Genomic DNA, 288358 nt, shown 5'->3' on the forward strand with positions numbered 1-288358 from the left:
CTCCTGCACCCTAGAGGTTAAACACTGCCTGTCCTTCGCTGTGCTTCCTCCAGAGAGAGCTGCTCCAAGGGCTGCTAGCAACGTGCTGCCCGGGCTTTCACAGGAGGTGTCATAGGATCGTAGGACTGGAAGGGACCTCGAGAGGTCATCTAGTCCAGTCCCCTGCACTCATGACAGGACTAAGTATTATCTAGACCATCCCTGACAGGTGTTTGTCTTAAAAATCCCCAATGATGGAGATTCCACAACCTCCCTAGGCCATTTATTCCAGTGCTTCACCACTCTGAGAGTTCTCTAAAGCATTTCCCCAAGCCCGGGATGAACCGCGCCCCGTGCTGCAGGGCTCCCAGCACGGAGAGGTGAGGGGATGGGGAACCCATCTGGGAACTTTTTCAGATTTACACAAACTCTTTCTCACACCCCAGGGAGCAGGCAGCACCACGCAGTGAGCTCGTTGCCAATACTGATTCCGCACTTGCTGCAATTCAAGATGGGCTGAGGAGATGCTGTTTAGACTCAGGTTTGGTGGTTTGAATCTGAGGCTCAGTCAGGGCTGTTAGCATGAGATTAGACCCAGAATGGCAGAAATCACACAGGCTCAGTTGATCTTGCCTGACTTCTGTCATCTTGATTGATGTATATCTCAGGCAGTCGGCAATACCCACAAGATTTCTACCACCTTGGGCTACAAATGCAGGAGACCGGCTGTTCCTCTGAGAGCTGAGCCAAACCCAGACTGCCCTTCTGTTTCTGGGTCCCAAGTCTCAGAACCGAAACGGGCAGTGAAGAACCGGGATCGGAACCAGGGATCTGAATCAAACACTCCTTCCCAGCCCGACATTCCAGACTGCTCATATTTGAGGCTCTGGCCTCCCTCTGCTGGTAAGATTTATACTTTCTTTCTGAATCGGTAGTCGAATGTGAAGAGCATTTGTGGGAGGTGGAGATCTGGGACTGTCGTCTTCAGGAATACCCACTAATTTGCTGCTAGCTGGTCCCTTCTAAAGGCAAAATCTTTGCTCTGCACCCGTATTTTTATGCATCCCAGGGATAAAACATCATATATACACTTGTTCTGAGGTCCACAAAGAGGTAAGCAGCAGGACTGTTGAAGGTCTCTGGGTAAAGATAAGAAGGGAAAATGGGGGTGACAACATGGTGGGGGTCTACTGTACACCAGCAAATCAGGAAGAGGAAGTTGATGAGGCATTTCTAGAACAAACAACACAAATATCCAAAACACAAGGCCTACTAGTAAGGGAGGGACTTTAACAACTCAGGCGTCTGTTGGAAAAGTAATACAGCAAAACACAAAATGTCCAACCATTTTTTGGAATGTACTGGGGAGAGATTTTGTTTCAGAAAGTGGAAGAAGTAACCAGGAGGACAGCCATTTTACACTTGATTCTGACCAACAGGGAACAATTGGTAGCAAATCTGGAGGTGGAAGGCATCTTTGGTGAAAGTGATCCTGAAATGATAGATTTCATGATTCTAAGGAAAGGAAGGAGAGCAGCGAAATAAAGACAATGGACTTCAAAAAAGCAGACTTTAACAAACTCCGAGAACTGGTAGGGAAGGTCCAATGGGAAGAAATTCTAAAAAATAAAGGAGTTCAGGAGAGCTGGCAGTTTCTCAAGGAGACAATATTAGAGGCACAACTGCAAACTATCCTGATTCAAAGGAAAGACAGGAAGAATAGCAAGATGCCAATATGGCTCCATCAGGAGCTCTTTAATTACCTGATAATCAAAAAGAAATCCTACAAAAAGTGGAAAGATGGATGAATTGCTAAAGACAAATACAGAAGAATAGCACAAAAATGTAGTAATAAAATCAGAAAGGCTAAGGCACAAAATGAGTTACACCTAGCAAGGGACATAAAAGGCAATAAGAAGAGGTTCTTTAAATACATTAATAGCAAGAGAAAGACAAAGGAAAGTGTAGGTCTTCTACTTAGCGGGAAAGGACAGCTAATTTGATAGCAACCTTCAAATACCTGAAGGGGGGTTCCAAAATGGATGGAGCTCGGCTGTTCTCAGTGGTGGCAGATGACAGAACAAGGAGCAATGGTCTCAAGTTGCAGCAGGGGAGGTCTAGGTTGGATATTAGGAAACACTATTTCACTAGGAGGGTGGTGAAGCACTGGAATGGGTTACCTAGGGAGGTGGTGGAATCTCCATCCTTAGAAGTTTTTAAGGTCCAGCTTGACAAAGCCCTGGCTGATTTAGTTAGGGATTGGTCCTGCTTTGAGCAGGGGGTTGGACTAGATGGCCTCCTGAGGTCTCTTCCAACCCTAATCTTCTATGATTCTAATCACTGATGACACCATGAAGGCTGCAGTGTTTAATGCCTATTTTGCTTCTGACTTCACTAACAAAGTTAATGGTGACCAGATTAACAATAAAGGGGGAGGAACAGGTTAAAGAATCTTTAGACAGGTCAGAGGTATTCAAGTTGGCAGGGCCTGATGGAATTCATCCTGAGGTACTTAGGGAACTAGCAGAAGCAATCCCGTGACGGTTAGCAATTATCTTTGAGAACTCTTGGAGGACAGGTGAGGTCCGAGAAGACTGAAGAAGGACAGACATAGCACATATCTTTAAAAAGAGGAAGAAAGAGGACCCAGGGAGTTATAGACCAGTCAGCCTAACTTCAATACTTGGAAAGCTACTGGATCAAATTATTAAACAATCCATTTGTAAGCACCTGGACGTTATAAGGAATAGCCAGCATGGATTTGTCAAGAACAAAATTTGCCACACCAATATAATTTCCTTCTTTAACAGAGTTACTGGCCTAGTGCATGGGGGGGAAGCAGTAGACGTGATATATTTTGATTTTAGTGAGGCTTTTGACAGAGTCCCTCATGACATTCTCATAAGCAAACTAGGGAAATGTGGTCTAGATGATAATACTATAAAGTAGGTCCAAAACTAGTTGAAAGACTGTACTCAAAGGATAGTTCTCAGAGGTTCACTGTCAAACTGGAAGAGTGTATCTAGCAAGGGTCTGCAGGGGGTCAGTCCTGGCTAGGGTGACCAGATGTTCTGATTTTAATGGGACACTCCCGATTTTTGGGTCTCTCTCTTATATAGGCTCCTATTACCCCTTACCCCCGTCCCGATTTTTCACAATTGCTGTCTGGTCACCCCAGTCCTGGCTCTGGTAGTAGTCAGTATTTTCAGTAATGACTTGGATAATGGAAGGGAGAGTATGCTTCTAAAATTTGTGGATGACACCAAGCTGGGAGGGGTTGCAAGCACTTGGGAGGACAGGATTAGAATTCAAAACATGCTTGACAAACTGGAGAACTGGTCTGAAATCAACAAGATGAAATTCAGTAAAGACAAGTACTCCACTTAGGAAGGAAAAATCAAATGCACAATTACAAAATGGGGAATAACTGGCGAGGCTAGGTTGCAGTGCTGCCGAAAAGGATCTGAGGGGTTAGAGTGAATCACAAATTGAAATATGAGTCAAAAATGTGAAGCAGTTGCAAAAAAAGGTTCATAGCATTCTGGGGTGTATTAACAGTGGTGTATGTAAGACATGGGAGGTAATTGTCCTGCTCTACTTGGCACTGGTGAGGCCTCATTTGGAATACTGTGTCCAATCCTGGGTGCCACACTTGAGGAAAGATGTGGATAAATTGGAGAGTGCAAAGGAGAGGAACAGAAATGATCGAAAATTTAGAAAACCTGACCTATGAGGAAAGGGTAAAACAACTGGGACTATTTAGTCTTGAGAAAAGAAGGCCGGGGGCGGGAACTGACAACAGTCTTCCAGTGTGTTTGGGGCTGTTCTAAAAAGGGCTGTGATGAATTGATCTCCGTGTCCATCGAAGTTAGGACAAGGCGTAATGGGCTTAATCTGCAGCAGAGGGAGGTTTAGGTTCGATATCAGGAAAAGTTTCTAACTCTAAGGATAGTTAAGTTCTGGAACAGGCTTCCAGGAGAGGATGCCAGGGATGGTTTAAGTTGACTTGGTCCTGTCTCAGCCCAGGGGCTGGACTTGATGACCTTGTGAGGTCCCTTCCAGCCCTATATTCCTGTGATTCTATGATTCAACTGTTATCCCCATTCACAGATGGGGAATCAAGGCCCGGACCCACAAAAGGACTTGGGTATTGTGTTGCTGAGCGCTGCAATGCCTAGGAAATCACAGGAAGAGCACTGAGACCCCCACAGCCCGAGATAGGCACCTAGGCCTCCTGTGCAATGCACGGGGAAAGACAGGCACCTCAGAACGTGATTCACGAAAGCCAGCATGGGGAGCTGGCGAAGCTAGCCAATGGGAGATGCCGATGCCAGGGATGTGTGCTAAGCCCCGCCCCTGTCAGGGGATGGGTGCCTGACTCGGGGCGGCCGGGAGGTGCTGATCTCGGCTAGCGACCCGTGAACAGGCCCCAGCCGCCTGGAGTCTGGCGGCTCGGGCGCCTCAGGCATTTCCTGCAGGGATGAGTCAGGCGCCTGCCTCGCTCCCCCTGGAACGGGCGCAGGAGGAGGAGGTGCCACCTGGTGACTTTCAGACCGGTGGTCAGAGCGCTCAGCTGGGGTCTGGGAGACCCAGGCTCACTTCCCGCCTCTCTGCCAGAGTGGGAGACAGGGTCTGAAGAGCCTCTCTCACCTCTCAGCGGAGCGTGCGAAGCACGGGGCTCTGGGGTGTGCTGCTGTGGGGCTCCCTTTGTCGGTCTCCGCCGCGGAGAACTACAAAAAGAGTGATTGGAGCAGGGAGACTGGACCCTGGGCCTCCCACCGCCGAGGGGGTGCCCTGAGCACTGGGCTACAGAATCATTCTTGCTCTTGCTTGCCCAGTGGCTGTTTACACATTTGTCCACATTGAACAGTCACTGCTCACACACATGGAAGACCCCTGTTCAAAACCTCTCTCCCACTACGGCAGAGGGGGGAATTGAACCTGTGTCTCCCACATCCCCACTGAGTGCTCTAACCACTTACTTACAAGTGATCAGGTGGCGCTGCCTCCTCTGGACAGATTGTGCATGGGGCCCCGTCAAGCGCTTCACTTACTGCAGGAGGACTCCTTGTGCCACCTGGCCTGGTGTGGCAGCCGTCTGTGCCCCTGCCAACGGTCGCCCTGTCACTGGGTAGTGGTGTCTCTTCCGTAACTGCACCCTCCGGTCAGGTCACAATATTTGTGTCCACCCCTTTTGGGGTAACAAAGTTCAACAAACAAAAGTCCAACCAGTAATTCCAAGGCCTTGTGTCAGGTCTCTGTCCCCTGACTCTGGCCCAAAGGTCATTGCATCCTTCCAGGCTCTGAATTATCCTTATCCCCTTATGTCAGAGGGCTTTAGGCCACCTTCCCTGTGGCTTGTGGGCAACCCAGGCCCTCCCTCTACACTGGGTGCCAGCCCTGGGACCCTGTAACAAGCGGCCAAGGTCTGCACAGTCCTACTCATTGCTACAGTTTTCTTGGGATTCTTCCTCCCCAGCTTTTCTCAGGCTTTCTTCCCCACAATTTCTCTGGGTTGACCCTTCTTGCAGGACTAGGATCGGAGGGCCTATGTTCCCGCACAGGTTCCTTCCTCACCACCTCTGTGTTCCCAGGGAATCACTACACACTCCCTGCACGCAGCCCCCTTCTGCTACGAACTTCCCCACTTTTGCTAACCAGCCTGCTCCTGCCCAGCTGGGCTTCAGGATCAATTTAGCCTGACTCTCCCGCCAGGTGCAGCCAGACAAAGCTGGCCTCTTAGCCCCACATTAATTCATTTGGGGCCTGTGTATGGTACATACCCCATCGCAGGCCCATTTGTGGATCACTCTGGGGCTTGGATAGGAGGTAAGCATCCGGGACCCTAGAGCAGGGGAAGGCAAACTACGGCCGGCAGACTGGATTCTGCCTGTCAGGGCTTTCAATCCGGCCCGCGGGATTGCCAGCCCTGTGGCGCAGTGGGGCTAAAGCATGCTCCCTGCCTGCCTTCCCTCCCCGCAGCTCCCATTGGCTGGGAACGGGGAACCGCTGCCAATGGGAGCTTCGGGAGTGGTACCTGCAGACAAGGGCAGCATGTGGCAGAGCCACCTGCCCCACCCCATCTCCAGGAGCCACTTCCAGACATGCTGGCCACTTCCAGGAGCGGCGCTGGGCCAGGGCAGGCAGGGAGCCTGCCTTAGCCCCCCTGGGCGCCACTGCCACCCTGGAGCTGCTTGAGGTAAGCGGTGCTGGGCCAGAGCCCACACCCTGAACCTCTCCTGCACCCTGCACTCCAACCCCCTGTCCTAAGCCCCCTAGCCCCCTGCCTTGAGCCCCCTCCTGCATGCAACCCCCTGCCCTGAGCTCCCTCCCAGACTCCACAGCTTCCTACACCCCAACCCCTTGCCCTGAGCCCCTTCCTGCACACCACCCCCCCTCCCACACACCACACCCCCTCCTGCAACCCTCTGCCCCACCCCTATATTCATGGCCCTGCATACAATTTCCTCACCTAGATGTGGCCCTTGGGCCAAAAAGTTTGCCCAGCCCTGCCCTAGAGGGAGGCAGCGGTGCACATGGCCGAGGCAGGAACATAGGTGTCAAGGGAACTTTTACCTGCAAAACTGAGGTGCTGAGTGGCTTTAGGCACCTCCAGTGTTCAGCGGGAGTTTTGTGGATTGCAGCAGAGCCTAAACCGGAACATAGGCACCTATACAAGTGATTTAGGCCCCCAAGTCTGGGGCTTAGGTGCCTAAATAACTTTGTCAATCTGGGCCAAAGTGACAAGCCCAAGACCACACAAAATGTCTATGAGAGCTAGGAATTGAAACTAATTCTCCTGAGTCCTAGTAATGTTCCTTAACGAAAAGACCCCACAATCTCCTTCCAATAGCATGCACACCCCACCGAAAGCTCTATCTAAAGCATCTTTCAGGGATGGGTCCTGGCAATATTTAGCTTTCCTGTCTCTTGAATTATCGTTTCACTGAAAGGAAAAACACTGGAAGCACTGCTGGTAAATCTTGTAATGGAATGAAGATTTGAAGAGATTCTTCTTTCATTAGCACCGAGCCTTAGGGAACAGAAGGAGCACTTGACTGAGCTTAGTAAAACTTGAAGAACCTCTCCACCCATTCACTTACTGATATGAGACTAAAAAGACTCAGAAAAAAAAAAAAAGACAAAAAACCCCCCAACAACAAGCCAAGACCCACTTTCCGCAGCCTCAGTTTTCAGCACACTTTAGGCTTTTGTAAAGCAAACTCATGTTTGCTCAGCAGCTGAGTGCACTGAGACGGGATGCAGATGCATTCTCCAAGATTAGACTAACTCACATTACAAAATGCATGTTTGTACTGCTGGCCTCCCAGCCGAAGAGATGGATGGCTTTGTGCTGTGCCTTTAGCCAGCTGCAGAGATTCAAGAATGACCCTAACCAAACTGATTGACTAATGAGACTAATGTTATTACATTGGCAAAGATTCTTTTGAAAGGTTGGGGAGACATTCTTGCTGGGATAGAACTTCTCCGAGCATAGATTAATGTAAGAGATTAGTTCAGAGGCAGCACTGCTGGACATGGAAGGTGGGGAGCTTGGGGCTGCAGGTACAGTGTATTGAGTATTTTGGGGGCTAGTCAAACTCCAAACAAGGGGTATTCCCATATAAATTATTAACATTCCTGGAGATATGAGAAGTGCTACTTTTTCCCCAAGACAACACTGAATGGCTGAGATCGTCATGTCAGTCTTAGGAGTTGTCCACCCAGATGCAGCATTTTTGGACATCAGAACAAGGCTGGAGTTCTCACACCTCTACTGGGGATAGTTTAGGGGTAATGAAACCAGCTCCTGCCATAATATAGGAAGCCATACTTGATAACTCACTAGAGGTCTTCAGGGCTAACGTTGTCAGGAGGGGATTAGAATTGATGAATGAACACTAATGATTCCATCAGCTGAACAATCCCATGAGGAGATGTAAAGAAACCTCAAAGGGAGTCGGTGGTTCCAGATTCTGTTTAGTTAGTTTGTTCCAGGGCTTGCTCAGCATGGCTCCAGAGGTCTGGGCTTTTTAAAATAAAATTATGCTCCATTTTAAGGGAGGCTGCAAGTCCTTTATCCTTTTACTGCCCTCCCGTTAATGGCTATCTCCACTGGTGGTGCCAGCCCAGTGGCAGCTGCAAAGATGTCCCGGACTAGGAGTGTATAACATGATGATTTGTGCACCTATATTTGCCAAAGGGAGAAGGAGGAGGAAGGACCTCAAGAAATTATAGATGGAAAGGACCCATTAGTAGAGCTGGGCAGGAACTAGAATTTTAAGTTTGTGAGAAATTCCACAGTTTCTGAATTTGTTTTCATTCTGAATTGGAATGAAAATGAAGAATTTCAGAATTTCCCGTGAAATCAAATTTTTGAAAACAATTTCATTTTGTGTCAATCAAAACGTTTCATTTTAATAAAATCAAAACATTTCATTTCAGTTTCAACTTTTTTATTTTTTCCTGTAACATAATATCAAAAACACCCCTCGAAATGAAAAGTCATTTCTCCACGAACGCTCAAAATGTTCCATTCTGATACAGCCAGACCAGAAAGTTTTGATAATGCTTCATTTCAACTGTTTGATCAAAAAAAAATTCCACTGAACTTCGCATGTTCTCATGGAATGTTTCAACTTTGAGGAATCTTCGTTTCCTGACCCAAAAAAAGAGTTCCATCTAAAACTTCCCAGCCAGCTCTCCCTGTTGGGTCACACACAGCATCTCGGCCATTACAGGGCTGCTCTGCACAGAACAGATACAAAATCCTGGGCTATGTGCAGCTTTTGTACCAAATTAAGCATTTTGGTGTGGGATGGGATTTTCACCAAAATAATGAAATGACTCTAACCTCCAGTTAAAGGGCTCTCGCTCCACACAGGAATGAGCTCTACCGCTGGAAGCACCTTTATTCTGGGAGCCGAATCTGCCCTGGACAAGATTTCATTGCTGTGCGAGTACAGGTATAGTGCTGCAACTCTTGTGTGCAGACAAGCCCCACGAGTTGTTCGGTCCAGCTCTACCTGGGTGTGGTTTTGGTTGGTTCCAAAGTGCAGCTGCCCTCTCTTCGGTTGCTGCTTCTCTCTGAGCTACTTTCTTCAGTACTGAAAACAAAAACAAAAAATAGCAGCCAGCAACTAGATAAAGCTGCACTGCCCCATTCGAGGCTGCCCAATGTGGCCTTGAGTGGGGCAGTGAAGTCATCTCACCACCTTCAAGTTCCGCAAGGGGAAATTTCCCTCCTCTAATCTTAACGTTCTTTTGCCAGAAGCACGAACACACAGAAGACTGAACTTTGCCACCATTATTTGCATCCATTGTTCTATAAATGACAGATTTAGAAAGAGGTGGAGGGAAAAAACCAACCCAGAGGTTGTCAGTTGTGTAAAAGCATTCCTGCCTTCTTTTCAGTGTGGGTGGTCCACTTGGCAGTTACTATGGTTCCAACATAAATCAGCACAAAAGAAGATGAGTAATGTGTGTGCAAATGCAGCAGTCTAATTGCATTGTGTTTTTAAACCAGATTAGCCAAGTGATTCATCAGTATATTGAATGGTGTTTAATGCATGTATTTCACTAACTGGTGATCAAGTGAGAAGCAGTGCACTGATATCATTACTACCACAGAATAACAAAGAAATGTAACTATTTAGCTCTTTAAAACAAAGGTGGGCATATCACCGACTGGCTTAATGGGCGACCTTGGGCAAGTCACTTCACCTGCCCATGTCTCTGTGTCCTGTAAAATGAGGACCTAATGATACTGACCTCCTTTGTAAAGCACTTTGAGAGCTAGGGGTTTATTATTAACTGTTCGTTATTAATTATTATTTTATAGAGGGGGGAACAGAAGCAAACAAATTCAGGCCAAACATTTCAGAAGTGCTCACTGATTTGGGATGCTTCATTTGCACCCAAAAGTTCACTGCCCAGTTTGAGATACTAGAGAGACAATGTGGGTGAGACAGTATCTTTTATTGGACCAGCTTCTGCCGGGGAGAGAGAGCAGCTTTCGAGCCCCACAGAGCTGCTCTCTGGGTCTATGGCACCACCGCATACAATTTGAGATACCTCGAGTGTGATTTTCAGAGATGCTGATGTCATATGCTCCATATTTGCGTCGTGCCTAGCTCAGCATGGCCCTGCCCGGGACGCAGCTCCTGGGCACTTCAACTATATACGTGCAAAATCATGCTACGTTGAAGCTGTGAATGTTCATTGCTCTGAAAATTAGGCAAAGGGTATCTAAAGCTGCGCCCCCAAAGCTGAGGTATCCAAACATAGTGACTTTTGAAAATATTGGTCTAAGTGACTTGCCCAAAGTCACCAAGTGAGTTACTAGCAAAGCTGGGAATAAACCACAAATCTTTCAACTGCCAGTCTTGGGTCCTCTCCACTGGACCACTCGACACAGAATCTAGGGTATTTCCCTGACAATGGGAAATGCTGAAATTCTATTGCTTTTGAAGACACCTACTCATGCTAACACCACCATACAAGAAATCATTAAAATGAAGGCTTTATTATTAGGGTATTTATAGGTACAATGTAGGAAAAGTCTCCCTTTTTCCTCATTTTTTGGTGTCAAGTAAGGGGGCCACAACTGACGTTGTTACTCAGGCAGAGGAGAGCGTTGTCTGCATATGGACTACAGAATCAGGCCTTAGGTCTAATTTAATAAATCCTAGCATGCCTGTATTGAATAGAAAATGCACTTTGAAATGTAGACAATTTCCTTCCATGTTTTAATTAGTTTCCCTAGTAGATATTACAATAGCTCAGGTGCATTCACTGACAAATAATTGCACCCTCCAGTGGTGAAAGTGTAACCCTGATCATGCTTGCAAGTGTTAATCAAAATCTGTTTAGTTTAGTGGTTAATGTGCCTGCTTTGTAATTCAAAGAGGCTGAACTGAAAGGTGACTTAAAGACAGCATATATTTTTTGTTCTGTATCCATCAGATCACTACATTTTTAATATTACCTTTTCTTTATCATCCAAAAACTCTGCAATTAACAAAAATATTTTAATTCTTTTAATTGAAGAAAACAAAAATAATCTTAGCTTGCTGGTACTATTCTAGATATCCAGGGAAGTCCCACAGAGTCCTGCAGAGATCAAAGTAGGGACTGACTTGCCCTAGGGATCAATGTATGCAGATGACACTAAGGCCTGGTCTACACTACAAAGTTAGGTTGTTATGAGTCCACTTGTGTTGACCCAGTTATTCATGTGTCTACACTAAAATGTGTCTCCCACCAATGCCAGTGGTCTGTTACAGTGATGCCGTAATACCCCCTCTTCAAGCGCCGCGGAGTTCCAGTCGACCTACTTAAGACAACACAGCATGAGTGCAGATACGGCATCATTTGGGTCGACCCTAACAATCCTCCATCAGCTGTCCCACAATGCCCCTGTCCCTACAACAGTGACCGCTCTGTTCACAGTTTTGAACTCCACTACCCAAGGGGCACAGAAAATGGAAACCACCTCTTACCTCCCCCCCCTTAACAATCTCTGTGTGTTTCTGAAATGCCTTTTCCTGATTGTCCACCATGGCTAGCACACCTAGCAGCTCACCTCTGTTGTGTGCATCCAACTGAGCAACCAGCCATGCCAGCTCCACACACATGCAGAGCTGCTCGATGCGTTCCTCGGGCTTGTGAAGAAGAGGCTGGTGCAAGCTGAGCTATGGAACAGCCTTGGAAACAGTGACATCTCTGAGCAGACTGCACAGGGGATGCTGGCAAAGGGGCACAACCCGGATCAGCAGCAGCGTTGTGTGAAAGCAAAAGAGCTGAGCCAGGCATATCACAAAGTGAGGGAAGGCAACAAGAAATCTGGTACTGCCTCGCAGACCTGCCCTTTTGCACGTTGCATGCCGTCCTTGGCAGTGTCCCCACCAGCACCCCGCAAATGACTGTGGATACCCTGGAGGAGCCCCAGACACAGACACCTGCCATGAACAGCAAAGATGGGAGGGACACAGAGTAGGACTCAAACTATGCTGTGAGCCAGGAACTGACTGAAAGTCTGCAGGATCTAGCCTGTCCCACAGATGAGCCTGCTGAAAAACAGGAAGGGAACTTGGGTAGGTGCGTACATGCATTATACCTTGCAATGTTTTTTGGTCTTTTCTTTCCCTTAGGCCTCATCTCCCTCACTTCTGCTCTCCTCCTGCCGCCTTTGTTCCCCATTTAAAAATGGCCGCCGGCCCATCCACAAGTTGAGACAAAGGTATCAACTTTTTATTAGGTTTCAGAGTAGCAGACGTGTTAGTCTGTATCCGCAAACAGAAAAGGAGGACTTGTGGCACCTTAGAGACTAACCAATTTATCTGAGCATGAGCTTTCGTGAGCTACAGCTCATTTCATCGGATGCATTCAGTGGAAAATACAGTGGGGAGATTTATATACACACAGAACATGAAACAATGGGTGTCACCATACACACTGTAAGGACAGTGATCACTTAAGGTGAGCTATTACCAGCAGGAGAGCGGGGGGTGGGGGGGTGGGAGAGAAAACCTTTTGTAGTGATAATCAAGGTGGGCCATTTTCAGCAGTTAACAAGAACGTCTGAGGAACAGTGCGGGGCGGGGGGAGGGGGGGAGAATAGTTTTACTTTGTGTAATGACCTATCCACTCCCAGTCTCTATTCAAGCCTAAGTTAATTGTATCCAGTTTGCAAATTAATTCCAATTCAGCAGTCTCACATTGGAGTCTGTTTTTGAAGTCTTTTTGTTGTAATATTGCGACTTTTAGGTCTGTAACTTTTTATTACTTTATTGGTATAATGTTAGAAAATAAAAGCTTGGAGATGACATTCTGTGAAGGGTTGTGTGGCAGCCCAGTTACACATTCCACAGCAGATCCGTGTCCTGTACTTGGGTAGAGGCACAACAGAGCGGCACCCGCTTCTCACCCGCTGGCTTGTTGGCCTAGGCGGGGGGCCATGTGGAATATTCTGTTTATCAGAACAGGGATGTCCCTTTCATCGTTTTGAGAGATCTTGATTCACCTTCCATGGAGATACTTAGAAATCCTCTCCTGAAGGTTTCTAGGGATGGGCCGGTGCCACGTGGCCCGGTTCAATGCGGGGCAGTGGAGGGAAGATAGCAGCCCCTGGTGGGTCGGGACAGGGAAATACAAAGGCCGCTCCCTGGGGTCATCCTCTGGGAAATGGAAGGAGTTGGCCCCAGTGGTGGCAATGGCATCATGGAAGGTGGAGGGGACAAGGACGGCGTTGACATCAGGGGCAGGGCAGGGCAGGGGTCAGGAGCAGAGTCGGGGAGAGGGACAGAGGCAGGATCTTTAGCCCCAGTAGCTGGGCCGCCGGGAGGTTGCCCCTCTTGGTTCAGCTCAGGGATCTGGGGGGTGGGAAGGGGGCCCTCAATGATGCCGGGCTCAGGCTCTTTGGCTGGTGTCTGCAGTGGGGTCCCCGCCTGGGAAGGAGGTCGGTTGCCCCACGCCCACGAGGGATACCCCATGGGACTCGGGTCCTGGCTGTGAGGCACTGGCTCAGTAGGCTCGGCGGCCGCCAGCGGGGAGCCACCTGCGGCCGGGCAGAGGGAAGGGCCCAGGGGATCCTCGGAGGTGGGAGCAGAAGCAGCAGTTAGGGGGAGGGAGCATGGGGAAAGGGGGGCTGCGGTGAGGTCGCTCAGGTCGAGGCCCGCTGGCAGAGGGTCGTCCTCCCCCGGGGTGACCGGGGTCAGACCCAGGGCCTTGATCCCCTCATAGGTGGAGGGGAGATCACCACCCACCACCTTTTAAGAAGGTATAGTAAAATCAGAATCCTGTTACCCAATTACTAAGATGATTTCCTATACAGTTTGATTCCACTAGATATGCTAGGTAGATCTGCCATTATTGAGTATGGGAAAGACCGTTTACACATTTCAATTTATTTCCAGAGATGGCAGAAACCTCAATGTTTCCTTTTGATATTGCTGGGTCCACCCCACCAGCGTCTGAAGCGACACTTGCCTCAGGGCTTGCAGGGGCTTCAACGGTTAAGGGGGCAGAAGGGGCTCCATCGGGGGCCTCTGAGGGAAGGGACTCCAGTGGAGGGGCGGTACTGCCTTGCGGTGTTGCCACGTCTTCCCCAGCCAGTACCAGTGGACAGACTCCACCCGGGGTCAAGGCGGAAGGCTCGGCATCGGTGCCCCCCTTCCTGGTCTTCCGGGGGGCCTCTGCATCGGATGGGAGGAGCGGAGCTCGAGGCTTCCGCTTGCCCCACTTCCCCTGCACTAGGGCCCAGCCCTCCATGGCATCATCTGGGGGCTGGCTAGCAGGGGTCGGGTCAGGGGCGATGGCTCAGGGACTCGGGGGGGGTAACGGTGGGGCAGCATGAGGGAGGGAAGATTCCCCCTGGGGCGGGCCCTCCCCCATGCGCTGAGCGAGCGTCAGGGGATCCAGCCAGTCTCCCTGGTCGTAGTCCAGGAGGTCTCCGACTCTTGTGACTTCTGCCAGGACCAACCTCTGGCGCACCGAGGGGGACTCTGCCACCTGCACAGGGAGCTGGGGGTTGTGTAGCAGGGGCTCCGCGAGGAGATCTGCCCCCTCGGTGGCTGTCAGGACCTGGTCGCCGAGAACAGTTTCCAGGTCCGGAGGAGGTCCTGGTAGAAGACCGGCAGCCCGGAGGGGTCTCACGGAAGACCTCTCGGATGGAGATAAAGGAGCTGCCGGTCGTATCGGAGCCCTCGGACGCGGCGCAGGAAGGCGTGCGCCAGTTCGCTCCACGCCGGACTCCCTGCGCCATAAAGGAGCCTCTGCAGGGCCTGGAGGCGGAAGACACAGACCCGAGTGTGCAGACACTTCAGGCCCTGCCCTCCCTCCTGCAGGGGTAGATGGAGAACTCCTGCAGAGACCCAGTGCAGTCCTGACCAGAAGAACTCCAGAATCGATGTCCGGAGGGTGGACAGGAAACCCGGGGCCGGGACCAGGGTGTTGAGCCGGTACCAGAGCGTGGACAGGACTAGTTGATTAAGCACCAGCGCTCTCCCTCGAAGGGAGAGGCACCTGCAGGAAAACCACAGAGTACCCCCCCTCCCAAAGGAAGGGGAGCACCTGGCACCTGCGGAGACCCATCCTACAGCCTCGGGTGTTCAACGTTGTGATGGTGAGAGGTGCCATGAGGAGGGCTGGGGGGGGATCCTCGCCGACAGGGATGCTCGCGGCTCCTAACGGCCGTGCAACAGTCCGTGATCTACCCCGTAGGTGAGTAAGGAGTCACGGAAGAGGTGGACCTGCTGGTAGGCCGCGGCAGCCTGCTTCCTGGTCCTTTTACCCTCCCCCATGAGGGCCCTCGCGGCCCAGAGGATTTGATGGAAATCCCCCCATCGCTGGAGAGCAAGCTGCACCTTGTTACGGGAGCCACGGACGTCCTCAAGGAACTCCCGCAGCTCCTCTCGCAGCATATGGGGGGCTGGGGTCACTAGCCCCCGGCTTTCCTCCAGAGGGACCACTGACACAGGAGAGTGATCAAAGGGAGAGCTATGGGTCCCAGGTTAAGCAGGTCCCTTTTCCCTGGATAAGGAAACAGGGAAGGTTCCAGAACAATCAGGAACTTGCTGGAACCAATTAAGGCAGACAGGCTAATTAGGACACCTGGAGCCAATTAAGAAGCTGCTAGAATCAATTAAGACAGGCAGGCTAATCAGGGCACCTGGTTTCAGAAGGAGCTCACTTCAGTCAGTGAGGGGTGTGCAAGGAGCTGAGAGTGAGAGGGCATGCTGCTGGAGGACTGAGGAGTACAAACGCGATCTGGCATCAGGAGGAAGGTCCTGTGGTGAGGATAAAGAAGGTGTCGGGAGGAGGCCATTGGGAAGTAGCTCAGGGAGTTGTAGCTGTCACACAGGTGTTACACGAAACACTATAGACGGCTGTGATGCACAGGACCCTGGGCTAGAACCCAGAGTAGAAGGTGGGCCCGGGTTTCCCCCCAACTCCCTATTGGATACAGGAGGTGTTGACCTGGACTGTGGGTCCCATCAGAGGGGAAGGTCCCTGGCCTGTCCCCTGACCCACTAGGTGGACCAGCAGAGACTGCGGGGATTGTTCTCCTTCCTTTCCCCATGCTGGCCAGTGACGAGGTTAGCTGAGCGAACGGCAGGTTTGAGCCACTAGCAACAGTGGCCAAACTGAGGGCTGCCGTGAATCTCTGAGGTGAGCAAATCTGCCAGTAAATGCAGGACCCACCAAGGCAGAGGAGGAACTTTGTCACAACTGGTGTCAGGAGTGGGATTTGGTGCGCACAGCACAGAGGAAGAAGGAGGGTGTTTTTATTATTTAAAAAAAAAGAGAGGGTATTTTTTTCCCCACCACAGTGGAGGAGGGAGTGTGGGCACTGATACAAGCCACGGCTGCCCAGCAGGAGGCTCCCCGTGTCCAGGCAGCCGCCCAACAGGAGGCCGTGCGGCTGCACAAAGAGGCTAATCGCCTGCTGATGGACCAGGCTGCTCAGGACTGGGCTATGTTGCGGGAACTGGTAAACCAGGTAAAGGCCCTTACAGAGCTGAACCGCGGCCATGATGGGACGCAGATTATGTGGGTCAGCAATTGGCTGCATAAAATGACGTGGGAGGATGATGCAGAGGCATACCTCCTGGCCCTTGAGAGGACAGCCCTATGGGAGGCTTGGCCCCGAGAACAGTGATCTGGCATCCTCGCCCCATTCCTGTGTGGGGAGGCCCAGAAGGCCTACTATGATTTGCCTGAAGAGGCTGCGGCAGACTACCCCCAGCTGAAAGCAGAGATCCTGGCCAGATCTGGGGTAATGACCGCAGTGCGGGCCCAGTGATATCATGAGTGGAGGTAGCAGGAAAACAAAACCTTGCGGTCCCAATTATATGACCTCATCTATCTCTCATGAAAGTGGTTACGAGCTGAGTCCCGGAGTCCGGAGGAGATACTAGAGGTTCTGGTCATCGACCGGTACAGGAGAGGACTACCGCCAGCCCTTCGCGCCCGGGTAAGCCAGAACGAGCCCTCCCCCTACGACGAGGTTGTCGAGCTGGTAGAGAGGCGAAGGACGGCGAGGGAGCTGACCCGACCGGTTAAGGAAGAGGCACCCCGGGTTACACTAGCAGCGCCAAGCCCCAGAGCTCGGGTGACTGGGCCGCCAGGAGGGCCCAGGTGGACAAAGAGAGGGGCTGAAGGCCCCCTGGAGGCCATAAAGAGTCAGAGCAGTGAGGGGGAAGAGGCTAATGTCATTGGACTCCCCAAACCAAGAGACAAGGAAATGCCTAGGGCCCCATACAGATGTTACCCCTGCGGGGAGTGGGGACACAGAGTTGCATAGGTGCCAACTCCGTGGGTGCTCCGGGGTAGAGCACCCATGGGGAAAAATTGGTGGGTGCTCTGCACCCACCGGCAGCTCTCCCCCCTGCCCCAGCTCACCTCGGCCTCCGCCTCCTCCCCTGAGCGCGCCGCCGTGTCCTGCTTCTCCCCCTCCCTCCCAGTGCTTGCGCCATGAAACAGCTGCGTTGTGCGGCAAGCGCTGGGAGGGAGCGGGGAGGAGGAGGAACGTGGCGGGGCCAGGGCGGCGATTTGGGGAGGGGCCCAATAGGGGCAGGGAGTCGGGGCAGGGCCAGGGGCACGGAGGCGCGAGCACCCACCGGCGCCGACAAAAGTTGGCACCTGTTCCTAGCTGCACAGTGTCCCAGTGCCGAGGAGCCGATGCAGTGTAACCTGGGGAACTGGGCAGACCCATGCTCCCTAATCCACCTGGTGGGGGTCGCACTAACCCCACATATGCACACCAGGCCAGTAAAACTAAATGGGGCAGAGACCACGGCACTGGTTGATTCGGGGAGTCCGATCACGCTTATTTCAGGGAAGCTTGTGAAACGTAGTCAGCGGCTGCAGGCAAAGCGCACTGGGGTGACATGCGTCCAGGGGACAGTTAGTTACTGCCCCACATCCTGGTAAAAGCTGAAATCCAGGGGAACACCACTGAGGTAGCAGCAGGTATAGTCCCTAAACTCCCACACCCGGTGCTCATAGGGAGAGACTTCCCAGGATTTGGAGACTTACTCCCAGTAGGGGGATTGGAGAAAGGGGGAAACCTTGAAGTTAGTGAGGCATCCACCATAAACTGTCAACGCCCAATCTTCTCTGAAATATCCCCCAATTTGTTCTCTACTCCCAGGCAGGGTAGAAAGATGAAAAGGGAAAGAAGGGCAGCTAAGGCCTTGGGGACCCGGATGCTGGTCCAGGGACAGAGGGTCGCCCTTGTGGGCAGGCGGACCAGGGTAGCTGGGAAAGAGGCTGCCCCAGAGGAGGAAGCGCCTGAGCCTGACCCGCACCCTAATGTCTCTGATCCAGGAGAGGCATCAGAGACTGGCCCCCTAGAGCTCGGGCAGATTAGCCCCAGGAGAGAGGATTTTGGACGGGACCAGGCTGAAGACCCAAGGTACGACAACATTAGGAAGGAGGTGACTGAAATAGATGGGGTCCCCGTGGAAGGGAAAACCCAGGGACCAGGACCCTACTTTATAATGAAGAAGAATCTCTTGTATTGCACCAGTACAGGGGCAGAAGGCACAGCAGCTTCTAGTACCTCAAAAACACCAGAATGCTGTATTAAGCCTGGCCCATAGTCATCTTTTTGAGGGGCATTTGGGGGTAGAGAGGATCCTGGCACAGGTCCTGCGACGATTCTTCTGGCCCGGAGTACATGAAGAAATGCGGAGGTACTGTGCGTCCTGCCCGGAGTGTCAGCTGCACAGTCCCCGTCCCCACTTGAGGGCACCTTTAGTACCCCTTCCCATCATAGAGGTCCCCCATTTATGTTGGAGCTAATGAAGGACCTCTGTACGCTGCTCCATATACATACCCTGAGGGCTTCAGACCCAGATCTGCAGACCGATGGGCTGGTAGAAAGGTTTAACCGAACCCTCAAGGCAATGATATGGTAAGGTGGTAAGTTGGGATGGGAAGGATTGGGACACCCTACTACCTTACCTTATGTTCGCCATCTGGGAGGTACCTCAGGCCTCAACTGGGTTTTCCCCCTTTGAGTTATTGTACGGGCGCCACCCCCATGACATACTAGATATCCCCAAAGAGATCTGGGAAGAGGAGCCCAATGAGGGGAGACATATAACTGAACGTGTGTTGCAGATGCGAGAACGGATAGCCCAGGTCACCCCGATTGTACGGGAACATTTGGAAAAGGCGCAGGAGGCCCAGCGAACCCATTACAGTCGCCAGACAAAAGGCCGACAGTTCCAACCGGGGGATCGGATGACGGTGCTGGTACCCACGGCAGAAAGCAAGCTTTTGGCCCAATGGCAGGGGCCCTATGAGGTGGCTGAACCCATGGGGGAAGTATCCTATAAGGTGCGGCAGCCAGGATGCCGGAAACAAGAACAGATTTATCACATTAACCTCTTAAAGCCTTGGCACCAGCAAGAGACATGTGTAGTGGCCCAAGAGACCCCGATCCAGGGAAATAAGCTGCAGGAGCAGCTCAGGATATCTACTGATCTGACACCGAACCAGAAGAAGGAGGTAACTGAGATGATCAACTGATACCAGGACGTGTTTTCAACCAAACCAGGCCGGACCACCTTTTCCCCATGCTGGGCAGTGATAAGGTTAGCTGAGTGAATGGCAGGTTTGAGCCACTGGCAAAAGTGGCCTAATTGAGGGCCGCCGTGAATCTCTGGGGAGAGCAAATCCGCCAATAAGCGCAGGACCCACCAAGGCAGAGGAGAAACTTTGTCACATGTCGTAGTATCAAAGATGGTACAAAAACATTCCCCAGTCATAACAGAAACACACTGACGTCTCCTAAAAGATGTCAGGATAACAGTACATAACTTGTTTATATCCGGGTATAAAGATGTATTTCGGAGGGAGTATCTTTGGCCAGCCTAGGGAGCAGTGGAAAGTCCCACCAGACTGAGTTGCATCCATTGTCACAGGCATCCATGTCTTAGTAGCCTCATAGAGTCTGCCAGGTGCTATTACCGTGCTTCGTCAACAATAAACCTGGCTGGGTGCCTTTGTACCTTAACGGATCTCTTGGTCATTGGGTGGTTTGCTCGAGGTCTGCTGTGCCAGCTGTCTGCGGAGAGCTAGGGCAGCACACAGGGAGAACACACCCACAGCCGAACATCTAACAACATTAGTGTGAAGATTTTTCATCTCTTTGCTATTTGGATTCTCACAAAGGTTGGAGCTAAGAAACAAAAAGCAGAGAGCCCCAGGGTCGACGTGGGTTAAGCCCTAAAATACATTCAATGCTGACAGTTTACTACATCTGTCACCTTTTGAATCACAGACAAACTCATTTGTGTGTATATGCTTGTTTGCTTTAACCTGTAAATAACCCTCTTATTTTTTCCCTAGTTATTTTTTTCATGCATCCGATGAAGTGAGCTGTAGCTCACGAAAGCTTATGCTCAAATAAATTGGTTAGTCTCTAAGTTGCCTCAAGTACTCCTTTTCTTTTTGCAAATACAGACTAACATGGCTGTTACTCTGAAACCTTTCCCTAGTTAATAAACCTTTAGTTACTTTATTACAGGATTGGCTACAGGCGTTGTCTTTGGTGTGAGATCCAAGGTATAAATTGATCTGAGGAAAGTGACTGGTCCCTTGGGCAGGGCCGTCCAGGATTTATGGGGCCCTACGCAGTATTAAACCGGTGCCCCTATGCCCGACAGCAGCCCGGGCTCGCAGAGCGGGGGTGCGCGGGACGAGGCAGCAAAGGATACCGAGCCGCCCGGCCTGCCTCATGGCAGCGGAGAGTCACAGTTCCCTGCAGAGACCCCTGTACCCTCTCCCTCACGCAGGGTGCGCGGTGCTGGAGCATTCGGCTCTGTGAATACGGCCCCTGCCTAAGGGGACCGCAGCGCGCGCTGGGTGTGCGGGAGCCGACCCGCTCTTACCTGCTGTCATGGGCGGTGGCTGAAGCTGCCGCTTGGGGAGGCTAGCTCTCCAGCCCAACTCTTCTGCCGGTGGCGCCCCCCCATACTCCACCCCTGCTCCACCCCAGGCCCAGCCATCTCCCCACTGTCTCCCTCCTCTCTTCCCTCCCCCACCCTGCTCACCTCCTTCCAGCCAAATCCCTGAACCCAAATGAAGCAAATGACAATTGAAAAAACCACTCTTCTGCAATTTCTTTCTAAAGAAAATGAAGTATGTTTTCCACTGCATGCCAGACGGTGACGACTGGACATGCAGAAGGTACCTAATTAAAAGCACTAAATTTGGGAATAAAAAATGTCAGTCACAGGTTTTTTGATATGCCCTGAAGTTCGTCAGAGATTTATTTGCAAAAACTTTGTAGTGCGGGGAAGTCAGCTGTCCTGCTGAACACAACATGAAATATTGTGGAATACAAGAGGCAGCTCTTCTCTGTTTTACATTTTCTGAATCAGTATCTCTGAGCTGATTTGATATTTTAAATGTACTCTTAAGCCTTCATAACGTAATCATTCCAGATTACTACATCTTGAACTCACTGAAACAAAGACATCATTTTAAATTAATCAGTCACAGAGGTTTAGTGTGTTCGTAACAATGTTCACTGCTTTTAGAAAAAGGGAACACTAATTTACTTTGTGTGATCTCCATAACAATAGACACGTTTACGAAATTTCATCAATTTTAAAAAATACGTTTCCAAAGATTTTAGGCATAACAAAGGATTTTATATCTTACTAGATACTGATTTTGCTGGAGGGTTCTCTTAAAACTAGTTCATCAGATAGTTTCCCTTTCTTTACTTCTGACTCTTTGTCCAGCCATCGGGAAGGAAAGGGGTGTTATTCCTTTAAGGATTCTTTTCAATGGGACTGGGGGGAGGGGAGATGAAGGGAGAAAGGGATGGACAGAAAGAAAAGGAAGACTTTGGAAACAAGTCTTTTTTTACTATAGTAATTTAAAAATTAAAATGTGTAGTTTAGATAAGGATTTATTTAAAAAACTATTTGTCTGAAGATCCAAGCATTTAAGGCTAAAGTTGATTGTGCATCTAAAAATCTATGCAAGGATTTTTTAAGAGATGTGATTTTATAATCTTCACCAACTCACTGATATATTTTTAAAGCAAATTTTAAACTAAGGTCCTGTAGACTGACATGTACTGCGTAAATATTACAGTAATGCACAACTGTTTTGTCAGTAAATTCAGAAACTGACAGTATATACCTGGTTTCAGAGTAACAGCCGTGTTAGTCTGTATTCGCAAAAAGAAAAGGAGTACTTATGGCACCTTAGAGACTAACCAATTTATTTGAGCATGAGCTTTCGTGAGCTACAGCTCACTTCATCGGATGCATACTGTGGAAACTGCAGAAGACATTATATACAGAGACACCATGAAACAATACCTCCTCCCACCCCACTCTCCTGCTGGTAATAGCTTATCTAAAGTGATCATCAAGTTGGGCCATTTCCAGCACAAATCCAGGTTTTCTCACCCTCCGCTCCCCCACACACAAACTCACTCTCCTGCTGGTAATAGCCCATCCAAAGTGACCAGTCTCTTCACAATGTGTATGATAATCAAGGTGCGCCATTTCCTGCACAAATCCAGGTTCTCTCACCCCCTCACCCCCCTCCAAAAACCACACACACAAACTCACTCTCCTGCTGGTAATAGCCTATCCAAAGTGACCACTCTCCTTACAACGTGCATGAAAATCAAGGTGGGCCATTTCCAGCACAAATACAGGTTCTCACCCCCCCCCGTTTTCCCAAAAAACACACACACACAAACTCACTCTCCTGCTGGTAATAGCTTATCCAAAGTGACCACTCTCCCTACAATGTGCATGATAATCAAGGTGGGCCATTTCCAGCACAAATCCAGGTTTTCTCACCCCCCCACCCCCATACACACACAAACTCACTCTCCTGCTGGTAATAGCTCATCCAAACTGACCACTTTCCCCACAATGTGCATGACAATCAAGGTGGGCCATTTCCAGCATAAATCCAAGTTTAACCAGAACGTCTGGGAGGGGGGGGGAGTAGGAAAAAACAAGGGGAAATAGGCTACCTTGCATAATGACTTAGCCACTCCCAGTCTCTATTTAAGCCTAAATTAATAGTATCCAATTTGCAAATGAATTCCAATTCAGCAGTTTCTCGCTGGAGTCTGGATTTGAAGTTTTTTTGTTGTAAGATAGCGACCTTCATGTCTGTGATTGCGTGACCAGAGAGATTGAAGTGTTCTCCGACTGGTTCATGAATGTTATAATTCTTGACATCTGATTTGTGTCCATTTATTCTTTTACCACTATGGATGTAGAAGCCCTCTACACCAACATTCCACACAAAGATGGACTACAAGCCGTCAAGAACACTATCCCCGATAATGTCACGGCTAACCTGGTGGCTGAACTTTGTGACTTTGTCCTCACCCATAACTATTTCACATTTGGGGACAATGTATACCTTCAAATCAGCGGCACTGCTATGGGTACCCGCATGGCCCCACAGTATGCCAACATTTTTATGGCTGATTTAGAACAACGCTTCCTCAGCTCTCGTCCCCTACTCTACTTGCGCTATATTGATGACATCTTCATCATCTGGACCCATGGAAAAGAAGCCCTTGAGGAATTCCACCATGATTTCAACAATTTCCATCCCACCATCAACCTCAGCCTGGTCCAGTCCACACAAGAGATCCACTTCCTGGACACTATGGTGCTAATAAACAATGGTCACATAAACACCACCCTATACCGGAAACCTACTGACCGCTATTCCTACCTACATGCCTCCAGCTTTCATCCAGACCACACCACACGATCCATCGTCTACAGCCAAGCTCTACGATACAACTGCATTTGCTCCAACCCCTCAGACAGAGACAAACACCTACAAGATCTCTATCAAGCATTCTTACAACTACAATACCCACCTGCGGAAGTGAAGAAACAGACTGACAGAGCCAGAAGAGTACCCAGAAGTCACCTACTACAGGACAGGCCCAAGAAAGAAAATAACAGAATGCCACTAGCCGTCACCTTCAGCCCCCAACTAAAACCCCTCCAACGCATTATTAAGGATCTACAACCTATCCTGAAGGATGACCCAACACTCTCACAGATCTTGGGAGACAGGCCAGTCCTTGCCTACAGACAGCCCCCCCACCTGAAGCAAATACTCACCAACAACCACATACCACACAACAGAACCACTAACCCAGGAACCTATCCTTGCAACAAAGCCCGTTGCCAACTGTGCCCACATATCTATTCAGGGGACACCATCACAGGGCCTAATCACATCAGCCACACTATCAGAGGCTCGTTCACCTGCACATCTACCAATGTGATATATGACATCATGTGCCAGCAATGCCCCTCTGCCATGTATATTGGTCAAACTGGACAGTCTCTACGTAAAAGAATAAATGGACACAAATCAGATGTCAAGAATTATAACATTCATAAACCAGTCAGAGAACACTTCAATCTCTCTGGTCACGCAATCACAGACATGAAGGTCGCTATCTTACAACAAAAAAACTTCAAATCCAGACTCCAGCGAGAAACTGCTGAATTGGAATTCATTTGCAAATTGGATACTATTAATTTAGGCTTAAATAGAGACTGGGAGTGGCTAAGTCATTATGCAAGGTAGCCTATTTCCCCTTGTTTTTTCCTACCCCCCCCCCAGACGTTCTGGTTAAACTTGGATTTATGCTGGAAATGGCCCACCTTGATTGTCATGCACATTGTGGGGAGAGTGGTCAGTTTGGATGAGCTATTGCCAGCAGGAGAGAGAGTTTGTGTGTGTTTGGGGGTGTGTGTGAGAAAACCTGTATTTGTGCTGGAAATGGCCCACCTTGATTATCATGCACATTGTAGGGAGAGTGGTCACTTTGGATAAGCTATTACCAGCAGGAGAGTGAGTTTGTGTGTGTATGGGGGTGGGGGGGTGAGAAAACCTGGATTTGTGCTGGAAATGGCCCACCTTGATTATCATGCACATTGTAGGGAGAGTGGTCACTTTGGATAAGCTATTACCAGCAGGAGAGTGAGTTTGTGTGTGTGTGTTTTTTGGGAAAAGTGGGGGGGGGGTGAGAAAACCTGTATTTGAGCTGGAAATGGCCCACCTTGATTTTCATGCACGTTGTAAGGAGAGTGGTCACTTTGGATAGCTATTACCAGCAGGAGAGTGAGTTTGTGTGTGTGGTTTTTGGAGGGGGGTGAGGGGCTGAGAGAACCTGGATTTGTGCAGGAAATGGCGCACCTTGATTATCATACACATTGTGAAGAGAGTGGTCACTTTGGATGGGCTATTACCAGCAAGAGAGTGAGTTTGTGTGTGGGGGGGCGGAGGGTGAGAAAACCTGGATTTGTGCTGGAAATGGCCCAACTTGATGATCACTTTAGATAAGCTATTACCAGCAGGAGAGTGGGGTGGGAGGAGGTATTGTTTCATGGTGTCTCTGTATATAATGTCTTCTGCAGTTTCCACAGTATGCATCCGATGAAGTGAGCTGTAGCTCACGAAAGCTCATGCTCAAATAAATTGGTTCGTCTCTAAGGTGCCACAAGTCCTCCTAGTATATACCTGGGGGTTGGCAAATGCCTGTTAAAGGGCTTCATTGCCACTTGAGTGGCCCTTTAACAGTTTCAATGTTGTGCTAATAGGGCTGGCAGGCTGGAGGCTTTTTCACGTGTAAGTTACTAGATCCTCTCTGGAGTAAGAGTCACCAGGCTGCAGCAGCCAGCTGTGGGAGCCTGCCGGAAGGGTCAGAACAGGGATAGGAAGAGGCCGGGGGGGGGGGGGGCGGTGGACGTGGACACTAAGACCAAGGGATGCCCCAAATTTTCAGTTGTCCTACGCAGCAGTGTATGTTGCATATGCCTGAGGACGGCCCTGCCCTTGGGCCTGGAAACAACCTGAACCTTTTGTGATTTTTGGTGTAAGTGACCATTTATCACCAAGTCCAGCTTGCCTGCATGGCAAGATAGACTGGTGAGCCCAAGGGGACTGTCTGTGACTCTATGGTAAGATTAGGAGGACTTGTGGCACCTTAGAGACTAACAAATTTATTTGAGCATGAGCTTTCGTGAGCTACAGCTCACTTCATCGGATGGTAAGACTGGTGATCTAGAAGTTTATATTTGTTACTGGATTGGTGAAATCTAATTATAGAATATACCACTAGTTTGGGGTGTCTGCCCTGCTTTTGACAGCCTGCTCTGAGGTTGGCGCTCTTGGTCATGGACCACTCCAGACACCATGACAATAATAACAGCAAACTTACATTAAAATCTCCTGTCAGGGAAGGATGTCAATTTTTGTCCATTGCACATTTACACTTCACTTCCTACATACCAGTTCTTTTCAAATCTGGTGCTGTGGCTTTCATCAGTTTACACGTTTCTTTAATTACCTATCAGTCAAGATTGGAGACAATAACTGGGCGTGATAAATGAAGCAGAAAGACAGGTCAAAGTACTGAGAAGATTCACTCCCACAGGCAGTGGGCAAATGAGAAAATCCCAGCAGAAATATGACAAATATAATTACCTTGGCAGTTCCCATTCTGTGTCCTAGTGAGATGACTCACAGCACCAATCTCTGATGCATGGCCTAAGGAATAGGCTAACTTGTAAAGAGGACTTACAAAGTGGAACAGGTGCACTCTTTTTGTATTAGGAAATCATTTTATTTCGCATAAATCCTGTGTTTATTTTTCACCAATAACCCAGAGATATTTTACCTCAAATAAAAACACATTTAATAATGGCAAAAGTAGAAAATATGCATGACAAACCAAAAAATCTTGATAGAAGAGCTATCTCAAGGACTATGCCTATAAAGCTTTAAAAAGGAAATCAATTGGTCTGTCAAAGTGCTACTCCAAAAACGTACTGGTTAGGGCGCTGTTGCCAGCTAGCGAATGGCTACCGCGCTGAGAACTAGTTAGCACACAGCTAGCATTTAGTGCTTGGCACAGTCGAGTATTAATTAGTGCATAGCTACTCGTGACCAGCTGCCAGTAGATTAGTGTTAGTCAGTGCCTGGCTTCCAGAAGCTGAGCACTAGTTAGTGGTTACCAGGAGTCAAGTACTAGTTAGCAGACAGCTACCAGTAGTGAATACTAGCTGAAGCCTGGCTACTTTTATGAGCACTACTAGTGTATGACCTCCAGCTAGTATGTGGCTGCTAAGAGGAAGCAGAGGCGGATTAAGATTTATTAGGGTCTGGGCACAAAGAACATTTGGCCCCACCCCAGGGGCCAGGGGCATTGCAACCACAGGGACCAAGGGGGCTATGCCCCCCCCACCGCCACACACACTTTTTAAAAGTGGGAGGGTCATGCCTGACCACTTTTTAACATGGCCATAGTAGCGTGGTGCTGAGTGGCAGCGGCAGTCTCTTCCCAGTTCAGGGCTGAGCCCCACCTGCCACAGGGCCCTGCCCCCTGCTCCTCCTCTTCCCCTCAATGCCCTACCCCTTGCCAGCCTGGAAGCTGGAGCCAGGCCATGGTAAGAGCCGAGGGGTGCCGTTTCAGATTTGGGGGGGGGACTTTAACCATGATTCCACGGGCTACCTAGGCACCTGAAAACTGTAGGGTTTTTTGCAGATAACTTAGAAATTAGCTGACAGGAGGACTGTATCTAATTCCTACATAAAGAAAGACATAAAAGATATACAAACACTAATTAAAGTCATATTTTAAGTTTATATGTAAGTTTAGAACAATCAGGAGAGAATACAGGAAGATATTACTAATCCCAAGACTTGAGATATCGTAAGAACGGCCATACTGAGTCAGGCCAATGGTCCATCTAGCCCAGTATCCTCTCTTCCAACAGTGGACAATGCCAGGAGCTTCAGAGGGAATGAATAGAACAGGCAAGCATCGAGTGATCCATCCTGTCGTCCCTTCCCAGCTTCTGGCAAACAAAGACTAGGACACTCAGCGCATGGGTTACATCCCTTCCAATCCTGGCTAATAGCCATTGATGGACCAATCCTCCATGAACTGATCTAGTTCTTTTTTTAACCCCGTTATACTTTTGGCCTTCGCAAGTCCCCAGGCAACCAGTTCCACAGGTTGACTATGCAGTGTGTGAAGTAGTATTTCCTTTTGTTTGTTTTAAACCTGCTGCTTATTAATTTCATTGGGTGACCCCTAGTTCTTGTGTTATGTGAAGGAGTAAATAACATTTCGTTATTCACTTTCTCCACACCAGTCAATCACTTTCTCCACTAACGTCTATCATACTCCGCCTTTAGTCGCCTCTTTTCCAAGCTGAAAAGCCCCGTCTTTTTCATCTCTCCTCATACAGGAGCTGTTCCATACCCCTCATCATTTCTGTTGCCCTTTTCTGAACCTTTTCCTATTCCAACAGATCTTTTTTGAGATGGGGCAGTCAGATATGCACATAGTATTCAAGATGTGGGTGTACCATGGATTTATATAGATAACACTACAGAGAATATCATAATGCCTCTCTCTCTTTCCTAAGGGTTCCTAACGTTCTGTTCACTTTTTTGACTGCCACTGCACATTGAGTGGATGTTTTCAGAGAACTATCCACAGTGACTCCAAGATCTCTTTCTTGAGCGGTAACAGATAATTTAGACCCCCGTCATTTTGTATAGTTGGGATCATGTTTTCCAATGTGCATTACTTTGCATTTACTTTCCTATATCAGTTTTGGAGCCTTAATACAAGAACTTTAACCGATAAATAAAATTCATGCAGAATATTTGCTCAATATCACTGTCCTTACAACATCACACCAATCACCCTCAAATACCCACATACCTATTTTATTGTCATTTATATTACCTTCTGGAAAATTATAAGCAAGCAAACATATGCACTCTTAATTTGTGTATATCATTTCTCATTAAAAAGTTATGAAGTCTAAAGTAGTTGAGTTTCCCCTCAAACATTCTTCTAAAATATGGAATAACTAACAAATTAGAGAACAAATTCATTTTGGCCCTAGCTTAAAAAAAATAAAAGATGAAAAGCTTTTAAAGTGATAATTGGAAAGAAAATACTACAATTGATTGGCCAACATGAGTTTCCTATTAGCTCTGACACACCTGAAGGTGTATTTCCAGTATATAAAAATGTTATCACTTTTTCCAATGGCAATGTGTTTTCTTTTCCTAGTAAGTTAGTAATTAGAAATAAAGACTTAAACATTGTAATCTGTTTATGCAATGCATTTGATATTTCTCCAGCACCAGCGAAAACGCGCTTCATTTCAAGGTTCTAAATGTTTAAAGATTCAAAACATAAAAATGCATTTAAAAATCAAACTTGCATTTCATCATCATCATTTTCCTATTATGCCTCCGGCATTTAGGGCAGTGATGAAGCTCCTCCACTCCTGTCTAATTCTGGCAAGTCTTTCAATAGTCAGTTTTCAATCCGAATCAGTTTTCATCCAAAGCACATGACCTCCTGAGGTCTCGTCCAACCCTAATCTTCTATGATTCTATGACCTATCCATCTCCAATGCCTCCTGGCAATGATGGTGCTCAGATCCTCTTGGCTGCACTGTGTCAATAGATCTTGGTTTGAGATTGTTCTGGGCCAAAAGATAGGGAGGATTTTTCTGAGGCAGGTTGTATGGAATGAAGACAGTTTGGACATGTCACACTTTCTCATTCCCCAGCATTCTGCACTATAAAGCAGCATTGAAAGTATGCAGCTCTGATAAATCTTGAGTTTGGTTTTGGTGTTGTATTTTGATGATTTCCAGGCTGTATTTAAGCTCCTGAAAGTGCATTTACAAACAACTAAATCAGGGGTGGGCAAACTACGACCCGCAGGCTGCATCCAGCCCATCGGACCTTTTAATCTGGCCCTTGAGCTCCTGCCGGGGAGCAGGGTTGGGAGTTTTCCCTGCTGTGGTGTTCCAGCCAGGGAGCGGGGTCGGGGGCTTACCTTGCTCTGCTTCGCTCATGCAGCAGCTCCGTGCAGCTCCCGGAAGCAGGTGCAGCCAGGGGGCTCCGCACACTGCCCCCACCCTAAGCACCAGCTCTGCAGCTCCCATTGACTGGGAACCGTAGCCAATGGGAGCTGCGGGGGCGGTGCCTGCGGACAGGGCAGCCCGCAGAGCAGCGTGGCCCTGCCTCCGTGTGGGAGCAGGACGGGGGGGATGGGCTGCTCTTTCCAGGAGCCATTTCAGGTAAGGGCCACCCAGATCCTGCACCCCTGAGCCCCACCCTGCGCCCCAACTGCCTGCCCAGCCATGATCACCCTTCAAACCCTTTGATCCCAGCCTGGACCACCCTCCTGCACCCCAAACCCTTAATCCCGAGCCCCACCCCAGAGTCTGCATCCCCAGCCGGAGCCCTCATCCCCCCGTACACCCCAATCCCCTGCCCAGCCTGCCCTCCATACAATTTCCATACCTAGATGTGGCCCTCAGGCCAAAAAGTTTGCCCACCCCTGAACGAAATACTAGTCTTTAAATCTTTCCGATGATTATGATCGGATAGTAATTCTATGTTTGGACTCTTCTGACATGATCACATTCACAAGAGGAACGTCGTTCCATGTTCACAGCATGCTGCTTTAACTCCTCTACGTCAGTGTTTTTCAAAGTTCGGGTCGTGACCCAGGGTCACGGCATGTAAGGCACTGGGTCACCTTGCTCAGCACCCAAGGGCCCTAGTGGACCTGGTCAGCACCGCCGACCGGGACATTAAAAGTCCCAGCTAAAGCAGGCTAGTGCCTACCTGTACCGACACCGCGAGGTGCCCTGGAAGCAGCCAGCAGTGGGTCCGGCTTCTAGGCAGAGGGGCCACGGGGTTCCCCTCACTACCCACGCCCCAAGCACCGGCTCCGCAATCCCATTGGCCAGTTCCCGGCCAATGGGAGCTATGATGGGTGGTGCTTGTGGGCGAGAGCTTGCGCACCTCCACCTAGGAGCCAGACCTGCTGCTGTCTGCTTCTGGGGCGAAGCGCAGTCCATGGTTCCAGGACAGGCTGGAAGCCTGCCTCTGCACCTCGGCTCTGCCGCTGACCAGGAGCTGCCAGAGGTAATCCTGTGACCCAATCCCCTGAGCCCCCCCAAACCCAGAACCCCTTCCTGCACCCCAAACCCCTCGCCCCCGGCCCCACCCCACAGCCCTGACCCCCTCCCGCAGCCCAACCCACTGCTCCAGCCCAGAGCCCCCTCCCACACCCTGAACTCCTCATTCCCAGCTCTGTTGGATTGTAGGCATCAATAATTTTCTTCAGTTGGGTCCCCAGAAAAAAAAGTTTGAAAACCACTGCTCTATGTGACACCATGAAGAAAAAAGATTAAAATTCTAATGTCTTTTTAAATATCAGTCTCATCTAATAAGACTATAAACACCATTATGCATCAATCATAATCATATGGTTATTGCATGGCATCACTACAGGGCCGAATTAAGACTGATTAGGGGGATTTCATTTGTTTATGTCAGCATTTCTTTTAAGTTTAACCCTAACTCTGAATTTCCTAGTTTTATAATGCTTGTTTTTGGGATAATTACAACATTCCTATAATATTTTTACCTTAAGTTACTAATGTGTACACTTAACCTTAACTCCATTTAAATTTAGTTTTTGTCTGTGAAATTATATAGAGCTGTAGATTTGGGTGTAAGGGTCTTGATGCAGTTCCATAAAGGGCTGCGGGATTTTAATCTCATTTTTGGTGGGTTCTGCTGGTCATTATGCAGTAGGATCCTCATGATTGCACTGACATAGTTAAGGGAGATGTCTGAGCAGCTCTTCTAATCTGTGGAGGCTGGCTGTGTGATAAATTGACTGGAGTTGATTTGAATGACCCTGACCCTACGTGCACAGTGTTATTGTGTGTCAAGGAGTTTAGTTTGACAGCTGTGAGACCACACTGGCACACAGTATTCAGCTGCAAAATATACCAAGGCAATTGTTCCAGTTTGTAAGGTCTGTGGACTGGAGCCCCATGATGTTCCGGCCAATTTTCTGATAAGCACAACACGAGACCTGACCTTAATCATGGCTGTTCTCAAAGTGTTGTTGAAAGGTCTAACCCTGGTCCAGTATAATACCAAGATACTTTGGATTAGCCTCATGGCTGACACACTCACCACAGAATTGCACATCAAGTTTGGTATTAGCCATTTTATTGTTCAGAGGGAAAGTGGTTACCATGGTTTTTTTGGGGTTAGGCCTAAGTTTTCAGTGTTGGAAATAATCAGCCATTGGGCTAAGATCTTGGGTTAGGGTGCAGCTGATGGTGTGACGGCTTGTATGCTGAACAGCTAGGGCAATGTCATCCGCATAGATGAATTTCCTTGACTCCATCGCTGGTCTATCCATGGTGTACAGAAAGTCAGCCATGGCTATAAAGGATTGGTAAGAAATCTACCTTGAACCAAGGCTGTATCTTATTAAGTCTTAGCACTAGAAAACATGTTTTCCTTTTATTACCTTGTAACCATTCTGTCTTTATCCCTTAAAACCCTTCTGTCGTTTAAAGTAAAATAAATTTATTAACAATCTAAACCAATCCAGTGCTGTGTTGGAACTGAAGTGATTAACTCCAGTTAAGGCACTGGACACAAGTAAGGACCTGTTCCCTGGATGCACCTCTCGCCAATCATCCAAGCACGGGTACACGTGAACTCCCCTTCTTCTGAGAAAGGCCACTGCCACCACCACCACACATTTGGTAAAGATGCACAGGGCTGATGACAGGCCAAAGGAGAGAACCATGTACTGGTTGTGTTGGCCGGGGATGAGGAATCTCGGGAAACTCCTGTGGTGTTGAAGGCCACCACATGAAAACAGGAATTTTGGAGATTGAGAGCAGCAAACCAGTCATTGTGATTGAGAGCGGGAATAGCAGCAGCCAGGGTAACCACATGGAATCTTATGTACTTGATCAATTTGTTGAGACTGCAGAGATCGAGGATATGTCTTATTCCAGGGGTCTCAAACTCAGTTTACCTTAGGGCCAGTGCCAGTCCCCAAATCCTCCCAGAGGGCCAATAATGTCACTGAAGATGGTAAAAAGAAAAGGAGTACTTGTGGCACCTTAGAGACTAACCAGTTTATTTGAGCATGAGCTTTCGTGAGCTACAGCTCACTTCATCGGATGCATAGCTGTAGCTCACGAAAGCTCATGCTCAAATAAACTGGTTAGTCTCTAAGGTGCCACAAGTACGCCTTTTCTTTTTACGAATACAGACTAACACGGCTGTTACTCTGAAAACTGAAGATGGTGTTCACAAAACGTTTATATTGTATTTTTTATTTCGAATTTCTTGGAAATAATAAAACTGTCATACAACTTTATACAATTCTTCGCCTTCCAGAGAGTTTTTAGTGTTGGCCGGCCACCTGGCAACGCTTCAGGTCTGTCAGTTTGTTGGTGTTTGGCCTCAGTGACTGAGCAGCTGAAACCTTCAGGATTGCAGCAAGGTGGGCATCCGATAGTTGTGTTGAGTATGTTGACTTGTATTCATTGTGGGGAAAAAGTGATACGGCCTCTATGGCTGACTCTCCCCAGCAACTCATGATGCTGCCTCCATGGCTGACTCTGCCCGACAACTAGTGATGATATCTCTGTCCCTCTCCCCCAGCCAATGGGAGCTGTGTGGGGTGGTGCCTGCAGCAGACGTGGTCGGCAGCGTGTCTGCCTGTGTCTCTCCTCCGTGGGCCACAGTGGGGAGGTTCTCAGGCCGCAGATGGCCCACGGGTCGGGACTTTGAGACCCCGTCTTATTCCTTCCTTGGGGATCAGACAGTACCGAGAATAAAACCCCTTTCTGTGAAGACGATGAGGAACCTCCTCTATAGCCCCCAGAGCACACAGGGTTGTACCCATAGGCATGCACAGCACATTTCATTAGGGTGTGCACCCAGGGAGCCCTGCCCTAGCCCCGCCCCATCCACTCCCTCCCACTTCCCACCCCCTGACTGCCCCCCTCAGTCCCACCCCCAACCCCACTGCTCCTTGTCCCCTAACTGCCCCCCAGAACCCCCTATCTAAGCCTCCCTGCTCCTTGTCCCCTGACTGCCCCTTCCTGAGACCCCCCCACTGTAACTGCCTCCCTAGGACCCTACCCCCTACCTGTCCCCTGACTGCCCCCACCCTTATCCACACCCCCACCCCCAGACAGACCCCCCAGGGCTCCCACACCTATCCAACCGCTCCCCGCCCCCTGACAGGACCCCCAGAACTCCTAACCCATCCAATTCCCCCTGCTCCCAGCCTGCCCCGACCCCTCTCCACACCCCCGCTCCGACAGGCCCCCGCCCCAGAACCCCTGACCCATCCAACCCCCCTGCTCCTTGTCCCCTGACCGCCCACTCCAGAGACTCCCCCTGCCCCCTAATCACTTCCCAGGACTCCACCAGCTATCCAACCCCCCTGTCCTGACTGCCCCGACCCCTAGCCACATCCCTGCCCCCTGACAGGCCCCCTGGGACTACTACCCCCGAGACCCTCTGGCCTGTATCTAACACCCCCGGCCCAGCCCCTTTACCAAACCGCCGCTCAGAACAGAGTCCCCACCAAATCCCACCCTGTCGGAGTTCCCTCCCCACTGTGAACTTTAGGGTACAGACGTGGGGACCCGCATGAAAGACCCCCCTAAGCTTATTCTACCAACTTAGGTTAAAAACTCCCCAGGCACAAATTCTCCCTTGTACCTTGGGTTTAAGTAACGCTGCCACCACCAAGTTATTGAACAGAGAACCAGGGAAAAGGACCACTTGGAGTTCCTCTTCCCCCAGCAATCCCCCCAAGCCCTTACACCCTCTTTCCTGGGGTGGCCTGAGAATAATATCCTAACCAATTGGTTACAAAACAATCAAAGACCCAAACCCCTGCGTCTTGGAACAATGGAAAAATCAGTCAGGTTCTTAAAAGAAGGATTTGATTTAAAGAAAAGGTAAAAGAATCACCTCTATAAAATCAGGATGGTAAATACTTTACAGGGTAATCAGATTCAAAACACAGTGGATTCCCCTCTAGGCAAAACTTCAAAGTTACAAAAAACCAGGATAAACGTCCCTCTAGCAAAGGGAGAATTCACAAGTTGAAACAAAAGGTAATCTAACGCGCCTTGCCTTATTTACTTACTCTTTTTGCAATATCAGAGACTTGTACAGGATGGTTTACAGGAGAAGGAGTTTTTTTGACCTGATGCTTCTCTGCTTTCCCCAGAGAACACACCACAAGGCCCCCTTCTTCTCCCCCAAGATTTGAAAGTATCTTCTTTCCCCATTGCTCCCTTTGGTCAGGTGCCAACCAGGTTATTTGAGCTTCTCAACCCCTTACAGGTAAGGAGGAAGTCTAGCTGTATGGTCATGACATGCCCCCGGACATCCCCTTGACCAATGACGTGATGGCACTTATGCGGGGGGGGGGGGCGCAAAGAGCGCCAACCAAGCCGGAGCGCAGCGGTGGAAGAGTGCTATGACTGACGTAAGTCAACAAAGGTCATGTGTAGCGCTGGGTAGGCGGCGATTGGCTGGGTGGGCCCGGGCGGGTGGGGGGCCAAGGGGGGTCACGGTAGCAGCGTGGGGTTCACTGTGTGACACAATTACAACAACTTTGTGCAGCTGCTGGGGAAGTTTGTACAGGCAACAAATACACCCTGCGCGGGCGCGTGGGGGGGGTGGACCCTGTCACCCGGGGTGGCAGGTTTGTAGAAATTTTGATGGTGCCCAGAACCCGCCCCTGCCCATACTCTGTCCCAACAAACTCCGCCCCCCACCTGCCCAAGGCTCTGGGAAGAAGTTTGGGTGGGGGAGGTCTGGAGTGCAGGCCCTAGCCTGGGGCAGGGGATTGGGGTGCAGGCTCTGGGAGGGAGTTTGGGGATGGGAGGGGGTGCGGAGGTGAGGGGTGTGGCTGCAGATGAGGGGTTTGGGTGTGGGAGGGGCTCAGGGTGAGAGTTGGGGTGTAGGGGATGAGGGCTCTGTCTGGGGCTGGGAATGAGGGGTTTGGGGTGTTGGAGGGGCTCGGAGCTAGGGTAGAGGGTTGAGGGTGTGTGGGGGGCTGAAAGCTCTGGCTGGGGGTGTGGGCTCTGGGGTGGGGCAGGGCTGGGGATGAGTTTGGGGTGCAGGCAGGCTGCTTCGGGACAGGGGCCAGAGAGGAGGACTCCCCCCATGCCTTTCCCTGCCGGCAGCAGTGAGCTCTGGGGGAGGAGCCCCCCTTTCCTACCCCCCCGAGCAGCACACTCCCCCCCACCACTGTCACTGCATGTGCTCCTAGGGCCCCTCTCAGGTCCAGGAATCTCCCTCCCCTCCCCTGTGGTGGGAGCCGGGGGGAGCTGCGTGCGCCTCCTCCCCTGCTGTTGCCCCTGCCTGTAGCCTCACCGGGGGCGAGGGATGGGGCTGCCCCTTGCCCAGCATGGGGCAGGAGCGGTGACTGCGGGCGGGGGGCCCCCTGTGCTGGTGGAGTGTGGCGGTTCAATGATGAGACAGAACACAGATTTATTCAAGCAAGCAAGCTGGTCAGCTGAAATGGGCTGCTGCCTGTCAGCTTTCCACCTTCTCCTTTATTATATTTCTCCCCCCTGCACATTACCTACTTTCACCGCAAAGGAATGCATGACATTGATTAATATTCTTGTTTTTCAGCCTCTATCTACTACATTCCTAATTCTCAGGCCTTAAGGCCAAGCCAAGGAAGCTTCCCACGATTACTGTCCTTTAATCAAGTTCCCAGGGTTCATATCTGGTCCTCGTCCTTGGACGGAGCAATGTGTTGCTCCTCACAACGGTCAGGGTGTGCCCTGACTGTTTGCAGGTGGATGGACCAAACATGGGCCCTTCAGTGGAGGGTCCGGCTGGAAAAGGGAAGGGTCTGAGGTGGAAGGGCAGGCTCAGTCCCTCTGCCCTGGCAGTGGAGATGGGGTGGGGGGGGGACTAGGACCCTGCGGGAGGGAGGCAGCATGGAGCTGCAGGGCAGAGGCAGGGATGCTCTGCTCCAGGGCCCGGGGAGGTGTGTGGGGGCAGCAAGAGGCGGCTGGGGGAGGCGGCAGGTGGGGCCGGGGTGGGGGGGGGACACCCAACCCCAAATATTGGTGGAGCTGAGCAGCCTTCCCAGCCGGAGCTCAGGCCATTAGGGTGGGCCTGGGCACACGCAGCACGCCTCACACGCACGCCTACCGTTGTACCTACTGCAGAAGCAGCGACCCCTGACAAAGGAGGGGCGGGGTAGACAGGAGATGAATGGCATCACCCAATCCCCCAGCGCTCAGGAGCCAGCGGCCCATGGTTATGGTCTCCCTAGCACTGCAGAAGCGAGACAGCCTGTCTCTCTGTAGAGGGGACAGGGATATGATGTTCACAACTGGAGCGATGCTCTTGAAACACAAATCAAATAGGCTGTCTAGTCAAACATGGGAAAGAACGGGCCATTTGGCTAAAATTAGACCCAGAAGGTCTTCTCCTGTGATTTGTGCCCCCTTTCTGGGGAAATACTGCTGCCTTGCAGGCTTGGAGGACTGAAGGAAATATCCATGGGGATAGCCCAGGGGCTATAAAAAATCTAATGTCTTGTCAGTTTCTCCGAGACCAAAAGACAAAAAACAAACTGTAATTCCTTGGCTGGATCTCAGGAGCTATGCCAGGAGTTTTGTAACCGTGAGATTCTTCTCTTACTTCAGCTGAGGCCATGCCTGGACAAAGCATCTGTTATATCCAGGGCTGACTGTAAGGATGTCTTGGCCCCTAAACAGCCCTCTGTAACAATGGCCTTGAACTCCTCTCTGGAGGATTCTGGTAACTTATCCACACATTTAAACATACCATCCCAGTTCACAAAATCACACTTCAACAACAGAGCTTGCTGGTTGGCAATAAGCATCTGCAAGGAGGAAGTCAAGTAGATCTTCCTCCTCATCAAATCAAGCCTTTTCAACTCTTTTTCTTTAGACACAGACATTTTCCCCATCTCAGTCACTCATTTGCAGTCACCACAATCTGGGCATTCGGAACTGGATGGGAGAGAAAACATCTGAAAACCTGCATGGGTATACAATATCTTTTGTCGCCGCATTGTGCTGTGGGCATTCATGAAGCCAGGGGATTTAGCAGGCTCTCATACTACTTCATTGACAGGGAGGGTGACTCTCCCAGAAGCTGAGGGCTGGAGGATACCCATCAGTTGTCAGTGTTTTCCTGAACAAACTCGGCTTTACTACCTAAGGCTGACATGCATCTGAGCGGATCCTGATACGATCTGAAATCCTGAGGTGCCAGAGAGGAGAACCGTGTCATCTGGTGATGAGGAGGAAGATGGAAGTGAGAGGAAGGGACTCCCTTGTGGGATAACATCCGACAGCCCTCAGGCAGTGGTGGAAACGGGGCCAGGGGGCCACCTCGGGCAGTGGATGGGAGGCGGAAGAGGGCCAGGGGTGTCTCTGTGAGGTGGGGGGGAGGTGGGAGAGGGGCCAGGAGCGGATCCCCCATGGGGCAGTGGATGGGAGGGGGAAGGAGGCCAGGGGTGTCTCTGTGAGGTGTGGGAGAGGTGGGAGAGGGGCCAGGAGCGGATTCCCCATGGGGCAGTGTGGGAGGGGGAAGGAGGCCAGGGGTGTCTCTGTGAGGTGTGGGGGAGGTGGGAGAGGGGCCAGGAGCGGATCCCCCATGGGGCAGTGGATGGGAGGGGGAAGGAGGCCAGGGGTGTCTCTGTGAGGTGTGGGGGAGGTGGGAGAGGGGCCAGGAGCGGATCCCCCATGGGGCAGTGGATGGGAGGGGGAAGGAGGCCAGGGGTGTCTCTGTGAGGTGGGAGGGGAGGTGGGAGAGGGGCCAGGAGCGGATCCCCCATGGGGCAGTGCGGGAGGGGGAAGGGGGCCAGGGGTGTCTCTGTGAGGTGGGGGGGAGGTGGGAGAGGGGCCAGGAGCGGATCCCCCATGGGGCAGTGAGGGAGGGGGAAGGGGGCTGGGGTGTCTCTGTGAGGTGTGGGGGAGGTGGGAGAGGGGCCAGGAGCGGATCCCCCATGGGGCAGTGCGGGAGGGGGAAGGGGGCTGGGGTGTCTCTGTGAGGTGGGGGGGAGGTGGGAGAGGGGCCAGGAGCGGATTCCCCATGGGGCAGTGCGGGAGGGGGAAGGAGGCCAGGGGTGTCTCTGTGAGGTGGGGGGGAGGTGGGAGAGGGGCCAGGAGCGGATTCCCCATGGGGCAGTGCGGGAGGGGGAAGGGGGCTGGGGTGTCTCTGTGAGGTGGGGGGGAGGTGGGAGAGGGGCCAGGAGCGGATCCCCCATGGGGCAGTGCGGGAGGGGGAAGGGGGCTGGGGTGTCTCTGTGAGGTGTGGGAGAGGTGGGAGAGGGGCCAGGAGCGGATCCCCCATGGGGCAGTGCGGGAGGGGGAAGGAGGCCAGGGGTGTCTCTGTGAGGTGGGGGGGAGGTGGGAGAGGGGCCAGGAGCGGATCCCCCATGGGGCAGTGCGGGAGGGGGAAGGAGGCCAGGGGTGTCTCTGTGAGGTGTGGGGGAGGTGGGAGAGGGGCCAGGAGCGGATCCCCCATGGGGCAGTGCGGGAGGGGGAAGGGGGCCAGGGGTGTCTCTGTGAGGTGGGGGGGAGGTGGGAGAGGGGCCAGGAGCGGATCCCCCATGGGGCAGTGCGGGAGGGGGAAGGAGGCCAGGGGTGTCTCTGTGAGGTGGGGGGGAGGTGGGAGAGGGGCCAGGAGCGGATCCCCCATGGGGCAGTGCGGGAGGGGGAAGGAGGCCAGGGGTGTCTCTGTGAGGTGTGGGGGAGGTGGGAGAGGGGCCAGGAGCGGATCCCCCATGGGGCAGTGCGGGAGGGGGAAGGAGGCCAGGGGTGTCTCTGTGAGGTGGGGGGGAGGTGGGAGAGGGGCCAGGAGCGGATCCCCCATGGGGCAGTGCGGGAGGGGGAAGGAGGCCAGGGGTGTCTCTGTGAGGTGTGGGGGAGGTGGGAGAGGGGCCAGGAGCGGATCCCCCATGGGCAGTGCGGGAGGGGGAAGGGGGCTGGGGTGTCTCTGTGAGGTGGGGGGGAGGTGGGAGAGGGGCCAGGAGCGGATCCCCCATGGGGCAGTGCGGGAGGGGAAGGGGGCTGGGGTGTCTCTGTGAGGTGGGGGGGAGGTGGGAGAGGGGCCAGGAGCGGATCCCCCATGGGGCAGTGCGGGAGGGGGAAGGAGGCCAGGGGTGTCTCTGTGAGGTGTGGGGGAGGTGGGAGAGGGGCCAGGAGCGGATCCCCCATGGGGCAGTGCGGGAGGGGGAAGGAGGCCAGGGGTGTCTCTGTGAGGTGGGGGGGAGGTGGGAGAGGGGCCAGGAGCGGATTCCTCATGGGGCAGTGCGGGAGGGGGAAGGAGGCCAGGGGTGTCTCTGTGAGGTGGGGGGGAGGTGGGAGAGGGGCCAGGAGCGGATCCCCCATGGGGCAGTGCGGGAGGGGGAAGGAGGCCAGGGGTGTCTCTGTGAGGTGGGGGGGAGGTGGGAGAGGGGCCAGGAGCGGATCCCCCATGGGGCAGTGCGGGAGGGGGAAGGAGGCCCGGGGTGTCTCTGTGAGGTGTGGGGGAGGTGGGAGAGGGGCCAGGAGCGGATCCCCCATGGGGCAGTGCGGGAGGGGGAAGGAGGCCAGGGGTGTCTCTGTGAGGTGGGGGGGGAGGTGGGAGAGGGGCCAGGAGCGGATCCCCCATGGGGCAGTGCGGGAGGGGGAAGGAGGCCAGGGGTGTCTCTGTGAGGTGTGGGGGAGGTGGGAGAGGGGCCAGGAGCGGATCCCCCATGGGGCAGTGCGGGAGGGGGAAGGGGGCTGGGGTGTCTCTGTGAGGTGGGGGGGAGGTGGGAGAGGGGCCAGGAGCGGATCCCCCATGGGGCAGTGCGGGAGGGGGAAGGGGGCCAGGGGTGTCTCTGTGAGGTGTGGGGGAGGTGGGAGAGGGGCCAGGAGCGGATCCCCCATGGGGCAGTGCGGGAGGGGGAAGGGGGCTGGGGTGTCTCTGTGAGGTGGGGGGGAGGTGGGAGAGGGGCCAGGAGCGGATCCCCCATGGGGCAGTGCGGGAGGGGGAAGGGGGCCAGGGGTGTCTCTGTGAGGTGGGGGGGAGGTGGGAGAGGGGCCAGGAGCGGATCCCCCATGGGGCAGTGCGGGAGGGGGAAGGGGGCCAGGGGTGTCTCTGTGAGGTGTGGGGGAGGTGGGAGAGGGGCCAGGAGCGGATCCCCCATGGGGCAGTGCGGGAGGGGGAAGGGGGCTGGGGTGTCTCTGTGAGGTGGGGGGGAGGTGGGAGAGGGGCCAGGAGCGGATCCCCCATGGGGCAGTGCGGGAGGGGGAAGGAGGCCAGGGGTGTCTCTGTGAGGTGGGGGGGAGGTGGGAGAGGGACCAGGAGCGGATCCCCCATGGGGCAGTGCGGGAGGGGGAAGGGGGCCAGGGGTGTCTCTGTGAGGTGGGGGGGAGGTGGGAGAGGGGCCAGGAGCGGATCCCCCATGGGGCAGTGCGGGAGGGGGAAGGGGGCCAGGGGTGTCTCTGTGAGGTGTGGGGGAGGTGGGAGAGGGGCCAGGAGCGGATCCCCCATGGGGCAGTGCGGGAGGGGGAAGGAGGCCAGGGGTGTCTCTGTGAGGTGTGGGGGAGGTGGGAGAGGGGCCAGGAGCGGATCCCCCATGGGGCAGTGCGGGAGGGGGAAGGGGGCCAGGGGTGTCTCTGTGAGGTGGGGGGGAGGTGGGAGAGGGGCCAGGAGCGGATCCCCCATGGGGCAGTGCGGGAGGGGGAAGGGGGCTGGGGTGTCTCTGTGAGGTGGGGGGGAGGTGGGAGAGGGGCCAGGAGCGGATCCCCCATGGGGCAGTGCGGGAGGGGGAAGGGGGCTGGGGTGTCCCTGTGAGGTGGGGGGGAGGTGGGAGAGGGGCCAGGAGCGGATCCCCCATGGGGCAGTGCGGGAGGGGGAAGGGGGCCAGGGGTGTCTCTGTGAGGTGGGGGGGAGGTGGGAGAGGGGCCAGGAGCGGATCCCCCATGGGGCAGTGCGGGAGGGGGAAGGGGGCTGGGGTGTCTCTGTGAGGTGTGGGGGAGGTGGGAGAGGGGCCAGGAGCGGATCCCCCATGGGGCAGTGCGGGAGGGGGAAGGGGGCCAGGGGTGTCTCTGTGAGGTGGGGGGGAGGTGGGAGAGGGGCCAGGAGCGGATCCCCCATGGGGCAGTGCGGGAGGGGGAAGGGGGCCAGGGGTGTCTCTGTGAGGTGGGGGGGAGGTGGGAGAGGGGCCAGGAGCGGATCCCCCATGGGGCAGTGCGGGAGGGGGAAGGGGGCTGGGGTGTCTCTGTGAGGTGGGGGGGAGGGGGCCAAAGAGGGATTCTCCATGGGGCAGCGGGGAAGGAGCCTCAGAGGAAGGGTATCAAGGATCAGGGGTTCGCCGCGTTAGTCTGTATCCACAACAACAAGGAGTCCGGTGGCACCTTAAAGACGGACCCATTTATTTGGGCATAAGCTTTGGTGGGTAAAAAACCTTGTTGTTTCAGAGGAAGGGGCGGGGGGTCTCCCTGCGCGGTGTGGGGGAGAGGGGAGGGGGCCAGGGAGGGGGGGTCTCCCGGGAGGTGGGGGGTGGGCGGTGCCCCCACGGGGCGGGAGGGAGGGGGGGTCTCCCTGCGCGGTGTGGAGGAGAGAGCCCGGGAGGGGGGGTCTCCCCGGGAGGCGGGGGGGGGCAGGCGGGAAGCGGGGGGGTCTCCCTGCGCGGTGTGGGGGAGGGGGCCTGGGGGGGTCTCCCCGGGAGGCGGGGGGGTCTCCCTGCGCGGTTGCAGGGACAAGGGGGGCGGGGCTGCAGTCAGGTCTCCCCGCGGGGGCGGGGCCGGGGGCGGGGTCAGGCAGGAGGCGCCGCCTGAGGAGACGCAGCCGAGCGCGGAGGACGCCGCGCGCCGGGCCCTGCCCCGCCCCCTTCTCTTGGCGCATGCGCAGCAGCCGCCGCCCGCCGCCGTGTGGACTGGGCGGTTTGTTGGCCGCGGCCTGAGCCCGGGGGGTGCACGCCCCCCTGCCCCCCCCCCCCCAGGTGATGCGCGCGTCGAGCGCCGTGGGGCGGGGACTCTGGAGGGAGGGGCGGCCCCGGCAATGGGGGCAGAGAAGGGCCGGGCCGGGCGGGGGCCGTGGGATGAGGCGGCCCCCCGGGGAGGGGGTCGTGGGTTGAGGCGGCCCCCCGGGGGAGGGCCGGGGGTCGTGGGGTGAGGCGGCCCCCCGGGGAGGGCCGGGTGGGGGGCTGAGGCCGTGGGGTGAGGCGGCCCCCCCGGGGGAGGGCCGGAGGCCGGGTGGGGGGCGGGGGCCGTGGGGTGAGGCGGCCCCCCGGGGGAGGGCCGGGTGGGGGGCGGGGGCCGTGGGGTGAGGCGGCCCCCCGGGGGAGGGCCGGGTGGGGGGCGGGGGCCGTGGGGTGAGGCGGCCCCCCGGGGGAGGGCCGGGGGCCGGGTGGGGGGCGGGGGCCGTGGGGTGAGGCGGCCCCCCGGGGGAGGGCCGGGTGGGGGGCCGGGGCCGTGGGGTGAGGCGGCCCCCCCGGGGGAGGGCCGGGGGCCGGGTGGGGGGCCGGGGCCGTGGGGTGAGGCGGCCCCCCGGGGGAGGGCCGGGGGCCGGGTGGGGGGCGGGGGCCGTGGGGTGAGGCGGCCCCCCGGGGGAGGGCCGGGGGCCGGGTGGGGGGCCGGGGCCGTGGGGTGAGGCGGCCCCCCGGGGGAGGGGTGGGGGCCGGGTGGGGGGCGGGGGCCGTGGGGTGAGGCGGCCCCCCGGGGGAGGGGTGGGGGGCGGGGGCTGTGGGGTGAGGCGGCCCCCCGGGGGGCGCCAGGGGCCGGGTGGGGGGCTGGGGCAAGCACTGACGTCTCCCCCTCCCCCCCGTAGGTCGCTGGCCATGGAGGGCGCAGGGCCCGCGGGGGCGGCGCCCCCCCTCTCTGCGGCCATGCGGGCGAAGATCGAGCGGAATCGCCAGCGGGCGCTGATGCTGCGCCAGGCCCGGTTGGCCGCCCACCCCTACGCGGCCGCCCCCGGCCAAGGTTTGCTGTGACCCGTGAGCGCTTCTTGGCCCGTTCCCGGGCTGCGCGGGCTGAGGGCCAGCCTGTCCTCGGGCCGGCGGTCCTGGCCCACGGCAGCGCGCCTCACCCGGCGTGCGCCTCGGTCCCCCAGAGCAGCCCGGGGGCTGTGAGACCTGCGACTGGTGACTCCCCGCCGCGCAGCCCCCGGCGGGCTCCCGCCTGCCTTGCTTCCCCCTGGTCGTCTCCACTCGGAGCTAGAGGGCGCAGGGCAGGCTGGAAGGTCTGGGGCCGGCCCAGAATAACAAGATAGTGCATCGTGTAGTGTTGTGTTAAACAAAACCTGGTGAATCACTTGGTGATCGCCTGTTCTGCTCATTCCCCCTGGGGCACCTGGCACTGGCCACTGTCGGCGGACGATACTGGGCTAGGTGGACCTTTGGTCTGACCCAGTCTGGCCGGTCTTATGTTAAAACAACCTGCAAGTTAAAGCCAGCCGATATAGATGCTAGTACTGCTGAGTCATATTGGCTTGTAGTCTAAGAAGCAGTGAATCATGGGATGGGAAATATGCATGGCTGCCAAATGGAAAAGGCCAAAGTTGGCAGGGCAAATGAGCGTTTAGGCTTCTAAGAAAGTAATGCTTACAACTGAGAATTTAATTGATTAAAACTAGAAAAATGAATACAAATTATTATCTTGTTATGGCTGAGCGTGGATAAAACTGATTATTCATGCTCATTCTACGAACCTTTCTTAATCTGTTTTTTCCTATTTGTGAAAATACTTTAGAAATATGAGTTTACCATGTCATTTAAAATATATTTAGCATTATCTTTTTATTTGGATCACAGAATACAACAAGAATTTACAGGCATTATTTACACTAACTTAAGATGTTTTGGAGAGCAAAGGTGTCCAGTTTGTTGTTTTTTTTGTTTGTATGTTTTTTAAAAAGCCCAAACATTCATTTGTTTTGGCAACTTGTGCTTTATAAACTTCATGGGTTTTCTGTTATATAGTTGACAAATAGGAAAAGTCCATCTGGTAAATGTTAAGTCTTATATGATCACATAGTTCAATGTACATTTATTTTGCTGCAGAACTGACTTCTTTCAAAAGGGTTTTCAGCTTCACCTTGTACTAAAGCTTTTGCACTCTGGCTCCCAAGTATAGAAAAATGCTTTATTAGATTTCTGCTTTCTAATACACACTTCTCTGTTTGTTTCATTTAATTTGGGTAAAAGTATGCACTTTATAATCTCTGGACCTATGCATCACAGGCATTAGGTATAGCTAAGGTTAAGATTTTGTCACGGTTATTTTTAGTAAAAGTCAGGGACTGGTCGTGGGCAATAAAGAAAAATTCACAGAAGCCCTTGACCTGTCCTGGACTCTTACTAAAAATAACAGTGACAAAATGGGGCTGATGGAGTATGAGAACCCTAGCCCTGCTGCTATGATTTTTAAAAAAAAAAATCTGATTTTTTTTATAGGTTTTTGACTCCAAAAGCATTTTATCAAAAAAATCCTGTCTAAACATAGTTTTAATTAAGATACATTATAGCTCAAAGATATCTCATCATGGAATTGGGATTATAAATTGTATTTCTATAGTATAAGACAATATATCCACATCTGGCCTGCGGGACCCTCCTGCCCGGCCCCTGAGCTCCTGGCCCAGGAGGCTAGTCCCCGGCCCCTCCCCCGCAGTCTCAGCGTGCCGCCGGCGCAATGCTCTGGGTGGCCGGCCAGCGCAGTAGCAGAGCCGCAGCCTGACCTGGTGCTCCAGCCGGTGTGGCTGTAGCGCCGCCAGGCAGCGCGGTAAGAGTGTTATACCAATAAAATAAAAACCAGCAGGATCTTATTAAAGGGGAAAAGGCGAAATACCACATTTATTGTGAATACAGAAAGAATCATAGTAAGCAGTTAGTTATAGCTATAACATTCCATTCAATTTCATATTTATTCACATATTCATTCATACACACACACACATACACAGGTTCTGCAAGGTTGTTATCATAGTTACCAGCCTTAGAGTTGCTCATGCCAAGCCACTGGCCAGGTGGCCTGGACACGAGGAGGGAGCAGGGCCTCATTAGATGCACATCTGATGCTCCTGGAAGTTGGTTTGCAGAATCAGACCCCAAAGTTCTCACTTTCCAGAGTCCATTTTTATAGGAATTTCTTCCTATGTCAGTCTATGGGAATTGCTTCATCATGCTGTTGCTGAATCAATCAGCAGATGTCACATTCCTGACGGCTCCGTGCTGCCAGATGTTATCTTGTTCTTTGGTTCTCCCATTCTTGAGGCTGTTGGGTGGATTCCAGTCTGCCCTCCGGGGGTCCTCTGCTTATTTCCACTTGACGCCTTCTTCAGCCGATGGACACTGCATTCTTAGGCTGGCACCTCCCTGATCGTTCAGTTATTATCCACACCAAGCATCCATCCACATACATACATCCTCTATCTCTATTTTAATCACAATTGTTAACAAAGCGAGATGAATACAACAAAAGGGCGGGGAGTCTCTGGGTGCTGCTTCTGTTGTTACAGAGTATTGCTTTGAGTCTCTTTCTGTGTGAGTGGTGGTTGTTACAAAGAATTGCTTTGAGAACAGACTCTGTCTTAGAATGTACTAACACAATTAGCAGCTTGCAAGTTTCACACATAAAGGGAGAGAAACAGTACCAAAAACCAAGAGACCTCTTAATTAGTAATACCCTGGAATTTAAACTATGGGGAATCAAACTCATTTGTGATTTTAATACAGAACTTCTTTAATATGATCCAACAAGAGGGTGTTGGATAGAGGGCAGGGGAGTGGGTGGGGGGTGTGGATAGGGGTCGGGGCAGTCAGAGAGCGGGGAATGGGGGGTTGAATGGGAGCAGGGGTTCCAGGGGGGCAGTCAGGAAGGGGGGGGGGTTGGATGGGGCAGCAGGGTGCAGTCCGAGGTGGGGGTTCCGGGGGCGGTCAGAGGACAGGAGCAGGGGCTGGTGGATGGGGTAGGAGTCCTGGGGGGGCCATCAGGGGACCGGGGGTTGGATGAGGCAGGAGTCCCGGGGGATCTGTCAGGGGGCGAGAAAACGGGGGGGGGGGGGGTGTCAGATAGGAGGCGGGGGCTGGGCCATGCCTGGCTGTTTGGGGGGACACAGCCTCCTAACCGGCCCTCCATACAGTTTTGGAAACCTGATGTGGCCCTCAGGCAAAAAGTTTGCCAGCCCCTGCTATTGTCCCTCTGCAAATTTGTGTACACCTCTTACTCTTACCTCTCTCTCAAAATGCAAAGTTTCAAAAAGTTCAATGAACAGAAGATTGTAGTGGGCGGAATAGATCTGGACAAGGAGAAGAAGTCTGGAGATAAATGTGAGAAGGGAGGGACAGGCAGTAGAAACAAAAGTGAAACTGTTTGGGCAGTATATTCCAGAAGTCTTGAGGTCTTTCTGAGTGTAGCCTTCATTGATTTGAGATCTACCATACCATTCTCTCACTAGAAGGGAAAAACCTATAATGGCAGCAGGCCGCAAAAGAGACCCAGTTTGGGAATATTTTAATGAAGTTCCTCTACCTGTGGGTAACACAGGCATGCATACAAACAGTGCAACAAAGAAACGCAAAAGGCCTAGTTGCCCGAATGAAACAACCTTGTGAGAAGTGTTCCTTCTCAGGAGGAAGCTGCATTGAAGATGATGACAGGAACATGTCTGAACATGCAGGATCTTCAGGTTGGTAAACTTTTTTATTTCATACTTCTTTCTTAAGGACTGCCTGTCTTCCTTCTGGACTGTTCTTGAATTCTCATGTTTGAGCAAAAAATATAGTTGTTACTCTATGGTACTGTCATTTCAGATGCAGCTGTGATAAAAAATAAATAGGTGAAATCGTCAGATCTTCCTTTTACAATTTCACCTTTAAAGCACTGCTGAGTGTCAGTGAATGCAATGAGTAATACTAAATGAGCAGTATGGTAATAATAATTAACTGCATTGACTTATTTTGTTTAGGAGAATCCATCCTCAACATACAGGATTCTGAAGACTATCCACCCTTCAAGATCACCATCATTTTCTATAGTTTCAGAGCTATCTGCCAATGACAGTGTTTCAGTCACATCATGTATGTCACATAGCCACAGTGTATCACCTGTAGCAGAAAGAAAACAAAATCTCCATCATCCAGAAACAACCATAAATAAGTTTGTGATAAGAACCAGCAGATTACGAAAAGAGGTAATTGATGAAAAAATTGCCCGGTTTGTTTCTGCAACAAATTCTCCTTTCCGTATGATTGAGAACCCACACTTCATTAACATGGTTCAGTCATTAACACCAGGATACAGTCCACCCAACGGAGCAGATGTCGCAGGCAAATTCCTGGATAGTGTATGAAAGAGAAATTGAGCAGTGTGCAACAGGTCTTGATGGGTTGAGCAATGTCCACAATGATCCTGTTGTATGTGGTTGTGTGACAACAGAAGAAGAGAATGTCTTCCTTACAGAAACAATTGCTATATCAGGAAATGCACACACAGCAGAATACTGACAAGAAGTAGCAATAAAAGCTATAACAAACTGTGGAAAAAAAATTCAAATGTCTGAAACCAAGCTGTGTACTAGACAATGCTGCAAATGTATCCAAGATCAGAAGAAAGAAGAGAGTGAAGAGAGTCCCAAGCTAATAACATACGGTTGCATTGCTCATTTGATGCACCTCCTAGCCAAAGACTTCAGTGTTCCACAAATAAAGGCTAATGTTGAAATTGCAAAATACGTCCGTAACAACCATTTTGCAGCAGCTGCTCTGAAAAAAGTGGAAGGAACCAAGCTAAGTGTCCCACAAGACGTGCGATGGAACTCAGTAGTGGACTGTTTTGAGCACTATATCAAGAACTGGCCTAATCTGATGACAGTTTGTGAACAAAATCATGCAAAAATAGATGGCCCTGTCACAGCCAAAGTGCTCAGCATTGGGCGTAAGAGAAATGTTGAACACATGCTGAGTACTCTGAAGCCTATTTCTGTAGCCTCGAACAAAATGCAGGGAAATCGCTGTTTTATTGCTGATGCTGTTGAAATTTGAAGGGAACTGAGTGGGATCTTAAAAAGAGAAATCTGCAATGACAGAGTTAAATTACAAGAATTTAAAAAACAAATGGGACAAGCACTATCTCCAGCTCATTTTCTTGCAAATATTCTCAATACTCGGTACCAGGATCAAACCTTAACTGCTGAAGAAGAGGCTATGACATGGACATCCAGCAACGATCCCTCCATAGTACCAACTTCAGAGCTAAGGGTGAACCATATGTTTGCTGATGATCTTTTAAAGAAAGTCACAGCAGTGAACAGGTGGAAGTCATGTAAGCACTTGGATTCAGAGACTGTTGAAGTGATGATCTCACCTTTAATAGCAATAGCTTCTTTTGCTAGTGTAGAAAAAATATTTTCTTCCTTTGGACTAATTCATTCTAAATTGAGAAATCATTTGGGACCTGAAAAAGCAGGAAAGCTTGTTTTTCTTTTCCAGATTATGAACAAACAGGAAAATGAAGGTGAAGACGACTGAGTTAGCTGCAGAAGCCAATATTTTAAGTTTCACATGTTGACCTGGCTGACATAATCAATTAAATTTTTTTTTTAATATTTCATTTAACTATTTTAGTTAAAAAGAATTTTTACAAAAACAAACCTGATTTAAAAAAAATTGAATGTTTAACTAAATTCAAATTTCATATGCTTGTTTTGTTAAAATATTATGTTTGCTGTTTAAAAAAAAATCCAGAATACATAACGTTGTTTTAGTTAAATAAAACAATGTAAATGTCTGTCTGGTGATGTTCTCCTCCTAATCCAGCATGCAAGAAAATCCTCCAAATATTAATGATTAACTTGTTGAATTGGAGATCGTTCACCTCCCAATGACTTCATAAATATCTGCTTTATTTATCTTTGGTAAATGAAATAACCAAACAATCATTCATTTTTGGATATAGCTGTAAAACTAATCTGAAAAGTTTTCAGAATAAATCACTTTAAAAATATATAGTATGTACCTTCTAAAAATGAAACCTACATCTATCTCTGAGTTGTGAAGAATATGTATTAAGGTTATAACAATCAACAATAATGTACTTTCATGTAGAAATCCATGATTAAATAGAGTCTTCCTGACTAGTGATTTAAATCAAATCCACCCTGCCAGCAACTGCTGTCCATGGGGGCTCAGCTGCAAGGAACCCTTGCCACCTGTGGTGGCTCAGAGCTGCAGGGTTGGTGGTTCGGAGCTCTGGGGTCCCTCCGGTGGCTGGGAGATGAGGGGGAGGGCAGAAGTGGAAAATGTCACAGGTCTCTGGAAATCATGGAATTCGTGACCTCCATGCCATAAGCTTAGCCTTAGGTATGGCTTTCAAGAACAGTCTTCCACCAAGTTTGGTTCTTTTGTTGCTTTCCTTGCTCTGCAGTAACAAACATAGTGCAACCTATGCATGTATATTTTCCTTTGTACAATAAATGAATTACTTTCAGTTATTAGAAACCTGCTCTTGGAGTTGAATGGCTCTGCGCGTACCCTGCATCTCCCGGTCTCCTAGATCTATGAGTAGTACTGACAGTGTATTTTGAAAGCAGAAAGATTTCCATGCTAGCTCATGAATGTTGGATGTGAAGGTCACATTTTGTAAATTAGTTTTTGCAAATAATTTTGCATTTACATTGATGCATGCAATTCTTTTAGCCTTTAAATATGCTGACTTCTCTTGTTTGTTTTTTCAGGAAGTGCTAAAGTTAAAGCACCTCCAAAGATAATTGACACAGGGGGAGGGTTCTTTCTGGAAGAGGAGGAAGAGGAGGAACACAAGGTTGAGAAAATTGTTCATCAGCCAGGTAAAACATGATTCATTTTGCAGAAAATGGCTATATTGGTCATTTATAGTTAATATGAACACACTAGTAAAATGAATAAGCTGCTCCATTTTGTGGCACACTAGCTGAACAGGAATTATGAAAAGTCAGCAGCGGCTTCAGAGAAACCTGAAATACATTTGTGTAAAAAATGTGGCTTATTATATATCCTTATGTTGTTGTTAGTGAAAATGGTCATGTCTTTTTCAATAATTAACCAGACAGACTCTTAATTTAAGATATATAAATGTCTGATGGGGGAAGGTGAGGACCCTAAGTAATAGAATAGCCACAGTCTACACTTTTCTGGGCACTAACAATTTTTACCGAGTATATTCTGATTCCTCATTCTCTAGTAACAAATACTGATGCAACAGTCCCCTACTGTATAAAAGACCCAAACACATTGAACCAGATCCTTAACTAGTGTAGTTCAACATCTGCATTGATTCCAGTGGCGTTGATAAACTATACAGTCAATTGCTTGACCACACTTGGGTTTGTTATTTTGTTAAGAAATATACTTGAGAGCAAATAGCCATCAGACAGGCGTAATTAATACGGTACAGGAAAACAGTTCTATACGATGGCAGTCTCCAAAGAGCAGATTGGTGCAACAATATTACATTCTCCTTATGCAGGGGTGCGTCCTAAAGTTACACCTCTAAAGCAATACTTTTACACTCTAAATTGTTGATCAGTAAAAGGTGTGACGGGTTGGACCCCTTGGGAAGTCACCTGATGTGCTGCGATACCACTGAGTCTACCTGTTCTGCCAGCATGGGCCCCCATTAGCCTGTCTTGCTGAGCCAGGCACTTAAAACCTCCTCAGACACACACACACAGGCAGGGCCACACCCAGCTGCAGATCAGCTCTGGGAAGACTCGGTTTAAGGGACTTGTGCCAGCATGCGGATGTCCACCTCCCTTGCAGTACAGACCCAAAGATATATTATATTCACCTCTTTCTTCAATCTGGAAGAGGGTATGCACAATTTCTTGCCACACATCCTGTTAGAAATCACATGTACTGGGTTATATTATAAACCAGAAATAAATGTATTAACTATAACAGGTGTATTTTAAGTAGTTAAGGTGGTAGCAGACAGAACAAGGCACATTACTAAGAAAATAAAACAGAGCATGCAAACTAAGCTTAATACACTAAAGAAACTGATTACATGTAAGTTCTCACCCTCAATGTGGTTCTAATATTCTTCACAGGCCAGATGCCCTTCCAGCCTGGGCCCAGTTCTTTCCCCCAGTTCAGTCTGAGTTGTTTCCAGCAGTCATCTCGGGTCGGGTAGCAGGGGAGAACTGACTACCTGCATTACCTCACTCGCCACCCTTAAATAGGATTTGCATACGGCAGGAGTCCTTTGTTTCCTAGTTTGACCCCCCCTTTCTTTACAGTGGAAAGTTACAAGAAGTCCCAGATAATGTTTTAGCATCAGGTGACAAGACCACCTGACTCTGTAGGGCCCTTGTAGCCATTCTTCACAGGCTGACCCACACGTTCACAGAAAAACTAAGCTCTTTTACAGTCCATTGTCCTTGTTGATGGGCCATCCGCCCTGACTGGCTTTTCTATTGTTGTACCTGAAGTGTTCGCAGTGGGTGTCACTCAGAGTAGTGTAGTTGAAATACAGATACATAGTCAATGTTCCTAATTTCAGATACAGAAATGGTACATTCATACAAATAGCATAATCACATTCAATAAATCATAACCTTTCCAATGATATCTCACATGAGCCATATTGCATAAAGTATATTTGTTATGTCATAGTCACATCATAAGCATATTTTCATAAAGAATATGGAATGACATGTCACAAAAGGTACCATATACATTATTTGAAACTGGATTTAATTAATTTAATTTAGCTTTCTACCTTGTTTGTTTCTGGTACCATGGTGTAGCCTTTTATCTTTTGTTCTGAGCGTATGCATGCCAGGTCTAAGAGGCATAAAGACACCTCTTAAGTTTGTGTGGGTAACTCCTTTCCTGCTGCTGTGAGTAAATAATTGTATGTCCAGATATTGACAATTTTCCTATCTACTCAAGCCAAGGTTTACTTCAGCTAATGCAAGGTGTTATGGGATACTTAAATAAATTAACAGGATTATGGTTTAGGCCAGTTTAGGTAATATCACTGTTACAGTATTTGTGCTTAATGTTATTGGTGCTTCTTGCATACTAATATATAGTGCAGATAATACATAATATCAATGATATTTATATACTAACCAGCATATATTAATCAACAATGGGGCTGTACCAATTTATAACAGCAGAGGATCTGATCCATGCTGTCCTGTAGTCCCGTTCGAGCAGTTGATACTTGTGGGGGTGCTTGCTTAGGAGTGAAGTCAGCATTGTGTACCATTACACAATTAACAGCACTTCTTGACAGTCACAGAAAGGGTGCTGTCTCAAGAATGATGGATTCAGGCATCAGGAAGTGGCAGGAGCAATAGGGAAGGGCCAAGTCACCTGGTAGAAGGTAGGCTAACTGGGGCGGGGAATGAAACTAAATGACAAAAGTGAAGAAGGGTGGGACAGGTGCTATTTTCTTGGCTGTTAAAATGCTTCCAGATTGCATCATTTCCCCACACTTTTCTGGGGAGGATCCCATGCATGTCCGTCAGCCCTACCTACATTTTTTCCATCCCCTCATCTAAATTAACGAATAAAAACCTCCAGCAAAACCAACTGCTTCCTTTGTCTCTTCTTGCTTCATTCCATTCTGAATCCGCTGCAGGGCAAGTAATCATGTACGGGGCTTTGCCACTGAATCTCAGCCGTCAGTCGTGCTGCCCCAGATGCTCCAATATGTAAAATTTCAATAAGTGGGGTAAGGGCATCTACACTTCCACCATTGCTGTTCAACCACTGGTAACTTCATTGTATTATTGTCCTAATAAAAATAGCTTTATACTGTTACTAATTAGTGGGAGTATGGTCTAATAATTACACAGCCTAATGCTAAAACTTGATTTTGAGACATGCTGAACGCCTACACTTTCCAGTATAAAATGCAAATTGGGATAACATTTAATTTTTGCTAGGTTAGGTCTGCTATAGATCTGAGTCTATAATTAGAAATGCTTGACTGTCAACAGTGTTAGGGGGCTTATTCCTTCACCCACTTACTTCCCTGGTCCTTCTCGCATAAACAGAGAGCAACAATACCCGAAGTCCAAAGGTGCAAACAATTCGATGTTTATTGGGGTGAACTTCCAGCAAGCATGATTCCAGTTTCCTTCCTTAGTATCCTCCTTCCCAGCTCTGACACCACAGAGCCTTACACCTGTGTCCCTGTTCCCATTCCTGCCCTTAGCAAACATGATTCCAATTTACTTACCCCCATTCCCTGTTCCCATTTCCCCCTTTAGCAAAACATGATTCCAATTTCCTTACCCCCATTCCCTGTTCCCATCTTCCCCACACCCACCCACACACCCACCCACTCACTTCCTGATTGACTGCAGGCTATATAATAAAACTTGAGTTCTGCTTTGCTATACCTTAACCAGTCATTTTCCTGAAATTTAACTAACCAATCCTAACATACTGTAACATGATTATGTAACCAATTATATCCCACCACCTTAATTAGTTTACACCCAGCAAAATTAATTATACAGCAGACAGGAACAATCACAGAACCAGACAGAGATTATACAGACAAACAATAGCAAAGTGGGAACTATAATGACAAGACAATACAGAAGTGAGGATTTCACATCCCACCTATTGATAAGTGAGTTCTTGCCAGACAGGATGCTATCAAACTAAGTTTCCTTTTACATTTTCTAGGCACTTCCCTTTCTCTGGAGGCGATAGGCACTATCAGGACAGGATTGTATTCCTAACAGTCCAATAGCACCTTATTTCAATGTGACTAGTTTGGAATGTGAGGATGTGACTGTCGCTTCCTAGCTTATGGCTGCCTCTGCTGCTTAGCCAAAGGCCTTAGCCTAAGCATAGGGCCTCAGACTGTCACAGTGAGAGAAGGCCCTTACACCGGCAGACAGTGATTTTGATTCTTTCTTTTGTACCTCTATAACTGGCCAAGTGATAAGAATACACCTAAATTCTTAGAGTATAGGCCTTTACAGACAGACCTGAATATCTATATCCTAACGAACAGTTTTAGGGTTTAAAAAAAAAATCTAAAATGTACAGCTCTTCATTTGGTCTGAAGCAAATAGAAATGTATTGAAAGTATGGTTAACTTTGTTTTTCCACTCTAACCTGGTGCCGTGTTAAGGGAACACTTCCCCTATCTGCAACAATCCAAATCAGAACTCCTTCTTGCAAGCTGTGAGTGTGCACGTGCACACACTTCAAATGCTGAAATCGGAGAACTCCTTTTTAGAACTTTTATTCTTAAGATCTGTTACTTGTTATTTTGAAAGATAAAATGGCTTCAGTGGGACTCCAGACAGACAGAGGTCCAGCTGCAAGGATCCGATTGCAATATCATAGCCTTAGTTTGTACTACAGAATTTTAGAAAACTCTTCAGAAGGGAAAACATGAATAGTGCATGTTAAATATACAATATAAAAGCCACATTGTAAATTAATGTTAAGCCCTAGTAAGATCAAGCCCAAATACTTTACCTAACTAAAATTATTTGTTCCCTTCCATTAGGACCTGTACTAGAATTTGATTACCTTATTTGTGAAGAATGTGGCAAACAATTCATGGACTCATATCTCATGCAGCACTTTGATTGGGCAACATGCGATAATTGCAGGTATTGTAAATAATGGGCAAAAACAGTTTGGTAAATATATTAAATTAACTATTATTTTACTAGAATCAGAAGTTGATGTTAATGATTTATACAGTTCTGTTGTAAAAACACATTTACATTAAAGAGCTATCATAGGAATGTTATTGAATAAGATATTGTCAGTTGGAAAATTATATGAATAGAATTGAATAACTTTGTGTTTTAAAGCAAAAGAACGACATCTCTCACATATGCCTCTTAGTGCAAGATGTGAAAAAAATACATAGTATGTTAGAAATGTATAGTCTCTTTGCTTTCCAGCATTCATATTGCATTGTTTAAATATGGTAATGGAGATTATTATCCCATCAAGATTATTACATATGTTCAAAGAAGTGAAATTAGTAAATAACAGATTAGCCATGTAAGGATCTATTTTTAAAAAACCACTGTGGTAGAAAGTGTTCAGCTATTTAAATAGTCAAATTAAACAAGACTTTTTATAGCTGCTGTAAATTGGAGTATATCTGTGATTGGGATGATCAGCTGAGTTAGCCCTAAGTATGCCTTTTAAATTTTGAAAATTGAATATTGAATAAATAGTTCTTGATGTGGTTATTTATTGGATCTTGTAGACATCACCTGACTGAATCCACTGTGTTTTTTTCCACTGACATATGGCAATTTTTAAAATTTCACTATATCTATAAATTTGTAGCAAATTGGGGAATATATTTAAATGATCTCTCTGATAAGGATTTCATTTATGTAATCATTTGGGCATATGATAAAGAGATTCAGGTGATACTTTGGATCAAGACAGGTGAAATAAATTTGTTTCAGATGCTCACTAGGACCTCGTGTGACCAGAATGTTCAAATTGTCTCATTACTTAGCCAATAAAAAATGAACTTTTTTTTATTAAACCTTTTGCTTTATTTTATTATTCCTTGTGCATGCCAAATGTCTTGCATTTGGAAACTGCATTGGCTGTATAATTTGTATCTGAAACAATGAAGATTTGAAAATATAGTATCCAGTTATCCCCTCTTGTAGGAAAAACCTGTGGTAGAATTGAGGTAGAAACTATGAGATGATCCTGGTACGAGCCTGTTCTCTCTGCTTCCCCCCCAAACAAACAAACAACCAGAGGGTGTCTAAACTACTGTGTTGATACTGGAGTTCAGGAGGACTACTCACTTGCCTGAGTTTTCAAGATCAAGGCCCACATTACAGTAGGGGTATAAGGTGCATTGTACAGTACATAACTGGACTTTAATATTAGCCTGTTACATAATGCTTTTCACCTGTCTCTTTTTAAAAAAAAATCTGTTCCAGAGATGTTGAAGGTAAGCATAAGCTTATAACAAGGACTGAGGCAAAGGAAGAGTACCTTCTTAAAGACTGTGACTTAGATAAGAGAGAACCGGTGCTCAAATTTATTTTGAAGAAAAACCCTCATAATTCACAGTGGGGTGACATGAAACTTTACTTAAAATTACAGGTATGAAAATGTTTGTAAATTTTTCAAAATATATGGTCCTTTTTTGCATTTTCATGACATTACCACTACCATCCATAATTTAATCATTGTGGTACTGAACCCAGAATCTGTACCATTTAAATAAATGGTACAGTACATGTGATAGAATTTCAGTTGTCCCTGAAATAAACGGGAAAGGTTGAGTTTCTCCTATACAGTAAGGAAGTTCTTTAGTGATAACAAAACTGAGAGAAAGTATGTTGCAGAGGAAAAAATAACTTTTCTTTAGTGACACAGAATCACAGAATATCAAGGTTGGAAGAGACCTTAGGAGGTCATCTAGTTCAACCCCCTGCTCACAGCAGGACCAATCCCCAACTAAATCATCCCAGCCAGGGCTTTGTCAAGCCTGACCTTAAAAACCTCTAAGGAAGGAGATTCCACCACCTCCCTAGGTAACCCATTCCAGTGCTTCACCACCCTCCTAGTGAAAAAGTTTTTCCTAATATCCAACCTAAACCTCCCCCACTGCAACTTAAGACCATTACTCCTTGTTCTGTCATCTGCTACCACTGAGAACAGTCTAGATCCATCCTCTTTGGAACCCCCTTTCAGATAGTTGAAAGCAGCTATCAAATCCCCCCTCATTCTTCTCTTCTGCAGACTAAAGAATCCCAGTTCCCTCAGCCTCTCCTCATAAGTTATGTGCTCCAGCCTCCTAATCATTTTTGTTGCCCTCCGCTGGACGTTTTCCAATTTTTCCACATCCTTCTTGCAGCATGGGGCCCAAAACTGGACACAGTACTCCAGATGAGGCCTCACCAATGTCAAATAGAGGGAAACTATCACGTCCCTCGATCTGCTGGCAATGCTCCTGCTTATACAGCCCAAAATGCTGTTAGCCTTCTTGGCAACAAGGGTACGCTGTCGACTCATATCCAGCTTCTCGTCCACTGTAATCCCCAGGTCCTTTTCTGCAGAACTGCTGCCTAGCCACTCAGTCCCTAGTCTGTAGCGGTGCATGGGATTCTTCCGTCCTATGTGTAGGACTCTGCACTTGTCCTTGTTGAACCTCAGCAGATTTCTTTTGGTCCAATCCTCCAATTTGTCTAGGGCCCTGTGTATCCTATCCCTACCCTCCAGCGTATCTACCACTCCTCCCAGTTTAGTGTCATCTGCAAACTTGCCAAGGGTTCAGTCCACGCCATCCTCCAGATCATTAATGAAGATATTAAAACCTGTATGGATATGCTCTTTGAGTAAAAACAAAATAAAATATCTATGGATCTGTTCTTTGAGTAAAAACGTTTGCAACCCATGTGTCTGGATGTGTTCTGCAGGAAAGTATCTGGGGATTACAGTAGACAAGAAGCTGGATATGAGTCAGCAGTGTGCCCTTCCTGGATATCAGGAAACACTATTTTGCTAGGAGGTTGGTGAAGCACTGGAATGGGTTACCTATGGAGGTGGTGGAATCTCCATCCTTAGAAGTTTTTAAGGCCCAGCTTGACAAAGCCCTGGCTGGGATGATTTAGTTGGGGATTGGTCCTGCTTTGAGCAGAGGATTGGATTAGATGACCTTGGAGGTCTCTTTGAGCCCTAATATTCTGTGAAAAATATCAAGTTGCTTAAAGACATGTATATCTTAGAAGAAAACAACTGTCTTGAAATATGTTGGAGAACCCCAGTACAATGCAATTTAAAGTGTAATTTTATGTATTTTATTTATTTTTATAAGCACAAATTAAAAGTCTGGCTTTCAATTCTGATTATTTAGCAGGTCAATCAAGTTTTTGGGTCCCTTAGAAATATAATTCATGCCTTAATATTCTTAAATGTGGATGCATGAGAAATCAATTAGAGTTGGATTAGGCCCTTAATTAATAGGTAACACTAGTTTTCCATGCATGAAAATCCATTTCAAACAAAGTAACCTATCTTTTGTTTTATAAGGAAGCTTTATTAATGTGTGGGAGTGTCACAGGGTGCTCTACTCACAGCTGGGTGGCACCCCGTTCTGGCACTTCTGGGTTAGCTCCGCCAGGTTCAGTGCCCCCTCTCCAGTCTCCCACTGTTGTTGCTCTCCTCCCACTCATGAAGTCACAGTACCGCTGCTTCATTACTCATCCCTCCTCTGAGGTCACACTGTGATTTCCCCTTCCACACGAGTCTTTCAAAATCTCTCTGTACAATCAGCATGAGGTAGTCCTCATGCATGTTTCCCTGACCATGTCACTCCCACAGTGATTCAGGCAGTCTTCCCCTTCACTGCTTTTAGCAATACCAATCCACAGTGGATGGTATGGGAACCTAGGCCCACCCTCTATTCTGAGTTTCATTCCAGGGCCCTATAGCAAGCAGTTAAGGTCTGGGTCATCACCAACCCTACTGCCCTCTTCCCTAAACTACTTCCTACCATGCTGCTTTAAACATTTTTCCCCAGCCTTCCTAATCAGACCCATCTCTCTCAGGCCTACTCGATAAACCCTTCCTCACAGATTCCTGTTCCCCCTTCCTTCTCCCTTACCACAGGGAGAGTGACTGCAGGGTTCCTCCCTGTTGCCAGTCTCCTGGCTTTATAGGTGAGCTTCCTTCTAATTAGCACCCTCTACATCATGGGTGGGCAAACTTTTTGGTCTGAGGGCCACATATGGAAATAGAAATTGTATGGAGGGCGATGAATGCTCACAAAATAGGGGTTGGGGTGTGGGAGGAGATGAGGGCTCTAGCTGGGGGGTCCGGGCTCCAAGCTGGGGCTAGAAATGAGGAGTTCAGGGTGCGGGAGGGGACTCTGGGCTTGGGCGGGGGGTGAGGGCTCTGGGGTGGGTCTGGGGATGAGAGGTTTGGAGTGCAGGAGGGTACTCCAGGCTGGGATTGAGGGGTTCAGAGAGTGGGAGAGGGATCAGGGCTGGGGCAGGGGGTTGGGGCATGGGAAGAGGCTTAGGGGTGCAGGCTCGGGGCAGCGCTTACCTCAAGTGGTTCCCGAAAGCAGCGGCATGTCCCTTGTCCGGCTCTTAGGCTGAGGCGCGGCCAGGCAGCTCTGCGTGCTGCCCCGTCCGCAGGCACCGCCCCTGCAGCTCCTTTTGGAGCGCTGGAGGGGCCATTGGAGCACGTAGGAGCCAGAGGGGGGCTATGCAGCGGCTCCCAGGAGCTGCGTGGAGTGGCCCCCGAACCTGCTCCCCGGCTGGAGTGCACCCCATCACAAGGGTCACAAGCAAAGAGGGAGCTAGCCAGGTGGTGGAAGTGGGATTGATGGTGGGATATGGCAACACAATAAAATTGTGTAAGAGAGAGTTCTATTCTAAACTAGAGCAGCTTATCCACTTGTGATCTATCCCATAGGTAATAAAACGTTCACTTGAAGTTTGGGGTACTGAAGAAGCGTTGCAAGAAGCAAGGGAAACCCGCCAAGATAATAGAGAGAAAATGAAACAGAAAAAGTTTGATAAAAAGGTTAAAGGTAAATGGTTAGAATTTAAACTAAGGTTATTTTTTTAAGGTTTATCTTTGATAGGCCATCAAATAAAACCAGGTAGTAAGTGGTTGCTTCTGGACATGGAGAGTCAGTGTAAATAATTTTTTGCTGCAGCTAAAATAATGTCTGTCTGTATTCATATTTATTTCCACATCTAGTGATGTAGTGAGAAACTGACACTTTAATAATATGGCCAGATGAAAATTTTTATAACCATTAGAAATATGGACACAACTTTGATAGTTCAGTATCACTGTTGTCTTATTTATGTTCTCTGATGTACCCCCACAATATATCATAAATCTGCCTATCCAAATAACTTTTTCCTCACTTTGTTTGAATGAGAACATGTATTTTGTCTCCAGGAACCTAATTTTGCATTACTTATATGCTTGCAGCACTATCAGTGGGAATTGACCCTGTATATGAAAGCCAAATTTAATCTGTAAGGTACAACGTGCCTTTCCTTCCCTATATTTAGAACATTCAGCTCTGCAGTTTTTACTCAGCTGCATTGTCTTTCTAGGTAAATAAATTGAATACCTTGCAGTTTAATATCGAGGGGAAAGATGTTAATAACAGAGATCCAGTTTGAAAATATATTTGAATGAGGCTATAGTGATGTAGGTGTCTTAGCAGCAGTATTATATTGATAGTAAGAAAAAGGCTATACTGGCATGTTTGAGTTTCCTTTACAGTATCTCTAATGTTGAGGTGGATAAGAGGAATTATAGGTCAGGACTGAGGAGTGATGAGGAATTTTACAAAATTACTCCTTTTAACTCTAATTTACCAAATTAAGTAATTTCAGTAACAAACTTTATAGGTAAGCAATGGGGCCTCGAATACTCAAGACAAAGTCTGGCATATGAGATCACATCTTGGTTTTGTAAGTCAAAAAAGTAAAAATTAAAACCTGGGAACCTGGCAGCTTTGAGGACTCGTATAGTCTCACATAGCCTCGCCTATTCTATTACAAAAAAAAAATACCACACATAATCTCAATAATAAACTTGGAAGACTAACTAACCCAAATGCTCTTTCGGAGTTATTAGTCTTTCTTCATACAAGTAGTCCGTGTGGCTTCAATGGCAATACTTGCATGAATAAGGCAATCAGAATTTGGCTCGAGATATGTTTCAGAAATAACAGACATTTTCTCAGAATACATAAGTAATGTGAGTCTGCCTAAACACTGAGTTTCTTGTCCCTTAATCTGTTCTCCTCACAAAGGTGTTTGTCCTTAGTGCTGGCTCTTTTTTTTTTTAAATAACTACCATTTATTGACCAAAGACTGTCTAAGGGACCTGTGTTTATATTTTTCATCAGAGCTCCGTCGAGCTGTTAGGAGCAGTTTGTGGAAAAGAGGAACAAGTTCCCACTTGCATGAGTATGGACCAGAAGAAAACATTGAAGAAGATATGTACAAAAAGACATGTACTATATGTGGCCACGAATTAACATATGAGAAAATGTAATAGCCCTTGATTGATTTTACATAAAATGCACTTTTGTAATGTTAATATTTTGTATCAAGTAAAATAAAAATGATCGAGAGTAAATCTGTGTGGGATTGCACAGAGAAATTAGTACTTTTTAATCACAGAGGGATCTTTTGGACCAAGTGGGTTTTGTCACAAATCACCCATGTCTTAGATCAAGGGGTTTTGATGAGTGGTCAGCTGGCTGGTGGGGCTGTAATTTAAGGGTATGTCTACACTGCAATTAAAAACCTGTTGCTGGCCCATGCCAGCTGACTAGGGCTTGCGGGGCTCGTGCTAAGGGGGTGTTTAATTATGGTGTAGACATTTTGGCTCAGGCTGTAGCCCAAGCCTGCATGTTTACACTGCAACAGTCCCTAAGCCCAAGCCCTGCAAGCTCGGGCCAGCTGTGGGATTTTTAATTGCAGTGTAGACATACAGTAAGTTCCCATCCCTGTAGTGTAGCGAAGAGTTGGGATTGGAAGAAATGAGTCCCAGCTCACTGTCTTCTCTAGCGAAGATCTTGGCAGGTATAATATTACAATAAATGTGTCATGGCTGAATCCCTGCTCTGTCACTTTGAGTACAGAAGGTGGGGGCCTGCAAGGATTTTTAAAATTAATACTGGCCACTCCAGGCTTGTATTAAGCTCCCAGCGTTACAGCTTTTCTCTGACCTTGGCTTGGTAAACGCTGCCACCACCCAAATGCAAAAAATCCCCTTGGACCCAGGAAGGAGCACTTGGGAATTCCTCCTTGTGGGGTACTCTCAAGCCCTTTCATCCCCCTCCTCCTCCTGGGGAAGAGCTGAGAAAGAAAACAAAGGAAATTAGCTGTTGCTACCAGCTAATCAAACAACATGCACAAACCTTTTAGGACCCCAAAAATCCAATCCTGTTCTTTAAAAAAGTAAATTTTATTAAAAACAAAAAGGAAGACAATACATCTTGAACTTAGGCTTCTGCTAGATTTTAAAAGAGCAATTCCAAAAATTAAGCACCCAAAATAGTTTTCTTCGGGGTTAGCTTAAGGTTACAAGCAAACAAAAGCATCGGGGGTTAGCACAGAGGAGTTCACAAGCCTTAAAAAATAAACAGAAATAAACCTAATCACGTCTTCCTAAACATTCCTAATTTACTTACATAGCTGAGTTGTTAAAAGTAGTTCTAGATATGATCTGATTGTTTTTATATCTGGTTCAAACTTTACACAGCATTCCTGATGCCTGTCTCTTCTGCCCAGAGAAAGCAACAGACAAAGGGAAAGTTTCTTTCCTGATTTTAAAAGTTCTAGCCTTTTCATTGGCTCTTTGGTCAGGTGCCCACTTTTTTTCTTCTTTACCTGGGGGACTTTTTAACCCTTTACAGGTAAAGCAAGTAGAGAACAGTTACCGAGAGGGATTTTACAACTAACTGGCTGGCCGGGTGTCCATCAAAAGGAACTTCCTCCCCCCCTGCCCACACACACTTCATTTATCACAAAAAGCAAGTGGGGTGAGGGTGGGAGAGTGGCAAAAGGGAAGTCACATTTTGATATCAAACTTTGATTAAATTTATTACATTCAAAAGTTTCTGTAACTTAGCAATTCTTTTTCCTAACCACTCCCCAAAACCAGCATGGTTTATTCTGAGCCTGAGCACATTTATGCCCCATGCCTTGCCAATGAAGGTGAGGTCATGGGAGCATGCCTACTTAGTCTTGTCTGTTTTTGGGAAAGCTTCATCTCTGTACAGTCCTACTTATAATCAATATGCTTCTGAAATTTGGCTTTATCTGCACCTGGTGGGAAAGAGGGAATTGGTTTTTTCCCTTTGTCTGGTTCTCTGAATTATTTTTTAAATTGCACATTGATGAAGTTCTCAGGGGTATGTTCAGATTGCTACTGTGGAACTTTCTTCTTGAAAGAATTCTCCTCATAAGCTTTTTATTTATTTACTTATTTAAACTGGCCCTATCTGGTTTCAGAAAAGCCTTTTGGTGGCTTCACCAATTAAAAGTTGACAGGAGTCTTTCTTGAAAACTAACCCTAAATATAATAGGGGAAATAGTTCTTTGATACAATTCTTGTAATTTGGGGAGCTTCTTTCACTCAAATTCTTGGTGGGTGAGTTTTTGTTTTTTCTAAATAAACCAGTTTCATTTCTTTGGAGAACAAACTTGACAGGGAAACATTAAAGTAAGCTGAACTGGAAAAGCACACAATCTGCAGAAAAAAATAAAATTAAGAAAGTCACACTAAATTGATAGTAGTAAAGAATAAGTGCTTGTTAGAACTTTAATTAAAGATAACAGGTGAACTCTTTGTTCTACTGAAGTCAATGGGAGTTTTGACAATGCAGTGGAGCCATGATTTTCTCCCTGGTGAATTATGCTAAAATTTATATTGTACAGAAACTCCTCACTTAATGTTGTAGTTATGTTCCTGAAAAATGCAACTTTAAGCTAAATGATCATAAGCAAATCCAATTTCCCCATAAAACAATGTAAATGAGGGGGTTAGGTTCCAGGAAAAAATTTTCACCAGACAAAAGGCTATATTATATAGATACACACACACACTATAAGTTTTAAACAATTTAATACTGGTACACAGTGATGATGATTGTGAAGCTTGGTTGAGGTGGAGGAGTCAGAGGGTGGAATGTAAAAAGAAAAGGCATACCTGTTGCACCTGAGAGACTAACAAATTTATTAGAGCATAAGCTTTTGTGAGCTATAGCTCACTTCATCAGATGCATGGAATATTTCCCAGGGAATGCCTTACAGCTAAATGATGAACTAGCAGTTGGCTGAGCCCTCAAGGGTTAACCCTCACACTCTACAAGGCAGCAAGAAAGGAGGGCACACAAAGACACGCATTCCGTGTGTGTTTGAGAGAGAGAGATGCACATTTCCCCTTTAAGTATGAAGAGTGGGGTCAGAAGTACACTGCCTTGTTAATTAGATCAGCAAGCTGAGACCTGACTGCAGCTGCTATCTAAGGCAGCAGCTCCCTCCATCTGTGTGTCCCCCCTGCTCTATGGAAGATGGGGTAAATGGGATGCAGGAGCCAGGGGGAGGGGGACACCCTGACATTAGTCCCCATCTTCTTCCCCTTCCTCCCAACAAGCAGAAGTGTCGGGGAGCAGTTCCAAGGCAGAGGGCAGGAGCAGCACATGGCAGTAGGGGGAGGGACAGCTGAACTGCTGGCAATTGATAGCCTGCTGAGCAACTGCTGCACAGGGAACTTATGGGAGGGGGGAGCTGATGGGGGCTGCTGGTCCACCCTGGTTCCAACCACCCACCAGCTAGCTGCAATGGGCTGCTCTTCCTGCAAGCAGTGAACAAACCAGGCGGCTGCTAAACGACATTAGAAGGGAGCATTGCACAACTTTAAATGAGCATGTTCCCTAATTGATCAGCAACGTAACAATGAAACAACGTTAACCAGGACAACTTTAAGTGAGGAATTCCTGTATTGGGTTTTCCTGAAGTATATGAGGGACAGCAGTGCTTCCATAATTAAGGGTTATGTTGAGATTGCATTTAAAATATTATGTAATATGCAACATGCGGCTATGACCACAGGAATGTTTTCCTCATTGAGGCCTAATCTGCCATAAAGGCATCGCCAGCGCACCTTTAATCTGCCAAATGCACATTCCATGGTCATCCTGCACCTATTGTTGAACTGCTCCTTGCTGCTATCCGGGTTTCCCACATATGGCTTCATGAGCCATGGCATTAAGGGGTACACCAGGTCTCCCAGGATCACTATGGGCATTTCAACATTCCCTATGGTGATCATCTGGTCTGGAAAGAAAGTCCCTGCTTGCAGCTTTCCGTAAAGTCCGGTGTTCCTAAAGATTAATGCGTCATGCACTTTTCCAGACCACCCCGCATTGATGTCAGTGAAACGCCCACAGTGATCCACAAGCACCTGCAAAACCATGGAGAAGTACCTCTTCTGATTGATGTACTCCATCGCAAGATAGTCCCGTGCCAAAATTGAAATACACCCGTCACCTATTGCCCCTCCAGTTAGGAAAATCCATTTCTGCAAAGCCATCCACAATTTCACGTACATTGCCCAGTGTCACGGTCGTTCGCTGCAGGATGCAATTAATGGCCCTGCACACTTGCATTAACGCAGCCCCTATGGTCGACTTCCTAACTCCAAACTGATTCGCAACCAACTGGTAGCAGTCTGGAGTCACAAGCTTCCACGCTGCAATCACCATGTGCTTCTCCCTTGAGAGGGCAGCTCTCATCTAGGTGTCCTTGAGGCGCAGATCTGGGGCAAACTCAGCACGCAGTTCCAGGAAGGTGGCTTTCCGCATCTGAAAGTTCTGTGGCCACTGCTTGTCATCCTAGACCTGCAGAATGATGCATTCTTCGAGTGATTGCTCGTGTGCATTCCACAATGGTGTGCGTGCTCGCCCTGTGCACCGGTGCCGGAAGTTTTTCCCCTAGCAGTACCCGTAGGGGAGTGCCCCTAGCAACCCCTGGAGAGGCACCACCATGGCGCGGTATAAGGGGCGCTGTGTGCTCCCCCCACCCTCAGTTCCCTCTTGCCATCAGTGAAGGTGTGTCCGAACTGCTCTGCTCCAGCGCTGCTGTAGCTTCCCTCTCTGGACTCCGTTAGTTCGTAGTTAGTACCTGTAGGTTTGGGTTTGGTTTTTTTTGTTTTGTTTTTTTTTAAAAGAGAAGATGTTAGAATATCAAGCACACCCGGGTCAGGGCATGCCCCGCGCCCTGGGCTTTAAGTCGTGCAACACTTGTAAAAGGCCTATGTCCATGAGTGATCCGCACGCTGACTGTTCACACTGTCTGGGGGAAACCCACCTGAGCGACCGCTGCAAAATTTGCAGATCCTTTAAGCCTCAGACCAAGAAGGAGCAGGTCACACGGCTCCGAGCCATTTTGATGGAGTTGTCCCTGACCCCAACACCGCTCCAAAGCGGCACTGAGCACCGCGACATCGATGTGTGGTGACCCATCGGTGCCTTCCACTAGTCAGCACCACTCCTTTGCCTTTTTACAGTGTCCTGTGGACAGGAAGAGGTCTTCTCCTCCAAGGCGCTGGGGGAGAGACTAGACCCACGTTGGGCAGCTCTCCATCCCCATCAAACTCACAGCCTCTGACTCAAGTTGAGCAGAGTAGCCTGGCCCACTCCGAGCCAACCTCCCCAGGCGCCAGTGGCCACATTCGGGTGCCCTCCATGCCAGAGGCCCTGCAGGTGGCTCGAGACGTTATATCTCTACCAGTACTCGTTGCAGCAACGCCAGCAGCTCCCTGGTCCAGAGGCAAGCCGGCGTTTGGACCTCCACAGTCGCCACCCAGACAGTACCGCTCGCAGTCGAGGGAAAGTTCCCGAAGCTGTTCTCCACGCAGTAATCGTCCTGCGGGCAGCCCACACCGGTCCCCGTCGACCCCCACCAGGTTGTCTGGCTGGGTGCCGAGCAGCAGGGGTTCCAGGCACCTTTCCGCCTCAAGGGAACGCAAACCTTGCGATCAGAGCGTGCCCCACCGGGAGCAGGACAGACGACGGAGATCACTGACTCTGAGAAGCTATCATAGTCCCTCGAGGTATGGACATCGACACCACTCCCATTCTTCGTCCCGTTCGAGGTCCCCACCGCAGCACTGCTCCCGCAGCCCCAGGCATAGATCGCCAGCACCCAGTCGCCCTCGATCTCCAGGATGCGTACTTCCACATTCACATATTCGAGGGCCACAGGCATTTCCTCCGCTTCACGGTAGGGCAGGAACACTACCAGTTCGCTGTCCTCCAGTTTTGCCTATTGACGGCTCCCAGGGTCTTCACAAAGTGTATGTCTGTGGTAGTGGCCTCTCTCAGGCGTTGTGGGGTCCAGATTTTTCCCTACCTCAATGACTGGCTGGTCAAAGGCGGCTCCAGATCACAGGTGCAGGATCACGTAACACTCCTCCTGTCCACATGCTCCAAACTGGGGCTGCTGGTAAACAGCACCAAATCCATGTTGGTACTGGTGCAATGCACAGAGTTAATTGGAGCGATTCTGGACGTGACATCGGCCAGAGCCTCCCTCCCCCGTGACAGATTCGAAACCCTGAGGGGGCTCATCGGGGTGATCACGAGGGTTCTGTGACTGACATGCCTCCAGCTCCTGGTCACATGTCAGCATACTCGTACGTGGTTCATCACGCCAGACTCAGGATGCAGCCCCTTCAGCTCTGGTTTGCTTTCTCCCAGTCCAGAGACAGGATGGACAAAGTCCTCACTGTGCCCAAACCTGAACTAACCTCCCTCTGCTGGTGGTCCACGCCGGGGAACGTGCTCCAAGGAGTCCCGTTCAGGGACCGGCCCCCAACTGTAGAGTTGGTGTCTGATACGTCAGATTTGGGGTCGGGGGCCCATGTGGGAAACCTCCAGACCCAAGGTCTGTGGTCCATGCAGGAACTAGCCCTGTACATAAATGTCAGGGAGGTCCGTCGAGCCTGCGTGGCCTTTTGCTCATGCCTAGTAGGCAGGGTAGTCAGGGATTTCATGGACAGCACAGCCCGATGTTCTACATCGACAGGCAAGGCGGGGCCTGCTCCCCAGCCCTCTGCCAGGAAGGCCTCAGGCTGTGGGACTTCTGTATGGCCCACAATATCGCCCTGGAAGCCTACCACTTACTGGGCGTCTGAAACGTTCGGGGGGATTGGCTGAGCCGGGACTTCTCCTCTCAGCACGAGTGGTCACTGCACCCGGAGGTGGTGCACAGGATTTTCCACACATTGACCTCTTTGCAACCAGGCAGAACGGCCAGTGTCCCCATTTTTGCTCCGGGGTGGGGGGGGGGGGGAAGAGGGCTGGGCATGGGCACGATCTCCGATGCCTTCCTTCTGTCCTGGTTGGGTCAGCTTCTGCATGCCTTCCCCGGCCATTTCCACTGATCAGCAAGGTCTTGGAAAAGATCAAGACAGACAAGGCTCAAGTCCTTCTGATCGCCCTGGCATAGCCCAGACAGCACTGGTGCGGGACTCTCATGAGCTTGGCTGTCGCCCTGCCGTGGCCATTGGCAACCCTCCCAGACCTTCTCTCCCAGGACCGAGGTCACCTCCTCCACCCCAACCTAGCGGCCCTCTACCTCACAGCATGGTTGCTCAATGGTTAGGCCAGGAGGAGAGGACTTGCTTGGAGGCGGTCCAGCGCATCCTACTGGAGAGCAGGAAGCCCTCCTCGCATCAGGCCTTCTTGGCGAAATGGTCTCGGTTTTCCCGGTGGCTACCGATCAGGGCGTTTCACCAGTGACTGCCCAGATCCAGCTCATACTGGATTACCTCCTTCATCTCAGGGCCTAGGGCCTAGCGCCCTTCTCTGTCAAGGTGCATCTGACAGCCATATCTGCTTTTCACCCACCGGGGCAGGGCCACACGATATTCTCTCATGCCATGACTGGTCGATTCCTTAAGGGCTTGGATCACTTCTTTCCTTATGTTAGGACCCTGGTCCCTCAGTGGGACCTGAACTTCGTGCTGGCCAGGCTTATAGGACCTCCATTTGAGCCACTTGCTACATGCTCCTGGTCCCACCTCTCATGGAAAGTAGCCTTTCATGTGGTGATCATGTCTGCTGAGCAGGTCTCTGAGCCCTGACCTCCGAACCCCCGTACACAGGGTTCCATAAGGACAAGGTCCAGCTCCGACCACACCCTTCGTTCCTCCCTAAGGTGGTCTCCACCTATCATATGGGCCAGGACATTTTCCTGCCAGGGCTCTGTCCCAAGCCCCACGCATCCAGTGTGGAGCGCCGCCTCCACATGCTAGATGTGAGACAGGCTCTGGCCTTTTACCTGGAACATATGAAACCATTCAGAAAGTCTTCACAACTGTTCATCACCACGGCTGAACGCATGAAAGGTTGGCCGATCTCCACCCAGCGGCTCTCCAACTGGATCACTTCATGTATCCGGACTTGTTACAACCTGGCGGGAGTTCCCCCGCTGCCGATTGTGAGGGTGCATTGGACAAGGGTGCAAGCCTCGTTGGCTGCTTTTCTGGCTCACGTCCCTATTCAGGACATTTGCAGGGCTGCCACATGGTCATTGGTCTACACGTTCACCTCGCATTATGCGATCGTCTCCCAAACTAGTGAGGACGCCGGGTTCAGCAGGGCAGTGCTCTGTCCGAGTGTCTGTGAACCCACCTCCAACAGATATGGCTTGTGGAATACACATGAGCAATCACTCAAAGAAGAAAAGACAGTTACCTTTGCTGTAACCGTGCTCTTCGAGATGTGTTGCTCATGTCTATTCCACATCCTGCCCTCCTTCCCCTCTTGTCAGAGTTGACTGGCAAGAAGGAACTGAGGGTGGGGGGAGCAGGCAGTGCCCCTTATACCGCACCATGGTGGCGCCACTCTAGGGGTTGCTAGGGATGCTCCCCTACGAGAACTGCTAAGGGAAAAACTTCCAGCACCGGTGCGTGTGGCAAGCGCACACGCTTATTGTGGAATGGACATGAGCAACACATCTCAAAGAACACCAGTTATGGAAAAGGTAACTGTCTTATCCTACCACTCAGTACTAGCTTCCTGAACCCAAAAGCGACATTCCACCGTGTTCAGCTGTTCCATGAATGCCAAAAGCAATCTAATGTTGCTGCTATCCATGTTGGACTGTGCATCAGGCAACTGTGATTCCTGCATGAGGCCACATCAGGGGAATTGCTCAACCTTGCCTGGGGACTCAGCAATACCCCCAGACATGCCCGGACTTGTGTTCTCCAAGCACATGGACTAAGGGTGTAAAACAGAACATGGGGCCCAGGCTTCACCTTTCTCCTGCCTCCACTTATGCTGCAAGCAACAAGGACACTGAGATGACTTAAGACTCTAACAGAGAAGACTGGCCCAAGTTTCAAGGGTGAAACCTGTGTACTATGAACTGCAATATCCAGTGGGGTGAGAAAAGCTGCTTAATCTAGATGTTGCCCAGTCTAATAGGGTTGAGAGTTTAGACTGTGTGCTTATATTTTATTTTCTGTTAGTAACCACTCAGATTTTAAGTGATAGGCAAAAAGTCAATCTTTTGTAGTCAAACTTCTTTTACTGTTTATTTTTACCATTGAGTTTGCCTGAAGTGTGTGGCAAATCTGCTCAGGTTTGCAAAGGCTGGTGTATAGCCACTTTCCATTGTTGAAGTGGTGACCCAATTAATAAATTTGCAATGCTCAGCTTGAGCAGTGCAAGACGGCGTACTCCTGAGGTACAAGGCTGGGAGCTGGGGGAGGAGATGTGGCTGGTGCCTTGCTCTGTATGATTCGTGAGTGGCTCTGGGAGCATTCATGCAATCTAGCTGGGTGTGGGGCTCCACATGTGGTTGTGCTGAGTGATCACAGCACCTGGAGGGGTTTGCTGCTTATCACTAGCAGGGCATTGTGAGAGACAGCCCAGGCTGGTGAGTTCAGGGGGTGCAGTGGTCCCACAGTCCCAGGCTGCACCCCAGGGATCCCAGCACACACAAATTTAGAAATACTGAATTGATTTCTCAAACTTGGCTTGTATTGTAGATCTCTTTGCTGGATTAAGCAGCAGATTTCTACATCTGATTACATATGGTTTCTTATCATTATTTGACAAGGCTACAGAATAATATGCTGGGAAAATTCATCAAATTGACCCAAACCCCCATATTCTGCCCTGTTGGGGAATGACGTGCCTAAGGTAGTTAGGGCCTGTCAGGAATAGAAGGCTGTTAACATGCTTCAGGAGGGGAACTGGTAGGCTGGTTATCTAGTCCGCAGACACGAATGTTTTCTACTGTTTGGAAGCTGATTACAGGAAAACCACCATTCTGGGATCAATGGGCATCTTTGAACAAAGATGAGCCTCGCTGTATGGGCTGGCTTCCTCAGTGGGAGACAGCAGGCAATAAAGGATGATTGTATTCTCCTTTGTCTTTGTGAAAGTGACCACCAGCTTTTCCCTGGAGCACTTCCCTCCATCAGAAGCCATTTCTCAAGCTTTTGCTGCACTTCCTGCTGCAGACCAGAAGCTACAGCAATGCACGTCTGCAGACATACATCCTGTAACTTCTGTCCGATGGCTGCTTTGCTAGGCAACGCTGAGCACTTCCTAACGGGGCTCTAATCCTGTTCTTTGATCCCTACCCCCTTTAGGGTCCCTTGACAAGGGGGCTGGGCTAATTAAGGGTGAAGAGGAAGTTACTCACCTTGTGCAGTTAACGAAGGTTCTTTGAGATGTGTGTCCATATGGGTGCTCCACTGTTGGTGTCTGTGCGCCCCTGTGCCTCTAATCGGAGATTTTTGGTAGCAGTGTCCGTTGAACCCACGCATGTGCACTCCCTTCCTCGTGGTCTGCCTCAAGGCTATTTAGCCCTGCACGGGCGAACCCCCCCTCACTTCCTTCTCTACTGCAGAGCCTTATAGAGAACTTCGAAGTAGAGGAGAGGAGGGTGGGTTGTGGAGCACCCACAGAGGGACACATCTCGAAGAACTCTCTTTACTGTACAAGGTAACTTCCTCTTCTTCGTCGAGTAGTGTCCCTATGGGTGGTCCACGGTAGGTGACCCCCGAGCAGCACCCACCCCTGGAGGCTGGGACTTCGGAGCGGAGTCTTTTACTACAGAGAGTACTGTGGAGTCAAAGATGGTGTCAGCAGTCAAATCTTCAGTGATCGCATAATGTTCTGCGAAAGTATGGGCAGAGGCTCAAGTCTTTGCTATATAGATTGCTGAGATAAGGGTATCCCTACGGAATGTGACTGAGGTAGAAACTGTCCTTGTGGAGTACGTATGGACTCTGGATGGAAGCAAGTTGCACCCTTGATAAGGGATTAATGCAACTAAAGACCCATTTGGATAGTCTTTGAGCTGATAGCACAGAGCTTTTGGATCTTTCTGTGGACGAAAGGAAGAGTTTAGGGGATTTCCTGAAGTCTTTAGTTCTGTCCAAGTAGAATGCTAATGTCCTTGTAATATGTAGCATATGCATAATTCTTTCCCGGTTGTCACAATGTGGTTTTGGGGAAAATCAGGGAGATGGATCTGTTGATTCATGTGGAAAGTGCACAGAAAGTAGGGAGAAACTTGGGATATGGCCTTAGAGTTATTGTCTTATTTTATTTTTTTATAAAAAAAAAAGGGCCGTGAATGATGGATGTGCCATGAAGGCCGCTATTTCTCCTATGTGCCTAGCTGAGGTGATGGCAATTAGAAATGCTGTCTTCATGGACAGGCGTAAGGGAGAACAAGTTGCCCTAGACTCAGAGGACTAGCCCTGAGAACTAGGTTAAAGTCCCAGGCTAGAGCGGGGTGGTGTCACATGCGGGAAGAGATTCCCAATGCCCTTAAAGAATCTACGCAGTAGTGGGAAGCCGTTTTCGCCACGAGATGCACCTTAAGGGAGCTGAGTGAGAGTTTAAAATGTAGTGCAAAATCAGAGGGAGGAGAGATGAGGTTGGGTCTGTGTGTTTGGAACGACACAAATGTGGAATCGTTTCCATTCTGTAGGTAAGTATGTCGAGTGGTCAACTTTTGGTTGTGTTGCAACGTGTCTTTCAGCTGAAGGGTCAGCCCATTGTTTTGAGAGAGCGGGTGAGGAGTGGGCTGAAGAGAAACAGGAGGGCATATCGCCATCTGTGTCAGGTAAGGCAGCCAGACTTGTCATGGTTAAGACGGACAATCAGAATAACTCTCGCTTTGTCTCGTTGAATTTTCAACAGAACCTTGGATCGAGTAGGAAACTGGGAAAAACATACAAGTGGGCCTTGTCCCACGGGAAGATGAGGGCAATGAGCTGGTCCTAACTGCTGTGAAGTAGGGCTTCTGAGTGGCGTGACAGCTGTATAGATGGCAGCTGATGCTGTAAGGTATGATTGTTCAGGCCCTCAACCAGCTCATCAAAAGTGCTTACAAAAGAGGCAGTTTGAGAGGTCACTAACTGGGATGCAGACTGTTCCCACTTTTGAGCCCTGGTCCTCTTACACTGTGGCTCATAACAGCACAGCGATGGTGGGTATTGAGAAGATTGTGACCTGTGGTGTGGCTGAGAGGTCTATCTGCTCTTCTGTCCCACAGTATGGATTCCTAAGGAGTGTAACGTGGTCTGAGAATCCTTCAGGATGTGGAGAGAAAAATCTGTCTTCTCCGCAAAGAGTATGTCCCTTCAAACTGGAAGTCTGTAGCTCTTTGTGCAATCTAGAGAGGTGTAGCCAAAAAAACCAAATCACAAACCACAACCCGCCTCAGTACCACTGTCATAGTCTGGCTATTAACTGACCGTCTCTAAGAATGGTCTGAATCTGTTCTTTTTGTGACAGGTTTCAGAGGGGTAGCCGTGTTAGTCTGTATCAGCAAAAACAAAAAGGAGTCCTTGTGGCACCTTAGAGACTAACAAATTTATTTAGGCATAAGCTTTCGTGGACTAGAACCCACTTCATCAGATGCAATGGGTGGAAAGTACAGGAGCAGGAATAAATACATGAAAAGATGGGAGTTGCCTTACTAAGTGTGAGGTCAGTCTCACAAGACAATTCAATTAACAGTAGGATACCAAGGGAGGAAAAATAACTTTTGCAGTGGGAATGAGAGTGGCCCATTTCAGACAGCGGACAAGAAGGTGTGAGTAACAGTGGGGGGAAATTAGTATGGGGGAAATTAGGTTTGGGTTTTGTAATGACCCAACCTCTCCCGGTCTTTATTCAGGCCTAATGTGACGGTATCCAGTTTGCAAATTAATTCCAGTTCTGCAGTTTCATAGACAGTCTCTATGCAAAAGAATAAATGGACACAAATCTCACATCAGGCATTAAAACATTCAAAAACCAGTAGGGGAACACTTCAATCTCCCTGGTCACTTAGACCTAAAAAAGTGGCAATTCTTCAACATAAAAAACTTGAAAAACAGACTCCAGCATGAAACTGCAGAACTGGAATTAGGTTGGATGGGGTGCCGGGGGGCAGTCAGGGGGCAGGGAGAAGGGGTGGTTGGATGGGGCAGGGGTCCCGGGGGGGCAGTCAGCAATGAGAGGAGGGGTTGGATGGGGTGGCCGGGGGCAGTTAGGGAGTGGGAGTGTGTGGATGGGGCAGGAGTCTCGGGAGTGTGGGGTGGATAGGGGGGCAGGGTGGATAGGAGGTGGGGGTCGGGCCACGACCCCTGCCCCCAACCAGCCCTCCATACAATTTCCGAAATCCGATGCGGCCCTCAGGCCAAAAAGTTTGCCTGCCCCTGGTCTACTAGATGCCTTGGGTGTGGGGGAGGAAAATGCTCCCAGACAGGGCAGGAAACTGAAGTTCTTTTCCTTTCTCTCTCTTCCCCCCCTCCCCCGACCAAAGGAATAAAATAAAATAAAGGAACACTAGCCTAACTACTTTTAAGGAGAACAAAGGTAACAAAACGAACACTACTTATGCTGATGACAAAGATAAGGAAGGGACGACTGCTCATTCCGTCTGAGGCCAAAGGCAGCAGAGAAGGAAGTGAGGGGGGTTCGCCCGTGCAGTGCTAGACAGCCTCGAGGCAGACCACGAGGGAGGGCACAGACGCGGGCTCAACAGACACTGCTACCAGAAATCTCCAATCAGAGGCACAGGGGCGCACAGACACCAACAGTGGAGCACGCACAGGGACACTACTCGAAGAACAGGGGGTTAAAAAGCCAGCTTGTAAGTGACCAGACGGGCCAGTGAACACAGGGCCAGCAACGGGCAGTTTTGCGAGGGATGGGAGAGAGGGAGTGTGAAAGCCAGATACACCTGATTAACATTCTCTGAACTTAAGCCAGTATTAGCCCCCCATCGCCTACAAAAAAGCTGAAGGAGCAAAAAGAATGCAGGCAGAAGTCCAGCAGCAGAGTGGGGGCTCTCCAATGTACTGCCCTGAACACAGCACGTATGAATACCTGCCTTGGGGGCAGGTGGCGAATGTGTGCGCTTGCTCCAAGCAAGCTCATGGCCTTCAGACACGGAGTACAAGCTCTGGAGACCAGAGCGGCTGAACTGGGAGACAGAGAGGAACAGAGCAGAGCAGTCCTGCCCTCAATCTGAGGCTGTTTGTACAGTACCGCGACAAGTCGACCTATGCTACGCAACTCCAGCTACGTGAATAAATGTAGCTGGAGTCGATGTACCTTAGGTCGAGTAACCACGGGGTCTGCCCTGCCTTCTCATCTGGGGTAGAGTACAGGGATCGACTGGGGAGAGATCTGCTGCCGATTTGGTGGGTCTTCTCTAGACCCACTAAATCGACCGCTGGTGATCAATCTCAGAGTGTTGATCCGAGTTGTAGTGAAGACCTGCCCCGAGAGCCGCTGTGCTGTTGAGGAGGAAGAGGAATATCTTGGGAAAGGAGATCAAACTGGAATGAAGGGAAATGATCCCATAGTTGGGATCCTCCTTCCAGATGAGGTCATGGTGCCCTCTTGCATGGAGAATACCGCTCCGAGAGAGGGGAGCCCCGTTATTAGGAAGAGACAGGTAATAGTAATGGGGAATTCAATCATTAGCAATATATATATAGCTGGATTTGCTATGAACAGGAGACCATGAAATGCCTGCCAGCTACATGGAAACTTTTACATTTTTAATAGAGGCTAAAATTAAATGTCTATCTCAAATACAAAAAAATCCAGTAAGAGGACCAAAAAATGCCAGTGGCTAAACAGAGTAAAAGAGACAGTTACAGACAAAAAAAGCATCTTTTAAAAATTGGAAATCAAATCCTTCTGAGGAAAATAGAAAGGAGCAAAAACTCTGGCAAGTCAAAGTATAATAAGCAGGCCAAAAAAAATTCAAAGAACTAGCAAAAGATAAAAACTAACAGCAAAAATGTTTAAGTACCTCAGAAGCAGGAAGCTGCCAAACAGTCAGTGGGGCTGCTGGACAGCGAGGTGCTAAAGGAGTGCTCAGGGAAGACAAGGCCGTAGCAGAGAAGCTAAATGAGTTCTTTGCATTGGCCTTCACTGCAGAGGATTGAGGAACATTCCCACACCTGAACCATTCCTATTGGGTGACAAATCTGAGGAATGGTCTCAGATTGAGGTGCCAGTAGAGGTGGTTTTGGAACAAAATTAATAAATTATAGAGTAATAAGTCACCGGGACCAGAGGGTATTCACCCGAGAGTGCTGAAGGATCTAAAATATGAAACTGTAGAACTACAGTTATAAATCTCCCGACTGTATTTTCCACTGCGTGCGTCCGATGAAGTGAGCTGTAGCTCACGAAAGCTGATGCTCAAATAAATTGGTTAGTCTCTAAGGTGCCACAAGTACTCCTTTTCTTTTTGCGAATACAGACTAACATGGCTGCTACTCTGCAACCAGTAGAATTACTAACTGTAGTATGAACTTATCACTAAAATCAGCTTCTGTGCCAGATGACTTGAGGATAGCTAGTGTGACACCAATTTTTAAGAAAGGTTCCAGAGGTGATCCTGGCAATTACAGGCCAGTAAGCCTGACTTCAGTACCATGCAAACTGGCTGAAACTACATAAAGAACAGAATTATCACACAAGTGAATACGATGTGTTGGGGAAGAGTCCACACAGCTTTTATAAAGGGAAATCATGCCTCACCAATTATTAGAATTCTTTAAGAGGGTCAACAAATGTGGACAAGGGTGATAGTGTACTCGGACTTTTGAAAGCCTTTGACAAGGTCCCTCAAGGGCTCTTAAGCAAAATAAGCTGTCATGGTGTAAGATGGAACGTTCTCTCATGGATCAATAACTGGTTAAAAGACAGAACACAAAGCGTAGGAATAAATGGTCAGTTTTCAGAATGGAGAGGGGTAAATAGAGCTCTCCAGGGATCTGTGCTGGGACCAGTGCTGTTCAACATACTCATAAATGATCTGGAAAAAGGGGTAAACGGTGAGGTGGTAAAATTTATAGATGATACAAAATTACTCAAGACGGTAGAGTCCAAAGCAGACTGCGAAGAGTTAAAGGGATCTCAAAACTGGGTGACTCGGCAATAAAATGGTAAATAAAGTTCCATGTTGATATATGCAAAATAATGAACATTGGAAAACATAATCCCAACTATACATACAAAGCGATGGGGGTCTCAATTAGCTCTCCAAGGAAGGGATCTTGGAGTCATCATGGATAGCTCTCTGAAAACATCCATCCACTGTGCAGCGGCAGTCAAAGAAGCTAACAATGTTAGGAACCATTAGGAGGGATAGATAATAAAACAGAAAATATAATATCTCTATATAAATCCATGGTACATCCTACGCCTTGAATACTGCATGCAGTTCTGGTTGCCCCATCTCAAAAAAGATGTATTAGATGTGGAAAAAGTACACAGAAGGGCAACAGAAATGATGAGGGGTATGGAACAGTTTCTGTTTGAACAGAGATTAAAAGGACTGGGACTTTTCAGCTGGGAAAAAGACAACTAAGGGGGGATATGACTGAGGTCTATCAAATCATTTTTGGTGTGGGGGGGAAAAAAAAGAGAGTGTTATTTACCCCCACGCATAACACAAAAACCAGGGTCACCCAATGAAATTAATAGGCAGCAGGTTTAAAACAAACAAAAGGAAGTATTTTTTCCACACAACACACAGTCACCCTGTGGAACTCATTGCCAGGGATGTTGTGAAGGCCAAAAGTATAACTGGGTTCAAAAAAGAATTAGATAGATTCATCAATGGCTATTAGCCAAGGTAGTCAGGGAAAACTCCATGCTCAACTCCCTAAACCTCTAACAGATGCTGGGACAGGACGGCAGAGAATGGGTCACTTGATGATTACCTGTTCTGTTCATTTCCTCTGAAGCATCTAGCATCAGTTACTGTCAGAAGACGGGATACTGGGCTAGACGGACCACTGGTCTGACTCAATATGGCCATTCTTAAGTTCTTAGGGGACCATAAGACTGCTGGTGGAAAAGTTACAATCAATGATAAAAAATTAACCCATTTATATTTTGTATTCAGTCTCTTCTTGGGAGAGAGGTTAGAGTTTAAGGATGGTACACTGTCCACAGTGTTCAAATGGGAACTGCCTGATTCAGAGAGCATCCAAGGGGAATCTAATTTGAAGGGGACACACCCTGCAAGTGCTTCTATTATCTGAAGAATTTAGATATTTTGCTAGGCACTGTAAGGTGGTAACTCATCTTTTTAGGGTGTTGGAAAGTAGCAATATATTCCTCAGACGATGTCAGCATGAAGCTTCCCAATTGTTAACACTTCCTACAAAATCTTTTGTAATGAACAGTTATGTTTATGAGCAGCATGATGTTTGTAATTACTGTAATAAAAAAAAGACCAGACAACAGATTTAAAAAACATATTTCAACTGTATTTCAACCATTCTCTTTCAAACTGTGAAAGTCTATTCAGTTTGGTAATAAACTCATCATATGCTCTAGACTACTTTGTAAGCTTGACTCAGCGTTTCACATGCCTGAAGTTAAGATACTTTTCCTCTGCCTAACTAAAGAGAATTTATCGAGTTGCTCACTGAAGAGTTGCATGTCTATCACATTCACAAGACGCTCTATGACCTGCTTCACATTATGGTAATTGGGGGAATTGTTTGTTTTAAGGATTAGGCAGAGGTAACCAATTCTCTAATATTTTCCCTATTTATTTTTATATAAACAACAGAGGGCAGAAACAAAAAAAACAAAAAACAAAAACAAATGCTATGATGAAGCCAACATTCAAATCATTTAAAATTAAAGGACAAATTAAAAGAATTCATAATTATTCCACACCAGTCCTCTACCAGTCATAGCAAAGGCCTAGGACGCTAAAACAGTTGATGTCTGGTAGAGTACTGTACTGTATCATTTATGCAGAAGAACACGTTAAGCCATCTTGAATTCAAAGCTTCTTCCTTCCCCACGTCAAGTTTTCCCCTTTTTGTTTAAAAATATGAAATCAGTTTAAGTCCTGCAGATAAGACTCAGCATGTGAAAAATTCTCAGGCCTGCAGAGCACAGAATTGCTGAAACACAGCCAATATGTGATGGTCCAGTTCAGCTGTAAACAGAAGGTTCTCCAAGGTCAGCATGTACTGCTGGATTATCTGGTGGTGCTGCAGAGAGAGACAGACAGCTTTAGTACTCTTAGTCGCTTTTATGTACCAAAACAAACATGCATCAAACACAGGAGCCAAACTTTTGGCCAGAACTTAGGGCTACGCTGGGTGCTGGGCAGGGCTGCACGTAATTTCTACCACCTGCAAGGAAGGTGTAGCCTGGAGACATGACAGGATGTAGAAACTGCATTTGCGTTTATATCTTGTATTGCTAAGTGCTGCACTCTCCCTGTGCGAAACAAGCTGGAAAATGCTCGCAATGGTGACTCTGCAGTCCTGATCCTGAAGTGCGTTGTGGGTGGGCCTCTGCACATGCACGGCGGTAACTGTAGGATTGAATATACTACTAGGAGGCCATGTAAACTTTGTTTACAAATATGGGAGAGTAATCCACATGAAGAATTACATACCACATCCTGTACAGTTACCAACTAGTATTCACAGAGAGGACCACTTTCAATTTCTTGGCCTGTCACTTTCAGCCAAGTCACCTAAAACTTTAGTCTTTTTACACTGGTTACCAGATATTAAAAAGAGACAGCAGAGTTCCAAAGTTCTTGTGGTGTAATAGGGGGTCTTTAAACATTCCCTCCCAGGGCTGCAGTCATTTCACAAATAAAGTTTTTACAACTACCCTCTCTCAATCCATTCTTGGCACTTACATATAATAGCACCTCTTAGCGGATCTTCAAGTGCCTTTACAAGCATGGAGTCTTGATATATCCCTTACGCTTTGTATTTCCCTCCACTTTACAATGGAGGGATAGTTAAACAAATAGTTTACCTACAGTAACAGTCACTGGCAAAACTGGGATTAGAAGCAAGGAGACCTACGCACAACCCCCTGTGCTAACCAATTAGGACAACACTGCCCCAGCCAGCTGTCTTAATTAAATGAAGTGGATGAGGCTAGATGAACAGGACTGATTCTCAAAACACTAAGCATATCCACCTGCCGAACGAGACCAACCTGTAAGAAGATTTGTTGCAGTCTCTCTATACAGTTCTTGTACCAAGGCGTAATTACATCAATCCCACCAGTTTCACACCGCACTAAATGCTCGGTTAATATCATAATGAAACGCTAAAAAAGAGAATAGTTTTAAGGAAGTGCTGGTTAAGCATGTCTTGGAACATGAAGAACATACTTATCTAAGATTAGTGAGTTATTATTCTGGACAAAATAATCCATGAGATATTCTACAGACAGAAGTTTTGAACAATCAAGTCTGAATAATTCATTTAAATTAAGAGATACTAAACACTGCATTTAGACAAACACTGCCTTTGGCTTATTCAAGAAAGGCGCAATCTGGTATAAGAACTCCTTTATTCAAACACTTTGAAGTTGAACAAATCCTCTCTAGGGGAAACCTAGAAGTTTCTTGCTCTGGAGTGGCTGGACCACATTACTAGCTTCCATAGTAAAGCTATTCATCCTTCCCCATACCCTCCGAATTCTAGTCCCCTTAAAAGTTGAGGGTTGCCAGAGGGAGAAAATCCCACACCGCTACCTGGAATATAACAAGGAAGAGATTCTTCTGTTCACTCTGAGCAGACTCTACTTTCTCCTGCAAGCGTTCTATCTGCTCTTCCAATGGCCCATCTTCCCGGCCGCTGCTTCGGTCGTCGTCCTCGTCCTCGTCATCACTGTCTCGCTGGCAGTGAAAGTAACAAAGTTACTGACACAGCCATGGTAAAGTTTAGCTAGTGAGATCCTGCTAGTGCTCATACTACAACACATGTGCATGGCTGCTAGCAACTTGCCTAATGAGGCCTCAATGGAAGTGGAGCTGCTCTGTAATCATTTATCAATACTGTAAATTGGCTGCATTCGTGGGTTGTTTACAATATGAACATGCTGCTTTAGTTTACATGGGGCTGGTAGGGAAGAGGAATAGCTAAAGATAGACCACTTTTCAGCAAACACTTGCACTGAGAAGAGATGCTGCCAGGACAGGACAAGGCCTGGGAACCAGGAGATCAAAAGAACTGCGACAGGTTTAAAAAGGAAGATTCCTCCTCCCTCGTCCCCGAGAGGTGGGGAGTTGTCCGATGGAACCAAACAGACAGACACACCCACACTCAGTGGAGATGTCTGAAGAAGTTAGGCCAGCTTCGTTTACCTGCCAGGGATGGTAAGGTTGTTTTAAAATCTTTAAGTGCTTTGTTTCTACTGCTAAAAAAACCATCTTGGTTTAGAAAGGCTGCCCGGTCAACACACACACCATTGGTCACAAACTCCTGAATGGAAGAACAGCAGGTGCCAGAACGCAGTAGAATCTGCTGGGTGTGCACATAGCTAATACCCTGCGTGCTGGGCCTGGTCTAAGAGCGGTAAAGGTAAGGGAGAGGTAAAGGCACAAGGCCGGACAGTGGAGAGGGTGCACTCGGAGACCAGGAAGGGGAGAGAGGTGCAGTTAGCCCTTGTAATTGTGACATGGGCTCACTGTGGTGCTCCTTACGAAAGAAAAATTTAGATAACAGTTACTGTCTGTCCCCCTAATCTATTAAAAAAAAAGCATCTTCAGAACTGCCATTTGACCCTTAGCAACTAGCCATGAGTCAGTCAAGGGAAGTTATACAAAGAACTAAATGCAGTTTAGTAGGAAATAAGGAATTAGGCAGATGAAGGTTTTGACTGCAGGTATTATTTGCTTTGTTATTCTCACAAAAGATTGTTTTTCTGCACATCTGTCCAGAAATTAAACAGCTATAAATTTCAAATATTTGTAGAAATACTATATGCAAAACCAATTTAGGATGACAAAACTAGGGCCCCTGTGTTAAGTAATCCAAGAGGTGTGATTGCTTGCATAAAAACTGACAAGCAAGTACTTTTCTTCCTCTGCAGCCCTGGATGTAACCTTTCTTCAAAACGGCTTATATCCGCATTAACACATTATAGGTCCAGTCATCTAAGGATATAGTGCAGGGGAGCATTGTTCACACAACACAGTCTACAATATTGTTCAGAACTGAATTCCAACATAACCGGAAATGCATTAAATAAAACTAATTATGCTAAAGATAAACGGAGAAAACATTCAAGGTACTAAGTGCTTTTAATGCACATACAGACTTTATGTGGAGGGGCAAGACTCAATTTTTTCCCCACAAGTGTTGTTTGGGATGTCAATCAATCAGTTTCTTCAGACATTATCAGCTTTCCCATTTAATCTATTTTGGCATTCAGTTATCCTTGGAACCAAAATAATGTGTTTTAAAATAATACTGAAGTCGTTACACACAAGGGATAGCGTTTAAAGCTGTAACATCTTGTATAGTAACTTCTGGGGGTAAGGTCACACATGGGGATTCAAAATGTATTCAGAGCAAACAAAAAGAGTATGTGAAACTGTCAAAATCCAGAAGCATGCCCTGGAACATAGTGGCAGCATAAGCATGGGACAGTAGGTCAGTTGAGTCCCCCAGCTTCTCTACCATGACTAGCCTCTCTAATTTGCTTTTCTGTAATATTTATCAAGTTACTAAATGATATATCTACAAGTTTGAAGACGAATCTTTTATCTGCAACTAGAGTAAAGCTGAAATACTGAAAATACAATTTCCATTGCTACACAAGAATGTAACAGAAAACGAGAGTGAGTTAGCTGAGAGGTAGCTGTCACTGAAGCATCTATAGTTGGCAACAAAAATTTAGTGTTCTCTTGTAAAAAGAAAAGGAGTACTTGTGGCACCTTAGAGACTAACCAATTTATTTGAGCATAAGCTTTCGTGAGCTACAGCTCACTTCATTGGATGCAATCCTTTTCTTTTTGCGAATACCGACTAACACGGCTGTTACTCTGAAACCTGTTCTCTTGTAGTTACTTCATGAGAAAGACCTAAAAAAGCAGTAAAGGAACGTAAACTGAGCTCCATTTACTTTGACTTCTTGGCTGTAACAGCCTTTACAGCTGTATTTGAAGTTCATGTTAGTATCACAATCCCTGTGGAATCCAAGTCAATATCTATGTGCTACTGATGGGTATAATGTTGTAGAAACATTAACAGCATATTTATTTTGTCTCTCTCAGAGCAAGTCTCATATCAGTTGACATGCTTCCTGCCATAGAAAAAGTATGATTTAGTCTGAAATGCAGTAAATGCGAAATTTACATGGCTTTACTTCAATAAACTAGTGCTACTAATATATTTACAAGATACAAAACAAGACACTTACTCGTTTGTGTTGCCTGGCTAATCTTGCTTTAGTCTCCTCTAGTTCCTTTTGGATCTTCACTACATGCTTGTTCATCTTACGAATTGTGGAGTGTAAGATCTCCCAGATATAGAACCTACCAGAGAACCAATTATAATCTTATTGTAGCCGGTAACAAAATACAAAACACAGTAAATAGTAAACTGTAAAAGAGCAGAGAGAAAAATCACACGTCTAAAATCTTAGCTGTATTTTAGCCCCAACCTTCTTACTCACTCAGACTAACAGCAACAGTGAGGGTTTCAAGTGTTACCAGAACGTATTAAGAGTACATAATCTATTACAGAAATGCATGTACAGGAAGAATTTTCCAAAGTTTCAACTATAACCTGAATTCCTTTGCAATTTATGCAACTTATGCATGTGAAGTACAATATTAATACTAGGGGAGTACACTTAAACAGGTGGGTCTTCCTATTACTGACAGTGGGATCTTTCCTCCATTTTACCTTGAATATGAGTGGTGTTTTATTTTGAATGCATTCAGGAATGCATGAGGCACATCATGGATTTGTTTTGTTGGAATGTTCTAAGCCAAGAGAGTTAAAAAACGTCACGATGCTAGAGTCTCCATAGGATACTGTCATGTGGTATCCTTTTCTTTAATGATTTGGATACTCAGTGTAACTAACTATATGAACAAATAAACTGACTTTAAAAAAGTAATTATCTGAATACAATGTACTATTAACTTATAGGACTGAGAGTGATAAGTATAATTCACAAAGGTATAGCAACAACAGTACCTGCAATTATAGACGATAGTTACATGAACCAGTCTGCGTCTGGGACGTTCTCCCCACCCCCAATTAATTATTATTATTATTATTTGTATTGTAGCAGCACCTAGGAACCTCAGCCACATACCATGTTCCCATTGTGCTAAACTAGTGCAGAACAAGACAGTCCCTGTGCCAACAAGCAGTTTGCATGGTGACTGTAGAGGTGTACCTTCCTCAGAGGCACACTGAAGTTATAGGCCATTGTCCGGAAACTAGACAAGATGGATTCTTGGGTTCCTTATAAACCTGCACCTCAACTCTAAATGGAGAATGTTGAATGACAAATATCCTTTTGGAGGGGCTGACAGGTAGGTTGTGTATGAAATGCAAAGGTAATTTTTATTTTTTAAAAATTGTTTGCTCACCATAATAGCCAAGAATTTGAGCAAAGTAAACTGGTATTCCGTGTACATTATCCACAAAGTGAAAATATGTCTAAACCAACTGAATGTTAGTTTCAGCAACAGAGAATTCGTTTTGTTACCTAGTAAAATCATGAGCAAGCTCTGGAGAGAAGATCCAGTTTGCTACGGCAGCACAATCAACTATCTGCGTCCGAATCATCTTATCCACAAGCACAGCAATCATCTTGTGAGAGAGGGGAAAAAAAAAAAAATCTGTTTACTATATTAGAGCATCACGATACCTGCGGTAATAAGAGATATTCAATCCTACCTGTTCATTGCTGGTGTGAAACACAGGAATAGGTGCTATCAGTTATAGCTTCTCCAGTGACCCTCTGCTTAACAGCCATCATTAGCTAGTGCAGCATGAATGCCCTCTGCAAGGGCAGTTGCTTCTCTAGAGGCCTGAGGCAACAGTGTGTGCAGAGGAGTTTAACTAAAGGTGCAATTTTTACCAGATATGAGTAAGCTGGTGTGACGGTCACACTGAACTAGTTTTAAGATCGCCCACACACACTGTTAACACTAGAAGACCTGCAACAATTTAACTAAATCTGTATCTACATTTGGTTCAATTGGTGAGCACTAACTACTGCTGAATCTCAGTAACACAGCCAAACAATTAAGGTTGTATTTACCACAATTAAGCAACAGCCACATAACAAAACCAATCTGCCAGATCAGTTGATCCAGTCAATTCTACAAGCACATTGCCTTGAGCCCAAGTTTATCGTAACACTTTTTTTTTTTTTTTTTTTAATTTCAAGTAATGTCTGCAGTCAGAGCAAGTTCTAAGTGATAGACTTTTATTTCTCACTTTGAAGCATTTGGCCCAAGTTTAGATTTTGTAATACAAACTCTTACAAAAAACTTAAGATCAAGAGAAATGATTCCATAATATTAACCACCCCAGTGGAAACGGCTGTTTTAATAAGAGCCATTCTCTTGCAGGGTTAGCAACTCAAACGCTGCACTGAGATGATGAACGTCAAATTGCCATCAATTTGGAATAAATGCTGAAAGGAGGTAGCATAGTGAGAAACAGATAAAAATGTGGTATCTAATCTAAGATGCTGTTAAGTAACACCAGTAAATAGTTTGAATTCTGTCTACTAAATAATTTAAGTAAACAGTGGCCAGGCCTTTTTTTTTTTTTTTTTTTTAAAGTGAGCATAAAATGCAACGCTGTCTTTGCAAACAATTCAGTTTCTAGGCTTCTCAGTGTTCACTTTGTTGTATCCGATTATCGTGAGAATGCAAGCTTCAACAAACATCTGAAACCACAACTCTTACCTGTGGATGGTTCTTCCAGACTTCATACACAACCCTCAGCACATGGAGCTTCCCCTCATCACTTTCAGCGAGTGTTTTGAAGACTTCATGAAACCTTATTATAACAAATAAAAGTAATCAGTGGATGCTCTGTAAGTAGCTGAAGTGGTCCAGTAAAAGTTTGGCTGAGAGTATGCCTACGCAGCCTACGGTAGTGAGCCTCACAGTCCGAGTCAACAGACCGGGGCTCGCACTACAGCACTAAAAGTAGCTGCGTAGACACTGCAGCTCAGGCTAGAGCTAGGGAGGGGGCGGGTTCAGAGGCCCAGCTGCAACTTCAAAGTGCTGTCTGTACAGCCATTTTTAGCACAGTAGTATGAACCTCGCAAGCCCGAGTCCACGGACCCAGGCTGGGAGGCTCACTGCTACCGGCTGTGCAGACAGACACTCTCACTGTGACCCATTCATGGGGATTCTCTGATAGGCCATGTCTACACAGGAACACTTTGGAAAGTTAAGGCAGATGAACTACTAGTTTGAAGCCGAAGAGAGTAAAACCCCCATGTGGATGATCTCACTTCGGAGTAAAGTGAAACAATTAGGCTGCGGCAAGCCAGGGTGTGAATCTTCCCCACACTAGCCTTCCGTGGTCTCATGGTCTGCGCGTGCCCTGACGATATGTTTTAAAGCACTCTAACAAACTGTTAAAGTGCGTCATCAGGGTGCCCACAGTTAGACCTACACTAGCAGGCTAGTGTGGAGTAATTCACACCCCAGTTGGACGCAGTCTAATTGTTCATGTAGACAAGTCCCTAATGGAATTTAATCTATAGCGAATTATTGCCACTTTTCTCCTGAATGAGAGCAGCCACGCATGGATTTAACATTTTAACTTACCCCTTTAGTTGATTTGCCTTAACGTATCTGAGTGCTCCAGTGTAGACATGCCCTTGTAGCGTATTATCCCATACACTCCACAGCAGAAGATCCTCCAACAACTCCCCTGCTAAGTTTTGTTGGTGTTTGAATGTGAGTGTTCATAACAGAAGTTAAGACATAAAATGTAAACTACCAGTTTAAGACTCAATGCTACAATTGATGGTGCCAGGTGTGCCAGTGACGGCAAGAAGGCTCCCTGGCCACAGCAGGCTGCCAGTGTATCATCACTTGCAGGTCGGGGCCAGCCAGGTTCGAAATTGCTACACTTCTTCCAGTGGCAGTTTATGTAGCACCTTTCTGAATTTAAGCAGCAAGATAACCTGAAAACATTTCAGGTTTCAGTGCTAGTTCAGAAACCAACATACTGATTTGGGAGTGAACGGATTCAGAATGTACTTACATGAAGTGCCACATTTTAACACAGCATATTGTATCTACATACACAATGTTTGATCAAGAGAAATTTAAAGAACATATTTTAGACAGTTGCAACAGAGTATCTACGAGTTCAAATGTTTCTGTACCAGAAGCTTGGAATCAAAAATCCAGTAAAAAATTCTAGGATGTATTTTATCTTGCTTAGGCAAATTTAAGACATTTCTATCAAAAAGCTTTTGATTTAATGTATGGTTTTATACTGACAATTACTTGTGTTGTATTTAAAATTACTTAGTTGGTATTTTATTGCGCAACACCAAGGATCGCTGGTAGACAGGTGTTACCCAGTTAATGTAAGGTTATGCCACTTGCTCTTTGGGACATTCAACACATAGGTTTACCTATTTATCAGCTGCTCCTGCTCCAAGATGTCCCAATATATGCAGTGCTCGTGACCTCACATGTAGAGCCAGACTGCAAGGAGGGGGGGGGTGTCATATGAGGGGTTTTCCCTACTATATGGCAGGGTTTTGCAAATATAGAGGTATTTTATATTCCAAAAGGTAATGTAAAAAAAATTGGCAAAACTCTGCCATATAGTAAAGAAATGCACCACTTACCTGCCCCCCTTTGTGCCACCCCTGGGTAGTCGGGATGTTGCCAGCACAGTGCACAACTGGAACATTTAAGCAGGAGCAGGGGATGCTTGAAACCAGGGCGCAGGGTCATCTGAAAGTAAGGGTAACAAGTATGTTTTGAAATCTAACTGCTATCTGGGGCATTCTGACATAATGCAACCATTAACTAAGTACAGCACTAGCAAGTCACCTTTGAGAAAGATGTAAGTCATAAGATACTGATTGCACTGTGCTCATTTCCAACTCTTACTTTTCCTAGTTACCATCCGGTAACAGCTCTGTTTGTATTGTGGTCTTTGCTAGAGTTTACTAACCCAACATGAAAATAAAACCCAGGAATGCATGTGTTAGTTTTTTTGTCCCTTACAGATGAAGATAGAAACAAAAATTCACACAAGGCTTGAATTCTACACAGAAACTGATCAGCAAAAAAGACAGGAAGTTTTTCCCCTAGCAGTACCCGTAGGGGGAGCACCCCAGCGACCCCTGGAGTGGCGCCTCCATGGTGTGGTATAAGGGGCGCTGTGTGCTCCCCCCACCCTCAGTTCCTTCTTGCCAGACAACTCCGACAGAGGGGAAGGAGGGCGGGATGTGGAATAGACATGAGCAACACATCTCGAAGAACACCAGTTACAGAACAGGTAACTGTCTTTTCCTCTTAGAGTGGTTGCTCATGTGTATTCCACACTAGGTGATTCCAAGCTATATCTGTTGGAGGCAGGAGGAGTTCACAGATCCCCGGGACAGAGCACGGCCCTGCCGAACCTGGTGTCATCCCTGGCTTGGGAGACAATCGCATAGAGCGAGGTAAACATGTGAACCGAAGACCAAGTGGCGGCCCTACAAATATTCTGGATGGGGACGTGGGCCACAAAGGCAGCCGACGAGGCCCGGGCCCGAGTCGAGTGTGCCTTTACAATGGGCGGCGGGGGAACACCCGCCAGATCGTAACAGGTGCGAATGTGCGAGGTGATCCAGTGGGAGAGGCGCTGGGTGGAAATCGACAGACCCCGCATGCGTTCAGCTGAGGCAACAAACAGTTGAGAGGACTTCCTGAACGGCTTAGTCCATTCCAGGTAGAAGGCCAGCGTCCTACGCACGTCGACTGCGTGGAGGCGGCGTTCCTCACTGGACGCATGGGGTTGGGGCAGAGGACAGGCAGGAAAATGTCCTGGCCCAAGTGATAGGCGGAGACCGCCTTAGGGAGGAACGTGGGGTGTGGGCGGAGCTGAACCTTATCCTTATGAAAAACCATGTACGGGGGTTCGGAGGTCAGGGCCCTGAGCTCCGAGACCTGCCTGGTCGATGTGATAGCAACCAGGAACGCCACCTTCCACGAGAGGTGAGACCAGGAGCACGTGGCCAGAGGTTCAAACGGGGGCCCCGTGAGACGGGATAACACCAAGTTCAGGTCCCACGGCAGGACAGGGGGCCTAGCACATGGGAAAAAGACGGTTCAATCCCTTAAGCAATCATCCAGTCATAGCATGGGAGAACACCGTGTGTCCCTGCACCGGCGGATGGAAGGCCGATATGGCCGACAGGTGCACCCTGACCGACGAGGGAGCCAGGCTTTGGGCTCTAAGGTGAAGGAGGTAGTCGAGGATAAGCTGGATTGGGATGGCCACCGGGGAAACACCTGCTTGGCGGCCCATCTGGAGAACCGGGATCACTTCGCCAAGTAGGCACAGCGTGTGGAGGGCCATCTACTTTCCAGAAGAACGCGCTGGACCCCTTCCTAACACATCGGCTCCTCCCCACCTAGCCATTGAGCAGCCACACCGTGAGGTGGAGAGCCGCTAGGTTGGGATGGAGGAGGCAGCCCCGGTCCTGGGAGAGCAGGTCCGGGTGGAGTGGCAATGGCTGCGGCGGAGCCATTGCCAGGCCCATGAGGGTCCCGTACCAATGCTGCCGGGGCTATGCCGGGACAATCAAGAGAACCCAGGCCTTGTCCATTTTTACTTTTTCCAGGACCCTGCTGATGAGAGGGAACGGAGGGAAACGCATAGAGAAACTGGTGCGACCAGGACAGGAGAAAGGCATCGGAGATAGTGCCCTTTCCCAGACCCCCCTGGAGCAGAACCGGGGGCAGCGCCGGTTCTGTCTCATCGCGAACAGGTCCACCTGGGGAGTTCCCCACACTTGGAAGAGCTGGTGAGCCACTTCCGGGTGGAAAGACCACTTGTGCTGGGAGGAGAAGTCCCTGCTCTTGCGGGCGCCCGGCAGGTGGAAGGCCCTCAGGGAGATGTCGTGGGCTATGCAGAAGTCCCACAGTCTGAGGGCTTCGCGGCAGAGGGCGGAGGATTGGGTCCTGCCTTGCCTGTTGATATAGAACACCGAGGCCATATTGTCCTTGAGGACCCTGACCACCTTGCCCTATAAGTGCGCGCAGAAGGCCACACACACACCAGACGCACCGCCCTGAGTTCCTTGACATTTATGTGTAGGGATAGCTCCATGGCCGACCACAGCTCTTGGGTCTGAATGGTCCCCACATGGGCCCCCCAACCCAGGTCCGATGCAGCGGACACCAGCTCCAACGACAGGGCCCGGCCTCAGAAAGGGACCCCTTGGAGCATGTTGTTCAGGGTGGACCACCACCGAAGGGAGGCAATCACCAGGTCGGGCACAGTGAGGACCTTGTCCATCCTGTCCCGGGCCTGGGAGTACTCAGAGGCCAGCCAAAGCTGGAGGGGCCTCATCTGGAGCTTGGCATGGCGGACCACATACGTGCACACCGACATGTGACCCAGGAGCTGGAGGCACGCTCTGGACGTTGTCACAGGGAACTCTGTGACCGTGTCAATGAGCCCCTTTAGGTCTCGAATCTGTCCGGTGGGAGGGAGACCGTGGCTGACGAGGTGTCCAGGAGCTCCCTGATATACTCTATGTGCTGGACTGGGACTAACGTGGACTTGGTGTCATTTATTAACAGGAAACTGAGGAAGCGTCTGTGCCCCTCGAATACGCGGATGTGGAAATACGCGTCCTGCAGATCCAGGGTCGCTACCAATCCCCTGGATCCAGGGAGGGGATGATGGAGGCTAGGGAGACCATGCAGAACTTGAGTTTGACCATAAACTGGTTCAGATCCCGCAGATCCAGGATGGGCCTGAGTCTCCCTTTGGCCTTCGGGATAAGAAAATAGCGGGAGTAGAACCCCTTGCCTCTGAACTCCCCGGGGACCATTTCCACTGCTCCCAAGTCTAGGAGCAGCCCCACCTCCTGCTTTAGCAGGGCTTCGTGCGAAGGATCCCCCAGAAGGAACTGGGGTGGGGGATGGTTGGGTGGGGGCGAAACAAATTGCAGCTTGTAACCCCAGGAGACCGTGTTAGTTAGTTGCGACCACTCCGGGAGGAAAGCACACAACCGATTGCAGAAGGGAAGCTTTATTGAGGGGGGGAATCCCCTTCAGGAACTGTCAGGGTGCCCCCCGGCGTCCCATCAAAACTGCCTTTTCCCCGGCCGCTTGCCCTTGGAGGACCCAGGCTGTGGGGCAGGCCGTGACTGCCGCTGAGCGCGCCCTCTTATAGTCTCCCGACTTTTTATAGGCAGCCTCGTACTTAGGCTGCACAGCCAGAGCAGGGGCCTGCTGCAGCTTAAACTTAGTTTTGGCTGGAGCCGGAACATGAAGACCCAGGGTCTGCAGGGTCGTGTGGGAGTCCTTCATGCCATGCAGCTGTGTATCCGTTTGTTCCGCAAACAGAGCCTTGCCGTCAAACGGGAGATCCTGCATGACTGACTGCACCTCACTGGACAGCCCGGACAGCAGGAGCCACAACGCCCTTCTCATGGACACCGCCGCGGCCATGGATCGAGCTGCCATGTCCGCTGCATCTGACGCCGCCTACAGGGATGCCCTGGCAGCAGCTGCACCCTCCTCCACCAGCGCCTTGAACGCTTTCTTATCGCGCTCCTGAAGGAAGTCCTCGAATTTGGGCAGCGAACCCCACAAGCTGAATTTGTATCTGCCCAGGAGAGCCTGGTGGTTTGCCACCCGCAACTGGAAACTCGAGGATGAATAAACCTTTCTGCCAAGAGTCCAGCCTCCTTGAGTCTTTATTTTTCGGAGTGGGGGCTGCTTGGCCCTGCTGCTCCCTGTGGTTGACTGACTCGACCACTAGGGAGTTGGGCATCGGGTGGGTGTAGAGGTACTCGTGCCCCTTGGTGGGTACAAAGTACTTGTATTCTGCCTTCTTCGAGATGGGGGCCAGGGAAGCCAGCGTTTGCCACAGGGTATTTGAGATCCTTGCCACCCCCTCATGGAGGGGCAATGTCACCCTTCCCGGTGCCGAAGATGACAGTACATTGAACAGGGAGACCGAGGGCTCCTCCAGCTCCTCTGCCTGGAGGTGAAGGCTCGATGCCACCCGTTTTAAAAGTTCTTGATGGGCCCTACAGTCCTCCTGTGGGACGGAAGGGCGCAGGGCCGCCTCATCTGGGGAGGGTGAGGAAGCCGGTATGGTGCTCTGGGTATCCACTGGCACCAGAGGGTCCACCACCTGGTCGGTCTCCGGGCACAGTGACGAGAATGTACGTCCCACCGACCCTCTCCTCGGAGGCCTGGAAAGAGAGGCCGACGGCACCTCTGAGGCTCCAGCTACCGAGAGGGCCCGCACCAGGGGCTGCGTTGGAAGTCACTGTGCCCACTGGTACCGCTGTGGCACTGACGGCCCCGGCTGTTCGGCCTGGTCCATGGAAAGGCGACTACGAGCGGAGCCCGGGCTGACAAACAACCTGCCGCTGCCACGGGACCAGGAGGAATGGCGGTGCCAGGAGCGGCGTCGCCCACAGTATCGCGACCTTGATGCGGAGGACCGGTACCGCCTGTAGCTGCTGCTCCGCGATCTGCTCTGACAGGACCCGTGATGGCGTGGTGCCGGCGATCTACACCCCGGGCTGCGGAGACTGTGCCTTGGCAGAGACTTGGAGCGGGATTCTGAGTGGGAATGGCGTCAATGTCCGTGCTGTGACCGGCTGCGGTAACCCCTGAGAGACGAGAACCTCTGGTGAGGTCTGCCTCGGTCCCATCGGTAATTGCTCCGCGGCATGGAGCAGTGCCGGGAGTCCTGGTCAGACGCTACCCAACCAGACAGTCTGGTGGGAGTTGAGGATGAGCCAGGTGGACTACGTCCTGAACAGTTGCTGGACAGAGAATAGCGTCGGGAACGTTCCCGCGACCGGTGCTGCGCAGGGGGCGACTGTGGAGAACCCAGTGGTGGCTTGCCTCTGGAGCAGGAGGCCGACAACGGCAGTGCTCCTGGTACCGGCATGGTTGTGACGTCTCTGGCCGCCTGCAGGGCCTCCACCGTGGACGGCATCCGGACATCTGGGGAGGCCTGTTATGACGTGGCCGGGCTACTCCACTCAACGAGATTTGGAAGCCTAGAGGCTATAGGGGATCGAGGACTGCCCGACAAGTGTCTAGTCTCTGCCCCTGGTTTACCTCAGTGCCACTGCGAAGAATGCACTTTCTTAGCCTTCTTATGACCCATAGACGGGGAGCGGTGCCGACTGGTCGATGGCACCGGAAGCGGCGTGCCAGAGCCGGGGTCAGCGCCAACTCCATGAGAATGGACCGAAGCCTAATGTCTCTTTCTCTCTTAGTCCAAGGTTTAAACGACTTGCAAATTTTGCAACCATCACTAGTATGGGTCTCACCCAAACAGCCTAGACAGTCTGCATGTGGATAACTCCTTGGCATAGATCACCTACAAGTGTCGCACGCCTTAAAACCCGGGGCGCGGGGCATGCCGTGGTCTGGGTACTCTAACTAAATGAAGTAACTGTAACAGCTAACTAATGACAGGTACTAGCACTGAACGAACGAAAAGTTATGGGGACGAGCTACAGCAAAGCTGGAGCAGCACAGTTCCGATGCACCTTCACCGAAGACAAGAAGGAATTGAGGATGGGGGGAACGCGCACCTTATAACGCGCCATGGAGGTGCCACTCCAGGGGTTGCTGGGGCACTGCCCCTACAGGTACTGCTAGGGGAAAAAATTCCAGCACCGGTGCACGTGGTGAGCATGCACACCTATTGTGGAATACACATGTGCAATCACTCAAAGACGACAGACAAGATAGCCATTTAAATGTGAGGTGTCTTGGTTTAACAGTTAGGATTTAAAATATACATAGCACCGTACAGAGATCTAGAATATACTGCACTTACATCAGTAAATTTGCACCAGCTCTGTATCCTTATACCCCAACTTCAGTTGTGCAGCCTCAAGCTACACTGAAGTGTTTTGCATCATCAGTAGCTCTATAGAGAGCACCAATATGCTTCACATTGTGGCAAAAGAGGAAGACCATTCCTCCCGTGAGAAGTTTACAATCTAACTAGAATTTTTATAGGAACATATAGGAATTAAAACTTAGACTGAACTTCAGTTTAAATGCAGGAGAGAACAGTTTAGCAGGAGACTGGTAGTACAGATAAGTCACTCTGCATGTCTGGAGTCACTAATGAGATGAAGATGAGAGGTACTGGAGGACAGACTCTTCTTGTTTAGGTTGCTCTGTGAGTGATGGTACAGGGCCACAGGTTAAAGCTATATAGGGATTTCTTTTAAAATTATTTTATCTGCATTTCCTGGCTAACATTTGTGTTTGAGGACGCTACAATAAGGCATGTTTCCCTTTAGTAATAGATATTTACTATTTCCACTGCTGCTCTATGAATTAAGTCCTAGCTCCCCTGGGGATAAGTCACATTTAACTGCGCAATGACAGGATCTCAAATGGAGCTTGCCAGTTGCACTGTAATGGGCCCCATTCCTCCACAGATGCATTCTGAATGTAGCTCTTCCGCCTGCTTTCCCCATACAAGACCCCTCCATTGCCTCCCCACCTGCACCTATCTGGCTCTGCACCATGGAGCGTTAACACCACAGGACCATAACATATATAGAACTAGTTTAAGTTTCATCAAGAAAGCCCATATAGGTGAGAGACCCCAAGCCTTCCTGAGTGCTTTATGCTGGTGGGGCCCTCTTGGCTCATTGTGGGCACTGGGAAGTGTGCTATCTATTGCTGCACTCTTCCAGGTGAGCAACAAGCTAAGGCATGTCTCAGAACGTGCAGAATCTTGACCTAGCCACATGGAGTAAAATACACATTACGATCTCTGCTTGGATAGTAAGAGTCACACTACCATCCCTTTAATAAAAAAAACTATCAGCTCTTCTCTCCTTCCTTACTTGCACATTACACTGTGCAACATACAAAACACTGAAGCTTGTGGAAGAATAGCTCTACCAAGCAAGTCACTGTTCTAATCAAAACGTGTTCCATAAACTCAGAAATATAATGCATTTATCACTTACTTTGCCAGAGCACTGAATGAGTGGCTGAAGGACTTGGCAGCTAAATGGAGCAGAGTCTGTACAAAAACTTCTATTTTCAAAGGGTTAAAGGTGAATCCTTCATCTGAAAGTTGTTTTCAAATTGAAACAGTGGGTTAAATTAAAATCAATATAGTAAGTATTTATCAAAATCTAACCCTGCAAACAAAGCACTGAAGATAATTCATGGTTTATTTTGTAAAATTTCAGATTTAGCATTTGAGCTTTACAGCCTGAACAAGGAATCAGTCAATGCTTTCTAAAAGCTGCAGTTTTATTAGCAGCTCCCTCAGGCTGCCAGGTGCCACCCTGCAGAGATAGTCTTACCTCACTGACATGCAGCTACTGGAGTACATTTCAGACTACACTACACTGCTCCCTTATCCGCTATAGGAGGCGATTCTCAAACTCTTGTTTCATACCAGCAGGGAAGATGCCATTCCAATTTGAAAGTTTTATCAAACCTAGCAAAATCTACTGCTGACTTTCAAAAGCACTCATAGCAACATCTTTCTTTTCAGAGGATAAACAGGAGTTTAATCCCTTTAGGATTCCTATAACCCAGTGGTTCTCAAACTTCTTTTCCCCGCGGACCACTTGAAAATTGCTGAGGGTCTTGGCAGACCACTTAATGATCTTTCCAAATGTTGTTTGTACCTTTAGCTAACTATTGTAAAACGCTTTGGATAAAAGAGCTATATAAAAAACCTAAATAATAATTAATGTGTTTTTCTTCCACAAATAAAAGCACAGAACTCATATTTTAATATCAGTAGTCTCTCCCTCAGCCGCAAGCCCTGGAGCTGGAGAAAGTCGCCTCTTTCGTTGGCCGCTGCAGCCCTGCATGTCCCAAATTCTCTCCACCCCCTCTTCTCACCCCACTACCCCCTATTCCCCCCAAGGCCACCACCTCACCTTACATGTGCATCTTTTCCAGGGTCCAGGCACCTAATTACGGCCCTTCATTCTCTCATGTGCAGCCATCCAGGTGTGCACCTTAGAAGGAACTATCTGCGGACCACCTGAATAGAGCTTGCGGACCACACTTTGAGAACCTCTGCTATAACCCATTCTTCCCCTGACTTGGGACACTCCTACACCACTTTATTATCTCCCTGTATTTTGATTTTTATATATTCATCTAGGTGCCTGTACAATCTCACGTATTACTGAATTATTCAAGTTCTTTTTCACCCAAGCTACCAACTTTAGATGTGACTTCTCAAACCTGTCTTCTAAGACATCGGAGAACAGATAAGCCCTGGACAGAAAGACACTGGATGTCTACAGCAAGGGTGAGGCTGGGAAGTGAGCTCAAGTCAAGGCCCCCTTACAAGAATGTCTATTTTGTTTAGACCAGGGGAATGGCAGCTTGAGCTCTTAGCTGTTCTGAACTGCTACGGTAATCTATAAAGAGGCGCTCTCACATACTTAGGACACAGACCACGTTACATTTTCTAGATCAAAACTAATGCCAAGAAATACATCCTGATGGTGAAGTTTGAGGGACCTTTTCATTCTTTCATACTGTCTTTGTCAGCAACAGCCACCCAACAGTACATCTCAAATACCAGTTTACTCCTTCTTACCAGTATCCCATTGATAAGAATGGATCCTGTCCGTGGGGCAAGAGAAACAAAAATACACTCAATGTTTTATAGTGGTTCCGTTTTCTGTCAAGTGATGCTAAATGGAGGAAGTGTACAAAGTCATGAGGCAATGTACCAGGCACAACTCCTAGTTCGACAGGCTGGTGAAAGTAGTTTTGAACAAAGAATAAATGACCTAGTAATGCCTAATGTCAGATATCCTTACCGTCGTCATCATCCTGGTTAGGGTTGGGCACATCTTTTAAGATGCCGAATATTTCGTCATTACTTGTCTTGTTTTTAATGGCAATGGTCAAACAGAGTGCGACAGTATATCCCGGCAGAGACTCTAAACATAAGACAAAAGGTCTGATCATCTTCAAAATTAATTGCAATGAATATGGGTTACTTTTATGTCAGCTTGTGCATTTCTCAGAAAAGCACACACTTTTCCTTGAACAATTAAAAAAACCCAACAATTACTGCTTTGTATTAATAGAACTGAGATTTTGGCATACTGGAAATATGGATTTTGCAGTAATCTGCAGGCTCAAATGCTACATCTGGACCACACGCAGCCAACTCAAATCTCTAATTTCTCTCAAGATGTGAACTTGTTTTAATAGTCAGTGAATAGTTCAATTACGTAATGATACTTTAAACCACAGTCACAATGCCAGGTAGCGAGGACGTTAAGAACTGTGGCAGCACCTCCCCATATTAAAGCTTGGCAAAACTAGTACACTCAAAATTCCTTTTGTCCTTTCTTCCTCCCAAGTCCACTTTTTCCTCTATTCCATTAGCAAAAAGTTATCCACACCTAGATACATATATCTTTTCTGCCTCTCAACTCACCCCCACCCCTCCACATCTACCCAAAATCTTGCTGCTACCACCCTGCTCCTCATGTCACTGTCCGCATCAGTAGCCCCATAGAATCCTTCCTTCCTATCTGCAACATCAAATTCAGTCCCCACTTGGCCTCAACTTTAGAGGCCTTACATAACCGTTCCTTTGCCTACACATGTCCTCCAATTTCCTTCTACTTCCTTGGAGAGTCTCTTCGTTTCCTTCTCCTGCTCACCTTGTGACTTCAGTCGTGACACTGCTTATACTTATGGCACTCATCTTTTTTCCTTCACAAATAATCTCTCCACATCATTTTTCCCCTTAACTATGGTCTTACTCCTGTCTGTTTGCTTGCTTCATTTATTAGACAGAGTTCTTTGGAGCTTACCAAGAGCTCTTTCGTTTGTTTCTGAAATAAATGTGGCACTCAACGAATAGTAAGTTATCTTCACTATGCTGTTCAACGTTTGAGCATCACTCAGCTCAGACACTAAAAACAGAAGCCAAACTGACTTTTAGGCTTCCTTGCAACTAGCACAATGCTGCAGCGTTCAGGCAGCAAACACTGCAGGGTAATTGACATTTTAAAGTTTTTAGGAACCCTTCTTCAGTGAATTCCCTCCCAACCTGCCCCAAATCAAAGTTTTAGACCTAAACTATATTACTGTGCCCAATTCAGGCAATTTTTCCAGGTCAAAAGTCAGCCTTTTTATTTCCACTGTGAATTTTCTTCTATAAAGATAACTAATTTGACCCAGAAACTAGAGTGTTTCCTTTCTTGATCAGATTCAAAACAGATCACCTTTTCTTCAGAATGCTATCAAAATATTAAACTCTTCTAAATAGCTTTTATACTTACTATTGCTTTCATCTCCATATTTATAAATACACGATGGGTTTGCAGGACTAAGGACAGAGAAGGTAGCAGGAACAATATCTATTATTCGCTGATGGTATGAAAGCCTGCAAGAGAAAATTTCAGTTGTAATAGAATTACCAGTGGAATATTTTCAGGAATACCACACGGTGTTGCCTTAAAGATGCTCATATTTTATGTTTTAATTTTGGCAGAACAAGAACCAAGAAGTCTGATTACTACTACATTTTATCGAGGATAGTTCCTTCCAGACATTAAGAGTCAATTAAACCACTTTGTGCATTGACCTTCCAATGGACATTTTAAAAAAATGTCTTAAAAAAAGTTATATTCTCAACTTCACATAATTAACATTGTTCAGAGAAAGGTTAAGAGGAACCATCAGTCAGGGCCACATTTTATTAAAACACTGCACATGCTATGTGGATCACAGGCAAAATACTGGTGCTACAATTTAAAAATCAATGAAAAAGTAATCTTGACTTCTCCATTTTAACCCTCAGTTCCATCCAACCTTTATAAACATTTAAGAATTAGCCTACCACCATCTGAGGTGGGATGGAAGGGATCCACAGACAAAATATTTCTCTTTTGCCAGTCAGTGCTTTTACTCCTTCTATGCTTCCTGACTCAAAAAGGAATAAGTGAAAATAGTTTTCACTTGGGAATCTAATGTTGGATCATATTCAAGAAGTTCTGTATTAAAATCACAAATGAGTTTGATTCCCCATAGTTTAAATTCCAGGATATTACTAATTAAGAGGTCTCTTGCTTTTTGGTACTGTTTCTCTCCCTCTATGCGTGAAACTTGCAAGCTGCTAATTGTGTTAGTACATTCTAAGACAGAGTCTGTTCTCAAAGCAATTCTTTGTAACAACCACTCACACAGAGAAGAGACTCAAAGCAATACTCTAACAACAGAAGCAGCACCCAGAGACTCCCCGCCCTTTTGTTGTATTCATCTCGCTTTGTTAACAATTGTGATTAAAATAGAGATAGAGGATGTATGTATGTGGATGGATGCTTGGTGTGGATAATAACTGAACGATCAGGGAGGTGCCAGCCTAAGAATGCAGTGTCCATCGGCTGAAGAAGGCGTCAAGTGGAAATAAGCAGAGGACCCCCGGAGGGCAGACTGGAATCCACCCAACAGCCTCAAGAATGGGAGAACCAAAGAACAAGATAACATCTGGCAGCACGGAGCCGTCAGGAATGTGACATCTGCTGATTGATTCAGCAACAGCATGATGAAGCAATTCCCATAGACTGACATAGGAAGAAATTCCTATAAAAACGGACTCTGGAAAGTGAGAACTTTGGGGTCTGATTCTGCAAACCAACTTCCAGGAGCATCAGATGTGCATCTGACAAGACCCTGCTCCCTCCTCATGTCCAGGCCACCAGGCCAGTGGCTTGGCATGAGCAACTCTAAGGCTGGTAACTATGATAACAACCTTGCAGAACCTGTGTATGTGTGTTTGTATGAATGAATGTGTGAATAAATATGAGATTGAATGGAATGTTATAGCTATAACTAACTGCTTACTATGATTCTTTCTGTATTCAAAATAAATGTGGTATTTTGCCTTTTCCCGTTTAATAAGATCCTGCTGGTTTTTATTTTATTGGTATAACACTAAGGGCTTGTTTACACTACAAATTAGGTTGACATAGAGCCACCGCGATAATTCAATCGGCTCTTGGTGTCCATACTACCTCTCTCTGCAGGTGGAGCCCTTCCTCACCTGGTGCGCTTGCACCAACTGGAGTGGGACACTGTGGGGCACTGACAGCCCTGTGGGGCTCAATTTCACAGCACAGAGCCTACCAGCCGTGAAACTCACATTCTTGTCAATTTCACATTTCTATTGTCTTGGCTCCAACAGCTGGGGGAGCTCCATGGGGAGCTGGGAGCCTAGGCGCTCAGTGCATGGCAGCTGGGCTCAGAGAGGAGAGAACAAACATAAGAATGGCCATACTGAGTCAGACCAAAGGTCCATCCAGCCCAGTATCCTGTCTACCGACAGTGGCCAATGCCAGGTGCCCCAGAGGGAGTGAACCTAACAGGAAATGATCAAGTGATCTCTCTCCTGCCATCCATCTCCACCCTCTGACAACCAGAGGCTAGGGACACCATTCCTTACCCATCCTGGCTAATAGCCATTAATGGACTTAACCTCCATGAATTTATCCAGTTCTCTTAAGCCCTGTTATAGTCCTAGCCTTCACAGCCTCCTCAGGCAAGGAGTTCCACAGGTGGACTGTGCACTGTGTGAAGAAGAACTTCCTTTTATTTGTTTTAAACCTGCTGCCCATTAAATTCATTTGGTGGCCCCTAGTTTTTATATTATGGAAACAAGTAAATAACTTTTTCTTATTCACTTTCTCCACACGACTCATGATTTTATAGACCTCTATCATATCCCCCTTGAGTCTCCTCTTTTCCAAACTGAAAAGTCCTAGCCTCTTTAATCTCTCCTCATCTGGGACCCGTTCCAAACCCCTAATCATTTCAGTTGCCCTTTTCTGAACCTTTTCTAATGCCAGTATATCCTTTTTGAGATGAGGGGACCACATCTGTAAGCAGTATTCAAGATGTGGACATACCATGGATTTATAGAAGTGCAATAAGATATTCTCCATCTTATTCTCTATCCCTTTTTAAATGATTCCTAACATCCCGTTTGCTTTTGACTGCCGCTGCACACTGCATGGACGTCTTCAGAGAACTATCCACAATGACTCCAAGATCTTTCTTCTGATTAGTTGTAGCTAAATTAGCCCCCATCATATTGTATGTATAGTTAGGGTTATTTTTTCCAATGTGCATTACTTTGCATTTAGCCACATTAAATTTCATTTGCCATTTTGTTGCCCAATCACTTAGTTTTGTGAGATCTTTTTGAAGTTCTTCACAGTCTGCTTTGGTCTTAACTATCTTGAGCAGTTTAGTATTGTCTGCAAACTTTTCCACCTCACTGTTTACCCCTTTCTCCAGATCATTTATAAATAAGTTGAATAGGATTGGTCCTTGGACTGACCCTTGGGGAATACCACTAGTTACCCCTCTCCATTCTGAAAATTTACCATTTATTCCTTTGTTCTGTGTCTTTTAACCAGTTCTCAATCCATGAAAGGATCTTCCCTCTTATCCCATGAGAGCTTAATTTACCTAAGAGCCTTTGGTGAGGGACCTTGTCAAAGGCTTTCTGGAAATCTAAGTACACTATGTCCACTGGATCCCTCTTGTCCACATGTTTGTTGACCCCCCTCAAAGAACTCTAATAGATCAGTAAGACACGATCTCCCTTTACAGAAACCATGTTGACTTTTGCGCAACAATTTATGTTCTTCTGTGTCTGACAATTTTATTCTTTACTATTGTTTCAACTACCAGGCGGGGAGAGGGGAGCCCAGGGAGCAGGTAGCTGAGAGTTTGGGGGGCAGCTGGGCTCTAGCTGGACCCCCGAGCCACCCCAGGGTGATAGCCCAAGCTGTGAGCCAGGTGCAGGGTTCACAGCAGAGAAATCTACCCACCTTTCTTGTCAATTTCAGAGCTCCAGCACAGAGCCGTGAAATTGACAAGAATTTTAGCCAATGAAGCAATGCAATGTCTACCCAGACACAGTCGCCCTAACTACATGGACATAAGCCCTATGCCTCTTGCGGGTCTGCTGTCGTCAGTGTAACATGGCACTCACACTGGAGGGAGCAAGGCTGTAGCATAGATACCACCATAGTTAGGTTCACATAAGCTGCCTTACATCAACCTAACTGTTGTGTCAATCAAGCCCATGTCACTTAAGCACTTTGAAAAATTTTACCCTTATTCGCTCCCCTGGCACTTTAAGTCAATGAGAATCCTGGATCCTCATCACCGATCAAATTAGGCCCTGTGTTACTTGAAAGCCATTAATAAGGTAGAACTCAAAAGTATGTTCCTTCCTACATTTAGTTTATGAATGACCAATACTTTCCAGCAACATTACTTCCTCTGCCATCCCCTACAATCAACTTCCGTCACCTAAGTCCAAGTAAAGGGAGTGTCTAACGCTCTGGACTTGCATCTAAAAGTGAACTGTAGGTGTGAATATTTCACTTCCTATTTAAAGGCATCACTTCTCCAACCTATTAGGAGAGTGGGAGTGTCCCATTACTGGCATATTTCCAGGAGTCTTATCAGCCAAGACAACAAAACAGATTGACACATCTATGGAAAACATGAATTAGTAGAAATGTGCTGTATGGGAAAGAGTTCATAAGTACATATACAGGCACAAAGTTGAAAGGAATCTGGTTCATTGTTTACTTTTAGATACTATTATCAGACAAACTTGACAGTAAATACCATACTCCTGAAGTGGTGTGCTGAAAAGCTTCACTTACCTCATGCATTTTTCCAAGACTTCTCTTACAAACTTGGGTTTGGGCTTGTCAAGGTCATGAGTAAGACAATCCGACCTATCAAAGTGCAAAATTTGATAGCATTTAACAAGCATTTGATAGCATTTAACAAGCATTGCTTCTTAATCTGTTCTTAGATTGGCTCAGTGTTGTACAAAGTGTTCACAGTTAAGCACAGTTAAGCTACAATGCTCTTTCCCGCTCTCTACGGGTGTCAGCAATTTTGAGATGGGGTACTAACACATAATGGTATTAGAATCTATGAACTGCCAACATGGAGTCTCATCTTTGCAAATACATATTGAAATAAGTGATTTCTAATTACAATAAAAACTGGTTTAACTGTATTAAGCAGATTGTGATATATTAGTTACACAAGGACAGTATTTTGCCTCCTGTCTAAATTTAAATGGTTATGAAGTTAAGGCACGGTGGTGAGGATGCTATGGTGATTAGTGCTTTAGAGAGATGTTAACTACAGATAGCTGGGGACAACTATTAGCAGCACCACTGGCAAGTTATGGATACGTTCGAAAGTTGTATGCAATACAGATGGCTCAAATGGGGACCCCAAAAAGAAACTTACCAATCTTCCCAGCTCCAACGGAACTGAAAGTTACTCAGATGGTGGGAAAACCAGTTCATGAACCTTTTAAAGAGGGAAATGTTATAGTTCCATTAAATATGCAACAACTCACAGAACAAAAAATTAGATGAGAGTTCCAATTACACTTTTCAAAGGCAAGCCTAGAGCCATTTCAATAGTCGAGAAAAATGTGTCCCAAAAAACGATGAACAGAAAGAAAAGTTCAGAGTAAGAGTCGTTAGTGAGTCACCTGTTCAGGTTAAAAGGCACACTCATGTCTGGTATGTCAGAGTTGATGTTAAAGCACCGTTTATAACAGAACGGAAACACACTGGTATACTAAGGTCAACAATGTTTAGCTTCTTTGCTTTAGGTGCCCAAATTAAGTGGGATATTTTCAGCAGTGCATAAGAGACTTGGGATTTCCACTGCAAATAAGTGAGACTTATGTTCCAAAGTCCCCTAGGCACTTTTGAATATCACCTCTTACACAGCCTCTCCCCCATCTCCAATACTTGCTAAGCACTGAACTCCAAATGAAGCCAAGTTTGTCAAGTGTATAGATCTATCTACAGAGGTCTTTGGTCATATATTCATATAAAAGTGCCTCAGGCAATTTCAAAAGGGGGTTATTAGACTTTTCTTTTTCATTCTTGTCACTATTTTATCAGCTAAAATATGATTCACACATGCAGAGTAGTTTCTCTTATTTGGCAGATAACTGTCTTTACACAGTCCTTTGTAAGATATAGCTTTTCTTTCAATTACTAGAAGCCACTGATTAATCAGGTCACAACTTATGGTTTTAGGGCAATTACTAGCCTGCAACACTTAAAAAATTCACATGGAGTCCATGAAGCATCAAACCAGGAAGAATGAAAAGTGACAACTCTGCAGTCTTAGCCCACTACCTAAGCTCCCATCAAAATAATACAAAACTTTGTTATCTGGCTCCAGGTGGCTCCATCTTAGTGGTCTGTAAGGCACCTCTAAGGAGTAAACTTAACATGTGTGTTCTTAGATACCAAACATCAAGGCTGTGTCTACACTTGCAGCGACGTGTAGGGTGCCTGTAGCTACATGTGGCAGTGGGGAAAGGCTCCAGCAGCAGAACACTACACTGCTAGAAACAGGCACTTCTTGGGAACGTGGAGAGCCATGCAGAGTACGTACCCTAAAGTTCTGGTGTGTCTGTACTCTGCACACCTAAGCAGCGCTGTCTACACTATTTATACCCACGCTGTGGGGGCGTGTAGCGTCTGCACTCTACACACCGCCATAAGTGCAGTCACACCTTAGGTTTAGTGAGAGTCACTTTGGCCTTTGAGACAGAATGGAGATGGTCTCATGCTCTGTCAGATTCACCACATTGGCCCCATTATATCAGTTTATTAACATAAGCAAAGATAGCTGACCGCAAATATGTAGATTGTCTTAATGATTTTCTCCATAGCAACTGTAATTCTTACAACATGTTGCACAATCTTCACGTAACCCTTAGAACAATGAACTGTCACCCTCCTTTAGCCTGCTATCCCACTGTAAACCAACTCTCAACCCCTCCCTCAGGCCAGAGGCTGGAAGTGGCATGCATCAGCAGAGCAGCGTGTGGACTGAGCTCATAACTGCACCATGCTCGGAGGCAGAGCAGTGATCTGGAGGGCAGTGGGTTGGCAGTACAAGGCAACTGCCCTTCTGAGAGTAGGGAGAGAAGGGTCTCAGCAGACAGCAGAGAAAGGTGAGCAAATGCTAATTAGATGCCCGTCCTTCAGATGCCCATTCTTCAGTTTAGAAGGCTCAAGACTAGAGCTCAAATGTTAAACGCTCTACTTAGGATTTACAATTGGTTTTTTAATGGAGCCAGTAGGTAGTAGGAAGAATTTAATGTGACCCATTTTCAATCCATCAGTGTACAATGAGGAAAACGTTCTGATGTTCCTGAAATGCATAAGCACTTACCTGTCTATACACGTAGTGTTCATTGTATCCAAGCGCATGTACAGCATTTCTGTGGCTTGTGCAAGCTACAAGTGTCTAATTAAGGTAAAGAGGAGTCCAATAAATCAGCGCTTATACTAACTCTTTCCACTTTCCTAGGAGGGTTTGCAGAAGGATTTTTTTCCCCCCAGTAATATCTCACTTTTCAACTATCCCAAGCTGGGGCAAGTCCTGGTAATTTCACAGAAAACAGAAACTGCAGTTTTCCCAATAGGTAGACACTTGTCTCTGCTCATAGAGAGAGTACTTTACAAGACAACAGAAGCTGCACATCTAGTGATACTTGCTGCCATCCAGCTTATTATGGAAACCCAAATTTCAGTGACCTCAAAGCACTCTGGCTTCTGAAGAGACAGAGCTTTTTGGAGAGGATGCAGTCTAACACATTAAAGAACTCAGTAAGAAGCAACAAAAACAAACCACCTTCACTCATTTTTATCTTCATTTCTCTGAATACTGCACTTGTTTTGCCACATTGTTTTCACCACTAGGGTTAGCAGAGATTTTTGGGGAAGAATTTAAACAGAAGGCAGCTCAAAAATGGATGACAGTCCTCCATGATTCTTAACTGCTAATACTTTTAAAGACATGGGACAATGTAAGATAGCAAGGGGATGACATCCCTGCTATAATGCAGCAAGAAAACTGCAGCAGCTATTTCAGTGACAAACTTGTTGCATAAATGTATATGCTAAATCTATTAATCTGGGTTGAGTTAGAAACAGACTGAAAATTTTCACCCAATCAAGTCATCCACGGTCAATTTTACATTTTTTGTAATATTAATCTTCTGGAAGCCAGAGTGAGCCTTTAAAGCTGGTTCATTTAAGATTATGACACCACTGAGATACAAGTGTGTCAAAGACTTAACTCTAAATTTCAGGAACTTTATCTAAGCTGTAAAACACAACATAATAGGATCTGAAACTTGATATTGCATAAATCTTAAACCATATGGACTTTTTAAACTACCTGCACTGTTTAAGTGATGTCCTTATCTCTTCCAGGACAAAGATCTCTACCTGAGTCTTTGCAGGTAAGTAAGGAGAACATAGTCTAACAATTTACTTTTAAAAAAGTTTATTTATAAAACATACATTTTGCTGTTGATCAGGAAGTGATCTCAACATTAACAAGCCTTAGAAGCTCTATTCACTTTCAAGTGAAATTTCTAGTGGTACAACTTACACAAATGCTGCTGCTATTTGTAATCTAATTTTAGACCCTGATATTAACAGAGTTAATACTCAGAGACAAAGTAACTGAGAAACCAACCTGCTCTGTTCACTGAAGTAAATATGTCAGGTTTACTGACAGTGTTTCCTTCATTATGATTCAATAATACAGCATAATTACAGTCATCTCTATTCTAGCATATGGGATTTATTTTTAAAATTAGTGCTTAAAACACTGGAGATTTTCCCCATCACTTTGACACTAGAGTAACAGAACTACAATGGCTATTTGTCTGCATTGTTCTTTCACATACCCAGTACTGATGGGCAAAGTATTTGATTGTTTTATTCAACTGAATAAGGGGAGAAGGAAATAGAGTCACTGCTAAAATTTATGCCAACACTCAGTTTTCCAGAGAACAAAGGAAAGCGCATTCAAAGCTACCGTGCTCCTCAACAACAAGGAAAGGATACAACTTGTGGTAAAGAGCCAGGTTGAAGTTTGCACAATTCAATCAGAAGTGTTGTGTACATGACCTCAATGTGGGGTGGAACTGGAAGCTGAAACAGTTCTGCAAATACTACCTGGGTGGGGGGAAGGAGGAAAAAAACATGTGATCAGAGCCCAGTCTAGACACACGCACACATTTCCATCATCATGTCCGAGTCTGCACAATTCTGACGAACAACAGTATCAAGTGACTATACACCACAAATAAGGCACGTTTCATCTGTTAAACTCTTGCTATGAGGGCTATAAGATGTATTTACAAAATGGATAGCTCCAAAAGAATGCCTCTCCCACTGAGTGCATGCATTTACTATTCATACGCAGCCTTGTGAAAGTTTTTGCAACAAGAACTACCGCAAGACCTATTCAGGACCCTCAACACATGCGACACTAAAACCCCACCACCTTAAATGCCACTCTCCCACTCACTCAACACCCCTACAGTAGCTTAGTGTACAGTCTTCCAAGTTGGCTTGATTTTGAGAGAGACATCTTAAGTCTGAGCCCCTATTGGCTTGTAAACAAAGGAGTCTTGTAAAACTATCAATTCGAACATTTTTTAAACTGAGTTATTGTTCTACATTGTCTACAATCAAAATATTGCATCACTGAGAACTTGAATGCGAAACTATAAACAAAAGTAGACAGTTAAGTTTCATGACCCAATCCAGAGAAGTTACGGAAGGTAAAACAGCAAAAAGGGGAAAATAAAACATTTAGTTTTTATTTAAAGGAGTTAAGGAAATCGGTTAAAATATATTTAAGTTGATGCTGTCCTCAGATATTGCAAAAAAATCTATAAATTAAATTATTTGAAAGAAAGTAAGTTCAGTAGTTAGGAGCATTCCAAACTATACTACAAAACAAAGTTTCAACTTGGTGGCTTTAAATATTAATGCTACTGAAGTAATTTTCTTTACGCTTGTCTTATTTTGCAAGTTTCTATGAGATTTAAAAAAAACAGTCTGAAAATTGCACTGTATTACAATTTAAAATGCGTACATTTGTATTCGATCCAATCTGTGTTGATGTAAGTACCACAGGTAGCGATGCCGACAGTTCAGGATGCCAAACACTTGCTTTAACACCCTGTTTTCAGTTGATTGTCAAAATTCTAAAGTTAAATTGTTTGGTCTGAAATTCTCCACAACAGGTATTTGGATCTGCATCAAGCTGATTTGGGGGGGGGGGGGAGCGGGGGGGGGGAATTGCAAGCAAATGGTTCAGCCCTTTCACAGAATGAAGTCTGGAAAAATAAGTTTTATCCATATTAAAAAAATTCTTAACCATTTCAGTGAGACATTCCAGCACCTCCATCTTTTGGAAGAGAGTCACCCTGATGTCAGGAATTTGCCAGTTGCAGTCCTCATGAAAATCTGCCTCAATCTGGCCAATTTCTAAGCCAATAAAAGTTGCAGTTTGTACATGCTTAGCAGAGACATATTAGAGTCTGGAGGCTAAGTTCTTTGAAGATCCCATCTGTATTAAGCATGTTCCATTCTGGGGATGAGCAGGACTTTCCAGGCTCCTGAAAGCCAAGGGCTGTTCTGACATGAGGCACAGGCACTGCAAGCAGGGAGGCTCTCTCACCTGTGTGTGCCATGATCTCATGCTGGCAAGCAGCCAAGAGAAGGAAAAAACAAAATTAAGGTTGCCTGTGTAATCTCATTTTGTCTCCCTTGTGTGTATGTATCGATAACTCCAGCCTCATTCAGTGAGCAGGATGAATTGTGCTAAGGGAATGAAGCCAGGGCTGTACAGTTAATGAGGCTGTTGTCTTCTGTCTGACCCCGGACACACTTGTTTCAGAAGTTGAACGGTACAGTGAAGTGAGGCAGAGGACTGCAAGAGAAGGAAGGATGGTCTCATGGTTTAGAAAATTAAATGCAACCCTTGAGTACTGGATTCTATCCCTGTCTCTGCCACAGTGTTTGTGCGATTATGGGCAAGTCACAAAACAAATTTTCACAAGTATTCACTGTTCTCACTTTTGGGTGCCCAATCTGAGACATCTGGAGTCTGATTTGTAAGAGTGCTGAGCACACTCAACTTCAACTGCAGTCATTGAGAGCTGTGCTCCAAGTACATGAAATTCATTAAAGTGCTAAGTACCCTGAAAGAAAGAGTCAAGCCATACACTTTTCTGCACGCTGAATCAAGTAGGGGTCCTTTATTACATGTGATCATATAATAAAGACTATCATAATGGATAAGAACAAAGGGGACCAAATTAAGAATACCTAGAGAACCTTAATTCCCCAACAACAACAACATGGGTGAAACGAGACAATCACTAAGCTCATGAATGAAGTCACACAGGAAAAAATGATAAAAGACAAAAATGCCATACAACTTGAGGGCAAACATTTTTAACGAAAACCATCTCTCCATATGAGACCTCTCAGTCCTCATCCTCAAAAAAATCCTGCATAACACCTTAAAAACAAGCCTGGGAGCTTAAATTCATGACTTTAGCTAGAAGCTAAAAATCATGGACTCAAAGACAATGGATTTATGGCTCATAATTACAAGCTGTGAGTCACTAACCCTCCTTTTTCATACTATTAGAGAGGTGTTAACTCCCTGCTTCACCTTGAATGGTCCCTTGCAATATGTAAGTTCCTTATGCTTAACAATCTGTCCCATGTTGTATCTACGAAAGGTACGCAGTGTCACAGCTAAAGAACTCCGTGTAAGCGACAGAACTCAGTACAATAAAAGATATTACACAGTAGCTCCAATACTGTGGGACCAACACAGCTACAACGTTGCCAAATTAGGAAATGCCAGAATGCAGGTTCAGTCTCTGACTTTGCAACTCGAGTGTTCTTTTCTGTAGGTAATTTTATTTGATAAGCAGTTACAGTAACTCCTCACTTAATGCTGTAGTTATGTTCCTGAAAAATGCGACTAAGTGAAACTACGTTAAGCGAATCCAATTTCCACATAAGAATTAATGTAAAGGGGGGGGGCGGGGGGTGTCAGGTTCCAGGGAAAATTTTTTTTGCCAGACAAAAGGCATTATATACATTCTAAATAATTTTAAACAAGCAATTTAATACTACAATCATCACCGCGGAGTATGAAGCTTGGTTGAGGTGGTGGAGTCAGAGAGTGGAAGAGGATGGATTGTCCAGCTGCTCCTCTTGCTGTTCCTGCATGCACAGGCACTGACTTTGCCGGGGGCAGGGGGCTCAACCCTGGGCCCATCCAGCCCACCTCTTCCCCCAAACCCCCACCCTTGACCCGCCTCTTCTCTCCCTCCCTCCCCCTTTACTTCACACACTGTGTCCTCGCTCCTCCCCCCTCCCTTCTGAACACTGCAAGCCCATGGGCAGGAGGCAGACCCGGAGTCCTCCGGGACAATCAGCTGGCTGACAGGGCAGGAGGGGGGGGAAGAGGAGTGAGGACTTGGCATGCAGGCTCCCCCTCCCTCCTGCCGGGGGCAATCAGCTGGTTTGCACTGTTCAGGAGGCAGGGGAGGGAGGGGCAGACTGCATGCCAAGTCCTCGCACCTCTTCTCCCCCCCCCCCCCGCCCCCGCATCGCTGCAAGCCAGCTGATTGCCCCGGGCCTCACGGGGGAGGGGAGACTGCATGCAGAATCCTCGCTCCTCCCTCCTAAACGCTGCAAGCCGGCTGATTGCTGCAGGCAGGAGGGGGAAGGCGCTGATCCGCGGGGTCTGCGGGGACGGGGGGCGTAGGGAGGCTGCCAGCTGTGGAGAAAGCCGGCAGCCAAACAACGTAAGAGTGGAGCATTGCATGACTTTAAATGAGCATGTTCCCTAATTGATCAGCAACGTAACAACAAAACAACATTAACCAGGAAGACTAAGTGAGGAGTTACTGTATTCCTTAAAAAGGCACAACTAAGGTTCAATTTTCAACATAAACCCTGCCTTCTAGGCTTGACTGCCTGTTCACTCAACTCTAGTGTTCCTAGCATTAGTCTGCTAATGCCTTTGCATTTCCTTTAAGGACAGAAAATACTTAATGGGCTTTGTAAATTCTTCATATGACCCTAGTGTGTCCTTGATGGAGATTCGGATACCTTAGAACCCAGCCACTTCAAATTCTACACCAGAGTTAAAGATCAATCCAAAGTGAAAGCACTTCACTGCACTCTATTATTCTGAGATTCTAGCTTTAGAAGACTTAACAGTAAATTCTACTGTGCATACATTCAATTATTCAATTTTAAAAACTGACAAACATTGCTTCAAGTACAGCCGTTTCCTAAATGAGGCAAGCTCATACTAGACAGCTGTTTGAGTTAAGTATGCACAAAATTTCGAATTAAAACATAGTGATTTAAGAAACACCATGTACAAACGTCTACTTAACCAATTTAACTCAAAGATTCCAGAACTAATTTCACCTCTGATGAGACCAAGCCAGGAAGACTGCAGCCCAAAAGTAATGTTTTCCAAAGTTATGAACAATCAAAAGAGGAGGTTTTGAGTGCTTACAGCAGGAGCTACTGCAGTATTAGAAGAGAACCAAGAACAGTAAGAAGAAAAGGAGTACTTGTGGCACCTTAGAGACTAACAAATTTATTTGAGCATAAGCTTTCGTGAGCTACAGCTCACTTCATCGGATGCATCCGATGAAGTGAGCTGTAGTTCACGAAAGCTTATGCTCTAATAAATTGGTTAGTCTCTAAGGTGCCACAAGTACTCCTTTTCTTTTTGCAAATACAGACTAACACGGCTGCTACTCTGAAACCTGTCAAAAGAACAGTAAGGAAATTAAGGTAATTTGCTTCTGGACTGAGAAAGTCGTAAAATGAAAAACAAGTGTTTTGCATAATTGCCATCTTGGCCTTTACAACAGCACTGCATTCTCCCATCCTGCCATCATAAATGCTTAATCATATGGACTTCCAAAAAAAGTTACATGAGAAATGTGTTAGCATCTTAAATAGTGGCTGCGCTTTCAACTTGAATTTCTTAAGCCAAAAAAGAAGGTTAAAAGATTAAACTTATTCCTGGACAATAAGGTAAAACTTTTACTTTTCCCAAAAGGATCGTTAGTCAGAATCTCTTGATTTAAGCAAGTTTATGAAGGAGCGGTGGGCACGCAACCACAGTTAAGATTGAACAACAGTTTCATTTAATTCAGGCTCAGAATTGAGGCTGGTCTGTGTCCCAAGATGTGGTGCACAAGACCAAGTTTCTAAAATGAAATGCCAGAGGTCACTAAATGCTGAAATGGGAACTCCAGATTGGCACATCCTGCTTTGTAAGTACCATCAGTACTCCAAGGAACCACAGGATGATCACTACCAAGTTCAAACTGATGACTCCACTCCACCAACATCGCATCCAGCACACAGTAAGGCACACTGGGCCATCACTTAACCCACATACTTGAGTGTCTTGTGCTGACAGGGTACCAAATGCATCAAGGCACTGAGTGCTAGATACCTGGAGTGTTCATTAGAGATCAACTGCAGGACAGGAGCCCCATACCTGAGTGGCTAACCTGGAGTTTTTTACAGCTAGTTGTAATGAGGAAGGAAGAGTTCTAGGCCTGGCTTCAGAAACTTTATGGGATGAAGTGAGCTAAACCCTAGGGCCTAGGCCATGAATACTTTAAGCACCTAGCACAACTGGGCATGGTTTGCACAGCACTTTGAAGAAAGATGGAGCGCCTTAGCCCTCCATCAGTGAGGCAGAAGTACACATGTATCGAAGCTTAAATGGCATTTCCCTTTTCTATTGGTTAGTTCACATTATTTCTATTATTCAAATGACTTTTTAAAAAGAAGGGAAATTCACCAGACAAAAGCATTCGTTAAACTGGCATTAAGATTGAAAGTGATGCTTCACTGATTTGAATGTTAGAGGTCTTACAAGAGCATAGCAGTTTTCTTTTTTTACTAACACTGAATTTTCCAGTTTCTCAGACAAAAGAAACCAAAGAACTTTGTCGTTTTGTTAAAGATACATTCATAGACAGGAAGATTACCAGTCACGGTCAAGCAACCTGTAACACCCACTTTCCATTTCCCCTTGTTACCGTCTTACCTACAAACCTTATTACTTTCATATCCTACTCAGATTAGTGATTGAAGAGGAGGCCCCTGCATACATTTCTGATTTGGAATTTTTTGAAGGCCTTTAAGCAGTCTTTAATTGAGAATGATAAATTATTTCTTATGGAGATTGTGTACAGCCAGCACAATACAAGACTCTGCACAACAACTCTCTGATTAACACTAAAGGCAGTTTAGGGTTTGTAGCCACTGATAAGATAAAACTATTATGGAGAGATAAAGCAATCTCCATTTCTGCTGTTTCTTTGGCCTGAACAGAGGTAGAGACGAGGTGGTTTGGTTGACCTAATAATATGAGATTCCTGGTTTTAAAAAAATTCGGGGATTTCGGATTGTAAACCTTTAATTCCCAGAGTGATTTTGTTTAGCCATTCACCCACAAGATTATCACCTGCTTGTAAGTTTAACTGAACTTCCTAGTTTTAATGTTTGCTTTTTCATAGCGGCCTTGCAAAACAAGTTGCAGTTAACACTCAAGTCACCACATTCAACCTTATACCAGTTTAACGTACAAAGTTCTGCATGACTGCATCAGCCTTTGAAAGTTCTCTGAATAGAGGAACTGACTGAGAACCTACATTTGTCTTGCCACTCACATTTGTAGTTATTAAAAATCCCTCCACCCGGAGAGGTGACTATGGAAAAAGAAACATCACTAAACAGCCAGAAATTGACTTCAAATTAAAAGCTAAAACCTTTTGGGACATGACATACAGTGCTTTAAGCAACTCAGAAAACTAACTAGTAAGAGACAAAGGTTTTTTTTGGGGGGGGAGGGGGGGTTTGGATTAACAAAGTTCTTTTCAGTACTAAAAATCTTTTAAAGAGACCATCTCAGAGACGGCCTATTAGCATGTTGGACAGCTACGAAAAAACACAGGTAAAACTTGAGAAATGCCATTATTTGAAATACTATTGCAATAGAAGTAACTGAACTTGATCCACTTATTAAATCTGCAGGACGATAATCTAAGACAGTGAGAAACTACACCCTAGCCTTCAGGCTACTCGAATACCCAAAGAATGGAATACAATGGTTTGGAATCTATTATTTAGGAAGTAAAGGTATCATTGTACAAGATGCAGTGTGTAAAATGCATACCTCAACTATGTGATAGTTCAAAGGGATCTTGTTATTTCCTGGATAGCTCAGTAGCTGTGCAGCACTGCAAAAATAAATACAGGTGAGTTAGAATGCAACACATTAGATATGGTCTAGGTACCAAGAAATGATGATTTACGGAATAGTTCATTTTTTGCATGAAAGCTCTCAGACTGACAGGTCTGAAGACTGAAGTCAACTATTTATACACAATAGGTGCAACACAAGCATGAGTGCACGCTTACCCAGATACGCCTGAACCATAACCAGGAGGGACATATTTTCATGCATATGCAATTCTTGAATACTCAAACTACTAACAAAGATATCATCTAGTATAAGTTTTGTGGTAGTTTGCATAATGTTGGTACCTGCCCACCTGAACGCTGGACTGAAATCAAACTCAGCTCATATAAGCCAGACATAAACCTGCCAGTCACCACTTGCCTTGCCTGGATTTGATTCATGAACCAAAATGAAGAGTATCTCATTAGCAAGTGCCTGCCGAGCCACCTCCCCATGGCCCTTATTTTACCATTGATATTTGAATATAGAATGAGCTAATGGAAAATACAAGAGGCCTACTGACTTTTGCAATATCATTTAATGAACGCTTCATTATCCAGCATTCGTCCCAAAGGAAAATAATGCCACTCTTCAATTAGTCTAAGCCTAGTCCACTTGCACTAATTTATAACTACCTCTAGATAATTTCCACAAGCAAAGTGGAAAGACTAAGACCGGAATCCTCCCATTAATCATAACAGTCAAAGTCTTCACAAGAACACAGAGCTTTCTGATTCCACAGAAACTAGAAATCCTACCAGTCATTGTGCAAGAACCGTTGCCACAAACTCTAATCCTGCCTGTTTATCACTAAGCCCTGGTCTACACTATGGGGTTAGGTCAAATTTAGCCACATTAGGTCGATTTTAAAATGAATGTGTCCACACAACCAAGCCCATTCTGTCGACTTAAAGGGCTCTTAAAATCGACTTCTGTACTCCTCCCCAGCGAGGGGAGTACTGCTAAAATCGACCTTGCTGGGTTGAATTTGAGGTAGTGCAGATGCAAATCGATGGTATTGGCCTCCGGGAGCTATCCCGGAGGGCTCCATTGTGACCGCTCTGGACAGCACTTTGAACTCCGATGCACTAGCCAGGTACACAGGAAAAGCTCCGGGAACTTCTGAATTTCATTTCCTGTTTGGTCAGTGTGGCGAACTCAGCAGCACAGGTGACCATGCAGTCCCCTCAGAATCGTAGAGCGTAGAATGTTTCTATGCTCCCCCTATCATCTCTGTCTCTGAGGTAAACGCAGATTACAAGGCGAAAAAAACGCACTCGTGATAACATGTTTTCCGAGCTCGTGCAGTCCTCTCGCACTGATAGGGCACAGCTTAAAGCATGGAGGCATTCAGTGGCAGAGGCCAGAAAAGAAATAAGTGAGCGCGAAGAGTAGAGGCAGGACGCGATGCTGAGGCTAATGGGGGAGCAAACTGACATAACGAAGCGTGTGTTGGAGGTGCAGGAAAGCCAACAAGAGCACAGACTCCCGCTGTATCCACTGTATAACCGCCTACCCTCCTCCCCAAGTTCCATAGCCTCCTCACCCAGATGCCCAAGAACACGGGGAGGGGAGGCGAGGCTCCAGGCACCCAGCCACTCCACTCCAGAGGATGACCCAAGCAACAGAAGCCTGTCATTCAAACTGTTTGATTTTTAGTGTGGCTACAATAAGCAACGTGGCCTTGTCCTTCCCTCCTCCCCCACCCAGGCTACCTAGTCCGTTATCTTTTATTTATTTATTTTTTTTTTTAAGAAAGAAAGAATGCATGGTTTCAAAACAATAGTTACTTTATTTCAAAGAGGGGAGGGTGGCTGGCTTACAGGGAATTAAAATCAACAAAGGGGGCGGGTTTGCATCAAGGAGAAACACAAACTGTCACACAGAAGCCTGGACAGTCATGAAACTGGTTTTCAAAGCCTCTCTGCTGCACAGTGCGCCTTGCTGTGCTCTTCTAATCACCCCGCCATAAACGTCTCCCCCTTACTCTCACAGATATGGAGCACACAGCAAGCAGCAATAACAATGGGAATGTTGGTTGCGCTGAGGTCTGACTTAGTCAGCGAACAGCGCCAGCGAGCTTTTAAACGTCCAAAGGTACAGTCTACCACCATTCTGCACTTGCTCAGCCTATAGTTGAACTGCTCCTTACCACTGTCCAGGCTTCATGAGCCATGGGAGCAAGGGGTAGGCGCGACCGTGCGGTGCTGCCAGCTGGGAGAGCAGCCTTAGGCAGAAGACTCCAGCTCACAAGATATTCCAGGCAGGACTGAATCTCCATGAGACGAAACTTAAAGGAGAATGACCTGGAGTCTCTGGCTCCCATTCGGTGCTCTAAGAGGAAGACAGCCATGTCTGTCCAGGCGCCCTGATCGACCTCATCGAGGTCTGCCAGGAGTACCCAGGAAACGTACGACGGCTATCAGTCCTACTGCACCGTCTGCCGCGAAGGCAAGGAGCTGCTGCTGTGTAGCAATGCAGTACCACATCTGCCAGCAGCACCCAGGAGATGAACGGTGATGGTGAGCTGAGCGGGCTCCATGCTTGCCGTGGTATGGCGTCTGCATGGGTAACCCAGGAAAAAAGGCGCGAAACATTGTCTGCCATTGCTTTCACGGAGGGAGGGAGGCCTGACGACATGTACCCAAAACCACTCACGACAATGTTTTTGCCCCATCAGACATTGGGAGCTTAACCCAGAATTCTAATGGGCAGCGGGAACTGTGGGATAGCTACTGTAAATCTATGCTAGCTATGGTAGTGAGGACGCACTCCGCTAACTTAATGCGCTTAGTGTGGACATACGCGATCGACTGTATAAAATCGACTTCTATAAAATCATCCTAATTTCGTAGTGTAGACATACCCTAAATGTCTACACTAAGGCTACTGGCTCTTTTTTGGAAGCAATTTTAAATTTAAAATCTTAGTGGAATGCAGGAATATAATTTCTTAACTTCTTCATCTCAAGCTTTTGGACAACATCATTTCAGGATTTTTAAGGTCTCCTCTGAAAGTCATGATGCTTAAGACAGAAAGCTAAAAAAAATCAGGAAGGGGTATTGTGGTATCATACCACTTTTCCTTTATTCACTCAGTGAAAAGACTTCTTACCACGTTTTTCTCTCTTTCCAGTGGGATTTGATGATGCAGTGAAGATTCTCTTCAATTACAAATCTCTCAACCGAATGACTACCAGGCATAACAGGACCCTATTAAAAAAGGAATTAAGATATATGAAAAGTCACTATTACAAGTGACTAGTTCTATTATACCGACCTGGGGAAGTGAGGAAACAGATTGACAGAGAGAGATGGGTACCCAGAAGTCACCTACTACAGTACAGGCCCTAACTAGGAAAATAACAGAACACCAGTGGCCATCACATACAGCCCCCAGCTAAAACCGCTGCAGCTCATCATCAACGATCTATAACCTACCCCGGAAAACGATCCCTCACTCTCACAGACCTTGGGAGGCAGGCCAGTCCTTACTTACAGACAGCCCCCCAATCTGAAGCAAATACTCACCAGCAACTACACACCACAGAAACACTAACCCAGGAACCAATCCTGTTGCCTACTCTGTCCCCATATCTACTCTTGCGACACCATCGGAGAACCCAACCACATCAGCCACACCATCAGGGGCTCTTTCACTTGCACATCTACTAACGTGATATATGCTATCATGTGCCAGCAATGCCCCTCTACAATGTACATTGGCCAAACCAGACAATCTCTTTGTAAAAGAATAAATGGACACAAATCAGACATTAGGAATGGTAACATACAAAAGCCAGGAGAACACTTCAATCTCCCTGGACATTCAACAGATTTAAAAGTAGCCATCCTTCAACAAAAAACCTTCAAAAACAGACTTCAAAGAGAAACTGCAGAACTGCAATTCATTTGCAAACTTAACACCATTAATTTAGGCCTGAACAGGGACTGGGAGTGGCTGGCTCACTACAAAAGCAATTTTCCCTCTCTGGGTATTGACACCTCCTCATCAGCTATTGGGAGTGGACCACATCCACCCTGACTGAATTGGCTTGGTCAACACTGGTTCTCCACTTGTAAGGTAATTCCCTTCTCTTCATGTGCCAGTATATTTATGCCTATACCTGCAATTTTCACTCCATGCATCTGAAGTGGGTTTTTTTTTAACCCACGAAAGCTTATGCCCCAATAAATCTGTTAGTAGTCTTTACGGTGCCACCGGACTCCTCGTTGTTTTTGTAGTTCTATTATAAATAATTATTCACAGGGATTGAACACTTTGTTTGCTGTTGGGTATAAAAACTTCCTCGAAGCAATCTGTTTCATCAAGTGTTTTAAACTGCTAAAATACAAAGGGGGTAGTTTCAAATAAAAAGACATCCTTAAAGACAATTTCAAACAAAAAACAGACAGCACTAGAACTCATATCTAGCTTTTTGTATCAGGTTGTCTTGTTTGTAGATGAGACCTCAGTTCGCTTATATTAAAGTTCTAATACCCAGATACAATTTCAGCTGCGCCTGTTTTGACCAGTTACTGGTCATTTTCACCACTCAAATGTTGTTTTTAACCTAAGCTTCCAAGAATATATTCAGCACTTCTGTACCATTTCATCCTGTCATATTCCCCATTGCCCCACACACCACCTTTACCCCAACTGCTTCTGATTATTACACAAAATGGCTACAATTCATAATAAGAGTTACTCCACATGTAAAGACCGCATCAATAGGCACACTGATACCGCATGCTTTTCAGCTACCGCAAGGAAGGTCAGACTATGTCATCCATATCAACCAAAAAAAACCCCAAGATTAGAGGCACCCCCTTCCCACATTTATAGCAAGTAAATCTGACTTCTCACTTCCCACACTGGGCATGCTTTTCATGTTTCCAGACATAGTAAAGAAAGGGTTACATAAATATACAAAATAGACAGGAGTAGTTAACTAAATGTATCGCTATTTAATGGCAATGCATTCTCAGATTATACCAATGGTCCTTGAAAGGCAATCAATGGCAGTGAGAAAGTTACTTGCTCTTCCCATAATGGTTAGGATACCAGCTTCTGTTAACAGGAAGATTTAGAAAATATTTTTGAATACACATGAGGTCAAAATTAGCGTGTGCAGTATTTGGCACTGTTTAAAAAGTTTTTAAACATAGAATACATGACATGGTATAACAGTTTTATTAATGAGAGTCTGGCATAACACTTCACTACTCACAAACTGCAAAAGCCACGAGGCAGGCCAACCATCCCAAATGAATACCAATAAAACATTTAAACCATGGTATCATATACTATGCATACCATATATTATAGAATAACTTCTACAATTATTTTATAAAATCTAAAAGCTTCATGGAGGTTTTTTGTTTTTTTTAAAATGTACCTCTGCCTGTTAAACAAAGCACTGCAGTTACCATGCACCCTAAATGTACAGGGCTCTGCAGGTGATCCAGTAGTTTTTTCTATACCTAAAAATGCACAAGTCAAAGTCAGTTATTTCAAGCTCTAGGTCTCATCAGAAGTGGAGATTCTCCATTTTCAACAGTATAAGGATCCTGTTTCTAGCTCAGCAAGGTAGTGTAACAACAGACTTGAATGCTGAGACTTTTTTTTGCGGAAAAGTTATTAATGTTCTAGGACAGAACATTGCCCCGTTTGGGCCCAGGTAAATAATTTTGGTGGAGGGGAGAAAAGGACATTCTGCATTTGGGGGAAGGTTTCTCTGGCAGACTTTTTAAAAAACCCACTCAGCTGGGTGGGGGGGGGCAGGGCCTGTGGCAGAGCCAGGGGCTGAGCAGCAAGCACCCCCCGGCACATTGGAAAGTTGGCGCCTGTAGCTCCGGCCCCGGAGTCGGTGCCTAGACAAGGAGCCGCGAATTAACTTACGAAGAGCCGCATGTGGCTCCGGAGCCACAGGTTGGCCACCCCTGTTATAAGCGTTTGTACATGTTAAGATATTAACTCTGGCAATTTTCAATTGTCAAACGAAGCTGACATGTATGATTACATGAACTGCCAAAGTAAATTTTTCATGTTGGTGTCTTCCCAGCAACATCAAAACATTACCGCTGATCCTTCACACTGGTTATCAGTCCATAAAAAGGGGGGGAGAGGGGGAAGTCTCACCCTGCATTGGTCTGGGTTTCCACCAGCTTTGTGACCCTTGCTGTAGATTTAGATGTCAGTATGCAAAACCCTCGCTTTCCTCCACCTCCTGAAGACCACATACCTCAGGGTCATCTGTGTAGTCAAACATTCGAAAGAGAACTCTCGGCATAGGGTAAACCGAATCTTCAGTGTGAGGGGGTGGGGTAAAAGGAGGCAGATTGTGCTGCAGGGCTTCACAGAGGATGCTGTCAAAGGCAAGGTAGGGCCTCAGAATGTGTCTTTCCTGCCAGCGGTCTTTTTTCAACTTCTGAATCTGGGCCCAAAGGCAGTCTAAATACTAAAAACAAGACAGGAAATATTTTTAAATATCAGATAAAGTATCTCAGGAAATTACAAAATTCTATATTGTCATTCGCAAGAGCTTAGTTCCTCCAACAGCCACTCCAGAAAGCCCTTCAGAGCGCCAGGCATTTTCAAAAAAGGATTTCCTCATTACCGAACTCTATCACTCACACGCTCAGAAAAGCAAGGCATCTGGCTACGCTGCTTATTAGCAACCATCTATTCATTTAGGAGATAAGAGACTGATTGTTTAAATTTAGTAATTCTATACACAGAAGAAAGTAGCCTTCATAGTTCCACACATTCACAAGTGTTGCCACTTTTAAAATTCTACTAATAATAAAATAGCCCAGTGCTCAACTATTGTTAGTGATGAGGTGTGTATAAGCTTATGATACATTCAACACAAGCAGGAGCAGCAGCAAATTCTCTCTTAAGTCACAAATGAGAGAAAACAAGGGAAATACTGAGACAAGAGACAGCTGCTTTTAAATACAATTTTCTATGTTTCGGGTCAACAGAAGCTATAACAATTCTTATTTTCTGTATATCTTGACTTTAGAAAACAAAATGAAAACTTTGTTAGAGAATCTTTCAGAAATTGATCTATACTTTATTTACTCAGTAATCAGCACTTTTAACCATGCTACATCCCTATACATTTTGCATCTTGCCTGTAGCCTCTCAATATCCTGATGGTAGCATGTTCCCATGAGGACACAGGGTGAGGAGTCATATTCCCTCTTTGCTTAATGAGCCTGCAGTGCAGAATGTAGCACATGCGGAAGTCCATATCTACCTCTCACTAGGGGAACCAGGACGTGGGGGAGGGCGGGAAAGAGGTCTGGCCTGTCCACTTTTTGCCACGGGCTCAACCCCCTGCCCCTCCTCTTCCTCCTAAGGTCCTGCTCGTTGGACAGGCCAGAAGCAGCTCCCGTCCCAGGTAAGAGGTACCCAGAGAAGCTGTGGGGAGCATGGACCGTCCTCCCCCCACCCTCCCCCGAGCAGCCCTTGGCCCGTGTCCCCGCCCCCAGACTCCTCCACCGAGGGAAAGTGGAGGGTCCGTGGCTCCCCACAGCTGCCTGGGCAGCTCTTACATTGCCCCAGCTCTTCGGCGCCACTGCCAGGCTGGAAGCCGGAGTGGGGTATGAGCCACGCAGGCAGCTGTGGGGAGCCGTGGACCTTCCACCCGCCCGGGGGGAGAGGGAGAGAAGGGCACAGCATGGGCCAGGGTCTGCCCTCGGGGGCCCCCACCCCAGCTTCTGGCTTGACCGGGGCCTTGTGACCCCCCCCACTTGTTGGCAGAATCCATCGTCCCTGTCTGTCTCTTACTCAGAGCCTACGCTTACTCTGTAACAGAGCTTCTCCTGGGAGCTTCAGAGCCACATCGAGCTTCAGAGCCGGAAGAGATGACCCCTCCCATTCAGGATTGCAGCAAGGGTACTGAAAACATTCGCTGAAGTGGGAGCATCTCTCTCTGAGCCCCTTGCGCGGCTCCATTGCCTGCTACGTTACAGAGGGGCTGAACTACGCTAATAGCCCCGCCTCTCACAGGAAAACAGTTCCTCGGATTTCCCACATGAGGGGGCCAAGCTGGGATCCCTGGCCAACACTACCAGTGCAACTCTTCATACCTGTCTTCCAAGGGGGAGGAGGGGCAGTGCTGCTGTGCTTCTTGCCACACAACAGCAGGTGGGTCCTTCTGAGCGTGACGGAGACAAAAGGTAGGCCCTGAACCTACCTGTGAACACAAGACCGCTGCAAAGAATGAGGTCACTGAAGGGCCAACAGTACAGGTCCCCTTTCTGTCAAGGTCAGTGTTGTTTCCAACACAATGTCTCTCTCCCAAATGGTGACTAGATAACTATTGCATCAGGATACCACAAAAAAGGGAGCCTCACAGTACTCTCCCCACAGTGATCTCAGTCTGCAGCCGCTGCTCAGCTGAGCAGCAAGTGTTTTCCTAAGTGGCGTGCCAGAAAACAAGTGTGTCCCTGTAGAATGGCCATGTTTTGCACAGGGTTAGACCTGAGAAACTAAAGACAGCTGGTTACGTAGACTACTGGTGATAACACAAACCACGGGGAAAGGGAGAAATATTTGCTTCAACAAGATCACTTTTTCAGAAGGGGAAAGAAAAAAGTGCTTTAGCCACAGATTTTTCTACTTTTGTTACTACATAACAAATAAAATCCATTTACCTCTTCTTGTGGATGTGGCTTGTCAGCAGACCAAACTTGTAACATGGGTACATGGATCTTCTGACGCCGTCTATGACATATAGAGAGAAAGCCTATCCATTTTAAAACTGTAATCTAGAAAAAGTAATGTTTTCTATTGTGCATGTACAGCATTTGAGCTCTTCAGCTCAGTAGCTTTGTAGTAAACTACCATTTACTAATCGGTCAGGTATTATTTAAAGTGCTACTATGGGTTGTCCTCGCTGCAGTGTTTAGTTATCTACACTTGAGTTAACTCATCCAGTTATAGTGGACATTTCACAGCACAGAGTGACGATTAGCAGCATCCAGTGTTTGAAAAGAAACACAGAAGTTGAGCCCCCACCACATTCTTAGCCCTGGTCTACACTACGAGTTTAGGTCGAATTTAGCAGTGCTAGATCGATTTAACCCTGCACTCGTCCACACAACGAAGACATTTCTGTCAACTTAATGGGCTCTTAAAATCAGTTTCTGTACTCCTCCCCGATGAGGGGATTAGCGCTGAAATCAACATCGCCGGGTTGAATTTGGGTCAGTGTGGACACAATTTGACGGTATTGGCCTCTGGGAGCTATCCCACAGTGCTCCATTGTGATAGCTTTGGACAGCACTCTGAACTCGGATGCACTGGCCAGGTAGACTGGAAAAGTCCCGTGAACTTTTGAATTTTATTTCCTGTTTGGCCAGTGTGGCGAGCTCATCAGCAGAGGTGACCATGGAGTCCCAGAATCGCAAAAGAGCTCCAGCATGGACTGAACAGGAGGTACTGGATCCGATTGCTGTATGGGCAGATGAATCCGTGCTATCAGAACTCCGTTCCAAAAGACAAAATGCCAAAATATTTGAAAAAAATCTCCAAGGGCATGAAGGACAGAGGCTATCACAGGGACCCGCAGCAGTGCAGCATGAAACTTCAGGAGCTTAGGCAAGCCTACTAAAAAACCCAAGAGGCAAACGCCTGGTCGGGGTCAGAGCCCCAGACATGCCGCTTCTACGATGAGCTGCGTGCAACTGTAGGGGGTGCTCCTACCACTGCCCCACCCCTGTACGTGGACTCCTGCAAGGGAGGGGGGAAGTCTCATGCAACAGGGATGAGGATTTTGGGGATGAGGAAGATGAGGAGGAGAGGGAGGTTGAAGATAGCACACACAAGGCAAGCAGAGAAACCGTTCTCCCCGACACACAGGAACCGTTTATCACCCTGGAGCCAACACCCTCCCAACCCTGGCTCCCGGACATTGAAGGTGGAGAAGGCAGCTCTGGTGAATGTACCTTTGTAAATATAATACACGGTTTAAAAGCAAGTGTGTTTAACGATTAATTTGCCCTGAAGACTTGAGATGCATTCAGGGCCAGTATAGCTCCTGGAAAAGTCTGTTAACGTGTCTGGGGACGGGGCAGAAATCCTCCAGGGACATCTCAATGAAGCTGTCCTGGAGGTACTCCCAAAGCCTTTGCAAAAGGTTTCTGGGGAGGGCAGCCTTATTGCGTCTTCCATGGTAGGACACTTTACCCTGCCAGGCCAGTAGCACATAGTCTGGAATCACTGCATAAGCAAGCATGGCAGCGTGTGGTCCCAGTGTGTGCTGGCATTCAAGCAACATCCGTTCTTTATCTCTCTGTGTTATCCTCAGGAGAGTGATATCATTCATGGTCACCTGGTTGAAATAGGGGAATTTTATTGAGGGGACATTCACAGGTGGCCGTTCCTGCTGGACTGTTTGCCTGTGGCTGAAAAGAAATCATCCCCGCTGTTAGCCACACGGTGGGGGGAGGGGTGAAGCAATCACCCCAGAGAATTGGGGGCAGGGGGAATGGGGGAGGTTAGTTGGGTTTGTGTTGCACATTAACCCAAAAACATCAGCTCCTCGTTTTAAATGGCCAATGTGCCTTTTTCAATTTTAATCCCCCCCCGCCGCTGTAAATGTTTCAATGCTGTGACTAGGATCTCTGTCCCAGAGGCTAGCGCAGACAAGAAGGCGAAAAAAACGCACTCGTGATGAAATGTTCTCTGAGCTCATGCAGTCCACCCAAACTGAAAGAGCCCAGCAGAATGTGTGGAGGCAGACAATGGCAGAGTCCAGGAAAGTACAAAATGAACGCAAGGACAGGAGGGACACGCGAGAGGATAGATGGCTGGAGCGAGGAGAGGTTGCGGGATCAGGAGGAAAGGTGGCGGGAGCATGATGAAAGGAGGTAGGATGCAATGCTGAGGCTACTGGAGGATCAAACGGATATACTCCAACATATGGTTGATGTGCAGGAAAGGCACAGACCGCCACTGAAGCCCCTGTATAACCAACCGCCCTCCTCCATAAGTTCCATAGCCTCCTCACCCAGACGCCCAAGAACGCGGGGGGCCCTCTGGGCACCCAGCCACTCCACCCCAGAGGACTGCCCAAGCAACAGAAGGCTGGCATTCAATAAGTTTTGAAGTGCAGCGTGGCCTTGTCCTTCACTCATCCACCACCCCACCCAGTGCTTCCCTCCCCCTTCCCCGGCTACCTTAGCAGTTATCCCCCTATTTGTGTGACAAATGAATAAAGAATGCATGAATTTGAAACAACAATGACTTTATTGCCTCTGCAAACGGTGACTGAAGGGGGACGGGGACAGCGGCTGACTTACAGGGAAGTAGAGTGAATCAAGGGGGTGGGTTTTCAACAAGGAGAAACAGAACTGTCACGCTGTAGCCTGGTCAGCCATGAAACTGTTTTCAAAGCTTCTCTGATGCATAGCGTACCCTGCTGTGCTCTTCTAACTGCTCTGGTATCTGGCTGCTCAAAATCGGACGCCAGGCAATTTGCCTTAACTTCCCACCCCGCCATAAACGTCTCCCCCTTACTCACAGATATCGTGGAGCACACAGCAAGCAGTAACAATACGAATATTGGTTTCGCTGAGGTCTAACTGAGTCAGTAAACTGCGCCAGCGTGCTTTTAAATGCGCATTCTACCACCATTCTGCACTTGCTCAGCCTGTAGTTGAACAGCTCCTGACTACTGTCCAGGCTGCCTATGTACGGCTTCATGAACCATGATATTAAGGGGTAGGCTGGGTCCCCAAGGATAACTATAGGCATTTCAACATCCCCAATAGTTATTTTCTGGTCTGGAAAGTAAGTCCCTTGCTGCAGCTGTTCATACAGACCAGAGTTCCTGAAGATGCGAGCGTCATGTACCTTTCCCGGCCATCCCACGTTGATGTTGGTGAAACGTCCCTTGTGATCCATCAGCGCTTGCAGCACTATTGAAAAGTACCCCTTGCGGTTTATGTACTCGCCGGCTTCGTGCTCTGGTGCCAAGATAGGGATATGGGTTCCATCTACGGCCCCACCACAGTTAGGGAATCCCGTTGCAGCAAAGCCATCCACTATGACCTGCACATTTCCCAGAGTCCCTACTCTTGATAGCAGCAGCTCAGTGATTGTGTTGGCTACGTGGATCACAGCGGCCCGCACAGTAGATTTGCCCACTCCAAATTGATTCCCGACTGACCGGTAGCTGTCTGGCACTGCAAGCTTCCAGAGGGCTATCGCCACTCTCTTGTGAACTGTGAGGGCTGCTCTCATCTTGGTATTCTTGTGCTTCAGGGTAGGGGAAAGCAAGTCCCAAAGTTCCATGAAAGTGCCCTAATGCATGCGAAAGTTTCGCAACCACTGGGAATCGTCCCAGACCTGCAACACTATGCGGTCCCACCAGTCTGTGCTTGTTTCCCGGGCCCAGAATCGGCGTTCCACAGCATGAGCCTGCCCCACTGCCACCAGGATGGCCAAACTGCGGGGGCCCGTGCTTTGAGAGGTGCCCATGTCCTCATCACTCTCGTCAGCGTGCTGCCATCACCTTCTCGCCTGCTTTTGCAGGTTCTGGTTCTGCATTTACTGCATGATAAATGCGCGAGATGTTTACAATGCTCATAACTGCCGCAGTGATCTGAGCGGACTCCATGCTTGCGTTGGTATGGCGTCTGCAGGAGAGCAGCGTTGCAGGGGAAGCGATGGTTGGATGACCAGTTTTGCAGGCCTCCTGCACCGTCTGCTGCCAGGACACAACAGCTGAGCGGACTGCATGCTTGCCGTGGTATGGAAAGACACGAGCAGCCAAGCAGAGTTGCAGTGGAAGCGGCCCTGCAAGACCACCAGGAGAGCAGAGTGCCAGCGGAAGCAGTGGATGACAATGGTCATATAGAGGACCTGCGAGGTGGATTCATAGCATCAGGAGAGCAGAGTGGCAGCGGAAGCGGTGGATGATGACGATGGTTAGCAGTCCTACTGCACCATCTGCTGAAAGCAGTATGGCACCCGCACAGAAAAAAGGCGCGAAACAATTGTCTGCCGTCGCTTTCACGGCGGGAGGGGCGACTGACGACACATACCCCAAACCACCCGCAACAATGTTTTTGCCCCATCAGGCATTGGGAGCTTAATCCAGAATTCCAACGGGCAGCGGAGACTGCGGGACCTGTGGGATAGCTAACCCACAGTGCACCGCTCCGAAAGTCGACGCTAGCCTCGGTACTGCAGACGCACTCGGGCGACTTAATGCACTTAGTGCAGTAGTGTGGGGACACACACAATCAACGGTATAAAATCACTTTCTAAAAAATCGACTTCTATAAATTCGACCTACTTTCATATTGTGTAGACATACCCTTAGCTTGAGTGTTAGCAGCACTCAAGCTTCAACCCATAGCCCAACTGGCCAGCGAGCTCAAATTTAAAGCACTATTTAACTTAAGCTATAGATCTGTATGTGGACAGGAGTTGGGTTGGGGCACCACACAAGCTAACACTGCAGTAAAGACAAGTCCTATATCTTTAATAAGCTGCTGTTAAAGGAACCCTCAAAACAATCCAAAATAAACAGTTCTATCATTTTTGCATCACCATTATAAAAGCTAAACAAGTTTTAGACAACTGGAAAAAATTTGGAGCATCAACTAGTATGAAAGAGGTGCTTAAATCATTTAGTATTAAAAAAATCCCACAATCTATGCCATTTCACTGTGTCAGACTTCTGAGAATTATCAGGTTTTACAATTTTAGATTAATTTTGAATCACCAATAAGCAAAGCTATTTATTCTACATTTCACCAGGTATCAGGGAAGAGGGGATTGATGTTGGCTGTAGTCTTACTTCAAATAGCTTTCAGTCTGGGACAAAATGCGGTCCATCTCAGCGTCCTTTTTCTCATACAGTTCCTTCCCAACCCAGGGCAGAGATGACAGAAACGCAAACACATACCAGTCACATCGCACCTGCAGAGAACAAGGACAAAAATTTTTTTAAAAATTAAGTTCCATACTTTTAACAAGGAATTTCTCAAGAAACATCCTATTTTACTTGACAGGGATTAGAAAGAATAAGATCCTTTGAATACCATGGAGGGAAAAGTGCAACTATACTTCAGTGCTAGTTCGCAGAGCCACCAGTACCCACAGGTGTGTTCAGCAGCTCTGCGTTTGAAAGCGTGAATGTATTTCAGCATGTGGATACCAGATTCATTCATTGGTCTCAGAGCAGCAGCCGTGTTAGTCTGTATTAGCAAAAAGAAAAGGAGGACTTGTGGCACCTCAGAGACTAACAAAGTACACAAGTACTCCTTTTCTTTTTGAGATATGTTCATGTTCATGACATTAAGTATCTGGATAACCACACTTAGATTAAGACAAAGTGGTCATGGTAGTGTCTTTTAAATGAACCAACTTCTTAAAAGATTTAGATAATAGAAGATATTACCTTGCTCAACCCGTCTTGCTAATATCCTGGGACTGACATGAGTGCAACTACACTGCACACACACTTAACTTGGTACGGCAAAAATACTGTGCACCAGCACTATTAATTGTAATGATTGAGCAGTCAGCTGTGACTTTACTACGAAACAATCTTTATCTCTTACCAATATTTTAGATTAGAAGCAGTAAATACTTTTTTTAAAAATCAATTTACTTGCCACTGTGCGTGTTCTTTGGCCAGTGAAACCAATCACTGACATACAGGTTGTTTCAAACACTGCAGGAAAGCATAATAAAATTCCATTGTCTGTTTTTAACACAGTCTCAGGATCTCATTATAAAAAAAACCTAGTTTTTAACAATGTTAAAATTTTAGTTCAAATTGAAATTGACAATTGCTTTTCAAAACAGAACTATGCTTTAAAGAAATAGTCTGTAAAAATGGGCTCTTTCGTCATGAGTTCTCCCCTACGGGTGCATTCAAAAGCATATCTGCCAACTTTCATAAAGACGAGACCTGTACTCAATTATGACTTCTGTATCAATACAATTGTTTACTAACTTTCTGTTTATGTGAAAAGTCTGTTTAAAGACAATGGAATTGCATGGGTGTCCCTAAGGCCCTCATCTGGCCTGCAGAATCTTTACACTACTGATGATGATGCAGAAGCAGCAAAGCTCACAGTCTGACTCTCAGAGACCATGGTGGATCTGCATGGCTGGCAGTTAGAAAATAAAACGTTTTTCTTCTAAAATTGGGTCATAATTAATTTGAAAGTCACTGAGTGACAAAAGCCATTTTTAGAGTCATTTTTCAGATTAGATCAGTATTTTAAAGTTTCAAAACACACACTTGGCAGAGTCTCACTGAGGATTACGTATACGCCAAATTGGAAAGTAAAGAAAGCTGCCTGAGCTGACCGACCGTAGAAGGGCCAAGAATTTATTTTTTCTCCAGCTGCCACTGCTACCTTCTAGCCAGACTATGGAACTACAGTCAGCAACCCACTTGGGGAATTTACCATTGCACCAGCCCATTTTACCCCTTACATTGCTGGTACTGTAAGTGCCTGGCTGTGAAAAATTCCTGATGGAATAGCAAGTCATCCACAAAGTAAAGACTCCTGTATTACCTGGGGCACGTCTTCCTCTTGAGTCACACTCACAAAGTTCTCAAACATGGCTACCATTGAAGGCGCAGCTATTACATGACAATTAACAAGGTCAGATAGAAAACGAACCTAATGAGGTAAAGAAAAGTTCTGATGTTATACATTTTTAAACTATTCTCTTGCAAGAACTTCGGCAAGTTTGAAGTAGTAAATCTGAGACCCGACAACAAATATAAATATTCATTCAGCTACTAAAACAAACTACTAGGCCAAAAAAAGTTACTAGCACTCGCCAAGTAGCACGAAGGAAGCATGCAGGGTAAAAAGAGTCCCTCCCTGAACAACTCATAAGCCTTGCCCCTTAAACTATGTAATAATATTCACTCTCTAAAAGAATGAATTAAAATTTTTATTTCTTTTGGGAGGATAAAATCTCTTGAACACCTCAGATCTTCTCCTAGTACATCTATGGAATACTGCATGCTGACACTAGAACAGACCAGTTTCCACAGGATCACAATTAGAGACACCCTGCTTCTGGCAGGTGTAACAGGAACAGCACATCAGGTTAAGGGGAAAGGCGCATAAGAGGTGAAAAAATACTTACTAGATACACAGCTTCATTATACATATTGGCTTTCAAACATTCTTTGAGCTGACGAATCATGGCTTCTACAAATTCCCCACCAAAATTGTAGTTCCTGGCGTTCAGCAACCCAACTAGTGTTGTGTAAACAGTAAGCTTTTCGGGTAACAGACGTGCACTGATTTAAACGCAGAAAAGAAAGAATATTGCATCAGATGTTAACCTCTGTCATATGCCACCTGCCACAATTATACAACATCTCAGATTCTGGATAGGGTAGGTTAAACTTATCTATTTCTTGTTCTAGTATAAGAAGTACAACCCAGACCACTAACTTTTCTTTAGATTTGTTTACTTTGCTCTGAAAAATACTCTCCAATGTTTTTAAACTACAATCCTATAGAGAATATAACTACTACTAAATTCAATTTCAAAATATTTTCCCTTCAATTCATTCCAGTGGGCGAGAACTAGATGGGTTCTAAAGTTTCAAACTACTGGGTTCTAAAGCCTGCAGCAATTGTGCATTAATATCCGTCAGCGGTAGCCTCTGTCTCACGTTGAAGTTAATGTGAATTGGATAGAAGTTGTTATTGACAATAAAAATGGCATAAGAGCCTGGAATGGCATTTATTGGAAATTTTACAACACTTTATAGAGGTGTTTTGAGGACTATTTTATAAAGAGGCTTTGAAGTTTAAAAGCCACAAGAAAGCATCATTTTACAGAAGATTCACACCAAAACAATTTAATTTTAGTGAACCAGCAGCTGAACTTGAAAGGGTCGAAGTAGATTTTAGGATCATAGAGTCCTAAAACAATTTATGTAGGGTTTTTTAAAAAACTAAACTAGAGTAGAAATAATGATTCTCACACTTTCTTTTCTCACCCCTTTCATATACATTTTTATATGAATACGACTAAGCAGTTGCAGAGCTAGAGGCTGTGAAGATTTGTATGCCCTACTAAACAAGTACTTTTTGTTTGCCCTTGTGTAATTCCTTTAAATACAGAGAAACATCAGGAATACATAAGAGACTTAACACCATTTTGCATTGCATATTTAAATTTAAAATTTAAACATAAAAAGGCTATTGCATCCACATGACTGATTTTAAATGGAAAGTGTTTAAGAAATTCAAAGGGATGGTTCCGATGATAATTTTAGGTCATCTCCTTAACTATGTTTTATATTCATGTGTGCTTTTATACCCTGACATGTGCATTACTGCTGTGGGAAGCAAATTAACTGCTTGACTAAGATTGAAACTTGCATTACAATTCTCAGAAAAGCATGGCTGTGATATCATTTGACCACACATTCAATTCTAATTTCACTTACCCTGGAACTTAGCACCTCATCTTACACAAGATACAGAAAGTATAAGAAGTGCAACACCAAGGGCCAGAAGTGACATCAGTGACAGCTTCATCTGAGGTGGCTCAGCATCAAGGCCCTCCCCTGCAGACCCACACTACCAATAATGAAAGATGGCTTCCCGTGGTGGGGAGTAGGTTTGGGACTCTCTGTCTGCTTAACTGCTCTTAGAGCAGACTACGTCCTTAAGAGAATGTAGTGTGCATACACAGTATGTTAGTTTTCCCTCCAGTTGTTACTGTTGCCAATTTGAAGTGTCAGTAATGTATGAGCTTTTCATATGAACATTTTAAATATGTGATATATGTTTGAAAAGCATTTAGTGTAGATAATACATCATCACCTGGCTCCACAAATCTTTTGCATACATACACTGTACAAAGAATTCTTAATATCTTGCTTTTGTAGTTCGGTAGATCTGCCTCCAAGACACCAGCTAGGCCTTCCAAGTTGCTCTCCAAAGAAGAAGTACTCTAAGAAAGGAGATAATTAGAAACCCATCACAACCAAATCAAGGGATAGCCAGCCAACCCTTCAGTAACAAGACCGTTTGAATAGAAGACTATTTTATTGTGCTCTTATTGATAAAAGATAAATCTGGGTAAGAATAAAATTTTGCATTTTGTTTTTTAGTGGGAGTGAGTTTCAAATTTCATCTGGCTACACAAGATGTTTTTAGTTTGCTGAAAGTAGACAGCAGATAAGTAATAAGACAAGAGAGTGAGCAATACCTCTTGAATTCCACACAGAACTGTTGAAGGTAGTCCATTTTTATTTCTTTGTTACTCCAAATCTATTGCAAATATATTAAGGGGGAGGACCATCCTAATCTCATTGAAATGTTTTTAAAAAGAGAAAAACTAAAAAGATCCCTTCAGTATCTATAGTCTGCGTCTTGAAACATACAGGGGCCTACCCTCCAAGTGAGATACCTGTGCTGCTATGCCCCCTGACATTTAAAGAAACAGAACAGTTGTGCACTGTATTTAATTGAACATTGCCAATTAGCTTTCCACAAAGGCATTTCTAAGGTTTTTACTATTTCAGCAATCTGGGCAGCAGGAAAAGTTAGCGAACATACTATTCATATAATTTCACCAGTGTTCAACAGGCAATATATCTACGGAGTAGTATCCAGTTAGAGCTAGCAGAATATAATTAAAGTATGTATAGAAAACTGGGTGAAATTAAAATTAAATTACTATTTACAAACTCTAACCAGTCAGTCCTACTTACTACTTATTTTATACCTTCTTTCATTACCTGGCTTCATGCCATTTTTTCCTTCTCTATAATAAACTGGTCTTTTTCTGGAGCGGTCTTCAGTGTATTTCCCGTTTTCCCCTTCTCTCCCTGTCCACCCTCACTTTTTGATTCCCATCCATAGCAGTCTCCCCTGCATTTGGGATCTTCCTCTTATCCTATATTTTGTTTATACCTTCCCTCCATCAAAGTCCCTCAATAAAAACCCTGCACTTCTCTTTTTGAATTTATTCCATCAATATCTTTTTCCCACTCAACACCCACTCACTAGATTAAGGACTACACTACTAAGCACTGATAGAAAAGTCTCAATTCATGTTCTAGACCGGGATGGGCAAACTATGGCCCGAGAGCCACATCCGGCCCTTCAGACATTTTAATCCGGCCCTTGAGCTGCTCCCGGGGAGCAGGGTCCGGGGCTTGCCCCACGGCTTACCCCACTTTGCCTGTGGCTCTGTGCGACTCACGGAAGCAGCGGCATGCCTCCCTCCCGCTCCTATGCATAGGGTCAGCCGAGGGGCTCCGCAGCTGCCATTGGCCGGGAGCCATGGTGAATGGGAGGTGCAGGGGCGGCGCCTGCAGATGGGGCAGCATGCTGAACTGCCTGGCTGCCCCTCCGCATAGGAGTGAAATGGGGGACATGCTGTTGCTTCTGGGAGCTGCTTGAGGTAAGTGCCACCTGCAGCCTGAACGCCTGACCCCCTCCCGCACCCCAACCCCCTGCCCTGATCCCCCTCCCTGCCTCCAAACCCCTTGGTCCCAGCCCGGAGCACCCTCCTGCACCCCCAAACCCTCATCCCTAGCCCCCCACCCCCACCCCGAGCCTGTACCCCCAGCCGGAGCCCTGCCCCAGCCCAGAGCCCCCTCCCGCACCCTGAACTCCTCATTTCTGGTCCCACCTCAGAGCCTGCACCCCCAGCCAGAGCCCTCAGCCCCTCCTGCACCCCAACCCCCAATTTCATGAGCATTCATGGCCCACCATACAATTTCCATACCCAGATGTGGCCCTTGGGCCAAAAAGTTTGCCCACCCCTGTAGTAGACAGAGCTCTCTCAGAAGCATAAACTCTTACATCCAAGGATTCAAAACCAATAGCCCAACGTGTCATAAGAAGTTGCTACTCTTACCTTCTCTCCCACTCTGCATATTAAAGATTCCAGTCTCTCTTCAATTTCAGATGGCTCAGACGTTCTCCTCCTTTTGTGAGGTTGTCCTCCTGTTTCAATACATTCATGAAACCAAGAATACCAGTTAAATAATTCCTTGACTGCTTTTAAAAAAAAATTCTGAATAATTCTGTCAGCCTCTGCTCGTGTTCCAGTTCTGTACTATAATAAAAAACTACCCACAAGACATTCAGGTATTGCCATTATTTAAGACAGACCCAACAAACATGAAAAACAAAGCTAACATTATTTAAAACATATCCAGTTTCTGTAGACATTTTATTCACAGCTACTCAAGTCCTTTTCATCCTCTTATTTGAAAAAAGTTTTTGGAAGTGTATTTCTGCTAAAGTGGCAAGATACAGTATTGGTGATACATGTAGAGTGAAGCTAAACACATGTTATAGAGTTAGCAATACCTAAGTACTGCTCATCCGAAATACCATATGGGATTATCTGGCACCAAAGATAACATGAGAACATGCCTAAGCAAAGATGCTCATATAGCCTTTTACTTATCATGGTTTTTATTTTGGAAAAAAGACTAGACAAGCAAGCAAGGACTAAAGACCTTTTGGAGTCAATTTTAGTTAAACTCAGTGCTCAGGTCAGAGCTGAAAATGTTGCTAGAAAAAGCAGTAGATTCTCTGTCTGTAGGATTGCACCAAGTTAACCATATATGCCCCAAAAGCTGCCTCTATTCTATATACGTTCTTATCACACTGTCATTACCAGGGCATTAAGCGACATGACTGATGGATATCACATGTGGTTCATTTTCTCACCATGTCCCCCGGGAAGAACTGTACATACCGTGTACTTTGTTTTAGTAGAGTTTAATCTGTTTTAAAAAGCTGCACACTGGTCGTAGAGAAGGCAAGGTGGAAACAGTGCCCCTTGCAGCTAGAGCAATGGTAGTGAAGTCTGTAATGGTCCTTAGTTCCTATGGGAGTTCGGTGACCAGCCTGGAACTGGCCACTGAGAAAGTCTGCATCCTGCACAGATGAATCTTCCCCTTATGGTAGTAAAGAACGGGACCGAGAGACTTTTTCCATTGGACCATATGAACTGGAACCATAAACTCACTGAACATTAGATCTCACCAAATGAGGGTCAATCCATCCTCATCATGGTATCCACTCATACTCCACGCCTGAACGTAGCCATTATATGAACAACATACAGACATTGAGATATGAGGGTACTTTGACCTGTTAACCTTTTACCCCCAATTGGGGATATTGCAGATTATGTATTCCTTACACCATCTGATCCTAAACCAAACTTTGTACCCCTTGATAATCTGTACCTTATTCCCTTATAAAATAAAAAAAAAGGTACAGTTTCTGGTTAACATAATCTTAATAAAATTCTTAATTCTAGTGTGCCAAGGGAGTGAAGCTGTTAACCACAGTTCTCATGCCTGTGCTTTTTAGCTGATCTTTTAGACATGTTGGGCGCATGTCATTAAGCACCTTCAAGATAAAGGACCTTGATGTGACATTCTCTAAGAAGCCAGTGTAGAGTGCAGGACAAGTTCAATGTGCCCCCAGTAACCTGTGTTGTAGCATTCTCTACTAGGTGGACTGATGGCTTTATGTCCAGGTATATCGTATTAGTGTCAGCAAGGAATCCAGGAGCATCGCTAACCTATAGACTGACAGTCTGATCAGTTGTGAGTGTGTATCTTTAACAAAAAGATCGCCCCCGGCTGCAAATTATCCATAGTGAACACCATACTCTGTCTTGCTTGGGTTCAGCTTCAGCCAGCTGTTCACGTATCACCAAGCACTGGACTATCTTGGTAATAGTGGCATGGCTGTATGCAGTGAAGAATAGGTAGAGCTGGTTGTCATCTGCATATTGCTGGCACTTGAATCCAGTCATCTCACCAATTTACCTAGCAGCTGCACATACAACCAAAATGGGGAAACTGAGGTCGCCTGTTTGTTTGCAGGCATGATAAAAGATCCATGCTGTTTGGGAAGAAATCCTAAGCGTGCACTCCTTTTCAGTGAAGCAGAATGCTAGTTCTTCACAGTGCTTAGTGCTGGTGTGGGCTGTAGGCCCTCAGTACAAGTGGTTTAGCTCCTTAAGACATGATTTGACAGGTTCAGCAGAGACTGACAGGAAGGTTCTTGTGGCTGGTAACACAGCCTCAGCATAGGCTGGCAGAAATTCTTTGTTTCAGCCTTTGTTCTCCACCTTCTCTCCATCTAATGCAGGTTATCAAAAAACTACGTGGTGATGGGAAGGAAGGGGACATCTGGGGCCAGCATATTGATGGTTGAGGCTACTATACAATGATTCACCATATTCAACTCCTGAATGACAATCTGCTAGCATGCTCCCCTGCGCCTATACACACCCGCACTGCAATCAGATCGGCTTTGCACAGGTCTAGACTAGTGGATCCCGATGTAGATTACCAGGCCACATACAGCAAGCAGGTGGAAGCAGAGACAGTTTAAAATGTTTTTAAAAGGGTATAATGCTATTCAAAGCTGCTGTTGCTATGCCATTAAGCGAAACAGACTAGCAAAAGTAACGTTCTTGGCATCTAGCTTGTGTCCACTACTTCATAAATCAAGAGAATATAACAGGCAATGCCATCGGACTGGCAATCACCTAATTTTTGTAAGCAATGACCTTCCAGAACATTAAAGATCACAAATTAATGCTCCGGAAAGAGAAACATGCACTCAATTTATTGTAGCAGGGTGAGGAGCAATGAACGGAGACACTCTAACAAAGCAGCCTGCATCGCTAAGGGCAGGTTTTCATTCTGGGGAGACACCCTGGACACCCACCGGAGAAACCAAAGTAACCCCCCCCCCCCCCCCCGGGGGCGGGGGCCGGGTCCTGGCTGCGGCGCGCTCGCGGCCTTTTCTCCCAGGCGCCCTGCGCGAGGGAGCGGCGGCTGCGGCCCCGCCAGGCTCCGCGCTAACCCTCCAGCCACGGGGGGGGCACGGCGGGCGAGCGGGCGAGCGGGGGGGGCACGGCGAGCGGGGGGGGGCGCCCCGCCCCAGAGCCCGGCCGGCAAAGGGGGCGCGACACGCTCCGCTCCCGGCCACAGCGGCCGCCCCGCCCCGCCCCCGCCGCCCGCTTTGTCCGCCTCGGAGGCGGCGCGGGACGAGCCGGGCCCGGGGAGAGCCGAGCAGAGTCCGGCCCCGCCCCGGGCGCTTCCCCCAGCCCCGCGGGTCCCGGCCGGGCCGAGCGCGGCACCCCGCCCCCCGGGCCGCCCCCCGCCCCTCGCCGGGCCTCCCCGCTCACCATCGTTCTCGTCGCTGTGCCGCCTGCGCGACATGCTGGCGGCCGGGCCGGGGCGGGCGGGGCGGGGGGGCGGCGCGAGGCGGGCGGCGCTGAGCACAGGCCCCGGCAGCGCCGTCTCAGTCCAGCTTCCGCCCAGCCGCGCCCGCGAGCTGCTTCCGGGGCAAAGGGCGGCGGGAGAGGGGCGCCCACAGCCCGCCCTTCCTTCCTTCCCGCCGGGGGACCACTTCCGGGGCGGGCCGGGCCGGGGGACCACTTCCGGGGCGGAACAGCAACCCGGGAAGATGGGCCCGATCCTGCCCGGCCCGGGACGCCCCCGGCTCCCACGGGCCCAATCCCGAGGCGCTCTCAGCGCCCGATCCGGCGGTGCGCGAAGCCGCTGAAGGCGGGAAAGCGCCCGGCGGCAGCTCGTCCGCTCCGCGCGGGGCGCGGTGGGTCGCGTGGAGCGCAGAGCCCCGGGGCGGGCGTCGGCCGGGCTCGGGCGGCCCGTGCCATCGGGGGGGGCGGCGTGAACCCCGCGGGAGGGGAAGCGGCTCTCGCGTCTGCCCAGGGCCTGGCGCTCCGCGGGCTCCGGGCCACCTGCCGGCCCGGGTCCGCTCACAGCGGCGGGCGGGGCGGCTTGGGCCCGGTGCCGGCGCGGGGTCGCTGCCGGAACTGTGAGCGGCGGGGGTGCGGCCGGCGCCTCTTGGCGCCCCGGGCCCGATCCTGAGGGACCCCCAGCGGCGCACGGGCCAGGCCCCGATCCTGCCCTCAGCGAAGCCTGCGTCCTCGCGCCTGCTGGCTCCGGTGGGCCCGATTCTGAGCCCCCGCCAGGCCAGCGCCGCCGCCAGGGCCGAGGAGCGGGGCAGGGGCGGGTGGCGACGGGAGCCCAGGGCCGGAGGCAGGTGGCAGAGCCCCCCGGGCCCTGTGCGGGCGGGCGCAGCTGGGGGCACGGCCCCCTCGCTCAGGGGCCCAGGCGCCCCACGCCGCTCGTATCCCCGCCAGCGCCCGGACGGACTGAGCCCGAGGGCTCACTTCAGGGCTTGGCCTGGAGTCTCCTGGAATCGGCTTCGATGTCCCCGGGACCACTGACCGCCATCCCCGAGATTTCAATAGGAGATTTTAAGAAAATGACATGGTGTCGTGTTGGGGGGAACGTCTCCCGGAATAGCTTCAGTCAGAGTTGGCGACCCTACTCAACCATCGGGTTCCCGCCACGCCTTATAGCGTTTGGTGCGAGCATTTCTGTTCCTGTTGCCCATGGGGATGGGCGCAGCGGGTTTAGACACCCCGAGCGCTGTCTGGCTCCTGCGCTGGCCCTGGCCGCGGCCGCCACGGGTGGGCGGTACACACCGCAGGAGGGTGCTCCCACACAGCCGAACCCCACGGTCAGCGCGTGAAATGCTGTCACAGAAACGCTCCTGGCCCAGTCCTCTCAGCTCTTCAGGCACCTGACTCTGATTGAAAGGATTGGAAACTGGGCTCCTAAATGCCATTGAGGAGCTGGACCATTGTTACTAGTTTGGGTGCAATCATGCAAATGCATCCATGTGGGAGACTCTCTGGGCTTTGTAAATCTTTAATTAGCTGTCCAAGGGCCCAGGAAAAGTCAGTTGCCTGTAAGAGCGTGGACATGCCGTTGTCATGTAAAAATCGAACAACGAATCATACCAGGAACCAGATGATACCTCAATGCAGGTGTAGTCAACAGGTGGACCGCGGGCCAAATCCGGACCACCAGATGCTTTCAAACAGACCCCGAAATCTTTTTATTTCCTTATTGACTACCCCTGCCTTAAAGCGTTCACACTATTCAGGGAGTGGCCTCTCGGATTTCATACTGCAAATGGAATTACAAATTTAAAACTAAAAGAAAAGGAGTACTCCTTTTCTTTTTGCGAATACAGACTAACACGGCTGCTACTCTGAAATTTAAAACTGTCTCTCAATCTGTTCAATGTATGTTATTCACTGAAAAAAATAGAGCTGGTTGAACTTTTCCCCCTCAGAACAGTTCTCCATTGAAAAATGCAGTTTGGTCTAAAAACATTTTGGGGAAACGTGTACATTTTCAACAGCAAAGTGTCAAATTATTTTGGCTTTCTTGATTTGATGTCAAAACATTTTGCTTCAGTGAGGTAAAAATATTTCATAATGACTTCCTTGTTTTGTTATATTTTGTTTTGACATCATACATTAAATATATTTCTATATTATATTTCACATTTTAGATTATACTATCGTGTTTCAACATTATCAAAAACAAAATGTTCTGAATCAAAAAAATTTGGAATTTCCATTCTGTGAAAATGTTCAAAAACTCGACTTTTTGTTCTAAAACAAATTTCAGAATGTTGCCATGTCCTGCTGGATGGAAATTCCCTTTTCTGGCCAACTCTACTGAATGCATTTCATACTGTGTGTGTCGTGAAAGTCCCCTATGGTACAGAACATCCCCTGGCAGGGCAAAACTTGAATTCTTGTTGCACTCCAGTAGAAAGCTCTGGAAGAGGAGCAAGATGGACACAAGGAGGCTAGAGACACAAGAAGTACATGCATGTTGGTGTCATAGATATGACACATTTCCTCTCTCTCTCATTGTAGTAGTTCTACATGGTTCTGGTTTACTTGTACAAATAGTAACGCCATCAAGATGAGCAGTTCATAACTGTTATTTTGTCAGTATAGTTACTGTAAAATTGTGAATTGTATAGTGAATTGTAAATTGTCCCTGAAGTGAAGTGTTTCCAGGATAGAGGTGTGAGATGAGACATGCTTCCTCCAGTACAGAGAGAGCAGAACCATCTGCCTACCAGGGAAGATCAGAGAGAAGAGGGAAATCCATAGCCTGCTATGCAGTATTTAGCATACGGATCAGTCACACTCTCCAATGAACTGGTCAGGGTTTTTGAAACCATGATTATTTCTGTATACCGCTACCCAGCAAACTTTGTGAGATAGGAAGAGATCATGAGGACTTACTGTTCTGAACTTAGTTGAAAGTTTCTGTCTCTGAAAGCCTGTCATAAAGATCTCCAGACAGCTATCTGGTAACGTCTGTGAACACTGTTTTTATAGTCTTAAATTCTTAAAAGATTAAGGCTTGCTGCTGGTTGACTTTTTTGCTGTTGTAGGGCAGTGACAAAGGCTGCAAAGACAGGTTTCAGAGTAACAGCCGTGTTAGTCTGTATTCGCAAAAAGAAAAGGAGTACTTGTGGCACCTTAGAGACTAACCAATTTATTTGAGCATAAGCTTTCGTGAGCTACAGCTCACTTCATCGGGTGCATACTGTGGAAAGTGTAGATGATCTTTTATACACACAAAGCATGAAAAAATACCTCCCCCCACCCCACTCTCCTGCTGGTAATAGCTTATCTAAAGTGATCACTCTCCTTACAATGTGTATGATAATCAAGTTGGGCCATTTCCAGCACAAATCCAGGTTCTCTTCCTCCCCCCTCACACAAACCCACTCTCCTGCTGGTAATAGCTTATCTAAAGTGACCACTCTCCTTACAATGTGTATGATAATCAAGGTGGGCCATTTCCAGCACAAATCCAGGGTTTAACAAGAACGTCTGGGGGGGGGGCGGAGAAACAAGGGGAAATAGGTTACCTTGCATAATGACTTAGCCACTCCCAGTCTCTATTCAAGCCTAAGTTAATTGTATCCAATTTGCAAATGAATTCCAATTCAACAGTCTCTCGCTGGAGTCTGGATTTGAAGTTTTTTTGTTGTAATATCGCAACTTTCATGTCTGTAATTGCGTGACCAGAGAGATTGAAGTGTTCTCCGACTGGTTTATGAATGTTATAATTCTTGACATCTGATTTGTGTCCATTTATTCTTTTACGTAGAGACTGTCCAGTTTGACCAATGTACAAACTTCAAATCCAGACTCCAGCGAGAAACTGTTGAATTGGAATTCATTTGCAAATTGGATACAATTAACTTAGGCTTGAATAGAGACTGGGAGTGGCTAAGTCATTATGCAAAGTAACCTATTTCCCCTTGTTTTTTCCTACCCCCCTCCCCCACCTCCTCAGACGTTCTTGTTAAACCCTGGATTTGTGCTGGAAATGGCCCACCTTGATTATCATACACATTGTAAGGAGAGTGATCACTTTAGATAAGCTATTACCAGCAGGAGAGTGGGGTGGGGGGAGGTATTTTTTCATGCTTTGTGCGTATAAAAGATCATCTACACTTTCCACAGTATGCATCCGATGAAGTGAGCTGTAGGTCACAAAAGCTTATGCTCAAATAAATTGGTTAGTCTCTAAGGTGCCACAAGTACTCCTTTTCTTGCTGCGAAGACAAAGACTGCCTTTAGCAATGTCTGTCTCTAGTGTGCTTTTATTATTTTGAATGTATAGTATTGATAATATGTTGTTTGCTGTGTATGTTTGATCAGAATATATACAAATCTGTGTTTTGCCTGCGTCTTCCCTAGATCACACAACAGGATTTATGCCTAACTGCAGGGACACAGCAATGATACCTTCTTCTGTGCTGCTGGATGGAGGAGAAGAAGTGGAGTGCTGTATTGTAAGATTTCCAGATCTGGACTTGAAAGATCCTCTTCCTTTGACAGCGAAAAGCAAACTCAAAGCGGAATCAGATACCAGTGTGAGAAAGAAGTATGCATTTGCAAAGAAGAAGGTACATTTTAGTATAGTACTTCGTTGTGTATGTTCATAATGCAAGTTATGCAACTGCACAATTTCTTTATCTTGTCAGAACTTGCTTTACTGTGTTCCTATCTCATTCCTGCTACACTCTTAATTCTTGTTATAGTAATAAATTAAAAGTAATTTGGCTCCATTAGTATCATATTTAAATTTAAGGCAGTGGCTCTCAGATTACCGTACCCCTTTCAGGGGTATAATTTGTCTTGTGTACCCCCAAATTTCACCTCACTTAAAAACTACTGGCTTACAAAATCAGACATAAAAATACAAAAGTGTCACAGCACATTTGTTACTGAAAAATGGCTTATGTTCTCATTGTTACTACAGAATTATAAAATAAATTAATTGGAATATAAATATTGTACTTACATTTCAGTGTATAGAGCAGCATAAACACGTCATTGTATGAAATTTTAGTTTCTACTGACTTTGCTAGTGCTCTTTATGTAGTCTGTTGTAAAACTAGGCAAATATCTAGATGAGTTGTTGTACCTCCGGGAAGACCTCTGCGTATTCCCAGAGTTATGCAAACCCCTGGTTGAGAACCACTGCTTTAGGGCAAATGGGGATGTAACTGGTATAATGACCTGATTCAGCAAAGCACTTAAGTATGTGCTTAAATTTAAGTGCTTTGCTGAATAGGTAGGGATTTTAAACTCTTGCTTAAAGTTTAGCATATGTTTGTGGAATTGGGCCTAAGAGAGGATGTTAGTGTGTTAAAGAACTGTCACCGGTTTGCTGCTGCAGGATAAATGAAAAGGTGAATCTGAAACATAGAATTCAAACATAGAGAAACTCTCCACTTGAAATCTAGTCAGTTTAAAGAAAAAAATTGATTAAAAGTTTCCAATCTGCCTCTGATTCCTCCTGCCAATTTTTGCAGGTGTGGAGCAATATTTTCTTATTTTTTTTAAAAAATTTCCATTTTAATGTTGCGATATGAAAGACTCAAACATTCACTGCGGTCAGGGGTCCTCTGGTGCAACAGTGAAATGCACTTTACATACAGTGATTCTGCCTCTCCAGAGTAAACAATAGCAACTGATTATAGTGAAACAGACTGTTACACAGAGTACTGTCAAATACACTGACAAAATAGAGAGAAATATTTTGTCTTTAATCATTAGGTTGCATGCAACAATCATGGGTGAGAAAGACACTCCTTATCAGACAGAAATATGACACATTAAAGGAATAGTTTTGTTTTAATAATGTTATTCCCCACTTTTGTACCTAAAAACTGGTGTTTGTATGTGAAACAACATTTCAGGATGGTCTGCAAGGATGCTCACTATATTTCCAAGGCTAAACCAAATGTATTGCATCGCTTAGCTACAGTAAAACCGAACAGTGCTGAAAAGCTAAGCGTGCAGAGAATGCCTCAGCAATAATTGGAGCATAGACCTCCTGTTCCAACTGAGCAAATGCAGGTGATCAAAATGTTGATCTGAGGAGTGTGGGTTTTTTCACAATCGTTTAAAAGCTACAGGGGGCATATTTAAGGCTCCCAGCTGAGGGCTCAGCTCTGCTCAGACACAAGGACATGCACTGCCGGCTATCTTCCGATACCATCTGCTACACTTACTCAGACACACTGGGTTGCTGAATGTACATACTATGTGGTGTGGCACCATGCACATATCTATGTACACATCTCCCCAGATGGCCATGTGTGACAGAGTCCCCCAAAATAGGAGGCAGAGAGGGTTGTGACTCCTGAAGTGACACCTCATTCTCCTTCCCTTTCCTCTGCAGTCTAAGCCCCTATCATGCCACTGTTCTCCCCTTTCCCATCCTCCCTCAGTCTGCCCCATATCCCACCTCCCTGCTATCCTCCAGGTGATGCTGGAGAGCACAGTAGGAAGGTAAGCATGTGTTTCCCTTGTTGCCTGGGCTCAGGCAGGGGGCTGCTGGTGGAAGTGTACACTTCAGACAGGGACCAGGCAGTAGGGAGGGCAGGCACAGCCACCCTGACAGTGGAGTTAACTGGACTCAGCGGTAGGCAGCTGTGTGCACTCAGGCAAGAGGTGGTGGGGGCAGAAGATGTGGGACATTTTAGGGATGTGGCAGGATGGTGGGACCCGCCATCCAAATGTGTAATGTCCCAAGAACCGCAGGGTACTTGAGGGGCTTGCCCATGAACAGGAGAGCATGGTTGTATTTAAAACATAAGACTTAATTACCCCAGCAGCGGGTGGATGGGGCTGGAAACTGCAGAGCTGTTGCTGATTGGTGTATCCACTTGCTGTGATTATATGACAAATTGGAGAGTTAATGCTGAGGTCACTGGAGTGCACGGAAATACCGTTCCAAGCCCGTGTCCTGGGCAGCAGCATGTTTCCGTGAGGCAGGCAGCGGGGGTTCTGTCGGGGGCTGTAGGTGCATGTCGTGGGGACTGATGAGGGGTGCTGTGGCAGCATTGGAACAGTGTCCCCAAAAGAAGAGGACATGCTTATGTTTCTGTCATGGTTTGGGGCCTATACTACAAAGCTTCCCAATATGGCACATGAGGGTGGGCCCGGAAAATAACTCCCCAGCGGGTTAATGTGGTAGCTGTTTCTAATGAAACCAAGAGCCTTGGCAGGGCAGATTGACAGCATCATGAGAAATGGCATTGCTGAGGAATCCCAGGGTATTTACTTACCCCAACACCCTGTCCAGTAACTGGGCGACCTGTTTAAAAGCACCACATCACTGGGATTTGTCCTTCATCCAGTCTTGAGTCGTGTGACAGGATCTAGGAAGAAACCAAAGCCTAATTGACAGTGTTTGTAATGCTTGCAGGCATTTGCCCTCTTTGTCAAAGCAAAGGAAGTGCCGGCAACAGCTAGCTGCCCTCCAGCCATGTGCAGAGCAGGATTGGGGTGGAAATGCTGCAGACAAACCTTTAAAGACCTCACCAGCATTCACATACATGTCGCCACGCAGCATTCCAGCGACATCCGGCAGCAGACAGATTTGATTCTAAAGCAGTTGGCTGCTGAAGCCAGCACCTCAAGTAACCCAGCTTCTGCAGACGAGGCAGATAGGCTAAGCGGTCCCACCTGTAACAGCCAGGAGCTCTCTGATAGGCTCCCAGACACAAGCCACATTAGTTTTGATGAACTGACAAGGTAAGAAATTGCCTCAACAATATGAAAACTGTGTTTCTCACTGTAAGCCTGGGGTGAGCCAATGTAAAGGCATCCATGTCACTGTTTGCACCAGTTTAACTACAGCCACTTAAAGTTAGTTTTAATTAAACTGATGCAACTTTTGTGTATGACAAGGCCTTAGTTGATGCAACTTCCCACCTTCATCTCATCCCTCTAGGCCCCCTATGATTTATCTTGTGACCTAGAACCCCGTGGACTCATTCCCACTGACTAAACGCACCTTGTGCAGCCGTTCTGACCTGTGCGAAGGGAGTGTGAAGCCCCACCATGCTGATCTGGGAGCATTTCACCCCCGCTTTACACTGGCGTAAATGACTGCACACCGTGCAAGGCGGTGGAGAATGAGGCCCCATCTCTGTATTTTTCCCCACTGAGTCGAAGAAGGCCTGGGGTGGAGGAACTCACACGCTCAGAGGCCATAAAAAGGCATCTCTCAAGGAAAGCAACTAGCAGGAGAGGGTGAGAATATGCAGGCTACCCTCTATTGTCATCCTCTCCTGGCTCTCCAGCCTGTGGGTTATAACATTTGTCTGTGGGTGTACGTGAGTCTTACTGATTGTAAGAGAGTCCAGCTTACACCACCTTAGAATTTGGCCCCTGATTGGCCATTTAAAAGAAGTGGATTTTTTTTCACTTGGCTAATTCAAATTTAAGTTTAGTTTTCAAACTTCAGCCGTAGTCCTCAAGGAGCCTCTGACATGTCTGGAAAACACGAGTCCTCGCGTTGCATGTGTTTAAAGAAATCTGGTTCTCAAATGCAAATGAGGAATGAGCTACTGGCAATGACAGGCCATTCAGGGCTAGTTAGTTTTTTGTCAGCATTGGCAAGGCCACTATAGAAAAAACTAGGGATATGGAGATCTGCATCGTCTGACTTATTTCCGTTTCTTGAAGTAAATGAAAATAAACAGCATAGCCCCACAAAACCGTTTGACAACAGCCTGGAGGAAAATGGCCAGTTCTCTAAGGATGAATTCCCTGTCTGACACCAATCACTGTATTAACTGCATAGTCTTGTGTGCTGCAGAATCTAAAATACTCTTCCTGTTTGTTCTCCTTGGCGGCGCTTGTGGCAGTGGCGTGGGAGAAGTGCTGTTATATTACTGTTACTGTGAGGTGGAAGACCCAGGGGGGCTCTGTGCTTGGCAGAAGTCCCTGTGCCAGCACCTTAATCTCACTGGCAAGGTAAGTCTTTAAGGAGTGGCTGTTTCCCCTCCCCATATTTGTCTCTGTTTAGTGAGAAATGATGTGCCCCAGAGAGCCAGGCTGTAATCGGCACTATTGCATTGGGGGAGAGAGCAGAGCATTTAACAAGTTACAGAGAACTGTACAATGGAGAGCCGCATAAGGGAGAGGATTGTTTATTGTCAGGCATGGTTTTGTGTCTCACAACTTCACAGACATTAGGGGCCCCAGTCCATCACCTCATGGTGAGGCATGGTACTGCAGGCCTGCCTCTACCTCAGTTTCTCCAACTACTGTTTCTTGCCCACTCTGGAGGTTTATGTGGCTCAGCCCTCCAACCAGGTCACTACAGAAGCTCAATCCCCTTCTGGGCTAGCAGAGTCCAAAGTCACAAACACAAAATAAAGGGGAGTTCTCAGCCCCTTTAAAGTTACTCATCCATCTACCCTCTGGGCTCAGCTCTCAAGCGCTGTACTTCCCCTTCAGGTGAGACACCCCCTGCCAGGTCCCCAGGTCCCTCCACATAGTCCCATGCCAGGGCGGTTCCATCAGGCTTCAGTCCTAGCCCTGCGTTTGTTACCACATGCAGGGCGTCCATCTGTGTTCCTCCCCCGCTGAGCAGGCTCTCCCCTCTTCAGCCCTTCCCTTCCGAGCAGTGCAAAGGCAGGGCTGATTTAGTTCACCGCAGCACATTAACCCTTCCAGTCTGGGTGGGGCTTGGCTCATCCAGCCTGATTCCCTGCGTTTTGTAGGATTAGTCACTATGCAACAGTAGATAATACCCAGGAACATCTTCTCCAGACTGTCCTGAACATCTGCAGTGATGGTGCCCTAACTACCTGCCTTCCTACTCTGTTCTGCTGCTCCATTGCTCCTACAGTCTTTCCCCCAGTGCCTACCCTAAACTCTTCCTTCCTTAGCTTCAGCTCTTTGCTCCTGGTCCTACTGTCTTCTTAGAGTACAAATAGTTCCTTTGCAGACATGTGTAGTCTAGCTCCCTTGAAATTATTTATGAACTGGGTCCGTGACCTCTGACACTTCTTTTTGATGGACTACAGTAGAACCTCAGAGTTACGAACACCAGAGTTATGAACCGACCAGCCAACCACACACCTCATTTGGAGCCAGAAGTATACAATCAGACAGCAGCAGAGACAAAAAAAAACCAAATACAATACAGTACTGTGTTAAATGTAAACTACCAAAAAATAAAAATAAAGGGACAGCTAAAAGATTTGACAAGGTAAGGAAACTGTTTCTGTGCTTGTTTCATTTAAATTAAGGTGGCTAAAAGCAGCATTTTTCTTCTGCATAGTAAAGTTTCAAAGCTGAATTAAGCCAGTTTCAGTTGTAAACTTTTGAAAGAACAACCACAACATTTTGTTCAGAGTTACGAACAACCTCCACTCCCGAGGTGTTCGTAACTGAGGTTCTACGGTATGTCCTTTTATCTCAGTCTCTCGTCCCCACTCTGTTCATAATTTTTGTTGCCCCTCTTTGTATTTTCTTTAGCTTTTCTGTACCGTTAGGGATTGGGGCCAGAACGGCACAGTATTCTGAGCTCACAAATCAGCCTATGTCTGGCCTATGAAATGCTTCCCAGAACTGATAGTGTTTAAAACACAATAAACCCAAAAGTCCTTCATAGACAAAGTCCTGCTCCTCTATCCAGGAGGAGAGAGAGAAAGCACCTTTATATTCTTGCTGTTTTTTTATGCAGCTCCTAGATACCACAGTGAAATGCCCTGACTCATTCATTTCCCTTTCTTTGTTCATATATTTTACTTGGTAGTTTCTCAGTCCTTCCTTCTCAAAGACGGATGTTACGTTTGCCCTTGTCAGCTGCATGCTTTTCCTCTCTCTCTCGATGTAGTCAAAATTTGCTTCCATACGTTCTGAGATTTTCTTCACTTAAAAAAAAAAAAATCTCTACTGGTCGAGCTGTGATGCATCCGAGTTGGATAGATTTCATTGCGACACAGGCACTTTCGCCTTTTCTTTCGACTTGCTTTATTGGGACTAATACCACAGTCCTCACTCAGCTAAAACTCCCACTGGAGGTTGTGTCTGACTAATTACTGCAAAATTTGCCCCTTACTGGTAATTGTTTTTTTTGCTTCCTGCACAAGGTTTTCTGACTTCCTCATTATCCTTTTTAGGAGTACAAAGCAAAACTGGCCATAGAACAATTCCTACCTTTTGCAGTTTTTCTTTTGCTGCACTTCTCCTCTCTCATTCAGGATCACTATAGTTTTTTTCCCCACTTCTCTTTTCCTGAAGATTTTTCTACAACTCTCCTCTCATTCCCAGCTGGTCCTGGTTCATTAATTTCGTTTTGATTGGTTTGCATTATGACTAGATCTTAAATCTAGTTTTCCTTTCTGGCTTCTAGGTGCGCATTGCTTCAGAAGGCATTAATGGGACAGTTGGTGGAAGCAAAGTAGCTACCAGTCTTTATATAGAGGCAATGCTTTCCCATCCTCTTTTCAAAAACATTTTGTGCAGAGAGGATTTCAAGGTAAGAGAAAGGGACCCACATACAGTTATTATTTACTCCAATGTTTGTTTTCATCCTCAGAATTTCTTTTAGAAATAATGACAGGTTTCAGAGTAACAGCCGTGTTAGTCTGTATTCGCAAAAAGAAAAGGAGTACTTGTGGCACCTTAGAGACTAACCAATTTATTTGAGCATAAGCTTTCGTGAGCTACAGCTCACTTCATCGGATGCATACTGTGGAAAGTGTAGAAGATCTTTTTATACACACAAAGCATGAAAAAATACCTCCCCCCACCCCACTCTCCCGCTGGTAATAGCTTATCTAAAGTGATCACTCTCCTTACTCTGTAAGGATTACTGATTACTCTGTAATTACTCTGTAATCAGTAATCTGATTACTCTGTAATCGCGTGTAATCAATCTCTCTGGTCACGCGATTACAGACATGAAAGTTGCGATATTACAACAAAAAAACTTCAAATCCAGACTCCAGCGAGAGACTGTTTAATTGGAATTCATTTGCAAATTGGATACAATTACCTTAGGCTTGAATAGAGACTGGGAGTGGCTAAGTCATTATGCAAGCTAACCTATTTCCCCTTGTTTTTTCCTACCCCCCCCCCCCCCGACATTCTTGTTAAACCCTGGATTTGTGCTGGAAATGGCCCACCTTGATTATCATACACATTGTAAGGAGAATGGTCACTTTAGATAAGCTATTACCAGCAGGAGAGTGGGGTGGGGGGAGGTATTTTTTCATGCTTTGTGTGTATAAAAAGATCTTCTACACTTTCCACAGTATGCATCCGATGAAGTGAGCTGTAGCTCACGAAAGCTTATGCTCAAATAAATTGGTTAGTCTCTAAGGTGCCACAAGTACTCCTTTTCTTTTTTAGAAATAAATGTTACTTCTTGGTAGCATCCCTCTACTGCACTAAAAATCCACATTGAACACAAGGAATTCAGCTCCTGCAGTATTGGCCCAAGGAACAGTTTATTTGTGGATAAACTGTTTTGTTTTATTATTATTTACTGTCCTGTGGATAGTTTCGTGTCTAGTGAGAAAACTTTTTTATGTTGTAAATAAGACAAGCAGATGAAATAATTGAGCATCATTAAACTAAAAGTCCTTATAAAAGTCTAGTGCTGATTTTAAACTTTTTTCATTAGGGCCCTAGCAAAGTCTTCACCTGTGTATGTGCAAAGTTGCACATGTGCACTCATGCATCGCATTCTCCCAGCTCAAACACCAGCATGTGCAATTGGCACGTTCTCACACCTGCCCACCCAGGATGGAATTTTCACACACAGAGCTCCTCCTGCACGCACATTGCTGTTAGTAAAACCCTGAATCTGGCTGGTCCTTCATGCATTACATCAGGGTCCAGCGAGCCTCATGGATCACTGCAGATTGCAATTACATACAGTCACACCAGGCCAAACGGTGCTCTGTGTCAGGGATTGTTCTGGCTGAAGATTGCAATGAGCCACAAACCCACCAGCAGAGCAGAGATCAGAAGGGAATTTTGTTTATTCTTTTAAATTTGACGTGAATTTAGTGTTGGTGAAAGGTCCCAGCTTGCCAGTCCCAGATAACAAAACCTTTCTTTAATCAACAAAATAGACTCAGCATATCCAGTGGCAGGGCAGGCCTCCCCCTACTGCCTGCTAACAGGTCTGGTTCTGCCCAAGAGGAACTGCTGCTAGCAGGGAGTGGCTGGCTCAGTTTCCATGGTGCAGCCATTAGAGGCCAGTTGACTTTTTTTTTTTAAACAGTTATTTGAATAACTGTCCACTGGGAACTGGACTGAAACCACCACCCCTCTCTGGTGGATTCAGAGAGGCAACCTTGAACGGAGAGAAGCCATCACCAATCCCTCGTGCCATCCAGTCCCCCCCAAAGCGACTTGCTTGTATTGACATCTCACATGATTTTAGAAACTAGAAATACAGTGGAGTCTCAACAAGTCTGAAGGGATCTGTACATTTGTTGGTGAGTCTTTAATTTGACAGCAAGGTGTCTCTTTGGTGGCATGACCTTATTTTTAATTTCCCAGAGCAGTGCTGGAGGAGCTCACTGTTTCCCAGACTTTCGAGTTGGCGTATTTGAAGAGATCGTACCCATGGGCATCAATCCAAACAAAGTCTCCTACAAAGAAACCGGTACATTAATTTTATGAACAATAACAACTTGTTAATAACAGAGATTGGAACTGAACTGTGAGGTAAATGAGAGAGTAATGCACTGTCAACAGAACACCATCTTCGCCCAGTAACCAGGATATGACAAAAGCATAGATAGCATTGTTAGAAAACGTCCAGGGGAGCTGCCGTGCTTGCAATGGGGGTTCCCTTCATAGGGAAATTGCTGGATCAGGTCATTGATTTGCACAATATTTAGCTGCTTTGGCAGCGCGAGAGAGTAAGCTATCCATTTCATTTCCCCAAATTAGTAGTAGTTAAGGTCATTGAGTCTGACATAACACTTGAAAAGTCATCCAGGGCAAGAAAGGATGTAAGGAGAAAATATATATAATTAATAATGGAATGATTTGGAGGAGTTTTTGAGCACAAGGAATATTTATAATTGCTTTAAATATGCATGAGATGTGGATATTTCAGGCCGCTCTGAAATTGCCTTCCCGGCACAAATACTGAGAGACTGGTAGAGATTGCTGCTGCATCTGGTAGTGCACAAAGAGCCTAACATTGCTGCAGGTAGCCTGTTGTTAATTCCTCTGGTCCAAACTCTACACGAAGGGCCTGATCCAAAGCCCATTGGGGTCAATGGGCGACCCTCTTTTGGTGTCGCTAGTGTGGCAGAGCTCCAACCTTGTCCCCATGGGTCCCGCGCTTCCAGGCGGTTTATGCTAGCTTCAGAGGCTCACTGCAACCCTCCACATAGCCCTTCTCTCTCTGGGGTCAGGGATACAGTCTACTGAGCCCTTTTCATAATAAGCCGGCAATGGAGGTTGGTGAGAGAATTCCCATGGTCTCTGTTGCTCCTACGGCCTCATGCCAAAACAGTTTAGCCTCCTGTCCTGATGGGCCTCTTTTCCCCTCCCAGGAGGTGTTTCTGTAGTGGTGGGTTGGGGGGAACCCGGGCCTGCCCTCTACTCGGGGTTCCGGCCCAGGGACCCTAATGGTAGCAACTGTTGGCAGCCAACCTTTCACTGCCAGAGTTGCTACGTTTCCCTGGGCCACTTCCCCACAGCTCTCCTGCTTCTCCCTTCTTCACCCTTATCTTAGGGCTCCCTTACTAATGACTTGAAGGTGTCTTCATTAACCAGCCCTTCAGCTGCACTTCCTCTCCTCTGGCTCCTCCCTTCCTGACTGGAGTGAGCCCTTTTATAATTATCAGAGGGGCCTTAATTAGAGTCAGGTGGTCACATTAGCTTAATGGCCTCTCCTGACTCTTTGCAGGTTAATTGGAGTCAGGTGTTCTCATTAGCATGTCAGTCAGGGAACAGAAAACTGTTAACCCAGTGGCCAGTATATCTGCCTTCGACTACTCTGCTGTACCCAACTGGCCTGGGTCTATCACACTAGGTTTTGGAACAGATCCTAACATCCCAATTCAGCAAAGCACTTAAGCCTGTGCTTAGCTTTGAGCATGTGCTTAAGTGCTTTGTTAAACTGGGGCCTAAGGCCCTAGTCTGGCTCTGGTTGAAGCTAATGGCAAAGCTCCCATTGATTTCAGTGGAGCAGGATCAGGCCCTAACTGTGAGTTCTGCTGTTCTACTGCTGTAGAATATCATATTGATACGTGAAGTCTATTTCATGCTGTCTTTACTGCAAGCTGATTAGTGCAAATTATGGCCCCAGTCCTGCACTGGGATCTTCTCGCCTAGGCCTCTGTGTGACATTACTCAGGGAACAGTCTGGACTGTTAAATGTTGTATCCCCTCAGTTCTCCGACCTGGGGTGCTTTTTACACTGCTTGGCTGAGAGAACCACCACCTCTGGTCTGCCCACACCCAGCCTCCAGCATGCAAGTTACTCTCAGCTATACTGTATGAGTGCTATGGCCAGCCACTCTTGGATTATACTGCAGGGCAACACCAGCAAACTGAAAAGGAGGAGTATGGAATAAACATAACTTCTATGTTTCCTGTTCTCCAGCAGCAGAACAGTAGCTGACACGGGAAGTGTGTGGCAAAGTCAGGTAGTGCCGTAGCCTCTCCAGTACCTTCGCCACAGAACCATCCTTTTTCTTTCAGGCCAGGCTTCCCTCATTCGCTGCACAGGCATCCCATCCTGTGCGCAGCTGTTTGGCACTTAATCGGTGTGTCTCACCAGGCCCTGAGGTGGGTGTGCAGGAATCCCACATGCACCAACACAGACAGAAGAGACAAGCACATAGATTTGGCTTAGCCTTTCTCAAAGCCCAACTGGCTAAGAGATTACACGCTGGCTTTATTATGTGAAGTATTTGGTTCTAATCTTGGTTCTGCCAGAAGTGACCTTGTAGAGCTGCTGCCAGGCCCCTGACCTACCAATTTTCAGGCTGATTTGTCCTAATTTGGTGGATTTTAGAGAGGATGTAAAATTTGGTTTTAAACAGAAACTGAGTTGCAATGTTAACTGCCAAAGGAGAAGTCCCATCCTGGGACATCCCAGTGCTCCCCCCAGGGCTCAGCAGGAGGGCTTGAAGAGGGGACTCAGAACCATACTACAGCCTGGCGTTGCTTGAGCTAACACACTTTGCCAGTGAGTTATGCAGCTAGTTGATAGAAAGCAGCAGAGTGTTGAGAATCAGGATTCCTTGGTTCTGGAAGGGAAGTCTGGGCTAGTGTTTAGAGCAGGAGTAAGAGACAGGCTGCACAAGCCCATAGATCTGGCATGTGCATTTGAAGAGGTTGAGTGGCTGAGACTTGGATCTGCTGTATCCAAAACCTGGGTTTTATTCTTAGCTCCACCTTTTGTCGCCTCTGTTACCTCTAAGATAGGGGCAATGCTGCTCTGGAGGCTTGACTCATACATAGGTTGCGAGAGGCACAGACACACGTGTGGCAGTCGTGGAAGAAGAGGCTTGAATGCCTGGTTTCCTGGCTTGCAGCGCAGATCCATTCCCCTAGAGTCCAGGGTGTGCCAAGAGTGAGAATCTCTCTCAGCTCCAGCCAGGATCCTACATGTAGTGCTAGGGTCCCTTGCAGGGGCCTGGCATTCACTCTCTGGAATCAGAGCTATTTTTTATTTAGGAGGTGTTGCAGCTTGTTCTTGGTACCAGTCACTAGATCTCAGCTGGGGCGGGCACATGTTATAAGAGTCAGATAGATATTATCCATGGGTTTTGCCCCTCAACTCTGCACAAAAAAGTGTTAGAAGAAAGTTGGAATTTTAAAAACAAGTCTTTTGGGGCAGTGTAGGGCAGAGAATCTCTGGCCCAAATGACCCCAGATTTGCATCACAAACTGCCCTGAGCCTGGAGCTGACGTACCAGTTTTCAAGATGATCTGATATTATTTGTGGAATTTGAAGAGGTTTGAAAATTGGACTTTAAACAGAGACATTGGTGCAACCTCATCTGTGGTGCAGCTGTGCACTGCCCCACAATATCATGTCCCAGAGCGTCTGTAAGCACAGCGGAGTGCACCAAGGGTCGGTCCTGGGACTGGTTTTGTTCAATATCTTCATTAATGATTTGGAGGATGGCGTGTCTTGCACCCTCAGCAAGTTTGCAGATGACACTAAACTGGGAGGAGTGGTAGATATGCTGGAGGGTAGCGACAGGATACAGAAGGACCCAGAAAAATTAGAGGATTGGGCCAAAAGAAATCTGATGAGGTTCAACAAGGACAAGTGCAGAGTCCAGCACTTAGGATGGAAGAATCCCTGCACTGCTACTGGCTGGGGACCGAGCGGCTAGAAAAGGACCTGGGGTAACAGTGAACGAGAAGCTGGATATGAGTCAACAGTGTGCCCTTGTTGCCAAGAAGGCTAACAGCATTTTGGGCTGTATAAGTAGGAGCATTGCCAGCAGATCGAGGGACATGATCATTCCCCTCTATTTGGCATTGGTGGTGAGGCCTCTTCTGGAGTACTGTGTCCAGTTTTGGGCCCCACACTACAAGAAGGATGTGGAAAAATTGGAAAGAGTCCAGCAGAGGGATTCACTTTTGATTAGGGGGCTGGAGCACATGATTTATGAGGAGAGGCTGAGGGAACTGGGATTATTTAATCTGCAGAAGAGAAGAATGAGGGTCATTTGATAGCTGCTTTCAACTACCTGAAAGGGAGTTCCAAAGAGGATGGAGCTAGGCTGTTCTCAGTGGTGGCAGATGACAGAACAAGGAGTAATGGTCTCAAGTTGCAGTGGGGGAGGTTTAGGTTGGATATTAGGAAAAACTTTTTCACTAGGAGGGTAGTTAAGCGCTGGAATGGGTTACTTAGGGAGGTGGTGGAATCTCCTTCCTTAGAGGTTTTTAAGGTCAGGCTTGACAAAGCCCTGACTGGAATGATTTAGTTGGGGATTGGTCCTGCTTTGAGCAGGGGGTTGGACTAGGTGACCTCCTGAGGTCCCTTCCAACCCTGTATTCTATGATTCTATTCATTCCAAAAAGGTAAAGGATCCCTTGAAGATAGTAGAATAGTAGCACAATACACTAGAATACCCAGAGTCTGTGGGACTTGAGCAAGCCCACCAAAGAGGGACTGTATGGCTCCAGTGATTGGTAGTGGGCTACAGAGCTTCTTCTTCAACACTTAGCCAGACAGTCGGCTGTAGCGATCGTTCACCATTTGGTCCGTTCCTGCACAACTGCAAAGTCTTGACGGCCTGAGAGTCCAACATCGGAACAGACATGATGAACCCATGTAATAGGAGGGTCTGCCTCTGGGCCGCCTCCTCCCCTCAGTTGGCCGAATTTTGTCCCGGATGTTACAAACCACCCTGAGAATGGCATTTGCTGGAACGTCTTGTGGCATCCTTGCAACATGTCCAAAAAGCATTAGGTGCTGCCTGCGGACAGTGGCCCCAGTAGTCTGTAGACCCGAACGACCGTAAACATCTGCATTACAAATGAAGCTACAGAGCTGCTCACTGCTAAGCCACTGATTCAGATACCGTCTAAGGCAGCAATTACATGGCTCTTGGATGGTCTTAAATTAGTTCCCTGGAGACCACCAAGCCCCTCCCCACCCTTGACATCATCGTACAGAGAGTGAGTACTGAATGGGCCTGGACGAAGCTCTTCTTTCATCCATCCAGGTCAGGATTGAGGTAGGTTAGCAAGTGCTGGGCCACCCTGATCTGCTTCATTCTCCAAGGCTGACAGTGCAACACCTTTCATGAGCACGTGTGCTGTCCCCCAAGGTAGCTTTCTGTAAACACGGCATTGTTATCCAATCTTTGGCGCCAGCGGGCAGGCGAGCCAGCCTATTCCCTTAGATGTGACGGAGCCCTCTACAAAGACACATGATGCCCAGGGTGCTGTTGCTTGGATGCTGTGGAAAGCAGGTGGAGTTCGTCTGGGCTTACACTGACGTAACAGAGCAGGTTGGCTCTGTATGAGCCACTTCTTGATACCTCCTCCAGGGCAGGCTCATTAGTGTAGAGGCGGCAGGTGGGGATACCTTTGTGCGACCTTTGTTCAGACCCTGCTAGCCCAGACCATTCAGGGCCTGATCCTCCCCAGCCCTGCACCTTGTGTCACAATTTACACCCAGGTGGAGTGAGTGTAAAGTGCCACCAGTCAGCAGGGCAGTGTTTTGCACACGAGGGATGTAAATGACAGGGCAAGGCAGCAAAGGCTCAGCACTGCTGTTCCACCCAGCCCACTATAAGACAGATGGCAGCTTGGCATCCTTTGTTCCCTTGACTCATGCTGTGATGCATTTGTTCATTCACTGAAGCCTGTGGAGTGACATTACAGATAAATTTGCCCAGTACGTTTGGGCTGAGACCAGCTGACATTCCAGTAGCGCTCACTTCCCAGAGAAGCTTGTCATGCACATGTGTCACTGCTGGGTTAGGAGAGAGGCCAAGCGGAATTGCTAAACTGGTCAGCATTTAAAACAGCTCAGCTTTTCAGCGCTTCTTTCCATGTGTTTTATTTTTAGGAATCCATTTATCCCCCGAGGAATTTCATAAAGAAGTAGAAAAATATTTATCTCAGGCTCCTCAAGCACAAAGCGACACCATTTTACTGGACTGCAGGAACTTTTATGAAAGTAAAATAGTAAGTCTGAGTATTTGCTCCCTGTGAGGTATTGTTGGTGGTTGGGGGGATCATTTCACCCTGTCCGCATGTGTGGGTGGTGTGACTGAGGGGAAGGGATTGCCATGCTACCTTGCAGCTTGGTGGTGCCAATTCACGAATGGTACGTTGCCTCAAGCAGCAAAGGACCTGCCTGGCTTCTCAGTGCCGTACTGAGGGTGGCCCGACAGCTCAGTGCCCAGCAGCGGAGCAGCATGTGTAGTCTGACGTGAAACAGACGGGGGATGCCAAAGCTTTAACAACAGAGAGAAGCCATTCAAATCTGGTTTAGACAGCCAAAGCCCACCCTGTCTTGGCCATCAGTGCAGCAGAGAGACATCCTGACCAAGTCCCCATCCTCCAGCCGCGCCCTCTGTGCCAGCCGCAGGGAGGAGCCTCAGTGTTATGTCATAGAATATCAGGGTTGGAAGGGACCTCAGGAGATCATCTAGTCCCACCCCCTGCACAAAGCAGGACCAATCCCCAATTTTTGCCCCAGATCCCTAAATGGCCCCCTCAAGGATTGAGCTCACAACCCTGGGTTTAGCAGGCCAATGCTCAAACCACTGAGCTATCCCTCCCCAGGGGATCCCGTTCACACTGGGGTGACAGGGTAGGATGTCTTGGCTATAGAACCAGAATCCAGATGCTGTGAGGCACAAAGGTATTTAGGCACCTAATTCCCATTGAAATCAATGGAAGTTAGGTGCCTAAATACCCTTTGAGGAGCCAAAGTAGCTGCAGTGACCTGGAGGGTCAGGCCCATACGGTTGGTTCTTTCTTTAGTTCAACCAATGTTCCCACTCCTTTCGCCAGTGCTGTCGATCACACAGCCATCTCTTCTTGTTACAGGGTCATTTCCAGGGCTGCCTGGCTCCAGACATCAGGAAGTTCAGCTACTTTCCCAGCTACGTAGATGAAAATCTAGAGCTTTTTAAAAACAAGCGCGTGTTGATGTACTGTACAGGAGGGATCCGCTGTGAACGTGGCTCCGCCTACCTCAGGAGCAAGGTGAGAAGCCATTCTGAGAGCACCTGGGTCAGGGGCTTGGGGCATTCATTGCCAAGCCTGGGAGGGACTATATGGGGGTGGCCTTTTCTGTTGCTGGTTGGTGAAGTTGTGTTCTATAGGGTGGATGGAGTGTCAGGCCCATATGATTGTACGTCTGGTGGGAATCAAAAAGGGCAGAAGGCATGTGCCCAAAACAACCATTCCATTGGAGCCTGCTGTCAAATGAGAATCACAATGGGGGGGCATCTCAATTTTCAGCCCCCCCTCCCCCCTTTCTCCATGTACAGTCTGACCTATGTAGAGCCTGTGTTTGTTGTGCAAGGAATGCTGGGTAACTCAGTGTACTTCCTGCTTGGGTGGAGAGGAATGTCATATACACACATGCACCTCCTGCAGCTGAGGACAGACTCAGGTACTTCCGGGGTCCTGTTTTCTGGGAAGAGAAGCTTGAGGCCCAGGCTCAAAGTGTAGGTAAATTGCCTAGGGAGGTTGTGGAATCTTCATCATTGGAGATTTTTAAGAGCAGGTTAGACAAACACTGTCAGGGATGGTCTAGATCAGTGGTCTCCAAACTGGGGTGCGTGAGATGATCCCAGGGGGTGCGTGGCAGCAGGAGCGCCGCTGGACGGTACTCCGCCGTTTTTTTTTCTTCTGCGGAAGCTCTGCACGTCCACAGCTGGTATTGCCCTCCGGCGGCCTGCCTGCTGCAGGTCTTCGGTCTTCTTCCGTCGGCGGCGCGTCTACGGCTGGTCTTCCGGTCTTCACCTGGGGGTGCATGAGCCAAAAAATTTGGAGACCACTGGTCTAGATAATACTTAGTCCTGCCTTGAGTGCAGGGGACTGGACTAGATGACCTCTCGAGGTCCCTTCCAGTCCTGTGATTCTGTGATGGCCCTTTCTCAGAAGAACACATAATTCCTCTGATCTTGGGCTCCTGCTGCTTTCTGGTGAAGTCCTTCCATTGGGATCAGGTTTCACTGAGACGTGGCATCCTTCCTCCCTTTCAGAGCCTCTCCCACTTAGGAGCATGTTTCCTTTCCCAGTGAGCCCTCTCACCAGCTCCCCTGAGAAGTTCTCCCATTAGGAGCTTTCTCTTTCTGTGTTCTGGGGACTGTTTCTCTTCCCTGAAGCCTCTGTTGTCTAGGGAACGCCCCGTGGGAGCAGCTGCCTAGCCAGCTCTCCTGAGGAGTTCATGCCCCAGGTACTTCCTCCCTGTGTTCTCTCCTGCCGGAGCCCACACCATCCTTCATAAGGCCTAGGTGTTCCTTAACTGATTAACTACTGCCCAGCTGCTTAGGCTGTCGGTTATCCCCAGATGGGTCTGGGCTGGCTCCTCTTCAGCAGAGCCTGGCACAGGTAGGCTGGGAGCTGACTGCCTTCGGGGCCAGCTGCCCTGTGCCATGCTGTCATCACCCCACTATCGGAGCACCTCACAATCATAGGCTTAATCCTCACAAGACTCCTAGGAAGCTCTGAAGGCTTATCCCCCTTTCACAGACAGGGAACTCAGGAACTAGATAGATTAAGTGACTGGCCCGAGGTCTCAGAGTGGATCAGTGGCAGAGCTGGACATGGAGTCTAGATCTCCCAGATCCTAGTCTAGCACCCCATTCACATGACCGTCCTCCCTCTCTCACACCTCTATTCCTTATCCCCTGCCCAGAGAGAGCAAGAGATCAGTCCAGATAAACTTTCTCTGGAGATTTGAGGCTTGATCCATTTACACCAGTGTAAACCCAGAGGAACTCCACTGAAGTCCCTAGAATTACACTGGTGTAAAACTGGTGTAAGCAATGGGCGAATCAGGCCCTAAGAGCTTTTACTGTATAATACAGCGACCGTTCTTCAACATAGCTTCCTCTTGGCCCTGGAGCTGATCTGGATTCTTTCAGAATCCAGACCACAAACACCATTCATGAACCACAAAAGCAGTGACCCTTTGGATCCATGTCAATCAGCCGCTATTCAATATTGGCAGCCACAGTAATACCCAGTAGGGACTGACCGTGGGCACATGCATAGTGTCTTATGGCTGTCACTGGGATATTGCTCCTTTTCCAAGGGGTCTAGTTCCCTGTTTAAGCATTGGGCAGTCTGGCACAAGCTGGCTGGGACAGCCTAAGCTGGGTTTTCTGGTGCTTTGTTTTAAACAGGCTGTATGCAGGGAGGTTTACCAGCTCAAGGGCGGCATCCACAAGTACCTGGAGGAGTTTCCCGATGGGTTCTACCGGGGGAAGCTGTTTGTGTTTGACGAACGTTACACCATCTCTTCCAATGAAGATGTCATTGCAGGTAGGGCCATCACATCTCAGATCACAGAACAAGAGCTGTAATAGTCACCACAGAGCCCTCTAGGACAGAGGCTCGCACACTGTGGTCTGGGGAGCACCTACAGCAGAGAGCAGGTTGGGCTCAGGGGTGCTGGCCTTGCTGCCTTGTTTCCAGCTACTGAATTGCTTTAAAGACAGCTAAAAATCCAAGGAATGCTTTCCTAATACGGCTTTTTTGACAGCCAATGGCACAGGGACGCTCTGTGATCAGGAGTGAGAGGGGAGGTTGTCTGTACTCAGGACTGGCAGGGCAGGGGGCCATGAGATAATGTTTCTGTGACGTCGTGGACAGCACAGCACACTGTCCCACTGGGGAGGAGCAGATTGTAATGTAGGTCGAGTGGGGTGGGGGGAGAGAAAACCTTTTGTAGTGATAAACACCCATTTTTTCATGATTTGTACGTATAAAAACAAACATCTTCTGTATTTTCCACAGTATGCATCCGATGAAGTGAGCTGTAGCTCACGAAAGCTTATGCTCAAATAAATTGGTTAGTCTCTAAGGTGCCACAAGTCCTCCTTTTCTTAATGTAGGTCGCTAGCACTTCTACCCTCAGTACTGGTTTTGTCACCCCTTTACACTGATCAAACCGTTCTGAGCCAGCCATTGACTCTTCTACCACCACACAGAGCTGGCTCCACTAACCTTAGGCTGCCACACTATGGAAGAAAATCTGGTAGCAACAGCCCATGGGGTGCTCGGCTGTTTCTAGCTTTCAAGGCTTACGCAGCCCAGAGAATTGTATTTCACTCTAGTAAAAGCTGAAGATGAGTGAACACTCCCTGGCTTTCCAGCTGGTGTTGCTCTTCAGCTGTTCAGCTCCAGCTTGGAATGACATTGCTGGTGAGAAGTGACCAACAAAGGACTTGGGCTAAGCTTGCCTGTGGCTTGTCTGCTGCATCTGAAGTGGAGTCAGTGCTTTCTTATGCTCTGAGGATGGTGCTGCTGTCTCTAGATGGATAACCACGGTGAGCTCAATAGCAGCTGACTCGACTTATTCATTTGCCATAAGTTTATCCATCTTGAAGGTGACAGGCTTTGTGCTGGGAATAAAATGTCCTTCTGAAGCCCTGGCCATGCTCAAGAGGGACTGAAGGGGAAGCGGCATGGCTCAGCGAACAGCTACATGCTAGACTAGTCAGGGTTAGCTCCCAGCAGTGCAGCTGAGTCGGGAGGAAAGCTGCTCAGTAAAGGACAAGTGCTCTGGGTTGTTCAGGGATGTGTAGCCTCTAGGACTCTGTCCCCCCAAGCCTGGGAGCAGATTCCAAATACAGCACTACCATTCCTGTTTGTACACGATAGCCACAAGGAGGCATGGGCTACTGCCTAGGGACAGCCAGCTCCTGCGCATGGGGCCCTGGATGGCAGGAAGGAGTTTGTCCTAAGCTTGTTAACATCGAAATCAAAGTAAAAAGCCCCTTTTGTGGGCAGGGGCTAGCTCTCGTTCTGGCGAGGAAGGGCAGGGAAGCAGGGCCAGAGCGTGAATGCAATACCCTGGAAGATGAAGGGTCACCATTTGAATGACTTTTTGCAGCCCATTCAGACCATACTGCCGGACATTCTTAAGGCAGAGCCCTGTGGCAAAGGATTGCCTAGCAGGAGACCACAGTGCCCCCAGTGCAAGTGGGATAGACAGGGCAGGATGGGTTTTAACTCCACTTCTCCTCTCCCCAGAATGCAGGTACTGCGGGACGCTATGGGATCAGTACAAATTGTGCTCCAGCCTGCACTGCCGGCAGCTTGTCCTGACCTGCCCAAGCTGTCGAGTGAAGGGATTCACAGCTTGCTGTCCCGTTTGTCAGGAGAAAGGACTCAAGCTGGCTTCAAACCCTTCTGGATGGATGGTCAAGGAGGAATGTGAATGCACGGACAGACGGCAGCGGGTCCCAGTCAAACACATGTAAGAGAAGCACAGGAAAACATGAGACACTCCATAATATACACTCGCGTTCTAGGGTATGGGGCTTCCAAATTTGAGTGCCTGCTTCCCAGTTATTTTCATTGGATTTGTACATTGAGACCCCTGAAGTGGCTTTGAAACGCTCAGCCCCAGTGTCTCTTTAGCGCTTGATTGCACCATGAACTACCCCCTGGCCAAGTGTAAATTAATGGAGCGTCAAACAACAGTGGTGCTACAGGATTCCTCCCGCTGCCCTGAAGTTACTGTTCTGCCTCCCACAATGTGATGGGCGCCAGGGAGAACTTTATGAGTGCAGTACATGCCATGGGATTCGGCCACTCACAACCAAACAGGAGCCAGAAGGTGAAGGAACCAGCAAGGTCTATGCTGTCTTTGCCACCATCACTGAGCCGTGTGTGTATCCTGGGCCCACCCCCCAGACTCTGCACGGGCTAGGGAGATGGAAGCAGCAGGCTTTTAATCACTGGGAACACAAACAGACTGTGGTTGAGGCTATTTTCCACGTAAACACCAGCAGCCTGAGACTTCTCTCCCTTACACTGGTGTAAGTCAGGCTAGCTACACAAGTCCCTGGGTTTACACTAGCAACCAGCAGGTGTGAGACTAGAACCTGGACCCACGACTTCATCCCAGCAAAAGCTGGCGACACTCAACGGCCATGTACAACCTCAGTCAAGTTCATCTGGCGGGGCATGTTGTGTGGGAAGAGGGAGAAGTATAACCCACTCGCTGCCCCTCTCTCGTGGCAGTCAGTGCCCAGGTGTTACCGTGCAGAAGGGAATTCACGTGACGGAGTTTTTAAATGTTCAAGATACAGCCCTTAGCCCAGGACTTGCATCGTGCGGTGTGTGCTGCAGAACACTGGCGGGGTTCTGAAATGCATTGAAATGCAGCGATTTGCTGAGGAAAGCACGGGACATGATGTAAATATTAATGAGCATCATCGGAGTAGGAGTGGTGATGTGTGGAGTCCCCGCGTGATTGCACACAATGGACACATGAGATCCGTGTATCCCGAGGGGTTAAATGCATCTCCACGGACCCAGAGTGGTGCTGCTACACTTATCGGCATGGACCTGTGTCGCTCTGCTGCTGTGGGATGTCAGACTTGACTCTCAGCCCTTGTTAAAGGCATAGGAGGCCTTCAGGAACCTACGGAACTAGAGCTGGAATTTGTCCCATCACTTGATGCCCTGACTAAAGTCACTGGGCCAGGGCCAGGCTCACCAGATGGCCTTCTCTTGAGCCAGGTTTGTCAAGCACTGACAATGCCGAGGTTGTAAAGAGATTTTATTAATCGCTTGGAAGACTTGTCACTAGTGAAGAAAATCCCCTTTGAAATGTATCCCCCCGTCCGTACTAATGACCGGTAAAGTCACTTAGTGCTATGTCCTGACAATGGCTTTTAAAAAACCCTTCGCTCAGTATCATGGAGTCTGCTACTCGCTGCTCAGCAGCGCCTCCTCGTGGCTCATCTGGGGAATTAGCTCGCCACCATCCGGCGGTCGTTCAGTGTGTTGCCTCTGTCACTTGCACTGTGGCCCTTCGCTCTCTGCAGCACTGCTTCTTCATGGCTTAGCCCTCTGGTCCAGTCCCCATGGGCCTCCCCTTCCGGGCTATTATCAGAGTCTCCCTTCCTCAAAGTCTCAGGCAGTGTCCATCTCCACTGCACTGACTGCACCACTCCCGCACTGGCTGGCAGGGAAATCCGGGCCTGCCCTCTACACCAGGCGCCAACCCAGGGACCCTCAACCCAGCATGTCAGGTCTGTCCCTGTCACCCCTTACTGCGCTTCCTTCCCTGGACTGTGTCCAAGCCTGCCTTTGTCAGGCTCCTACTGTCCCATGTGTACCAGGGAGTGTGCCTGCAGGCTCACCTCCTTGCAACCCCCACCTCAGCTCTGAGGCTTTATAGCAGCCCCACCTGTTCCCGCCCAGGTGAGCCGTGCGCTCAACCAGGTGCCTTGCCCCGGAGCTCCCCAGCAGGTGCAGCCTAAGGCTAATTGGCCTCTCTTGCCACTTTGACCACATCCGTGCTGGGGGGGCGGTGCCCCATCACACTCAAGTTTCTACAGTTGCTTATTGTCAGTTACAGCCATGGTCCCTTTCCAAAGCGTGGGGAGGAAGGCATTGCAACAGATTTAGATTTGACGTTAATGTAATGCACTAGTTGCATTAATTCCCTGTCTTCTCTGACATTGTTCCCATGACTGTTCAACAACTGCTGGGGTGCTGCTTTGTGTTCTCCAAGCTGGGCTTTCAGATCTGCTCTAAGGTCAACTGTGGGACCCTTCCCTAGAGCTGATATTAGGTAATACTGATAATGCAGGGGCTGAGCCCAAACCCCTGATGTGACTAGTGACACCCACTGACAACAATGGCCTTTGGAAGAGGCCCCTATTTCCCTAGGCAGCCGGTGTCCCCAGCACTAGGTCGATGCCTCTTTGCTTGCAGCACCTTTCCCAGCTGCGTTGGCGAGCTGGCCCAGACGCAGCGTCCTGCCATCAGGCACATGTTGCATTCACAGCCTACATCACTGCCAGGAGCTGTGGTTGGGAACAGGATCCCACAACGAGTCTGTTGCACTGTGGTATTTTTCAGATGTCATGTTTTAAAACCCCCAACCAGCCGACAAACCTACCGGCTAGATTACCGTCCTGTAACCCCCATGAAAGGCCCTGGCCAGGTCCGTTTTCAGTACAGAATGGGAAACGGTGTCAACTGCATGTTAGCATGAACTTCTAAATGTGACAGGGTGACACGTCATCCTTGATGCTGCCACAAAGCTGTATAAACGCTCTTCATCAGTGCGTGGGCTGCCCTTAACCCTTTGGAAACCTGTTAGTGCCCCAGTGAATGGCAGCTGGGTTTCAGCTCATTCCTAAGCAAGCAGCCTGCTAGCCAGGTGCTGGTCTACGGAGACTTTCTGGCCCCTAGGAGGGGCTCTACCCCCAAACCCCACTGGGTTCTGCTCCCCTAGTGTTGAGAAAGTCTCCCCATTAGCCATGCCGGGGGTGGGATGGCCAGGTGGGCAGGCAGTGGCTAAGGAGGCTGGACCAGTGCCGAGTAGGACGTAGGCTCAGACCCGCTACAAGGCAGGACAAGCAATAGGCTCCTTTATGCCGGGGGTGAGGTGGTTCCAGTGCTTTGTGGAGGAGGAGCAGAAGACTGGGGTGGTTTGCTGTTCTGGAAGGGGAAGGAGCAGGAGGTAAGAGGGGGCAGCTGCCCCCATGACTATTTCACTCATTTCCAGCATAGAAGGCAAGTACACTCCATGTCCTCCATATTCTAAGGGTTAGTGAGTAGGCAACCCCTGGGGTCTGGCCGTGTGCTGGTCTTTGTTAGCGACACCCAAAGAACCACTCTGACACAACGTGAAACGCCGACTCGCCGTTTAGCTGACTCAGCACAACGGCTGTGACTTCTCTGAGGCGGTCCATTAGTTCCATGTCTCAGCAGTTCCACGCAGGAGAGTCTGCGCACTAGCAGGCACGGTGCTCGCTGTAGGGAGGGAATCCCCTTTTCCTCAAGCGCTCGTGACCCTTCATCGTTATTACAGCTCGACAGGACAGCTGGTACAGAGCCTGATGCTTCTCCCCAGGCAACTGTGCCACTCCTTGCTCTGCTTGGTAAGTGCTTGCTCACTTACCCATGTAATTCCAGCACAGCCACTACTCGGTGAGTGAGGGCTCACCAGCATGAGTGTGACTTTCACACACATGCCCAGAGTCATCCCACAATATGTTTCAACTGCCAGGGCAGTTTAGATGCTACTACAGCATGAAAAAGAGAAAGGTTATTGCTTTTTTTAAGGACTATTTTATTTTCATGTAGCGTAAAATCCTCTCAGGTCTTCACATCAGGGTCCCCTTCAGAGCATTCTGCACTGTCCCCACACACCCAGATTCCCCTTGGGCATCAGGGCGAGCAGCATTTACCAGGGGGAGAACAATTTCCATTCCTCTGAGTCAGTGGGAGAGCAGACACTGATGCTGAGTTAGTTCTGGGCAAATCTGAGCAGACAACTCTGCCGTTAGCTATCAAGTGGAATCTGGACTGATGTTTTCATTGATTTTTCTAAAGCCTTTGGGAGGTGTCGGGTGGGAATAGCGCTGTCCATCTGGCATTACGCTAATCATGCCCCTTTCTGGTTTTTCAGTATTTTCTAATCTTTTGTATGGGATTTTACAAAAAATTGCACTGACACCTTTTATTTGTCATTTCTGACACATTTATTACAACAATCAAACATGTTTGTATTTCCCACTCAAGGTTAAAATGTAATATTCAGAGAGAGCAAATCAGGGCCAAAGCCTGACTCCTGATTCATGCAAAAATTCTGTTGAAATTAGTGGCAGTTTTGCTGCACTACACAATGCACAGACTGCAGAACTCCACGGGGAACAGCAGCAGGCAGAAGGTTGTTTATTACGTGAAAAAGATGGCTAGGATGGATTCTTTAGGGGTATAAACAAAGGCCCCCCGCTGGCAATGGGTCTGCATGGGCAGACTTCACGCTGTGCAGACCAGGCTCCCACTGGAGTCAATGGGAGTTGGTGTGGGTATAAATGGCCTGCAGGTGATGAACCCACTGCATGATCAGAGGCTGCATGTGGCTGCTGGAAATTCCTCCCTAGAAAGGCAGTGGGTTTTTATCACCACACAAACCCAGTTGCCTGGTGTGTTTATTCAACTCTACTCAAATGGCATCCTGGACTACATGGATTCCCAGGCAGGGTATTTTCAAGTAATTTCTTTATTAGGGTGCCCTACTTAGAAATTTGGGATGTTGGTAAAATAAAATTTCTAGCAGAACAAGAAGTTTTGCAGATAGATCATCCAGCCAGAAAACCAGAATTACAAGTGAGGGCTCCAGCACACTCATTACCAGACCGAGTAAAAGCACATGGGGCACATTTCCAAGAGAAAATTCAGGGGGAAATCAATGAGAGTTTGCTCCTGACTTCAGTGGAGTCAGGATTTCATTCCTAATCTCTTAAACAGCAATGGTTTTACATATCCATGGGAAAGGAGAGAAGATGATTTTAACGTCTCATCTAATACCTACTACTCTGTTTTTATGGAGCCATTACTTTATAATCAGTGGCCTTACGTTCTTTTCATTTGGGGGCGGGGGGAGTAAAAAAGACAGGAATTCTTTTGGGGAAAAAATATGGGTGGTTTTGACATCCTGTCTGCAAATAAAGTCAGCAAATGTTGGTAATTAATTGTAATTTACAAGTCCTTAAAAGGGATAGTAGCAATGTGGTGGGAGAGTAGAAATGCTTGTCAAACAGGAAAGCAAGTTGAAAAAATAAAGTATTTTTTTAAATACTTATGCAACTTGTGTAGAGCAGTAATTTTTCCAATCATGCATAACACATCGTAAATATATCTGAAACACCACACAGGAAATCCTAAGAGAAATTAAGTCATGGGTGAATTAACAGTCACGTTTGTGCTGTGATGTATTCTAAACCGAGACTGCTTAAAATTGGCAACTCGTAACTGGATTGACTCAGCTTGACTCTAAAGAAAACATCATTAATCATATTTGATCAAATCGTCACCTACAATCACTAGTTAATTTAAACCTTTAGTGCATAATTATGCAACACAGAACTGAGGCACCACAGACGTTTTGTGCAGGCACTTTGCCTTCGGATTTCCAGGGTATAGCACAAACCACCAGGCACGAGCCTCACAGCCGGGAACTACACCCCGGTTCGGCACTTGGGATAGAAAGGCCCATTCAAGTCTGCAAGTCTCCTCTTCCTCACTGAAAAAGAACAGGAACAACGGTCAGTCAAGGCAGACGCTGCACACGCGGATAGCGGATATATCCACAGATAGTTTAAAACCAGAACAAAACTCATGTGAGGGGAAAAGTTTGGGGGGTTTTCCATAGATTTTAAGGCCAGAAGGGATAACTAGATAAGCTAGCCTGACCTCCTGTATAGCACAAGCAAGAGAATTTCACCCAGTTACGCCCGCATTGAGCCCAACAATGTGTGTTTGGCTAAAGCATCTCTTCCAGAAAGGCATCCAGTCTTGATCAGAAGACATCAAGAGATGGAAAATCCACCACTTCCCTTGGGTGTTTGTTCCAGTGGTTAATCACCCTCGTTAAAAATTTGTGCCTAATTTATAATTTGAATGCATTTGGCTTCAGCTGCCATCCATTGATTCAGGGTTGAGATTTTCAAAGCAGTCCAGGGGATTTAGCCTCATCTCTTCTACTAAAGTTGATGTGTGACCTTGAGAACACAGACCAGGGTCTTTAACATCAGTTTAAAAATCTACGTCGTTTAAAAAAGAGCTCAAAAATTGAAGTAACTGTCATCAGCTTCAAATGGGGACAGAGCTCACAGGGTTCTGTTAAACAAGAGTTTGGTAGCTCAATTACATCTCTCCCTGATTGCTTCTCATCAGGTAATGATCAGCATATAAGAGGCAGGTAGAGAATAGCTGATGAACACCTGCAGCTGCGCAAGGAGAGTATGGCTTCTTATCCAGTCCTTATCTTTTACTCCTTCTGTATGGCTTAATAAAGGCCTTCCTATCTTAGAAAAAGTGCCCCTGCCAAAACAGGTTTTCCCTCATTAACCTCTGAGCTGTGTTTTTCTGCTCCTCCACACTTTAGTGAGCATTTTCAGAGAAGGTGTTTAAACTGGATACATACACAGTTTATATAGTTGAAATAAATACAGAGGGGAAAAAAAAGCAGCCAGAAAAGGGGGAATGCAGAAATTAGCTCATAGGATGAATGCAAAAAGCCTTCCATCTAACGTGCTAGATCATACAACGTATCACCTGCAGCTGAGCCAAGAGCAGTAAAACAGAAGCTAGAGAGAGTAAAACCAAGTCTGAGTTGAGCCAGGTGGTGGCAGCTGAGAGCACAAGTCGTGGAGCACAGATAGAGAGCTATTGCCAGTAGGGAAAAAATTCTGTCTGTACTTATACATCGTCCAGTTGCAGAGCTGAGAAGTTATGCCAGGGGCCGTCAGAGCGACGTATACGAGCTGCAAACAAGATCCAAATCAGATATCTTCTGTACAGTTCTCATGATCAAGGAGGCAAAGTATACAACAGCTGCATGACAGGCAAAGTCACCAACTTCTCAACCAAAAAGAAGCAGGAGTGACAAATTAAATGTAATGCCTTTTTTATGATTAACGTGGTGACGCGCATACATTCCAAGTTCATGAAAACCAACTCTGATCCGACAGTCAGTGAGCAGTGACTTTCTAGTTGAACATGTGGCTTTTATCCATTCACTAGTTCCAGAGAAAATCCTCCTTGCACCGTGCCATGCCAAGAAACTCTTAATTTGAGGAGAAATGCATATGCACAAAGGGGGAAGTTAGTTGTGTTGGGGAATTGTGTGTGCATTTATGCATGCAAGTAGTCCCACAGGACACCTCGTGTGTATAAAGGTATGCACATGCTTAAGGGTCTGCAGAATCAGAGCCACAATTTGGAAGCACTCCGAGGTGTAAGGTTCTGTTGCTCCTGAGGAAATTCTGCACCACTGCACACATAAATAATTCATGTGCCATGCAGAGCTCTCTTTCTGCAGAAAATCCATTCTGCTGGACAGGTGCTGCCGTTATGCCTTTCGCCCACCATGGGCCGCTGTGGTGCCAGAACAGAGAGCAGCCACTCCCGGGCCAGCCCCAGCTGCGGATAGGGAAGAGAAGAGGCTGCCTTCCTCACAGCGCCCTGCTCGTGGGGCCAGGTCAGAAGGCATGGCATTTGGGGGGGACAGACAGTGTGGAGCTGTTTGGAGAGGTCACAGACTGGGATTCAGAAGGGCTAGTGGTGGGGACAGACTGGGGCGGGAGCTGAATGGGAGTGGGGGTGCAGGAACACATGGGGATGGGGCAAAGGGGTGCAGGGACAGATGGGGACAGGGTAGGAGGGTGCAAGGACACATGCGGTTGGGGGAGGAGGGGTGCCTGAGTGGGTGTGCAAGGATACGTGGGGATGGGAGGGTTCATGGACACATGGGGACAGGGGCAGATGTACCTGACTGAATGGGAGAAGCTAGGGGTCAGCCAGGGTCTGCATGGGGGAGGCTCCCTAACAATCCCCCTTTGCCCCCCAAAATAACCTGTTCCATACTTCTCCCACCCACACCCAAGAACCCTCCAGGCTCACTCCCAGGCTCCTTCCTGGCAATTACTTCCCTGTCCCTCAGCTCCTCCATTACCCCTGACTCCCGCAAGCCTTTACATTGCTTCTAAGGGCTGCAGGAAATGAATTTAGATGAATCCAGGCCTGAGGAGGGCATTTATTTCCTAGCCATGACTTGGCTGTGGCTGGTGCAGTGCTATAGCACTATTAGAACTCATGTACGCCCAGTGCTTTACCTACTCAAAGCGCTCTGTAAACCTCAGCTACATAAAGCCCCACACTGCCCAGGGAGGTGAGCAGGTGAGTATTGGGCCCATCTGACACGTGGGAAACCCAAAGTTTAAATGAATTATTACTCCGAGTTCTATATTAATATGCCTCGTAAGGAATCTATTTATCAAAAAAACATTTCCTCAATCTTTTTTGTTGTCTGTATTGTCACAGACGTAGTTGCTGACATGTATTTTGAAATAAATTACCAAAATAATTGAAACTGCTGTGATTATACTGGGTTATTTTGACAAATAAAATATGCAAAATTTTTACAGGATTTTAAAATATTGTGCGCTGAATTTTCAATTTTTTGGTGCAGAATCCCCCCAGGAGTATTCTGTGTAAATGCAATGTATTATTACACTGCCATGAGAACAGCAGACTAGCTGGAGACAAAATCCAGTCCATTGGTTTAAAAACCTCAGCAGGTTGAACACGCACGCACACACGCACACACACACCTGCATGGAACAGAGAGCACCAAGGCATAAGTCAGTGCTTTTCAGCACAGCAGTCCCTTAGTCTCAATTAGAGGTACGCTAATTCAGTAGCTTTTTAAATTGAAGTAGACTCATGTCATAAAGGACACAAAATGGTTAGACTGTGCAGGTAAACCATGTTAAGAGCAAAATATACGGCTCCGGATTATTGCTGTTTATTCAGGGCAGACATTTATATGGTAAATCTTTCACCAGGCACTTCCTCTTAGCCAGTCTGTCTCGGGAGCTACATGTTAATTTCCTCCACGGGTAAGATCACTGGAAATTAGGTCCGTTCTCAGGTCCCAACAGGCTCCACTGGGTAGTCTTCCAGTGCAGCATGTGAGGCTGTCGCCAAGCAACCGTCCGTCAGCGAGTGCCTACAGCACCGCACCCATCAGTGAGAAGTACTGTCATCACACGCAGCTCTGTTAACTTCAGTTGGGGCGCCCAGATAGAACTGGGAACAGAATTTGGCCTTGTACCCCTAAACACAACTAACAACAGACCTGATTCGTTCAAAGGCAGGAGCCAAACTTGTCAGTCTTCAGAGCTTGACTCTACTGCTTGTCCTTTCCCCATTAAAGCGGGGATGGAAGCAGTGTCTGTGAAAGGGCGGCAGCCCAGGAAAGCGAAGGGCTCTGCTGATCCAGGTCATGGCAGCAGCAGCCCGGGCTTCTCAGCACTAACCCTGCCAACTACGGCTTAAAAAAGCACATGGAAATGCCAAACTCCCCAGCACTAGAGCTCACTGCCTCTGAGTATCACTGGAGACCCTGTTTGGTTAAGGCCAGATTCTGCCACCCTTGCCCTGCACAGCATCTTACTCTGGGCCAGAAGCCGATTGTCTTACTCACACTGAGTAGCGCTTTACTCCACTGCCAGCCCCAATGACTGAGTGGAACTGCTGGTGGAGTCCAGTACCTCTCAGCAGGAGAAAGCGGGAAGAGAATCAGGTTCTCCCCTAGCAAGCACCAGCCCCTTCCGATTCAAACGGGTGCTTTCCTAATTCAAGTGAAATTTCTCCTGACTTGTTTATCTCCTTGAGATGTATTTACATAGATTCTCGGTCAATGTGCCCACCAGAGAGCAGGAGGGGAAATACGCATCCGCTACATTCACAGCTGATGGGAATTACTGACAAGCACACCGCAGGGGAGCACCAGCACCATGGACTATGGGGAGCATGGAAGAATGCACGCAAGCAGGCGTGTAGGCAGACTCACCCAGGTCGTTGTTGTTCATCATGGCGTTAGATGCACGAAGCCGGGGACCTTGCTGTGTAAAGTGATACCCGAACTTCAAAAGGGAGCTATTTTTTTCTAACATGTTTGCAATCTCCATTTCCACCTTGTTGCCCAGCGGCTGGCTCTTTATTAAAAGATAATGGAAAAGCAGGTTACACCTGAGGGCTGCCCTGTTATTTTGGTCTTTGATCCCCAGACTGCCTCCTGCTGACTCCACAGTACACCTTATCAGTACCAGCAAACATTGCACAGGGCTTCCCCCACCACTGCCCAGCCTTCTGGAGACAGCAAACTCAGTGGAGATGGGGGTGAGCTACCAAATCTGGGTCCATCGCTCACCTTGGCATGCCCACGGATCTCCAGTGTTTGGATCCTGGACTTTCCAGCTTTTCAGACATTTGTTTTATTGCTGTAAAAAAGTCCCAACCTGCTTTCTTCAGAAAAAAGCCAGCAGCCTAGTTCTCCAAAAAGCTCTCCGCAGAGGATTATAAATGATGGCACAAGGGCACTGGATGAAGCCTGCAGGATTTTGTTTCCATTTATGGAGGGTCCAGTCCATCCAGTGCTCCATGCAAACGGGCAGCTTGCAAGATCAGGCCCTAAATTATCTTGTCATTTGTTGGCTGACTAATACTGAATCATCAGAGAAACCTTGTATAGTTTTGACTATGTACACAAGGCCCAAAACCACAGGCAGTCAGCAGGGTATGGACCCAGAACCTTCAGCACAGTGCTCTATCGCTCGGCCTAAGGGAGTTACTCCATTAGCTGGCAGTAATCCTCTATGTGGGCTAGCCACTTGTCAAGCCCACTACACATACTTCTCCCTATCCCCCCCACCAGTTGTTTTTTTTTAGAGTGATTGTCCGGAAAACATCAGGTGAGCCAAACCCCACGTTTTCTGATACAAGGCCTCCCAACAAAACCATTTTTATTCACTCTAAGAGGTCAAGTTGGGATTTGTTTTACCTGGTTGTCAATTTTGAGCTCGATCAGTGAAGTATTGTGCTGGAGTGCTTCGATCAGAGCCAGGATCCCGGACCCAGAAATGAAGTTGGATTCCACATTCAAGCTCTTCAATACACCATTGGCTTTTAACATTTCTGCCAGTGCCTGCAGTCACGAAGGGGAGAGTGTTAATATTGAATAATAAATAATAGGAAGAGTGGCCCAGTGCACTCGCCTGGGATGCTGGAGACCTGAGTTCAAGCCCCTGCTTCTCCACAGACGGCCTGTGACACCTTGGGCAAGTCACTTAGTCTCTCCATGCCTCAGTTTCCCATCTCTGGCATTTTTCATACAATATAAAAGTACAAAAAAGGGCACCACAATTTTTTCTCCTTTTCGGGTTGCTTTAAACAATCACTCTCGCAAGAAAACAATTCCACTAACAACCGTCCCCCAGCCATTAGCCTGTCATCACACACAGCATGGTATGGTACTTACATAGGCTACCGGGTCATTGCTTCTTGTTCCTACTATGCTTAACTTCTTTACATAGGAATTATTCTTCAGTGCTTCAGCGTATGCTTTTAAAGTTGGTATGGGAATATTCTGCAAAAAGAAGGCCCGGAAAGGTGCATTAGTCAGTCATCCTTATCCAGATTCCTGGTATACTCCTTAAAAAAATATTGTATAAAGGAGCATGCACTATGTGTATGAAATACAAGCAGCTTTCTGTACAGTGGAAATGGCACAACTGGATATTCAGGAGGGGACAGAAAGCTGAACCTAGATTGCACAGTAGTGCTTGTAATGGTCAGCATGGCCCAAGCAGCCCGGGAATGCCTCCACTCTGATCCCAGCGCTGCCCCTCACTCGCTGCCTGGATTTGGGCAAGTCACCTCACCGCATTTCGGGCTCCCCACTTGTCAGATGGGGCCAGTACTCACCCACTCACCTCCCTGGGCAGTGTGGGGCGTTACGTAGCTGAGGTTTACAGAGTGCTTTGAGTAGGTAAAGCACTGGGCGTACACGCGTTCTAATAATGCCTTAGCACTGCACCAGCCACAGCCACGTCATGGCTGGGAAATAACTGCCCTCCTCAGGCCTGGATCTAGCAAGCAGGCCTGCACGGCGCTTCTGCCTGCAAGGATCCACTTGCAGGATCACAGCCTGACCCATCCTCAACTCTCAGAATCAGGCCCACTCTTCTCTCTCCCTCCGTCACGGTAACTTTTGGGGGAGAACTAGGCGAGTTTGACAAACATCTGTGTGCCTGTTCTGAGCTCTCACAAGCCAAGAGTATTTCTTTCCTGTTCAATACTTGACAAACTCTTTTCAGACTCTGATAACTTCCAAGTGACTCTTTAAAATTTCAAACTGACCATTTCCATAGTCCTCAATGAGGAGTGCTTCCCTGGGATCAGCTGGCATGATATGGCTTTAACACCACTACCCATAAGCCCATCTGTGAATAGTGCAGTCATGTATCTTTGGCCCATGTTTTCAAAAGTGGCACGCCAAATCTTTAGTCCAACTAGAGACACCTCGAGGTTTTCACAGGTGCTGAGCCCCTGCCACCTGTGAGTCAGGCTCCTTTCCAGGGGTCTCAAGTTGCACCCCCAAGTCACAAGTCACTTTTGAAAATGCAGTACCTTATCTATGGAAAGTTGCAACTGGCTGGATGTGCACAGGTGCCAGGGTTTTAAGGACTGTGCACATGGAGTTAATGGCACCAGCGTTGCTAACTGCACACACAGGAACCTCATCTGCATGTATCTGAACACAACACACTCAAACGCACACAGAGGGCCTAGGCAGGCGCGGGAGCCATCATCATGCGGCTGGCGTGTATGTATTTGGTACCGTGTACGCATTTAAAAGGTGACCTGCCGAGCTATGCATGTGCCCTGAGTTGCTTCTTTATGGGAGGTCTGTGGGAAAAAGAAACAGCTGGTAGGGAAGAGGGTAGTTCTGCTTGTTTTAACTTGAGTATTTGGTTTTACCCTCCACGGTTGGACTGGACTAGAAAACAGTAACGGGCGCTTTCCCAGTCCCCAAACGAAAACAGCAATGAAGGCATGTTGCCCACAACAGGAGTTAAAGAGAAGTTAACAGAAACCAAGTTTTTAACAGCCTGACTAGAACTCCTTACCCTCTCCTTTAGCAGGTTTAAGGGAAACAGAAGAGTGTACAAGCACATTTGCTTGTCCTTTGCATGTCACCTTTAACTAGCAAAGCCCAGAGAAAAGCCTAGATTTTAATGAGCCAGGTCAGGGAATGTGGAATGGTGGTTTCTCACAGCAGCTTTAGCTTCACGGCCATGCACAGATACCTATACGAGCTCGTTCATTACAAGCCATGCCCCGCTGTTCAGTGCCACACAGCCTTTGGCAGATAATACAGTATCATTAGCACAAGAGGGCAATGCGAAACACTGTCTTTTGTGTAATTAAATTACCAGCCTTAGTGTTACATCCGTGTAATTTTTCTGCAAGGGTTTCACTAAGAAATTCCTGCAGTGAAGCAGCTAACATTGACCTAGGGACTCAGTGTGTATTATTTTCAAAGATCCTTGCTCTGCCAGTCTTGCAGTGTGTTTGTACATGACATCTAGCCACATGCACAATTAGGGTTCCCTGTAAATACAATGCAAACACAAAGCACTTTTTTCTGACTGTAGGTAGGCTCTAATGACATACTGTGAAACCCCCTCAAAAACATCCTAAAACTAGCCAAGGCCAGATTCCGATGCCTAACTTCTGTTGAGCGGTGCCTTATTCTGCAAGCAGCCCTGTTGATTTCTACATAAGCAAGGAGTTCAGAATCTAGCCCTAACCATAACTTGTCCTTTTGCCAATAATGGCCAACACAGCCTGCTGTGACAATAAGCTATTCTCCTGCACAGCACAGTGTGCTTGGCCTTTGTCCTCTAGATAGCACATATCCTGTCTCACTGTGAAGTGTTAATTGTTGTAGGAAGGGGAGGCTGAATACCCTAATATTATTAAGGTTGACTTCCTCAAGTTTAGGGTCATTGTTCTTTACTCGTTCCAAAGTTTCTTCTACATCTGTTGAATTGGGTTCTTCATCGGGAACTGGTTTATACTGCGTGGGCTTAATCACACCTGCAATTAAAAAGCAACATGAAAAAATCAGATGGGGTGGAAAGACACTTTCTTTAGGCCACTCTCAGGTTTGGGCTATTTTTTCCGTGTCATAAAAAGGACATGAGGAAAGGAGGAATCAACTGGTTGATGAAGGTTCTAACTGAAGACAGAAGGTCACTTAAGTAACCTTCGTCTGTCTTGTCTATTTAGACTGTAAATTTGTCAAGGCAGGGACTATCCCTTACAATGTATGTACTAGCAAAAACAATGAGGAGTCCTTGTGGCACCTTAGAGATTAACAAATTTATTTGGGCATAAGCTTTTGTGGGTTAAAACCCACTTCATCAGATGCATGGAGTGGAAAATGCAGAGGCAGGTATAAATACACAGCACATGAAAAGATGGGAGTTGCCTTACCATGTGGGGGAGGGGTGTCAGTGCTAACAAGCCAATTCAATTAAGGTGGAAGTGGGCTTTTTTCAACAGTTGACAAGGAGGGGAAATCATTTTTGTAGTGCTAATGAGGCCAATGTAATCAAGGTGGCCCATTTCAAACAGTTGACAAGAAGGTGTGAGTATCAGCAGGCGGAAATTAGTTTTTGTAGTGACCCAGCCACTCCCAGTCTTTATTTAGGCCTAATTTAATGGTGTCCAGTTTGAAAATTAATTCCAGTTCTGCAGTTTCTTGTTGGATTCTGTTTTTGAAGTTTTTTTGTTGAAGAATTGCGACTTTTAAGTCTGTTATTGAGTGTCCAGGGAGACCGAAGTGTTCTCCTGCTGGTTTTTGAATGTTACCATTCCTGATGTCTGATTTGTGTCCATTTATTCTTTTGCGTAGAGACTGTCCGGTTTGGTCAATGCACATGGCTAAGAGGAATTGCTGGCACATGATGGCAAGGGACCCCCATCGCTAAAAGCTACTACAGCCCCTCTGCATCTGGAGGCAGTAACAACTCATATCCTCTGAGAATTGGCACAGACGACACTCTACAACACACACTCACCAGTGGGTTAAATACGTACAGTGCCTAGCACAAAGGGGTCCTGATCTCAGTTGGATCTTGGCTTTAACACAAGGAGAGGTTACTTACTTGTATAGTAACTGGAGTTCTTTGAGAAGTTCCCTCTCTACGGGCGCTTCACTTTAGGTGTGCGTGCACCTGTGCGCTTTCAATAGGAGATTTGTGGTAGCAGTGTGCGGGGTCCGTGCCTACGCTCTGTATATCCTAGTGCCCCAATCTGAGGGCATACGGGAAGAACAGCCCCTCCGCTGCTCCAGTTCCTTCTCACCCACGAAACCTGGCCAGAGGCAAGGACTCCAAAGTAGAGGGGAAGGAGGGCAGAGAGCGGAGCACTCAGAGAGAGAACATCTCAAAGAACTCCAGTAACTGCATGTGACAATCAGGGTCCTGACACCCCAAGGGGAGAACAGGGTCTGAACCCCAAAGAATGAGACGTTGAATCAACTGATTTTATGCAACTATAAAAGTGTATCGAGTAAAGTCTTTTATGAAATGGTCTGAACTTGATGATCACTATGAGACTTGTACACAGACTGGGGTTCTGTATATAGAATTTACTATTCTATATACATATAATTTATGTATATAGAATAGTATGCTCATGGCCGGCACTGCGACGCCAAGTACGCCTCCCAGCAGGGAGTGGATCCTCCCTAGCTAGCTGTTCACATGAAACTGAGGCCTTGTCTACACTACAGAGTTTTGTCGATAAAAGTTATACTGCTTTAATTAAACCGCTGCTGCATGTCCACACTGTGCTCCTTTTGTCGGCAGAGCACGTCCACACTCGCACCTCTTGCATTGCCACAGAGAGCAGTGCACTGTGGGTAGCTATCCCATTGTGCAGCTGGCTGCAGGGTACTTTGGGAGAGGTTTGCAATGCCTCATGGGGCAGGTACAGTGTCACATGATGCAGATTTCTCAATCCCATCCTTCCAGGGGCATCCAACTAGATTGCCAGCTGCTTTTCAACTGAAGTGTGTGGTGGAGAGAGGAGGGGGTGAGTCTGTGACAGGGAGTGTGTGTGTGTGTGAGAGAGAGAGAGAGAGAGAGAAAGAGAGGAGTGACAGAAACAACGTGTGTGTGTGTGTGTGTGTGTGAGGGGGGAAGAAATATGTGAGAGAGAGAGACAGTGTATGTTGGGGAAGTGTGTGTGTTGAGGGACAGTGTGTCGGAAGGCTGTCTCTAAGTTCAGACAGCAGCCTGAGCAACCAGTCCTGGGGGAAGAGGGACACCAGCCCCTGGCTCTGCACAGCACAGCACAGCAGTCTCTTCCCCCCACGGCAGCAGCCCACTCTGCCTGCCTGCCGATTCCACATTAATGGCTCTGTGATTCCCTCCAGGTTCTCCCACAGCCTCCACTCTCACCGCTGAGGAATGTCAGAGCTTCCCGGAGCTTTGCAAGGGGAGGGGCGCTTGCAGGCATAGCTAGATACAGGGCAGCCGCGTTCAAAACAGGGAGCAGAGCGGTCACAGTGGGCACTGTGGGATACTGGGGGAGGCCAGTTATGTCGACATAACGAATGGCAGCGTCTACGCTGATGCTTTGTCACTTTAATTTTGCTGCAAAAAGCTCTGTGCCTCTCGTCGAGGTGGTTTTATTTTGTCGGCAAAACGGCAGAGTTTTGCCACCAAAAGTAGTGTGTACACCACACCTCCACTGGTTTGTCAGCAAACGCTGCCTTTTGCCAAGAGAACTGTGGGTGTAGGCAAGGCCTCACTTCAGGTACCCGCCCGTTGCCCAGCCAAGAAAAGACAACGGTGGGCCATTAGACTTCAGTTCACTTGGAACTAAAAAGAAAACCCCAGTCTTGGAAAACTGAGGAAAACCTTGTCTACACTACAGTTTTGTCGGCAAAAGGCAGCTTTTGGCAGCAAAACAGTGGAGGTGTGCACACTGCAATGCCATGCCACACTGCAATGCCACACTGCAATGCCACTTTTGGTGACAAAACTCTTCAGTTGTGGCGACAAAATAAAACCATCTCGACGAGAGACACAGGGTTTTTAGCAGCAAAGTGCCAGTGTAGATACCGCGCTTGATTTGATTGCTTTAATTGGCCTCCAGGAGGTGTCCCCCAATGCCCATCCTGACCACTCTGATCAGCAGTTCGAACTCTGCTGCCCTGCGGCCACATAAACAGCCATCCACCCCTCCCCATTTAAAGCCCCACAAATTTTTAAAATTCCACTTCTTGTTTGGTCAGCGTGGAGAGCTCCAATCGCCTCTTCCCAGCTGACCATGGTGGCTCCACGCTGCAAACCAGGTCCGTCTCCCGCTTGGACCAGTGCAGAGCTCTTGGATCTGCTCAGTATTTGGGGAGAGGAGGCTATGCAGTTGCAGCTGTGCTCCATAGGAAGTTTGATACCTACGGGCAGATTTCTTAGGGCTTGTGTGAAAAGGGATACAGTCAGGACACAGAGCAATGCAGAACAAAGATAAAGGAGCTGAGGCCAGCATACCAGAAAGCAAGGAAGGCAAACTGACGCTCTGGTGCTGTCCTGAAGGCCTTCAGCCTATTCTGTAAGGAGTTGGATGCTATCCTTGGCGATGACCCCACCTCCACTGCCAAGAGCCCCATGGATGCTTTGGCGGGGCTGGAGGTGGCAGAAAGTGGACTCAGAGGATGAAGTCAGGGACGAGGAGGTGGAGTTAGGGAATTATGTGGCTCCCACGGCGGGTTCGCTAGGTGGGCTGGCCAGTCAAGAACTGTTCTCCACTCCGGAAGGATCTAGCCAGTCCTGACACTCCCACTCTGGCGAGCAAGAAGCAGGAGAGGAGACCCTTGGTAAGTGGTTTTTTTGAGTTGATGGTGCTCATGATGTTCAGCTTTCATTTGCTTTGTGTACTGCAGAAGTAGGTGAAAGGATAGAAATGTACAAGGCTGGCTGTGTTTCTGTGTGCTGGACATTTTCCTGTGCATCTAAGCAGTGCAGTGGAACAGTGTGTTGATGCACACTGAGATTTCACAGGAATCCTCCAGAGAGATCTCTAGGAAACTTTCCTGGAGGTACTTGGTAGTCTTCTGCTGGAGGTTCCTTGGCAGAGCTGCTTTGTTCCTTCCTCCATTGAATGAAACTTTCCCGCGCCACTTGGCAATTACTTGTGCAAACCAAAGCTGCACACAGGCGAGCAGCATAGGGACCAGTCGGAAGCTGCAAGCATGCAGCAGTTGCAGCCTTGCTTCCTTGGTTACCCTCAGGAGTGAGATATCTGCTTCAATGACCCCTGCCCGGGGAAAAGTGTTGGAGCATTTACAATATTGTCCCTAGTCACTGCACCACGACCCTTTCATAAGCACCATTGCTGTTTACCCCAGGTAGAATGCCCCTCCCCCCTTGGGCTAATCTCACCATGCCTGGCGTGTTCGCCGAGATGTGTGCTTGCCAAGTGCAGTGAGAAAGTGCTCGGTATGTTACAAGGGGTGTGCTAAACTGCAATGATTCAATGTTGTGCATGAACTAACAATCATGCTTCTGTGTATTGTTTCTTGTGTTTCTGCAGATGTGGCCTTCAGGGGAGCCCCCTACACACCAGTGGAGCGCTTCTGCCAGATAAGAAAGTGGCTAAGATGGAGCAAGGAGGACATGTTCCAGGATGTCCTCCAATACTCTGATGCAGTAGAAAGGGAATGCAGGGAGTAGAGAGAAATTGAACGGCAGGACAGAAAAGAAAATCAGGACTTTTTCTTGGATGCCACTAAGCAGATGATAAAAGTAATGGAGGAGCAAATAGAGATGCTTAAGTTTCTCATAACACTGCAGTAACAACAGATGCGTGCCTTCCCTCCCCTGCAGCACATTCAGAACGGTTTTCCATGCCCCCCCTCAACTCCACCCATGCATTCCCTTATGCTTTCTGGAATTTCTCCATTTTCCATTCATTCCACCCCCTCAGTTTTCAAAATGATAGCTGGACCTATGCACAGCTCTGACGGTCTGCCCTTCCATGGTCCCTTCTTTTCCCACTGAGCGTTTGTGTGTGTGTGGATTGTTTGTTTAGTAAAAACAAAGAATCTGAAAGATAACTGCTCTTTATTTGTGCCCTACAAACGGGGATAGCAGGCAGCAGCAAGACATACACCAGCAGTTTAATCCTTTGCTTACTGAAATCCTAGATCATGAATCATCACAGGTGCTTCTTAAGAAAACTTGATTTAATGAAGCATTGCAGTTTGCAGCATAGAAATATACATTATTGGTTCTCATTCTCAAAGTGTTGTCTCAAAGCTTCCTTGACTTGAATTGCCCCGCCCTGCCCCTCCCGCTGTGCCCCTTGAATAGCCCTGGTATCAGGCTGCTCAAAATCAGCTGCCGGGCCCAGTGCATCAGCAGTCCACCCCTGAGCAAACCTTTCACCCTTAGCCTCACAAATACTATGCAGCGTGCAATAGGCGGCAATGACCATGGGAATATTCTCCTCATTCAGATCTAACCTGCCAGAAAGGCATTGCCAACATGCCTTTAATCTGCCAAACACACATTCCACAGCCATCCTGCACCTATTGTTGAAGTGCTCCCTACTGCTGTCCCGGTTTCCCATGTAAGGCTTCATGAGCCAGGGGAGTAAGGGGTATGCTGGTCTCCCAGGACCACTATGGGCATTTCAACATCTCCCACTGGAATCTTCTGGTCTGGAAAGAAAGTCCCCACCTGCAGCTTTCTGTACAGGCTGGTGTTCCTGAAAATATGTGCATCATGCACCTTCCCAGACCATCCAGCGTTTATGTCGGTGAACAGCTGCGGTGATCCACAAACACCTGCAATACCATGGAGAAATACGCCTTTCTATTGCCGGACTCCATTGCAAGGTGGCCTGGTGCCAAAATTGGGGTATGTGTGCCCTCTATTGCCCCTCCGCATTTAGAGAAATCCATTTCTGAAAAGTCGTCCACTATTTCATGCACATTGCCAAGAGTCACGGTCCTTCGCAGCAGGATGCGATTAATGGCCCTGCAGAGTTGTGTTAACGCAGCCCCAACAGTCAACTTCCCAACTTCAAACTGATTTGTGACCGACCAGTAGCAGTCTGGAGTCACCAGCTTCCACACTGCAATCGCCACCCACTTCTCCACCGAGAGGGCAGCTCTCATTCTGGTCTCCTTGTGCCACAGGGCTGGGGTGAGCTCCACACACAGTTCCAGAAAGGTGGCTTTCCACATCTGAAAGTTATGCAGCCACGGCTCGTCATCCCAGACCTGCATGACGATACGATCCCACCACTCAGTGCTAGTTTCACGAGCCCAAAAGTGGTGGTCCACTGTGTGCAGCTGCTCTGTGAATGCCACAAGTCATCGTATGTTGCTCCTACCCATGTCACACAGCAGGTCGGGCAAGTCTGAATCCTGTTCAGTTTATGATTAACTGCACTGCCATCTGTGATGTGTTAATGACATTTAGCAGAGCAGTAGAAAGCAATGCAGGATCCATCCTTTCGCACAGAGATGGCAGGCAGACAGCAAACTAAGGTCGTTGAAATAAGCTGCGAACCAAAGCCGTAAGCCCACAGAATGCTGGGACAGAAAGCAATGCATCATGGGATGTTAAACCCACACGCATGATGCGCTATGGTCCATTCCACCAACCCACAAGTCCTAGCAGCATAAGGTGGGGAGTAGCACTGTGGGATAGTTACCCACAATGCACTGCTCTCACTGTCCATGCGAGAGCACCAACAACGGACGTGTTCTGCTGATAGAAGAAGCATAGTGTGAACATGCAACAGCAATGTTATTATAGTGCTTTTTGGTCACTGACATAACTTTTGTCGATGAAACTCTGAAAAGGCCTCAGAAAGAGGGCAATTTGGAACAAATTGATAAATTAAACAATAAGAAGTCACCAGGACCAGGTGGCATTCACCCAAGATTTCTGAAGGAACTCGAATGTGAAAATGCAGAACTACTAATTATGGTATGTAACCTATCATTTAAATCAGCTTCTGTACCAGATGACTGGAGGGTAGCTAATGTGATGCCAATTTTTAAAAAAAGGCTCCAGAGGTGATCCTGGCAATCACAGGCTGGTAATCCTCACTTCAGAACCAGGAAAATTGGTTGAAACTACAGTAAAGAACAAAATTGCCAGATACATAGATGAACATGATTTGTTGGGGAAGAGTCAACATGTTTTTTGTAAGGGGAAATCATGCCTCACCAATCTACTAGAATTCTTTGAGGGGGTCAACAAGCTTGTGGACAAGGGGGATCCAGTGGATATAGTGTACCTAGATTTTCAGAAAGCCTTTGAAAAGGTCCCTCACCAAAGGCTCTTAAGCAAAGGCTCTTAAGAGGAAAGGCCTTTTCATGAATCAGTAACTGGTTAAAAGATAGGAAACAAAGGGTGGGAATAAATGGTCAGTTTTCAGAATGGAGAGAGGTAAATAGTGGTGTCCCCCAGGGGTCTGTACTGGGACCAGTCCTATTCAACATATTCATAAATGATCTGGGAAAAGGGGTAAAGAGTGAGGTGCCAAAATTTGCAGATGATACAAAACTATTCAAGATAGTTAAGTCACAAGCGGACTGTGAAGAGTTACAAAGGGATCTCACAAAACTGGGTGACTGGGCAAAAACAGCAGATGAAATTCAATGTTGATAAATGCAAAGTAATGCACATTGGAAAACATAATCCCAACTATTCATATAAAATGATGGGGTCTAAATTAGCTGTTACCACACAAGAAAGAGATTTTGGAGTCATTGTGGATAGTTCTCTGAAAACATCCACTCAATGTGCAGCGGCAGTCAAAAAAGTGAACAGAATGTTGGGAATCATTAAGAAGAGATAGATAATAAGACAGAAAATATCATATTGCCTCTATATGAATCCATGGAACGCCCACATCTTGAATACTGCGCGCAGATCTAGTTGCCTCATCTCAAAAAAGATATATTGGAATTGGAAAAGGTACAGAAAAGGGCAACAAAAATTATCAGGGGTATGGAACAGCTTCCGTATGAGGAGAGATTAATAAGACTGGGACTTTTCAGCTTGGAAAAGAGACGACTAAGGGGGTTGGGGGATATGATTCAGGTCTATAAAATCATGACTGGTGTGAAGAAAGTAAATAAGGAAGTGTTATTTACTCCTTCTCAGAAGCTGGGAATGGGTGATAGAGGATGGATCACTCGATAATTGCCCTGTTCTGGTCCTTCCCTCTAAAGCACCTGGCATTGGCCACGGTCGGAAGACAGGACACTGGGTTAGATGGACCTTTGGTCTGAGCCAGTATGGCCCCCCATGAATTTCCCCCACCATGAATCACCACAGTCTGCAAGAGAGAGGGTTTGAAGTGAAGGACATCCAGAAACTGAGGGCCAGTGTCTAAATGGGGTACTCTCCAGGCAATGCTGGAGTTCCTTTGTGACAGGAGGCACGCTGGGAAAGTGTGCAGGGGAAATAGGTAACTTATTTGTCTAATACCAAAGCATAAGCCTGAAGTTGCAACTTTATGTTTATTTGGTTTAAAAACATACTGTCCGTGTTTGCTTCCCTTGCCATTTCATCTCTGAGTCTGTGATTTCACTGTTAAATAAACTTTTTGTTTATTTTTACCCTGAACAGATCTCTGTCGTGCAAACTGTGCCAAAGTGAACTGAGAACTGAGAATGAACTGAGAACACTCCTTTGGGGTGAGGAACCAGAGGGGAAAAGTCCAAATGTCTGATAGTAAGAACTTGGGGTACACAGATTTGGGGATACTTGGCACCAGAAGGACTGTTGGGGTCACCCTGCAAGGCATGATTTGGCTGGTGGGAGCCAGGGTGGGACCGTATGCTAGTACGCTGGGGACTGGTGTCAAGGCTGAACCAGAGCAGCCTAACATTAAAGCACCGAAAGACACAAGGCAGGAGCTGAGACACCCCTTACTGGTCCTGGTGATCCTCAGAGATCACACTCAGCGCTTAAATTCAGTGGAGCGGTGCAGAATGGCGCTCTGGTAAACGTTTTCAACCCCCCTGGAGTTTTTATAGCATGCTGGGGTGGGGGGATCCAGGAAATACTATATGAGAACGTAAGCCGTGATCACACTGTACTAGTAAGTAACACCTCCTTCTTCTTCGAGTAGTTGTCTCTGTGGGTGTTCCACTCCAGGTGATTCCCAGGCAGTGCCCACGCTACGGGGTGAAGCTGAGCTGACGGATCTAGGCAGTGGCGGAGCGAGGTGGAGCGAACAGGGGCAGCTGACATAAACAAAGGTGCCACCCGCTTGTACTCATCGGGCGGCGCTCCGGGTCCTCGGCGGCATTGAAGGCCCCCGCCGCCGAAACGCCGACGAGGAGCCGGAGCGCGTGAAGGCCCCCGCCGCCGAGGAGCCGGGGCGCCGCCGGGTGAGTAAAAATTTAAAAAGGCGCCGAGCGGCTGCTCCCCACGCTCCCCCCGGCTACGCTACTGGATCTAGTACTTAGTGAAGAGCCACCACACCCAAGGCCGCATCTGCCCTGCAGGCGCGAAGAGCCGCACAGTCCACAGACAAGCAGGTGGGAGTTGTACAGGTGTCCGTAATGGACAATCGTGGTGGGTTGTGCCCTTGTGGAATGAGCAGTCACCCTAGCCAGGGGCTGCACAGCTGAGAAACTCTGTAACGTGCTAAAATGCACCGTAAGACCCATTTTGATAATATTTGGGTGGAAATAGGGGCTCCCCCTTCATCCTCTTTGAAAGAGGGCAAAGAGCTTAGGAGAGGCTCTGAAGGGCTTAATTCTCTTGAGGTAGAATGCAAGGGCTCGTCTCACATCTGGCGCATGAAAACTAGCTTCTTCCCTTGAAGCGTGAAGTCCGGGCTAGTCTGGAAATGTCCTGGTTTATGTGAAAGTCCGATGAGTCCGTGGGCAGGAAAGGAGGATGTGGACGGAGTCACCTTGTCCTGGTGAAAAAACGTGAAGGGTGGATCTGCCATAAGGGCTGCCCTCTTAAGAGTACACGGACAGGGACACACCTCCCGTGGGGCACCCACAGTGACAACTTCTCTAAGAAGGAGTAATAGTTTTCTGAGGAAATTCCCTGTAGCCACTGTGTTAAATGCAGGTGGAAGGGAAATACGGTAAAAAGAGTAAAAATCTTCCTGTGTATTTTTCCTTTAAAAAATATTAACAACAGGGGTGAGGGAGGATCTTCCTTTTATTTCTTTTTAACAGTGGGGTCCCAGCTGCAACGTGAACATTGTTGGTAGCTGGCATGTGACAGGTCAGATGTCATCACAAAGGCCAATCAGAATGTTGCTACGGACAAAGCCATATTCTAATACATATTAGCATGTCACTAGTTTGTTCCTCAGTCAATGACATTTCTACAATTCATATATGGGGTCAGATCCTCAACTGCTATAAATCAGCATCTCTCCATTAAACTTCCGTGGCACCACACTGATTTACACCAGCGGAGGTTCTGACCCACTGGTTTCCCTGTAGTAGACCAGAGTACATGGATACAGTAGAGTAAGGGTGGGGAGAGGAGGAAGCAATATGTACTAAGAGTCAAACAAGTCACAACCTGCACGCTTCAGCCATTTTAGGATTTGCGCTGACTGCATTCTGCTATTTTCTGCTGCCTGTCTGTTGGAAATGAGGTCTGGGGCCACCGTTCTCCCCCCATGCCAGGAACAGGCTCGGACTCCAAGCACAGAACTAAAGCTGTTCCACATTTTTCATGCCAAAAGTTCTTTCTCGGCCAAAAAACCACAATTTCGTTTTGTCCACAGGAAAATATCTAAACAAACATTTTCATTTTTTTTTTAAAATGTCACTTTGTTTTTTTTTTTGTTTAAAGAAAATGAAATTACATTTAATTGAAATTCCAAGTCAAAACAAACCTTTTGTTTTAAAACTTCCCATGGGAAAACTGAAATCTTCCAGCTGAAAATTTCCAAACTAAGGACTTGTCTGAAATTCCTTATGAGAAAGATGTTGATTCTCGGACTAGCTCTAGAGAGAACGTATCATCTCCTGTAAGGTCACGGTCAGTCCCATGCTATTAGGTGAGCATCAAGGGGGCTATCGAGCAATGAAAGCCACATGCTTTCCCCTTTGCCCATCCCAGATGCACCAGATCTCACACTTTTACAATTCTGGCAATATAAGAGGGCCCTGTGTTGGTTCAGGCTTCTTAGGGGCATTTGACATAATGAGACAAATCAGGTTAGAAAATATTATTAAAAATAATTCACAGTCAACAGCCCACTAGCAGCTTTGAGTCTTTCAAGCAAATACTCCGGAACAGCTGTAAAACATACTTACTGTTCAGGCCTTCCTTGTTAACTATAGTGGTGCTCCCCAGTGCCTCGTAGTACTGCTGGTTACTCATCAATGTATGCATGCCAAGGATGGCTACATCAAAAAGAAAGGAAAAAAAACTAAGTTATTGCAGCCCCTTATGCTGAGAAAAGATGGATTCTGGCAAAGCCTCGAGAGCACACAGCTTCCCAGAAGTGACCTAAAATGTGGGCCTCCACAGTAAGAAATTTGCTTTTGTGCGAATGTAGAAAAGCTAGAAAGATGGCACCCATGAGCCCGCAGTTTGAGTCCCACTGTGCTGAGTGACGTCAGGTACCGACAGCACACTGAGGAGATGGCCATTTTCTCTCTACGAAAGGGTAGCACGATTTGTGCAGGGAAAGGTATATGCATTGCAGGCAGCAAGGGTCAGGGCTGTGCATTAATGCCAAAAGATATTAAACGGAGGCACAGACGTGGGAACAGTTTCCCAATAATCAAGCTGAATGGAGTGTCTAGGTTGGAGCCAAACAAACAAAAAAAAAGTGAGAGGAAGAATAAATATCACAAAACATAGAAGCAGCCATGAGGAGTTACTAATCTCAAGCCTGATCCTGCAGTTTACCACGTGCCTTCCACCCGCCACTGGCCTGGGTGGGAGGGGCTCTCCACACTTGTTTAAGACAATAGCATCAACACTGTACCTGGCACACTCAGCGGCAGAATGAGATGTTCTCATCCAGTAAACTACAGAGCAGTGTATATATCCCAAGTGCGTTGGCAACAGGCACTCTGTTTATACCCAACACAAACTAAAGGCAGCTTTGACTTGAGCTTTGCACTTTTTAACAGGTCACAAAAACCTGAAAGCAGTGCCGGGGTCCATGGTGACTTGTTGAAGACAGAAACATGAGTACTATAAACAGAATTAAAATGCTGCAAGAACACAGCAGCCAAGTTTCAGATAACAAACGCATTTCAGTCTCTAATTTTCTAAAACAATACACAGAGAGAGAGAGAGAGAGAGAGAGAGAGAGACTGGCCTACGCTAAAAACTAAGTTAAGCCAACCCAGCTACATTGCTCTGGGGTGTGAAAACCCATACCACTGAGCGAGGCAGTTAAGCTGACCGAACCCTGGCGTAAAACAGTGCTGAGCCGACAGAAGAACTCTTCCGTTGATCTAACGGGTGCCTCTCGTGGAGACAGATCACCGGCGGTGATGGCAGATCCCACCCGTCGCCACAGTGAGTGGCTACACGGACATGCTGCAGCTGTGCCAGGGTAGCGGCTGAAGAGTAGACCCAGCCTCAAGCTGTGTACGTTCCAGAACCTCAGCAGTCCGGCGCCTACTAGAGTAAGCAGCACAGAGCCAACCGACCAAACATAGCATTTTAAAAAAGAAATCCTGCTGTCCTCAGCAAATTTGTTTTGGAGAAAGCCCTGTAGCAATGAATTTTCCATTCTCCTGTGGTTCGATATAGAATGTCACATGCCTGTTTGTACACACAGGGATATGTGTGGGAACGTATGTTTATTACGGATGGGCAAATCATAAAATAAACTAAGAACAAAAATTCCTCTCAACTTCACACAGAACAGAGCTTCAAGGTCCCAACAGCTGTTTTCTCTTAGTTTTTCCACAAACGGCTCTTCCCGGGTCTGGCTGGCACCAGAAGCAGAAATTGCCAGAGCTTCCCTGACCATGTGGTTTTTTGGCTGCAGAGTGCGGGGACTGTCGCGAGAAGGGTGGTTCTTGCTAGGGACCTACCCGGTGAAAACCTGCCGGGACAAATAAATGCCAGTAATTGTAGGTCTGCTAATGTGGACCCATATTTCCGGCAGGAGAAAAGTGCTGAAGAAACGCAAGAGCACAGGGTGGGATTTGCCATCAAGAACTCACTTCTGGGGAAGACTGAGCCACCTACAAATGGATCAGAGAGAATTCTGGCCCCACGCTTGTTCACCTCGGAGGGCCCAGTCAACCTTGCGAGTGAATTCGCCCCAACAAAGGACCAGTTCTACGACCAGTTGAACACCACCATCAGCAGGGTTCCGAAGCACGAATGTGTTTCCCTGTTAGGGGACTTCAACGCAAGGGTGGGAGCTGATCATGAAGCATGGACCAACTGTCTTGGTCAACACGGAACTGATAAAAGAATGGAAACGGTCAGAGCCTGCTAAAAGTTTGTTCCTATTATGACCTTTGTGTAACAAACTCATTCTTCCAGACAAAGCCACAGCACAAAGGGTCTTGGAAACATCCCAGATCTGGCCACTGGAACCAACTGGATCTTATCATCACAAGGGGTTCCAGCCTTAACAGCGTCCTCATTACCCGCAGTTATCCAAGTGCTCACTGCGACACAGGTATGCAGCAAGGTCAGACTTAAACCAAAGACAATGAACAGATCTAAAGTCAAAGGGCGTCCTCGTATTAACATCGGTACCTTAACACAGTGGTTTTCAAACGGTGGGTCACGACCCAGAACTGGGCTGTGGAATGGAAGGCGCTGGTCACAGCGGCTCTGGTCAGCACCGCCGACTGGGAAGTTAGAAGTCCCAGCGGTGGTGCTGCCCGGCTAATTCAGACACCGTGCTGTGCCCGGAAAGCGACCAGCAGCAGGTCCGGCTCCCGTGGGGGGGAAGGGGCACGAGGCTCTGCATGCTGCCCCCCAGCTGTGCCGCTGACCGGGCTGGAGGTAAGCCTGCACCCCAAGCCCGCGCCCCAATCCTCTGCCCCAGCCCTGAGCCCCCCCAAACCCAGAGCCCCTTCCTGCACCCCAAACCCCTCATCCCTGGCCCCACCCCAGAGCCTACACCCCCAGCCCAGACCCCAGTCCCCTCCTGCACCCCAATCCCCTGCCCCAGCCCTGAGCCCCTCCCACACCCCGAACCCCTCATCCCCACCTCTGTGGGGTTGCCAATTTTCTTCAGCTGGGTTGCCAGAAAAGAAGTTTAAAACCGCTGCCTCAGCGGACCAAGGAAAGTCACAGCCGCACCAGAACATACGACAGTAAGTCCTGGACTCAGTGATGGCGCCACAAGCATCCACCTGAAGTGGGCGCAACTGAAGAACACAATCTACGACCCAGCTCGGTCAGTCTTTGGGAAGAAGGAAAGCAAGACGAACAACTGGTTTGATGCGTATTCCAGTGAATTGATGCCAGTCAGAGAGGCCAAACGCACAGCCCAAACCAACTACAAGAGAGGCCCTGTAGCGACGTGACGACTCCTGCTGGTCGTCTTGGGAATTAGCGCTCCAGCCTCCGGAGCGCCCTCTGCAGGCCGGTGTCCCGCTTGCCTCAGGCCCCCGTGTCCCTCCCGGACCCCGGTGTCCCTTCCCTCGGGGTTCTGCTCTCTGCAGTACCCCCGCAGTCTCTGGGTCTCCCCTCCTGGGGAACCCCCACCCTCTATCCCCGTCTTGCCTCAGCGGCTACTGCCAATCATCGTCTAGCCCCGCTCACTGGGGCAGACTGTAGTCGGCAAGGGGGGTTTGGACCTGCTGCCTTTGCCTAACCCTGGGCTGCACCTCTGCAGCCCCAGTACCTTTCCCAGCCTTTAGCAAGGCTTGCAGCCTGGGGGCTCTCCAGGCTGGAGCTTCCCAGCTCCTCTGGCCTTTCCCCAGCCCTGCTCCACTCCAGGTACCCTTTTCTCCCAGGCAGCCAGTCCTTCTCTCTCCAAAGCTAGAGAGAAAGTCCTCTTGAGCTCCTGGCTCATAGCCCTTTTATAGGGCCAGCTGTGGCCTGATTGGGGGGTGGCCCCAGCTGCGGCTGCTTCCCCAATCAGCCTAGCTTATTGGCTCCCTGGGGCAGCCCTTTCCCAGGGCAGTTTTAACCCCTTCAGGGCCGGAGCAGGGTGACCGCCCCACTACAAGCCCAAATAAAAACTTTTATGTGTTGAGAGCAGCAAGAACCAAGGTACAACAAACTGCTCAATGGTGCGCCAATGACTATTGGCTGCACTTATGCAAAAGCATCCAAGTAGCAGCTGATGCAAGCAGCATCAGAAATATGTATGATGGGATCAAGAAAGCCTTGGACCCAACTTCAAAGAAGACAGCCCTACTGAAATCAGCAACAGGGGAAACAATCAACAACCGCACCAAGCAGCTGGATCGCTGGGTAGAACACTACTGTGAGCTTTACTCTTGTGAAAATATTATTCCAGACGTAGCCATCAATGCCATCGAAAGCCTACCTGTTATGAACCAACTCGACAATGAACCAACAGTCGAGGAGCTTAGCCTTGCCATAGATGGCCCTGGGAAAGACTGCATACTGTCAGAGGTCATCAAATGTGGAAACCCATCCTGCTGCAACAGCCCCATGAGCTGCTCTGCCTGTGCTGGAAAGAAGGCGAAGTGCCACAAGAAATGAGAGACGCCAACGTCACCATCAACATCTCTCTAAAAACAAGGGTCACTGGAGCAACTGTAACAACTATCGTGGCATTTCCCTTCTTAGTACTATGGGACAAGCCTTTGCCCGAGTTGGCCTGAACAGCATTCAGACCCTTGCAGACAGCAGGACCGGCTCTACGCACCAGCAAACCAAGCATGTGCTTGGGGCGGCATAATTCCAGGGGGGTCATTCCGGGTGGGGTGAGGTTTTTGGTTTTTTTTTTGCTTCGGCAGTTGCGCTCTCTGAGGTTTTTTTTGTTTTTTGCTTGGGGAGGCAAAAAACCTAGAGCCGGCCCTGGCAGACAGAATCTGTGCTGAATCACAGTGCGGCTTCAGAGCTGAAAGGTCTACTATCAACATGATCTTCTCGCTGAGACAACTACAAGAGAAATGCAGAGAACAAAAGAAGCCCCTCTCCATAGCCTTCACCAATCTCACAAAGGCTTTTGACCCTATCAGTAGAAGTGGACTATTCGCACTTCTAGAAAAGATTGGATGTTCCCCCAAGCTCTTAAGCATGATTTGATCCTTCCATGAAAACATGTACAGCACAGTCCAATACGGCGGCTCAGTCTCTGAGGCTTTCCAGATTCGTAGCGGAGTTAAGCAAGGCCGTGCCCCAAGTCTGTTTGGGATCTTCTCCTCCCTGCTACTAAAACAAGCTTTTGGCTCCTCAACAGAGGGAATCTACTTGCACACAAGAGCTGATGGAAAGCTGTTCAATCTTGCAAAACTCAGATCTAAAACCAAGACTTGGGAGGCCCTCATCCAACACCTTCTCTTCGCTGACGATGCAACAGTGGCAACCTACACAGAAGCCCATCTCCAAAACCTCATGGACAGTTTTTCCAAAGCCTGCCAAGACTTCGGCCTTACTAGAAGCCTAAAAAAGACAAACCTAACATCCCAAGGAGTTGAGGATGCACCCTCCATCAAGAACAACAACTAAGAACTTGAAGTGGTGAACAAGTTCACATACCTGAGGTACACTATCACAGTCAACTTTGCATGTGAAACAGAATTCAACATACACATTGGAAAAGCTACCACAACAATGTCTAGACTGAACAAGAGGGTCTGGCAAAACAACAAACTGACAGAACACACAAAGATCTGTGTGTACTGTGCACGTGTTATCAGCACACTTTTGTGCGGGAGCGAGACAGGGATCTGATACTCTCATCAGGAAAAGAGGCTCAACAGCTTTCATGTGCGTTGCCTTCGTCAAATCTTTGGAATCTCCTGGAGGGACAGAGTCACCAACACTGAGGTTCTCAAATGGGCCAGCAATACCCAGCATGCAAACACTCCTCCAACAGAGACACCTCTGCTGGCTTGGGCATGTGTGCCAAAGGAATGATGGGCGCATCCCAAAGGACACCCTCAAACTGGCATCTGGAAAAAGACCCAAAGGACACCCAAAATTGCGTTTCAAGGATATGTGCAAGCGAGGCCTCAAAGAAATGGACATGGATGTAGACACCTGGGAAGATTACACTCAGGACTGCAGCCTTTGGAAACAAGAGCTTAACAGGGATCTCCAGAGTTACGAGAGGAAGCAGTCCAGCTTAGCAGAGGAGAAAAGAGCTTGCAGAAGGCAGAGTCCAAAGGATTGAAATACCACCTTTAAATGTCACAGATGTGGCAGAGAGAGATTGTCTCTCTCGAGTGGGTCTCTTCAGCCATGGCTGTGGCTGCCATAAAACCAACCGAGTAAATTCTTTATCTCTCAGGGGCACACACCCATGGTTTCTTGAGACTGAAGGTTGAGCACTAAAACTACTAAAAAAGTCAGTTAGTCTTTTTAATTCTTCATTTCTATTGTTAATAAAAAATGGTCCCCCACAAACATTTTTATTAATTATCTCAAATATGATGGGTCATGGAGAAATTAAAATAGAGACTGAATTTACTGTCATCCACCACAAAGATCTAATAGGGCCTCAAGCAGACATGACCCTAATGTGCTATGGCATTCCCCAGGCCGTGTAGTCAGGTGGAATTGTTTTAACAGACAATCAACAAATAACTTCCACCGTTGCTTGCAGTGGTGTTGTAGCCGAGTTGATCCCTGGATATTAGAGAGACAAGGTGGGTGAGGTAACATCTTTTACTGCACCAACTTCTGTCGGGGAAAGAGCCAAGCTTTCAAGCTACACAGAGCTCTTCTTCAGGTCTGGGAAACATACACGGAGCATCACAGCTAAATGCCAGGTGGAATAGATTGTTTAGCATAAGTAGTTAGCACATATTCTACAGGACCGGTCAAGGTAGAGTGGCCCGTTAACACCCCTGCAGCCATAGGACAAAAAAGGGGGCTTAATGGGTTACAGATTGTGGTAATAAGCCATAAATCCAGCATCTTTATGAAGACCGTGATTTTAGTGTCCAGAGAGTTATGAATTTAAGCTCCCCAGCTTGTCCTTTGAAGGTGTTGGGCCGGTGTCCTTTGAGGACGAGGACTGAGACAGGTGTATGGCCGAGGTTAGCTAAAATAAGATGGGTTTCAGAGTAGCAGCCGTGTTAGTCTGTATTCACAAAAAGAACAGGAGGACTTGTGGCACCTTAGAGACTACCAATTTATCTGAGCATAAGCTTTCGCGAGCTACAGCTCACTTCATCGGATGCATCGGCTGTCGCACACAGTGCCACCTAGTGGCTGAACATATCATACAGTTTAGCATGCCACTGCAGGCAGCCTGTCTGGGAGCTTGATGCTTGTTTCCCGTGTCTCTAGCCCAGGGCTTGGCAGCCTTTCAGAAGTGCTGTGCCGAGTCTTCGTTTATTCCCTCTAATGGACGGTTTCGCGTGCCAGTCATACATTGAACGTTTTTAGAAGGTCTTTTTCTATAAGTCTATAATATATAACTAAACTATTGTTGTATGTAAAGTAAATAAGGTTTTTAAAATGTTTAAGAAGCTTCATTTAAAATTAAATTAAAATGCAGAGCCCCCAGGACCGGTGCTGAAAATCAGCTCGTGTGCCACCTTTGGCAGGTGTGCCAGAGGTTGCCTACCCCTGCTCTAGCCAGATCTGGGCCATCCCTGGCACAATTTGGAGGAGCCTGGGGGCTGATTTACACTATGCCATCTGGTAATGGTCCCCAGGGAACCACCTGCCAGATGGGGTCAGCTGCAGCTCAGCACTCACTCTCCGCCTGCAAGCAGGGCTGCAGAAGAGCTGTTGGGTGCGCACTGGGGACTTGTGGCTGGTCTCTGCTCCCTTTGTGCCATCTGAGCAAAAACAAAGACTCTACTGCTGAGAAATTCCAAAAGAAATCCTGCAACCTGCTACCTCTAGCACACCTGTGCTCTTCAGCTAGAAGCATAGCAGCTACTGGCTATGATGCATGGTGAGAAGGGGGAAAGCAGGTCTTCCAGAAAGGCATCCAGCCATGATCTGAAGACCAAGAGATGGAGAACCCATCAGTCCCCTGGGCATCATCCTCAGTGGTTGTCCCTTTGTTCAGGCTGACTTCAGACGAGGACGCTATACCCAAAACCAAGTCACTCACTTAATAGAAAAGGAGGACTTGTGGCACCTTCGAGACTAACCAATTTATTTGAGCATAAGCTTTCGTGAGCTACAGCTCACTTCATCGGATGCATGCAGTGGAAGTGAGCTGTAGCTCAGGAAAGCTTATGCTCAAATAAATTGGTTAGTCTCTAAGATGCCACAAGTCCTCCTTTTCTTTTTGCGAATACAGACTAACACGCTGCTCCTCTGAAACCTGTCACTTAATAGAAGACACTGAAGATGCCTTTGAGAAGAGCAAGAAAGCTGGTGCTGTTCTGGAGGCTCTGTCAGCTGCAGGTGATACCATCTGGCATGTGGGGCTGACCACTAAGTTGTTGCAGACTGTTCCCTGTAGGCCCATGATGTGATTTATCGCGGAAATGATACCAAATCAGAGCTTCATCTTGCTAGCTGGAGCATAGGCGCTGACTCTGTGGGTGCTCTAGGGCTTGAGCACCCATGGAAAAAAATTAGCGGGTTCTTAGCACCCACTGGCAGCCAAGCTCCCCCGTTCCCCCAGTGCCTCCTGCCCGCCGGCGGCCCTGCCGATCAACTCCTCTCCCTCCCTCCCAGCGCCTCCTGAACGCTGCAGAAAAGCTGTGTGTGTGTGTGGGGGGGTCAAGCACTCCCCGGGGAGAGAGGAAGTCGGCCCCTATGAGCTGGAGACAAAGTCAGCTGGTTTAGGCAGCTCTGTAGCAGACTAGCTGCTCTCCTCTTCAACATGCATACTTACGACCTACCCAGAAGTAAGGCCGATAAATACATATGTGCAGATGACATCTGTCTTGCTGATGTGGGTGACGATGCACATGATAGCAAAGGGTCACTCAGCCAGGACATGAATGCTCTGGCCACATAATGTAAGTCTCCACTGACAAAGATAAGTACGTCTAAGACAGTGGCCACAACCTTCCAGCTGAAGGATCCCGACCAATCAACCCCTGACAATCTGTGTTGAGGATCATCCTCTCCCTTTCCAGACAGTTGTCATTTACTTAGGAGCCAAACTGGGCCACATTCTACCAAAGTGGCCCCTAGAACACGTGAAGGAAATGATCACCTCCAGCACTGCTGTGATACAGACGCGAGCAGGAACCTACTGGGGAGCAGAGGCAAATGTTCTATGAACCTCGGCCCTGGCAGTGGTATTTGCTCCCGTGGAATAACGTGCAGCCTGCTGCACACAAGGCTGACAACAGTTCCAGTAGGTGCAAATGAGCAATATGCACTTCCCACAAGATCCACCCACCTCCAGAAGGAAACACCTACACCTGCATTTGCTGCTGACTTGCCATGTGTGACTTCGCAACATCCTTTTGTGGTGGTAATTCATGCACCACCACAGCACTGCTGGTCTAGCGCCCATCTCGGATGAACAGCCGCATACCAGGGCTGACGGCTACGTCCTCGTAGTGTCGCAGCAACTTTGGGCTAGAGAAACTGGCATGCCAACAAATTTCAGAAGCCCTTGTGGACAGCCACATGTTTGCAACCTGGGACGCAGATCCTGGACTAGTGGCTGGTGACTGGAATGGCCAAAGTGGCTGCCACCATGCAGAAATTTGGGTTAGCCCCATCTTCCCAGTGTGACTATGGGGCAGCAATGAAAACGGTCAGCGTGGTGGAGGAGAACTCAGAAGACTGGTGGGTGGGCTGTAACTCCTGACTACCCTTGATGATGCAGCCATTAGATGGCCAAACAAGTAGAGATCGACTTGCAATGCATATGAAAGGAGATCATCCTACTGTTACAAATTTGTGCCTATTTCTAATTTGAATTTGTCTTGCTTTAACTTTCAACCATGGGTAGTTGTCATGCCTTTCTCTGCTAAATGAAATAGCCCTTTAGTATCTGGTACACACACTGTAATAAAGCCACCTTTTGATCTTCTTGACATTCCCCAGCAAATCCTAGTGTGCTAGATAGAGGGTGTAGCGGGGTGGTCACCCGCTCCAGCCCTGAAGGGGTCAAAACAGCCCTGGGAAAGGGATGTTCCAGGGGAGCCAAAGGCTAGGCTGATGGGGAAGGCAGCCACAGCAGGGGCCACGCCCCAGTCAGGCCACAGCTGGCCTTAGAAAAGGCTGTGAGCCAGGGGCTCAGGCAGTCTCTCTCTAGCTGTGGAGAGAGACGGGCCTGGCTGCTTGGGAGCTCACCAGGGTACCTAGAGTAAAGCAGGGCTGGGGAAAGGCCAGAGGAGCTGGGGGGCTCCAGGCTGGAAAACCCCCAGCCTGCAGGCCTTGCTGAAGGCCTAAAGCAGGTACTGGGGTTGCAGAGGGGCAGCCCAAGGTTAGGCAAATGCAGCAGGTCCAAACCCTCCTTGCCGATGATGAGTGGTACAGACTGCAGTCTGGCCCCGTGTGCGGGGGCTAGATGAAGCCTGGCAGTAGCCGCTGAGGCAAGGTGGGGATAGAGGGTGGGGATTCCCCGGGGCGGGGAGACCCAGGGACTGCGGTGCTACTGCAGAGGGCAGAACCCCGAGGGAAGGGACACCGGGGTCCGGGAGGGACACGGGGGCCTGAGGCAAGCGGGACACCGGCCTGCAGAGGGCGCTCCAGAGGCTGGAGAGCTAATTCCCAGGACGACCAGCAGGAGACGCCGCACCAGTGAGTCGCGACGTGCTACAGGGGGCAACACTCTTACATTCGGATTCACCCTCTTCTGAAGCTAACATAGCAAAATTTGACTATCAGAAAGAATTGCAATGAAACAAAACCTTTCCAATACACAGAAAGGGTCCCTTTAGAAACTGGCCCCCTCCCTTCTACTGCTCTAATCCACCAACTCTCAGATAGGTTGCCCAAACAAACCAAACCCATAATGGACAAGAGTCAGATTAGGTTCTATGTGCTTCATTTAAAGGACACACTCGCATGGGATGTGCTTTCATGTGCAGAAACTGCGAGTATTGACAATAAATGCAGAGACTCAGAAAGAGAAAGAAGAAAAAGCAGAAAATATTTCCTCTTTTTTTGAGTAGATACTTTAACACCCTCCCCACCCATAGATCAATCTGGCCTCTGGTTTGGAAAAGACAGATGGGCAGATTTTATTCTATAATTCCTTTGTAGTCACTAAGTAAATCCTACCAAACCCTTTACCAGTGCAGGGTAGACTTTGTAACCAAATCTTAAGCAACAACATTAAAATAAAAAGCAGAAAGCAGCATTTTTGAAGAAGGCAGTAACCTGTTTCACACCACAAACGAGGAGGAATAATAAGAGACAGGTCTGTAAGACTCTCCCAGCTGGAACTGGATCTTACCAGCAATGTCGCAGAGTTCTGCATCAGATGCATTAGCCAGGGCTTCCTCCAGCTCTGGCTCCAGTGTTACTCTTTCCAAAACAGGATCGATTGGCTTCTGCTTGGGGACCCAGACTTTTCCTATAAATACAAAGTGATGTCAATGGCAGTCCAGCTGCTGGCTCCCGTTTAGCGATCACTGAGTCAGATTTACTTGGTGCACAGATTCACTTCCAAAGAATTCTTGGTGAAATTCCCTGCAGTGCAGAAGGACGTATACGGTGCTTAGCCCTGCTGCTGACCCTCTGCATGGAGTGTGTTCTGCCCTCTGACTAGCTTTACCCGGAGGGTGAGTTATGGATCCTAGAGCAGTGAGCAAAGAAACCCTAACCAGAGTTAGGAAGTCACAGGCGAGCAGAATGTAGCCCAGACTCCAGAGCTCTGCAAATCCATCTCAGGTTTATTCTAAATGGGCTCCTGCAACCCTCTGGGTCAGAAGTGACTTGCCTGACTTCTTAGGCCAGGGGATTTTATATATTTACTGGCCTCTCTATAACAACAGAACCTACAAACTGAACAACATTTATCAAAAACACACAGTGCCCGGAGCTCATACGTGTCCTGCCCTTCACAGAAATAGGCCTGGCTGAAGGCATTCAGCTAACCAGACCAGGACAGACCACAGCAAATGCACAATAGAAAAACAGACAACAACATTTTGCCAAGAGCCTAGCAGCCTGATCTGGAGCTGGCTCAAGCTGTGATCTGAAGGGCAGCTGGGGGAGCAAGTTCCAGAGGCAGGTCCTGCCCTTCTACTGACCTTGGAAACATAGCACCACAGCATCTCTCCAAGAGACCTCCGCTCATGTGCAACCTAGGGAAGGAGAGGCCCCAAGTTCAAAAGGGCTTGGGTAACCAGTAACCCAGTTCTCCCATGTTACTGTGAACCCCAGGCCAAGTTTGGGTTCACACACAGTCAGGGGATTGCAGGCTCACTGCGACCAATGACCATACTGGAAAATATCACCGTGGTTTACATAGGAGTAAAGACAGGTCTTAACTGGAACTCCAAGCTCCCTCGCCAGGTTTCTGGAGTGGTGGTTGTTGATGGTTCAGACTAGAAAGCCCAGATCCAAACCAACCCCTGTGGTTCTGAGTTTGAGTTTTTCATATTCAATCTGGATTAGTTCCAAGGCAGGAGAAGTCTGGTGAGAAACACTGATCTCATGAGATTTCCACCACTTGGGACCAAAAATCTCAGAAAACCAATTCACAAGGACTTGGACTGTCTAATCCAAACCCAAAGCCTCCTCTAGACCTAATCTGGGTCTGAGCACTGTCTTTTCACCAACTATCGAGCTGGGAAACAGACAGGAAAGAGCAACCACACACATTCACAGGCACAGTTCTCTAAATAATTGTGGGAGAAAGGAGGGGAGAGAGGAGGGCGGAGGTAGTGACGGCAAATCAGGGGGCATGGGTAACAGTATTGCAGAGAGAGGGAGAGAAGCCACAGAATGTGGGAGCAGATGTGCACTGTCAGGGGAAATGGCACCAGGAGGGGCAAGTCTTACCCTGCAGATTAACAGGGCACCAGTGTACTCTAGAGTCTGGCGGTGCAGGGGATACCAAAGTCGTAGAGAGAGAGAAACGAGTCTGAGGAAGCGTCTGAGTGAAGACCACAGAGATGAGGAAACACCTACGGACAACAGAGAGGCAGGGAAGGTGTGCAGACTGTCAGGAAAGACAGTGGTCCCCAAAGAGGGGATGTGGGGGTAGGTACCCCAGGGGCAGTCTGCGCAGCAGGGAGTCTGAGCCCAGCTAGTGCAGAACACTAATCATTATGGGTCTACAGCAGCTGCCATCCAAAAATCTCAAAGCACTTTACAGACTTTCCTGAATGTCCCCTTGCCACATGTTTCCCTCTACCTCACTCAAGTGGCTGCAGAGCCTCAGAAAGTTGAGGTGACTTGCCCAGGGTCAGAGGCAGCCATAGGCTTTGCACCATGGCAGAGTGGGAAGTCCAGCGCCGGCCCTGAGTCCCAGCGATAGAGATCATTCTTCTTCCTCGAGGCACTGGGGAAGCTTCCTGCCCAACTGCTTGGAGTCAGGAACCATTTTCCTGGACAAGCTCTAACCAGGCTGTAATAACTGTAGCCACATGCCTGCTGGAGGGAGCTGACCACCAGCACAGCTGCCTTTCACCAGCTGATGGAAGGAAGACGGGGGCAGGGAGAAAATGTTTGTTTGCTCTGATTTGCCATCTGATCAGAGAGCTCGACTAGAACAGAACCTTTCTCTGGGAAGCCAACTGAAACGGCCTCTCTCGCCACATGGGGTAGACACAGCCGATCAGGGACCCAAGAGAAATAAATGGGTCTTATCCTGTGTGGCCTTTCCTAACAACATTTGCTCAAACTCCAAATGCAGCATCAAATACGTGCAGCTTCCAAACACGTGCAGACAGCTGGTGAGCAACACCGCTTGCACAGACTGTGAGCAAATCACTGCTGTTTGAAGCTGCCGGCTGAACTCGGTGGAAGGAAAAGCAGGAGCAAAGCAGCAGTGAGAGCAATGGGGAGCGCACACGTCAGCAGAGCCAACTGGATTTCCTCTAGCACTCATCAGCACACAGGGCAGTGGCCGCACTGCACGAGAGCCAGGCTGCGACAGCGACAGCGTGACCTGTCACATGGGGCACTCCATTAAGCCATCCTCTCAGAGGCTGCTGGGCATGGGAGGGGTCTGGGCCTGGAGAAGCAGGCCCACAGCCCGGTTAGACTTGCTGGGGCCCAAGGCAGAAACTAAGCAGTGGGCCCCCCCCATGCCTCCCTAGAACCCGAAGCCTAAGCCTAAACCCCACCGCCTGGGGCTGAAACCTGAGCCGCCCGGCAAGGCTCGCCTCCCTCAACATTCCTCTGCACCCTAGGGGTAGGCAAAAATCCAGCAACCCGCCCCCTCCACAAGGCAATCTCCAGCTTCCAACCAGAAGGCAACTCCGCAACCTCCCCCACCCCGTCGTGTCAGCCACTGACAGGACCTGGCGAAAGCCCCCAGACAGAGGGGGTTGAGAACATCGTCCGGCTCCTCACGCTCCCGTGGCTCAAGCCCTCTCCCCCAGGCCGGGCTGGTGTGGCGGGGGCAGGCAGCCGCCCTGTTCTCAACAGTTCTGAGCTGTCCTCGCTCAACCTGCGGTAGCGTGAACACTGCAGAGGCTCTCGCTGGGGACACAAACTTTCCCCGTCTCCGTGTACTGGGAGAATAATGCAAATCTGTACACCCACGTAAAAAACCCAGCAGATTCAATTATTTTTCTGGCAACTGGCAAAGCCATAAAAAAAACCAGACCGATCAAATCCCGGCCAGGTGGGAACCCTATCTGGGGGCCCACAGTTTGAACACCTCGGCTTTAGTGTGCTTTATTTCCACTTGTAGAGATGAAATTACTGTCATACTCGCATGACATTTACCCACAGTGACTCTGTAGCTATGATGTATCCTAGCTTTGTGGGGCCCCCTGTGGCGTGGTGGGGTGGCCCCAGCTCATTGCAAGGGAGGAGAGAGAACGACACGACAGTGCTCCGGAACAGTGGTTCTCAACCTGAGGTCCACGGACTACATCTAAGGGGGCTGTGAAATAATTAGATTGAACAACATTCAACTCTATTTATAGACAATAGATTTCCAAAGGGTCTGTGCCTCTATTTGAAATTTTCCAAGGAGTCTGCAAATGAAAAACAGTTGAAAACCTCTGCTCTGGAATCCTGAAGCTGTAGGTAGGACAGAAAGGAGCTTGCATAGAGCTGAACACCTGTGGGGTAGGCACTGTGTTTGGGGAGGGCAGGGCACCAGCTCAGGCTTTCCCCAGGGGAAACCAAGGACTTGCTGTAGAGGTCAGAAATCTCTGGGGAAAAGGAACGAGCCACTTTCGGGTGTAGATGATAAACAGAGCACTGACCCCCTTGAAGAACTATTCCTGTGAATTCGCTGGCTTTGTTCTTTGTTTCCCCCTCTTGCTTGTTTCCCCCCCTGTGATGGTCAGGTCATCTTGGCCCACTAGGTGATAGCTTGGTGATATAGGCAGAGAGCGCTCTCCCACTGCAACCCTTGAGCTTCCTGCTGCCTCACGCACGGTCCCATGATGACCCCATGCTCCAGGCCCCCAACCACCCATTGCTCCAGGTCCCCTTAAATCCCCCGGAGGGCCAGTTGGTAGGGACTCCCCTTTCTGCATCTCAGTTTCCCCTCCCACCTTTGCTCCGTTAGACTGCAAGCTCTTTGGGGCAGGAATAATCTCAGATTATGTCTGTACAGTGCTTAACTCAAGGGGGCCCTGATCATGGTGGGGATCTCTAGGTGCTACGTAATGATGAACTCCCATGCCACGGGGGCAAGAAGAGGTGGGGGGGGGGGGTGAGGGCTTGGGGGTAGGGGTGGTGTGGTGGTGGGACCTGGGGCAGAGCAGGGGTCGAGCACCCCCGGGAAGTTGGCGCCTCTGCCCCAGACTCCTCTGCCATCCCTATCTTCAGGGGCAGGCCTGTGGCTGCAGGGAGGTGCAGCCTCCCCATCGGCTGCCCACCACCTCCCTTGTCAGTTCCGCCATCCTAACGCTTCCCACCACCCACCCCAGGGCTGCCCCTCCTCCTACGCCAGGGCAATGGGGCACCAGGGCTGCCCACCCTGCTGGCAGGGGGCGTGAGACCCTGGCGTTCCCAGCACCCTGGAGCGCAGCTGGCACCAGAGCGGCGGCCAGGCGCCCAATGGGTCTGTGTGGGGAGGAGGGCAGCAGTGGCAGTGGCTGAGTTTTCGGCGCGGAGGGGAACATCTCAGCATCTCCTGAGGGAGGGCTCCCCACGTCCTGTCTGGCTACAGGCCTGCTGTGCAGGGGGCTGGAGCAGGGTGTATCGTGGGGGTGGTGAGAGCCATTGAACCAAACTGTAAACCCTGCATATGATGGAAACCGCCTCAAGCCAGGGGGCGCAGCAGCCCCCCATCACCCCGAGTTCCAGCACCTATGCTGCTGTGGAAGCTGGGCCCGTCGGGAGGTTGTCAACCCTTACCAGCGAGAGAGCCCCCAGTCTGTCCCCCTGAGCAGTGAGAGCAGGAGTCCAGAGGCCAGCCCTGCGCCGGGGGGAGATCGTCCCCCTCCCCGCACTGCATGGGGAGATCAGTGACTTCCCTCACTGGCCAGAAGGGTCAGTCGCCCCGGAGGAGCCTTGCTTTCAGCATTAGACAGCTCGTGTCAACCGAGAAGACAAAGGGGCGCGCTTCCAGAATGCTGCTGCAGGGAGGGGTTTGTTTCGGCTCTGGCCAGAGGGCCGCAGAGTGGTGGTGCAAGGGGAGAAGTCACGCACAGCACACAGGGAACCAGGACTCGTCTGGGAAACGGGCCTGGCAAAGGAGATAGCAGGCCCGGGGCTCTCCGCGTGGAATGTCACTCGGCACTATTTCTGTCCTGTGTCTGACGGCAGCGTCAGCAGGGACACGGTCACTGACAAGGAGAACAAAGACTGCATGCCACAGCTGTTAAGAAGCAGCACCCTGCCTGAACGGGGCTATATTTAGCCTGCACAAAGAAGCAGCTGCCTGGTGCTGTCTCTCAAGATGAAATGGAAAGCCACAAGGCGCTATGCACGGCCCTGCATCCAACGGCCCGTTTGCACTTTCCATTCCGAGTGTGATTGCGCCGAGACAAGGGGAAGGAGCTTCCCTGTGCCCTCTCGCCGCTCTGGCAGAAATAAAGTGTCAGGCCTGTTCCCGTAACGGCACTTCGTTTGGTCTAGCGGCATTTCCGATTGAAATGGCTGGAAGGCCTGGAGTGACTGACAATCTCAGCTCTGAGTTGATACACAGAATTAAACCTGCATCGCTGCATCCACTAGAAGTCTGATTCCTGACCAGCGTTGTAACACGCGTGTGCATCAGTAAGAACCAAGGTTAAGATTTTGTCACGGTTATTTTTAGTAAAAGTCACAGACAGGTCACGGGCAATAAAAAAAAATTCATGGAAGCCTTGACCTGTCCCTGATTTTTATTACAAATAACAGGGACAAAATGGGGCTGAGCCCCAGCCCCGCTGCAGGAGGGGAAAGGAGGGGGGAGTCCAGCCCTTGCCGCGGCTGCAGCTGGGAGCTCTGGGTCGCCCGTAGCTCACAGCGGCTGGGAGCTCCAGGTCCCCCCATGGTGTCTAGAAGCTGCGGGGGCCCCACCCTCACCCATGGCAGCTTGGACCCGGTCCAGACCATGGTGGCTGGGAGGTGTGAGGGGCCCCTCTGCTCATGGCAGCTCAGAGCTTCAGGGCCTCCGCCAGCTGACAGCTCCAGCCCTCCACACCGAGACTGAAGTGGAAAATGTCACGGAGGTCACAGAAGTCATGGATTCCACGAATTCTGTGATTTCAATGACATCATCTTAGTCTTAGCAACAATGCACGGTACTCTTATTTCACAAGAAAATTACAGCTGGTCGGAGAAATGTCGATGGGATAACATTCTGTCAGAATATGCAGTTCTATCACACTCAAAATGACATATGCAGCGTTGTTGTCGCCATGTTGGTCCCAGGATATGAGCTATACCTCACAAGATGGGGAGGGGAAAGGAGGGGGTGAGGTAATATCTTTTATTGACCAACTTCCGTTTCACCTCGAATTTAGCTGCAACCTCTTGACTACATTTCCCAGATTTCAAGAAGAGCTCTGTGTAAGCCAAAAGTTTTGTCTCTCTCACCAACAGAAGTTGTTCCAACAACAGATATTACCTCACACACCTTCTCTCACAAAATCAAATAATTTTTGCCAGAATTTCATTTTCGAAGAAAACCAGGGAGGAAAGTGTTCTGACAATGTCAAAACATCTCATTTCCAATTTTTTTGTTGTTTATTTTGTACTATAATATAAAATTTAAAAAGTCAAAATAGAAACAAAATGTTTTGACTGACAGGAAACAAATTTGTTTAGGAATTTTCCTTTGCATAGAACTTCAGAATTTTCAGGTTTGTTCCAATCTCAATCCTCCTCAAAATGGAATTTCTGTCCTCTGCACAGCTCTAAAGATAAGGTTGTGTACACACACACACACACACACACACACAATTCTTGGATCAATTTAAACTTGTCTGGATCAATTTAAACTTGTCTGGAACAACACTAGCTTTTCAGTGTCTGTTGCTAGTATCCTTTTCGGTACCATGGGAAGGGAGCATGTCTAGTGATTGGACATAAGAACAGCCATATTGGGTCAGAACTAAGGTCCATCTAGCCCGGTATCCTGTCTTCTGACAGTGGCCAATGCCAGGCACCACAGAGGGAATGAACAGAACAGGTCAGCATCAAGTGATCCATCCCGTTGCCCATTCCCAGCTTCTGGCAGTCACGGGCTAGGGACACTCTCAGAACATGCGGTTACATCCCTGCCCTTCCTGGCTAATAGCCATTGATAGACCTATACTCCATGAACTTATCTAGTTCTTTTTTGTACCCTGTTATAATTTTGGCCTTCACAACATCCTCTGGCAAGGAGTTCCACAGATTGACTGTCTGTTGTATGAAGAAACACTTCCTTTTGTTTCTTTTAAACCTGTTACCTATAAATTTCATTTGGTGACCCCATAGGTGCTGGAACTAGGGGTGCTGTGGATGCTGCCACGCCCCCTGGCTTGAAGTGGTTTCCATTCATATGCAGGGTTTACAGTTTGGTTCAGTGGCTCTCAGCACCCCTACTATACAAATTGTTCCAGCATCCCTGGGTAACACTGGTTATTGTGCTATGTGAAGGGGTAAATAATACCTCCTTATTCACTTTCTCCACACCAGTCACCATTTTATAGACTATCATTCCCCCCACCCCCCATTGGCTCTTTTCCAAGGTGAAAAGTCCAGTCTTTTTAATCTCTCCTCATCCGGAAGCCGTTCCATAGCCGTGAACATTTTTGTTGCCCTTTTCTGAACCTTTTCCAATTCCAATAGATCTTTTCGGAGATGAGGCAACCAGATTTGCAGGTGTCTGAGCGTCCCATGGATTTATATAAAGACAACATGATATTTACTGGCTCAATGTCTAGCCCTTCCTAATGGTTCCCAACATTCTGTTCGCTTTTTTGATTGTGGCTGCACACGGAGTGGGTGTTTTCAGAGAACTCTCCACAATGACTCCGAGATCTCTCTTGAGTGGTAACAGCCAATTTAGACCCCGTCACTCTGTATGTAGAGTTGGGATTATGTTTCCCGATGTGCATAATTTCGCACTTATCAACATTGAATTTCATCTGCCATCTGCTCCCGGGAACTAAAGCCAGGATTGTCCAGCATGTGCATGCAACTTTTGGGTTCTATTCCTGGCTCTGTCAACTTGGGCAAGTCACTTAACATCTCTGTGTCTAAATTTAATATAAATACATATCTACCTCCCCAGAGTGTTATAAATAGTTTAACTAGCTGTAAAGACAATTGGAAGGAATTATAATTCCTAATACCTCAGACTCTGGAGATGCTAAATGCCTATAATACTTTCATCCTGCACCACTGTAATAGCGTTCCCTATGGTCTTAAGAAAAGGAGGACTTGTGGCACCTTAGAGACGAACAAATTTATTTGAGCATAAGCTTTCGTGAGCTACAGCTCACTTCATCGGATGCTTATGCTCAAATAAATTTGTTCGTCTCTAAGGTGCCACAAGTCCTCCTGTCCTTTTTGCGGATACAGACGAACAGGGCTGCTGCTCTGAACCCTATTGTCTTACGGAGGCATGTTGGCTAGTTAGTTGTGCTGTGACTTGATATTTAAAGCATTTCTATTTTACACCGTGAGCACTGAATTCAGTCTTTCCATTTATCATCACGCCTCTGCCAAGGATAACAGCATTTTCCACGATATTTTTTCACTAACGATGCACTGACTATGGCGGAGGAAAGAGCCCCGAGCCCTCTGATGCGCACAGATCCACGCCAGAGCACAGGAATAGGGCAGCTTTCAGAGCCAGCGTAGGGGACAGCTCAGCTCCACCAGCCCTGCCCAGCCAAACCCCAACCCCAGAGCTGCATTCTCACAGACATGCCCGCTGACTAGATGCTGTGGGGAGGGAGTGGTGGGAGCTGAAAGGGGCTTCTGCTGGAGGGGGGCATGGTTTGGAGGGAGAAGTGAGACCAGAGAAGAGCTGCATGCTGAGAAGCCACAGGGAATTCATCAGAGCCAGCTCTTCTCTGCCCCCCCTCAGGTCAGATGGAGGCTGGAAGTGGGACTGAGCAGGGTTTTCCATGGGGGAGTATGGGCAGAATGGGACTGGGCCGGGGCAGAGGGGATGTTCAGTGAGGTTATGGGGCAGGGGAGGGGGTCACGCAGCCACAGAGGAGCTGAGCTCCAATGAGCTTCCTAAAGGTCAACTGAGGAATGCTGCCCTCCACCACTTCCCCTACCCGTGCCCACTAACCAGAAACCCTGCTCTCTTTCTTCTGTAATGCCCACGTAGCCTTGCTGCCCTACCCATAACCCCTCAGTATAGCCCTGCTCCCCACATCCCCTAACCCCAGCATCTTACTGCTCCTTCTACAAGTACCCCAGTTCTAGGCTCTGCCAGTGCGTGTGTCTCTGTAATTCACAGCTGATATCACGCCAAGGTTGGGCATTGAGTACACAGTGGCTGGCTGCCAGATGGCTCTGAAAGGGCATTTTCTGAGGAGGCTGGGTGCTGGGAGGGAAGACATGCCGGAGAAGGCGTGTGTGGATATGGCTACTGAGCTAGCTGGTGATTTCTGGGTTTTAGCGAATGCACCACTAGGAAATGAACCAGAGTGCTGTTCCTGAGGGAGGTTTGGTGTGGGAGTATTAACTGGTGCTCGGGCAGTCCAGGGCTAAAACATGCCAAGTGAAGGGCCTTCCGCCTTGTCCTTTGGGGGCTTATTCCACAGGTGAATAAATCCCATTGTGGAGACGTTTATCATGATATTCCCTCTTAGTTTAGCAGTTGCGAACCAGCTGAGCGGTGAACAGCAGAACAGCTAACAAAAGGAGTTTGCCTGGGATCTGCCTGAGAGGAGGTACGCTAAGGGCTGCATTAAGGAGGCTGTGTCGGTGAGTATCTGAGTGTTTGTTGTGAGGACAGTGTGACTGTGTGCTGTGTGCTTGATTGGTTGTTTGAAAAGGGCGGGAACTGGGTGTGCTTTGTTCCAGGTGTGCCTTAAGTGGGCCTGACTGCATAAAAAGCCAGTCAGTTGCAAACCAGCTGAGCAGCGAACAGCAGAGCAGCTAACAAAAGGAGTTTGCCTGGGAATTCGCCTGGGGAGAGCCCACTGAGGCTTACATCTTGCCGGATTCTCTGAGTAGTTACTACAACTCCTGAGAAGGAAGGTAATATGGATGGGGAGCGTTCAGCTGCTGTGACCTGCACTGGATGTGCCATGTTTGTCTTTCTTCCACAGGACAGAAGCAGCTTTGTCTGGACAAAGTGCAAGCTGGTCTCCATACTGGAAGAGAAGGTTCAAGGTCTGGAGCAACAGGTATCGACCCTGCGGGCACAAGGTTCTGAAGATTCAGAGCAGGCTGCACATTGGGGACAGAAGGATGGTGAAGAAATTTGGCATCGTGTGATCTCCAGAAGAAAAAAGGGGAGCGTCCAGATACCAGCAGGGCAGATACAGGTAAGTAACCATTTTCATGTTCTCTCCACAGGTACTAATGCGGAGAGTGGACCAGATGATACGTCTGAGGGAAGGGAGCAGAAGGAGACTCCGCCGATTGGAAGGCATGAGATGCGCTGTCCTAGGGTTGGGGGTTCCACGACCACCGCTCCTAAGAGAAGGAGGTGAGTGGTGGTGGTCGGGGACTCTCTCCTCAGGGGGACTGAGTCATCTATCTGCCGCCCAGACCGGGAAAACCGAGAAGTCTGCTGCTTGCCAGGGGCTAAGATTCGCGATGTGACGGAGAGACTGCCAAGACTCATCAAGCCCTCGGATCGCTACCCCTTCCTGCTTCTCCACGCGGGCACCAATGATACTGCCAAGAATGACCTTGAGCAGATCACTGCGGACTACGTGGCTCTGGGAAGAAGGATAAAGGAGTTTGAGGCGCAAGTGGTGTTCTCGTCTATCCTCCCCGTGGAAGGAAAAGGCCTGGGTAAAAACCGTCGAATCGTGGAAGTCAACGAATGGCTATGCAGGTGGTGTCGGAGAGAAGGCTTTGGATTCTTTGACCATGGGATGGGGTTCCAAGAAGGAGAAGTGCTAGGCGGAGATGGGCTCCACCTAACGAAGAGAGGGAAGAGCATCTTCGCAAGCAGGCTGGCTAACCTAGTGAGGAGGGCTTTAAACTAGGTTCACCGGGGGAAGGAGACCAAAGCCCTGAGGTAAGTGGGGAAATGGGAAACCGGAAGGAAGCACGAGCAGGAGCGCGTGAGAGGGGAGGGCTCCTGCCTCATACTGAGAACGAGGGGAGATCAGCAGGTTACCTCAAGTGCCTATATACAAATGCATGAAGCCTGGGAAACAAGCAGGGAGAACTGGAAGTCCTGGCACAGTCAAGGAATTATGATGTGATTGGAATAACAGAGACTTGGTGGGATAACTCCCATGACTGGAGTACTGTCATGGATGGATATAAACTGTTCAGGAAGGACAGGCGGGGCAGAAAAGGTGGGGGAGTTGCACTGTATGTAAGAGAGCAGTATGACTGCTCAGAGCTCAAGTATGAAACTGCAGAAAAACCTGAGAGTCTCTGGATTAAGTTTAGAAGTGTGAGCAACAAGGGTGATGTCATGGTAGGAGTCTGCTGTAGACCACCGGACCAGGGGGATAAGGTGGACGACGCTTTCTTCCGGCAACTCGCAGAAGTTACTAGATCGCAGGCCTTGGTTCTCATGGGAGACTTCAATCACCCTGATATCTGCTGGGAGAGCAATACAGTGGTGCACAGGCAATCCAGGAAGTTTTTGGAAAATGTAGGGGACAATTTCCTGGTGCAAGTGCTGGAGGAACCAGCTAGGGGCAGAGCTCTTCTTGACCTGCTGCTCACAAACTGGGAAGAATTAGTAGGGGAAGCAAAAGTGGATGGGAACCTGGGAGGCAGTGACCATGAGATGGTCGAGTTCCGGATCCTGACACAAGGAAGAAAGGAGAGCAGCAGAATACAGACCCTGGACTTCAGAAAAGCGGACTTTGACTCCCTCAGGGAACTGATGGGCAAGATCCCCTGGGAGAATAACATGAGGGGGAAAGGAGTCCAGGACAGCTGGCTGTATTTTAAAGAATCCTTATTGAGGTTACAGGGACAAACCATCCCAATGTGCAGAAAGAATAGTAAATATGGCAGGCGACCAGTTTGGCTTAACAGTGAAATCCTTGCTGCTCTTAAATACAAAAAAGAAGCTTACAAGAAGTGGCAGATTGGACAAATGACCAGGGATGAGTATAAAAATATTGCTCGGGCTTGCAGGAGTGAAATCAGGAAGGCCAAATCACACCTGGAGTTGCAGCTAGCAAGAGATGTTAAGAGTAACAAGAAGGGTTTCTTCAGGTATGGTAGCAACAAGAAGAAAGTCAAGGAAAGTGGGGGTCCCTTACTGAATGAGGGAGGCAATCTAGTGACAGAGGATGTGGAAAAAGCTAATGTACTAAATGCTTTTTTTGCCTCTGTCTTCACTAACAAGGTCAGCTCCCAGACTGCTGCACTGGGCAGCACAGCATGGGGAGAAGGTGACCAGTCCTCTGTGGAGAAAGAAGTGGTTCGGGACTATTTAGAAAAGCTAGACGAGCACAAGTCCATGGGGCCGGATGCGTTGCATCCGAGAGTGCTAAAGGAGTTGGCGGATGTGATTGCAGAGCCATTGGCCATTATCTTTGAAAACTCATGGCGATTGGGGGAGGTCCCAGATGACTGGAAAAAGGCTAATGTAGTGCCCATCTTTAACAAAGGGAAGAAGGAGGATCCTGGGAACTACAGGCCAGTCAGCCTCACCTCAGTCCCTGGAAAAATCATGGAGCAGGTCCTCAAGGAACCAATTCTGAAGCAGTTAGAGGAGAGGAAAGTGATCAGGAACAGTCAGCATGGATTCATCAAGGGCAAGTCATGCCTGACTAATCTAATAGCTTTCTATGACGAGATAACTGGCTCTGTGGATGAGGGAAAGCAGTGGACGTGTTGTTCCTTGACTTTAGCAAAGCTTTTGACATGATCTCCCATAGTATTCTTGCCAGCAAGTTAAAGAAGTATGGGCTGGATGAATGGACGATAAGGTGGATAGAAAGCTGGCTAGATCATCAGGGTCAACGGGTAGTGATCAATGGATCCATGTCTAGTTGGCAGCCGGTATCAAGCGGAGTGCCCCAAGGGTCGGTCCTGGAACCGGTTTTGTTCAATATCTTCATTAATGATCTGGAGGATGGCGTGGACTGCACCCTCAGCAAGTTTGCAGATGACACTAAACTGGGAGGAGTGGTAGATACGCTGAAGGGTAGGGATAGGATACAGAGGGACCTAGACAAATTGGAGGATTGGGCCAAAAGAAATCTGATGAGGTTCAACAAGAATGAGTGCAGAGTCCTGCACTTAGGATGGATGAATCCCATGCACTGCTACAGACTAGGGACCGAATGGCTTGGCAGCAGTTCTGCAGAAAAGGACCTAGGGGTTACAGTGGACGAGAAGCTGGATATGAGTCAACAGTGTGCCCTTGTTGCCAAGAAGGCCAATGGCATTTTGGGCTGTATAAGTAGGGGCATTGCCAGCAGATCAAGGGACGTAATTGTTCCCCTCTACTCGACACTGGTGAGGCCTCATCTGGAGTACTGTGTCCAGTTTTGGGCCCCACACTACAAGAAGGATGTGGAAAAATTGGAAAGAGTCCAGCGGAGGGCAACAAAAATTATTAGGGGACTGGAACACATGACTTATGAGGAGAGGCTGAGGGAACTGGGGATGTTTAGTCTTCAGAAGAGAAGAATGAGGGGGGATTTGGTAGCTGCTTTCAACTACCTGAAAGGGGGTTCCAAAGAGGATGGATCTAGACTGTTCTCAGTGGTAGCAGATGACAGAACAAGGAGTAATGGTCTCAAGTTGCAGTGGGGGAGATTTAGGTTGGATATTAGGAAAAACTTTTTCACTAGGAGGGTGGTGAAACACTGGAAAGCGTTACCTAGGGAGGTGGTGGAATCTCCTTCCCTAGAAGTTTTTAAGGTCAGGCTTGACAAAGCCCTGGCTGGGATGATTTAATTGGGGATTGGTCCTGCTTTGAGCAGGGGGTTGGACTAGATGACCTCCTGAGGTCCCTTCCAACCCTGATATTCTATGATTCTATCCCACTGATGCTAGTTATAACCTCTCGGTTGCACCAGAGCGTGTCGCTGCAGCCTTGTGCTTACACCCTTCATGTATTTGCAGGTGGTTATCACGATCCCCTTTCGTGCTCCCTTAACCAAGCTGTATGTATGTAGCTCATTTACTCTTCCCTCCCCAATACATTCCCATAGACCCAGAACCAGTCTGTTGTTTTACTGAACTGCCTCCAATTTGTCAGGATCTCTCTGGAGACATGGCACCTAGAACTGGGTACGTTATTCCACGTGCCATCACCCCAGAGGCCAACAGACAGAGGCCAACGTTCTCCTAAATGGGTACCTACACTCAGACTTCTAAACCCATATGCCATCCTCTCAGAATGAATCATTATGGGCATCTGTTTCTCCGCCAGCAAGGCCCTCGCCTATGGAGTCCTGCAAGGCTCAATCCTGTTCCCAAAGTCATTGGGACAGCTGATGAGCCAACACAGGCTTATGTGCCAGCAAGACGCAGATGACAGCCAGCTCCAGGTCTCCTTCCAACACGTGTAAAGACGCCATCCCTCAGCTCTCTCTGTGCCTAGCTCCAAAGGGTGGCTGGCTGGAGCCAAGCCCAAGCAACATTCAGGATGCTGACAGGAAGAGGGAAGAGCTTTGAGACCCTTCATATGTGATGGAGGAAGATCTGGCAGGACTTGGACAGTCTGGAGGTGGAGGAAGGAAAAGCTGATCCCCACATCAAGGGGCTCAGGGATGGGGAAATTGGGGGCATTGTCACCGTGGCATTGGACGGGGGAAACAGAAGGCTCAATAGGAAAAATAAGGAATGCCGTTTTAGCCACATTATGCTTAAGCTATCGGCTAGACGTTCAGGGGAGATGACAGAGCGAGAGCCTGGCCTGTGGACTGGTCAGCCAGGGTCAAGAGTGGAGAGGAACATCTCCGAGTCATCAGCACAGAGACTGCTTGAAAATATACAAGTGGGGTCGACGACCAGCCAGGGACAGGGCACATTGGGGACGAGGCCCCAGGACTGCGCAAGTCCCACAGGTAGTGGGAGAAGGGAAGAGGACCCACCAAGGAAGCAGTCGGCGTAGGAGGAGCGAAGAGCAGTCATGCGGGCTGAGGGAGGACAAGGAAGGAGTGAGCAATGCTCTCACACAGGAGTCAGGGAGGGTGGAGCTGTAGTTTTCCTGTGTGTGCTGCAATCTCTCACCCACACACGACTGTTAGGATGGATATTAGGAAAAACTTTTTCACTAGGAGGGTGGTGAAGCGCTGGAATGCGTTACCTAGGGAGGTGGTAGAATCTCCTTCCTTAGAAGTTTTTAAGGTCAGGCTTGACAAAGCTCTGGCTGGGATGATTTGATTGGGGATTGGTCCTGCTTTGAGCAGGGGGTTGGACTAGATGACCTCCTGAGGTCCCTTCCAACCCTGATATTCTAGGATTCTATGACTGCTTCCAAGAGCCGTGCTTGGTCTACATGACCAAATCTGGCTCCGGGTGCCAGTCTGGCATCTGCCCCTGCCGCCAGCTGGGGTTGAGGACAGCTGCCACACCGGTGGGATCAGCAGCAGCAGCTTGGAGGCTGCTGCACTCAACATCCAGATCTCAGACACAGCCGTTTCCGTCGTGTATGTGGGTCATGCTCTTCCTCCTCTGGACTGAGTCACGCCGCACAGTGGCCCTCACCCTAAAATCTCTGTTTGCCCCGGGGATCCTCTGCACTACAACACGTGTTACAACCAAAGCCACACGCAGCCATACCTCTCTTTTCTCCTGTGAAAGGGACCAGGTCTTCTCGATCTTTCATATCTTTCGCCTGCTTTTCTAGGTGGTCCAGAAGCTCATCCCTTTTGAATGGGCCAGTTGGTGTCTTTTTGGTCTGGTCTCTCTGTCTGAGTCCCACAGGCAGCAGGTCATTCTGGATTCAAAGAGCAGGACACCAAGATTAGCTATTCAGATTCAAACAAATGACCATCGTCTTTCCTCTCTCTTTTATTGAATTGTTTTCTTTGTGCACATCAGCCAACTTGTCTTGCAAATGGGAAAATGAATTCACTGTTGAACTCCAAATTCGTATTGTTCCAACACAATTTATGTAGATTTATCCTCTCAGTTCTCTGCCAGAGCACCCAGTTGCTGAACTTGGACTTGCTATTGCTACCGAGTGTAGACCAGAAGTTCTCTCTCCCCCGTCCCTTTAGGTTATAATGGTCTTTACCGGACCTCTACTCCCAGTTTACTACCTTGATCTATTTATCCATCAAGGGCCAAATCCTGCTCTCACTTGACTCCTGCAAGACAAGCAAGCAAGATTTGAGCCTCCCTATCCTCGTGTGTCAGCCTGAGGAGTGAAGAGAGCGGGCCCATGCGAGAAGGAACCTGCTACTCGGAGGGAGTTACGGGTGACAGCACGGAGATCTGGAGACCGTGCAGGCTGGGGGGTTGCATGTGTCAGAGCCCTATTTTTGAGCCAAGTCGGCTTGGCCCAGAAAATGTGCAAATTTGGGGTTTGACACATTTCCCGCGTGAAAACAGCCACGTCCGTGAATTACATGGAACAAGAGAAAAAGAGCATCAGGACTGTAAAATCCCCTGAGAGGAAATGACATGACAAACATACAGTGAGATTTCACACACATTTTCCCCTCCCGAGTGCTTTGCACAGCTTTAAGAGAGAGCCCAGTTACCTGCAAGGCTTTGTGGGGAAGGTCATTTTAGAAATATTGTCTCTATTATCTTACTGCAGAATAAAAATGTTATAGACCTCATGCCTTTTTAATGGTAACTACATAGTATGCAGTCATTGTAGCCACAGTGGGTAGGCAGCAATGGCCTGACATAGCAACACACTTAAGCACATGCTTACATTTAAGCAGAGGATAATCCCATTGAAGTCAACAGGATTACTGCCTGCTTGAAATGAAACACACACTTGAGTGCTTTGTTGGAACAGGGCCAAAATTTACATATTACAAAGTCTCATGAACTGGGAGCAAGAGATTGCTTTTTCCAATGTCTGCCTAATAAATGAAATAATTAGTTGCTAATTGATTCAAAATGCAAAAACCTACAAACCAGGCAGATTATTATAAGCATCTGATTCAGTCGCCACTAGCTGACTATGCAGAGAACCTTGCTGAACTGCAGCACGCTAATCGGCATGCTTTGGAATAGCTCTGCCCTTGGCTTTCTCAGACCTGATACCTTGAGAGGCCACGACCCATCACAGAATCATAGAATATCAGGGCTGGAAGGGACCTCAGGAGGGCATCTAGTCCAACCCCCTGCTCAAAGCAGGACCAACCCCAACTAAATCATCCCAGCCAGGGCTTTGTCAAGCCTGACCTTAAAAACTTCTAAGGAAGGAGATTCCACCACCTCCCTAGGTAACGCATTCCAGTGTTTCACCACCCTCTTAGTGAAAAAGTTTTTCCTAATATCCAACATAAACCTCCCCCACTGCAACTTGAGACCATTACTCCTCGTTCTGTCATCTGCTACCATTGAGAACAGTCTAGAGCCATCCTCTTTGGAACCCCCTTTGAGGTAGTTGAAGGCTGCTATCAAATCCCCCCTCACTCTTCTCTTCCGCAGACTAAACAATCCCAGTTCCCTCAGCCACTCCTCATAAATCATGTGTTCCAGTCCCCTAATCATTTTTGTTGACCTCCGCTGGACGTTTTCCAATTTTTCCACATCCTTCTTGTAATGTGGGGCCCAAAACTGGACACAGTACTCCAGATGAGGCCTCACCAGTGTCGAATAGAGGGGAACGATCACGTCCCTCGATCTGCTGGCAATGCCCCCACTTATACACCCCAAAATGCCATTGGCCTTCTTGGCAACAAGGGCACACTGTTGACTCATATCCAACTTCTCGTCCACTGTAACCCCTAGGTCCTTTTCTGCAGAACTGCTGCCGAGCCATTCGGTCCCTAGTCTGTAGCCGTGCATTGGATTCTTGCGTCCTAAGTGCAGGACTCTGCACTTGTCCTTGTTGAACCTCATCAGATTTCTTTGGCCCAATCCTCTAATTTGTCTAGGTCCCTCTGGATCTTATCCCTACCCTCCAGCATATCTACCTCTCCTCCCAGTTTAGTGTCATCTGCAAACTTGCTGAGGGTGCAGTCCACGCCATCCTCCAGATCATTAATGAAGATATTGAACAAAATCGTTTCCAGGACCAATCCTTGGGGCACTCTGCTTGATACTGGCTGCCAACTAGACATGGAGCCATTGATCACTACCCGTTGACCCTGATGATCTAACCAGCTTTCTATCCACCTTATCGTCCATTCATCCAGCCCATACTTCTTTAACTTGCTGGCAAGAATACTGTGGGAGACCATATCAAAAGCTTTGCTAAAGACCCATATACATAAAGACCCATATACGTTACCTTAGCTGCTCCGTACTGTGTCTTTGACTGATATTTTCTTTGATCATTAGCTTTCCCAGGACACTCTCTTGATCAGCCTCGTTAGGGGAAGCAATAAGTATAACCCAGGAAGATCACTGAATGTCTGATTCTTCTTTGTCTGTATCATGTCAATGGCACTTTTAATCCCCAGGGTAATCTGCACAACCCACTGCTTTCCCCTCAAATATTAAATGTGCATAACAGGGAGAGTCCTCATCCCACTGTACTTGGCATCACCCACCCTAGTATTGGAACAATCTGTTTGCCTGCCAGCTGGCTCTGTACAGGTTTTAGTGCGGCTATAAAATACTGTTCCAGCTAGATGGCTTCATTTAACTCCCTTGCACCCAACCACCCCATCATTTCCACATGTGGGACTTCTCTAGATTCTAGTGGCAGCTCTGACACGCAAGTGCTGGGGTGGTCAGCCAGGCTCCCATGGGATGTCACATGGGATGTCGGTACCACAGCCACTAGGTTCTGGAGTCTCTCTCTCTCTGGCCCAATGAGTATTTAATTATGTCTAGGAAGTGGAGAAGCTCCAACAGGAGACTTTAACAGATGCAAAGGCTAGAAAAGACCATTGTGATCATCTAGCCTGACCTCCTGTGTAACACAGGCCAGGGGACTGCCCCCAAATAATTCCTTGAGCAAATCTGATAGAAAAACACCCTATCCTGCTTTAAAAATGGTTGGTGATGGAGATTCCACCATGGTCCTTGGTAAATTGTTCCAGTGGTTGAGAGCACTCATTGTTAAAATGTAGGCCTCATTTCCCTCCTGAATGTGTCTGGCTTCCACTTCCAACCATTGGATGGTGATATACCTTGGCCTGCTAGATTGAAGAGCCCATTATTAAATATTTATTCCCCATGTAGGTACTTATAGACTGTAATCAAGTCACCTCTTAGCCTTCTCTTTGTTAAGCTAAATAGATTCACAGAGTTCAATCTATCACTATAGGTATGTCCATACTGCAAAGAAAACCGCATTGCACTGAAACTCAGAGCTGGGTCAAATGACACAGGCTTGTGGGGTTCAGGCTGTGGGGCTAAAAACAGCAGGGCAGACATTCCCACTCGTGCTGGAGCCCAGGTTCTGAAACCCAGGGAGGGGGGAGGGCCTCAGAGCCAGGCTCCAGCACAAGTGGGAACACATGCACTGGTATTTTCTGCAGCCTCAGCTCAAGTCAATTGACTCTGGCTCTGTGACTCAGCACCCTGACAGTTTGTTTGCAGTGTAGACACACCCTATAAAGCAGGTTTTCGAATCATTTTCGTGGCTCTTCTCTGAACCCTCCCCAATTTATCAACATCCCTCTTGAATTGTGGGCACCAGAACTGGACACAGCACTCCAGCAGTGGTTGCACCAATGCCAAATAGAGATAAAACAACCTCTCTTCTCCCACCTGACAAAAGTACCCTGTTTATGCAGCTCAGGATCTCACTAGCCCTTTTGGCCACAACATCATACTGGCAGCTCATGTTCACCTGTTTATCCATCACCACGACCCCAAAATCTTTTTCAGAATCACTGCTTTAAAGGACAGTCTCCCCCAGCCTGTAAGTACGGCCTGCATTCTTTGTTCCTAGAGGTATACAGTGACATTTAGCCATGTTAAAGCACATATTGTTAGTTTGTGCGCAGCTTGCCAAGCAATCAAGATCACTCTATAGTGGTGACCGGCCCTCTTCATTATTTACCACTCTCCAGTTTTGGGGTTATATGAAAACTTTATGATGATTTTATGTTTTCTTCCAGGTCATTCATAAAAATGTTAAATAGCAAAGGGCCAAGAACAGACCCCTGTTGGACCCCAGTAGAAACTCACCAGTTCGATGATGATTTTCTGTTCACAGTGACATTTTGAGACCAATCAGTTAATCAGCTTTTAATCCATTTAATGTGTGCCATGTTAAATGTATCTCTTTCTAGTTTTTTAATCAAAATATCATCTGGTACCAAGACAAATGCCTTACAGAACTTTAAGTATATTGCATCAACACCGTTACCTTTGTCAACCAAAGTGTAATCTGATCAAAAAAGATAACAAGTTAGTTTGACAGGATCTGTTTTCCATAATCCCATGTTGATTGGCATTAATCATATTACCCTCACTTTGATTCTTTATTAATCAAGGCCTGTATCAGCTACTCCATCTTCTAGCCTGGGATTGATGTCATACTGACAGGCCTATAATTACCCAGCTCGTCCCATTTACCATTTTTAAATATTGGCACAGCATTAGCTTTCTTCCAGTCTTCTGGAACTTTCTCAATGCTCCAAAACTTATTGAAAATCAACGTTAACAGTCCAGTGAGCTCCTCAGCCAGCTCTTTTAAAATTCTTGGATCTGAGTTATCTAGACCTGCTGATTTAAAAATGTCTAACTTTAGCAGTTGTTGTTAACGTCCTCCTAAGATACTAGTGGAATGAAGAGAGTACTATCATATGATATGACTTCACCTGCTTCTTCCCCAGAAATACAGAACAGAAATACGTATTGAATATTTCTGCATTATTATTGATTATTCTACCATTTTCATCTTGTAATGGACCAAAATGCACAAGAGCAAACTATCCCACTGCGTAGGAAAGATAGGAAATATGGCAAGAGACCACCCTGGCTTAACCAGAAGATCTTCAATGATCTAAAACTCAAAGAAGAGTCCTACAAAAAGTGGAAACTCAGTCAAATTACAAAGGATGAATATAAACAAATAACACAAGTATGCAGGGACAAAATTAGAAAAGCTAAGGCACAAAATGAGATCAAACTAGCTAGGGACATAAAAGGAAACAAGAAAACATTCTACAAATACATTAGAAGCAAGAGGAAGACCAAGGACAGAGTAGGCCAGATACTCAATGAGGGGGGAAAGACAATAACAGAAAATGTGGAAATGGCAGAGGTGCTTAATGCCTTCTTTGTTTTGGTTTTCACCAAGAAGGTTGGTGGCGATTGGATGTCTAACATAGTGAATGCCAGTGAAAATGAGGTAGGATCAGAGTCTAAAATAGGGAAAGAACAAGTCAAAAATTACTTAGACAAGTTAGATGTCTTCAAATCACCAAGGCCTGATGAAATGCATCCTAGAATACTCAAGGAGCTGACTGAGGAGATATCTGAGCCATTAGCAATTATCATTGAAAAGTCATGGAAGACGGGAGAGATTCCAGAAGACTGGAAAAGGGAAAGTATAGTGCCCATCTATAAAAAGGGAATAAGGACAACCCAGGGAATTACAGACCAGTCAGCTAAACTTCTGTACCCGGAAAGATAATGGAGCAAATAATTAAGCAATCAATTTGCAAACATCTAGAAGATAATAAGGTGGTAAGTACCAGTCAGCATGGATTTGTCAAGATCAAATCATATCAAACCAACCTGGTCGCTTTCTGTGACAGGGTAACAGGATGGGGGGAAACAGTAGACGTGGTAGATCTTGACTTTAGTAAAGCTTTTGATACCATCTTGCATGACTTGCTCATAAACAAACGAGGGAAATGCAACCTAGATGGAGCTACTATAGGGTGGGTGCAGAACTGGTTGGAAAATCATTCCCAGGGGAAAGAGAGGAGGAGATGCAGAGAGAGGGGGGGCAGAGAAAGGACGGCAGGCTATGCAGAAGGATAAAGAGCAACAGTAGCAGCGCTTAAAGGGAGCCTAAATTCTCTCAGCATGATGCTGAACGTGACCATAGGGGACTGAATAAACACGAGAGTGTAGACCTGCCTGGAGGGCACATTCGCCCTATGTCGTGTGTGTAACCTCCCCTTGACAGCAGTGGGGGATCCACTATGGATCAAGGAGACTACGAGGTCCCCAACTTATAGCCCAACTCATGGACTATAAACAAATATGGAGTCCAGCCCTGCCTCCCTACAGGCTCGACAGCCCAGCGTTATGCCTTCGAAACTCTGAACAGCATGTGCTCAGCAGGCAAATATTTTCCTAAAACTAGGCAAACTACTGAGTCCTCACTAAGACCTGGACCCTGCAAACGCTTATGCGTGCGAGTTGCTTTATTTTACACACCTGCGCAATTCCCGTGAACTTAATGGGGCTGCTCATGTGTGTACATGTTTGCAGGATCAGGGTCCAAGTCCGTTGTGCCATCTCCAAGAAAGCTTGATGCAGAGTAGGTGGAATATTCACCATCTCCTTGGAGCGAAGGTATTTTTAAACAGGCTCCGAGGAGCTGGGATCAGCAGGAGAGCTTCTGCCCAGGGACACGGATGTTCTGAACTCTCTGCCCAGGCTCAGTGGCAGTGACCTGTTTCCATTCTGCAGCAGTTGCTGTTCTAGACAGTGTTGCAGGAAGAACAATGAATTATCACCTAAGTCAGTGGACTAGCACACTTGCTGCAGGTTCTTTGGGATCTGGATCTTGTGGGTGTGAGTTCTACAGACAGGGACAGGGCTGGGAGGGTTTTTAAACAGGATGCAAATGTACGGCCCAATTCTGCCATCCTTATTCAGAATAAGGGCTCTGAGTGATCCCACTGCTAGCATAATAAGAAACTACTCAATGTCACTAAAGGTAGAAGATTCTGGCCCTCTGTCTAAGCTGGCACTTTACCAATCACAGCAGAAAAGAGCTGGTTCAGGAACACTGCACTTTAGCAGACCTCTGCTCCAGTTCCAGATTTTGCTTGGCTTCACCTGCTATTGTATTCACAGGAGCACCGAGAAACTGGAGTAAGACCTTGTGTAACAGCATGAATGGCCCTGTATTTTTCAGAGGAGCAACGACATTGCTTAGGTATTACATTTCTCACATAACTCTTTAAATGAAATAAAAAGAACACACAATGTCATGAATTCAGACCACATAAGCTACAGTTGCAGGAGATGGAAAGAGAGTTTAGCAGATTAAAGAAGTAAATACTGATAGATCCACCCCAAAAGATATAAAGGTTTGTGCCACAGTTACTCAGAATTTACCATCTAGAGGTCATTTAAAATCTACTTACATCAGGGTCTAGCTCCTCCAGTTCATTCTCCAGTGTCCTGAGCTCTTCTTCTGTCAATGCACTAAGGATCTTATCCTCATCCAGATCGCGGTATTTCTCCAATTCCTGTCTGTACGACATTTTAGAGAAATCTCAGTTTTTAAATTCTCACGTTTTTTGCTGAAGTGGGACCTATAATTAAAAAAAAAAAGGCAAAGTGAAAACTGAGGTCGCACCACTATTGCTATTAGAATGCGAGGTATTCTTCAAATGTGTAACAGCCGATGTATAAGAAGCAAGCAGAAGGGCAGCAGGATCTCACATTCTGAGTCCTAGCCCCACAGTGCAGCTGTGGGGAAATACTGAGCATTCTGAGCATTACTAGAAATGTACTTCTGAGCACTGACCGAGCAGAGAAGACTATATGGACCAAATTTTGCCTTGGTCCATATTTTTTCCTGGAGGGACAATCAATCGTTACTTTCACCAAAACAAAAACTCCCCATGGGATCTAACTCTAGTAACCTTACTCAAGCAGGGTAATGCTTTCCTCTGGGGCTAGCCCTACTGAAAAGCAATGCTCTAGATCAGCAGAGTGGCGGAATCTGGTGCTCCATGCATTGCTGCACATATTCAGAATCTCTGAAAATCTGGACTAAGGCCATGAGTCTCAGAAGTGCAGCAGCTTTTCCTTTTAGATTAACTTTCTAAATGGGAAGTGAAGAGAGCAGTCCCGAAGATGCTATTATTTACTCATGATCCAATCAGGAAGCAGATAGACAGCATATGTAACCCAGGGGCTCATCAGAGTTCAGTAAGCTTTGCTGAAATGATGCATGCCATCATGACGCATTTATCTGCATATGTGAACTGATTGGTTGTCATAACCATACAGCTAAGAGTAGCCTAGAATTCCTCCTTACCTGTAAGGGATTAAGAAGCTCAAATAACTTGGTTGGTACCTGACCAAAAGGACCAATGGGAAAGAAGATACTTTCAAATCTTGTGGGGGGGGCAGGAGCTTTTTTGTGTGTTCTCTTGGAAAGCAGAGAAGCATCAGGTCAGAAAACTCCTTCTCCTATAAACCATCCTAAACGTCTCTCATATTACAAAAATTGTAAGTAAAAGCCAGGCAAGGCATGTTAGATTATCTTTTGTTCTGCTTGTGAATTTTTCCTTTGCTGGAGGGAGGTTTATTTCTGTTTTTTGTAACTTTGAAACTAGAGGAAGTTCTGCTGTGTTTTTGAATCTTTTGTTACCCTGTAAAGTTATTTTCCATCCTGATTTTACTGAGGTGATTTTTACCTTTTTTTAAAATAAAATCCTTCTTTTAAGAACCTGACTGATTTCTCTATTGTCCTAAGACCCAGGGGTTTGGGTCTGTGATCACTTTGTAACCAATTGGTTTGGATATTATTCTCAAGCATCCCCAGGAAAGGGGGTATAAGGGCTTGGGGAGATATTTTGGGGGAACAGAAACTCCAAGTGGTCCTTTCCCTGATTCTTTGTTAAATCACTTGGTGGTGGCAGCGTACCCTCCAAGGGCAAAGAATCTGTGCCTTGTGGAAGTTTTAACCTAAGCTGGTAGAAATAAGCTTAGGGGGTCTTTCATGTGGGTCCCCACATCTGTACCCTGACATTGGTTAATGTAGTTCTACACTTCAATATTATTTACCTCTGAGAAGGTAAACAATGGAAACTTACTAACTGACCATACGATTTGTCAATCAATTATGAAGCAGGCTTTTTCTCATGTATGTAATGTAAAATAATGCTAGAGAGAGAGAGAGGAGATGCTATCACCTCCCAGTGCAGTAATTGATACATTTAAATGGAATTAACAAAATAGCCAATAATGGAGACTTAGCTGTTAAGATTTAGTTCTTTTAAAACTCTAGATATTTTAAAATGTATTATAATGACCTGAAATAATAGCTAACACATACATGTATATGCACCCAGGCATACCTAAAAGTATATGTACTTATATTTTTCACCTGGAAAGTTTGCTTTCGATATATAAAGTTTTCAAAGCACTTAAGTCCTTTCACACAGGTCCTGTGGAAATTAGATGTCTTTAAAAACATTGCAGACATCACCTATCCTACCAATTTCAAGGGGATGGGGGGAAGATCTTTTCTTGCCATTGTCTTCTGTAGCATCTGGAAGAGGATGATGTACGAGCCCATATGTTTCAAATACTGCCTCCTTTTCATTAAACTGGAATTTTTCCCTATCTCCATAAATGACCATTTTACCTTTTTGATTTTAGCTTCTTCACTTTCTCTGAGTTCTTTGGTGCTTCACAGTCCTAGCCAGACTTCTCTAGCTTTTCCCAAAGCAATCCAAAGCAAATTATGCATTTTAGGATATATTTTACTTCTGCACTACATTTTCATTAACTAAGAACTTCCTGTATCACAACTGCTCTTCTAATTAGAAAAATAATCTTTACACTGGTCAGCGAATGGAACATTAAACATACAAAATTTGACAGCATGCTGTTAAGTTTAAGGCAGTCAGCTGGTCAAATACTTTGCTTCCCACGTTTGTGATCATAATTCAAACAGAACATCCATTTCCTTTGCTCTAAGTCTGCGTGCCCTATGCCACTGCGGAATCGCACCCTTTACACAATCCCATTTAAAAGCAGTCACAATTTTCCAGGCATGACGACATCAGCTCAGGATTGATACAGTAAGGAGGAGACAGTAGCATGACTCATCTGTTTTAAACGGCTAAATTGGGGCCAGGCATACCGAGGGCAGGAATAACATTACCCGGGAGTCAGGAGAAGGAAGCACAAATTGTACTTGCATTTCCCGGATCTGGCATTTGGACGAACGGTACAGCTTTGGGTTCCAGTACTCCGAATTGCCAATGTTGCTTAAGTAGCATTTGAGGTGCCAAACAACAGATATACTAGTGCGCAGACATCTCTCACCCAGGTCACTGCTGCTAACAGCTCCCTGGCCTAAAGGAGCAGGGAGGGCGGAAAGGTGCCTGTCATTCATGCAGGGTCCTTGTTCCCAACCCCAGACTGGTTAGCCTTCTGGGCCAGCTGCAAAGCAGACCCTCTCTACTGGGTTTCAGAGAAAGGGATAGGCTTTGTCGGTGACTCAGTGGGAGGAGATTCTCATTGTTATTTTAATGTTAATGGCTAGTTCGGATGGTCCTAATGCGGCAGGCTGGGCCCAATCCTGCAAAGTATCAAAGGAATCCATTTTGAAGTACTTGGAGGAGAGGAAGGTGATCAGGAACAGTCAACATGGATTCACCAAGGACAAGTCATGCTGACCAACCTGATTCCCTTCTATGATGAAATAACTGACTCTGTGAATATGGGGAAAGTGGGTGGATGTGATATATCTTGACTTTAGCAAAGCTTTTGATACGGTCTCCCACAGTATTCTTGCCAGCAAGTTAAAGTATGGATTGGATGAATGGATTATAAGGTGGATAGAAAACTGGCTAGATTGTCGGACTCAACGGGTAGTGATCAACGACTCGATGTCTAGTTGGCAGCCGGTATCAAGTAAAGTGCCCCAGGGGTCGGTCCTGAGGCCGGTTTTGTTCAACATCTTTATTAATGAATTGCACCCTCAGCAAGTTCGCAGATGACACTAAGCTGTGGGGAGAGGTAGATATGCTGGAGGGTAGAGATAGGGACCAGAGTGACCTAGACAAATTGGAGGATTGGGCCAAAAGAAATCTGATGAGGTTCAACAAGGACAAGTGCAGGGTCCTGCACTTAGGACGGAAGAATCCCATGCACCGCTACAGGCTGGGGACTGACTGGCTAGGCAGCAGTTCTGCAGAAAAGGACCTAGGGGTTACAGTGGACGAGAAGCTGGATATGAGTCAGCAGTGTGCCCTTGTTACCAAGAAGGCTAAGGGCATATTGGGCTGTATTAGTAGGAGCATTGCCAGCAGATCGAGGGAAGTGATTATTCCCCTCTATTTGGCACTGGTGAAGCCACACCTGAAATATTGCATCCTGTTTTGGTCCCCCCATTACAGAAGGGATGTGGACAAATTGGAGAGAGTCCAGCGGAGGGCAATGAAAATGATTAGGGGGCTGGGGCACATGACTAATGAGGAGAGGCTGAGGGAACTGGGGTTATTTAGTCTGCAGAAGAGAAGAGTGAGGGGGGATTTGAGAGCAGCCTTCAAATACCGGAAGGGGGGTTCCAAAAAGGATGGAGCTCAGCTGTTCTCAGTGGTAGCTGATGACAGAACAAGGAGTAATGGTCTCAAGTTGCAGTGGGGGAGGTCTAGGTTGGATATTAGGGAAAACTATTTCACTAGGAGGGTGGTGAAGCGCTGGAATGGGTTCCCTAGGGAGGTGGTGGAAACCTTAGAGGTTTTTAAGGCCTGGCTTGACAAAGCCCTGGCTGGGATGATTTAGTTGGGGTTGGTCCTGCATGAGCAGGGCGTTGGACTAGATGACCTCCTGAGGTCTCTTCCAACCCTGATCTTCTATGATTCTGTGAAAGTGCTGAGTCAATAGAAACCGAGGGCACTGTGCATGTCTCAGGATTGGGTCCTGCTTTGTGTTGTGCCTATTTTAATGACTGTGAAAGTAGAATAACCCGAGAGGAACCGACTGAATGAGCTCATCTGATACGCGGACTTCCGTGTCGTGGCTGAAAAATCACTTCCTGTTCCTGCCGGCCTGCACTGACCCAGGGTGGCCATGCCTATGTTGGTTGCAACCTTAACTCTGATGTGGTTCCTGTCTTCACAACAAAGGGATGTGGCTCCACACCTAGCAGAAGCCAGACAGAGACCGGCAAAGCAAGTGACTCCGCAGCAACCTAACCTTCAACTCACCCGCCCTGAGCGGGAGACAGAGCCGGGGAAGCGTTTCCTGCAGGCACAGCCTGGGACGCTGCTGCTGGAAAGCGTGCCCCACGGTTTGGTGTCAGACGCCTACAGGTCTCGCAAGCACCCACGAGGGAGGGATCTGAGGCCTGCAGCACAGAGCAAAGTTCGCAGCTGCGACTGCCAAGGACAGGTGCGAACACCCGAGCTGCCATCCCCAGAGGCCGAGCGATGTGCGTGGAAGTCTCCCCGGCCGACTGAGGTGTTTGCTAGCGTAGTGGAATTGAAGGGCCAGTGTTTATGACCACAGAGAACATGCCCGGGGCACCAGCCGTATAACAGGGAAGTACGAGGTTTGGTTTGGTGATAGACCGCCCGAATGGAGCAAGATGGCCCCGTGCAAGAGCTGATAGCCTGACCCTCGGGAAACTACCTCTCCGGCCCTAGGACTAATGGCCAACACTGGCTAAGGTGATGGGGGATTGTGGGTGCCCCATGTGAGACACACAGCAGGGCCTGGGGCACCTCTGAGTCCCCACGGTTCCCTATTCAAGTTGTTTATAATGACCTCCCCGTTTGTAGCACGCACAGGGTTCTCTAACCAAAGACAAGAAAGGTCCCTTTCCCTCGCTCTCCTTGTGAGAGGGGGTCAGGGGAAAAGACAAGAACGGCAAAGGTGCCCCATCTCTTAAGCCATCTGTCTGGGGCCAGCCCTTGGGGCTTCGTTGATCAGCTGGCCTACTGTCTTCAATTAGGGTCCACGGTCCATCTCCAGCCCCTCCTCCTGGGGCACCCTGCTTTCCCACTGGGCCATGCAGCTTCAGGAGCGGTGGGGCCTGGCTGACCAGTCTGTGGTCAGCCATCTCTGAGGTGGAGCAGTCTTCACCCTGTTCTCCACCCCCTTCTGTGCTGGTTCTTCCTTTCTAAGTGCCCCCTCCTCACAGCGCAGGCCTTACAGGTGCGCCTCGTTAGTGTGGAATGAGCCCAAAGGAGCTGGTCAGTCTCCTCTCCACCAGAGCCAGGTGTGGCCCTTCACAGCTGGATTTCCCAACAGTGCAAGGCACCCACCTTCTGCGAATCTCCCCTTTGCAGTCCCTGGTGCTCCCCTACTCTCTCGCACTAAGCCACCAGCCAGGGCACTTACAGAGTCTCCTGAGCGGCACCTGGTCCCAGAGGCACCCAGCAAGGATCCCATTAACTTCACTCACACGTCTTAATCACAGAAAGAATAAACATCAGACAACTATTAACCACGCTAGTGCCATACTACGGATGTGGCTCTAAATGCACAAATGTCAGGAAATTCAAAGATACTCCTCCCGCAATGACCTCTCACATAACAAACACCAGAGAATTTTTACTCAGCGATTCCTGTATCAAATTCATAATTTCGATTTGAGCTAGAGAATTTCTTTGATAAAGAGACTCTAACTGGATTTAATGACTCCAAGTGATGGAGACTCTCCCATGCCCTTGTGTGAGCTGTTCCACTGGTTAATTATTGTCAGTTAAAAATTTGCACCTTATTTCCAGTCTGAATCGGAGTAGCTTCAATCTCCAGCCATTCCATCTTGCTCTGCCTTTGGAATGTACTTTGAAGTGTAGCCAAGCTCAGGCCGTTATTGGAACCCTAACCCTGAATTCACAGACTTTTGGGCCTTTGAAATCTCAGCTATAACCCAACATTTATTAAATCTTTTACATTTAAATCCCTTGGTTGGTTTTGTGTTTAAGAATTGTTTTTGATCACACTCAAGAGCACATAGTCATACAAATTTAAACACAAACAAAACGACCCTCAGAACCAGGAATGATTTATAGCAATTGATCTTAGCCCAGATCGAGTACTCACACAGCTGTCCCCCTGATAAATCTTATTGTCAACCCAAGCTGCCATGCAGATTTCAGTGTTTGCTGTGGCAAAGAAGGTGACATGAACCAGGAGAAGCACAGATATCCATAGGACAAATGAGAGCTGTCATGGTCACCCTGTGCCTCAGTTTCCCCATCTGTAAAATGGGGATAAAGATACTGACCACTGTAAAGCATTTTGCAATATGCTGATGAGACAAGCTACGTAAGTGCCAGGTATTATTACTGCCAGAGCCATGGCAATCACTGATTACATTCTAAAGCAACAGGTCAACAAATCAGAGCAGTGGGAGCTACAACTCCAGATTGGAAATCTAGGGATACAAATAAATGCTTGCCTGACAAAACCCAAAAATCTAAAGGAAAATATCTTCCAGGTTTACAGATGGAAAAGCAAACAAAGGAGCTTTTTCCCCTAACGTGACACCAGCTAAGTCCTTATAAGTAAAAGCATCGATGATGACAAGACAAGCTGCCAACTTTCAGAGAGAAGTGCAGCAAAATTCTCTACGTTCTAAATTCAGCACTGTTCTTAAATTTCCCCAGTGGGTTGTGCAAGGCTTGCTCTGGATTGCCCTAGCTCTAGGATCATTCCTCATGGGTGTCTGCTGTGTTTTGGTTTATATGATCCTTTTGAAGGAGTTAAGTAAAAGCTGAGTCATAAGTCAGAACCATTATTTTTAAATTATATAAACTTCACATAAATCACCCTCTTTGCAGCTTTTGCAAACATTTTTTCTTTTTCTTTGGCCCATAGTATGATTTGCGAGATAAACAAGAGATACAAATTTGGATACACAGTAGGTGCCCAATCATTATAAGTTAATGATAACCAAACACTGTGTGACTACATTTAGTGTTAATTGCATGGGCTGGGGCAGGTTATATCTAGGGCACAAGCTGAGTGGGCAGGGGGTTACAGTGAAGAGACAGAGAGATTAGGGCCTTAAATGTTCTAATTTTGGACCCTTAGATCATGGATCCCAGGAAGCCTGATCTCTCGCAGACCTCAATGACTTCTGTTAGAGTTGTGGGCACTCCGCATTTTGGGAAACACCAGGACCTCAGTGTCTCAAGTAGAAGTGCCCAGAAGGAGGGGCTGATCCATTACCCACTGGAGACATAGGCAGAGAAAGACATCCATTGACTCCAGCAGACATTGGATCGAGTCCTTAGTGAATCCTTCTGAAAATTTGGGCCCAGGCAACTTGCCCAAGGATTTACAGCAAATCAGTGTCAGCGTCTGGTCTAGAACTCAGGAGGATCCTGGCTTGATCTCATTTGCACTGGTGTGAATCAGGAGGAAATCTAGAGAGTTTACACTGGTGTAAGCATATTCAGAAATAGGCTTCTCTGATCATGTTTCTTTCCTGCCTTGCACCTCGTGTTGTCTCTTACACAGGGCTGGCCTTACCATGAGGCGAACTGAGACGGCTGCCTCAGGTGCCAGACTTTGGGGGGGCGCCCCTAGGACCCAGAGTGTAGACGATGGTGTCTGCTGCTGGTGCATCTGGATTCTCTCTGCTCTAGATGCACAGAGATGGGGGAGAGCTGGGCTGGAGGGAGGAGGGCACAAGAGACAGAACAGGCAGGCAGGAGAAAAGGGGAGAGGGAATCACAGAAAGCAGCAGGAGCTGCAGGGAGAGAGAGGAGGAGAAGCCTCTTATGTACCTCTCGAGCCCCCTCCCCCCCCCCAGACTGATTAACACCAGCTTCTCAGTGAGCTTCCTGTGTCCTGCTGCTTCCCTGAACCCACTTGAGGAGAACAGGCTGTCAACTGAAGTAGTAGGAGCCAGTTAGGCCCTTAAGACGCTGATATCTTCCCTCACTCAGGCCCTGCTACCAGCCTGCTTATTTGTTCCCTTCAACTGAGTGTTGAGAGCCACTGTAGCTGGCACAGAACAGCAGCCATGAGAGAGAGAAGAAAACGCCCCTCTGGGGCAGCATTCAGAAAAAGAAAGAAAGCAAAGGAAGCTTTTCTATCTAAGCAGGAAGGAGCTCTCCTGAGATACATAGGCACAAATGTTCACGGTGAGCCTTCCGGCCCCAGGGAGGATGTGAGTGGTGAGGAGAGGCCTGATCTTCCAGTTAGTCAGAGTGCAGGTGACCTGGCAGCTACTGCAGCATCCGTATCTCCATCTCAAATGGACGTAGCCAGGCACATTCCTGAAGAAAAGTGTAGATCAGAGAAGAGTGTGGTGGAGGCGCAAGAAACAGCTGCTGCTGAGTTTAGTTCCTTAAGTCTAGATGATCCAGGAGTGTGGACCCACTTGAGCAGTAGCCTGAGGGACTTCCTTGTACTGCATGGGCCACAGCAAGTGAAAAACCTCATGTTCCCCAATGACAATGAAAATAGAAGTTTCCATCCAACACATTACTGGTGTGAAACCCCCAATGGTGACAAAGTGGAGAGGCAGCTGCTTATGTACTCAAAAACCCAGAATGCTACATACTGTTTTGGTTGCAAACTCTTCCAGTCTAATGTTCCAGCCACATTGGGTTCTACAGGAACAAAGGACTGGACAAATCTGGCTAGAAATCTGGCATGCCATGAAAAGGCAGCAAATCACCAGAGAGCATTCCATACTGGAAAGAGCTTGAGCTGAGACTAAGGTTAAAGGCCACCATAGAATCATAGAATCTCAGGGTTGGAAGGGACCTCAGGAGGTCATCTAGTCCAACCCCCTGCTCAAAACAGGACCAATCCCCAACTAAATCATCCCAGCCAGGGCTTTGTCAAGCCTGACCTTAAAAACTTCAAAGGAAGGAGATTCCACCACCTCCCTAGGTAACGCATTCCAGTGTTTCATCACCCTCCTAGTGAAAAAGTTTTTCCTAATATCCAACCTAAACCTCCCCCACTGCAACTTGAGACCATTACTCCTCGTTCTGTCATCTGCTACCACTAAGAACAGTCTAGATCCATCCTCTTTGGAACCCCCTTTGAGGTAGTTGAAAGCAGCTATCAAATCCCCCCTCATTCTTCTCTTCTGAAGACTAAACAATCCCAGTTCCCTCAGCCTCTCCTCATAAGTCATGTGTTCCAGTCCCCTAATCATTTTTGTTGCCCTCCGCTGGACTCTTTCCAATTTTTCCACATCCTTCTTGTAGTGTGGGGCCCAAAACTGGACACAGTACTCCAGATGAGGCCTCATCAATGTCGAATAGAGGGGAACGATCACATCCCTCGATCTGCTGGCAATGCTCCTACATATACATCCCAAAATGCCATTGGCCTTCTTGGCAACAAGGGCACACTGGTGACTCATATCCAGCTTCTCGTCCACTGTAACCCCTAGGTCCTTTTCTGCAGAACTGCTGCAGAGCCATTCGGTCCCTAGTCTGTAGAGGTGCATGGGATTCTTCCCTCCTAAGTGCAGGACTCTGCACTTGTCCTTGTTGAACCTCATCAGATTTCTTCAACCATAGATGATCAGCATCAAGAGAAGATTGCATCAGAGTCTCTTTACTGGCAAAATGTTCTGAAAAGGCTCATTGCCGTTGTGAGAATGCTTGCTACCCAAAACCTAGCACTGCGTGGCACTTCAGATCAGCTGTATGTGCCAAACAATGGAAACTTCCTTAAAATTGTGGAGTTGATGGCTGAGTTTGATGCTGTACTCCAGGAGCATCTAAGAAGAGTCACCACCCAAGAAATGTACGCACACCACTACCTTGGAAAAACAATTCAAAATGAGATCATACAGTTACTGGCAACAAAAGTCAAACAGAAGATTGTGGCAGATCTGAAGTCAGCAAGATATTCCTCTGTTATTCTGGACTGCACACCTGACATCAGCCATACGGCACAAATGACTTTAATGGTGCGTTTTGTAACAACAACAGAACCTAGTGAAAGTGTCCCTGCAATGGTGACTGTCAGAGAGCATTTTCTAGAATTTATTGACATTGATACTACAGGAGCTGGTATGACAAATGTGCTTCTTAAAAAGCTGGAAGATATGGGAATTGGGGTAGCTAACATGAGAGGTCAGGGCTACGATAATGGTGCCAACATGAGAGGAAAGAACAGAGCAGTGCAGACACGGATCCAAGAGTTAAACCCTCAAGCTTTTTTTGTCCCATGCAGCTCGCATTCATTGAACTTGGTGGTCAGTGATGCAGCGTCAGCTTCGAGCAAGGCTGCTGAATTTTTATTGTAATTCAAAGCATCTATGTGTTTTTCTCTGTATCAACTCATCGATGGCAAGTTTTGAAGCAACAGCTGGGGACATCCTCTCTGACACTGAAACCACCGAATGCCACATGATGGGAAAGTCGAGTGGAGGCGATAAAGCCTATCAAACACCAAATTGGGAAGATAGATGATGCCATAGTTGCCATTATGGAGGATAATGCTATGACAGGAACTGTTCATGGGAGAACAGTGGCAGAGGGAAATGGAATCACCAGAAACATACCTAACTTCAAATTTCTGTGTGGCTTAGTGTTGTGGCATGACATACTGTTTGAAATAAATGTTGTAAGCAAGAGACTCCAAGGTGTTGACCTTGATATATCTGGAGCAATGGAACAACTGGACAAAGCAAAGTCATACCTACGGTCTTACCAGTCAGATGAGGGATTTCAAAACCTTCTGAAGAGTGCACAGAAGTTGGCAGAGGAACTTCACACTGAAGCTATTTTCCCACCCATTCAAGAATACAAGAGTCACCGAAGAAGACGATATTTTGATTACGAGGCACAGGATAAGCCCATAAGAGACCCCAAACAACAATTCAAAGTTGAATTCTTTAACCGGGTGCTAGATTGTGCAATACAGTCAGTTGAAGAACATTTCATGCAGCTCAGGGAACATAGCAGTATATTTGGGATGTTGTATGATATTCCAAAACTCCTCACGATACCTGAAGAATACCTACACCAGCAATGCAGGGCACTAGAGACAGTGTTGACACATGATGACATGCGCGATATTGATGTGAGTGATTTAGGTGATGAACTGAAAGTCCTTTCAAGATACATTTCAGCAGGATCAACTCCAAAGGCTGTTCTGGAATACATGTGCACAAATAAGATGACCACCCTCTTTCCAAATGCTTTTGTTGCTCTGCGCATACTTCTAACGCTTCCTGTAACAGTTGCCAGTGGAGAACACAGCTTCTCCAAGCTGAAGTTAATAAAAACACATCTACGCTCCACAATGATACAGGAGAGGCTGGTCAGCCTTGCAATTATCTCAGTAGAGCATGAACTGGCCCAGACTGTGGACCTTCAGCAGGAAGCAGTTCAAATTTTTGCAACCAAGGAGGCACTGAAAGCACCATTTTGATTATTCAAACAGATAAAAATGCCAGTGTTTACTACGCAGACAAGAAAAGTTACATTTGCTGGTCAGGCATTTGAAAGTTAAGTATCAGAGGGGCAGCCGTGTTAGTCTGGATCTGTGAAAGCGGCAAAGAGTCCTGTGGCACCTTATAGACTAACAGACCTATTGGAGCATAAGCTTTCGTGGGTGAATACCCGCTTCTTCAGATGCATGTAGAAAGTTAAGTGTTACTTAAAATTTTTGAACAAGGCATTTTAAGTTGTTAGTTCTCCTTTATTGGGGTAGGTAGCAGAGCAGTACCATGAGAGGAGCAGAATAGGAAAAAGGCAGAGTTGAGACCTTTCAAAGTTTTGGCCCAAGCGAGGGGGCATGGGAGCATCATTGGAGCTCCCCGCCTCAGGTGCCAAAATGTTGTGGGCCGGCCCTGCACTTACACCTGAGCTAATGGGTGTAAAGTGCAGCCATTCTGATCTGGGACCATTTACACCAACTTTGCATAGGTGTTAACAACAACACAAGGAGCACGGCCATGGAGAATTATGCTCCCTGTCTCCAAGTCCCATGATCAGTACCCTAGACCATGTTCCCCACTCGTGCTGTGGACCAGTCAATGTGCAGTTAATTTCTGGCACTGGCTTCAAATGAAGCACGCTTATTGAGACGTGACTATTTTTTATTATTACCAAGTGTCAAGTCTTTGATCTGGACAGCAAGAATAAATATCTAAAACCTGTCCTTTTATGGGGCTGCTTTCTGACATGTGTGCACTGATTTCTTTTCTAGCTGATTTCGTTCTCTTAGTCAGAAAGGAAAGTACCTTTTTCACAAGTGATGAATAGGAACCCCAGAGACGGTGCCAAACACCCTGCTCTGCTCCAGTCCACACGGCTGCCTCTAGCACACAGGAGGCTGAAAGCGAGAGCGCTACAGGGAGACTCACTGCAAAAACACCACTAAATAACACATCCCTTGCAGAACGGAGAGCCAAATTCTGCCCTATCCAGACTTCCTTGTGTGACCGTATAGGAGCATGTGGGATTGCACAGGGTGGAAGTCAGGACAGAGTCCGATCCCTTACATTTCAAGAGTGGTCACACTCATCTCCTGCCCCTAGTTATTTATGCTGCGAATCGCTCCTTGCCGCTGCCAGTCTTCGTGCAACTTCTGAGTTCAGCTACCTCCAGTTACAGAAACCAATGGATCTGAGGGGCGAGTGTAAACAGTGCAAGCACAGAGGCCCGGGGGGGGGCGGGGGAGAAGGCTGCTCAGGAAGAGAGATTTTATTTGACCTGCACCCAGGCTGAGCTAATTGCATCATAGCCACATTGGGAAGGTGCCAGGGTTGTATTTTGATAACGGCTAGCTCAGCAGGTAGGCCCCAGAGTACATTTTGCTTTGCAAAGTAGTTCTTGGAAGTTCTTGCGTGTCGGTGCTCTGGGGTTTTCGGCATACTTGTTGCTACTAGGGTGACCAGATGTCCTGATTTTATAGGGACAGGCCCAATTTTGGGGTCTTTTTCTTATTAAGGCTCTTATTACCCCCCACACCTGTCCTGATTTTTCACATTTGCTGTCTGGTCACCCTAGTTGCTACCTTTTTGGCAGTCTTGATGAAAATATAGCAAAGATTAGACCCACAGGAGATCCATGGCTGGAGCTGTGGAAAGGCTAGTGGGCTCACATTTCTATGTTTTCTCACTGCCCAGATGGGGAGAGTTACTCTCAACTGTAATTCAAACAAATTTCCCGTCAAAGTTGTGAGACCAATCCTGAAATTGCTGCCCCTTTGAAACTCCCAATGAATGCCATGGGAACACTGTGCATGGATGCAGGGTAGGACTGGTAAGAAACCAAAGGGGCAGTCTGGCTATTATAGATCCATCGTTAATTTCCTGCCAGCCCTGCATGAAAACCAAGAGGGCTCCTACTGACTCACACTCTACCTTCCTTTCAGGTTGTACTGATGCATGGGCCAGAATCGAATCCCTCCCCCAGAACCGTTTCAGCTCTTGTCTGCTCTTCTAACAGGAGTGTAAGCAGAGGTCTGACTGAGCTCTCCCCTGCCTTCCATTGAGGAACTGGGGGAAGAGACCTCAGGAGCAGGTCGTATTTGCACGGACACACATGCTTTGCCAAAGTGATCAATTTGGCTGTTTTGGATTAAAATTCACTTACATGCAGGGTAATTACATGATGTTATCATTATCGTATGAGGAAAGGGCAGCAGACCTAGAGTTAAGATGCCTATTTTAATTTATTTATTGTGCCTTAACTTACAGGGGTCATCCTAATTGGAACCTTAGTCACCAAGCAGGAGGTACTTCTGGGTCACTGTTGTGGTGTGTTCCCTCTCCCCCTTACTAAAAGTTTTCACTTGTTACACACAGACTCGGTGCTTGTGAGGGGGCAGTATTGCCTCTTAATCTACACTTACACCATCTACACGGCAAACTAAGGATGCGACTCGCAGCTCGCATGGGTACACTCATGCTAGCTCTCGGCTGAGCTCGCGCGCTAACCGCAGTAGGGTAGCCATGGTAGGATAGGCAGCAGGGGCATGGGCTAGTCGCCCAGAGTTCATAACCATCAGATTCAGGCGGGTTTGTACTCGGGGCGGCTCGTCCATGCTGTAGACCTTCCTGCTGCTGCTGCAGCTACACACCTATTTTTAGCATGTTAGCTCAACGAGAACTAGCGCGAGTATTACTTCTGGGGGGAATTCTGCGCCACTGCACACATGCAGAACTCACGTCCTCCGCAGATTTTTTAATCCCCCACAGAAAATGCATTCTGCTGGAGAGGTGCTGCAGTTATTCCTCAGAGTTCTGTATTAATGTGCCTAGTAAGGAATCTATTTGTCAAAAATCACTTCCTGAATCTTTTTTTGTTGTCTGTATTGTTACAGACATACATGTTGACAGCTATTTTGAAATAAATTACCAAAATAATTGAAAATTGGTGAGATTATACTGTGTGTGATTTTGACAAAGATGCAGAATTTTGCAGAATTTTTTATTTGTTGGCATAGAATTCCCACAGGAGTAGAGTATGTCTGGTCCAGCTGGGAACCAGAAACCCAGCCTCTAGAGCAGATGTAGCTTTAGAAGCACCCAGAGGTGGTGTTTAGTTTTCCCAGATTTCTGGGAGGGGGCTCAAGATGATTCTGTTTTGTAATGCTAATCCCCCCCAGTTATTGAACCTGGCTCTTCTTGCTGCCAACACCACTTGGCAAAAGGGTTACAGGGATAAAAACTTTTGTTAGCCAGGAGCATAAGTGTACAGGAATCTGACTATACACAGGCCCAAGTTTACACACTAAGCTGATGTCACTTTTCAGACTAGAACTGCACTGTAGGGATGAACTGCAAAGGGAAAGACGCAGATGTTGCTCCAAGCCGGTCGACTTCAGTGGGCACTACAGCCGATGAGGAACGGATCCAGACCATTAATGCTGAATGGCCATGCCTGATCTCTGGATTAAGAGAGGGGCTGTCAAACTGGCATGTTCCGCTGGAACAAATTTCATTAAAATGGAATATATGTATATGTGACACATGTGTATAGATAGAAACTATTTAAGCGACTGCACCTCAGAGATTAACTACTGGGGTCTTTAAACGCCTACTGCGATGTCTGATCTTAGCTGAAAAGCAACACGGATTATGGCATTGCAGCAGCACACATTCTAATTACAGGGGAACTGCAGAGCTAAAATTAAAATTCTTTGTACTAAAATAGCTTGTAAGTAATTAAGTACAGGGCCTGATTTTCCATTCTGTTACACTGGTTCCATACCAGCATAGCTCCATGAAATAAGAGGAATTGCACCAGCATAAAACTGGTGTAATGAATAGAAAATCTGGCCTATAATATTTAATTAAAGTAAATCATTCATTCAAACTATAATAATGAAATACACAGATTGAGTTAAAAATCTGCAAGTGCTTGGAAGAGAATGAAATCATGGACAATAAATCAGCAATGGATTTACAAAGGATAAATCACAAAGAATTGCTGTTGGGGAAGGAATTACAAATTTAGCAGAAGCAGAGAATACAGTGATTGCAACACAACGATTCATGACACCTTACTTGAAAAATTAATTCAAACTGCCTTTGATATGAATACTATGAAACGGATCAAAACAAATGCTCAAGAAATAATGGGTAGTAAATCACAATGCACTACTTTGTGGGGTGTTAGGGCCTGGCTCCTAACATTCCCAAATATGTGGGAGGGGAAGTGGCATCAATCTACACTAAGTGTTCTACACTTACAAATAATTTCATCACACTAAACATGAAGGAGAGTCCTCTTTCCGCAAGCCGTTTACTCACCAAACACCACTCACAGTGACCAAAGGACACGGCCAGGCTCACAAATTACATCATGTTAACAGATCGAATCTACTTGATCAAAAAAAATCAAATACTATTCCTGGGAAAGTTCTGTGGAAAAGTTGTAAGCAAAAAATGGATGTGTCCTGTGAGTAGGGTTCTACATCTCGCTACCCACCGGCGGCAAGCCCGGAATCGAGACGGGAGTGACGATTTTATCAAAGGCAAAGATTAAGTCCATTGAACAGCTGCGCTTTACAGAAATAACGGAACAAATAAACTAGGCACCTCATGTACAGGAAGGGCAGAGCTGGGGATCTGTGTGTTTCATGGCTATTTGGAATGGATGCCAATGTTCACGAAAGTCCCTCTTCACTGGGGCTATCCGGCTCTCTGAAAGTGCTGGTATAATGTAACTTGTGCCTCATTACACTGTTGTCAGGCTCCTTCTTTAGGGAACTTGCCAGGGCTGAGGGTCCCAAGTGTTGTACAAAGTGAAACAAACAGAAAATACAGGGTTGGGCAGGGTGTGAACTCAGCGGTTCCGAACCGTGTGGAGCACTGACTGGCAAAGTTCAGTGGTAAAAATTAAACCAACGACCAGGGCTTGTTACAGGCTCTAACCGCCGGCTTTGGGGCTCAGAGGAGATTCTCCCTGGGCCAGGCTAGCCCAGAACCGCAGGGAGTCTCCTGCTTCCCTTGCAAGCATCTGGGGGAGGCATGGGACTGGGGCAGGTGACCCAAGCATGGGGTCCAGTCTGGCAATGCCGAGGGCCCCGTCCCTCGGAGTCCCCAGGCAGAGCGGGGCAGCCCCCCGCCCTTCCCCAAGCCGGTGCAGCGCCGGCAGGTGGGGCGCAAAGGGCAGGACCCCGGCCCCGCTCCTGGGCTGCTCCAGCCCGGTGCCCAGCTCGCCGGCCCGGCCCTGCGGCGGCGCCGAGCTCGCCGCGCCAGCCGGGGCTATTTATAGAGCCGCTGCGCTGCCTCGGGTCCGGCTCGGCGCCGGCCGAATGTTTTGCCCAGATATGGGCCGGGGCCGCGGGCAGCCGGCGCGGGGCGCGGGGGCCGGGACCGCGGGCGCGGCGCTTACCGGGCTCGGGCGCACGGGGAGGGCGCGGGCCGGGGGCGCACGGGCGGCGGCCGCGTCCTGCCGGGGCTGCGGGATGCGCTGCCCTGCGCCGCGTCCTGCCGGGGAGGCGGCTCCGAGCCCGGGCGCCGCCGGAGCCTCCCACGGCTGCCACTCAAGCGGGGGGCCGGGCTCCGGGGGGCCGGGGCCGGGGCCGGGCTCCGGGGGCGGGGGGCCGGGGCCGGGCTCCGGGGGGCGGGGGGCCGGGGCCGGGCTGCGCTGCAGGGAGACGCACCGGGGGTTCCCCGAAGTCCACCGCAGACTTCCCGGTTGCTGCTAATGTAACATGGGAGGTGCCCAGGCGCTACGGTGACAATAGGAAAAACTCTCACTGGAAGGATGTTGAGAAGAGATTAACCCTTCTCTCACAGATGGGGAAACTGAGGCAGGGCTTGCCCAAGGTCACAGAACTGAGCAATTAACGAAGCTTGGGCTGGACCCAGGTTTCCCAGGGGGTCAGCCCTGCTTACAGTCATAGCAGAGAGGCAGCCTGGGGCCTATCTTGGACTTAATTCCCCCCCCCCCCCCCCCCATGGATCTCCAGGCAAGGCCTTCTCCCCCAGCTGCCTTTCACCTTATTTAGCCATTAACATCTGTGCAAAATAGCCTTTCTGGACACCCTGCCCTGGTGTGAGTGCTCTGCCAAGGGTCATGGTGGGGAGAATTGATCCCTCTGTGTTCTGCACAGACTTCAAGGGGCTCAGTTTGTAAACCAGACCTGGCCGAGCCGCAATGCTTGGATGCAGATCCTTAGGGCTCGTCTACACAGGTCCCTAATACAGGTCCCTTGTTGGGAGAGCGAGCCCCGAACAGCCCCCGCCCCAGCCCTAGTTCTGCCCCAAGTGACCTGCCACCCCCTCCCCAGCCCTAACCCAAGCCTCCTCCCCAGCCCCCTTCCATCAAACCCCAACGCCCCAATCCCCATAGCCAGCCCATAACCCCCCCCCTCATTGACCCCCCCAGGCCGGCTGTAGTACCCTTCCCCAGGCCCTAATCTCATCGGCCACCCCCACCCCGAATGCCAACTTCCAATGCCTCCCCCCACCAGTCCCCCTCTCCATACCCTACTCTCGCCCTTCAACCCCACACTGCCCCATCCCACATCCCCTAATCCTCAACCCAGACAAACCCACACCTCAACCCCCATACTGTGCCAAATCCCCCAGCCCCTCATGCCACTCTCCAGCCCCCTGCCACCCCAAATCCCCTTCCAACCCTAGGCTTACTCTCCAGCCCCCCCACTGCTTCTAATCCCCTTCCCCAAACCTAATTCCACTACTCCATCCCCCTCCCCAATCCTAATCCAGCCATCCTACCCCCCAACACCCAGAATCCAATCCTGCTCCCCGGGCCCTATATCCCACCCACTAACCCCCCCACCCATTATCCCCTTCTATAGACCCTAATCCCCCTCAAACTCCCCACCTCTCCCATCCTCAATCTCAAATACCACCCTCCAGTCTCCCTCCCCACTGTCCCACCTCCCCTTCCTGAGCCCCTAAATCCTCTCCTCCAGCCCCTTGCTTTAATCCCTTTCCCAAAACCCTAATCCCACTTTCCAACTGCCCAATACCCATAGTCCCCATGCCCAACCCTAATCCCACCCTCCATTACCCCCATCCCTAATCCCAATTTCCAACCCTCCCACCCCAGTTCACCTCTCTCGACCCTAAACACTCTCTCCAGCACCCGCATCACCCTCCCCCCCATCCCCTAATTCCACCCCAATTTCCCACCATTTATCTTCTCCACCCCAGGCCCTATTCCCAGTTTCCAGTCCCCCATCACTCATACTTCCAACCTCCAACCCCCATTGCCCCAATCCTTTCCCCCAGCCTCGCTTCCCACCCTCCACTACCACCACCCCTAATCCCACACTCCGATTCCCCACCTCTTCTGTCTCTGGAGCTTGAGGCAGCTGCCAAGGTCTCCAAGCAGCCCTATGCAGGGTGTCCTGCTTAGCTCTTTAGGGAGGCCCTAGAAAAGGAGGGCCAAAACAGTTGTCATGCCCTCCCCCCGTCAATCCTGGCTGAAATGAAATAAAGATTTGCATATGGGCCTGTTTGGACTTTGAGCCTAGGAGTTGATCCGGACTCTGACTTCCAAAAACAGCACTGCTAAATTACCACTTGATTAGATTTAGAATCGACATTGCTACATTATCAGGAACTCGGCTCTCTGATACAGGCTCTATCCAGGAGAACGATTAGACTATGTTCCAGCGCGGGGAACCGGCAGGAGAGAGCAGGAAGTAGGCTTTGCTATTAGAACCAGCTTACTAGCGTCTTGTGAAAGCCCTACTGCTGTGTCTGTTCACCCATGTGCACACAGAATGCTTTCATCGCCTTATTTCGTGTTTATGTCCCTACCCGTCGAGCTAGCAATGATGACAAGAACATTTTCTACCAACAGCTTGAGACTGAGAAAACTCACAGAAATGAGACGATTATAACACTCGGTGACTTCAATGCGAGAGGTGGATGCAGTTTTGAGAACTGGCCGGGTATTCTGGGCAAACAGGGAATTGGTCAATGAATGAAAATAGCCAGTGAGTGTTAGAACTCTGTGTAAGTCAAAATCTGTGTGTTATCAACTCCTGCTTCCCTGGGAGAATCACGAGGAAGACATCATGGAAACGTCCAAGATCAGGGCACTGGCACCAGTTAGATCTGGTACTGGCCAGGCGCAAGCACCTGAAAGAGAGCTGTGCACGAGATCTTATCGCAGTGCTGGCTGTGCACTGATCATGCCTTAGGGTACGTCTACACTTGCAAAGATACAGCGCTGCTCAGAGCGCGCCAAAGGGAAACCGCTGTTGTGCATTCACACTGACAGCTGCCTGTGCAATAGTGTGTTCACACTTGCGGCACTATTCAGAACAGTGCACTCTGGGCAGCTGTCCCACAGAGCACCTCTTTCTCTTTTGCCACTAAGACTGGTGGGAAGGCAGAGGGGGTCACAGGGCATCCTGCGTCCTGTCCCAATGTCCCGTCATGCATTGCTTCACATCCCAGCAATCCCTGGGCTCCCGTCTGCCTCTTTCGGGCTGCAGGAACGGATCCCGCACTGCTGACCAGGATGCTGCTCGCTCTGACCAACATGTCTCGAGTGGCAGTGGAGTTATTCCTTAAACTCCAAAGGCAAGAGGAGCGCGACACAGATCTCGCCACGTGTAGTAGCTATGACAGGAGATTGCTTGTGGCAGTCGCGGAGGTGCTGACCACGGTGGAATGCGGCTTTGGGGCTCCGGAAGCAAGCACGGAGTGGTGGGATCACATCGTGGCTGCAGAGCTTTCGGATGAGGAAATTCATGGGACTGTGTGATGAGCTCGCCCCAGCCCTGCAGGCCAAGGACATGAGAATGAGAGCTGCCCTGCCGCTGGAGAAGTGCCTGGCGATTGCACTGTGGAAGCTGGCTACTCCAGATTGCTACTGATCGGTCGCTAACCAGTTCGGAGTGGGAAAGTTGACCATTGGAGTCATGTTGATGGAAGTGTGCAGGGCCATTAATTGCATCCTGCTCCAAAAGACCGTGACTCTGGGCAACATGGGTGACCATGTGGATAGCTTTGCACAAATGGGCTTCCCTAACTGTGGCACGCACATTTCAATTCTGGTACCAGACCCCCTAGCATCCGAGTACATTAATCGCAAGGGGTATTTCTCAATGGTTCTCCAGGTGCTTGTGGATCACCGTGGGCGTTTCACGGACATTAACGCAGGCTGGTCCGGAAAGGTGCATGACGCACGCATCTTTCGGAACACTGGCCTGTTCAAGAAGCTGCAAGCAGAGACTTTCTTCCCAGACCAGAAGATCACCACAGGGGAAGTCAAAATGCCCATTGTGATCCTGGGAGACCCTGCCTACCCCTTAATGCCGTGGCTCATGAAGCCATACATGGGGCAACTTGACAGCAGCAAGGAGCAGCCTGTCAACAACAGGCTGAGCAAGTGCAGAATGACTGTGGAGTGTGCATTTGGCCATTTTAAAGTCCGCGGGCAATGCCTGTATGGGAAGCGGGACCTGGCCGATGACAATATTCCTATGCTTATAGCCGCGTGCTGGACGCTCCATAATATTTGTGCAGGGAAGGGTGAAAGCTTCACTTGGATGGACCGCAGGGGCTCAGCACCTGGAGGCTGAGTTTGAACAGCCAGAGACCAGGGCTATTAGAGGGGCCCAGCGCAGGGCCATAAGGATCAGGGATGCCTTGAGGCAGCAGTTTGGAGCTGAAAGCCACTAATATTTGTTGCTATGCTCGGGAGTGCAGTGCTTGTAATGCTAAGAGGTGGATGGTGCACATGATGCAAGAAGGGGCCTTAACATAATTGTATGTTGCTTTGCAGGGCTCTTTTTGCTTTCACTTAATAGAATAAAGATTGCTTTCAAACAAACACAATTCTTTTATTGAAAGACAACAAAGAGAGGAGAGTATCAGAGGGGTAGCCGTGTTAGTCTGGATCTATAAAAGTGGCAAAGAGTCCTGTGGTACCTTATAGACTAACGTATGTATTGGAGCATAAGCTTTCATAGGTGAATACCCTGGCCCCATGCGGCTCGCCTGTGTGCAGCAATGGTCCCCCCCGGCCCCCCGCGACAGCACAGTGGCGCGGGAAAGGTACCGTTCATGGGGCCAGACACAAAGCAGCTCTGCCGAGGAACACGAGGATTGCCCCGTGTCTCCGCGAGCGTTTCCTGGAGATCTCGGAGGGAGATTCCCGTGAAGTGAGGGAGTCAATCACCAGCCGGTTCCGCGGCTCAGACTTGGCAAGCGGCGGGAGACAAGCCTGCTTTCTGCAGCCTCCTGCCCCCAGCACCTCGCTTCAGCGAGTCCCAAACTCAGATCCACTTACCAGGGGCCTCCTCTCCGGTTTGCGCTTCGCCAAGCTCCGACTGCTGTGCCTGGCTCGGCTCCCCCGGGGTAGAGAAGAGCTCCTGGCCGCCTGCATCTCTGGCCTCCGCGTCGTCCTCTGCCTCTGGGTCCCCCTCTCTCCCTTCGTCCAAGATTGCCTCCTCCTGGCTCGGCCCCCTCTCGACTGGCACGCGAGCCACCGAAGTATCCACAGGGGCTGTCGCCATGGAGGGGGTCACCACCGCGTACCGCGTCCAGCTCTTTGTAGAACCGGCAGCTCGTGGGCACAGCACCGGAGCGGTGGTTTGCCTCCCGCGCCTTGTGGTAGGCGCTCCGCAGCTCCTTCCCTTTGACCCCGCACTGCCGGATGTCCCGGTCACGGCCCCCTTCTGTCATGCGTCGAGAAACCTGTCCGTAGGTGCCATAATTCCCACGGCTGGAGCGCAGCTGGGGCTGCACCGCCTCCTCTCCCCAAACGCCAGTCAAGGCCAGCAGCTCGGCTCTGCTCCAAGTGGGGGACCGCCTGGTGCGTGGAGCAGGCCTGGCCGCCTGGAAAGATGCGCTGGGATCACTGCACGCAGCACCGAGCAAACAGGAAGGGGACTTTCAAATTTGCAAAGGAATGTGTGGGGTGGGGCTGCCGGCCGGTCACCGGAGGGCAGGGCAGTAGAGTTCAAACCGATGGGCAGAGAGGCGAGAACAGGCATTGTGGGACACCTCTCGGAGGCCAATCACAGCGCCGTAATCACAACGGTGCAGAGCAGAAATCTCGACGCCTCTCGTCGGGGTGGTTTTCTTAGAGCTCTGCCACTGTGCAGTCTCTGCGCACTCGGTGGCTTGGCCGTGTGTGCACCTCGGGAGCTACAGCGCCCAAAGCTGCTTTACTGCGCAGAAACCTGCCCGCGTAGACGGGCCCTTAGTCTGCTGCAAAGTCAGAATCAATCCCCAAAAGATCTACCGTAGCAAAGCTACCAGTCACCCTCAGATTGACATCAACCAAAGTAAAGAAGTAGAAAGATGCAGATTATTCAGTGAAGAAGTTGTGAAAGTAAGTTTACCTAAGAACTTAGCCACCAAGGCTTGGGAAAGCTTAAAAACTACCATGTATAATGCTGCTGTAAAAAAGTGTTTGGCCAAAAATGCAAGAAAAACACAGACTGGTTTGAAGAGAATTCTGAAATCCTTCTACCACTGGTTGAGAACAAAAGGACAGTGTGAACCATCTACAAAACATCTCCCTACACCATAACACTGAAAAACGAGAAAGGCTTGAAGAGAAATGCAAAAGGAGTCCAGGAGGTGTGCTCGAGATTTTTGGCTGAAACTCTGTGATGATATTCAGAAAGCAGCTGACGCAGGTGATAGCTGTGGACTGTACGAAAGCATCAAATGAGGAATTGGTCCAAGCAAGAAGAAAACAGCTCCGCTGAAAGATTTAAATGGAAATATCATTACTGATAAACGAAAACAACTTGTGTTGTATTGGGCACTATAGAATTCTATACTCCAGTGAGACTGAAATCAAACACGAGGAGCTCAAAGGATTAGCACCCTTTGAAGTTATGATCAATTTGGACACCAAGGCTCCATTAGAAGATTTGCAGAAAGCCATTAAATCGATTCCTGGGAACAAGGCATCTGGCAACCACTGCTTGTCTACTGAAATTTACAAATGTGCCAACTGTGAGCTACTCCAAGAGCGCTGTGAAGTTACACTTCTCTGGTGGAAATTAGGGAGCGGTCCCACAAGATTTCACAGATGCTCAGTTTGTACAATTATACAAAGACAAGGGGGGACAGAAGTGACTGTGATGACTATGAAAGTATCTCCCTGTTGAACATCATCAGAAAAGTTATCACTGACATTATGCGCCCTAGGTGAAAGAATCTATCTTGAGAGCCAGTGTGGTTTTTGCTCAGGATTCTCCACCATTGATATGATATTTTCAGTCAAAGCAACTACAAGAGAAGTGTAGAGAAGAATGAATACCACTGTACATAGCCTTCATCGATCTGATGGAGGTCTTCAGTATGCTCAGACAGGGCTTTTTTATTGTTCTGAAGAAACTGTGTTGTCCCCCCAAATTGTTGAACATCATTCGTTCATTACATCAAGAAATGAGGGCAACTGTACTGTATGGAAACATAGAATCAAATGCCTTTGACAACAATAATGGAGTGAAACCAGTGCATCTTTGCCCCCACGGTCTTTAACATCTACTTTTCATTCTTGCTTTTTCATGCATTTAAGGACAGTAATGATGGGGTTTATCTTCAAACCAGACTAGATGAAGTCTTGTGCAACATCACACGGTTTAGAGCAGAGAGCCAGGTGGAAGAGGTGGTTCTGAGAGATTTCCTGTTTGCGGATGACGCAGCCTTAGTTGCCCACAGTGAATCTTCCCTGCAAAATCTCTTGGGTAGGTATTCTGTGTCATGCGAGAGCTTCGGGTTGACAATTAGTTTCAAGAAGACTGTGATCATGTACCAAAGGGTGGAAGAGCAAATGCCTGACATCACGCTGGAAGGTAAGTCTCTTGGTTTCATCGACAGGTTTTGCTACATGGGTTCTACAACCTTCAGACGAAACTGATTAAGAGAATTGGAAAAGCAGCAAAGAATTTCAGCGATTACAGAAATGTGCATGGAATAACTGTAAACTGTCGACTAAGGTGAAGATGCAAATCTATGAGACTTGTGTGTGGTCGTCCCTGCTTTATGGTTGAGAAACGTTGGCTACATATGCCAGGCACCTCAGGAGGCTAAACAGCTTCCACGTGAGATGCCTGGGCAAGATCCTGAAAATCAAGTGGAAGACAAAATACCAGACACGGAGGTGCTGTAGTGCACTGGACTGACACACTTAGAAACCACTCTGAAGAGGAGGTTGCGATGGCTGAATCATGTCAGGAGACTGTGTCCCCAAGAATATTTTGTACAGCGAGATTCAAGACGGCTCTAGAAAGCAGGCCCTTTATGGCCATACCACGGCGTGTGCAAAAATGGTATGAAGTCATTCAACATCAATGTAGAAAGCTGGGAGGAGCACGCAGAGCCCTGTCTAATCTGGAGGGAGTACTGGGTGCAGCTCTACACGAAGCGGCTTCGATCCAGGGGATGGAAGCAAAGCAAAAAAGAAGAAAGTAGTATGCTGTAATCTTGGATTTTAACTTAGACAAACAGGTTTCATGGATCTGTGAAATTTGTAACAAGTTGTGTGGCTCTTGAATTGGGCTTGTCAGCCACAAGCGGATTCATCAGGCACCTGACTAGACCTCTTACGTGTGCTTGATGATCCCTGGATTGACTGTTGTCATATATATATTATACACACACACACACACACACAGAGACATCAGACAAGTGTGATACAGCATGGCCAGAGGGCAGCAGGAGAGTGTTAGAAGGGATCCTCAGTCCCTGTAGAGGGAAGAAAGTTTGCTATAAATTAATTAAAGCACCTGAAGCCAATTAAAGCTCCTGAAGCCAGTCACCTGATAAACCCCCCTGCTTTAATCAGACAAGTGGAGGAGTTGAAGCAGAGTGGATTGGTGTTGGAGCAGAGAGCAGTTTGGAGAAGTGCTGTGGTGGGCTAAGAAGACCAAGACCCCAGGTAAAGGGACACCTGGTCTGTGCAGAGGGAGGGCAGGAAGCCCCACAAGCTGAAGGGCAGGAGAAGGAAGTAGCCCAGGGGAAGGAACTGCTAGTTCAAGTGGTTTACCGCTATCCCTAGGGCCCCTGGGCTGGGACCCAGAGTAGAGGGCGGGCCCGGGTCCCTCCCTCTCCACTCCCCTCCTCTAGGGCACTAGTGGGGCAGTTAATACCCCAGTTCAGGGGCAAGAAATGGTGCCCTGAACACCCCTCCCCCCCAAGAAGAGAAAGCGCGAGACCCATCATAGTAGTGCTGGCAATTTGCCACACAAGCCACTGTGGACAAAAGACTTTGCTGATTGCTTCCCTCACACCCCGGAAGAGGGTATGTGCACAAGCCCTCTTCCCATTGCAGCTTGAATGCTGGGGACAGGGAATAGAATGCCTGTTAAGGAGAAATTGGGATCTTTCTGCTGTCTGGAGTCTGAGGAGCAAAGATTTCTAAACATAAGCAAGAGATCCCCCCAGCTGCTGTGTGGGTTAGCCTCAAAGGACATGAAAGCTTGCTGGTTATGGAAGCTTCTATTACCTTTTAAATTAAAGATTGTACCTCGTTGGTGTGAGTATGTTACCTGCTTTAACCTTGTAAATAATGAGTTTCTTTTTCCTCGTTAATAAACCTTGAGTTAGCTTCTTATAGGATTGGCTTCAAGCATTGCCTGCGGTCTGAGATCTGAGTACAACTGACCTGGGGTAAGTGATTGCTCCTTGGGGACTGGTAGCAACCTTAATATTGTGATTTTGGGTGCAAGGGACCATCTATGACAGAGGCAGGCTTGCCTGGGCAGCAAGCTGATTGGCCTCCCCAAGAGGCCTGTCTGTTCCCCGCTGAGGGTGTTGTAATGCCTGAGGAGTTCACACTTGTTACTTGGTTGGTGAAATTGCAGCAACAGGTTTGAGACAATATTTCCCATTTGTAACCCTAGGCCCCCTGGGTTCACACTCTGCACGTCACTGCAATAAGAGGTGCACACAGTGTAACTTGTGAGGTATTGTAGGGAAACTAACAACATGCTGGTCATTAATAACATTGTAAAATGCAGACATGTTAACCTTACATGTGACATTATGAATTCCCTCTATAAGAAGATGAGAGCTTAGCTATATAAAGGCGATAAACAGGTTGGCCATAGACAAAGGAATGTGGGTTACCTCAATTTACATATTAGCCATAACAAAGCGATCAAGCTAAACCAGTGGGGATGAGCTTGAGCCTGACCTCAAGAGACAGAGAATTAGCATGGCTCCTGCACCCCAGAGACACAGGAGACTGAATTGCCAGGAGGCCTTCCTGACTTGAAAGACAGAAACAATCCCTTTGGGAATATAAGGAACACAGAGAGATTCCTTCTGCATCCTTCACCTTATGGCAAAAAAGAAACCAAGAGATTTGATCTCTTTGATGGTCTTGGCTAGGGTGGGAAGGAGACTGGGTGAGAGAAAAACCATCCTGAACAAACACTGTCCTGCTAGATTAAGTTTTAGACTTTTAGATGTTTTCACCTTCATTTGTTTGTAACCAGATTTTATCCCTTATACTTGAACTCACTTCAAACCTCTCTTTTTGTTAATAAACATGTTTTAGTTTTACTCTAAACTGATCCAGTGCTGTGATTGACTTGGAATGATTGTTAACTCCAGCTAAAGCAACAAACTGCTGTGCTTTTGTCTCTTTAAAGGAACAATGGACCTTACTGCTCCTCTGAATGCTCCAGGTGAGGGCTGGACATTTCAGGTAAGATGTTTTTTGGGAAATTCGGGGTGTGTTGGGGTCACTTGGCTAGTAGTAACCAAGGCTGCCGGAGGTCAGAGTGTGACTGTCGTGTAACAAACAAGCCCCTGGAGTCAGAATTCCAGAACCAGAGCTGTCAGCCCCCAACCCGCACAGGGAGGCTGTGGCTCCAGCTGTCGGCCCCCCCCCCCACATGCCGGGAGGCCGTGGCTCGAGTTGTGACCCCACCAAACACAGAGAGAGACTGCAGCTCCAGCTGTCAGCCCCCGACCCGCGCAGGGAGGCTGCAGCTCCAGCCGTCACACACCCACCCACACGTGGGGAGGCTGCAGCTCGAGTTGTCACCCCCACGCACAAGGAGAGGCTGCGGCTTCAGCTGTCACCCTCCATGCAGACAGGCTGCTTTTCCTCCTGATGAAGACACAAATCCTACAGATAGGTAGGTTTCCTTTCAATCAGTGGTCTGCAACCCTTTTAAGCACAAGATCACCTTTTGAATTTAAGTACAGCCCAGAATCTACCTCAAAGCAAATGTAGAAACAACGGTTTATTATGTTATATAAAGCTGAGATCAGTTGCTTAGTACACATTTCCCCTGCTTACCGAGTCTCAGTGCGACACTTGTGACAGCACATTATCTACCATTGCCTTGAAATTCGGGTTGTAATTTGAAATAGCTGGTCGGCTGCCGTCCTGCAGATGTGCATCTGTGAGGCGGGTGTAATACTTAGACTTGATAATCTTCATTTGTGAGAACGCTGAATGCCAGCAGCCTCCCCTCCCCTCCTCTCCTGAGGCTGGGGGGGGACTCAGAGAAATACCTTCTTGTGGGCCAGATCCACCACTTTCCACAGCAGCTGGACCAGCTCTTTCTCCTGGGATCCCAGCTTAGCCCCTGAGCCCTAGCAGTCTTCCCGAAGAAGATCACCAGGTAGTCAGGAGGGGAGGCGGCAACGGCCAGGGATAGCAGCAGCGGAAGGAGGCGAATTGATGGTGGGGGCAGCAAAGAGTGGGAGGAAGCAACAGCAAAAGGGCAGGGGCAGGGTGCATACAAGAGGCAGGAATACCAAACTGGGGTTAAGGCAGCAGCAGCAGGAAGGAGAAAAGTAGAGGGGTCCCAGGAGCAGCGGGGAGGCGAGAAGGAGTAGCAAAAACTGGGGGATAAGTGGGTGAGAGGCATCAGGAGGGGTCAATAGCATGGGGAAAGGGCAGCCATAACCCGAAGGTAATGGGACAGGAGGAGAAGGCAGTTCCTGTGATATCAATGTGTCTTCTAGTGCCCAGAGGAGCTCAGCTGAGACTTGGCTGTCCAGCCCCTCGCTTGCTCTGCCTGGTCATTGCAACGGCCCTTCTCCCTGCTGGTGACATGTAAAACCAGAGAAATGTGAATAGCTATGACCCTGCTTCCTGATCACTAGAGTCCCAGTGCTCCTGGGGCTCCGTGAAAGGAGAAGGGAGGGTGTCCTGGTTTGTTGTGCAGGGGAAGGTTCAGGGGACATCGCGTCCGCCACCTATCCATGCCACTGCAGGAAGAAGAAACTCCAGCACCTGTCACATTTTAAAGAAGCCCAAATCAACTCCACAGGGAAACTGGCTCTGCTGAAGCTCTGAACAGGGGGAGGGATAGATGGGCAGTAGGGTCAGAGCATGGAAGGTGGATTGTGGGGGCTGGGGAGGGATGGGGAGCCAGGCTCCTAGGGAAGAGGAAGAAGATGATGAAGAGCAGGTGAGGTGACTTCTCCTCTGGGAATGGAAGGAAAGCAGCAATCCTGCAGAGCAGAGGGATAGGAGCGGGGCTGGGAGTGGAAGGGAAGGAAATGTGGGGTTTGCCAGTACAGCTTATTTTGCTTGGAGGCGCTGGATAAGATACTGATAAAAGCGCACGTGGGCTGGGGTAAGCTAGTTTGGCTAAGGGCGCTCTGCATACAGCACCGCCATGCTCTAGCTTCTACCCACGTGCTCCTATTGTAGGCCTGGCCGGGGGCAGAGAGTTGTATGGGCCTGTGGTGCCGGTGCTCCACAAATATGAGTGCATGGGGCCTGGCTCCACCAAAGTTTGGGGCCGGGTCTCTCCCCCGGCCCCACCTGCCACCCCTGGAGCATCCCCCTGAGCGTCTCCTCCAGTCCCGCCTGCCACCCCTGCAATTTAAAAGGGCCCAGGGCCCCCGCCGCCACCACCACTGGCAGTGCAACAGGGCTAAAGTGGCTGCCTGCCCGCCCGCACACCCCTGCAGCCCGGGGACGTGTCTCTGCATGCTGCCCCTGCCCCTAGCGCCACTGGGAGCTGCAGAGGCCGTGCCCTCAGGCAGTGGTGTGCAGAGACCCCTCCAGCCCCCAACCTAGGAGCTGCTGCCAGAGGGGTGTGTGGGTGTGGTGTTTAGATGTTGCTTGTAATTATTAGAATTGGGAGCTCTGGCTGTTGGGAGTCTGAAAGGACAGGAAACAGGAAGGAGAGGGGAGGAGTTGAGAGGCTGGGAGAGAGCTACCGAGGGTGCAGCAGCAGCTTGGTAAAGAGGTTTCCGCTTTGAAAATAAAGTCCTGTTGAAGCTTGTTCGTACCTTGCCTGGTTGATACAACATTTTGGCAACGAGGATGGATCTTCTGCCTCTGAACCCACCCGCACCCTTTCTGCAAAGCCCAGGTGAGCCTCCAATTGCTTTTACTACCTGGATCCATATGTTTGAGCCTTATCTGCTTGCAATCAGTGCTACAGAGATTTCTGAAGTAAGAAAGCGTGCTCTGCTATCCACTGCCTTGGAGCAGAAAGGCAGTGTTTATTTTACACTTTTCCCCTTGCAGATGATAAATCTGAGACTGCACTCACTGCATTAAAGAATTTTTTTGTGCCAAAAGTGAATGTAGTAGCTAATCGCTACAGATTTTGCCAGCGTGAGCAAAAACCAGGGGAAACGATAATGCAGTATATTGCTTCCCTGAGGAGTCTGATTGTAATTTGTGACTTTGGGAATATGGCCTATGAGATGATTAGAGACCAGCTCATTGAGAAAACAACCATGCTTCATGTAAGAGAACGCTTACTTCTAGAACCACAACTTACACTAGAAAATGCAATAACCATTGCTACTCAGATTGAGTCAGCTACAGCTGAAGCCAAAATAGTGAGCATGGATACAGGAGGCACAGTCCAGGCTGTGACTCCTTTGCAGAAAAGTTCACTACCACCGCAGACACACAATTGCAAAGAGGAAAACGAATGAAAAACCACTGAATCAGCAAATTCAAAATACAGTAGAAGCATGTTTTTGTTATGGATCCCCACAACACCTTGAAAGCTACACAAGATGTCCGGCAAAAGTAGCTCAGTAAAATCATTGCAAAAAGATTGAACATTTTGCTAAAGTATGTCGCAGCAGCCAGTTCAATCAACAGGTGCATGCAGTTACAATACCAGTTGTTACTGTGCTGAGCGTGGACAAAATCACTACTGCACATATTCCAGAACAGATAAAGTGCACTGGAAACGTTTCTGCCATACCCTCAGGCAAACCACACTCTATTCAGCTAACGTTGGACACTGGCTCAGCAGTATCTATACTACCTGATTCCATCTATCTGCATTACTTTAGAGATGTGCCTCTTACTGAATCCAAACTTCACTTGGTGTGCTATTTGAAAAACCATGTTCCAGTACATGGCTGCCTGCCAGTAATAGTTACTTTGGTCATTGCTGTGTAACTGCAGAGTTCTACATTGTCCACAATGGCACTCCTATCCTTGGCAGAGATGTATTGGCTGCTTTAAATCTCAGGGTAGTTAATGGATGAATTGATCTTCCTCAGCAAAGCACTCTTGCGGTACACACACCAGTTTCAGCTGGGATCCAACACCAAGGTGAGAAGAAACTGGGCTGTGCTTATGGGTTTCTGCATAAAGTTAAAATGCGGAATAATGTGCTGCCTGTACGACAGAAGTTACGGCACTTACCATTTTCAGTCAGGGAAGCTGTTTCAGAGGAACTTAGAAAACTTGTTCAAAAGGACATGATTGAAGAGATCGACTCCTCAGAATGGGTTTCACCTGTCGTAGTGACGCAGAAGAAGCGTGGAGGCATTTGCCTTTGTGTGGACTTAAGGGAGCCAAATAAAGCTATTGTGATCGACAGCCATCCTCTTCCTCACATAGAAGAAGTATTTGCAGAACTCCGTGGAGCAAAGATGTTTTCTACTCTTGATTTGCAGAGCGTGTACCATCAGGTTATGTTGCATGAAGATAGCAGAGACCTTGCAGCATTTATTACACATGAGGGACTATTTTGTTTTAAATGTGTTCCATACAGTCTCGCATCTCCCCCAAGTGCCTTTCAAAAAATGATGTCATTGATTCTGAAGAATCCACATGGAGTTCAGTGCTATCTGGATGACATTATCGTGTTTGGAAATACTTCTGAGGAGCATGACAATAACCTGCAGTCTGTACTAAACTGTATCAGCAAAGCAGGCCTCCAGCTCAGTAGGTCCAAATGCAAATTTAGACAAACTGAACTCTCCTTTGTGGGGCATTCAATTTCACAGGCTGGACTAAAACCTGATCCAGATCATATCCTGGCAATTTCAAATGCTCCTCCTCCAACAGATTTGCAAACCTTACGTTCCTTCTTGGATCTTACCTCCTGGTATGCAAAATTCATTCCCAGTTATGCTTCTGTCATTGAATCATTATGGGAATTACTATGGAGAAGTTCAACCTTAGTGTGGACAATGGATGCACAAGCTAGTTTCGAAACGGTGAAAGACTTGATTGTACCTAGTCCAGTACTTGCACTATTCAGTCCTGCATTGCCCACAATTGTAACTACTGATGCTTCTGATTATGGACTTGGGGCTGTTCTCACACAACTGCATGAGGGCAACACAGAGAGGACTGTTGCATTTGCTTCAAGGACACTAAGTAATGCTGAGAGGAAATATTCTACAGTCCAAAAAGAAGCACTTGCTTGTCTCTGGGCTACTGAAAAATGGAGAACTTACCTGTGGGGCTGCACGTTCAAGTTGCGCACAGACCACAGCCCTTTGACGACGTTGCTCACCACGAAAGGACTGGGAAGAGCAGGATACTGTACTGCTCGATGGTCTGCAAGACTACTCTCTTTCAATTATGAACTGGAATATAAGCCTGGAAACCAAAATGTGGTCGCTGATTGCCTTTCTCGCCTGCCTTTGCCTTCACCAGATGGTCCACCGGAGGATGAGGATGTCGTGGTTGTTATTATTACAAGCGCTCTCACTGCAGTTACAAGAGAACAATTTCAAGCTGCTTGTTCAACGTGTCCAATTCAACAAAAACTACGGGAATTTCTGACAAAGAGATGGCCCAGTCACCCTAAAAACCTTGACCCAGTTTTGCTGCCTTATTTTAGAGTTTGGGATGAACTTTCTTTGTTTGATGGCTGTGTGCTACGAGGTACTCACCGGCTCCCTGTGCCAGAAGAATTACAGTCAAAACTCATACACCTGGCACATGATACTCATCGAGGAAGTGTCCGAACCAAACAATGACTACGGGATCTGTATTGGAGGCCAGGGATGGACTCTCAAACTCAAGCACTCATAAAATCCTGTGTCACTTGCCAAATGCATGATAAGACAGCAGTGACATGTACCCCTCCATTATAGCCTGTTCCTCTTCCTGCATCTGCATCGGAAAAAGTGGCGATTGATATTGTAGGTCCCTTTGATACTGCTCCAATTGACTGCCATTATGCCATCACTTTAATAGACTATTTCAGGAAAAGGCCTGAGGTAGCGTTTACATCGCAAATCTCTTCTGCTACAGTAATTAAGTTCCTCTCTTCAGTTTTTAGCAGGGAAGGTAACCCCAAAGAACTGGTTTCAGATAATGGTAGTCAATTTACTTCCCTGGAGTTTGAAATGTTTCTAGCACAGAGGAACATTTTACACAGAAGGTCATCCCTATATTACCCTTAAGCCAATGGGGAAATCGAATGGTTTAACAGAAGTTTGAAAGAGAGTTTGCAAATGGCTAAACTGGAAGGGCTATTGTGGATACCCTTCACTACTGATTTCTTGCAAGCATACCAGGCTACACGACATGCCACAACGTAAAGATCACCCGCAGAGTTACTGATGGGAAACAGATGAATACTAAACTGAACATTGCCGGGTTGTTAAAGGCACGACCTGATGCCCCAAACGAGGATGATGTGAGAAAAACAGTTGAACAGAACCAAACGAAGTCTAAAGCTTTCGCAGACAAGCGATGGGGTGCTAAGGAACCAAAGTTTAAGTGTGGTTCCTTCGTTAGAATATGAAAACCTGGAATTTTACGCAAAGGGGATCATAAATTCACAGCTCCTCTTAAAATCATAGAGAAGAAGGGACCTTACACCTATCGACTTTCTGATGGGCGGGTATGGAATGCTTCTTATCTTGCACCTGCCTATGCACCAAGAGGAGATTATGCCAACACCCAGTCTGCATGGGGTGACTTCACCGTAGTACCAACACAACAAGACATTGCACTGGAACCGGGGCTTGAGGGACGGCCTGTCAGACCCAGACGACCACCTGTCTGGACTAGAGACTAGGTTACGTAGTATGTACAGTGTTTTCAGTGTAATATTTCTGCCCACAGTAGAGTGTCTTGTTTCATACTTGTTCCTGTGGTTAGAACAATAATGTTTATTTTAATTGGGAGAGTTTCTTGAGAGGAGGGAATGTGGTGTTTAGATGTTGCTTGTAATTATTAGAATTGGGAGCACTGGCCGTTGGGAGTCTGAAAGGACAGGAAACAGGAAGGAGCGGGGAGGAGTTGAGAGGCTGGGAGAAAGCTACAGAGGGTGCAGCAGCAGCTTGGTAAAGAGGTTTCCACTTTGAAAACAAAGTCCTGTTGAAGCTTGTTCGTACCTGGCCTGGTTGATACAACAGTGGGTCACTTTTGGGAGCTGCCCAAGGCAAGTGCTGCACCTCTCACTCTTTCCCACACCCCAACCTCCTGCTCCAGCCCAGACCCCCCTCCCGTACCCAAACTCCCCCCCAGAGCCTTAGGCAGGTGTGTGTGGGGGGGGGGGCGGCGGCGCAGGACTTGGCCCGTTCTGGGCACCACCAAAAATTATACAAACCTGCCGCCCCTGGGCCTGGCCTCTGTGCTGGACACACCCGCCTCTCCCGGCCAGCCATGCACCCCATGTGTGCACGGGGTGCAAACCCTAGCCTATAAGCCCCGCCAGCTACACTAGCGCTGACACGCTGGGTGTGACGGTCCCACAGCCAGCTCACCACGGGCCAAACACACGCACACAGCTGTCCACGCACTAACCGTCCTGGTCCCACGCTCTCCTGGCTGCACGCCTCGGGAAGCGACTGGATTCCCTTGGGGAAGGCAGAGGCACCGTCCCGCCCCTGGCTGAGGTTTGTGCGGCCTCTTCCCTGCCCATCTCCCTGCTCCTTACTCAGTGTTAATGTCACCCCAGCGGCTCGTTTGCATCCCAGGTTAGCCAAGCGAATGGTGGTGTTCTGGTTAGGACCTTGAATGATCGACATCAAAACCAAGTTGGATTTGCAGCGAGAAGGCACTAGTGACCGCCCCCCTCCCCAGGCTGGGCGCACCAGGCTCTGCTCCCTTGATGGCGTTTCAGAGCCCCAGGCAGGAGACGGGACGAGGGCCTTGCAAGGAGGCTCCGGTTGTGAACCCCCAGCAGCCCGGTTTGTATGGGATGAGGCTGGCACGCGCCTTGCATGTGTGCGGAGCTGCCCGTTCCATCAGGGCTGTTCTCCACCTGGGGCTTCCTTTCATTGGCAAGGTTGATTCCCGCCCCCCAGCGCCTGTTGAGCCGCTGGGTATCCCCCCCCCCCACACCTGCGGCAGCTGGGGACCCACAGGGGATTCCCCCCAGCTGTAGTGTCTTCTGGCTGAGGGTGGAAAGGGAGCCCCCGCCAGCCCTGGCTGGAACTGTTCTGTGCAGAAGCAGCCGTGCCGCGTCTCATCCAGGCTACGAAGCGGGTGATGGGCAGTTTTCTGCTGACTCCTTTTCGGGACCAGAGGAGGGAGCCTAGCTGCAATTCAAGGCAGTGAACCCAGCCCCCTCCATATGCAACGTAACACAAGTACAATTAACAATACAAAATCCACAGCAACACCGAGTCCTGACCACTGCAGTATGGTCCAACATCCGAGCCACCACCAAAACACTGCCCCTCCTCCTTCGACAGGGTCACGATCTTATGGATCCAGTTGCTGGCAGTTGCAACAAGCTGCCCCTGCAGGTTTTGTGTGTTTTTGTCCATATCATAAGTCCATTGAATGTTCACAGAGAAATGGGATATTTTCCAAACCAGCTTGACCACTTGATATGGAATCAGGCAGCATGCCCTGGTTTGATTATTTACAGCAATAAGATTCACAGATCCATTTGTGCACCATAGTCCAGATAGCAGCATGTAGGTGTGTGTAGTTTGGTTATGGGCTGGTGTAATTGTGCCCCCAGTAATATGTACATTCCCAGCAAAACACCTTATACACAGTACACCCAATTGTCCACCCCTTGCATAGGCCATTGATCCTGCTCCTCCATAGTCATAGCAGAGGGGCACATCCAAACATCTTCTCTTGATTTACACTATTTTACACACCCCTCCATTGATTCCCAGTGAGCTCCTCCCCTTCTCATTATTTCCATAGGGCTTGTGGGAACCACCTTAGTTGCCAATCCATTTCCAGGTACCACGGTAGCTATTACACAGGTGCTGGCCTCCTAGTTGAGCATTCTGCATTCCCATACACATCTTCCCTCCCCAAGGTCAGCCTTTTGAAGCCATCCCCCACCCATGTCATGAGGTTTTTTGTTCATTAAAACACAACAGTGCTAGCAACAAGACAACCACCACAAAACATAGATCCATGGTATTCTTGGTTATTCTTCTGCTGGCGCCAGCTTGCTTGTAGAGTGTCTGAAAAACAAAAGAAACAACTTCCACCACCCACTAGTGGAGACAGATTATTGCTTAATAATAATAATAATACCACTTTCTTTTACAAATTTCCTTGCCAATTGCAGGAAAAACAGAAGAATTACCTCCAGGCTGTCCTTATTTTGTTCTATAGTCAGGCTAGTGAATTACCCCACTCACTGGTCATTTATGAAATTCATGAGGTGGTGTACCTCAGTTTCCCCTCTTGTACAACAGGCCATGTTTGCAATAGTTTCTCTGCTGTACCAAGCTTTAAGTTTATTCTCAGGTAATAGCTGAGACACAGCTTCAGATTTTAGCACTGTACACACACACACACACACACACCCCCCCGCCCCCTTTAGGGTTAACCTGTCCTCCTTATTTTCAGGCTTGACTTGTTTTTTTCACCTCCCTTTCCTGGAGGGCCATAATCTGAGTCTTCTAGTAGCTTGTTTGTTGACCACATGTATTCATTATTTGCAGCTCCTTAGTGCCCATCAGCTAGGTAATTTGCATTTACACAGAGACTTTCTGGCTTGCTTTTGGATCCAAAGCTATTAGCAGCTCAGAGACTGTCTTAAAAGGGAAACATTCCACTTCCACCAGAGTTCTGATTACTTTCCACTTTCATCTCCTGCTCCAAAACACAGAGATCTGAAAAAGAAAGCACAACCTATTGTGGCTCCTTTTGGAGCCCTAATAGGATTTTATTTAAGTACCATGTTTTGTTTGCATTACTTTTACCCCTTCTCCAATATACACTGCACACGTCCTGGGAAAATGCACATTCCTTCCATAGTCTAACCTTCATAACATTATATCAGCCATATTAATTTTACACAAGGTGTAACTGCCTCCCCCATGCCCACAGAGTTTTCATGCACACCCACCAAAACAACAATCTGATCCCTCAGAGCCACCCCAAGGCTTAGTGTTCCCATCATTCCTCCCCTTTTCCTTTTCTTTTTCCTATGCACACACACACAATTCTCTTTTGCCTAACATCCCTTGCACTGCGATTACTGTTTTACACAACTGTACCTTGATTACACTCCCATCTTGTACAACTAGACACAACCAGGGGCAGCCAAGTTAAGTTCCAATAGAAACCCCTTACATCCTTCAGTGATTTTAATTACATTTCCCAATAGTCAAATAATTTTGATCAGATTATCTCTCTGCCTGCTGCCTGCAGCAGTCCCTTATAAACCATTTCTGTGGGAAAAGGGCCCATTTCCCCTCAGAATAGCTGTAAAGGCTTCTGGGGACAGAAGCCTAGTGGTGGTAGTAGCCACTCTACCTGACCTCCTTGGATAATTTAATTACCAAGCTTCCATCCAATGTGACTGCACAGAGTTGCACATACAGTTACATTTATATAACTGGGTTGTATCATTAAACAAAAGCTTCCTTCTTGTACCACCACAACGGTTACCTTTTACCATTTCCACAACTCCCAAATGTTTACTTTTCTGCAAACCCTGTATCATCAATTTTTGCAAAAGCTATTTGTAACTTTTCACTCACTTCTTTAAATCACTTACTCCTACACTTAGTTCTTTAAGGTCGTGCAATTTGTCTGTAACAACTCAGCCACCAAGTACAATTATTGCCACACAGCTGCCTTAACCTGTGCTGTCTTTACCCTGAGACTGTTCAAAGAGGCAGTAAAACATTTGTCTCCATGGATGCCCATGGATCTTTTACTCCAAAAATTCCAGTGGAATACAGCAGACCTCCCTCATACTTTCTCCAAAATAACCAAAAACATCTCACATAAGAATCCAAAGTACCCTCCATTAAAACTTCAGAAAAACAAAAGTGTGCAAAGGCAGGGGAGAAGAGGGGGGAGAGGTGGAAAGAAACCAATTAAGCCTGTCAGGTCAGTTTAAAGTATAGGCTACCAGCAACAAATTAAGTAAACTGAAAAAAAAAGAAGAAAAGGACATAGTTAGCTCTGAGCCAAGAGTAGGCTCCCTGGGTTGACACAGTTGGGAACCCTTATCCCCAGGTTCTCATTCTGGCTCTGGGAGTAGAGTGGGGGTTACCACCTGCTCCTGCAAACCCTGCTATTTTGCACTTTGAAACCCCTCCCCCCCTTCTTTCTCTCCACTCCCCCAGGACCAAGTCCCAGCTCCAGTCTCTAAAGGTAGTCTGTTAACTCTGCTTTTGACTTTAAACCCTGTTGTACCAAATCTTTAACCATCCCTAACTAATTTACAACCCTTCAGCAGCCCTTGCTGGAGCAGCACCAAACTTGAAAGATTCCTGGCAGCTTCCCATAATGCTGCCCTTACTTCAAACCTCTCACAAGGGGACTGAAGTGTCTCCTTTCCCTGGAGGGCATTCAGTCCCCATGGGCAGGGACCTTCTTCCACTACCCATATACCAAGGAGGGTGGGCTTCTCAGCCACCCCCCATCCCGCTTGGTCCCCTAACACTTCCTCCATTTCCTTTTTAATCTCATCCCAGGGTGACCCCTGCACCTGGTATAGGTCCTGGTTCTTCCTTATCCATTTATCCAAAAAAATCCATTTATCCAAAAAATCCTATACCCTGGCTTGCCAGAACCCGCAACTACCATCACGAGAGTTCGCAATACCCCCTCCAAGCAGCTGTGCGGACTGTTGGGGAGAGGGACTTACAGGCTGCCACCCACCTATCCGAAGCGAAGCATCCAAGTCACGGCACCAAGATGTTAGGGGCTTATTCCTTCACTGGCTTACTTCCCTGGTCCTTCCCGCATGAACAGAGAGCAACAATACCCGAAGTCCAAAGGTGCAAACAATTCGATGTTTATTGGGGTGAACTTCCAGCAAGCATGATGCCAGTTTCCTTCCTTAGTGTCCCCCTTCCCAGCTCTGACACCACAGAGCCTTACACATGTGTCCCTGTTCCCATTCCTGCCCTTAGCAAACATGATTCCAATTTCCTCCCCCCCATTCCCTGTTCCCATCTCCCCCACCCACCCCCTCACTTCCTGATTGACTGCAGGCTATATAGTAAAACTTGAGTTCTGCTTAGCTATACTTTAACCAATCATTTTCCTGAAATTTAACTAACCAATCCTAACATATTGTAACATGATTATTTAACCAATTATATCCCACCACCTTAATTAGATTACACCCAGCAAAATTAATTATACAGCAGACAGAAACAATCACAGAACCAGACAGAGGTTTTACAGACAAACAATGGGGAAATGGGGACTACAGTGATAGAACAAACGCAGAAGTGAGGATTTCACATCCCAGCTATTGATAAGTGAGTTCTTGCCAGACAGGATGCTATCAAACTAGGTTTCCTTTTACATCTTCCAGGCACTTCCCTTTCTCTGGAGGCGATAGGCGTTATCAGGACAGGATTGTATTCCTAACAGCCCCACGACACCTTCTTTCAATGTGACTAGTTGGAATGTGAGGAGGTGACCAGTCGCTTCCCAGCTTAGGGCTGCCTCTGCTGCTTAGCCAGAGGCCTTAGCCTAAGAACAGGGCCTCAGACTGTCACAGCGAGAGAAGAACCTTACACCGGCAGACAGTGATTTTGATTCTTTCTTTTATACCTCTATAACTAGCCAAGTGATAAGAATACACCTAAATTCTCAGGGTACGTCTACACTATGAAATTAGGTCGAATTTATAGAAGTCGGTTTTTTAGAAATCGGTTTTATACATTCGAGTGTGTGTGTCCACACAGAAAATGCTCTACGTGCATTAACTCGGCGGAGCGCTTCCACGGTACCGAGGCAAGCGTCGACTTCCGGAGTGTTGCACTGTGGGTAGCTATCCCACAGTTCCCGCAGTCTCCGCTGCCCATTCGAATTCCGGGTTGAGATCCCAATGCCTGATGGGGCTAAAACATTGTCGCGGGTGGTTCTGGGTACATATCGTCAGTCCCCCCTTCCCTCCCTCCCTCCGTGAAAGCAAGGGCAGACAATCGTTTCGCGCCTTTTTTCCTGAGTTACCCGTGCAGGCGCCATACCACGGCGAGCATGGAGCCCACTCAGGTAACCATCACCGTATGTCTCCTGGGTGCTGGCAGACGTGGTACGGCATTGCTACACAGTAGTAGCAACCCATTGCCTTATGGCAGCAGACGGTACAGTAGGACTTGTAGCCGTCCTCGTCATGTCCGAGGTGCTCCTGGCCACGTCGGCCAGGAGCGCCTGGGCAGACATGGGTGCAGGGACTACATTAGAAGTGACTTGACCAGGTCATTCTCTTTAGTCCTGCAGTCAGTCCTATTGAACCGTTTTATGGTGAGCAGGCAGGCGATACGGATGGCTAGCAGTCCTATTGCATCATCTTCTGCCGGGCAGCCATGAGATGTGGATGGCTTGCAGTCCTTCTGCACCGTCTGCTGCCAGCCAAAGATGTAAAAAATAGATGGAGTGGATCAAAACAAGAAATAGACCAGATTTGTTTTGTACTCATTTGCTTCCCCCCACCCCCGTCTAGGGGACTCACTCCTCTGCAGTCACTCACAGAGAAGGTGCAGCGAGGTAAATCTAGCCATGTATCAATCAGAGGCCAGACCAACCTGCTTGTTCCAATAAGAACAATTACTTAGGTGCACCATTTCTTATTGGAACCCTCCGTGAAGTCCTGCCTGAAATACTCCTTGATGTAAAGCCACCCCCTTTGTTGATTTTAGCTCCCTGAAGCCAACCCTGTAAGCCATGTCGTCAGTCGCCCCTCCCCCCGTCAGAGCAACGGCAGACAATCATTCCGCGCCTTTTTTCTGTGCGGACGCCATACCAAGGCAAGCATGGAGGCCGCTCAGCTCACTTTGGCAATTAGGAGCACATTAAACACCACACGCATTATCCAGCAGTATATGCAGCACCAGAACCTGGCAAAGCGATACCAGGCGAGGACGCGACGTCAGCGCGGTCACGTGAGCGATCAGGACATGGACACAGATTTCTCTGAAAGCATGGGCCCTGCCAATGTAGGCATCATGGTGCTAATGGGGCAGGTTCATGCTGTGGAATGCCAATTCTGGGCTCGGGAAACAAGCACAGACTGGTGGGACCGCATAGTGTTGCGGATCTGGGACGATTCCCAGTGGCTGCGAAACTTTCGCATGCGTAAGGGCACTTTCATGGAACTTTGTGACTTGCTTTCCCCTGCCCTGAAGCGCATGAATACCAAGATGAGAGCAGCCCTCACAGTTCACAAGGGAGTGGCAATATCCCCGTGGAAGCTTGCAACGCCGGACAGCTACCGGTCAGTTGGGAATCAATTTGGAGTGGGCAAATCTACTGTGGGGGCTGCTGTGATGCAAGTAGCCCACGCAATCAAAGATCTGCTGATATCAAGGGTAGTGACCCTGGGAAATGTGCAGGTCATAGTGGATGGCTTTGCTGCAATGGGATTCCCTAACTGTGGTGGGGCCATAGACGGAACCCATATCCCTATCTTGGCACCAGAGCACGAAGCCGGTGAGTACATAAACCGCAAGGGGTACTTTTCAAAAGTGCTGCAAGCTCTGGTGGATCACAAGGGACGTTTCACCAACATCAACGTGGGATGGCCGGGAAAGGTACATGACACTCGCATCTTCAGGAACTCTGGTCTGTTTCAAAAGCTGCAGGAAGGGACTTTATTCCCAGACCAGAAAATAACTGTTGGGGACGTTGAAATGCCTATAGTTATCCTTGGGGACCCAGCCTATCCCTTAATGCCATGGCTCATGAAGCCGTACACAGGCAGCCTGGACAGTAGTCAGGAGCTGTTCAACTACAGGCTGAGCAAGTGCAGAATGGTGGTAGAATGTGCATTTGGACATTTAAAAGCACGTTGGCGCAGTTTACTGACTCGCTTAGACCTCAGCGAAACCAATATTCCCACTGTTATTACTGCTTGCTGTGCACTCCACAATATCTGTGAGAGTAAGGGGGAGACGTTTATGGCGGGGTGGGAGGTTGAGGCAAATTGCCTGGCCGCTGGTTACGCACAGCCAGACACCAGGGTGGTTAGAAGAGCACAGGAGGGCGCGGTACGCATCAGAGAAGCTTTGAAAACCAGTTTCATGACTGGCCAGGTTACGGTGTGAAAGTTCTCTTTGTTTCTCCTTGATGAAACCCCCCGCCCCTTGGTTCACTCTACTTATCTGTAAGCTAACCACCCTCCCCTCCTCCCTTCGATCACCGCTTGCAGAGGCAATAAAGTCATTGTTGCTTCACATTCATGCATTCTTTATTCATTCATCACACAAATAGGGGGATGACTACCAAGGTAGCCCAGGAGGGGTGGTGGAGGAGGGAAGGAAAATGCCACACAGCACTTTAAAAGTTTACAACTTTAAAATTTATTGAATGCCAGCCTTCTTTTTTTTGGGCAATCCTCTGTGGCGGAGTGGCTGGTTGGCCGGTGGCCCCCGCACCGCGTTCTTGGGCGTCTGGGTGAGGAGGCTATGGAACTTGGGGAGGAGGGTGGTTGGTTACACAGGGGCTGTAGTGGCAGTCTGTGCTCCAGCTGCCTTTGCTGCAGCTCAACCATACACCAGAGCATACTGGTTTGATCCTCCAGCAGCCTCAGCATTGAATCCTGCCTCCTCTCATCACGCTGCCGCCACATTTGAGCTTCAGCCCTGTCTTCAGCCCGCCACTTACTCTCTTCAGCCTGCCACCTCTCCTCCCGATCATTTTGTGCTTTCCTGCACTCTGACATTGTCTGCCTCCACGCATTCGTCTGTGCTCTGTCAGTGTGGGAGGACAGCATGAGCTCAGAGAACATTTCATCACAAGTGCGTTTTTTTTGCCTTCCAATCTTCACTAGCCTCTGGGAAGGAGAAGATCCTGTGATCATTGAAACACATGCAGCTGGTGGAGAAAAAAAAAAAAGGGACAGCGGTATTTAAAAAGACACATTTTATAAAACAGTGGCTACACTCTTTCACGGTAAACCTTGCTGTTAACATTACATACATAGCACATGTGCTTTTGTTACAAGGTCACATTTTGCCTCCCCCCACCGCGTGGCTACCCCCTCAACCCTCCCCCCTCCCTGTGGCTAACAGCGGGGAACATTTCTGTTTAGCCGCAGGCAAACAGCTGAGCAGGAAAGGGCTCCTCTGAATGTCCCCTGAAGAAAAGCACCCTATTTCAACCAGGTGACCATGAATGATATCACTCTCCTGAGGATAGCACAGAGAGATAAAGAACGAATGTTGTTTGAACGCCAGCAAACATACACTGCAAAGCTTTGTTCTACAATGATTCCCGAGTACGTGCTACTGGCCTGGAGTGGTAAAGTGTCCTACCATGGTGGACGGAATAAGGCTGCCCTCCCCAGAAACCTTTTGCAAAGGCTTTGGGAATACATCCAGGAGAGCCACAAATGCCAGGGCAAATTAATCCTTTCACATGCTTGCTTTTAAACCATGTATAGTATTTTAAAAGGTACACTCACAGGAGGTCCCTTCTCTGCCTGCCGGGTCCAGGAAGCAGCCTTGGGTGGGTTCGGGGGGTACTGGCTCCAGGTTCAGGGTGAGAAACAGTTCCTGGCTGTCGGAAAACCGGTTTCTCCGCTTGCTTGCTGTGAGCTATCTACAACCTCATCATCATCATCATCATCTTCTTCGTCCCCAAAACCTGCTTCCGTGTTGCCTCCATCTCCATTGAAGGATGGAAACAACACGGCTGGGGTAGTGGTGGCTGAACCCCCTAGAATGGCATGCAGCTCATCATAGAAGCGGCATGTTTGGGGCTCTGACCTGGAGCGGTCGTTCGCCTCTCTGGTTTTCTGGTAGCTCTGACCTGGAGCGGTCGTTCGCCTCTCTGGTTTTCTGGTAGGCTTGCCTCAGCTCCTTAAGTTTCACACGGCACTGCTTCGGGTCCCTGTTATGACCTCTGTCCTTCATGCCCTCGGAGATTTTGACAAAGGTTTTGGCATTTCGAAAACTGGAACGGAGTTCTGATAGCATAGATTCCTCTCCCCATACAGCGATCAGATCCCGTACCTCCCGTTCAGTCCATGCTGGAGCTCTTTTGCGATTCTGGGACTCCATCATGGTCACCGCTGCTGATGAGCTCTGCATGGTCACCTGCAGCTTGACACACTGGCCAAACAGGAAATGAGATTCAAAAGTTCGCAGTTCTTTTCCTGTCTACCTGGCCAGTGCATCTGAGTTGAGAGTGCTGTCCAGAGCGGTCACAATAGAGCACTCTGGGATAGCTCCCGGAGGCCAATACCGTCGAATTGTGTCCACAGTACGCCAAATTCGACCCGGCAAGGCCGATTTAAGCGCTAATCCACTTGTCAGGGGGTGGAGTAAGGAAAGCGATTTTAAGAGCCCTTTAAGTCAAAATAAAGGGCTTCATCGTGTTGACGGGTGCAGGTTTACATCGATTTAACGCTGCTAAATTCGACCTAAAGTCCTAGTGTAGACCAGGGCTTAGAGTCTAGGCCTTTACAGACAGGCCTGGATATCTATATGCTAACAGTTTGTAATTCTGAATTTGTCTTCTGTACATAACACTACACAAGCACAACATGTTGTAGACACAGGTTAGGACAGTGAGTTGGGATATACTGAACTGGTCAGGCCAGCAGACACACACTCCCAGATACCAGTGCGTCCCTTGCCCTCCTCCATTGGGGTGCTGTTAGAGTTACAATCCTGTCTACCAACAAATCCCACCCTCACCCCCCTGCTAAACTGACCCAACTCCCACAACAGCAAAGTTCTAGTACATTTGTCCTTTGAGCTTGGAAAAGAGATGGCTAAGGGGAAATATGATTGAGGTCTATAAAATCATGACTGGTGTGGAGAAAGTAGATAAGGAAGTGTTGTTTACTCCTCATAACACAAGAAACTAGGGGTCACCAAATGAAATTAACGGGCAGCAGGTTTAAAACAAATAAAAGGAAGTATTTCTTCACACAAGGCCTAGTCAACCTCTGGAACTCCTTGCCAGAGGATGTTGTGAAGGCCAAGACCATAACAGGGTTCAAAAAAGAACTAGATAAATTCATGGTGGCTGGATCCATCAATGGCTATTAGCCAGGATGGGCAGGGATGGTGTCCCTAACCTCTGTTTGCCAGAAGCTGGGAATGAGCAACAGGGGATGGATCACTTGATGATGACCTGTTCTGTTCATTCCCTCTGGGGCACCTGGCATTGGCTACTGTCGGCAGACAGGATACTGGGCTAGATGGACCTTTGGTCTGACCCAGTAGGGCCATTCTTATGTTCTTAAGAGCAAATCTGCCAAGAAATTTGCCCCCAGCTAGTGCTCTCACTTTCACGATAATATAAATAATAAAATAAACACACACTGCTTACCTTGAAACGCCAGTGACCCCATATACAGCAGAAGTGGCCTCATGGGAAGGGCCAAGTCTTGTTACAAAAGATGTCCTCAGAGAAGTGGAAGGACTTGCCACCCTCCATACCCCGTTGACACATTTTGGCTCACCCACATGCATGTAGGGTCTGGAATAATGGGTCCTACTTTGGCACTGTCTGATCAAGCCATAATTGCATTTTTCATCCAAACTCCAAGAGACTGATATGAAGCTCACCAATTTTGGCCATTTTCTTTGGACAACTCCATCTTCATCTGATGCCCCAGCAGAGTAGGCAGGATCAGTGCACCGTTGAAATAACTCCGTGGTTTTATCTCCCTGCAACCCCTCCCCCGCGAGAGTCTTGATTTTGTTGCTCGAGAGCTCTCTTCACAATGCATAGGGCCCTGCCAAATTCACGGTCCATTTTGGTCAATTTCATGGTCATAGGATTTTTAAAATAGTAAATTTCATGATTTCAGCTATTTAAATCTGAAACTTCCCAGAGTTGTAAGTGTAGGGTCCTGACCCAGAAAGGAGTTGTGGGAGGGTCACAAGGTTATTGTAGGGGGGCTTGCGGTACTGCTACCCTGACTTCTGTGCTGCTCCTGGCAGCGGCGCTGCCTTCAGGGCTGGGCAGCTGGAGAGCGGCAGCTGCTGGCTGGGAGCCCAGCTCTGAAGGCAGAGCCACTGCCCCCAGCAGCGCAGAAGAGTGGATGGCAGGGTCTGGCATTGCCACCCCTACTTCTGCGCTGCTGCCTGCAGAGCTGGGCCCTCCGTCAGCAGTCGCCACTCTCCGGCCGCTCTGCTCTGAAGGAAGCAGCGGTGCAGAAGTAAGGATGGCATGGCATGGCATGACCAGCCTTGCTTCTGTGCTGCTGGTGCGGCAATGCCTTCACAGCTGGGCACGTGGCAATATCAGACCATGCCACTCCCCTAAAGTAACCCTGTGAGCCCCTTGCAACTCCCAGTCTGAGACATGCTGGTCTCCCCTGTGAAATCTGTAGAGCATAGGATAAAAGCGCGCACACAACCAGATTTCACCAGGGGAGACCAGATTTCATGGTCCCTGACACGTTTTTCCATGGCCCTGAATATGTGTAAGGCAGGGATGGGTGGGGAGAGTGAATGAGGAAAAGTAATGGCCGGCTGCTTTTCTTGAGCTGGGGCAAAGAGTAAGCAGCATAACTGAAGACGTTTGGTGTGTAAACTGGAACAGAGAACAAGCCAGACAGGTGAACAGCAGATAGGATAGTGTCACTAATAGATGGGTGCAGATTATGTTTGGTAAATACATAATCTGCACCCATCTGTTAGTGACATTATCCCATCTGCTGGAAAGTGAAAGGACAAGACATTCATTTTGAGGCGAAGGCTCTTTTACTGGTAGTCTAACATGCCTACAGCAAAGGGAGATTTGGAAGATTCATTGCACAGCTCAGAGATGACAGTGCCAAGGCACTCATCCACCTAGCACTGGGGAAGGAAGGCCACAAACACTGGGAGGAGACCTCTGAATATCTGGCCATGGCAAGGACAATGCCACATAATGAAAGCTCAAGCTACCAGTGTTGAACCAGGACACTTTATAGAGAGATGAAGATCCAGTGGTCAGCGCAGGGGATTGGACGTGAGGACCAATGAGCTCTGCTACTGACTAGCTAGGTAACCCATGGACAAGCCGCCATCTCAGAGCTTACGGTGATTAATGTTTGTTGTAAGGGAGTCTCTAGAGGCTGGTGAAGTGATGACAGACCAGATTCTTTCTACTTTGAAACATTAGACCATAAGCCATTTAACTACTTAGCAATGTGGATCATTCCCCTTCAGTGTATCAGATACCACAAGTAGATGAAGTATATATCTCTGAATCCTTTCAGCTCTCTAGAGCTGGATGGCCTTATGCTACATCTTCCCTTGCATGCACAGGGGATGTGAGGTGTGTGATGTACCTGTAGGAGGAGGTGAAGATCTGAGGCTTTGAGGACATTTCTCTTAAATATCCTCTAGGGTAAAGAAAGGACATACAGCATGGGTTCAGATCACTGTAAATGGGTATGTACTGTCCCTCAAGAAGGATGGTAAATTCCCCCACACAGGAAAGGTCAGCAGGATCAGCCCAAGCTAGTCAGAAGCTCTGGTACACATAAAAACTGGGGAACTCAGTGTCTTGTAAAGTAGGTTGTTAGCTGGGAATACACCAAAACCCACAGATCTAACATGAGACGAAGGTGCATTTAATGGAAACCATTCTCATGAGCATTTGACTGTCCTAAATGAAATGAAGAGGGCAAGAAGAGGGCGAAAAAGCAGGTTAGGGAGAGGGGTGCTAACCGTAAAGGACAGACCGACCATCTGAGCAGACTGCAAGAAGCTGCTGGTTTTTTGGGTTTTGTTTTTAAGTGGGAGGAAAAAAGTGGGATTGTTGGAATGCATTTTCTTCACCCAAACGCAGAAAGCAAAAGGTGCCTGCAGCACTCACAATGCCCGGTATTTGCAGCTGTCAGGACACATGCAGGTTATGTGCTGACACCTCCGTGTAAAAACAAGTACAATTCTTACACTCTGGATTCAGGGATAGGATATTTCTGAAACTATCAACAAATGAGGGATCAGTTCAGATGTGATGTCTGTTTTCGTTAAGGAGGGGGAATAGCTGTGAAGCAGAAATTAACAGTTTGTAAATAAACTCAAATTTTGACAAGCCTCAAACGCCATTAAGTTTGAAAAGAATGAAAAAAAGAGTCCAGCAAGAAAACAAACAAGTCACCAATAATTTTTATTGATAAATAACATTTTACTTAATCTGAATTTTCATCCCAACATTCTAACGCTACACTAGTGAACAAAGTGCAAGTTCTCTGAAAGTCAATTCAAAGAAAACAGAAACTTCTGTTAAATACAAGCATCAGATTTTTCAAACTTACTGCATTCATATATTCAAGATCATGTAAACAGCTGAATTTCTCTTTTAAAGCCTGCTACAGTTTTTATTGCTCAGGAATCTGAATTAGTTGCTATAGTGTCAGAAGCAGTGATTAATTAACCTTTGAAAGCTCCACAAAATATTGAGACATGAAGTCATGAATCCATATATCGGTATCTGGGAGCGCGGTGTCCACTAAGTAGGTCACTATTTTTCGATCCCAAGATCTTGTGCTCTCGTTAACGGCTTGGATCAGTGCCACTAGGGGTTTCTTCTCCACATGGTTTCGAAACACTATTGATGCTTCTTCTGACCACTGTTTGCATTTCACTCCTAGGAAAAATATAAAGCAAATAAGGCCATTTAAAGAAAAGACTGATTTAAGTGACAAACTCCCAAAACCAACGAAAGCTTATGCTCAAATAAATTGGTTAGTCTCTAACGTGCCACAAGTCCTCCTGTTCTTTTTCCCAAAATCAAGATTCTTAGTAATTCTACACTTGAAGTGGAAGACACTCAAAGTAGTGCTATTAAAGAAAGTGAAGCTAACAAAGCTCTGTAAAAACATTTCAATCCTTACTCTTGTTTCAATGGCTGTTGTAGCCTCCCATGTAAGGATCATCAACTGTGTCACATTGTGGTAAAAAATGGTCTTTCTGTAACTGCTCTTTGAGATGTGTTGCACACGTCCGTTCCCATGTAGGTGTGTGCATGCCCTGAGAACAGTTGCTGGATTTTTTTTTCCCCTTAGTGATGTCTGTCAGGTTGGCTCCAGCGCCCCCCGATGTTGGATGCTCACAGCGCCGGTATAAGGGGCCACGCCAAGCCCACGACAACTCCAACAGAGGGGGCAGTGGGCAGGACTCAGAAGGGACATGTGCAACACATCTCGAAGAACAAGTTACAGAAAGGTTAGTAACTGTTTTTTCTTCTAGTGCTTGCACACGTCCATTCCAACGTAGGTGACTCACAAGCAGTTGCACAGGAAGTGGGCTCAGAGTTCAAGTACAAGCTGACTGCAAGACTGCGTGGATGAAGTTGGCATCATCTTGGCCCTCTTGAGTAATGGCATAGAGCACAGAGAACGTGTGCACCAAGGACCAGGTTGCTGCCCTGCAGAGATCTTGAATTGGGGCTTGATCTAGGAAAGCAGCCAAAGAGGGCTGAGATCTTGTGGAGTGAGCAGTCAGGTTAGGTGAAAGAGGGACTCCCGTGAGTTTGTAACATGCCTGGATACATGAGGTAATCCAAGACAAAAATCCTCTGGGTGGAGATGGGGAGCCCCTTCGCTCTCTCAGCTATTGCTATGAACAGCAGAGTCGATCTGCAGAATGGTTTGGTCCTTTGAATATAAGGCTCCAGGGCCCGTCTGACATCCAAGGAGTGTAGGCGCTGTTGTTCTCTATACGCTTAGGGTAGAATACTGGTAGAAAAATTGCTTGATTGCAGTGGAATTGAAAGACCACTTTTGGGAGGAAATTTGGATGTGGGCACAGCTGTACCTTATCTTATTTGAAGAAGATGGTATACGGAGGTTCCAATGTGAGGGCTCAGATCTCCGAAACCGTCCTGGCTGAAGTCATGGCCACTAAAACTGTCACTTTCCAGGAGAGATGCAACAGTCAGCATGTTGCCAGTGGCTCAACGGGCAGGTCCCTCAGCTTTGACAGGATGAGGTTTAGGTCTCAAGGAGGTATTGGGTCCTTCAGCTGAGGGAACACCCTCTCCAGGCCTTTCAGAAAACAGACGACCATTCTGTGTGAAAAGCCTGATCTGTTGTCGACCTTAGGATGGAAGGCTGAAATGGCTGCCAGGTGGACCTTGACGGAAGAAAGGGCCAGACCTTGTTGTTTCAAGAGCAGAAGGCAGTTTAAGATAAGCTGCAGTGAGGACTGTGTAGGGGGAACCAGCTGGAGAATCGTTTCCACTTTGCCAGGAAAGCTGCTCTGGTGCAGGGTTTTCTGCTGCCTAGTAGGATTCTATGAACCTGCTCCAAACAAGCTTGCTCTTCAGGATTCAGCCATGAAGAATTTAGGCTGTCAGATGAAGAGAGATGAGGTTTGGGTGGAGCAGCTGACTGGGATCCTGGGTGATCAGGTATGGATACAATGGGAGACGGATTGGAGGCTCTACTGAAAGGCGTAAGAGGGTGGTGAACCAGTGCTGTCTCGGTCATGTTGGGGCTACAAGGATGACATGTGCTCAGTCCTACTTAATCTTTGACAAGTGGAAAGGGGGGGGGGGGAGGGAGGTGTCATACAGGAAGGTGTCTGTAAGGGACTCTGGGCTGTGGTCCTGCAAGGAGCAAAACTGATGGCATTTCCTGTTGTTATGGGTAGAGAACAGGTCTATAAGGGAAGTCCCACACTTCTGGAAGATGTCTCTTGCCATGTCCAGTTGAAGGGACCACTCATGGTGAATGGAGAAGGACCTGCTGAGGCGATCCACAAATTGGTTCTGCGTACCCAGCAGGTAAGATGCTTCTAGGTAGACTGAGTGTGTAACGCAGAACTCCCACTGTCGGATTGCCTCCTGGTAGTGGGGGAGCAGGGGGGGAGAGAGAGAATGCTCTCCGCTCTGCCTGTTGATGTAGTACATAGTGATTGTATTGGCTGCGAGACCTGAAACTGCCTTGTCTGCAATGTTGGTTAAGAATGTCTGGTAGACCAAGGGGACTGCCCAGAGTGCTCTATGATTGATATGGCGTGAGAGCTCTTCTTGAGACCACAGGCCTTGAGTCCTGAGATGCCCTAGGTGGGCTCCTCAACCCAGCGCCGAGGTGTCGGAGACCAGATATATGGATGGTTGGGGCCTCAAAAAAGGTACTCCTACACTGGTTCAGCCAGCAAGTCAGTGGGTCAAGAACTTCAGATGGAATGGTAAGTACCATGTCCACATGATGTCAAGAGGGTGACTACGCCATGGCCAGCCAGGCCTGGAGAGGTCAGAAATGTAGCCTTATGTGTTGTACCACATATGTGCATGATGCCATGTGGCCCAAAAGGCTCAAGCATATCCGGACTATGGTTATTGGAATTACCAGGAGAGAGCTTATCAGGGTCGAGATTGAACAGAAACAATCCTGAGGAAGCATGGCCTTCGCCTGTATGGAGTTGAGAACCACCCTGATGAACTCTAGCCTTTGTGCAGGGATAAGGGTGGATTTCTGGTTGTTTATTAACAGGCCCAATGCCCAGAAGGTCGATTGGATGAGAGGGATATCAGATTCCACGTGAGTTCTGAACCGGCCCTTGATTAGTCAGTCGTCAAGATATGGGAAAAGGAGAACTCCCTTTCTCTTGAGGAAGGCCACGGCTACCACCATACACTTGGTGAAGACCAGTGAGGCATCCAACAGCCTGAATGGCAGAACCACAAATTATTAATGAGTCTGTTTCACAAATCTTAGGAACCTTCTGTGGCTTTGGAAAAATCAGTATGTGGAAGTGTGTGTCTTTTAGGTCAAGGGGAGCATGCCAATCCTCTGGATCCAGCGAAGGAATGATGGAAGCCCAGGAAACCATGCATACCTTTAATCTCTTGAGACAGCATTTGAGCAGCCACATGTCTAGGATTGATCTGAGCCCTCACACCCCCTTGGCTTCTGGGATTAGGAAGTAATGGGAATAAAACCCCTATCCCCATAGATGGTGCAGAACCTCTTCCATGACTCCCACCCAAAGGAGAGATTGGACTTCTTGTTCCAATAGTTGCTCGTGAGAAGGGTCCCTGAAGAGAGACAAGGGAGGATGGGTGGAAAGGTGCAGTGGAAAAATTGGCAGGTGTAACCTAATTCTATTGTGTTTCTGAGGTAATATGTTTCCAGGCATTGAAGAAGAGGGACAGTTGGCTGGAAAACGAAGGGTAACTGGGTCCAGAATTGAGGGGATTGAAATGTCATCCTTGAGCGTCTTGTCAAAACGAGTGCTTCAAGGTGCCTGCATGTCTAGGGGCAGAATGCATGGGCCCTGAGGAGGAGGTTGGGGGAGGGGGATCTAAACCCAAACCCCTTGTTTTTCATCCTCCACTGCTCCTGTCTGGGAGGCTGTGTAAAATAGCATCCAGCCTGCTGAGACCTGTAGTGTCTTCTGGATGCTGTTGATGTATACAGACCCAGAAATTTCAGGGTTGCCTTAAGGGTCGTTAAGTCTGTGCAATTTGGCATCTGTTTGCTCTGAAAAGAACAAGGACCCTTCGAATGGGAGGTCCTGGAGGGTCTGCTGCACCTCTTGGGGAAACCCTGAGGACTACCCACGAGCTCCTGCACATGGTAACAGCAGTGACCAATGATCTGGCCGCAGAATTGGTGGAGTCTAAGGCTGCCTGCAGGCAGACCCTGCCTACTGTCTTCCCTTCTTCAACAAATGAAGAGAACTCCTATTGGCATCTTGGGGAAGCATGTCCTTAAATTTTTGCATCACCTCCCACACATTAAAATCATAGTGACCTAGCAAAGCTTGCTGGTTCGCTATACAAAGCTATAGCCCACCCGTCAAATAGGCTTTCCTGCCAAACAAGTCCAGCTCTTTGGGGTCGTTTGCCTTGGGCGCTTGACCCCGATAGTCCCGGTCATTGCTGCCACCACTAGGGATCCTGAAGGAGAATGAGAGAACAGAAATTCATACCCTTTAGCTGGCACAAGTATTTTCAGTGTGTGTTTAGCCGTAGGCGGAGAGAAGCGGGGGTCTGTCAAAGCGCCTTAACTGAATCCATGATTGCCTTGTTAAGGGGTAGAGCCACTCTTGAGGGACTGGTCCCCTGACAAGATATCTAATAGGCCGTGTGTCACCTCTTGACCACCGTGGCTTGAATACCAAGTTCAAGGCCATCCGCTTTAAAAAGCCCTGGTGAGCACTGTGGTCATCTTGGGGTGGTGATGCACCAGTAGCCAACAGCGCCTCGACTGGGGAAGAAGAGGAGGCTAAAGCTGGTTGAGGGGCCTCTGCCCCTTCCTCTGTCTTGAACGAGACCTGCGGAACCTGCTCTTGAGGTTCGGCACTACAGTCTGGGTCTGGTGTCTCTTAGCGTGATACCAGAGACACCCTACTTTCCGAGGCCACAGAGTACAAATGCCTTGAGATAGTGCCCTGGCCCAGAGGAAATCCCCACAGGTTCCAGAAAGGCCACTGCATGGGTGTTGGTCCCCATGGTCTCATAGGCCAGCAGTTCTCAACCGGGGGGCTGTGAGCCCTTTCAGGGGGTCAGTGGGGTCCCCCAGCTGAAGCTTGGAGCCCCAACGGCCCCTCCAGGCAACAGCCAGAGAGTTAAAGCCAGCAGCTGGGAGTTGCGAGCCCTGGTGCCACGGCAGGGCAGCAGCCAGGAGCTGCGGGGCTGCAACCCTGAGCCCTGTACTAAATCCCTGAGCCCCGGTGCTGCTGTGGGGCTGAAGTCTCAAGCTGAAGCTGGGATCTGTGGCAGAGCCCACCTGCCCCCGCAGGGCTAAAACTGGGAGCCAGGGCTGAATCTATGAGACCCAGTGACAGTGCTGAAGCTAGCCAGCCCTCTCGGTACTAATGATTGGTGCCGTGGAGAAGTCAGGGGCTATTAGAGGGGGTTTTCCCCACAGAGTGGTCACGGTGCCATGTGAAAGCTGGGGGATGGCTCTCTGCTGCTCATCGGAACTGGCAGTGCCAAGTCCTGAATCTCTGGAGACCTGGAACAGGCAATGTGAGCAAGTCTCTAGCAGCTGCAAATGCCTCCAGGATTGACAGTACCATGAACTGCTCAGTACACGGCCTGCTGGAGGATGGTACTTCCCATGTTAGCGTATGCAGAGCTGGCATGGGTGCTGGGGAGAGAGTGCGAGACCCACATCGGGCCGCTCTATCCCAATCCTCTTGCCTGCTTCCTTTTGGCACCAGGGAACGACTTCTCCTGGTGCTTACGGTGCCTCTTAGGCCCTGGAAGGAGGACCTGTGCTGGGATTCTCGACTGGCAGGAGGCACGCTCCACACTGAAGCTGAGGTGCTTGGTGCCAAGTCCGAGCGTGGCGCCGATGCTGGTCTCAGGGCTGCCTCCATGAGAAGGCCTCAATCTCACTGTCTAGTCTTTTGGGGTGCGGGGTTTTAAGTCCCTAATGATGTGGCAACGGTCCTTTCTGTGAGTTTCCCCTAAGCACTTAACCCAGGTCTAGTGCGGGTCGCTCAATGGCATCAATCTGCTGCAGGAAGTGCAGGGCTTGAAGCCCGGTGACCGAGGCATGCCCCAGCACTGGGCAGTGGACAAGCCTTGCCAACTAAACATGGAGGCATCCAAAACACACTAACTACTAAAACTGCTATTGCTACTATCAAACTAATGAAACTACGAGAACTATATACACAAAAAAACAGAAAGAAACCACGAGGTAAGATTGCCTGAGCAACGAGGTAAGTTCCAGCAGCCATCACTGGCAGTAAGGAGGAACTGAAGGGACGCAGGCTCGGTGGGGCCCCTTATACCAGTGCTATGACTGAACGGCACCTGGAGGTGCTGGAGCCAACCCAATGGATACCACTAAAGGAAAAAAATCCAGCAACTGTACTTGGGATGCGTACACACCTGCATTGGAATGGACATGTGCAAGCACTCGAAAAGGAACTTGGTAGCACGCAGAAAGGGGGTCTAAAAAAGTATACATTATTTTCAGCTGTGATCATCCACATTTCTGGAAGAGAAAGGCACGTGCACTGACTCTGAATAACTGCCAGCAGTGGTCTGGATAATGTGATTATTGAACATTTTACACATATCTAAGAACATTCCTAGTAAGGCACTTTAAAGAGGGACAGGTACTTTGCTCACTGGCCCCTTCTTCAGGGTTCATTGACCCTCCGGCTCGGGGAAGTGACATATCTTATAGCAGCCTTGTATTTTAGTAGTTGCAAAATAGTAAAAATATTCTGAATAAAAGTTTATTTCCACCCCTAAAACCGCACCATCTAATAAGATGTCTGCCACTTGTCTGAACCCCAAGGTGGCTCCATAGTGCAGAGGAGATGAGCAGTAGTATTCAGCAACGATGCATTCAGTGGCATTCAGCACAATGCAGCTAGCTTTCAAGTGATGAGAAGATGGGGAAGAAGCCATCCTAAAAGTATTAGTATAGACTGGTTACCTGCTGACTGTCCCTAAACTCTTGCACAGTCGTTGATGAGTTCAGCACATTACCTCACTATTCGCTTATTTTTTATGAAATCTCTGCAGGTCACCAGGGCTACACTTTGTGGCCCATGAAACCTAGTATGATGTTCCTCGTATTCAGTAAGTTTGGAGACCTCTAACTACCTAGGCTCATCTCAGCTTGCATTTTGAAAGTTTGTAGCCTAACAGTGACTTCAAAATTTAAATGAGCTACTCTTACTAGAAGTTTGTCATGAGTGACCTGTAAGTCTAAAGTAATTCCTAGACCATGCCATGACCTGGGCCTGCTGCGGGTTGCAAAGATCAAGGTCCACACGCTTTTTGAGGGGAAACCACTGCATGGATGTGGCCCCTCAACCCAATCTAGGCAGCTGCCCAGCAAACAGGGCTACTGTAAGCTCCCTCCAGGACAACAGTTGTCTCCCTGCAGCTGAGCTGCCAGTACAGTCTCTGGTTGTAAGGAAAGCCAGCTCAGCATGTAATTGATCAAAAAGAGCCAGTAAGAAGAGGCTTGCTGCACCGCCAGTATTTACATAGCCATAATCTCCCCCCTCTGAGGGACAGGAAGAGCGACATGGAAGACAAAGGACAAGGAACCCATCTCCCACTCTTGTAGCGATTGCCCTATTCCACTGACAGAAGATACATGAAAGGTTTGGGGTAGAAAACAGTAGAATACAAGTACAGAGGAGAATAATGGTGCATGGAAACAAGAGGGTAATGTGGGATGCAAAAGAGACAGTATTGCATGAGGGAGCACAATGGATAAAAGAGCAACTGTTGAAGAATGGGAGGAAAGGAAATACTGACCTAGATAGTCAGATTCTGCTTTGGCCACACAGTGCAGGCATAACTATCTACCTAGTAAATTCCTCAATGCCAGACGACTCCTTGGATAGCGTAGGGACATGCTCAACTGGATCATATACAACCCCAACACAGGGGGATGGCTGGAGTGCGACGGCACTCCAACGGTAACCCTATGGGCACCTCAGCCCCTTGGCAACATAGCCAGCTGGAGTAGTTTAGAGCAGTCTCAAAGTCACCCTAAGCTACATGAGAGAACAGACCAGTGGAGAACCAGCTCTATGACTGGACACCCACAAACTGTGCCTTTGTGCCTGATTGCACCCAATACATACTAGGCACAGCTGAAAGTCTGGGCTACTACTTTTCAAATGAAGTGGAGGAGAAAGAAGCAACTGTAATGAAGCAAATAGTGAGAAAATGGTGAGGGTTACAGAATGAGTTGGAAATGGAAGAAGAAAGATGGAAAGGAAAAAGCAACACATTCACTTTTAGGCAAGCAAATGTTGTTTATTTCCACTCATGCATTAGTTGTGCTTCCCTGAAGAAGTTCTGCACTTCTAAATTGGTGAAGAATGGGTTGGATAGTTACTGAGAAAATAGCAATATTACTGAATACTCTAGATGCCAGAGATCAGCAACCAGAGAAAAAGAGAGAAAATTAAAATTCACCTAAATAAACTCCATGTAGGCAGGGGCACAAAAAAAAAAAAAAAAAAAAAAAAAAAAAAAAGATTTTTGGCCCTCCACAAATCCAAAATCTGCTCTGCTCCCCTGCTCAGATTTTAAAAAGATGTTTATGAGAGTATAGTGGACAATGAGAGCACAAGCTTTGCAGTTAATAGAAATTATATAAACATGGCCTTCTTGCTACATCAAAGGACCTGAAAACAAATTTTGTTTCCCTTCTTCCACTCTCCCTTCTAGAAGTCACTTACAGGACTACTATTTCATCTGCCTCACATTTCATATTGCTTGGAATGTGGCTGCTGAGAAAGTTAAATTAAGATGCCTTTCAGTTTCATAACATGTGGTTAATACAAATTCTCTCTCATTAGAGATTAATTTTTTTTTAACACAGTAGTAATAAAACTGAATTACTAACCTCTCTTGTACAAAGACGAAGGGTGGAATAAAAAAAAACAATGAAAACAATTCTAATCTATTCATTATTTTGTAAATTTGCAAAATGCTTACTATAAAATTTAAGTGTACACTATGCCACTATCCTCATAGCTTTATACGCCAAATATTCTTACCCACTTGATGCCCTTCTATTGTTTAGAAAATTTTATCCAACAAAATTACAAATACTTGTGACCTACCTGCAAGCTGAGCAGTTATAGCTTGAAATGGTAGTTTTCTGAACATGTCCATTAGAGGCTGTATTTTTCTGATGCTGACAAGCTCATGTTTACCATAGTCCAACTCATATACTGATACCAACCCATTTGTCAGAATTCCTTTTATTAACACCCTGTGCCACCTAAATGGTATTTTAAAAAAAAAGTGTGAAAAAAGAAAACAAAGGGTAGATTTAAAGTATGATTCACACAAACTGAATGCAATCAGAAAATGCTTTAACTAGAAGCATGGAAAACAATAGAACTGAATAAAAAACTCTGAACATTTTTGTTTCAGACTGACAAAATATTGAAATAAGAATTCAAGAGCAGGTGGGTGAGGTAAACACAGTTATCTCAAAGAACAATAATTACGAAAGGTAGGTGTGTTGCTCACGTCCATTCCATCCTATGCGTGGACGGTGGAGATTTTTGCCTTAGCAGTGTCTGAAGGGTTGGCTATAGCACTCTCGAATGCTACTCCCATGTGTCGGTATATTAGGCACCGCCAGCCCTACACCCTCTCAGTTCCTTCTTGCCTGCAACTCTGATAGAGGGGCAGGAGGGTGGGTAATGGAATGGACATGAGTAACATCTCAAAGAATAACAGTTACAAAAGGTAGGTAACCGTTTTTTCTTCTTTGTACGCTTGCTCATGTCGATTCTATTCTAGGTGACTCACAAGCAGTATCTCTGGTGGCAGGGTCGGGGTTCAGAGTCATGTGGCTTGCAGCACTGCTCTGTCAAAGCCAGCATAGAATCATAGAATATCAAGGTTGGAAGGGACCCCAGAAGGTCATCTAGTCCAACCCCCTGCTCGAAGCAGGACCAATTCCCAGTTAAATCATCCCAGCCAGGGCTTTGTCAAGCCTGACCTTAAAAACCTCTAAGGAAGGAGATTCTACCACCTCCCTAGGTAACGCATTCCAGTGTTTCACCACCCTCTCAGTGAAAAAGTTTTTCCTAATATCCAATCTAAACCTCCCCCATTGCAACTTGAGACCATTACTCCTCGTTCTCTCATCTGCTACCATTGAGAACAGTCTAGAGCCATCCTCTTTGGAACCCCCTTTCAGGTAGTTGAAAGCAGCTATCAAATCCCCCCTCATTCTTCTCTTCTGCAGACTAAACAATCCCAGCTCCCTCAGCCTCTCCTCATAAGTCATGTGCTCTAGACCCCTAATCATTTTTGTTGCCCTTCGCTGGACTCTCTCCAATTTATCCACATCCTTCTTGTAGTGTGGGGCCCAAAACTGGACACAGTACTCCAGATGAGGCCTCACCAGTGTCGAATAGAGGGGTTGCTGGGTGAGCGCACAATGAGATGCAAATATGTGGACAGACGACCAGGTAACGGCCTAGAGATGTCCTGAATCAGCACCTGGCCCAGGAAGGCTGCCGACGAAGCCTGCACCCTAGTTGAGTGGGTAGTCACGGTCACTGGTGGAGGCATCTTTGCCAGTTCATAGAAGTAATGGATGCAGGCTGTGATCCAGGACGAAATCATCTGTGCAGACACTGGGCGACCTCTCATCCTGTCTGCCACTGCAACGAATGTGTTGACTTAGGAAACGGCTTGGTCCTGTCGATGTAGAAAGCAAGCGCCCTTTGACGTCCAGGGCATGCAATCTGCACTCCTCTTCCTATTTATGAGGCTTCAGAAAGAAGACAGGTAAATATATGTCTTGGCCAGTATGAGTGGTAGCCGTGTTAGTCTGTATCAGCAAAAAGAACAAGGAGTCCTTGTGGCACCTTAGAGACTAAGAAATTTATTTGGGCATAAGCTTTCATGGGCTAAAACCCACTTCATCGGATACATGCAGTGGAAGATACAGCAGGAAGAATATATACATACACACAGAACATGAAAAAATGGGTGCTGCCATACCCACTATAATGAGAGTGATCAGTTAAGGTGAGCTATTATAAGCAGAAGAAAAAAACCTTTTGTAGTGATAATCAGGATGGCCCATTTCCAACAGCTGACAAGAAGGTGTGAGTAACAGTAGGGGGAAAAATGAGCCTGGGAATGAAGTGAGCTGTAGCTCACGAAAGCTTATGCTCAAATAAATTGGTTAGTCTCTAAGGTGCCACACATCCTTCTTTTCTTTATACATTTTGTAAACACCCTTGGGGCAGACAAGAGACGAAAGGGCAGCACCATGAACTGGAAATGGCACCTTCCAACCACAAAATAGAAGAATTGTCTGTGACCTTGGAAGATTGAGATATGGAAATAAGAGTCCTTCAGATCAAGGGAGGTGTACCAGTCTCCCGGATCCAGGGAGGGGATGATGGAGGCCAGGGAGACCATGCAGAACTTCAACTTTTTGAGAGGCTTATTGAAGTGCTGCAGGTCCAGAATGAGCCTTAGACCCCCTTTCACTTTCAGGATTAGGAAACAGGAGTAGAACCCTTTTCCCCTCATGTCCCAGGGGACCTCCTCCACTGCCCCCAGCTGCATGAGGTTCTTAACCTCTTGAATGAGGAGTAACTCATGAGGAGGGTCCCTGAAGAGGGACAGGAAATGGGGGTGGGAGGAGGGGGCGGCTGAGAATTAAAGGGTGTAGCCCCAAGATACAAGCTCTAGCACACAACGGTCTGAGGTGACCTGCGACCAGGCTGAATGGTAGGGACGAAGATGGTTGAGGAAATGAGGTGGATACGGGGAGTTGACTGGGGGATTGCTCTCGAGCGCACACTCAAAACAAGTGCTTCTGCCTCCCATGAGGCTTTGATGGGCCGGGTTGTGCACAGGAACGGGAGGAGGAAGGGCAGCGATGAGACAGACTCGTGTCTATCCCTTCTCCTTGCAGGGTCCTGTCGAGGCTGCCAAGGCCTTGGCAGCAGGGGTGGCTGGAACTGCTTCCTCGTTGATTGCAGCATATGCAGACCCAGTGAGCAAAGGGTGGCCTGAGTGTCCTTCAGTCCATGCAGCCTCGTGTCAGACTGCTCTGCAAAGAGACCATTCCCACTAAAGGGAAGGTCCTGGATTGAGGTCTCCATTTCCTGAGACAGGCCAGTGGTCTGAAGCCAGGAGCTGTGCCTCATGACCACCACTGATGTGACCATGCTAGCTGCTGAATTGGCCATTTCCCACACCATTTGGAGGGAGCACCTTGCAGCTGTCGAACCCTCCTCCACCAGGGCCCCCAATTCCTGGGGCAGTGAGTCCTTGAACTTATGGAAGGAGTCCCATAAGATGAAGTTGTACCTCCCCAAGAGAGCCTGGTGGTCAGCCACCTGGAACTGAAGGCTGGCCATCAAATAATCTTTCTCCTAAACAGATTCAGCCTCTTGGCCTCTTTATTCTTGGGGTGTCAAACTGGTTTGCCCATCTGTCATTCTCTTTGGCTGACAAGACGACCAGTGAGCCCATTTGAACCCCTTGGCCAGGATGAAACACTTTTTCTCAGCCCTCTTGGAGTTATGGAAGAAGGTGGCCTCGAACCTAGGGAGGAATGGAAGGAGGAGTTTGCCAAAGGGCTTTTGCTACTTTAGGACCCCATCGTGTACTGGCAGCGCAACAAGGGTGGGGGCAGAGGCCCAGAGCACACTGAACAGGGTGGCCGCCTGTTCAGTCGTCTCCTCTACTTCCAAGCCCAAGTTTGTAGCCACCCTATGAAGCAGGGCCTGATGTTCTTTGAAATCATCCGGCGGGCTGGCGTGGGAGGGGCCTGCCACGGCCTCATCCCAGGACACGGATGACGACTGGATCACTGTGGGAGGCCACAAGGGATCATCGCCCATGGGGGAAGAGGGTTTCGGGGTGGGCACTTGCTCCTCTACCCTGGCCTCCGAGTGTGCCACATTCACCGAACTTGGTGCTGCTGGTTGATGCTCTGAGGCGGCGGACAAGGAATGGACTGACTGAGGCATCAGAGGCATGCCCCAGGCGCTCCAGTAGGGCCATTGCGCCAGCTACTGGCCTTGCTGCCATGACAGCATTGGGGAGGTCAACGCAGCCTCAGGTGCCCAATCGCGCTGGTGTGGTTGCAGGGCAAAGGGCTGAATTCCCTTCCTGAACCAGGGGAAACACCTTCCAGTGACCATGGAGGGGCCAAGCTTGTGTCTTATGGCTAACTGTTGCCGCGGGAGACCGGTGCCTCAAGGAGCATTGGTGCCAGGGCCGGGGCAGGGGAGGATGGGTACTGCAATAGAGACTGCTCCCACCGTCTGGGAGACAGATCTGTGCTGAGGAGACAGCCTCCAGGAGGATGATTGGTGCCAGCAATATGGTGACCAGTGCCTTCCTCTAGGTGACCTGCGCCTTCCTCTAGGTGACCTGCATCAGGCGGGCGGAGACCATGAGCACGGTGCCAGCAATTTAGGACGCCCCGCAGAAGACAGAGACCTGGGGCATGGAGACGGAGACCACTGTCTTGTTTCCGGAGACCGGCGTCATTTGCCCGCCCTCTGGGGGGTCTTTACGGCTGGTTTGCCCTCATGGAGAGCCTTTGCTGTGACCTGAGACACGTGCGGTGCGGACGATGCTACTGGAGGTCTCTGCTCTCTGGGAGCCAGGAGAGCCTGGGAAGGCATTGGCATTGCCACCAGTCTGGGTCCCTTACTGCTCCCTGGAGTCAGTGGTGGATCCCTCGGGGAGAGGGGGCCCCATTTGGCTCCGGTATGGGCTGTCGGCCCGAACTGGGTCCTTTGCCCTTCTTGCTCGGTGCTAGGGAGTCACTCTTCTTTGATCTCTTCTGAGGCACTGGTGCCAGGGAGAGGTGCTGGGCAGAGTCCGGTGCCAGGGGGTGCGCTGTGCGCCAAGGCCGAGGTGCTCAGGGCAGTGTCTGTCCGGGAAGGTTCCAATGCCGCGCGTAGAGCAGCCCTCAGGAAGGAGGGCCCTCAAAACGGATGTTTCGCTCTGAGTTCTGGGATGAAAGTTCTTACAGATGTGACACTTCTTCACATGTGATTCCCCCAAGCATTTGAGGCAGCTGATATGGGGGTCACTAATAGGTATAGGCCTGTTACAGTCAGAGAAGGGCTTAAAACCCGGAGACCAGAGCATGCCCCACAGGGACTCTGTCTCTAACTACACTACTTAACTACTTACTAACTACTGTAAACAAACTATTTACAAGGCCTTAAGGCTCAAAGACTGAAGTAGAAGAAACTCTAGCCCTTGCGAGGCAAGGGAAAGGTGCTCTGACTAACCACCATAGGTGGTAAGAAGGAACTGAGAGGGCACAGGGCCAGTGATGCCTAATATACCGATGCATGGGTACTGCACTCAAGAGGGAGCTACAGCTGACTCTGCAGATACTGCTAAGGCAAAAAATCTCATGACATTGACAAAAATCTCATTGGCTTAACAGTGAAATCCTTGATCTTAAACACAAAAAAGAAGCTTACAACAAGTGGAAGATTGGACAAATGACCAGGGAAGAGTATAAAAATATTGCTCAGGCATGCAGGAGTGAAATCAGGAGGGCCAAATCACACCTGAAGTTGCAGCTAGCAAGAGATGTTAAGAGTAACAAGAAGGGTTTCTTCAGATATGTTAGCAACAAGGTGGTGGTCAAGGAAAGTGTGGGCCCCTTACTGAATGAGGGAAGCAACTTAGTGACAGAGGAGGTGGAAAAAGCTAATGTACTCAATGCTTTTTTTGCCTCTGTCTTCACGAACAAGGTCAGCTCCCAGACTACTGCACTGGGCAGCACAGCATGGGGAGGAGGTGACCAGCCCTCTGTGGAGAAAGAAGTGGTTCTGGACTATTCAGAAAAGCTGTATGAGCACAAGTCCATGGGGCAGGATGTGCTGCATCCAAGCATGCTAAAGGAGTTTGCAGATGTGATTGCAGAGCCATTGGCCATTATCTTTGAAAACTCGTGGCGAACGGGGGAGGTCCCAGATGACTGGAAAAAGGCTAACGTAGTGCCCATCTTTAAAAAAGGGAAGGAGGAGGATCTGGGGAACTACAGGCCAGTCAGCCTCACCTGAGTCCTGGGAAAAATCATTGAGCAGGTCCTCAAGGAATCAATTCTGAAGCACTTAGAGGAGAGGAAAGTGATCAGGAACAGTCAGCATGGATTCACCAAGGGCAAGTCATGCCTGACTAACCTAATTGCCTTCTGTGACGAGATAACTGGCTCTGCTGATGAGGGGAACACAGTGGACATGTTATTCCTTGACTTTAGCAAAGCTTTTGATACAGTCTAACACAGTATTCTTGCCAGCAAGTTAAAGAAGTATGGGCTAGATGAATGGACTATAAGGTGGGTAGAAAGCTGGCTAGATCGTCGGGCTCAATGGGTAGTGATCAATGGCTTCATGTCTAGTTGGCAGCCGGTATCAAGTGGAGTGCCCCAAGGGTTGGTCTTGGAACCGGTTTTGTTCAATATCTTCATTAATGATCTGGAGGATGGTGTGGATTGCACCCTCAGCAAGTTTCCAGAAGACACTAAAACTGGAAGGAGTGGTAGATATGCTGGAGGGTAGGGACAGGATCCAGAGGGACCTAGACAAATTAGAGGATGGGGCCAAAAGAAATCTGATGAGGTTCAACAAGGACAAGTGCAGAGTCCTGCACTTAGGACGGAATAATCCCATGCACTGCTACAGACCAGGAACCGAGCGGCTAGGCAGCAGTTCTGCAGAAAAGGACCTAGGGGTTAGTGGATGAGAAGCTGGATAGGAGTCTACAGTGTGCCCTTGTTGCCAAGAAGGCTAAGGGCATTTTGGGCTGTATAAGTAGGAG

At 47.9% G+C, this 288358-nt stretch overlaps 5 protein-coding genes across 28 annotated transcripts in view; 2 read left to right on the forward strand and 3 right to left on the reverse strand.

The window, feature by feature from the left end:
* The first annotated feature begins 42779 nt into the window (after positions 1-42779).
* On the forward strand, positions 42780-62008 carry XPA (XPA, DNA damage recognition and repair factor). 3 transcript variants are annotated; one of them, XM_043547652.1, is made up of 7 exons: positions 42780-42883; positions 43711-43862; positions 50614-50724; positions 55404-55509; positions 56827-56992; positions 60314-60431; positions 61776-62008. In XM_043547652.1, exons 2-7 carry the CDS (start codon positions 43721-43723, stop codon positions 61922-61924), a joined length of 792 nt encoding a protein of 263 aa, XP_043403587.1. In that variant the 5' UTR covers positions 42780-42883; positions 43711-43720; the 3' UTR covers positions 61925-62008. The 3 variants fall into 3 exon arrangements, with proteins under 3 accessions (XP_043403587.1, XP_037758311.1, XP_037758312.1); XM_037902383.2 differs by having other exon boundaries at positions 42799-42880; positions 43709-43862; XM_037902384.2 differs by having other exon boundaries at positions 42807-42877; positions 43709-43862.
* A 17177-nt stretch (positions 62009-79185) lies between these two features.
* Positions 79186-138506, reverse strand: NCBP1 (nuclear cap binding protein subunit 1). 4 transcript variants are annotated; one of them, XM_037902386.2, is made up of 23 exons: positions 138355-138506; positions 135043-135131; positions 132996-133125; positions 131296-131452; positions 130710-130817; positions 128975-129096; positions 123819-123888; positions 121397-121612; positions 118267-118364; positions 115087-115150; positions 107892-108002; positions 106204-106268; positions 104245-104307; positions 103641-103715; positions 99237-99340; positions 97755-97877; positions 95922-96024; positions 86656-86749; positions 85443-85546; positions 84138-84252; positions 81466-81609; positions 80922-81035; positions 79186-79948 (listed from the first exon to the last, which is right to left on the reverse strand). In XM_037902386.2, exons 2-23 carry the CDS (start codon positions 135059-135061, stop codon positions 79835-79837), a joined length of 2313 nt encoding a protein of 770 aa, XP_037758314.1. In that variant the 5' UTR covers positions 135062-135131; positions 138355-138506; the 3' UTR covers positions 79186-79834. The 4 variants fall into 4 exon arrangements, with proteins under 4 accessions (XP_037758314.1, XP_037758313.1, XP_037758316.1 ...); XM_037902385.2 differs by having other exon boundaries at positions 133025-133125; positions 138355-138500; XM_037902388.2 differs by lacking the exon at positions 81466-81609 and having other exon boundaries at positions 133025-133125; positions 138355-138500.
* TSTD2 (thiosulfate sulfurtransferase like domain containing 2) lies at positions 138387-179278 on the forward strand. Of its 7 annotated transcripts, none has more exons than XM_043547661.1 (10): positions 138387-138717; positions 142786-142994; positions 145808-146136; positions 147255-147363; positions 149756-149881; positions 151918-152023; positions 157922-158040; positions 158911-159069; positions 161223-161361; positions 178346-179278. In XM_043547661.1, the coding sequence occupies exons 1-10, from the start codon at positions 138387-138389 to the stop codon at positions 178396-178398; spliced, it is 1680 nt and encodes a 559-aa protein (XP_043403596.1). In that variant the 3' UTR covers positions 178399-179278. The 7 variants fall into 7 exon arrangements, with proteins under 7 accessions (XP_043403596.1, XP_037758319.2, XP_043403597.1 ...); XM_037902391.2 differs by lacking the exon at positions 178346-179278 and adding an exon at positions 163075-164709; XM_037902393.2 differs by lacking the exon at positions 178346-179278 and adding an exon at positions 163075-164709 and having other exon boundaries at positions 138572-138782.
* On the reverse strand, positions 165930-241248 carry TMOD1 (tropomodulin 1). Of its 4 annotated transcripts, none has more exons than XM_043547667.1 (11): positions 240959-241086; positions 223571-223741; positions 215934-216090; positions 199924-200043; positions 188768-188857; positions 177395-177525; positions 174902-175009; positions 174425-174568; positions 173435-173579; positions 170284-170342; positions 165930-169099 (listed from the first exon to the last, which is right to left on the reverse strand). In XM_043547667.1, the coding sequence occupies exons 2-11, from the start codon at positions 223688-223690 to the stop codon at positions 169097-169099; spliced, it is 1077 nt and encodes a 358-aa protein (XP_043403602.1). In that variant the 5' UTR covers positions 223691-223741; positions 240959-241086; the 3' UTR covers positions 165930-169096. The 4 variants fall into 4 exon arrangements, with proteins under 4 accessions (XP_043403602.1, XP_043403601.1, XP_037758325.1 ...); XM_043547666.1 differs by having other exon boundaries at positions 170278-170342; XM_037902397.2 differs by lacking the exons at positions 170284-170342; positions 240959-241086 and adding an exon at positions 241230-241248.
* Positions 241249-272217: 30969 nt separating this feature from the next.
* The window catches only part of TDRD7 (tudor domain containing 7), a 125897-nt gene continuing 109756 nt past the window's right edge, over positions 272218-288358 (reverse strand). For 7 of the 10 annotated variants that reach the window (XM_037902400.2, XM_037902399.2, XM_037902398.2 and 4 more), the window contains 2 exons: positions 281638-281798; positions 272218-272716 (listed from right to left, as the gene is read on the reverse strand). In XM_037902400.2, coding sequence (XP_037758328.1) covers positions 272496-272716; positions 281638-281798 — 382 coding nt within the window. In that variant the 3' untranslated portion in view covers positions 272218-272495. The remainder of the gene's footprint in view (positions 272717-281637; positions 281799-288358) is intronic. The other 3 variants (XM_043547170.1, XM_043547168.1, XM_043547167.1) reach the window with 1 other exon arrangement.

This window comes from Chelonia mydas, chromosome 5 (genome assembly GCF_015237465.2).
Source record: "Chelonia mydas isolate rCheMyd1 chromosome 5, rCheMyd1.pri.v2, whole genome shotgun sequence".
NCBI lineage: Eukaryota > Metazoa > Chordata > Testudines > Cheloniidae > Chelonia > Chelonia mydas.

Coding starts and splice junctions, on each gene's coding strand:
- TMOD1 (XM_037902397.2), bottom strand. CDS start 223,690: ATGTCGTACAGACAGGAATTGGAGAAATACCGCGATCTGGATGAGGAT. Junction 200,044..215,933: donor TTTCACAGGAGAAAAGAGAG/GTATGGCTGCGT, acceptor TTGTATTTATAG/GAAAAGTCTGGGTCCCCAAG. Junction 188,858..199,923: donor AGAACTCTGCGACATTGCTG/GTAAGATCCAGT, acceptor TTTTTGATGTAG/CCATCCTTGGCATGCATACA.
- NCBP1 (XM_037902385.2), bottom strand. CDS start 138,388: ATGTCGCGCAGGCGGCACAGCGACGAGAACGATG. Junction 123,889..128,974: donor CAGACTGAAAGCTATTTGAA/GTAAGACTACAG, acceptor TATATGTCATAG/ACGGCGTCAGAAGATCCATG. Junction 115,151..118,266: donor TGGAAAGAGAGAAAAACGTG/GTAAGAAGTCTT, acceptor TTATTTTTGCAG/TGCTGCACAGCTACTGAGCT.
- TSTD2 (XM_037902391.2), top strand. CDS start 138,387: ATGCTGGCGGCCGGGCCGGGGCGGGCGGGGCGGGGGGGCGGCGCGAGG. Junction 142,995..145,807: donor ATGCATTTGCAAAGAAGAAG/GTACATTTTAGT, acceptor TAATGCTTGCAG/GCATTTGCCCTCTTTGTCAA. Junction 147,364..149,755: donor ACCTTAATCTCACTGGCAAG/GTAAGTCTTTAA, acceptor TCTGGCTTCTAG/GTGCGCATTGCTTCAGAAGG.
- XPA (XM_043547652.1), top strand. CDS start 43,721: ATGGAGGGCGCAGGGCCCGCGGGGGCGGCGCCCCCCCTCTCTGCGGCC. Junction 56,993..60,313: donor AACTTTACTTAAAATTACAG/GTATGAAAATGT, acceptor TCTATCCCATAG/GTAATAAAACGTTCACTTGA. Junction 60,432..61,775: donor GTTTGATAAAAAGGTTAAAG/GTAAATGGTTAG, acceptor ATTTTTCATCAG/AGCTCCGTCGAGCTGTTAGG.